At 40.6% G+C, this 288,358-nt stretch overlaps 5 protein-coding genes across 19 annotated transcripts; 2 read left to right on the forward strand and 3 right to left on the reverse strand.

Annotated features, from left to right (window-relative positions):
• Positions 1-24,931: 24,931 nt before the first annotated feature.
• Positions 24,932-45,638, reverse strand: LOC114138938 (androgen receptor-like). The gene is made up of 9 exons (XM_028008433.1): positions 43,998-45,638; positions 39,681-39,817; positions 39,294-39,410; positions 37,926-38,060; positions 37,595-37,795; positions 35,871-36,015; positions 32,632-32,762; positions 32,335-32,486; positions 24,932-26,155 (listed from the first exon to the last, which is right to left on the reverse strand). The coding sequence occupies exons 1-9, from the start codon at positions 44,870-44,872 to the stop codon at positions 25,991-25,993; spliced, it is 2,058 nt and encodes a 685-aa protein (XP_027864234.1). The 5' UTR covers positions 44,873-45,638; the 3' UTR covers positions 24,932-25,990.
• An 835-nt stretch (positions 45,639-46,473) lies between these two features.
• Positions 46,474-73,957, reverse strand: LOC114138940 (moesin-like). 5 transcript variants are annotated; one of them, XM_028008446.1, is made up of 15 exons: positions 73,455-73,957; positions 70,456-70,604; positions 56,792-56,875; positions 56,601-56,696; positions 56,341-56,463; positions 55,109-55,260; positions 54,921-55,004; positions 54,689-54,835; positions 54,474-54,570; positions 53,290-53,453; positions 52,980-53,110; positions 52,586-52,746; positions 52,162-52,254; positions 51,077-51,310; positions 46,474-47,469 (listed from the first exon to the last, which is right to left on the reverse strand). In XM_028008446.1, exons 3-15 carry the CDS (start codon positions 56,852-56,854, stop codon positions 47,305-47,307), a joined length of 1,710 nt encoding a protein of 569 aa, XP_027864247.1. In that variant the 5' UTR covers positions 56,855-56,875; positions 70,456-70,604; positions 73,455-73,957; the 3' UTR covers positions 46,474-47,304. The 5 variants fall into 5 exon arrangements, with proteins under 5 accessions (XP_027864247.1, XP_027864246.1, XP_027864248.1 ...); XM_028008445.1 differs by lacking the exons at positions 70,456-70,604; positions 73,455-73,957 and adding an exon at positions 61,635-61,770; XM_028008447.1 differs by lacking the exons at positions 70,456-70,604; positions 73,455-73,957 and adding an exon at positions 61,635-61,769 and having other exon boundaries at positions 51,077-51,235.
• Positions 73,140-89,797, forward strand: zc4h2 (zinc finger, C4H2 domain containing). The gene is made up of 5 exons (XM_028008452.1): positions 73,140-73,319; positions 73,964-74,135; positions 74,361-74,533; positions 78,354-78,516; positions 89,104-89,797. The coding sequence occupies exons 1-5, from the start codon at positions 73,267-73,269 to the stop codon at positions 89,215-89,217; spliced, it is 675 nt and encodes a 224-aa protein (XP_027864253.1). The 5' UTR covers positions 73,140-73,266; the 3' UTR covers positions 89,218-89,797.
• A 4,951-nt stretch (positions 89,798-94,748) lies between these two features.
• asb12a (ankyrin repeat and SOCS box-containing 12a) lies at positions 94,749-103,038 on the forward strand. Of its 3 annotated transcripts, XR_003594353.1 has the most exons (5): positions 94,749-94,900; positions 95,027-95,363; positions 99,990-100,518; positions 100,607-101,091; positions 101,170-103,038. XR_003594353.1 is itself a non-coding variant. In XM_028008449.1 (4 exons), exons 2-4 carry the CDS (start codon positions 95,067-95,069, stop codon positions 100,750-100,752), a joined length of 972 nt encoding a protein of 323 aa, XP_027864250.1. In that variant the 5' UTR covers positions 94,749-94,900; positions 95,027-95,066; the 3' UTR covers positions 100,753-103,038. The 3 variants fall into 3 exon arrangements, 2 of the variants coding, with proteins under 2 accessions (XP_027864250.1, XP_027864252.1); XM_028008449.1 differs by having other exon boundaries at positions 100,607-103,038; XM_028008451.1 differs by having other exon boundaries at positions 94,751-94,900; positions 95,027-95,345; positions 100,607-103,038.
• LOC114138939 (rho guanine nucleotide exchange factor 9) lies at positions 97,215-160,317 on the reverse strand. 9 transcript variants are annotated; one of them, XM_028008438.1, is made up of 15 exons: positions 160,016-160,317; positions 154,740-156,403; positions 152,158-152,496; positions 151,274-151,400; positions 151,071-151,180; positions 126,419-126,598; positions 122,615-122,704; positions 120,327-120,527; positions 118,538-118,717; positions 116,247-116,479; positions 115,195-115,324; positions 113,758-113,889; positions 111,893-112,136; positions 111,531-111,599; positions 97,215-97,296 (listed from the first exon to the last, which is right to left on the reverse strand). In XM_028008438.1, exons 2-15 carry the CDS (start codon positions 156,318-156,320, stop codon positions 97,271-97,273), a joined length of 3,642 nt encoding a protein of 1,213 aa, XP_027864239.1. In that variant the 5' UTR covers positions 156,321-156,403; positions 160,016-160,317; the 3' UTR covers positions 97,215-97,270. The 9 variants fall into 9 exon arrangements, with proteins under 9 accessions (XP_027864239.1, XP_027864237.1, XP_027864235.1 ...); XM_028008434.1 differs by lacking the exon at positions 97,215-97,296 and adding an exon at positions 103,127-107,821; XM_028008437.1 differs by lacking the exon at positions 97,215-97,296 and adding an exon at positions 107,692-107,821 and having other exon boundaries at positions 111,508-111,599; positions 160,016-160,316.
• Positions 160,318-288,358: the final 128,041 nt, after the last annotated feature.

Genomic DNA, 288,358 nt, shown 5'->3' on the forward strand with positions numbered 1-288,358 from the left:
GGGGAGATGTTGGGGTGCCAAGCTTTCTCTCAGCGACTAGCGAAGTGTGGTAATCTCACACACCATCTCATTACAGTCTAAACCCCCAGCAGCTGCTTGCATTAGACTTTTATTACACGCTGCCGCTCACAGCTGTGCTGGCACAGCCCCGGACAGGATGGTGAGAGACGGGAACAAAGACAGACAGACACGGGGATTCCAGCACAACATTTGGCTCCTATCAAAAAAATAAAAAAATAAATCCCCAAAAAAGTGGAAATATTGAAGCAGAGGGTTGTAATGACCCTAACAGCCTCTCAGTATGATAACCCTGCAGTCCCCCTCTCTCCGTCCTCTACCCCAAACCTTACACCAAGGCCAAGGACGGTTGCACAGATGGACCGAGTCAAGCTCAGTCAAACTGGGATTCAATCAAAACTGCTGGAGCGCCGGTCATGCTAAAGCGTCACGCAGGGGAATGCTTTCACAAGCATTTGTCTCCTTCTGGAAACGGTATGGAGCGGCAACGCTCTGTTATCTCAACAAATACGTCGGCGCTAAAAACAAAGGTGTGGGATGATTAATGTGCTGCAGCGCATGAATGCAAGTAGTGTTCACAACTGCATAACCCGGAGCTCGTAAGCACTGTGCTTTATACGCAGGGCCCGCTGCAGGGATGTTCTCGGTTAATGCTCCTGACCTTACTGTAAGCAAATTCTACCGCCGAGATGTAAATACGCAGCTGATGTGATTTCTGCGTAATCTGCTAAATCTGATTTTGCTTAATGAAGATATGCGCTGAAAATCTGCTTCAATGGCTTTCAGATGGAGCAATGACGAGCCTTTCCTGGCTAACTATCCTAAGATCTATCCAGTTCACCCACTGTCCGTCTGGGAGCTGCGCTACTGGGTATGGCAAGTGAAAAATATTGTTCTTTAAACTGACTGCAAGCTGGACCGGGCATAAAATGAAACAGATTTCTCTTTTTTTCTTCTTTTAATTTCTTGCTTTAGGTGAGTTGTGTGATGTAGCTACGAGTAACTTCTCAGCAGGAAGTCAAACCAAAAGACACTTAGAAAATTTAAGAGCAATTTCCATCATAAAAAGAAAATATATCAAAGGTCTTCTTTGACTATATGAACACTCATTTCTGTATTTTAATGTAATTGCATGTGACAGTTGATTCTATCGTCCTGCCTAACAACATTTTTGTTATTATACGTATGAAATTGAATCATCTGAAACCTGTGAGGTTGCCAGTACATTACAGGTCAAAACAGATAAACATAGGACAAACAACCACACCCACACCCACCCACACACACACACACATACACAAACTTGTATCTTGGGGAAATCTGGAGAGACCAATTAACCCAACAGTCATGATTTTGAATAGTGGGAGGAAGCCAGAGTACCAGGAAAGAGCAAATGCATGCACATGGAGAACATGCAGAAAAACTCAAATATGCTTATTCATCTGAATTAGTCCAGTTCAAGTGCTCAAGATAATCTGTCCTGCCTGTTTTAAAAAACAAAACAAAGAAAAACAAGTATCGGTTTGTGATTAAGACATAAAACATGCAAAAATGGCGACAAACGTTTTGAACCTAGATTACCGATGTGATATGTAAATCTTTTTTTCAGCTGCAGTTGTAGGAAAGAAGCTAATCTTGTAGCATGTTTGACTTTAGCATTAGAACTACAACTAACCTACTGAAAGCTGGATACAGATTTACATTCATACACATACACAGAAACTCTCTCAACCATAACTCTTACTGTTGTTCCTGATTGTTCCCAAATTTATTTACATTTGCTGGTGATTTTACTCTTGTTCAATTGCCTGAAAGTACTAATAGTGACTCAGTCAATCACAAGGAAGCGACTCAATGCATATTGGTAACTGGACAAGGTGAAGAGGATTTATGAAGCTCAAACTGAACACCAGCCAGACGGCCTGGTTTGAGTAATCTTCAAACTGCTGATCTACTGGGATTTTTACAGAGAGCAATGTTTCATGTTTACAGTGAAAAGTCCCCCCAAAAAAGAGAAAACAACAAAAATATCAAGCGAATGTCAAAACAAAAGCTTCTTGTTGATGTCAGAGGTTAGATGATCATGGCCAGACTGGTTTCAGATGACATAGTAGCTACAGAAGCTGAAATAGCCACTCGTTAAAACAGAGGAATGCAAAATAATATCACTGTCAGCTGAGGAAAGGCTGCTGTTCACAGAGGGTCACCGAAATTGGACAATAACGTTTGTGGCCCGACGTGTCTCTAATTCAGCCGCAACATTCTGATGATAGGGTCAGAATTTGCCACCAACAGCATGAAAGCATGAATTCATCCAGCCTTGTATCGATCCTACAGGCTGCTAATGGTGCTCTAATGGCTTGGCCAATATTTTCTTGCTACACTTTGGGCCCTTTGGTATCATTTCAGCATCGCTTAGCTGTCAGGCATTGCCGATTGTTGCTGGTAATCAGGTCAACATCACCACGGCGACGAAGGAGAGGTGGTTGACTGATGTGTAGCTAGGCTCTGCAACAAAATAAAATCTCTAATGTTGTAATAATTTACTTCGTAATGCATTTTAACAACTTTGGTGGGTAATATTTGATGCCTTTCCTTTCCTATGGTCAAGTCGAGTTTATCTATACAGCACAGTTTCAGCAACAATGCAGTTCGAAGTGCTTTACAAGATAAAAACATCATACAGAAACCAATCATGAAACAAGTAATAAATATTACATTTTACCAAAAGCCATTAACAAAATCATCAAGCAGATACACATCAAATATAATGATCAATGTTCCAGTTATTATGAATCAAAGGCAACGCTAAACAAAAGCGGGTTACTGCTAATGTGGTTTCTTATGCAACACGTGTTGTTCGGCTGAATAAACAATAACTTCCAGAGCTCTAAGTGGCAATTTATAAAAATGCATTATTAGTAGAACAGCTTGTTATTTTAAAATGTCACAATATTTCTGATCAAAAATATAAGCCATTATGATGTTGCTACATAAGATGATGTTCTGAAGTAAAATATGACAGCGACCGGTGCAGGTCCACCAGGTTCCGAAACAGCTTTTTCCCACTTGCCATCAGACTGCTGAACTCTTAACTGGACTGCACTCAAAAACTGATCTCCACTTCATACCTTGCACATATACATAGCTAAATAACTTTCATTTTACTGTCAGCCGTGCACATTATATTTTATATTCATATTTTATACTGTATTTTATTTTATTCTGGAGTAACCTCACAACATTGGAACCTCAAAACATTGTTCTGAGGCGTATGCAACGAAATTTTGTTCTGTATACACCCTGTGCAAGCAAAATGACAATAAAGTCAGTCTAAGTCTAAGTCAGACAAGACTCAAAGGATCTAAAAGGTAGGATTTACAAAAATAAAAAAGTTCTAACAATTCTGAAGTTACAATCTGCATACTAAAGGTTGTTTCACAGGGGGGGGGAGGGATGTTTAGAAATATTGACTGCATCTGGATAATTTCATACAGAACAGAGATTCTTCAAAATACAGTTTGAGATTTAAGAAACCCCTGTGACAAAATTCACTTTTTCAATCCTTTTTAAGCACTTTAGATTGAGACGAACGCTGAAATAGCAATACATGGACTTGCACCTGGACTACATTATTCCCCACTGATTGCAGCTTCTCTGAAACGCAGTTTATGATTCACGACAACTTAATTCTGCTTACGAAAACGACAACATCAACAAAACATATTTTCATCTCATCCAGGTAGCCGGATGTGTTGCATTAAAAGCAATCGCACATTCTACTTTAAATAGTTGCTGTCATTTTGCTCTGTGCTGCTTCAACACAGTCAAAGAGTACAGTACAATTAAATGATGCAGATGCAACTTTTTGTATTCTTTTACACATCCAACGCCTGACTCACTTTCAAGAAGCAAACATATTGAGTATAACTTGTGGAAAAGAATGTCAAAATGAGATACTGTACGTGCTTAATTGTAGGACACGAATGTAAACCATGAGAAAAGCATTATTCAAAGCAGCAAAGGTTATTTTCAGAACTGGCACTTAAGGTTCGTTCCATTAAAGCAGACATGTGCATGAAAGCTAGATAAAGGCACACGAGTCGGTGGACTGAGTTGCAGAAGTCTTGTAGGTGGGAGGAACAATCAGGACTAAAAGCTCTTTATGGCAGCTCATCAGCTCAAGAATGTTCTTCAGGATGTAGGCGGAGGTGTTTCCCTGTCAACAATCACTGAAGGACCTCATTAACCAAACCTCAGAAGATTCACCTCAAATGTAAACTGCAGCCATTCCCCAACAACAACAAAAACCAATGGCTGAAGAAAAAAGAAAAAAAAAAACAGGGGGTTGTTTTTCATTAAGTTCAGCTAGCAGATGATGGGAAAAAAAATGCAGCTATAATCAAAGACGGCCTCTTTAATGGCTTGGATATACTCGGCGTGATTGTGAGAGGAAGTGGTGTTTATTGATGCATTTCCTTTGTGACTTTAAACCAAAAGCATTAGCAGTTACACATAATCTCTAAGCAGGACAGAGGTTTTAACTCTACAACCAAAGCGCCGGAGGACGTGGAATGTGCTGGACTGGCTCAGTCAATCACCTGACTGGATTTAACTGCATACCACATGCTGAGGAGGAGAATAAAAGAGGGGGCGGGGGGGTAAGAGTCCCCAAAACAAGGAAAGAGATGAATGTGGCAACAGACTGGGAAAGGTCTGGGAAAACATAACCACGGGGCACACAAAAAGGATGTCAAGGTCTGTGGACTCAAACTCGAAGTCAGTCGGGACGCTGCTTTCTGTTGAAAAGAACTTGTGATTTTGTTAGTTTGCCCACAACCGATCTATATTGAATCTATTGCAATATTACAGCCTGACTGAAACCACAACAAAGGTAATTTACACATTATTACAGCTTTTTAGACGTATTCATTTCCTTTGACTTTTTCGTCAATGCCGTGCTACTGAAACAAGTGGTGCGTAATTACCGAAAGAAGGAAGGAAAGTGATACAAGGCTTTAAATTTACCTTTGTTTTCTAGATAGCAATCTAAAATGTGCTGTGTGCATTTTTGATTGTACCTGTTCACTCTAAAAAGCCATAAATAAAATCTGGGCCAACCAACAGGTTTCCAAAGACACAAAATTAGTAAATAAAATTTGCCCGGGAGTATTATCTCTGTATGAATATAGCTGTTGTGTGAAGGCCTTAGAGGTTTGTTAGGGAACATTAGTAAACTAACAGCAAAATGGAGACGCCAGACAGGAAAAAAAAGTTTTGGAGGAGGTTTAGGCAGAATTAGGTTATAAAAGATCTGTGAACATCTCAAGGAGAACTGTTCAACCCATCATCTGAAAATCAAAAGAATATGGCCCAACAGCAAACCCACTGATATGGCAGTTCTCTTTAATCATCAAAATATCTAAGGACATCATTATTCAAAGAAACACCCAAGAGGCCGATCATAGATCTGGAAGAGCAGCAGAGATTTAAGGGCTTAGTACGGTCGGACCAGACCAAAGTGGAACAGTCGACATGCGGTCGCGTGTTGCAGGATGTGCCCTTCAAGGCAACGAGACACAGCATGCTGAGCTCTTGTGAAATCCCTTTCTGCTGCAGTATATGTCATGTACTTGTCTGTTATTGGAAGCCAGCATTGGTGTACCGAGCACGTCCAACAGATGTGCAAGACAGATAGCAAGAGTTGAGTAGTTAAAGCGAATACACAACACTGCTGTCCAAGCGCATTTCTATGTATACAAACAGGGCCATGAAATTTTGACCAATCACACCATAGTTTTGTATGCAGAGGGGGGCAAAAAGTTTACCATGGGGGGGTTGTAATAAGAAGGGATGGACAGCAAGGTGCTAAAGACAAAATGATGTGATTTGCATCGTGCAGCTGCGACGACGACAACCAATTTCTGCATGTCAGGCAGATGAATCTTTCCAAAGGATTGTCAGACTGAAAACAACACCTCACCCTGAACACATCAACCTAATTTGAAGACATAGTGTTCATAACGTTCTTTTCTTCAGCTGAGACAAGGTCAGGGATGATGGGAAAATAGATTCAACTAAAAAAAAAAGACAGTCCTGGAAGAAAGGATTTCAATTTGGACAGAGGTTTGTCTTGGAGCAGCATCAAATCATACTAATGTGTTAGAGTGCCTCAACATTCAAACCTAAATCCAACTGAGAATCTGAGGCAAGACTTGAAAACTGATGTTTCCAGCTGCTCTTCATTCAATTTGACTGAGTGACTGACACTTAAAAATATTTGACAGAGTCCGTTTGGCAATGAATACTTTTGAAAGGCACCAAATGTGTACAGGCTAAGCCAAACTGCAATACATGTGCAGTTGGTATTAACTCAGGAAAAACAAATAGCCTGAATTGGAACAGAAACGCCAAGAGGACAAAAATCTACAAGCGTAGATCAACTATAAAGTGCATACAGCTGTGAAGACTTATGAAGGGTCTTAATCCACCAATTATAATTGACGTAATTGAATGCCACCTAAATTGTTCGTCAGTCGTTTGAGTCCATGAGCGAGTATTCTCCTCCTGTGATCCAATTAAATGCCATAGTCACGCTGTAAGCTGTGCCAGCCCCTTAATTGGGCATGCTCAAACTGCCGGGAAGTAACGACCATATAATCAGATGACTCTGCTTTATTTCGTGTATATTTCCCTAAATGACCTCAAACAAGCTAACTTTACTTTTTACACTTTTTTGTGCAACATCCAGATAGCAGCTAAATCCACCATGTGTCCAGGATGAATGAATTAAACTGCACAGGTGTTCTTGTTATTCAGTCTGTTTCTACTGATCTCTGCATGGATGGTCTCTCTGTGAGGCTGCATGTCAGTCTGTGCCACCTTGGTTGGTGTGTGTGTGTGTGTGTGTGTGTGTGTGTGTGTGTGTGGGTGTGGGTGGGGGTGTGTGTGTGTGTGTGTGCCCGTATCTGTATCTCACCTTGACTATTCTGTGAATGTGGCATACTTGTAGAGGACACTGGGGCACCAAGCCCAGCTGGGGAGGGAGATGAGACACAGCTGGGGATAATTAAACCCAGCACTGTCTCTGTGAAAGGGCCAGGGCCGCCAGATTGGCTCGGTTCCCCCCGCCCTCCACTTTCCCAGACAGAGCAGCTTAAATTGAGACCGCATACATAAAAGTCCCCCCCCCCCTGTCTTCCTCAGTTGGGGAAAACAACACAAATCCGACAGTGACACAGCAAAAGAAAAAAAAAGATCCAAGAGGCAACCAATGTGACTTTCCCATAATGAAATTACTCACACAGTCAATTGCCTTCATCCTGTCTTTGCGTCGCAGTGATAGATGATGCACCAGTTGCCGCATATGGAAAGATAATTGGCCTGAGCCCCTGATAACATGGAGGTTAACAGCAACAAGCCCGGCCAACACTATCAGCTCAAATCTGCCTTGGCTCTTCATGAAACATGGACGCCGGCCATATCACAGCCAGGGCGTAGCGGCATCAAGCTGGGCTTTGGGAGTTTGTCTAATTTGAGGGAATACTCCTCCTTCCCGACTTTTCCTCCCTCCAAAATGCTAATTCATTTCCAGTGGCAGCGCTCTGACTCTCCCCGTCACTGGACCCGCAAAAGGTTTACTTTGGACGTCGAACCTGAAAAGCGAAACCCTCTCCGGATCGCCTGAATATCTTTTTAAAAACCTGTAGGGCGAGCCAACTCAAACAGTTTTAGAAGGTACAATGAATTGACCTGTCCCGCATTTGAATAGGCCGTATTTGGTGAGATGATAAATACTGCTTCCTAAGAGCCATCAAGGCACTTGCTGCTGCCAAAACGAGCTGAGGTGAATGACCTAGTGCACAAAAATCTCCGAGCGATTAATCAGGAGCGTCTTGGGGAAGGAAGGCGCTGCTCTCTCTCTCTCTCTCGCCGCAGCTTTCAGTTCCCCCAACTGTTTGTTTAGCTGAGTTCAGACTGAGCCGATTCATTTGATTACGAAGACACTGAATTGGCTCATTAATGGGACTGTTAATGGCGTCTTCCATCACCCTGGAATCACCGCATTACTGCAGAGGCAGTCGACACTCCGCACGCATTTTTGCCGCCTCCACTTTACTGGTCTGTAAAATTTGACTGCGGATGTTTTATTTGTCACTTTGTGACGGCTGTGCTCGAAATATACTCGTCTGAGGGCGTGCGGGGGAGCCGGGGCCAACCCCTCACGGTGTTTCCCGCTGCACTTAACGGGGCCTGTAAATAATGCAACGTTTCATTCACCTGCGTGCAATTTCGTTGTTCTCACCGGCGCGCGGGGAAAACGAAGCGGTCCGCTGGGAGATTATTAGCTTGTTGTTAGCTCATTTATTTTTCTGATTAAAGCTTCAATGGCCGGTCCTGGGGAATGTGCAATATGTCTTCATTACAGAAATCATTAGAATGTATTCCACGGGAAAAGGGAGCCTGATCGCAACTCTTGTATGTGAACTGCTGGAGGATTTCTTGATTAAATCCCGAGGCGGCGGCGAGGACTCGGATGAAATGAGCTTCATCGGCGGCGATATTACCACTTATTGCCTGAGCTTTCACAAGAAATTATATTTTAACCAAGTAAAAGGGGCTTTCTCCGTTTGGACTTATAGGTGCTGCTCTACTGGAAAGATGTGCCAGTGTCTCTCCTGTGAGCGCCGTGCTTTTAATCAGTTAGGTGTGAGTTGCAAAATAGACTCGGGGTTCATTATCAGGCGGATTAGAAACAATACTGATAAACCCTGTAATCAGAGCAGTTCCCAAACAAGTCGGCTGTGTGTTCATTTGCCTTTCATATTTGCTCCAACCTCGGCAGCCAGCGGAGAATGACACTCATTTCATATCAGGGTAACTATGGAGATTAGCAAGCCATCCCGCTTTGGTTGCCCTTGCAGCAGCGATAACTCTAGGCCTTTTCCAAAACGACACGCACTCACAGAGCGAGCAAAGCAAACATTTTAATTTTAAAGCACATTGTGTCTGCGAGAGGATCATTAAGCCGAGGCCTAATAAACTCAGCTAACCATGATGGATGGCCGAATAGCTTCACGGTCCTCTCTCCCTGCCGGGATGAAGATAAGTTGCCCCTGCGATTCTTTATACGTGGTGACGTCTCCTTTGGGTCCTCGCAGTGAGGGAAAACACTCCTGCTCGTGAATCCTTCAGGCTTCAGAGGGAAGACTCCATTCAGCTTGTTAGAGTAACACGTATGACCGTACAGGAGCCCCTAATGAGTGGTGAGCTAGCCAGGAGAGCAGCGCGCGGACGACAGAGAACATAAATCTCCTGTCCTGCCCTGCACCCCACGGGGACTGCGCGAGCACCAAAACTGCATATCTGCTCGAGCTCGCAGAGTGTGTATGTGCGCGCGTGCCGGCGCACTCTTAACGCAGAGGACGGAGCTGAAGCAGTGTCCTCCTGGGAGTCTCATCTACGACAGTTGAAAGAAGCAGGTTGTCTGAATTATGGTCTAACAATAGTGTTCCTCGCTCAGTCTATAAATGAATCCAATACGGGCATATCCATCATTACTGCAGGACTTGCAGTCAAATCAGGCCCTCTTTTTATTTGAAATGAGGTTCGGGGATGAATTGGGTATTGCACAGAGACCACCCTGAAGGCACCAGCCTTTTCTTAAGATTCAACTTTGAGGGCAACTGACTGGAAAGAGGTTTGTAATAATGGTATGAAGCGCCCTTAAAGAGGTGATTTACAGGCCGAGTTCATCCCTGCTTTGGGATGCAGTGCCTTGCAAAACTATTCCTACCCCTTGAACACATTCACATTTTGGCAGCTGCTGTGTGAGTAGAACATACTTGTAAGAAAATCAACCCACCTTTCGCTTGTACTGAATTTTCTGCTCCTTGGTACATCAAATCATCTACAGGCTCAGTCAGATTAAATTGAAGGCATCTGAGAATATTACTTTTCAGATCTTGTAAATGTTTTTCCTTTTAATCCCCTAGCAAATTTTTTTTTATTAAGAAGTTTTTTCTGATCCGAGATGAGACGGGCATCTTTCGAAATATGATAAAATAATGCAAAAGGTGTTTAAATTAAAAAAAGAAATCTCAAAAATCAAGCATTTTTTTGAGATTCCATTTTTAATAACATTACTCAAAATAGCTATTTCACTGTCAGTTATATATACATACAGTATATGCACTTTGCATCGGGCTTTATTTAGGTGCATCAGAGTGAAGGGGGTTGAATTTGAATGCACTCCACAACAATGGAAAAAAACCTACTTGGTATTACAGCAAACAAACCCTTGATATAAATAACAATACGTTTTTTTTCCTCCACTGGTATTTTGGTGATTTATCTTTACTGATGACTCCCACTCTTCGGAAAACTTCTTGACACCATCCTGCCATTGGCTTCCGAATCCAAATTGTTAATATTACTTCCAGTTAGAAGAAATGTGTTGACAAAATCAAAAGATTATTTTTAAACACGTTTTTGTGGCCTTTGTTTACCTGTAGATGGACAGCAAGAAGAAACGAGAAAGAAGGTGACGATTTGGAGCGTTGGGGTCATAACCTTTGCATATCGGCTGAAAAGTTCAATTTCTGCTTGATAGACCTGATTGCATTGGACTTTTTAGGGGTATCAGAGTAAACAGGGTTGAAAGTAGAAGCACTCTAATCCTGTCATACTTCCTCCAAAAGAAAAGTAGTAATTATGCACAACTTTTCCATGGTCTGACATATAAATCTAAAATAAATAAATAAATAAAAGTTTGTAGCGTATGCAAACTTTTTTTTGAAGCACTCTATGAGTTTGTTTTTAGTTCGGGATAAAACTCTGTGTGGCCAAATATAGCAGGATAGACAGACAGCCTCCATTTGTGCCAGAGGAATGCATATCATATTGTGTGTCTGTGAATGTGTAAGAGAGAGACACTTTATGTGCAACTTATATAGCCTTGGGGAGCTGCTATGGTCATATTTTAATAACTCGCACTATGTTGGATTATGTACCATGGGCTTGTAATATCACACCATCAGGGCAAAGTCCTAACAGATTCTCTGTTAGGTGGCCCTTAACAGAGAAAAAAAAAAAGAGAAACACGTACCAAGGGACTCACCAAAACATTGTTTTCAGTTCTGCTGCACTTGTGAAAATGTGAGCTCCCACATGATTCCAGTTCAAAGGTATCCCTTCGCCGTTTTGTCAGCCTCAGCATGCAGCTCGGCCTCTGCCGGCTGCGAGGAACAGAGCTCCAGGTTTAATAGGCCTTAAGTAGCACAGCCACTCAGCTGCCTTTGAACACCAGAGGGTCTCTCTCTCTCTCTCTCACTCACAAACACACACATACACTGCCTGTGTACATTCACTCTGCGGAGCGAGCAATAAAATAAAATAAAAACCTGTACAACGGTGGCTAGCTCTCTCGCCGACACATGAAACAGGGGTTGGGGGGGGTAATGTGTGGAATGATGTAAGTGTAGTCCAAGGCCGGGATGCCATTCATGGTTGTAGTGTTGTGGTTTCGACTGTCCAAGGAGGCTTTAAGGCTGTGACGGGCAAGCGTGAGCTGTTAAAAAGGAAAAAATGTGATCTTCTTCGTACAAACAAAGTGTAAAGAACACAACTATATGGCACTCACATGCTAGATTCAGAAGATAGCTCCACCATGCACCGCCTTGGTATACAGTGCTTTGGTATTTACTCCCTTGCGGATTTATCATAGTTTTTTCTCTTTTGTCACTTTGATGTTTTAGATCTTCAAATAAATGTTAACATCAGGCAAAGTTAATCCTCAGCATCAAGGACGTTTGCTATCTACTGTAGCAATAACTCTCGCTGTAGAGGAATGTACTCCCAATATTTTCTTTGGAAAATTGTTGTAATGCAGTTATATTAGAGGGCTTTCAGTCATGAATTGGATGTTTTAAAGTGATGCTTCAGCATCGCAATTAGATTCAAGTCTGAATTTGGACTAGACCACTCCAAAACATTGACTTTTAGTTTTTTTAGAGGTGTAGTTTTCGGTGTACCGCTGCGTAACCCAACCATGCTTGAGCTAAAGGTCACAAACTGATGGCTGGATATTCTCTTTCACAATTTTCCGGTGTAAGAATTTGTGGTTTCATAAATTACAGCGAGTTGTACAAGCGCTGACGCGACAATCTCGCCTCAGGCCATCGCACGACCACCACCACGTTTGTCTGTTGATTCAATTTTCTTTCCCTAAAACTCAGTTTCTTTTACTGAAGATGTAAAAAAAAAGAAAAAAAAAGAAGACGCACTTTCCAAAAATGTTCTGCCTTGCTTTATCAGGCCAAATAATATTTTCTGAAACCATCAAATGATATTTTTTGTCAAATGCAAGCCAGGGCTCTGTGATTTAGCCGCATCAATGGCGTTCCTTCCCTAGTCTCTCTTTCTTTTTGCTGCATTCTTCTGTGACCTCTTGGATCAGTCGTGGATTAGCTCTACAAGTAATTTTTGTAGACCACCGACACCCGAGAAGGCTGAGCATTGTTGCATATTTTCTCCATTTGTATACAATGTCTCTCACTGTTTGTTGTAGAGCTCAAAGTCTTAGAAATGACTTTGCAACTCTTTCCAGACACAGACGCCAATGACTTTGTTTAGGTCAAAGCAATGGCGTGTTGCTCTTTTCCAACCTCACGCCTACTTCATGTTGTCAGACAGATTCTGTTCAAGCGATTTCTCGACTCTACATGTCTGGCAGTAACCAGGCCTGAGTGTGGCGAGGGGATTTATAGTTGGCTTAAAATGTGGTTAATTCATAACTGCTACAAATTGGACCAGATTGGGTTGGATATTTGAAAACAGAGTTTTTGTATTTACTGCAGTTTATCTTGTTGGATTTGTTATTTAAAAATCTGGAAAAAAAAAAAAATCTGCAAGGGGCATTGCAAAAGCAATAAAACAAGTAAACAACACCGAGGAGCTTCCCCTTCTCTCTCTCTCTCCTTTTTTTGGTTGAAATATTGAAAGTAAAATGGCCCTGAGCATTTTACGCAGCATGGGAGCATCTGTGTGGGTGTGTGCTTACATGCAAGTGCGTATGCATATTCTCGGGTCTCACCGTGAGCTATCGCATAACTCAGGAGGCACTGAAGGAGAAGAGGAGAAGAGGAGAGAGGGTGGTGGGGATGGGGGGGACTTACAATTAGCCTTCTGCCGAAAGCGCAGCCTCATGTTTACGCTTTACTCATGCGGTAATTACATATGTCGTCTTTTGTTTTCTATTTCCCATAAAGCGGGGTAACATAATGAGGGAAGAAGAAGAAGAAAAAAAAAGTTAATTTCTGCGCAGCATTGTGTAACACTACACAGTGCTCTTTTTGTCTTCGAGCTCATTTAGGCCTTTAGGATGTCTATGGGGTTTGAAATGGGGGGGGAAAGGAAGAGAGAAGGGACTGTAAACAGGGACATTGCATCTCTCCAGATGGGAAACTTCTGCTAAAGCTGTAATGAGAATGCATAACGACTCAAACAAGCTTGATGGGACCCGACGTCGCAGCGGCCTCTCAGAGATATATGAAACCGAAAAATCTATTAGGCCTCTTTCCTTCTTTTCCCCCGCGTTGTGTCCATACCGAGCCGTAAGAGGAAGAGAAGCGCCTTCCCTGAAACGTTTCAGGGAGAGGGAATACGTTTTAATTTCTGCGTCACTCTGGATTGGACGATGACAAGCTAAGCACAAGTGATGCAGAAAAAGAAAAGAAAAAAAAACCCCAACCCAAACAAATAGTAGGAGTGACTGCTCCTAATGGGACTGTTTTCAGCAGCTGCATTAACAAGCCCGTTTGATTTGCTGTTCCTAAGTGAAGTTGTCAGCCCGTGTGTCCGGGCCGGTTATGTTTAGGTCGTCTAAAAGAGCCGGTGTTTTCTGGCGCGGGTGGATAATAATAAATGCTAAAGGCTTGACCCCGTCGCTGCTCCTTCCGGCGCGCTGCCCCGCGGTCACGCTCAGAAACAGGCCGCGAAATCCTCCTCGAGCTGATAGGTCGGGAATCCATCACCGGGAGTTCGCACAATAACATTCATTACCATATCAGGCTCGGCGAGAAGCGGGAACAGCCTCCGGTTGTGGCGGACCCCATTCAAAAACCATCATAAAGCACCATATTGCTTTCGCTTTAATCGCTCATGTTTCAAATTAGGTTAAAATACTTGTACCTCTCCGAGTGCCGTTCTTTACATATGCAAATGAGAGAGCAGTGGATTGTCTGCTCTCATTTCCATAATGTGAGCCGTGAAGAAGCCTCAGATTTGCTTGGTTGATTTTGAGCTATGTCTAGAAACAAAAACCATACTTGGCTCCACATCAAGGCATAAAAAGCTTTCTTTTTCTTTTTTTTTCAGGAAAACCACATTACACATGTAGACATTGAAGGTCAAAGGTTTACATACCCTTACAGCAATGAATGTTATATTTTAGCATTCTTTTCTAAGATTGCATTGTCCAACCGGAGTGATTTATAACCACAATTTTCAAAATAGCCGCACAGGTTTGAAATTATAAACACAGAACCAAATTTTTACATACACCCCAGTCGTTTTTGCTAGCAACGTGCAGAGAAACCCCCCCACCCCATTGCTTTTAGTAGCCGTCAGCACGCTTCTGACATAACTCTGGCTGGATGTTTGTCTTCTTGGCAGAACTGGGTTGCTTTCCTGGCACGCTCCCAGATTTGAAGCATAGCTTTTTCAAGAAGTTTAATCCCAAGCCTGCTTTATCCATTACCAAACCAGCTCAGATATGCTTCTGGGGTCGATTTCCTGATGGAGCGTCCAGCTGTGTTCAGATTTCAACATTCTGACCCAAGCGGCCACCTTTAGATGAAAGGAAATTGGTTTAGGAACAACCCAGGAATCATTAGGCCTGTCGGGTGCTCACCACTGCGAGCGAGCTTCCCGTCGCTTTGAACTGGGAGCGCGAAGGGCCAGGAAAAGAAGCCTCTGCTCCAAAATGAGACTCTCAAGCTCGATTAAAATTTACAGCTCCCCACATGGAAAAGCAAAATACCTTCTGGAGGGAATTTTCGCAGTCAGATAGGACAAAGGTTATCTGGCTTGGCGGAGGAGACAATGGTAAGGTGTTTGTCCAAAAGGATAATGATCCCAAACACATTGAAATAGTAGGAAATAATGAGCCTTCGGATCGCCTTGACCTCGGCTAAACCAGAAAATTGTCAGCTATTTTTAAACGTCAGGTCAATTTGAGCGAAACGAAAGAATTGAGGAGAATTTTAGTGAGGAAATAAGCCTGAAGTTTATTGATGGGAATACAAAAAGTATGCAGGGAAGGTTTAGCTTGCTTCAGCCGCTCCTGCTTTCACAAACTCCAACTTGAGAACTCGACTTTTTCCTATTATTATTATTTTTTGACTATCTGACTATCTGACTTACTGACGACGTCTGTTGTGTCATCGTCCCACCGGAGCAGGTCTTATTTTTGTATTTTTCCCCAGAACCAGTAGCAGATTCAGCCCCAGGGTGGTGGATTGATATCACCGCCGTGAGCTTTGAAAGAAATGTATTGTCTTGTCCTTGGAAATATGGGACAGAAGTCAATAAGCTTCTGGAGTCTCGCTCTCGACTTTGGAGGCTACGTATTCTTACGATTGCTATTTGACTGATGAAACAATAGCAAGGGAGGAGATGCCGAGTCTGCGTTATTGGATTTGGATTGTAACACTGTAGGATCAAATAAGACTGGGAAGAGCCTGCGAATATCACGTTGGACCCACAACAGACAAAGGCAGATTGTTATTGCGCCGAACCGGCATTAATAATTCAATCATTTGACCCGTGACATGATTTCCCGTAAAACAATCTGATCCTCTGAGGGCTGATATTTGAAATCTATGAGTGTGTGTGTGTGTGTGTGTCTGTTTTGACCTTCGCAGTATGACAGAGCCGAAGCCTTAGGCAACAGCTACAAGTGTAATGTTTAGAAGGCAGGAGAGTAAAGAGGAGAGACGAGATACGAGAAATTGTGTGTGTGTGTGTCTGTTTGTGTGTGGGAAAGATATCTGAAGTCTGCGGCAGCCATTCCCCTCAGCGTCAGATGTGCCTACCCCCAGGGGGGCGTCAATAAGCATGCCATAGAAAATGCAAGGTCTGAGAGAGAAAAAAAAGAAGAAACGTGAGAGGCATTCTAAAAGTCAAGTAGAAAACGTATGTAGAGGGCATTAAAAGTAAAAAAAAAAACAACAACTGCGTGTGAGCAAGTGCAAGAGAAGCTCCCCCGTATCATTGTAACGCAATTGTTTCAAGGTAGGCCTTCTGCCTGTGCACGCAAGATGAATGGAGCGACGTAAACTGCACCGCATGCACACGCAGAGGGAGCAACCCGGCTGCTTGCATGAATGCACAAGCAAAAAGCAGGGGGTGCCATCTATCAGGACGCGGGAAAAGAAAGGGGGGGATTGGTAGAGGAGGAAATCTGTCCTGTGATGTCTGCAAACGAGGACTGCGGCGGCGCTGTCACATTGCATTTGGCTGCGACGTGGGAACCACGAAAGGGGGCTGCGAGGGATGGACCCGTCTGTGCGTGTACAGATAATGAACTTGGAAGGTAGGCTGGACGCTGCGGTTCTTGTCACAGCTGGTGGTGCCTCTGACGCCGCTGAGGGAAACCGAGAGAGGAGAAGACAAGAAGAGGAGGGTGTGGGGGGAAGAGAAACTAGGCAAGAGATATGAAGAGGCCTGCAGGAAGAGGAAGAAGAAAAAAAAAAGACGCAGAGTTAATTGCTGCCGGAGTGACGAGGCAATGCCGCCGTTGTACCAGAATGAATATTTACTCTAATTAGAGACGGCTAATGTGTCCCCAGGTATAAAGGTTACCGTGCTTCCCTGAGAATAATTAGAGACACAGAGCTCGCATTGTCCAGGAGAGCGCCGCGGAGCTCCTTTTGTACATCATTAACAGTTCAGTGACAACAAAAGCCCAGTTAATAGAATGTAATGCGGTTTCCTCAACCATGCCTTTGTCCAAATGGTCATTAGAGTAAAGCAAAAGCCAAAAAAATAAAACCTCAGCAGCTCCTCCCACCTCTTCATGTGACCCTCGACTCTTTTTTTTTTTTTTTTCTTCCCACCTCCGTTCTCCCAAAACCCTCGGCCTTATGTTTGCTCTCCCGCCGACTTATTATCGCCACCCTCCATATATCGAGACGATAAACAAGATTTCACGACACGGTTTTTGTAAAACACAGTTAAACCTCGTCTATAAAATAATTAATTTTGCCAGAGAGAGAGAAAGAGAGAAAAGGAGCCAAATGTATAGATTTACAATTGCACACTCGAATTCCCCAGCATGTTTTAATGCATCGTAAACACTTGCTGTTTTTTGGTCTCTGTTCCAATAAAAACAGAGCGGCAGCGCGGGGGTGTAATATCTGGAGCTGGGGGAAATTAAAGCTGAGGTTCTTCCCCTCCTCAGTGCACTCCCAGCTCTGACACACACACGCACACACACACGCACACGCACACACACACACACACACACACACACACACACACACACACACACACACACACACACACACACACACACACACACACGGTTAATCAGCAGCCCAAAGAGAAATCTAAGACCACATCTACACCCAGTGGAGGAAACCTGATACAACCACATCTTCCCACAGCCACCCCCACCTCCACTCCACCCCTCACTCTCTATCCTTTCTTTCTCTCTTTCTTTCTTTCTTTCTTTCTTCCTTCCTTTCTTTCTTTTCTCCTAATCATCAACACACACAGACACATGCCCCCACTGATAAATTCGACACAAGGTTCAGTATGATTAACTAAAGTTAATGAGCACTGAAAGTGATCCCAAACAAGGTAACCGTAGAAGGGAAGTATTTGAGGAAAACATTACGTCTCCGTTAGAAAATAGACTTCCTTTCTCTCTCTCTCTCTCTCTCTCTCTCTTTTTCTTTCTCCATTTCAGCTTTTTCGTTGCTATTTCTAAAAGTCCTTTCACTGCACGGTGACAAACATAACCCTTCCGACTGGTGGAAAAATAAATCATACTTTCAAGTGAAGACAAATGCCTCATCCGCTGGGAGTAGCTGCAGGCTGTAGTCATAATGGCCTCTCTTTCTTTCAGCCTCCTTTCCTCTTTCTGTTTCTTTTTCCTCTCCAGGCAGGGAGTTTCCCCTGGACTAGTTTTTAAATATCCTCACAAACCGGCCTTACGCAGCAGAAAGCTGCAGTTCGGGGAAGATCAGCGGCGGAGATACTCATCTGTAGTGTAGTCTTACACTACGTTACACATTTCTAAGGGTTTTTGTCACATTACAATCACAAATTTGGTTGTATTTGTTTTTTTTCTGGGGATTCTATGTGACTATGACTAATGGTGAAGCGAAAGGAAATGATACATGATTTTGACAATTATTATTGTTTGCTTAAACAGAAGAAGTCTGAAAAGGGTAACAGCAGGTCTTCTGAGAGACGCCTCCACCAGCTTTGTTAAGCTCAGAATTATTCATATCCCTTGTAGATTTAGTACATGTTAAATAATTTTTATTCAATATCAAGGTTTCCCCCAATGTTTTATAAGCCTGGCGGGCCACCAGGCTTTACTTGTGCCCCCACCAGGCTAAGCATTGCTTATTTATTTAAGTTTAAAAAAAAAGTTTGCATTTTTAAGACTTTATAGTTCATGGTCAGGTATTAATCTTCCAATCTTCCAATAACGCATAATTATCAAGTGATATTTTCAAATTTCCTGTCAACTTTAAACATTTTTTAACTCAAAAACTCCACAGGGTGATGGATGAATGAATGCCCTAGCACACAACCACCGAGCTTAGCAAGTGTTATGGTGAAAACCTTGAATGTCATCTTTAAACACACACAACAGATTCACAGATAATCTAAAAAAATGTATTGAAATTTGAACAATTTGTCAATTTGAGAAAAGAATGATTCATTTACATTTTTTATTAAACATGGGACATCACAATTATTCTCTCTAGGCAGTGAAACTTTCTTTATTGACCTTGCAGGGATCAAACCCTTTGTAAATTCAACATGTTTCCGCTGGCATTTTGATGATTTTTCTTTGGTGATGAGTGAGCTTTAAGACTTGGAGGCTGCAAGGCCTGTTTTCCATCACCCTCATCTTTATCTCCAAGGACTCTCTATCAGCCTTTGACTGGGCTTAACCAAGCCGTAACGTAATGCTAACATTACGTCCAAAATTGAAAGATTAAGTTAAACCTATGTCCAGGGCATGACATGTTCAAATTGTACTACTAGACTTTGACTAGGCCACTTTAATCCATCAATTTTGAACCACTCAATTGCAGTTTTGGTAATGTGTTTAAGATTGTCTCAGGTGTTTTGCGGTTTCCTGTAAGTCGTCACCCAAAATGATCTCACATTGATCTCTGTTCACCTTTTCGTCGGCCCTAGCTAGCGTCTAAACAGCATAATGCTGCCACCTTCAAGTTCGCACGTGAATTGTGTTTGAAGTTAATATGAGGTGTTATTTTCCCACCGATGTTGTTTTGTATGTTGACCTAAAAAGGCTTTTGCTCTGTCCCGTGCAAAATTTGACAAAAGCTCCAAGGGGTATTCTTTGCGTCTTGTCATTAACTCCCTAACGTTAAGCATCCGGCTCAATTTGCTGCTGTCTGCTTTCGTTTTACTGAGCAAACAACAGGAGTCATCGCTCACATCTCAAAACGCTCAACGCGGGCTCGCGGGCTCGTTACTCACGTCCAATCTGGTGTCAGGGTACGGTGAAAAACCGACGGCTCTCACTCCCCCCACCCTCCCCAACACTGCCCGCTCAGTTGTGCGCGCTTGGCCCGACCTGGGCTTTGGCTCGGCTCGGGGCCGGACCAGCTGCAGAAGTCTGTCTCCCCTCCTCAGCTCTCAGTGCTATCGGGTTGCCCCTACTCCTCCTTCAGGACACAGGCCTCTTTATGCTGCGCTAAAAGCTGCTCATGTTCAGACCCTCCTGGGAAAAGCTCCTTAAAACATGTCAGGATGAGAGGCCCTGTCTGGTAAAATATTAATAGGAAGTTAATTGGTTGTTAATGGACTGGTGCTTGGGCAGGAATCATCCTCCATTAGATAGACCACACCAACACTCCCCCACTACCCCCATTCAGGGGTGTCAATTTACCACCTTTTTTAATCTAATTGGTTTCCGGTCACTGTAGTGGCGTTTGCTGTAACCTGTTTTCTTCTCTTTTTTTTAATGCAATAACTGCTGCACCCTTTCTCAAATGTATTTCCTTGCTGTGTGCTCAACCTGTTCTGTTACTCTGGTGCCACATTGTAACCTACCCGTCCTCTCTGTTAATTGTTTATTGTTTTCTCTCTCGCTCCACGCTTGTGCAAATCTTCCCACCCTCTGAAACATAAGGAAACACTTTCCACTTTTTTGTTGTTTGTGGTCAGCATAACTGTACTTTCTGCGGTCGTCCTCACCCCAAGCAGAAACAAACAACTGAAAAGAAAGAATGCAAAAAAAAAAGAAGAAGAAAAAAAAAATCAGCCTCTTGCGCTGGAGCACACATGTAATATTGATGCAGAGCAGACTCGGAGAAACAGAAAATCAAATGGAATCCAAGCTAAGTTCAAATGTCGACATCGACACATGCATTTTTGATCTCTGCAGAACCTACTAGACGGCGCTCCGTTTTAAAAGTCGGCGGAGGGGGGAGAAGCCAGGCGGGCACGGGCGGCCGGGAATATATTTTTAGAAATAAGTGATATTTCAGCGTTCGCAGCGCCGTTCAGCTCCACTTCATTTATGAGAGGGACAAATACTTGTTGAAAGAAGTTGTTCAGGAAATGGGACCTAAGATGGCGGTGGAGCTTACCCAGACTGACTTGTTTCTTTCTCTCTCTTTTTTTTTTTCTTTTATAAATTGATTGGGCTTTCAAATGCACTCCAACAACAGCCAGCTCTCAAAGTGTATCAGTTTCCTGACTAAAACTTTTAAAAACTGCAAAATTAAATCAGATTTTGTCAAGACACGGGTAAAGAAGAAGAAAAAAATCAGTAATTGAGCTCAAATATTTCTTTAGATTTTTTTAGTTTTTCTGTAATTAAAAAACATCAGGAGCTACTGCATCCATCTTTAGCTCTAATATAGAGACCAGCTGACTTTATTTTTTTAAAAAGAAAAATCCAGAAAAAAAAAACCCAGAGCCTTCGCCTGATTTAAAAGTTTAAAAGGTACAAGAGCTAGTAAATTAGTGCCATGATTTATATTTACACATTTCATCTAGGTTGATTTTTAATCCATAGAAACAATCAGAGCTGAACAGCTGATAAAATTAGATCAATTGCAACTATTTTTAAAAATGTTCTAACTCAACAAAATTAGCTCAATTTCAACATTCCAACAGAAAGGCTCTAAAACTACAGGGGATCATTTTATGTTCAGTGTTATTGTTACCAGAGGGCAACTTTTTTTATTGCCTCACAGTTACTTTCAGTGGAAGCTGTTTATTTTATTTTATTTTTTCCCAAACATGGAAATGGCCACAATAATCATTGTTGGAAAGAGGACTACAACAATTATGCAAATGTGTGTGTGCTTTTTTTAAACACATATGTGCATAGTAAAATATAAATAAACATGTAAAAATACATTTTATCAGAAGTACACAGTAACTAATTTGAAACTGACGCTCTTAAAATGAAAGGGGAATCTTTTGATTTAATATAATAAATCATCTTCTCTCATAGAACATCTCAAACAGGAGGAAAGCATAAAATGCTCGTGGAGCTGCAGAGGAGCCTACGTTGCCACATGACAGCTGCTATAAAAAACTCCTCGATAATTGCCCGGTTGTCTCTGCACTTTGACAGTTCCTCCTGAGAGCTGCAAAACTCTTCTGTCCTCCTTCGACAGAGACACGAGAGAAACACGAGGGACGCTTTCAAATCTCCCGAGAGGAGAACTGTAAACGCTCCATCCTAGGTCCACACTTTTGTGGAACCTCACGTCGAGTCGTCAGAATCCGTCGCGCCGTGCCGGGGCGGACGGGGGCAAACGTTCGTCCTCCTGATTGAAGGCTGGATCGTTGTCGTGTCGTCGCTCTGTCCGTCTGTCCAGTTTCCGTCCCTGCAAGCCTGGGAGAAGAGCTGAGTGCTGTCCAAAGAGAGACATCAAAACCAGCTGGACTATCACTTTCACAATTCACAAAACTGCTAATTTAGTGAGTTTGTTTATGGAGTCATAAGCCATTTCAAAATCAAACACATCAGGATTTTTTTTTTTCCAGTGATTAAATTTTTAATACCAGTGAGAGACTGAGGACATGTCAGGGAGAAAATGATCAGCTGACGTGGGAATTAAACTGTTCTCTCAGCTAAAGAGACAGCATGGATGGTTGATAATTAATAATGACCCGAATAAATTATAATATAATGTCATTTTTATAATGCAGGATCTTTTAGAATCAATCGGATCCACTTATGGATTTAACTCTGACACGTTTTCAGAAAAGCTTTTGGGAGTTAGTGATTTGTTTAAGCAACACCAATTAGCATTTTTATAATTAATTAGCTAAAAAATAAATAAACTAAGAGCATTATTGGGCTTTAGCAAAACCCCTTTATCATCAATTTACAGCATCATTAATGGATGTGACTGTAATTAGAGCAAAGTTTTCTATTTAAAGTCAACCATAAATACTAATAAGTTACATCAATGCATTTAATTGCTTTCAATCTCTAAACAAAGCCTGCATAGTTTGACACGTTAAAGTACACTTTTGTATTTGATCTGTCATAAATCAGCTCATTCAACATCAGTAAGAAATTAATATCCCATTTTATATTACTTTACAGTAATATAAAGTAATAGTTGCTACTTTTTAAGGAGTCGTCGTCGCCTGGCAGAAACGAGAGCGAAGACATCCTCATCTGATTGTCAGAGCGCCCTGACCTTTGGGTTCATTGACCCCGAATCGTTCCATGTCTGTTTCATGTATATTTTATTTACCGTAGCCCTTCAGTGCGGAGAGGTCCACGCTTGTGACCGTTGAATGGGAACTGCTCTGAAACACGGGAGTGAATCTGTGTCCAATTACGTCGCGGGGCAAATGTCAATAGATCCAACAGATGTCCCACTTGTGCTTATTTCCGGTTTTATTTAGCTAAAGCACCGCTAGATGGTATAATGTATTCAGACTTGGATGGCTAAAAGCTATGCTGCACCATGTGGGCGTGTGTGTGTACGCACCACACACACACACACGCCCACATACCAAATTAAAAGATATACCTTTTTTTCACAGTTTAAAATGAACTCAGACCAAACTTCTCCTGTTCTAGGTCAGTTAAAATTACTAAAATTATTCCTGTTTGCTAAATGCCACAGTAATATGTCAGCAGTAAAATGTCAGCAATGTAACTATTAATTTTCATTATTTATTTGTTACAGTTCATCATAATTTCTAGGGAAGTTAACAAACCCTTACGTCTTCTCTTGGCCACTCTTCAAAATGGGAAACACAAGGAAGTCTTGTGTTAGTCTTGACAAGTCAGAAAAGACAAGAAACAACCACATGAAAATGAAAATGGCAACTAGAAAATATCAAGAAAAGTCTAGACGTACCCAAATCAATAATATAATAATAACAAAAAGATTATATTTATTCGACAAGGATTAGGAAAGAAGTGGGCTCAGTCCCTCGTTTGATCCACTAATCACTAATTTCCACAACTTCTTGTTTAAATTTGCTACGTTTATTTAGCTGTCAACCCCGTCTTTTCTGTTTGTGTTGTGTCCTGTTGAGCCTGTCTAGCTAGTGGAAAACATGGCAGAAATAAATCAATTTGACAGACAATTAATGCTTGAAACTGTAAATACAGCAGCACCACGCTATAAAGAGGAATTTTGGAGAGTATTAAATGTCAGCCACTCTTCTTTTGTTTAAGTCATGATGAAGCACATTAGTTTCATAATGTAACGTCCATAAATTAGCTCCTTTATTTTGGTAATAAATCCCAACTAAAGCTAAACATGAGACTCTAAATACAGTATGTCGACTCAGTTAGCTGGTATCCAGCTGGAAATGCTAAAGCTGATATATTCAGATGCCTCCTATTATGAAAGAATATGTCAGCGCTGTTGGAAACAAGTCACAAGATGTGTGGCTAGAGTAGTTTTTCTGTTGGAGCAAAAACTTAAGCTTGTTTCCAGATTTATCTCTTTAAGCCACGGTGCTAACGCTAGTGTCAGAGTTATCAGTAGGGTAGCATTTCTGACTGTTGCCACGGCGCGTCCTAGCTTTGGTTGTCATGGAAAAGGTTTACATTTAGCCTGTTACAAAATAGACCTAAAAGGTTTTACTATGATTCCAAAAGCATTTCATGCCTTAAATACAAACCCTTTTCTTCCTAACGCTGAAGACCAACCAGATGATTGCATCTTCATGCTTCGTTTTTATCTCTCTGAACTTGTGGATTTTAAATGTTTTTAGAGAGTATTGAACTTAGGACTTTTAGATTACACGCTATTATCCTGGAGTTTATGAAATGTTGATTGTCTTTCATAACTTCATTGGTTCAACAAGATAAAAACTGACAAATATTCCCTGTTTTGTCTGAGGTTTACATGATCTATGATCCAATTGATTTTATTAACAAATAGTAATTTAACTCATTTTGTTTTGTATTTATATCTCAAACAGTTTCCACTTTATTATTAACAGTGCCAATTATCGTATTAGCAAAGAAAAAAAAGCAACTCTTCTCATTCATACTTTAAAAATGTCCAAAAGTTAGAAAAACATTCAAAGTTTTAGCTAAATGCTATATCCCTTTTAGGGTTTTTGTGTCTTCATTGATACCGTCTGTGCTTTGGCCCATAAATCCAACACCACTCATGCAAGAAACACAGCAACCAACGCGTCGGGTCTTTACTGGACATTTATTATCGAAGCTACAATGAACACATGACGACACACAAGAAAGCATTTTGCAAAGAACACCTTTAAGAAATGGTAGAAAAGTTCCACAGCATTATGAAATATCCACTTTGAAAAAGTTGTACTTGAACAGTGTTTGGCACTCCAAAAAGCTTATTTTTTTTCTTTTTCTTTTCTGTTTTTTCTTTTTTATAAAGTTCCCCTCAGTGTTAACTGGCAAACAAGTCTTTGAGACTTTTCTGTCTGATCATTTTCTACTTGGATCCAAAGTATTTTTTTTTTTTTTCATAAATATACATTTAAAATCAGCTTTACCGCAGTCACTTGCACTTTAAAGGTGTTCATTTTAACACACTGAACAATACATAAAACTATTTGTCAAGTTTTTTTGTTGTTTTTTTTTTCTTTTTCTAAGACATGAGAACAGCTTTTAAAAATGTTTTTATATGCCTTCGGGCAAGATAACTTTTCCTCTTAGCATGCAAGTCACAACTGCGTTATTATTAACTGACAATCAAGCAGTTTTTCTCTCTCTCTTTCTTTCTCTCTCTCTGACTCTGTCAGGTGCACACAATCATATTCATTGTGGGAAAAAAGCTAGTTCAAATGTCATACTGCAGCACACAGAAGAAAAGCTTTTTGGGGATGAGAATTCTGCAAACATGTTTTTCTCACTACGATACTGGCTTTATCTTTCAGCTGACAGTAATCAGTAAGAAGAGCTGAAGAGGTTTTACATGCCCAACTTCGTTGGCTGATGTGCAGGAATGCATGCAAGTGTTGTGATCAGCTCTCCAAGAAACCAGAAAAAGAGAGAAAAAACCATGTTGTGTGTGTGTGTGCTTGTGTGTGGGGGTGTGCGGGTGTGTGCGATGCACTGAGCAGGCAGCAAGAAAGAAGAGCAGAGTGGACTTTACTGGATTACAAAACACTGGAAGAATGCGCCATCCCCTCCGTCTGTCAGGGTCCGATTGAAAGGCTCCGTCACCTCGTGAAAACCGCAACGCGTCCCTCGTGTTTCAGACGTGGCCGTCGGAACCCCTTAGGCCGTGTTGTGGAACAGGATGGGCTTGACCATGCCCGAGAGGATCTTAGGCACGTGAACGCTGACGATCTCGGAGATCATCTCCGGGAAGTTGACGCGCATCTGCAGGGACTGAGCTTGGATGAAGAGGTCGTAGGTGAACTGGTGCAACTTTCTCACGACCTAAGATGGAGGAGAGAACGAGGTGGAGAAAAGAGAGAGGGAGGTGGTTAGGACGTACGTGTGCACGAGGCGGTTAGTGCTGAAAAAGACATCTGACGCTTCTACGCTCCACAGATGGGTGGAAAAAGGAGGAAACCCCCCCACCCCCCTGAACTGCGAGACCTTAATCAGTTCTGCTCTTCTGCCTCTTCTCTGGCTGCTCTCCAACTCGTGACACACACAGCAGAGCATTTAAGGGACAAAACTTGCTCTCTGTAGGAGAGATCTGACCCTCTTGGGGTTACACCTCGATCAATGATCTCAGGAGTTTGTCTGCTGGCACTTAATTGTTTCCACTCAAGCCACTTCAGGAGGAAAGTGGTCGACCTGCTCCCCCTAGTGGCGAAACATTTGTTAGGTTTAAAACGTCAGCGGGACCAGTAGAGCTGCTGATGTATTCATTTGTTAAAATAAAAAGATATCCATCCGAGCGTAAGTGATTTGTAAGCCTTTTTTCCTTGAGTGAAAATATTTACTTTGTGTAAATAGAAGTCTGTTCTCAGGCGCTCCCTCGGGTCATAACGACAAATACTTGGGCGATAAATTTCCGCAGAAAGAAAGCTCACAGCCTGCCTGACATGTCCGCATGATAAACAAGCTCTCAGCCGGTGATTTATTTCAGCTTTTACTGATGGAATTTATCTTGGAGGCAAATGTGCGCAGATGTTTTAAAGAAAGAAAGCGAGAAACGATGGTAGAGGATGGATGGATGGATGGACAAAAAACCCCCCAAAAAACTACGCATAGTGACCCCCTTTAATCTGGCAAAGCATTCTGTGAGTTTTCAGGTTCCCGTCTAGCCATACCTTCTGTCCCAGACTTCTGTGAATGTAAAGATACGCGGCGTAATTTACGACTTTTAGAAGTCAATCGTCTGCTGCTAATTTTTCTCGGTCGGTCTGGTTTGCTGGGGGAAAAGTAAGCATTCCTGCGAGGGTGGTTAAGTATCCTGAGCTGACACTGCTAATAAAGACGGCATAGATGATTTATTGCTCCAGTAGTTCATAACCTGATAGCACAGATGTTTAAAGACGTCAACCTGAAAGTATTCATATTCCTTTGAACCCCTTTCTTTTTTGTGGTATTTATTTGTATTTGCCCCTTTTTTGTGCTGATGCCCCAATTAAAATCCAATGCAACCAAATTAAGCCACTAAAGGCAGCAAAAGATTTGAAACAAGGGTGGAGTTTCAACTTGCAGAAGGAAAAACTACCCTAAACACAGTTAAATTGGTGTTGGGATGGTTTAGGTCAGGGGTTTTGGGGACATTTACAAGCCAAACAGACTTTTCTTTCCCCCCTGAGTCCAGCTAAATATAATCTACTATTGCAATCTTCTTTGTACGTTTTAAAATATAAAGAACAAATCCTTTGCAAAAAGAGAATGAACTTCTATGTGATATTTAAATTTATGGAAAAATAATAATTTTTAAAAAGCACATACGTAGACAAAAGAAACTGGTATCTCTCCATTAAAGACAAAAGAAAATCCACAATGGTCACTGAAATAACTTGAAAACTAAAGATTTACAAAGAATTAAGTCATAATAGCAGACATTGCTTTTGAAATGTGGTTAAACTGAATCATTTATGTAAAAATAAAACCAAAGAAACAGACCTGGACAAAAATGCTGGTATTTCTAAAAAAAAAAAGAAAAAAGATTGGCATAATCGACCACAAGGATACCGTATGTTAAGCTAAGGTGTGTCCTCTAATTAGCATTACGAGAGAGACTGTCTCTAAGCAGCTTGGCGCTCCTGTGATTACAATTGCACGTATTATTCAGACGTCTAAGGTCTGCAGGACTCTAGCCAACCTCCCTGGCCGCCGGAGGAAAATTGATGACAAATTGAAGAGCAGGATAGCAAGAATGGTAACCAAAGAGCTCGGAACAACCTCCAAAGAAATTAAAGGTGAACTCCAAGGTCAAGGTACATCAGTGTTAGATCGCACCATCCATCGTTGCTTCGAGCCAAAGTGGGAGACGACCAAGGCAGAGACCAAAGCGAGAGAGAAAAAAATAAAAACGTGAGACTGGAATTTTCCACAATGCATAGTGACAAACCACAAAGCTCCTGGGAGAAAGTTCTTTGGACAGAGGAGACAGAACTGGAGCTTTTTGGCACGACAGGTCTATATTCACAGACCCCAGAATGAAGAAAACCAAGAAAAGAACACTGTCCCTACTGTGAAACATTAAGGAGACTGGGTTATGTTCTGAGGTTGCATCTGGCACAGGGCGTCTTGAATCTGTGCAGGGTACTATGAAAACTCAAGACCAGGCATTCTGGAGAAAAATGTGCTGCCTAGCGTCACAAAGCTCGGTCTCAGTCGCAGGTCGTGAGTCTTCCAGCAGAGTAATGACCCAAAGAACACAGCTAAAAACGCCCAAAAATGGCTAAAAGCAAAACACTGGACTTTTCTGAAGTGGCCTTCTATGAGCCCTGGTCTAAAGCCTGTTGGAAATCTGTGGAAGGAGCTGAAACATGGAGAAGGCAACCTTCAAACGTGAAAGAACTGGAGCAGTTTGCCAACTTTGGTTCCAGAGGCATCGCTTGCAGACCCCTGGTCATGTGTTGGAGTCCAGACTTAAATTCACTCAAAAATATGCAGCAAGACTTGGTAATTATTCGTAGATGCTCTCCATTAAGTGTGATTGAACCTGTGCTAAAGACTTCAGTCTTGAGATGTGCAGAGCTGGAAGAGAGATAACTGGAGTAAATGTTGAGAGAACAAAACATTGATGAAGATGGCTGAAGCCAAATGTACATCACACCTTCTTTTAGTCTTATTTGTAAAAAAAAAAGTTGAAAACCATGTGTTCCTTTCCTTCCTTTTCACAATTATGCACTACTTTGTATTCATCCATCCTCGTAAAATCCCAATAAAATACACTGCCTGTCCAAAAAACAAAACATTCACAACCTTGATTATGAAAGCTAATAGGTCAAAGCCTCAAACAGGATAATTACTATGGAGATGAGTATCTTTCAGCAGACAACAAGCTATTTTACCTTAAGCGTCGTTTGTTTATTCATTTTAGAGAAGGTTTTCATACACCAGAAACCATGTGGGAGAAACCATGGGTAGGTGATGCTTTGAACTGGGCGCACTAATTGCACCGTCCGGGTTGGCCGCATTGCGGATCGCACGCGCCACTTCTCACTCAAACCGGGTGATTTGGAAGGTGTTCTTACAGAGGAGGTTCACCTGTACCCGCATTCGCATGAACCATCCTGTAAGAATTCATTGTAGAAGGTCAAGAAAACCTTCTACAATGAGGTTTTCTCATTGTAAAACCGTCACCAAGTAAGCGTCACCTTGCTGACGCTTACTACACCAAGGTAAGTGTCAAGTGTAAAAGCCATACCGCTCGCGCAAGCTCAGTGCGAACTGCAAATATGAGTTAACAAATAGTCGCGGATGTTTGTTTTGAGAGCGGCAGTGAGAACAAAGAAAAGTGTGCGGCACGTGCTTTCAAACCTCACACTTGCTCCCTCAATACATGTTCTGGCACATGCTTGGCTCTGTGTCGGCGCTTGCAACTTGAAGAAGTTCAATCTCAACAGTCCATCACAGACATATCTTTTTCAGCCTGTGTTCCTTGCAAATCCTGCGTTCGCTTGGATAAACACCAACCAATCACAAGCAGCAGAGCAAAATACCACACCAAGCAGCAGACATTTTTTAATACTTGAATTTTGTACTCTAAGTATATTTAGACAAGTTTACATTGTCCATTTTGGTAATTATCTTACTTTTAAATGTGACCAGGGCTGGCCCACGATTTTATGGGGCCTGAAGCAGAATATAAATTAGGGCCCCCATGTTCCTGTTAAGAACGTCAGCACCACAAGCAACATTTTAAGATTTTGTGAAATCTGGGAGAGGAGGTCAAGTAACTTTCACCCCCAAAAATCTTACATATTGGGTCCATGATGACATTGGTGTCGTCATAATAGTTAAAGACTTAATTGGCTAAGCTTAAAAGCAATCAGTCATAGTAGGTTATTATTTTCTGATACATGTCTGTGAACAAACCCAGCTCAAACACAAAGATCAAACTCCTAGCATCGTTTCGTAGCTATGGTAACAAACTATAAACATTTACTTTTTGCACATTCACAAACGTAACTTGACAACTTTTTTCAATTTTCAATTTAAATATTAAACAATTTAAGGCTTTTAATTTATCTCTGGTGAAGCCATTGGGTCAGATTCTCGATAAACAAACGTTACAATTCTAGATCTGTCGTCTGTGTTAAAATATAAGCAACAATATATGCCCCGGGGCCCCGAGTTGCTACTTAGTCCACTCAATGTCTTGGGTTGGCTCTGAATGTGACCAGCATTACGTAATTTGTTTTAAGACCAAGCTAATAATTATCTATCTTTTTTGTGTTGTTTTTTTATCAGTCTCGTGGTGTGTTTAAGTGTTGTCAACAATGTCTTCCAATAACATATAATTACCTAGTCATACTGTTAAAATTCCTGTGAACTTTTGACATTTTTTAACACAAAAACATGGTGGGGCGCTGACTGACTGCTCCAGGGCCCCTACCTCTGGGCTTAGCAAGCTTTATGTGGGAAACCCAGCCAGCAACTACAAAAAATGGGTTAAGGGCTGTCCAACACAAACTGGACAGACAATGGGGAACCATCATCTTTGCAGAAGAAATGTGGTTGGGAAAACATAAAACGATCTGGATCTGCGGTCATTTAGACATTTGGTGAATTCACGTCATAAAAAAACAACAGCAGAACTCGCGGCTCTAGCCAGAGATTAAAGTAAGAGCATTTCCACATGCACAATGCGAAGGGAACTTAAGGGATTAAGCCTAAACAGCTGTCTAGCCTTAAGAAAAGCACTGATCAGTGAGGCAGAGGGAGCTTAGAGACTGGACTCTGGAGAAATGTAGGAAGGTCATGTGGTCTGATGAGTCCAGATTTATCCTGTTCCGGGATGAAAAGAGGCAGATGAATTGATGCAGACATCATCCCCGGACTCTACTATGCAAGTCTGTGGGGGCAGTGCTACGATCTGAGGTTGCTGCAGTTGGTCAGGTACAGGTTCAGCAACATTATGTACCCAAAGATTGTGATCAGCTGACAACCTAAATATGTCTAATGACCAGGTTGTTCCAATCAATGGATTGTTTCCCCCTAGCCTGACGGCATTGGTGTATTCCAAGATGGCAAAGGTGAAATTTATCGAGCTCAGATTGTGATTCAAGAAGCATAAAACATAACTGTCGCCACCAGAGTCCAGAACCTGTGATGTGCTGGAGACTAATCCCACTGTGGTCGCATTCTCCCATCGTTTCTACATGACCTTGGCGAAAACCAAATGCAAATCTGGATAGAAGTCAACACCGCGACACTGAATGAGCTTACTGAAACAACGCCCCAGCGAATGGCTGCCACAACCCAAGCAAAATATTAGTGTCATTTTTTTCTCTCTTTTTTTGAACAGGCAATATGTATGAGCATTTTTGATGTGACGAAATGTGAAAAATAAATATATACACAATTAAAAAGGAGGGGAAAATGGGTAATTAATTTGATTTTTGGGGGGGAAATTAAATATGTCTTCGTTTTTATTCGTATTATTGCCTTTTGGTACTTTGCTCCAATTTTTTTCCCCAATGTTTTTATTTTTTATTATACTTGTCAAACTTAATTTTATTTCTTGTTTATTCACTTATCCACTTCTGATGCTGTGGTTGTTGTAAATGTGCCATGTAAATAAACTTTCACTTGACTTAAACTAAACAGAGCATTTTTAAAATTCCAGTAGTGACACTCTGCAGCCAGCAGGTGGAGCCAGAGCAGAGGAGATGAGAAGAACTGAACTGAACCTTTTCTGCCAAGGAAGTTATTTCTTTCTCTCTTTTTTGTAATTACATAAACATAATAAGTGACTCTGTTAATGTAACCTGAACGTGTTTGGTAAAAATAAACCAACACTGTACTGCCGGGAGCCAAATACAGTGTTTGTGTTCTGAAATCCAAATGACTTTCACCTGAAGTAGGCCAAAAATGACAAAATGACACTTACATAATAGATCAGCAACAAGCAAGGAGTGGAAGGAAGGAGGGAGGTTGGGGGTTGTGTTGGGTTACAGAGTCCCATGTATTACCGACTGGAGGTAGTCCAGTAGCTGCGTGAGCTGAAACAGCCTCTGTGTCCGGGTGGTCTCCCCGTGGTGGCTCGCTAAGCGGTCCAGCTCCTTGATGTAGGAGGTCCGCAGTTCGTCAAAGCAGCGCTGGCTCCTCAGGCCCTCCACTGGCACTGTGACCACAAAGCCAGAACACAACAATAACTCCCACAGACTTTATCCCTCCCCATCAATTCTCCGGAGCATGGGCCGCGCTCTGTTCAAGTTGTATTTCACTTCAACGGGTCTGTTTTTTGGAAATGATCCCGGGTGACTCACTGATGCTGAAGAGGACCAGGGCCTTCATGCAGAGGAACTCCTCCTCGGTAACCTCCAGCTTGCAGAACCTCTGGGCGAGCAGCTTCATCCTCACACAGTGTTCGTACATGCTGGACACTTGCATACGTTGGCTGGGGTGGTGGGAGGAAGAAGAAAAAAAAACCAAACACAGTATTAGAGAGAGGAGAGAGGGGTGATCGGATACAAGGTGTGACAGAAGCAGAAGTGTGAAGCCAGGAGATGTTCTGGCAGGAACATACAGAGAGGAGGAAGAGGATTAATAGTTGTGGGGACAAGAAAAGAGGAGATTGGAGAAAGCGCGGCAGGGGTGAGAGAAAAATGAGTTAGATGGATAATGGGAAAGGAGAACGACAGATAGGCAGAGAAAAATGAGGGTCAGCAACACGGGCAGGCGTATCCATTAACCCTGTAGGAGTGACGGAGGTCTAATGCGCAGAGAACGCGTGTTTTGCTAATGTAACACAAAATGGCAGAAAAATTGAGAAGGCGCATGATTGGCTGTACGCCATCCGAACGCCGCTCACAGCAGTCCACCAGATTGCAAGGCAGCGGCGTACGTTTAGTGGCTCACAAAACGGAGAATACCTCTGTCACACCGCGCCACCTTAAAGTAATTTCTACTGGGATTTTACACTACCAACACAAAGTAGTGCATAATAGTGAAGCAGAACAAAAATGACACATCGTTTTTGAAATGTTCTGTAAATATCTAATGACTAAATAACAAACCATTTGGGCCTTTGCCCAAAGATAGAAACTGAAATTCGCCCATTTCATTTCTGCAAAGTAGCTTAGTTTCAGTTGTCTCTCTGAACAACGCCTCTCACAATTTTTCAATCCTAATTTAGGTCTGGACTTTGACAGAGCCATCCAGACACTACTACCTATTTTGGTCTAAAACCCTTTGCTTGTAGCTTTGTCTGTATGCTCAATGTTGCTCTCCTGCTGGACGGTAAAACTGCCCCATTCTTCAGTCTTTTACAGCCTCTTAACAGCTTGTCTTCCAATATTGCTCCTTACAACACATTACTGCGACCACCATGTCTCACTACAAATATACTGTGTTTGGGGTAATGTAAAGTTAGTTTTTGGACCAAACACAGTTGCCCGACAAATTCGATTGACCAGAGCCAAAGGTTGCGCTAGACGTTTCTTGTTGTTTGTCATTTAGACTTTCTGTCATATTCTGTTATTTAAATAATAATTAATTCAGTTTTAAATAATTGCATAACTGCGATTTAATTCTGGTTATTCAGTTGCCTTTCATTTTTATTTGGACTTTCAACGAGTTGAACAGAAAATCCAGATCCCGTCATACACCAAGCAAATGAGCACATTTACTTTTTCTCTGCAAAAGCCGCTGGCCGTGGCCCCAATAAATGCGTCCAAACAATGAAATTAAACAACCCCATTTCATTTTTAGACCAATAATTTGAGTAAGCAGAGCCACTTCCCCGAGCTCTGGCTTTTGTTTTTCATCTTCCGGCTCCAGTTTGGCGCTTGTTGTAACCGCACGGTGAGTCAGGTGTAAATCATTTGGGACATGTGACTGACAGGAGCGGAGCAGGGCGGGGAGATGTACGCATTTAGTTGTCCAACACGCTACACATGTTGCAGTCTAATTAACTTCTGTGTCTTTCTTCTTTTCTTTCTCCAGTAAAGTAAACTGCCTACTCCTCTGTTTAGACAAGCATTCACAACATAGCATTCTCTTTAGTTTTATCTGGTCTGTATGTGCTGCACACTTGTTAAAGGCGCCAAAGAATCCAGACCCGACCTGTCCATCCAGGTAAATAATTTTGTGCCGACAAAGCCCGAAATTCGCGTCGGGCTCCGGCTGTAGATCTAGACGCCAGCCTGAGCTCTGCTGCCACACTGGAGACTGGAATTAAAAGCAGCACTCGAATGCGTTTTGGAAGCGGACGCGCTCCAAAGCGTCCCGTCCATAACTCTGTCAGCTCCCGGTCAGCAAGATGCATTTAGTTCGGCGTCCATGTCAGAGCTGATGTTCAGAAGGATTTTTCTTTTTTCTTTTTATTGATTGAATTAGCTGGATGTACTCTTTGCGGAAAGTAAGTTGAAAATGTCCGCACGTCTGCACCGAGTAATCAAGGGTGTAAATTGTAATCCCTCAAAATGACGGCCGACCTTGAGATTTTTCCGTCGTTTCAAAAACAAAACAAAAAAAAAACTCTCAAATACAGAAAATATTCCGTCAACGCGACCCCTGACTCAAGTGTCACCATCATGGCTTGTGGTAAACATTAATCTGACATCGACTTCCTTCTCCATAAAAAACAGATTTATGGACTGCATGTCAACACACTGCCTCAGCAACTCCTCCAAAGTCATCAGAAACATGCTGCCACCACACCGTGTCTTTCAGTGGCAGAGCTACGCTCGCAATGTACACAGTTAGCTTTTTGAAACTCATGTAAGCCACAAAGCTCCATTTAGGTCTCATCTAACAGAAGCAGCTACTTCCAGAAGTTTGCTTTCCCCCTACATCACTCGTGACAAACTCCAAACAAGACTTCTTATAGATTTGTTTCAACAATGGCTTTACCACTCTATGAATATGAATGCATTTGTAAGACACTATGTACATGCATATCACGCATTGAGATTTGTGATAAAAGCGGCAGTAAGTTTTTTTTTGTTCTTTTTTTTTGGGGGAAATTCAAAGCAAAGACAAAAGACGAAAGTTGAAGTTAAAGACAGGTTTTTGGGTGGAGGCTGGAAGGTTGCAGCGCTTATCAAGGTGAACGAACGCAAACATCTCAATGAGACGTCTGCTTTGGTAAAAGAGAGATTAAATGGAATAAATCATCAGAGGTGATCCCTCTGCGGCCACGCGTATCAGATGCAGAGGAAGTGCGAAGATCAGAACGCACTTGTTTACCGCCGCGTCTTGAAAACGCACGAGTTTTATTGTTTGATTAGTCAGTCTTTCTCTGAAGCGCGTATTCCACCGTGGTTCTGCTTCCCAGTGACGGTGACAGGTGGAAATCTCTCGATATTTCCAACAAACCCCCACGCCGCTGCGATTATTACAACTGATTTCGCCCCAAACAAACTTTTTCCTCCTCCCCCTCACACGTTTTCTTAAGACGAGGCGACAGGCTTGGGAAACTTTAGTCAACTTGCTCAACTTGCAACCAAGAACTCCTTCCAAGTTTACACGTCTGGGACGGAAAAAACTTTTTCGCACGACTTACTCGTTGAACACCAGGTCGGGCGCGAAGTAGAGCATGGAGCAGTTGGTGAGCGTGTAAGATCTCCAGCCCAAGGCGAACACCATCACCCCCATCCATGACAACTGAATCACCGACATCTGGTCGTCCACATGCAGGTCACGGAAACCTGTTAATAAAATGGACATTTTAGAAAATGGGAAAACTATAATAATAATAATATGAATAACATAATATAGACCATAATAATATCAAAGATCACACTGGAGACCCTGCTGGGCATTTTCATTTCTCTATCATCTCCTTAAACAAGAACACATCTCCCTCTAGTGGCTTATAGTTGAACAGGCTAGCTTGCTCTGCACCAGACTGCTTCAGTCTTTAAGGGATCGGCCTTTTTGTTTCTTTTTTTTTTTAAAGTTTGCAAGCAGTTGGTGTTTTTACCTGCAGTAGACAACTCTCGTGGTTTCTACACTTAGTCTACGATGTATTTACAAAGATCTAATCTCAATAAATTCACAATCGTCTGAGTAAAGCATATTTTACGACCGTGTGTTTTTCTTTGGATGTTTGTACACACGGAAACTGAGGACCATAAAAATGACGAGCCTTTCTGTGTGAAACACATGAAGCATTTCCCAGTCTGAGTCTCCCTGAAATAAATGCAAAAACTGTATAAAAGGCAAAAATTATAGGCGGCACTGAAGCAGTTATGGGCCACGCCGCGTTGCAGGACAACATTTCATGTATACGTGGAAGCAGGGGCGTCGGGTGACGATAACACACCGAAAAGAGACACATGTGCAAAATCTGTTTTGGCACGAAGCGCTGCGGTCATGTGACCGGCGATGTGCCTAGCACGGCAGCAGATTTACCATTCAGCAGGGGGCCTTTGTGGTGGATTCTTCAGGGAGATCCTTTGTTTTGGACCAGCTGTCTGCATTAGGGTCAGATGTCTGCACTATAAGTATGTGTCAAGCACGCCAACAGGCATGGAGAGATGATACCAGGGAGACAAATGTTACTTGTAGGAGTGCTGGTGGGCGGAGGGGAGGCGAACTGTTTTTCAAAATAAAACATTTCCGAGTCTTTCTCCGACGTGGGCAACTCCTGATTAGCGACCGCTAATGTAAGGGAACGCTAGCTTTCTTACTCACATGGGAAATGCTTTACATGTTCCTCTCTCAGTTCATGTTTCACTCTGAAATATTATTAGTGGTGCACCTCCTCCAACCTCCACTTCCTGTGTAAGTAATCCTCAGCTGTTGGATAAATTATTGCGCAAAGGCAAAATGAGAAAACTGCTTAATGTTTCACAGAATGCCAACATAAAGTGCTGTGATTTTTGGGGGGGGGGGAATTGGATACCTTCTGAGGTGGACCGTCCGGCCCGTACTTACACCGAATGAAAATGCCACGAGAGTTATCTGCTGCAGGTGAGATATTAACGGCTTATAACCTTTTACAATTACCTCTTAAAATGAAACCCAACCCTTTCGAGGTCACGCACCGAGCTAAAAGATACTTCGCGATTCTCGTGCCAGCTTTCGGAATACTTTCATAGCCCTATAATCTGATGAGTCACTCAAGTAACTGCGTATCTGTGGAGGATTGTCAACAGGTCCGACCAAGCGGTGCTGTTATTTATCACATATTGAGACGGAGACAGCTGCCGCAGGTATTTTCAGCTCGCGGTGCTTTTCACGAATAAACGTCTGCCCCCTTCGTCCCGGCTCATACCGGTTTACCTGGTATTGCCTTTGCCCAGCGCACGACGGTCACCAGCTGTCTTTCCCCGAGCTCGTTGAGGCTGGTGAGCAGGGAGGCGGGGCTGTCCGGCTGGGCGGGGTCGTGCCCCGCGTTAACCACGGCGGGCTCGATGGACTGCAGGATGGTGAGCAGGGAGAGGCAGGAGCGCATAGTTGGGGGGATCCCTAAAAGTTGAGGCCCTGCAGGAGTTCACACAGAAACAAAAGCAGAAGAACGATTTATATATATATATAAAAATATATATAAAATGGTCACACTCTTTGCAAATCTCTTTGATATTTGAGCTTGTGAGCCACTAATCCTCCCCACCTTGAGCCCTGGCAGCAGCATTTCCAGGCTCCAAGACAACGTTGTGCTTCCCTTCCCTGTCTCCATGCCCCCAGGCACCAGGCTGCTGTTCTTCCTCTCCCCCTCTCGTCTGTCCGGCTCCCTTCAGCCTACGGCCTACAATCACACACCAGGTGGAAGATAAACTGCTGAAACAGGAAGCGCCACTTACAAGTGAGCCCTTTCTTTTTCGCCAAATAATGTCCCTAAAGAAAACAGCAGCACGTGGTTGCTACAAATGAGGCTAACGTTGCTCACAAGCTTTTTGTGATGTTTCCTATCATCGACATGTCGGTTAAGTTCCTCTTCGACGGCCAACAGGCAGACAGGAGGGACAGAAAAGCTCTTTTTGACCTCCGTTGAATTGAATTTGTCACGCTAAATTTTAGCAGGAACAGTTCTGCTCTGCTGAATGTTAGGCATTTGACTACACTGACCCGTTCTTTATCCACGTGCGCAGGGAATACAGCATCCTGCTAAAGTGTTCATACCTTTTGAACTTGGAATTTTGCCACACTTAATGTGTTTTATTGGAGTTTCATGCGGTAGACCAACACAAAGTACTGCGTGTTTCTCGGCATTCTTTTTTACAAATAAAAAAAAAAACACAAAAAAAACCCGCGAAAAGTATGGCATGCATATGTTTTCAGCTCCCTTTGGTCTGACAGGCCTAAATAAAATCTAATGCAGGAAATTGCCTTCACCTAATTCGTAAATCGAGTCCATCTGTGTGTAATGTAATCTCCAGCTGTTCTCTGAAGGCCTTAGAGGTTTGTTAGAGAACACTGGAGAACCAACAGCAGACAGGTCAGGGAGAAAGATGTGGCGTTTAAAGCGAGGTTTAGCTTCGGAAACGTTTACCTAAAAGCGCGGCTTAAAGCGAAAACCCAAAAACAGAAAGTGCACGTTGGGCAAAACTTCGAGAAAACGAATCGGAGAGAAGCAGCTAAAGGCCCCGACATAACTATAGAGGTGCTGCAGAGCTCAGCGGGAAGAAAGTGTTAGCTGTACTATTAGTGTTCTTAAAATATTTGGAAGAGAAACAATGAGAAAGCCGTAAAAGTTGTGTTTGGGGCGTGTCGAAGACATGGTGAACATCACTCTGAAAACTCCACTCCAACTGTGGAAAAGGGCGGCGGGATGGCATAATGTTTTGGGGACGCAATTTTAATTGTAGGGACAGAAAAAGCTGGTCAGAGATGAGGGGAAAATAGATGGGAGATAAATTCGGTTTAGGCCAGTCCTGGATAAAAAAAAACCCTGTTAGACTGAGGAAGATATTACACTAAAGGTTGTTGTTGTTGGGGTACATTTCTCTTCTTTAGGTTTTATTGCCTGCAAGCTGCGTACCTTTCAGGCTCATTCCGGACATGAAGCACCTCTTTAGCCGACACGAGGCGCAGTTTTTCCTCCTCAGCTTGTCGATGGTACAGTCGTTCCGGCTGGCGCACAGGTGGTTCTGCTTTCCTGGAGGCACACCAAAAAAAAAAAAAAAATCCACATTGCCTCGGCCTTTTACTCATAGCAACGCCATGTGGGTGTTTACTGATAACAAACTGCTTGGCCTCATAATGTCAGGTCACTGTGCTCTGACGGCATTAGAGAGTAGGTGGGTGTATAAAATTAAATCAGGGGATGCATACTTTAATTTTGATGTGCACTCAGGGATGCTGGCATGAGTGTGTGTGTGTGGGTGTGTGTGTGAGTGTGTTGTGGTGTTGTTTGCGTCACTCCCACCTGCAGCAGCCCTCTTGAAGAACACTTTGCAACTGCCGCAGGTGACCGCTCCGTAATGACAACCCGAGGCGTCGTCGCCGCACACCTGACACACTCTCCTGTCTGACAGGAACACGCCTGGGAAAAAATCCTCGTGCCTAGAGGTGCACACACACACACACCCACACACACACACACACACAAACGCCCACACACGCAAATTGTGACTGTTATAATGGTTAGCCATGGTTTAAAAAATGTTCCAGTTTCAAGAATCGCTGAAGTTTTCCGTCATGGTTTGGACCGGAGATGTTTAATTTAGGGCGACGCTATAAATCGATTCTAACATTTAATCGAATTTTTGAATTTTTACGATTCAATTTTTGGAAAATTTTGATTTATTTATTTGTTATTAATGTGGTTCTTGGGTTCCCATAATCCAAAGTGGCGTCAGCACTCCCAGGGCCGCCATCTCGTGTTTTACAGGTTCTATGTGTTTTAACTTTGAATTCAGGTCAACATTGCGACGGATTATTATTTCATGGCTGCAATTTTTTTTTTTAGATTTAATTGCGAGAATAAAGTCGGAATATTACAAACATACAGGAGCACTACAATTGAGTTGGAATAATACGGGAATAAATACGTAATCTTAGGACAAATAAGTACTATTTTTATGAGAACTCCAACAAGAAAAATAACAAAAAACCTACAATTAGAAATGTTGAGCGCTGTGTGAAGTTATACTTTGGTATTAGTTTTAAAGGCAACACAAAATACTTAACAATACTTTATATTTTAACGCAGCACTAAATTATTATAAGTAGCAGGAGTTTGAAACATTCATGCAAACGATTGGAGGAACCGTACAAACTAAGACGTTTCTTTCTAGTGAAATTACATTTTTACTCTGATAATATTCTGGTCTCTGACTATATTCTGAAGAGTAAACAAAAATGGCTCATAGCCTGGGCCTGGTACTCCATCATACGGGAAGGATAATTGAAATAAAAGCCACTCTTTGAAAATATTTTCTGTCATATGTGTTTTCTATGACAGAAAACACACATGGGGGGGGGACGGACTGGATCTGGTCTGAAACAAATCGTAGGTTTTATTTTGAAGCCCTACTTTAAATAAGATGCCAGAGAAAGACCAGGAGAGTCTTTTTTCCAGCTGTAGAGTAACACAGCGCTACCACCTTCCACACGTTAGCTGCACACTGCAATCAGCTGGCTGAAAGAAAGCTTCTACTTTTTTTCTCACGGGCAAGAAAGAAACTACAAACACTCATGATGTGAGCATTAAAAAAGCACCACTTCTACAAATTGCTTTATGGCTAAAGAGTATAACACAAAAAGTATTTGAAAAGTGTCACTAAGTTTAATTTAGATTTATTTATGAAGTCTGCATATCTAAGTAAAAGTAAAAATTTAACAGATAAGATTGTTATAATTGATGTGATACATTAATATACCATCAGTACAAAGCAAATTGTTAGTTTCTGTTTTAAATAAAGCAACTAAATCATGTTATCATCTGACTGCCACCTTGGTTCGAAGTGCAGAACACAATACTGGATTCACAAGAGTACGACAAGGATTTTTTGGAGTGATATCTCAAACAGAACAAAGGTTTCATAAATCACAAGTTTTGTTTAACTTTTTTAAAATATTTTTTTCATTCTGATCAAATTAAAAAGTCCACAAGCCCCAAGTCAACGTAACGGTGAATAGAAATCTTAAATCAGATGCCAATTCTATAAACCAGCCAAAGCGAGCCGCCATATACTTCGCAGTCTTTCCGCCGTGCACAACACCCCCCTTTCACACTGGCGCCCTGGGTGGTGAGCCGTGTTCCTGAAAAGCCGCCACCGACGAGGCCAGTGGATCTCACTCCTCGGTAAAGTTTCACAAGCACATTAATAACATCCCTAGATTCCTTCCTTTGGCCATAAAGTTATTTCAGGCGTCTCGAGCCGGAATCAGCCGCTCGCGGAGAGGCGATGAAAAGAGGAAGAGACGGATCAGCCAAGATCTAATGAAACCCTGCGCAGGATTACTGAGGCAGACACCAACTTCATTAGCCAGCAGTCGTGTACAACCATTATTTCTAACACTGTTGACGCTCCACTCCATGTTGCACAGGTCAGTAAGTGATATCTTTTTTTTTTTTTTTTTTGCCACCCACTAACCCAAGGGCACCCTGGGTGGTGGGCCATAGCAAACCCTACTAATGACGCATTTTTGCTTTAAAAATTATTAAAGTGTAAGTGATCACGCCATGACAGCCTAATGCTGACCAATGTCTGAATGGTTTTAAAAGATGCATAAACAGTGGGGGGAGGCAACAATATTAGAGTGTTTCAGGGTCCGTTTTATTACTTTCAGTCATAACATGCATAAAAAAAAGCATTTAAGGACACAGTAAATCAGATATATTTCTAGATTAAGGTCAGTGGGATCTGTTCCATGTGGAGAATTAGAGCACCAGCCCTTTAAATCCAATCCAATTACAACTAGTTTCCCTATCAGACAGAGCCGATGACACAAGAGATGAATTCAAAGAAGATACAAATAAAAATTTGTGATTAAAGAATGCCACAGTTCTGGAAATCAGCAACCCGTGACATTTAGACTCTTCCACTCCGAGCAACAGGTGCTGTATCTCCTGTTTATGGCCACGCTGATACATTAACTCCCTGTCTGGAAGTCGGCTCTAGCTGCAGCACAAATAAAAGGACGTTTCTGGAAATTTTGGGGAGGGGACTGGGTGAACTTTGCTTCACAACGGCTGTATGTTGAAACGCAGGTCGGCCAAGGCCAAGAGCAGAAAAGCGCCAAAAAAAAAAAAAGGGGTGGGGGATTTGTGTGGGGCAGTTCTCATGTAGGTACGCAGCTGCTGCTGCAGCGGGACAGGCCATGATTCCACAAAGTAACAATGCGAGTCATGGCCAATAAGGGGGGCACGGTCACGTTTTTGATTTTTTTTTAATCAACACACAATCTATTGATGCCATGTGGCTTCAATAGATTCAGAAAGGGAAATTGGGTTTGAAATCAGATATCAGGGGGTTTCACCACCACTGCGCTTTAAAAGTAAATGGCTGTCAGTAACGTTGCTGTAACGCAGCGTGATCCCCACCAACACGTTGCTCTTTTGTTTTCCACCATACGCAGAAGGGATTGACTGATAGCCCGTGAAAATTAAAAGTGGCAGGACCCAGACCAGACCCGGCCCAAGACTGTATGGAAAGCCCTGAACAGGAATTTCATTTGAGACCCCATTTCCAGGTCACGTTTCAATAAAAAGAAGAAGAAGAAGAAGACGAAGAAAAAAAAGAAGCTGTAAATAAACTGCGGAGACAAGCCTGGGTTTGGTATTCGTGCCTGGAGTGCAGCAATTCAACGCACACTCAGCAGAGTCTGGAAGGGGGTTGGAAAATTATTTACCTTTTAATTATTGATTAGTTTGTAATCACCTGGGATATAAAATATGACTTGAGCTCAACACAAGGAGAAGAAGACACGGTTAAGGTCAATTTAAAAACTTTAAATCTAAAAGAAAAATATCCACAGTATTTGTTTTGAAGGAATGCCTTTAAAAAAAAAAAAACATTTAATCAAAAGCAACTAAAAACGTAAAGTTTTGAGATGGTTTTTGGTCTGTGCCAGAAAATAATTCAAATCACAATGAACAATATTTGATTTTTCTCCCCCTCGACACACACAGCTACAAAATCTGGCAGTATTTTGTTTTAGTTTTGTTTTAGTTTTTTTTTTTTTTTCAAGATGCATTATGTTTGATTTCTTGGAGTTAGGAGCTTGGATCTGTGAACCCGTAATACAGGAGTTAAAGGCTCATGAAGCTAATTGTTGTGGTGTTAACAACCAGGAGGAGCACAAGCTGATAAAAATTTAACTAAGCACTAAAAGAACATGTTTACAAGTAGAGACTGCACTGCATTGTGTATGCAACAGGTTTCACGAGATACAAATCATCAAGTGTCCTAATTTATAGTTTTCATTTGGCAACTTTCCCCATGATTTATGGGCGGCAGCCATATTGGATCCAAAGTTTGGTGCTGCTGAGCAACTCTCCGACACTCCTAGTTGGAATTCTGGCTTAATGGGGCGGTCTTTATGACTAAGAACTTGGAAAATTCAAGTGCAAAGAAAAAACAACATATATTCTGCGTGAGAGGTCAAGAACTCTTGCGGTCCTCCGGGTGGCCTGGGTGCCCTAAGCAGTTGCTTACTTTGTTTTTGGCGGCTCTGGAAAAAGATTGTCCTCTTGGTTTGAAACAAATAAAAAAGGAACTCAGAAGCAGTAATTTACCTGAAGCCGCGATCTGTGCAGTGCACCCAAACGGAAGGTTCAGTCTTGATAGTGGAAAAAGCGCTTTGCCCTTGAGGAATCGCGTCTGGGTAACTTTCCACTTGGCCGAACGCCTGAACCGTCGAAACTGGCGCGCCGCCTTTACCGCCCCGCTCACCTCTCCTGTACCACACACAGTCGCACTCTTGCCTGGGTCCGAAAGAGGTTTGTCCGCAGTATTTACACAAGAAACTGTGTCCGTCGTATGCGCCTCTGTGCGGCTCGGATCGCTCGCCATATGCGCGCTCGGTTGCGCACCACACACCTTGGGTCTCTCTGTACAGGTTCGCCTCGGCGGAGTAGGGGGAGTACGGTTTCAAAGATCCAACTTCAGTCACTTGAGGGGTCGTGGGAACCTCCGCTATCGAGTTCATGAACATGCTCGAGTCCCTGCAAACAAATCTGGAGATGACCGAGCCGCGCGTCACAGACTGCGCACCGTCCATGTCCCCCGAACTGAACTGATCCACGCAGCTCACCTGCCGCAAACCGTGGCATACCTCCCCAAATTCGTCCACTCCGAGGCTGCTGTCGGCTCGGACCAGCCTGCTTCCTTCCGAGCTGGCGCTTCCAGGCGTGCCCAACTCCGGCGCACCGCAGGAACTGTTTCCGCCGGCGGCGGCGGGCTCGCAGTCTCCGAAGGCGCTGCTGGGGCACTGGTTCAGACCGCCGAGAGGAGACGACAGCGGGTCCAGCCCCAGAGACACCGACACGGCTCGACTGAGCTCGAGAGTCGGACACGCGTATGCATCGATGGTCTCCATGCGATCCCTCTCGGTCATCCTCAGAGAGTTTGCCGTCTCGTCTCGGTCGGGCAGCCTGGAGCGAAAGGCCATCTTCGGCTCTCGTCCTTGGAGTTAAAGCAGAGTGCACGGAGAGCAAACAAACCACTTCCCCCCCCACCCCCCTTCCCGGCGAGAAAACGCCTACTCAGTAAGACTCCACTCATGCGTCTCAGCGGATGGGGAATTCAGATCAGCCGACGACGTCGCTGAAGGGAAGGGACGTCCCGCCGATCCGATCCGCGAATGAAGCGCTGCACAACTTTTTTTTTTCTTCCCTTCTTTCCTCTCTCTTTCTTTCTTACAAAGAAACCATTTTCAAGAACGGCGCTTCGGGTTAGGCTGTTTGCACGCTACTAAAATTAACCTCAACTGTAACCGATAGAGACAGCAGTGGGAGGACTTTGAACCTTGATTGGCTACACTGTCAGAGCTGCAAAGTGAACAATAACTCCGCGGTGCACAGGCGAGCCGTAACGTAACTTATCTGAGTGAGGGCCCCCCACCACCCTGTTATTTGGGGGGCGAAAAGTAAATAGATCTCGCGAGAATAGCAGCGATTAGGCAGTAAATCCACTTAATGTCACTGTCCACACCTAAGAGCAAAAGACTGCAGCTGTCATACTTCAGTTGCACAGTTTTGTTTGTCCCCCCTCCCATCATTCCAAATGATAAAACCCCATTAAGCATGGGCCGGATGAAATACTCAGTTAATAACGTCCGTGATCACAAAAAAGAAAAAAAAAAATCCTTGAACTGTTTTACCTTTTATAACGTTAGTGGATTCTTCCACGATAGTAGAGGCGAGTTGTGAAGGGAAATAATACAATATTATTGTTAAAATAATTTCATATTCAAAAGAAGAAGAGGGAAAATGTATTCATAAATGAATGAAATGTATTCCAAAACTGGATTTTGATATATGTGAAATGCTGCTTGAAGGAGAAAACTAACATGTCCCTCTGCGTACGCAGCCTCTGGTACGAAATTAAGACATGGCAGCATCATGCTGTGGGTGATGCTTTTCCTTCATCAGGGACCGGAAGGCTGGTTGGAACTGGGTGGACGATGGCTTCAGCTAAATAAAGAGGGGAAAGGAAAGAAATCTCCAAAAAGACTTGAGAATGGGGTCAGAGTTCACCATTCAGCAACCGGAGCTACAATGGAACGGCTGGAGTCAACGTGTAGCGGGTCATGTGTTAGAACGACCTAGTCAAAGTCCATTACCCGAATCCAACCGAGGGTCCGTTTGGTGCGAGTGATATTCAGAATGTCAAATTTGAGCGTTGCAGTCTTTTAGTTTAGTAAAAACCAGTCCCAAAAACACAACGTAGAACACGTTGTTCTACAGCGGCAGCGATGCGTTGAATGGATACCCGACGTTTTAGAGTATTCTTTGGAAACATTTGGACACCGTGTATCATTTTTCCTTCCTGTAATAAAAAAGAAGAAAGAAATCATCTCTAGCTTGTGTTGGTCCCAAAAGAAATAAACTGAAGTTTGTTTTTATACTGTGCGACAACCTTGTGTATATTGAGTTTAAATGATTTCTTATTTACTTTTAAGAATCATTTTGGGGTAAAAAAGAGTAAAAATATAAACACAAATGTTTTACAAAAGACAACAAAAAAAACCACTCAAGTGTTAAACCACAGTGAAATATAAACCGACATGTACCCAGGGTGCACTCTCTCTTTATTCTCTAATTATGACAAGTGTGAACAATTCACTCATGTTTAAAACAATTATTAACAGTAAACCAAACAAATATAGAATAATAATGTACCTTTGTATTTTCATTCATTAAGAGGAGGGGAGGCGGGGAGGGAATAAAGACCCAACAGAACTGCTCCAAATCTTTGATTTGTATTCAAACACATTCATTTTTGCAAGACTGGGTAATAAAACTGTAAGTGCAGTGATGAGGAGATGATGCTGGGAACTCGGTGTTTTGTGTACATGAATGGCAAAAGTTATAATTGGCGACTATATGCCTCATTAGGCACATTGAAGGAGAAGCTCACTTTTTTTTCCCTCTTAATTCTCTAAGACAGACAACAAGTGTAACATGGAATACCTGCAAAGCGGCTCAAAATCCTTTCCCGATCGGTCCACGGCGGGGAAATGTTTCACAAGGACGGTCGTTTTAAAATGGCAGCTCTGTGTGTGTGTGGGTGTGTGTGTGTGTGTGTAATCAGACTGTCCGGGACATCAGGCGGGGGAACAAAGGGCGAGAAAGATACAAGTTTCCAACTACTGGGTGGAACTTGAGACGTGCTTTCAGGGGGCAGTTTGTTATTTTCCAAAAATAAAAAATAAAAAAACAGAAAAAAAAAGGAGACACCAAAGAACTCACAGCGTGATAAATTATTTTTCTGTCACATTCGGTTACATCGAGACGTTTTCCAGGGTAATAATCAGCCTCTACTCATCTAAAATCTCCACTTCGTCCTCGCTGTGCAGCGCAGCTCTGAGCCTTCGCCGTCTTACATGGACTCGAACTCGTCGATGCGCTGCTTCGTGTTGCCCTGGCGAATCTGACGCAGGGTCTTGTATTTGTCACGGCCTGCCCTCACGTTCTCAGCGTGGATCAGGTCATTGGGGGTCTTCTTGCTCTCGTCTACGGCTCTGGCCAGCTCGGTGCTCAGGAACTGAAAGCGAAAAAGGGAGAATAGAATCTTTTTTTTTTTCTTTCCTTTTTTTGCCTCATTCTGCGAGACTATTCAGCAACCTCGCTCCTCTCTCTGCCACGCTCTCCCCCCGCCGAACCCCAGCCCCCACGGTTCCATCTGACAAAAAAGAAGAAGAAGAAGAAGAAGAAAAAAACGAAACAAAACAAAACGAAAAAAAAACAACCTCTCGATTGGCGTCATTTATTCAGGTTATTTTTCGTCCAGCCTGCTCTAAAACACCATATGTTGTTCAGATGGCGGACGAGATCCGCGCATTTGATCGAAAATCATAACAATCATGATGTACCATGAGTGCAACGATGTTTAATTATGTAAAGTGCACTTAGTTCTGGTGGAGCACAATTTGGAGGAGCAATTACTCTGCCATATTTACACAAAGAGTCAAAACCCGGGGTAAAAACAGGAAAGAACGAACCAAACTTTCAGAAAAATTTCAAATTTGCTTTTCCAAGTATAAACCGGTTGACACAGAACAGGAAATAAAGAACTTGCCGAAAGGGCAAGAGTAAAACAACTCTGCAGCCCAGTAAATAGTGATGGGATTTTCGGCTCCTTTTCGAGATGCGGCTCTAATGGCTCTTCTTACTGTGGAGAGCCGGCTCTTTCGGCTCCCCATATATATTTTTGACATTATTAATTAATTAATAGCTTAAACCTAATTTTATAATATTTTGTTTCATTATCGACATTGTTAAGCACTTATGATGAGTAAAAATGCTGCATAACAATGCTACAGCAATACCGATGCGTGTGATGTCCACATGTGCCTGTGCAGGTTGTTTGTCGAGCCTGCAGATAGGAAATGCTGACTTTGCACAGTCTGCACTCTGCCCTGGAGCTTGATGTAGCATTAAAATGAGTCCAAATCTTGCTCCGTTTTCTGTCACTCATTTATTTTCACCTATTCAGTTCTCACACTGACTCCCCTTCTTTCTGTGCTTCTTGACGCTGAGTGTCTGTACATAAACACCTGCCGACGAACGCTATATAGCTTGGCCAATTGCCTGCCATTTCCACAAAAAAAGTGGAGATAAACTTTTTTTTCAGTGTTTTCCCGCCACATTATTAATTGAAACTATGTGTGATTGGTCAGATGTGTGGAGCACACGCTTGACATGAGGGCAGTGGACCGACCGAGGGGAAAAAAACTCTCGGCTCTAGCACTGGCAGAAGAGCAAAACGCAGAAGGAGAGGGAGAAGGAGGGGAGAGACAGCGAGGCACCGCAGGACAAAAAAAAAAACGATGTGCGGCTCTGGCTCTGGCACTTGCAGAGCACAAGCACAACGACAGGGAGGCGGAGAGACAGCGATATACTGTAGAAAAAAACCCGGCTCCCAAATAGGATCCTAAAACGGCTCCCATTGTGGAGCCGGTTCCAATCGTTCACTTCAAAGAGCCGGCTCTTAGAGCCGGATCGTTCGCGAACGACACATCACTACCAGTCACTGCTCCTCTTGAATGGATTCGTAATCTCTTCTGTTTATCACAGAGGACAGCTTCGGTTAGTTAAATGAACGTATGCTCAAATAAAATAAAAGAAAAAAAGAAAAATGCTCATTAGCCGTTTCAACAAGCACTGCCTTTATTTGTGAATGCGAATTTTCACGTTTAGACATTGAAAACCGCACTTTAATGGATTTTATTAGGGTTTTGTGTGAATAAACAACGGCGTTATTGTGAAGCGAAAGGGAAAAAAATACATTTTTTTGCTAATAAAATGCAATTTTCAAGTCTTCCCACAAAGACTCAGTTAGATTTCAGGCTGGGGCTTTGACTGGGTCAACCTCGCGGATAAACACAAGCCGCGTTTCCAATCATCCGTATGATTGTGCAAATTGGAATTAGGAAAAATAAATTTGCCTAATGGAAACACGTCCATTTCACAGAGTCACGTTTTTCTATAAAAAGTTTGTGCGCTTGCCTGAGGTGATTTGGTTTTTTTTTCCATCTGTATCAAAACTAGCGATATTTCTCCAAAACTACCGTGGAACCACATTATTCTTTCAACGCACGAGTCGTGTAATGTAACAACCGGATGTTGCTACCGACTCATCCCGTTAACAAGCGTATTCATGTGTGATTTTAATCGTGCGTCTCACCCCGTCAGTTCAGGAAGACCTCCGTGTCTTTTCCATTTTTCAGTTTGTAAATTTTAGCTGCGTCAGATGTTCGAAACTTGGGATTATCGTTTATAACCCAGATGAAATTCTCTCCACGACTCCCTCACCTCTGAGGCCTTCTCCGGCTGTTTATCTTGACGTAAAAATTGCAAAGGCGGCAGAATGCAGACACACACTCCACACTTTTAAGATGCTTTTCTTTGCAAAGAAACAACTGCCACGTTTTGTTTTTCTTCCGCTCCACAACGATCCAACTAGTTTGTGTTGTTCTATCATGTAAAACCCAATAAAAGCAGAGAAAATCTGAATAAGTTCAAGGGGTTTGAATATTTTTATTTTTTTGGTTATGTACTATTACAGTCATGAATGCACTGTTCTTAGATTACTTTTATAAATAGAAAGGGCTTAAGCCTATGTGTTAACATGGACTTGTGCAGATTTCTCAGCTTGCCAACAGAGCTAAAGCTTTGTATTTAGAAAGAAGTAGGATTTGTCCCTCTTAATGCAGCCTTGTTTGGCTTGATTATGTTATCTGCTAATAAAAACTGCTCATTCCCTGTCTGCAACATTTGTCTCCCCTTTCAGCAGGAGCGCTTTCCTAATTCGCAAAACGCGGTTCCCAGAAAGTGCATTTCAAAATTAATTTGTTTAATCTCCTAAAAGCTCCATGCGGCTCGGGAACGTTTAACCTGTAGCTGGACCAGGACTCCTGGAACCAGTGGTGCTTGTTGCATGAACAGCGCCCTGGGCGAGCAGGAGCACCTCTTCCTCGTGCGCTGATGTCAGAGGAGCGAGACGAGGCAAGTCGAGGCAGGAGATTTAACAATAATTTCTTTTTTTAAGAACACTGACAATTTTCGCTTTCATGTTGCGCAGACACATTAAAAAGATTCACGGTAATAATGATAATAAACATTTTTCTGCTCCTTTGCACCAACACAAGAGTAGGTTTCGTGGAGTCTGAAACGGGTTTTAGCCCCGTAGCCGCCACCCGCGGCACGCTAGGCGCTACCCGACGGGTCCGCGGCGGACGCGGGCGTCGTCACGGCACTCGAGGGCCTTTAAAGGAGCTCTGTTCAGAGTTCAGTTATCCAGTTTAGGCCAGTTTGAGTTTTTTTTTTAAACTTAAAAAAAAAAAAGAAGAAGAAGAAAAACTGCAAAATGTTCACTAATGCTGAATCAGAAGCTATGAATCAGCGCCGCATTAGTCAGTGGTGGTGAACACGCCTCGTAAAAAACACCCAACGCCTTGGCGCGTTGGGTGTTGGCGCGCTAACAAGCAACAGAGATGTTGCTCGGCTCGTAAAAAAGGATAGTTAAGTAGCTGCGACTCCTCCAACCAACCCAAACGGAGCGGCACCCTGGGCAGTGAGCCGTTTTTGTTTTGTTTGTTTGTTTGTTGTTTTTTTTCTGAAACCTCTGGAAAAAAAACACACCCTCTCACCTTCAGGTTCTTCTGCAGCCGCTGGTTCTTCTGCGCCTCCGTCACCCTCTCCTCCTCGCTGCGGTCGCAGACCATGCCGGGGGCGGTCAGCTCGGCGCTCGCCTCGGCGCTGCTCTCGTCCGTCTCGTCGTGCTCGTGCATGTGGGGGTGAGCAGAGTTCTGGATTTGGACACCCATTAGTTTAGTCTTCAGCTCGTCTTTGGTTCGCTCCAAATCAGCTTCTACCATCAAGGCCTGTCAACACACGGTGAGGCCATGTGGTTGGAGCCTACGACGTTTTGGAGTTGGCCTGCAGATTTGCTCCAAAAATATGGAGTTGCTTGATTTTAAGGAGGATCGTTTAACTTAGTTTGTTTTGTTCGTTACCTTTTGGATTCCTGCACTGCAAAAAACACAAAATCAAGTATGTTTGGCCTACCTTCTAGTACATCTGAAATAAGACAAAACTCACTTACAGTCAACTTTTAAGAAATATATCAAAGCTTGTTTTAAGTCAAGAATTCCTTAATATTGATGAAAAATGTACAAGTTCCACTGGCAGATTATGTCACTTATAACAAGACATTCTTCCCATATTATAAGTGCTCAAATCTGCCAGTGTAATTAACACTTTTTGATCAATATTAAAGAATTACCTTTTAAAAACAAGCTCATATATCATGCTGAAAAGCTACTTGCTAGTTTTGTCTTATTTCAAGTGTAGAATCTAGACAAAAATAAACACTTGGTAACATTTAGGGGTTTTTTTTTGCAGTGTAGTCATGATATGTTTGTATCTTAGCCACTTTATGTTCATAATAAGCTGGGACAGTTTTGCGCAGCAATAACTCCTAAGTTTTACATGCGGGCTTAAAGCAATATTTGCGCTCCGATTTGCTTTGCATACGCTTTACGTGGCCCCTAAATGAAATCTGCATTCGAAACAGAATCCCTTCCTAGATCAAACGCCATCACCCAGGACTGCTGCTGACAGGACACAATGAAAACATACCTGCTTTCTGGCTCACAGTCATCTTCCACCTGACACAGACCCGCCGCCACACATCCCTCTTTCATCCTCTATCCCCTCTCCAGTTTTCTCTCACCCTTTTCTGCCATTGCTGCGCCTCCTCGTCCTTTTTCTTCTTGGCTTCTTCCAGCTGGGAGATCTTAGTGGTAAGCTCAGCCAGCTCAGTGGCCTGCACAAACCATGCACACAAATGGAGAAAGAGTTAAGAGTGCTTCTGATCTAAGGTCATTGTGCTCTGCTCGCGCGTGCGAAGTGTGAGGGAGAGCGCGAACGAGCGCGCGCAACGTATTTACATGCTGGAATTTTTTTTTTTTATTATTATTTATTTTACATAACCGTAAACCTTTCAGTTCTGACTTTGAGGCCCAGATCTATAAATCTTGAAAGGTTTGGATGTATTTCAGGTTCATCAGCCCCACCACCCCCTTTGGCCCCTTCAAGGCTTTTATTCTGTTCAACCAAAGATGAAGGACAACAGAATGTGCATTGTGCGTGAATACCAGGCCTTCCTGGCTCTTGATCTGGGTCTCGGAATGGTGCAGCAGGGCCGCTTTCGCCTCCACTGCAGCTCTGCGGTCGTAGTCCAGACGCTCTGCCTCCTCCTGAGCGATTGTTCTCTCCTTTTCCAACTCCAGGGCTCTGCGGGTCTGCTCTTCCAGCTCTAAAGCAACATCCCCACATGTGCAGGTCACACACACACACATACACAGAGAGAGGCTTATACATGGTTTATTCTACAGGAATCCTAAAAAAATAAAAATAAAAAAATCAATCCTGTTTAAACTTGTGAATCTGGATTCTTTTTTTTTTTTTTTTTTTTTAAATGCTCTTTAGCAGAAAACAACCCTATGAAACTGAGGTTTGTATCGGTTTGTAGTGGGAAAGTCGTCAGACCGTCTTGAGCTCTCTTTGTCTGCTCTTCAATCTGTCTCAATCGTTCCATCAGCTCCATGGTCTCCCGGGCAATCTTCTCCGTTTCCTTCTCGGCGTTTTCTCGCTTTTTTTTCTCGCTCTCGAGCAGAGCCCTGACAAGGAGAATTGTGCATGAATACACATTAGAAAAACTTCATCTCCTGACAGTTTTCTTTTCTTTTCTTATTTTTTTTTTTTGCTTTTTGAAAGTAGAGAGAACACAAAGTAGACTGTAAAAAAAAAAAAAAAAAAAAATCAAATGACAGAGTTGTGTTATTTAAGCCTCCTTTACCGCTCCATTTGCCTCTTGTTCTTCTCCTCCCTGGCCTGGGCCTTCATCTGCTGGACCTCGATGGTGTCGGGTTTGCGTCTGCGCATGTACAGGTCATGGTTTCCCATGCACAATGCCAGGATGCGTTTGTTGATGCGGAGACGAGGTACATAGAAAACAAAGTCCTGCATCAAAGGAATCAGCAAATGCTTTTAGCCATAATGACATACCGATATTTTTATTTTTTTTAATCCCCCAATAAAGCGATGGGTCTGGATCTAAAACGATTTTTTTTTTTTTTGAAGAATTTTTTTTCTCTCCCCCCCCCCACCACATCCCTCCCAATCTCTTGGATGATTCCCTAAATCTGGGCATGGAGTCAAAAGACGGGGCTGCCGAGGCAGAGCTCATGTCTGTAGATGAGATCAAGTAGCAGCTGCTGTTGAAATTCTACTCTCTGTAATTTGTGCTTTTTGCAAATTGATATTTTCACCAGAATCAAATGGGTTCTGTCACACCTCCTGTTTACAGACACAGTTAAAGAGATACAAATCTCCATTCCTCAGAAGGCAAAAAAAGAACAACAAAAAAAAACTTTCCACTTTCCAAGTTCTAGCTAGTTAGTGGAGAAAGAGCGTAATTTGTTTTTCTTCTTTTTAGCTCAATACATGAAGACGTTTCAAAACATCAGAACTACAAATATTGTGTTTAAGGGGGAATTTCATGTCATGGTGAATTCTTATTCCGGCTGCTCAGTCCATGTCCAGCCTCACCTCGTCTCCAACTTCCTCTCCCTAAACTGCCCATTCTTAGCCGTTCCTCTGATCTGCTCATTTCTAATCCTCTTCATCCTGGTCAGTCCTGATGAAAATCTCCGCTTCCTCAACTCTGACACCTCCAGCTCAGTCTCCTGTCTTGGTCTCACTGCACTCTTATAGACTTTCCCTTTTAATCTTTTCGATATCCTTATGTCACCTATCTCTCCGGACTTCTATGTCACAGTTTTTCGTTTTGTTACTCTTTCTTTTAATTCTTTTAAATCACATATCTGAAAAGTTTTGCATTATTTTAAGTGGGGTTTGTGTGCTTATTTTTTTATTATTATTCTTTTAAAGAGGGGGTATGACACGCTTTTCCCCAAAGATGCTACTGAAATTGAACGTATGCACTGTGTTTTTGTTGCGTTTTTTGGGGTTTTAACTTACCGGGGCTTTCTTGTCAATTGGCTTGATGACAAATTTCTTGTCGTTGAATGAGATGTTTCTTATCTCACTCCAGGGGAAGCCGATCTTTGGGGTCATCCTGCGGAAACATTAGCAGGCGAGTCGTTTCGCAGCAGATGAGATGTTTTGGTCAAACCGATGCGTTCTGACGAACTGAGGTAAATCTGCGGCGGTTTTTGGAGCCAGCTGCAACCTACTTGTCTTTCTTGTCATAAATGTTCAGCCCCAGCGCGTCCACCCCCAGCCACAGCTCGGACCCTTTCTTGTTCTTGATGTTGAAGTAGTTGACCCCGTACATCTCCAGGTCCTGGGCTATCTTCAGATACTCCAGCATTGCGTCCTCCCTGCGGTGATTTGCGGTTTAATGGCATGCCGAAACACAGGTTTGCTGAAAGCCCATTAACTCTCCTCGCACTGCGATCTCCCTACCTCAGCATTCCCTTGTGCTCTTGATGCCACACCTGGATTCTTTCCTCCCACTGATTTTTATTCAGCTTGTGCTGCTCCAAAACCCTGGTTTTATCCGGAACGAGGACACACCGATTAGAATTCAGGTGACTGGGACTGGAATTAAGGTGAACCTTTTGGTTTATACTTATATGAACGGGATGCTCTACCTCTGTGGCAGCAACTTCTCTTTGGTGAGGTATCCCGGTACGTGATAATCTTTGCTGTAGTCTCCGTGTTTGACTTGCACTGCATACGATGCCAGGAGCACTGCAGTCTCGGGCGGACAGTATATGTCGTCGTTCAGGATGCTCTCCTTCACCTGAAACCGGGACAAGAGACAAAGGCTCCTGGGGGAAAGGTACAATGCACTCACTTGTTGCCTCCCTGAGAAAACAACGCATGTGCGTAGACTCTGCGCCTTACAAAAAGTATTTGAATTATTCCTGTTTTGTCTCACTGCGACTGCAAACTTTGGTGTGTTTTCTTTTGGGATTTCACGTGGAAATCAACACAGAGTGCCACGTTATTGTGAACTGGGAGGAAAGTAACAATGATCTCGAATGTTTTTACAAAAAAAAAAAAAAAAAAGTCTGAAAAGTGACGTGTAGTTTTTTTTTTCCCCCAATCTTTTTTTTTTACTCTGCCTTCCCTAAATAAAAGTTGTAATGAGACCAAAATGTGGCTTTTTGATCTACTTGCAAAACTTAAGATTATTTTGTAGAAAAATAAAAACGGAAATCGTCTGAACGCAACATCCCCGTGACAAAACAAGGTGGTGGCAGCATCATGCTGTGGTTCAGATTTTCTGTAGGGTCAGGGAAAATACAAGGAACTAAATAGAGACATTTAGTGAACCTCCATCCAAAGTGTATCATGTAGCATCATACTGAGAGCATGCGTCTCTTTGTGAAAGCGTGGTTCTGACACGATGGGAGGTTGACACCACGCTGTTTACATTTTTGTTCGTCGACGTTTTGAAAACAATATCGAATTTTCCTTATGTAAAAGTATCACATAAAAAAACAGATGTTAAAATGCGCTGACGTTTTTTTGTAGTCGCGGTGAGACAAACTGAGAAAAAGTGTGAGGTGTATGATTACTTTAGCAAGAAACTGCATATCTTCCACATGAAACTGTCCTTTGTTTTTGTTTGGTCTTATACAGAACACCCATGTGGGTTTAGAATTTGTGTGTGAGTCATCATGAAAGCCTCGCCGGTCATTAAGAGAGGTCCTACATCTTGTTTGAATTAGTTTTCTTTCTTTATTTCCTTCGTGGGCTACTATACATGAATATTAGAGGACGACTGTTGCTTCTGTTTCGACAAGCGAGATGCTCGACAGCTGGAGGACGTAATTCCTTTCTGTCGGGAGGAAACAAAGACACGGCGCGGTCCGACCTGCAGGAAGAAGAGGCGCTGCGTTGCCTCCTGGATCAGCTCCTCGGCTACCTCCTCCGGGTAAAACCTGGCCCTGAACTTAATCAGCAGGGGGTTGTTCTTCTTCACATCTTGAGCCGTCACCTGGGATTGATGCCCCAAAGTGGTGGAGTTTAAGAATAAGTAGATACTAATTAGCCTCATTAGGGTAAAACAAAAAAAAACAACACAGACGTTTACACAAGCAGGGCGATACAAAGCCTTTCAGACTTTTAACTCACTCTCTTGTTCATCTTGAGCCAGGTGGAGAAGCCTTTGCTGTCCTGATACTGAAGGCCGAAGAACCATGTTTCTCTTAGTCCGATCGTCTTCACCACCTAAGCACATCCGTGGGTGGGATCAGGGTCATTCTTTGTTTTGTTTTGTTTTTTTCTAGCAGACTTCCTATCTGGTTGCAACACACCCGTTGTACCTGGTCAAAAAGCTGTTTGCCAGTCGTGCTTGGCAGGATGGCAAACTCCAACTCCGCGTCCATTGTTGTAACTCGGACATTGATCTGCCAGAGAAAACAGAGGAAAAGCTCCCAAATGTTCATAAGCGTGAGTCACTAGGAAAAGTGTTGGGAGTGCATTGAAATGCACAACTGGGAGTACAAGGAACACTAATTCTGCGAGAAAATGGCTTTGTTCTATGCAACAAAGTTATAAGAGCTGGCTTGTTTACAGGGAAATAAGCAAAAAGAGAGTTCTTGTAACATTCCTCTGTTCAGTCAGGAGCATCTGATCACAAGAGGTTGGTGGGGACTACAATCAAAAAAATGAGCCAGTAGTGCATTATAGTCTTTGTGGTTTCCTAAATAATGAAGCCATAAGCTTGACGCTCTCCGTCTTTCCCATTCGGTCCACTTGATGACGAAAAAAGGGGACTGGGTCCTCTTAATATAGTTGAATGGTTTACTTCAGAAATAATAATAAAAGCGGTACAAAGGTTACCTTTCCACAAAAAATAAAGAGAAACGACAATTTAAAAGGAAAGAGAGTGAGGTCAAAAAACTGTGTGGCTCCACTCCAACTGCCCAACTGACTCTGGCTAGCAAGGCAAGGCAAGGCAACTTTATTTATATAGCACCTTTCAGCCAAAGACAATTCAAAGTGCTTGTACAAAGAAGTTAAAACAACATACAACAGAATAAAAATAAACAAAATAAACATTACAAATTTGAATATAGTTAAAAAATAAAAAATAATAATAATAATAATAAATAAAAATTTAAGAATAGGCAACGTCAAATAAGAAGGTTTTTAACCTTGTTTTAAATAAACTCAAGGTAGGGGCAGTCTTACAGTGAGCAGGAAGCTTATTCCAGAGTGTTGGAGCATAAAAACTAAAAGCTGCTTCACCGTGTTTAGTTCTGACTCTTGGAATGGTTAGAAGGTTTGATTCTGAGGTCTGAGTGGTACATATGGTTGAAGAAGATCAGAAATGTAGTCTGGGTTTCTATTATGAAGTGCTTTGTAAACCATTAAGGAGATTTTAAATTCTATTCTTCGAGCAACAGGCAGCCAGTGCAGGGATCTTAGAACTGGACTGATATGCTGATCTCTTTTTGTTTTAGTTAGGACTCTTGCAGCAGCATTCTGCAGAAGCTGGAGCTGTCTTATTGCTTTTTTTGATAATCCAGTAAAAATTCCATTGCAGTAATCGAGTCTACTAAAAACAAAGGCATGAACTAATTTTTCAGAGTCTTGTGGGGACATGAGTCGTGTAATTTTAGCAATATTTTTTAGATGGTAGTATGATGTTTTTATGATATATTTGATGTGGTTATTAAAGTTCAGATCAGGATCCATGATCACCCCCAGATTCTTGGCTTCGTCAGAACATCTTAATCCAATGGACTGAAGGTGGGTGATTATATTTAGTCTATGCTCTTTTGGCCCAAACACTAATATTTCGGTTTTATTTTTATTTAGTTGGAGGAAGTTTTGGCCCATCCAGACATTAATCTGCTCAATACATTTAGTGGGTATTTGAACCTGACTGTAATCTCCTGGTGAAAGGCTGATGTATAGCTGTGTGTCATCGGCATAATTGTGGTAGTCTATCTTATTATTTCGTATAATTTGAATTAATGGAAGCATATAGATATTAAAAAGAAGCGGCCCCAGGATGGAACCTTGGGGAACTCCATATGTAATTTCATTCAGTTTGGATTTAAAATTGCCTATGGACACACAAAAGGTTCTGTTGGACAGGTAAGATTTAAGCCAGCTGAGTACTATACCAGAAATGCCAACCCAATTTTCTAATCGAGATAATAAAATATCATAATCGACTGTGTTGAATGCAGCACTCAAGTCAAGCAAAACTAATATTGACATTTTATTACGGTCAGTGTTTAGACGAAGGTCACTGAATATTTTGACAAGAGCCGTTTCAGTGCTGTGATGTTGACGGAAGCCTGACTGATGGACATCAAAACAGTTGTTCAGGGCCAGAAAGCCATTTATCTGCTGAAAAACAATTTTTTCTAGTATTTTAGACAAAAAAGGTAAGTTTGAAATTGGTCGATAATTGCTTAAAATTTATGAGTCTAGATTATGCTTTTTGAGAAGTGGTTTAACTACCGCAGTCTTTAGAGCCTGAGGAAACACTCCAGAGGAGAGTGACTTGTTAATTATTTGTAAAAGGTCCGGAGCCAAAACCTCTGAGACCTTTAAGAATAAACTGGTGGGTATGACGTCAAGGGAACAGGTGGATGATTTCATACAATGTAAAGTGTAACTCAAATCCTTTTGAGTGATCAGGTTAAAATGGGTCATCATAGGTAAGTTCTGTTTAGGGGAAAACATAGTTAATTGTTTCCCAACAGCAGTCACAGAGGAGTTTATTGTTTCCCTTATTTTCTCAGTTTTATTTATAAAAAAAGTGGCAAATTTGTCACAGGCCTCAGAGGAGAAAAATTCACGGTTAACAGAGGAAGGTGGATTTGTCAATCTGTCAACAATCGAGAACAGAGCACGAGCATTTTAGAGCCACACCCTAAAATCCTTAATTCCAATTAGATATGCAAATTTTCAAGACTTAAGTGTAGTCAAATATAGTAAATTACTATGCAATAGATTTAACCAGTTATCATTTTTATCCAAATAAACAAATTATAATAAGAAATATGAACATAACTTATCCTAAAGTCTGAATGAACAAAAACTGAATTTAGGCTTCTACAGTCTTAATTGAGAATATGGAGCTCCTTTTAAGGCAAAACATTGGTTGACGGGTCAAAAAAAGTGAGACTACGAGCAGTTGTACAACTCTTTAAGACAAACTGTCAGAGTTTCTTAATCTTTTCAATCAGCACCTCCACATGTTTGGCACTCATTCAGCATAAGTACACATAGTCCTACATAAGGAAAAACTTAGGTGGTCATCTGAACTAACTAGGAACTTATGAAAGTCATAACTATCTTCCAGGATTAGGAACTACTGGATAAAATGACAACAGCCCTACGGTAACCATTAGACAATGGTAAGGAAACATTTATTGGGAGGCAAATCGGCGGTAATTCTGACTTTGTTCACAGAAGGATACAGGCAGCATCACTTTGCTTTCACCTCTGCAATTTCTAAGGCAGTGGTTGAGTTATCGGGGCCAACAAAGTTAAAGGGTGAAGGTGATTTGCCACTGGCTACATTCACTGCCACCTCATTCGAATGTCTTTCAGGAACCATTTAATGACATCAACAGTCAATGGAAATATTGAATAACATCAATGCTGAAGAGTACAGTATTGGTTCACAACACTTTCCCAGAGGTTCGGCTTTGATGGGGTAGAGCTTATAAAAATGCCCAAATGAGAACCACGCTGAAGTTTGGACAGGAGTACGATCATCTTCACCGAGTCGAGTTTCAACTGAGCTCAACACATAGGCTGTCTAAAGGTTTTAACGGAGGCCAAGTGATACCTAAAAGCCGGTGTGATTAATTTAGTGCGGCAATCACTGGGCACTAAAGGAAGCTTGCTTACTTGTGCTCTGGCAATGTTACCCAACTCTGAGGATTGGCTTTTACCAGCAGAAAAATTAATTGCCACACAGGTAGGTCCACCAACATGCAGGACCAAACCATTCCATCTCCTGAACTGAAACACATTGAAAACTTCTAGAATATAACCAAGCGGAAGATGAACCAAACACACCTGAGTAGGCTGGAGACATTAATCGTTGATGTTTTGCACCAGGACTTTAAATGGCTCATTCTGACATACGTACATAAATGCATTCCCTTTGGGAATTGAACTTCCGCAACCTCTACCAGGTTATCTTCCGGTGTTGCCTTGTATTTACCTCCATCCAGCTACCTATCAACACTGTCCAACTTATGTGTTCTTGCAAAGAACATGCATCACCACATCAAGATGGTGCCACCAATATGTTTTTACATGTCCTTCACTCACAGTATTTTGCATTTAGGTGAAAGGATTCGGTTTGACCAGAGCATCTTATCCCACATGCTGGGATTGCTGTGCCTTTCATCATGTGACAACTGCAAACAGGTCTCGTGGCATTTTTTTTCCCCCTAGCCACACTTGCATAATGGTTAGATTTGTTGATAGAATCAAGACTGGAAGAAAATCCTCATGACAGTTAAAGGGTTTTAAATAAACATAGCTGATCTGCTTGGAGATTTGTATCATGAGTGGCACGACGCAAACCATAATGTGAAAGGCTGGATGACAAGACACACGAAAGCTCTGATCAGAGTTGATCCCACAAATATTGATTTCTGAACCAATTTCTTATCTAAAAAATGTGGAATTTAAAGGAGAAAGTCGAGAGTAGTTTATGAAATAATAAAAGATGTTCAGTTGACGTAAAAGCATACAAATGGAGGTCATTTTGCGGTTGCTTCTTACGTTTCATCCTGTTGTATTTGCAGGAGTTGCCACAGTCAGAAAGCAAAGAAATCAGTCAAACTAACCCTGTTTGCAATGAGGGAGCTTTCGGTTGGTCCCTGCTATTAGAGAAATTATCTCGCTTAAAACACTGTTATTATTTATAAAGACAATAATGAGCTCGCTAAGGTCCTCTCGCTAATGGACTAAATCCGACAACACAGTAACAGTAGGTGGGAAACGTTTGGCTAATATGTCATCTGTTTAGCCAAATACCTTTCCTCCAAAGACGCTTCCAGAACTACAATCCATCACAACGTTACAGCTTCGACTGAAAACACACTTCACACTTCATTCAGAGGTTTAGAGAGGAATGAAACATAACCAAAATATGGATATAAAACAATAATATCTACTTACAGTTGACATTTGTGCTGTTTCTTTTAGCGGCAGCTAAAATCTTTCTTCACAGATTGTTGGAGCCTTTTCTCTGCAGAGTCATATGAAAGTGCTTGCAATACCTATAAGGATTATGGTGACTGAGAATATGCCATTGTATTGTTCCTAAGTGCTGCTTGTTTAGTTAATCCAACTGCAACTCTGGCCCAGACATTTTAAAGAGGCAGGCTTTGCCTTCTCTAAACACCTTTCTCCTAAATTATCAAAGGATGTGATTTTGTGTTGCTCATGTGACAGTTTTTGTTCAGCGCAGAAAGAAAATGGAAAATAACCGAAATGGATTTTCTGAGGATAGGGCTGCACACAATAACTAATGTAAACGTGGCAGGGGGCAAAAGAAAATCATCTTCTTTTTTTTTTTTTCGCCCTAAAAGATCTTTATTCAGGGTTCCCAGTCTGCAAAAATCACACCTCGTAGCATGTTCGTTGAACAAGACGGAAAAAAAAAACAAAAAAACTTTCTAGTTTGCGTTTGAGGGAAACACAGCTTTCCGGCTTATTGTTTGTGGAACATGTGGTGGTGGTATCATGGTGTTCATCTTTTATGGCTTCTGGGTTGTAATTTAGTATGTCTTCTTCTTCTTGTTATTATTATTCTGATTATTATTATTATTATTATCATCATCATCTGCTATTTTCCTTTTCCAGGGAAAACTTCAGACAGGATTTTTTTAATGTGGTTTTCTTCAGAAATGGCCCATCAACAGATTTTTCTGACTGAGCTGTGTATCTTCGGACCTCCTCTGGTTATTAGAGTTGCGATCAATGCTCTTCCTTCCCAACAGTCCAGCTTACATGGACAGTTGGTGTGGATTTTTGATATGGGTGATAAAACTCTTAATCCAAGGCTCAACTGAGTCTGAGGGCCACAGGAGTGGGGGGAAAAATAGAGAAAGGGACAGAAAAGGTCTTTCCTCAGTTAATCACTAGTCAATAGTGTGTGGGTGGCCCCCTGTATTGTGCAGAGAGGAAGCATGGTCAGAAAAAATGTGGGGTGCTGTGGTGGCGCAGGGGAAAAGCACAACCATGTATTGAGGCCTTAGTCCTCGTGGCAGTGGTCGCAGGTTCAATTCCCGGCCTAGCGACATTTGCCGCATGTCTTCCCCTTCTCTCATTACTCTGTTTCCTGTCAATCTACTTTCACTAGAGCCAACAAAACCTTTAAAAAAATGTGGCTGGCTAATGACAAAGTTGGTATTTCTAGGCTACACTAAAACAATGTTTTTAAGGAATCTGGAACGAATCTTGGCAGCTCTGGTTCAAAACCTACATTTTTTTTTAGAGTTTTTGTGGCAATCAAGACAAGTTCAAATTGAGAGGACCATGAACATTGTCATACATATACTTATTCTGGTCTAACGTAGACTGATTCAAAGAATCTCGTTGTACAGATTCTTTGAAACTCAGTTTAGGTTTGTGAAACCTGTCTTTAAAACTGAGAGGAAATTGTGATACATTGTTTTACAGGTTTGGATTTATGCAACAAAAAATAAAAATGTAATCACCTATGCATACATTCATGTGTTGATAGGTTTGCATTTGAGCTCCACTCTTTTATGACCGTTTGAACTGAGATGTTGTTTCAGAACCTCTCGGCAACTTCAAACCTGACGTACTCCTGTGTTTTTATTCGCAGTCTGTTCACAAATGCTTTCAGACTAGCATTTAAATCTGTCACAAAATGGTTGTTCTTGTGCTGAAACTAAATTACACTTTGATGATCTTATTTAGAGCTGTCTGGGACCAGACATTTCAGATGTTTACTTGGGGGTGGGGGGACTTGGAAAATATTTAGCATTTTTTCTTAGGTTTCACTAAAATGCACTCATTTGTGTTGGTCTAGGACATAAAATGTCATTATAAAAATGGAGGGGTTATGAAGACTTTTACAAGACACTGCAAGTTAGGCTCTGTTCCAACTCAGAACAAGTTTAAATGTGCAAAATAAAACAAAGACATGTTTAGGATTCAGCACTAGATTTAGGTCAGCAGTCAAATTTAAACAAATTTGTTGCTTGACCATGCCATCTCCTTTTTGAACAAAAGGTCAGATTTCCTTAAGTTTTATTCCTTCCACTGAAGCACGTGTTGAAAAGGAGCACTAACACTGAGGTTTGTTTGAGGAAATGCACCAGTAGCCATTGTTCACCTGCTATAAAAGTGGGTGTATCGCAGGCCTCCAGCAGGACATTGTTATAGTGAAAAATATGGCTGCAGTACAAAGAAAAAGTATGAGAAGATTATTTTTTTGGTTTGTTTTCTGAAGCAAACATGTGCTTTCATCTTAAACTCACGGCTAGACTGACGGTCTCCAAAGAGGCAGAGTCAATAAGGTTGACTAAAAATGACCACATGCTAAAAAGGTTGAAGCTGCAGCGCTTTGCTCATTGAGAGATTTAAAAAGGTATGAGCTGACTGAGAGGAAAAAAAACAGGCAAAATTCCATTCAACGTTTCACAGATGATGGAAAAAATTCCTGTTCAGAGCCGAGTCCAAGGTAGAGGTTTAAACCAGCAGGAGGGAGCGTGTGTAAGGAGGCAAACAGGAAACAGAAGGATTCAGCGAGGTATTAACATGTTGTTGACTGTCATGAACCCCCATCTTGAACAGCTGAGGCTTTCTTGAGTTATAGCCCCACACACTTTTTTTTTTGTTTCACACATTTGTAATTATAAATTGTTTCATTTGACGTGTGTCCGCGGTGCCTGCCCGCGATTCAAAAACACTTTGACCTCTTACTCTTTTCTGATGCTATGTTTCCTATTATCGCCATGTGAGAAATGTTCTGCTGGAAATCTGAAGCACAGCCATATATATAACAGGTGAATGCCGGGTAAAAGTAGGCTTAGGTAATCGTGTCAGTGAAGAACAACCTCCTGCTAAGACTTTTCACTCACTAAATTACCTCAACATCAAAACTCTGAATCTTGGCCTGCTCCTTTTTTCAGGACTGGTTTTAGTCAGACTCATTGGAGGGTTTTGGAGCCTGTGTACGGTCATACCACGGCATCTCGATGGGTTTTAGACATGACCTTGACCATTCTGTTGAGCCATTTAGAGGCGGACGTGGTGGTGGACTTCAGATCATTGACCCCTTGCGCAACCCAACAGCTCGAACTCATTGACTGACGGTTGGATATTAGTCTGGTAGTAGAAAAAGCTTTTTACGACGCTTTGCTTCGCATAGAGCGTCTGGGTCCTCGGCTATTGAGAAGCAATTGCTGGATACTGTTGAAGTTTTGAATTTTATCCATTCGCCAACGTTTGGCCGTGACGTATGTTATACGCCATTTTGACGCTATGAAGCTAACTGGAAATTGCCTGTGCTGTAAACAACCATCTTCCACTATAAAGAGACGTGCCAAGCTGAACAAGATGGCTGTTGATGCTAGTTCGATATTTGGAAGTGTGGCCAACACGGACTGAGTGGCTATGTTCAATTCCTTCACCGCCACTGCTAAAACTACAGGCAAACTACAAATCTAAAACAGCACAGAAAATTAGCATCATTATTTACAACTTCTCCCTCTGTTCTCAAAATACTACTACCAGGTCTGGCTGTTGGTAAGACATGTTGTTAGTTTTACAGCAGATGCAACACACTTTCCTGAAGTTTCTACTTTTGTATCGACAGTCCATAGAACCTTTTCCTCAAAATGTTAGGGGATTAACAATACGGGTTTCTTTATGTGAAACATGAAATGGGCCCTTTGTGTTCTTTTTGGTCAGTAGTGTTTTTTGACTTTCCCCATCAAAGCCATTTTTGTCAGTATTTGGTCATTTCTTGTTGAATCTTGAACTTTGAACTAAACTTAAGTGAACGGCTCCCGCTACAGTTAGCTAAAGTCCAAAAAACCTTAGAAACTCTCCCAGTTTGATAAATGTCAATGACATTGTTTCTCATCTGTTCTTGAATTGTCTTTAGTTGGGTCTTTAAGCAAGATGTACTGGCTTTTGATCTACTTTGTGTTGTCAGCCAGGTTCTAATGAAAGAAGGACAATCCTAGAGTTTTAAATATGAGGCAATCCAAAAGACTTAAAACTTGGAGAGAAGCTTCTAGTAGCCCTAAACCTACAACAAGGAATGGTCCAGATAAAACTGCTTGATGTATTTGATTTTAGACTAAAAGTACAGTCTAAATTCATTTTAAACATTAACATGTTGCACACTCTACATTCCTTGTTTGTACACTCAAACTCGTGTAATAAAGCTAACTCTGATTCTAATGTTAACAGACGCTTTCCATCCGATTAACTGAGCTTGAGCTATTTAAGCTAAGATGAATAGCCTCTTGCAAAGCTGATAAGAATACACCCCAGAAGACTTGGGGCTGTAATTGCTGAATACAAATGCACTCCAGACTTTTCAGATTATTATTTGTAAAAAGAAAAAGAAAAAAAAGAGGAGAAAATAATGTATCCTTTTTGTCCCACTGCGTAGGTTATGTCCTCTTGTCTTTTGATCTGTCACATTAAATCCCAATGAAATACATTGGCGTTTGTGGTTGGAACCTATCAAAGTATGACAAAGTTCAAAAGTTATGCTGCACAGCATTGCAATTTGATCGAAAGGAGAGGGCGCTATGTAATGCACATTTTACCGGATCACAAAAGTTCCCAAATATGTTTGTTCTCTTAGAAAAAAACATTATCAACTCAAAGAAAAGCAGCATGGTTTCCCAGTTTGAGCCCTGTGATGATGTGGAGTATTTAACTCCTTAATCACCTCTGAGTATACTGTGTCTTAAGAAAAGCACAGAACCTTCAGGTGTTACCATGGGGCCACTATTTAATTTCAGGTGGATTTTTCTTTCACAGGACGATATAAAAGAGCTGCTTTGCGGGGCGGGAAAAAAAGGAAGCTCCAGTAGCTGCTATATTCTTTCAAGCAGTTTGTAACTTTGAAATGATTGTATTAAAACCATTTTTAAAGGAAAAAACATCAGCTGATTTGCAACAAATTTGATGTACTGTATGTGGTAATATTAACCATACTCCATTCAAGCATACTAATACTTTTATAGCCCGCAGAGCATCAATAAATTTTTTACTGCTGTCAGATGTTCGCCAGCATCACACGGCTTGTTCCGTTGGGGATGTTCCCTTGAAAAAAGAAAAATAAAAAAATTCCAGAGGAATCGGTTTCAGATACACCAGAGGCACCGCCTAACTACGTCTTCTTAGTTGATCTCAACAGGAAGCTGTAATTATGGAAACAGGCAGGAAATAACCAGTAGGAGTAAATGTTGGATAAGTTATTATTGCAAAATGTCAACAATGTGTTGACATAAGTCTTACTTAGAATATCTCAATTACTAAAAATGATTTAGTAGTTGTGAATACATTGGTGCTAATCTGTTGTTTTATACGTGTTTAAGTATTTCTAAAACTTACTGTTGCTGTTTTTTAATCAAAGTTTGCAGATGTTTCTTGAACGTGTTCTTATCCAAAATTCTATTTCATACATTATATCAATAGGGTGTAGCATCTAAACTGCACCCTACGTATTGAACTACTGGGCGACTGTGGCTCTTTGGTAGAGTAGTCGTCTTGCGATTGGAAGGTTGTAGGTTCGATTCCAGCTTCCTCCTGCCACACATCGATGTGCCTCTGGGCAAGGCACTTAACCCCAAATTGCCTACCGATCTGGGTATCGGTATATAAATGTGTTTGTTTGTGAATGTGACTCTAGTGTAAAGCGCTCTATAAGTTCAGTCCATTTACCCTTTGCTACATATTTTTAACCTTAATACGGGGGTTGTAAGATGAACTTTTCTGAATGCAAGTGACAAAACTCCTAGAGTCAACCTGAGAGAGAGAAACGTGTAGAGATGAAGGTGGCTCCAAAAGTTCTGCAGGACTTTTGGGGGGGGGTTGTTCTCCTAAAAATGCACTACTGTAGGTTTTTAGTGAGCTGTCTGTTGGGGTCACAATAAGGTCACCTTAAGACAGGGCTTCCAATTGTGTCCACAGTCTGAAATATCACACCACATTTCCCTCTGCAACAGAGCTGACCTGGTAGCTTCTCAACTTATAAGGTATGTTTTATGTTCAAGACAACAAAAAAAAGAAAAAAGGGAGAAACATAAAGTTAATGAGGATTCTAAACCTGCCAGAGAATTGGATGAGGTTCTAGTCATCCCTGCTCCTCCGACTCCTGTTCAAGAATTGAAGTCCTCCTCTTCAGTTCACTCCAGCAGGACTTGAAGAGAAAGGTATTTGAGACATTTCCAACACTCAGTCATGAGACAGAATCCCCCTTCTCGCCTCATTTCCAGCAGCTCGCCGTGCACCTCTTGCCGAATTTCCTGGGAGCACTGACATCTAAGACAGAGAGGTTGCAACTGGGAAAGGCCACCTTGGTTTAAGATGATCCTTTCCCTGTGAGTACTTTGAACCCACAATTTTCACTTAAGTCTAGGAGGAGGTGAAGACATCCTCGAAAGAGATCGATAGACACCCCACCACCGCTTGCTGATGAAAGCTCTGACAGTTCTTGTAGAGAGGTCAACCTGAAGGAGGACTGACTCTGCTGCTACATGTTAATCCACCATCTCTTTTCAAACCCATGCTTGTTGTTGAAGTTCACTCTGAATCACCAGGAAGCGATGAGAAAATTGCTTCCTTCTCTGACTCATATACAATAAAACAGTCTAGCTGGTTTTTTTCATTAGACTAAACTGAACTCCGTCGTAAATCACATCATTCTCCACCCACTTTCAAAGCACTGCCATCAAATCCATTCAGCGTTCTATGATGCTATTATAGGTTGCTAAGCATAACATAAATTATATAGTCAGTTTATTCAGAGAGACTAGATCCTGGAATCCAGTAATTTAGAAGAAACATGAGGTTTGTATTTAGATTTTGCTAAATGCCGTTCCGTGTTCAGTGAATGGATTCATTTTTAAAACTGATGCATTAACCACAACGGGACATAAAAATATGTATGTATGAATGTATGTATGTATGTCTTTTCTATTGTGATGTTTTGTTTTTATTTTATTTCATTTTTGTCATTTTATTCTTTTCTCATTTTATATTTTCCATGTGTCCTTGGACAGCACTTTGGTGTCGCTTCAACCTGCTTTTAAAAGTACTATAAAATAAACTTGATGAGGCACAACTATGATCACTTAAAACAGAAAATAAATCAGGCAATGAGAATAGTTCTTATAGGTGACCTATACTGCTTCTTTGAACAGGTTAGGATGGGTCTTTGGGCTACACAAAACATGTTCACTACATTTTTAGGTTTTTTGGGGGGGTTTTCTTGCAAAAAATAATTTTTGAATAATGAGATTTCAGTCTGGTCAGGTCTGCCTATTTTCAGATTGAGCTGTTTTAGGGCCTCTTGTCATTTAAGTCCAAATAAGCTGCTGCTGATCACGCCTCTCAACTCAATGTTTACACTACCATGTGAAAATGCCAGCAAACAGATGTGCAATTATACAACCGTACATCTGTGAAAAGCAGAAGTGGAGTCTCCTGCACAACAATCGAGAATGCAGCGGGTGGTTTACGAGTGGTAAGTCAACAACCAGACATTTGTCTTTTCCAGCAGCCATTGTACAGCACGGTACACCAACTGACCAAACGTGCTTTAGCTTCAGGTGGGGTTGCCAGGTAATGGCACAGTGCCCATAGATTGTGACTTAGCATTTGAAACCGTTCATTTTCCAGACCCCAAAAAACATCAACTTATTATTGCCAGAAAATGGCTGTGTGATGTTTTTAAGTGCGTGGGCTGTTTTTCAGAAGCAGCTGAGATACAAATTGAAGCATAAAACGTGAAAAAATGGAAATTTGCATTGGTCCCATTTAAGGAAATCCCAGCTTATAACCAGTCGACAGAACCGGAATCACCAGTTCTGTTTTATGTTAATTATCTTTAATTCTTTTAACCTTTATTTACCTTGGTGAGTAACTGAGAACAAATTTTTTTATGTACAATAATGACATGGTGGGAAATAGATGACACATATGCGGATCTAGAAGAGAACGGTTAAACTAAACAACAAGCATTAACAAAGCTGTTGAGGTCATAAAAACATTACAAGCAGAGGACAGAATTTAACACTAAATGTTTTATATTTCAGGCGGCATCTCCATTAAAATATATTTTTTAAATTTCTATTGATACAAAGGTGCAGAGCCCAATGGATAGATACCTCTCTAAATGTTGGTGTAACTTTGGGAACATTGAGCATAATGTGTTGGGGCAAGCATGTGCTCTGGGGAGTAACAGCAGCTTGTAACAAGTTGCAAAGATAGGGAGCGGAAAGATCACAGACATTTATAAACAAACACATACCAATGAATTTTTCTTCCTTTGTTTTACGGATGACCAGTTAGCAATAAAGTGTGTTTTACAGTAATGTGTGTGTGTGTGAAAAAAGAGGCATTAGCAGTAAAACATAAAGAAGAGTGGTATAATATCAAGTCTCTGTAATGAGGGCTTTGGGACTGACCTATATAATATTATCGTAGTCAAACGGATTGATAGTCATCTGAACCACATTATTTTAAAAAGGATTTGATATTCTTGATGCTTAATTGAATTTTAAGCAAGTAAGAATTTATTTCTTCCTCGTTCAGTTCAATGCAGATTATTTATTAAGTCACACTCAGATTTAAGGATGAAAGCCTTATGGTCGGATGAAATTCTAACACAGAAATCAGGTACAACATTATGACCACCTTCTTCACAGTGTGCCATATTCCACAGTGTTGTCTGTCGGACAAGATCATCATCTAAGAGGAAACGACTGGATAAACTCACCAGAAAGAGAAGGTCTCGTCAGGAAGTCCCTTCGACACGGTGCAGGGGGCGAGGGACCAGCAAAACATCTCTCTTGGAAAATTTCTCCCACTGCATGCATGATACTGTTACAGAACTGGAGAGCTCCTTCAGTGACAGGGAGTTGCGTCCTAAATGCACAAAGAAGTGTTATGGTTGGGCCTTCCTCCATGCAGGTGTTAGACTTTATAACCATCTCTGCTTCCCAAAAAGCACAACAAACTGTTCACGTTACTGCTATTATTTGCACAGGTTTCCATATTTTATTTCTTCAAATAATTTGTTTTTGAATTCATATACGAAAGCCTTTACATTGTCTTATTACACTTGAACATTTTGTTGCGTCTGCATCTGCTATTTTTCATAACTATTATAGTTGTGGTCGCTGTTAGTATGCCTGCACAGAATTATGTTCTAAAATGTTGTCAGTAATGTTCTGTTTTTTTCGTTCCTACAAAGAGGGGAAGTCCAACTCGTTTTCATTTTGGGCCATATCAAGATGACACATGTCCTCTAAGAGTTAAAATATTAACAAATAGCTATTTAATTTGGCAGAATACAAATAAACACTTCTCTGATTAATACAATAAAAATCAAGCACAAAACTTTTTCTTGAAAGTTTTGTCTACCTAGAGGGCCTCAAAAAAACTAATGCTGGCCGGATTTGGCCCCCAGGCCTTGAGTTTGACACATGTGCTCTAAAGAATTTATTGGTGTTCATTAATTTATTTCCATTTTCTAACTCAGCTTAACTTGGAATAAAAGTGATACATAATTCTGTTTTATTACACTCCTGTGATAGAAATATGTAGAATTTATAACATAATAATATCACGCTGTTGATGATACACCTGGTAAAATAAAAATCCCTGTGATCCTTATTTAATCATATCATAATAAAGAAAAAAAACGAACTAATCACGCCTGCAGATCGTAAATACATAGAGCATGACGAGGATTTTTACATGATGGTTCAACTATTTTATTTCTCTTGGCTCACCAGGAACACTCAGTGGAAACTCTAAGTCAACATTGTGCGTCTGACATTGCATGTTGTCTGTTTTGGTGGGTTTGAATACAATGAGAGTCAGAGATACAACTGTTCATAAGTGATTCTTACCGCAATTATTCTAAGAATCTTCTCTGTCAGTGTGGCTATTACCCAGTCAGATGAACAGGTTTATTTAGAGGGTATTGTCATCGAGTGCAGTGTTTCCGGTCCCCGGGGACCACTGTTCTGCGTATTTTAGATGCGTCTCTGTTCCAGAACACCTGATTCAAATGATTGCATGACGTCCTCTGGATGCCATCAAGTGCTGCAGAAGCCTGTTAATCACGTACGTATTCAAGTCAGGTGAATGGCAGAAGGGAAACACCTAAAACATCCAGGGCAGCGGTCCCTGGGGACAGGAATCGAGAAACACTGATCCAGTGTATTTATCATGTAATGGTTTGCCATAGTGTGCATGTAATTTAGATTAGGTCTGTCAGTTTCCCTAGGGTTCCTTGAGTTTCACTGTCCCAGAGTTCTCTAAAGGTGCTAATCCTGCTTGGAGTGGAGGCATTAATAAAGTACAGATAACTATTCCAAGCATGGGACTCTGCGGAACGAAGTAACTAACTGGTGTGTAACGCAAGATTTTAGCGTAGGATTAATTATTAACACAAACATATTGGTAGATAAATTACTGGGACAGGTTTCCTGGTGTGGCAACAATTTTATTGGTAAGTGGTTGGATCAACAGTTAGCTCATAATTGTAAAGGTGAAGAGAAATGGGTTGTTTTTTTTTGTTGTTGTTTTTTTTAACAAATAAAATTTGGCAAGTGTGGTGTGCATTTGGATTCAGATGCAGCTGCTAATCTTTCTGGGGTGTTCCACTGTCAGTAAAAACTGCACATATATACCCTGAAGTAATAACCTATTTTTTAATGCAAAAAAAAAAAAAAAGCTCAAATTGGATGTAAAGCAAGCAGGAGTTAAACCTCAAGTTTTATTTTATTCTTTTCATGCTCTGTACTTATCTCCATCTATCTCCCTAACTCTCATCAGAGTCCCTGAAGAAATGCATCCCTCATATGCAGCATGATGCTGCCACCGTGTCCTGTCCATTCAGGTTGATGCACAACAGACTATTAGTCATCCTTTGTAAACAGAAAGTAAAAGTCCAGTCTCATCTGTCCAGAGAATCTCTCTACACAATTTGTGATCCCTACTTGCCTTGTGATAAACTTAAAAAGTAACTAGCTTTCCTTAAAGAACGGCTCTATTTTTGTCACTGCTGAAGCCTATTTAAGCTTTATAGTTCATCACCCTTGGTTGCCCTGTCAATAACTTCTCCCACCTGAAAAATGTGAAGAAAGAAAAAAAAAAAAAAAGTAGTACACACGCCAGTTTTCAGATTTTCATTTCGAGAAAAAAATAAAAATAAAAAAGTGGAAACCGTTAACCATTGAAGTTGAAGTGGTGTGGATACTTTTCCAACGCTCTGTATAGAAAGCAGATGACAGAAATAATGGCTCGATAATTTATTTATCGTTTTGCCCCGCTCCTTTGCATCTGCCCTTTAGGGTAAAGGAGGCAGAAACTACGTAATCTAGCTCGTGCTTTCTCTGTCGTCTAACGTTGCCACGGTTTCACTTTGCGCGCGCGTGCACCGGTGCGCGCTCACGCTGGCTATTGTGGGTTTTTCTTTCTTTTTTTTTTTTTTTATCACCAGGAGACAACTGTGTGGCCTTGCTGGGGTAACGGAGCGGGTGACCAGCTGAATAATAACTAAGGGGCATTAAAAACCATGGCGGACGAACAAGAAATAATGTGCAAGCTGGAGAATATCTTGGAAATACGGTAAAGCGCAAATTCTGCCTCTTCAATGAATGTTTTCCAGATGTTTGGCTAGTGTTTGGAAGCGTTAAGTTAGCTAGCTTTAGCCGTCTGGGAATAACTCCCCCCCCCCTCCATGGCTTCGCTTTTGTTTCTTACCTCGCTAATATTAGCCGTTCTGCTTTGAATTAAAGGCGTTGTGCTGCTCTACATCTTCCATTATTCTGTCTCTGACAACGTGGACAGGCGGGCTAATTGTGTAACAAATACAGACGGACTTCGGGTGCTGAAAGCGCCTATTAGGGCTAATGCATCAAAATCCCAGATGTATCACAACAAATGCCAGATGTGCTCTGCTGAACTGTGCTAGCTAGGTCCTTAGCTTAGCTATCTGTCGTTTGGCTGGTTAGCAGAAGTGACGGGATGGTGGGATTTTTTTAAATTTTTTAATTAGCAGTCTTTTCTTTAGAAACAGGTTTGTGCAGTTTTGAGCACTGTAATTACAATTTACGGAATTGGTGGGTCATTTTTTTCTTTCTTTCTGTAAAAGATGTTATTGTTTGGGGTATAAATTATCTGACTCGTCCGTTATAGAGTAAACCTATTCAGAATCCTGATAGTTGGAGAGGAGGAAAAAAACAATAAAAATGTGTGCCACGGGCTTGCAGAAACAAGACGATCCAGATGCAGAAGATTAAGTCTCGCCTAAAGATGGAGTTTGAGGCTCTGGAGTCGGAGGAGAAGCATTTAAAAGAATACAAACAAGAAATGGATCTCCTTCTGCAAGAGAAAATGGCCCATGTTGAAGAGCTGCGCCTCATCCATGCAGATATTAATGTGGTGAGTTGGTCAAATTCCTAAATACTCTTGAACCCATAAACCCATTTGGTTATTGTTAAATAAAACTTCCAGCAGAGTTCCAGCCACTGAAAGGTTGTTATTTGAAAAATTCTTCATTGTCAATCAAAGGACTGGCATTTGGCTCTAAGTGGAATCCATTGTTTCAGGCTCTGAAGTCTTACCGTCTTTTTTGGCTAAAACGTCTGTATTAATCTGTCATGTTAGATGGAGAGCACCATAAAGCAGTCAGAGAACGACCTGAATAAATTGCTGGAGACAACTCGCCGCCTTCATGATGAGTACAAGCCTCTGAAGGAGCATGTTGATGCACTCAGAATGACTTTAGGTCTGCACAGACTGCCCAACTTGAACGAAGAGGAGGAAAAGCTTTCTCTGGAGTAAGTATATGCACACACTGACAGGTAAATACAACACAGCAGATGTTCTACTTAATGTGGTCCCTACTGCATTCACTAAAAACATGTGTCATCTTGAGTTTTCTTAAATATGCATTTTGTGATGTTGCAACCACAAACCTAATTCTGTTTTATTTTTTGTGATTGACAAACACATATTGGAGCATAATAGTAAGTAAAGAAGATGTAGAAGTATCTATAGTACACATAAAATAGTTAAAATGTGATGTACATTTGTAATTAGCTTTGTAAAACAGCCTTCTTTTACAAAAACTGCTGCCAGTCCCTTAGGCTTTGCACTACAGAGATTAAGATTTTTGTTGCAGTACGATGTGGATCTGGACTTTGGAACAGAATTAACTCATTAATAAACTAAAGCTGCACAATATATCCAATCAAAACCACCATAATAATTTCATAATTTGCAATTTTGCAATTGCATAGAACTGCTTGGATCCAATATTTGATAGGCATGCATGCAAATATTCTGCATACTGACATTTTACTTGGACAGTGGGAGAAGCAGTCATTGCCCATGATGGCCACACTTGATGTGTATTTTGTTGTGACTGTGCCGTGGCGGGTATCAGGAAAAGTGATTTACTCTGAATCAATCTGGGCATCAAATTATTCAGCAAAAGTATCCTAATGACACACTTGCGCTGCAAGGGAATCTAAATCATTCCCTGGTGTCTCTGATTGTATGATTACAGTAAGATGCCCTGTAATTAGCTCTTATCAGCTGCTAAATGCTTCATGACCAGCTTTTTCATTGCTTTCTTTCAACAATGTTTTCTTTTAAAGCTCCCCTTCCATAAATGCCAGATTTGTCGAGAATCAACGGTTTTCCTGTCAATGTATGTCCGCAGCTTTTGAATAAATTCTTCATCTGGCCTGTCAGTTGTGCCACATTCTTTCCATTTTGAAATGATGGAGGGTGCAGTGGCCTGTGAGGCTGTCAAAGATTTTGATGCCTTTTTGTGATTTAATCCTTCTTTGAATTTATCCACAACTTTTTCCTTGAGCTGATTGTTCACTTCATGTAAGTTCTTTGTCATATCATCCCAACAGAACAGCTGTGTTTACAATCTAGTAAGGTAAAAACCTTTCAGGGACAAAAAAAAAAAAAAAAAACTGCACTGAAATTTGTGGCTGTGATTTGACAAAATGTGAAAAACCCTTTACAGGATGCTGTAATTTTTTTTATTATTATTATTCTACAATTAATTTGTAACAAGTCCTGGAGGTAAGATACTTTTTTTGTTATTTGAATATTATGTAAAAGATCTTGTATAAAAAATGACTTGATATTTGCGTAATACGCTTTAATTCGTTTTATTTGCCATTAGTATCATAACATGTTTACTGCTTGCAGTGATAAAGCAGAAGCCTTACAGATGAAATACAGTAGGTTAAAAGTAATCCTTTACAGGGTTTATTTTAGCATCATGGCGCATTGAATATTTACAGCAATGGATGGCATTTTAATGTGCATTCCAGCTGACCTCATAGCTTTACGCTTTGAAGCTATTGACGTTCTGGTGTTTCTCAGGCAAGACCATGTAATCTTACTTTATGACAAGTCACAGCTACAGTTACCAGCGCAAAATAGTTTTTGAGACAAACTTGGTATGGGCCGACACTGAGTTAAATCTGACGCATGAAGGATTACACAGTGGATATGGCTATATGTTGGCCATATAACAGAAATATATTCTGTGTTGGTTCATTAGTGTATAATTACAGTTTGGATGTGTATGAAAATTTGTGACACTCTTTTGTGGGTTTAGCTTGAAGGACAAATTCTGTGCATATTATTTTGAGAACACAAATTTGACACGCTTTATCGAGTTGCAGTTGAGTGGGATGTGATCTTTTTGCAAACACTGGTCCAAGAAGTTCCAGTTTGATTTTAATTTCAACTAAGTATGACAATACTGACGATAAAATGGCTAAGTTATCGTTTATTTACTATGCTGTACACAATCTGAAGTAAAAATGCTAATAAATTTTAATAAATTATCGCGAAATGCCTTTTATTGTGTGTGATTTAGGTGAACTGGTCCTTTAAAAACGCCATCCTTTTGATAGTGTTTTAAAACCCTTTCAGTTTTTCATTGGTATTTTCTTGATCAGCTGGACTGTTCAGACATTAACATCCATTGAAAAACTTTCTTTTTTATCCTAATTTTGTCCAGTCTTTTCCCAGCTGTAGAAACTGCCAAAATGATGGTGACGAATGAGGCCATTTCAGGCTTCATAAAAATCCGTGTCATCCACAAAATTGGAGGTACATCAGGGTGGTCTGACAAGTAGGCTTCCAGCAGCACAAGCCGCAGGCTGACATCCATCAACAGCAGATGATTGTACAATTTGCCGCTGCAAATCATAGTTAATGACGCTAGAACATAGAAGTTAAACTCATCCAGAGTTTTTTTTGGACGGACAGACTCTCGGGTATCCCGAGTCCGGAGCGTCGGGTGTTGTTTTTAGTTTTGTCATCCGTGTTTTTGCTCTACGGGAAGAGTGCTGAAGTGTAACTAAAAGATATTCCTCATGGAAGTTTATTTATAATTGCCGTGTTTATTTACACTGACGGCCACGTTCTTGTCTTGAAGTCAGTTTAAAAAAGAAAAACTTTTCATAAGAGATTTTTCTTTTCCATTTTACTAACCTAAAGAGTGCTACTACTAACAGCTGGAAAATAACATGTGAGCTTCCTAATAAGTAATAAGGCTCTTGAGATTTCTAGTAGACTAAAACACTCACCAAAAAAAAGTGTGCAGTAAGAGCCCTGACCTACTGCTGCTACGTGGGCTGACAACATTGTTGGTCGGTTCACTTTGCGATTTGGCCGTGTATTGTGCACAGGCTCGAATGATGAGTTCATTGCTGGCCAGGTGGTTGTTGTCTGTCCTTCCCGTTCTGGTGACATTCCCACTCGACTATCAGCCGGCCATAAAAGAGACTTCGAAAGCTGAGGCTTATGTTCCCCTGCGGTTTTTCTTAGTATATGCAACTCATTGCAGAAGCAGAGTGACAGATTTATGGAGTAATTGTAGTAAATAATAAAAGTTCCCTGCGAAACTGTATGACAAGAAGAGAGAGAGCAGATTTGAAGAAAATGAAATCACACCCCCAAACAGCTTGCTGGGTACGTTTTAGGAGAATATCAGAGAGTGACATGTCGGGAGAAAAATGAACATTCTATGCCTCAGAAAATGGGGTGGGGGAGAAAATCTCCTGTGAAATATTAACCTGAATAGAAGTTAGAAGCTAAATATCAGAAACACATGTGGGTTATGCAGTGATAGTAAAAAGGCCAACATGCTTGGCACAGGGGTCACTCGTGTTCACAGGAAATGTAACACATTAAATTTGTTCTGTGAATGCACAAAGATCTGCTCTAGCCCGGACCTATTTTGAGAGAAACCAGAGAGGGTAATGAAAGGGGATATCACTTTTTTTTGTCTTTGAAAAAGGGCCAGTCATGCATAAAGTCCAAGGCCACATTTCTTTCCCAGCCCTCCCCTGCACACACCCACGTGCACCCCCTCACGCACGCACGCACGCGTACACGTGCTAAGCGTGCTAACAGTCTTTTTTAAATACTTCAGGCGTTTGATCCGACTTTTGCATTACAAAAAAACAAAAAAAAACGGTGACACAACTGTAATTTTCTTCTGCGTAAGATGCTCATTGTGGACTGGGGTAGTGTCAGCTGTGGGAATTCTAAGATCTAAATAAGATTTGCTTACCAGCTTTATTTCCTTCTCTTTTTTTTCCATTATGCTTTGAACAGTTATTTTGAGAAGCAGAAGGCAGAGTGGCAGAAGGAGCCACATGAGCCCGCCATCCCAGAATCTCTTGCTGCAGCTGCAGCAGCGGCGCAGCAGCTTCAGGTGTCCAGGAAGCAAGACGCCCGGCAGACAGCCACCTTCAGGCAGCAGCCGCCACCCATGAAGGTATTCTCATTTAAAACAGATGCAGCAGAGATCAAAGTGCGTGGATAGACACCCTTTTTTATTAGGTTTTTTTTAGTTTTTTTTTTTTTTTAGATATTAATAATATCTTTATGAGAATTTTAAATAAGAAATTTATAAAGTGAATGCTATTTTAACACTATACATTATCAGCAGATTTTCAATCTATTTTTTTTTAGACTTTTTTTTTCATATTTTTTGCATGAAATAAGTCTTCAGTATGAGGGAAACTAGTACAATTGAAGACTTGTTTCCCATGAATAAGAGTCAAATATTTGACTGGAAATTACCAGTTTTAAGTGGTTCAGTCATAAGTGGACAAGAGGAAAATGAATCTATTGAGCCCTTTATTCAAAATGTTATGTAAAGTGAGTACAATGTTATTAACTGTGAGCATTATTTATTGGTTTTACCTGGTTTAAGTTGCATTTATTTCCATATTACCATTATGTACATGGATAAATGTCATCAAAGTGGAATAAAGCGATTTGTCCTGGTCCATAAACTCTCACATTAACACAAGCAGACACTGGGTTGATCAATGACCATCTATACATTTATATAAAAAATGTATACTTTATCAAAAAACATGCATCCATTATATAAGCTGCCTGTGTTTCTGCAGTTTGCAACAAAATCTTATAGAGGGCCCAAACCTTATATAACAGTTATTATCAAGTGCTTCCATACTTAAGAACATTTGGCCGTAAAAAGAATAATAATACAAAACTTTATTTGGATGTAAAGCAAACACTTTCTTCCCCCCAAACATACGCAGTTGAGTTCAGCTTAGATGGAGCTGAACTCAACTGGCATATGAAGCACACACCCCTACACACACACAAACACACACCCCTCTGCTGACTGTAGCCAAGGGTTTTTACACACAGGAACATGAAGAAAATCTGTTTCACCTCTTGCTAGAAAGCTTTAAAATGCAAAAGAGATTGTCACCAAAACGTCATCTAGATTCAAAATAATGTCAGCAGATTATTAATAAGAATGGTTTGATATCAGCTGACAAGAAAATCTAATTGAGGACATTTTTATGCATTATTGCCTAAATAACTGAACTGTAATTCCTTCATTTAACCATAATAATCCAGAATGACAGCACCTCAAAGGAATGCAGGGATTATTAATCCACTAAATACTTTCTGGTTAAAAGAAAAATCTCTGCACAACTTTTTTTTTTTTTTACCAACATATTTTTATTGAGTTTTTACACTTTGGAAATACAAGCATGTAGTTATTTGAACAGGTTCTCTTTGTAGTTGTTACATGACAGTAATTATTTTACTCAACCCAGAGAAATAAAATAAAACAAAAAATAATAATAATAATAATAATAAAAAGTAAAAAACAAAACAAAGAACACAGCTTCTCAAAAACTGGGGTATCCTCACAGATTACAAATTGGTCAGATATAATTATACACATCTATACAACATGGCACACCACAGGTTCTGGCAAATCAGAACTCAAACAAACCCTCTGTCAAGTCTAAGTCCTTAATAAAATTAATGAAAGGCCCCCAAATCCTCTCAAAAAGATACCGTTTGGATTTCCTAATATATGTTATTCTTTCTAGCGGCAAATTAGACGACATCTGTTTTAACCACTGCGTGACACTAGGTCTATTGATATTTTTCCAAGTCAAAGCAATACATTTTTTTGCAGCCAATGAGCTTATATCTATGAAAGTGCGTTCTGATTTACTAAAGTTATGTTCCCCAGGGAATAAAGCTAGCAGGAACAATTTAGGATCCAGTGGAACTTGCTTTAAGATAATTTTTTCAATTATATCTTTCACCTCTGTCCAAAATGCTTTGATTTGTCTGCATTCCCACATGCAATGTATTAGAGTCCCTTTAGAATTACATTTTACACAAAGATCTGGGATGTTATTATTGTATTTATTTAAATGCACAGGTGTAACATAGATACGCATTAGCCATTTAAATTGTAGAATTCTAAGACGACTGTTTATGGACATTGTGTGAATTTTAATGCAAGCCTTTTCCCAATCCTGTTCACTGATATTTGATGATAGGTCCAAATTCCAGTTTATAAGCTTATTATTTGAGTCCTCTAATGAGTTAGAGATCAGCACATTATAAAAATCTGAAATGATGCCCTTCCTTGATTTATTCCGAGTCATTAATTTTTCAAGTAATGTAAGAGGGGGCTTGTTAAGATTGTTGTAATTTGCTTTAACAAAGCTTCTTATCTGAAGAAATTTGAAGTAATGTTTTTTATCCAGATTGAATTTGGTTTGTAGCTCTGCAAATGACAAAAATATATCAGAATTTGATGGGTAAAGGTCACCGACAGTTTTTAAACCTTGCAGGGCCCAAAGCCTAAAGGTTCCATCTGCTCTACCTGGAGCAAACAGCTGATTACCCCATATTGGGCTAAATTGGGATATGTCGTTTGGCTCCGCAAGGTAATTTCTAACATCCTGCCAAATTTTTATCATGTTTTTCAGAATGGGATTTGTAATATGTTTCTGTAACTTCTTTGATGTGTCAGAGTATATGAACAATGGAAGAGCTAAACTTAAATTGTGGGACTCCATTTCTACCCAGTGAGGATTATCTTTATCTGTAAAATAGAACATAATAGTCCTTAACTGAGTGGCCCAATAATAAAATTTAAAGTTGGGACACTTTAACCCCCCTCTATCAAATGGTAAATAAAGCAACGAGAGGCGTAGCCTAGGCCTTCCATTATTCCACACAAAAGCCAAAATGCTTTTTTTTAACCAATTGAATAATTCAGGAGGAGGCGGCAGTGGAATGCTTTGAAAGAGGTATAATAGCTTTGGAAGTATATTCATTTTAAGGACATTAACTCTTCCCAATATGGATATAGGCAGAGATGTCCAGTTGTCAATTGAGGTAGCTATTGTTTTCATTAAGAGTTCGTAATTGGATTTGACCACCTGTTGTAGTTCAGGGAAAATCTGAACACCCAAATATGTGAAATGTTCCACTACTTTAAATTGCTTAATCTCACTGACAGGGTTCATCCTTTCACCTAGATTTAATACCAGAATAGAGGATTTTGTATTATTTACTTTGTAGCCAGAGACTCTCCCAAATTCCTGGATCACTTCCATCACCGCTGGAATTGAATTTTTTAGATCTGTTAGAAATAAAATAACATCATCAGCAAATAGAGATATTTTGTGCTCTGTGGGACCCACGGTGATCCCAGAGATTTGTGGATGGAGACGAATAGCTAATGCCAAAGGCTCGATTGCTAGTGTGAACAGTAAGGGGGAGAGAGGGCATCCCTGACGACAACCCTTCCTGATTTGAATCGCCCTTGAAAATATTTTATTTGATACTATTTCCGCAGTTGGATTATTATATAATATTTTAACCCATTTAATAAAGTTACTACCACAATTCAATCTTTCCAATATGTTAAAAAGATAGGGCCATTCAACCCTATCAAAAGCCTTCTCTGCGTCCACTGAAAGAAGAGCTGTGTCTTTAGCGTTCTTTTTGAACCAAATAATATTCAGGACCCTTCTAATATTGTGGTATCCTTGCCTCCCAACCACAAATCCATTTTGATCTTTATTGATAATATCTGGTAAGATTTTTTGCAGTCGAAATGCCAATAGTTTACAAATGATTTTGAGATCAGAGTTAAGTAGGCTGATGGGTCTCAGGTTTTCACATTTATTGGGAGGTTTACCAGGTTTTGGCAGGAGAATAATTAGAGCCTGATTTAAAGAAGGAGGCAAGGTGCCATTTTTAAATGACTCCATGAACATGTCTAGAAGGGGACAGAGCAATTTGTCCCTAAATTTTTTGTAAAAGTCAATGGGGATACCATCAGGTCCTGGTTGATTACCAGATTTCATTCCATTAATGGCCTGTGCTAATTCCTCTTTATTTATTTCCATATTTAAGTCTACTCTACAATCTTCTGCAATGACAGGAATATATAGTCTACCCAAAAACTTGTCTAATTCCACTTGGTCTAACTGTCCTTTAGAGTCATATAATTTCTGATAATAATCTTTAAAAGCATTATTAATATCCCTTGGATCTATTAGAGTTTTATCCTGTGTTTCAATTGATGTAATCGAGGTTGTTGTTTCAAGCTGTTTAATCTGCCAAGCTAGAAGTTTTCCAGCCTTGTCCCCCTGTTCGTAAAAATTTTGCTTCAATCTTAAGAGACTGGATGCAGCTCTAAGACTGGACATTTTGTCATATTCTGCTCTGAGAATCATCAGCTGTTTTTTCAATTCAGTATCATTTGTTTGAAAAACCCTCTCCTGAATGTTTTTTATTTTATTTTCTAGGTGCTGCCTTTTAGTTTTGGCCTCCTTGGACTTATTGCCTGTAAAGCTAATAATATGACCTCTAATAAATGCTTTAAAGGCCTCCCATCTGATGCATGCTGTTGTTTGATTTGTGTTAAACTCAAAGAACTCATCAATTTGTTGTCCTATATATTTAACAAAATCCTCATCCTGCAACCATTTATGCTGAAAACGCCATTTAGGGGGATCCCTGGTAAGGTTCTTATCACAGTAACTCAGACAACATGGAGCATGATCTGAAATCACTATGTTTCCATACGTACAGTTTTGAATTTTTGATATTAGTTCTGATGAAATTAAAAAATAATCTATTCGCGAGTAAGACTGAAATGTTGCTGAATAACATGAGTAGGCTCTGGTTTGTTGCTGAAGTTCCCTAAAGATGTCTACCAGTCTAAGAGTTTTCATAAACAACTGTATAGTTGTTCTACAGGTGTTATGTGTCAGATCTGACCCTGTGGATCTATCTATTTCTGGAATAAGAGTACAATTAAAATCCCCTGCAATCACAAAGCGCCCCTGCAATGATGAAAGTAAGAGGAACAAGTTTTGAAAAAACCCAGGATCATTTGCGTTAGGGCCATAAACATTAACTAAGTTAAGTTTTTCCAATAGTAAAGAGCCCTGAACTATCAAATATCTACCCTTCTTATCCTTGATAACATTGTTTACAAGAAATGGGATAGATTCGTGGATAAGAGTCATAACTCCTCTGGCTCGAGAAGAAAATGTTGAAGTGAATACATTGCCTCGCCACCTCCTCCTGACCCGCCCCTCATCTTTTTCCATAAGATGCGTCTCCTGTAGAAATACTATTCTGGAGTTCAGATCTTGCAGTTTATTAATGACTTGTTTGACCTTTTTTTAGACGTTGTAGGCCCCTGCAGTTCCATGTAACTATCTTAAGATTTAAGGCTTGCGACATGTAAGATCCACCAAATTACCAGAAATGGAGAAGAAATAAAAAACAAAGTTTACCCCATACAAACATGAACATTTGAGAAGCTTAAACAACAGAACAAAACTCACAACATAACCCCTAAACCTAGATTCCCACATCAAGTCCAACCGAGGGACTCCCTCCCCCCTCAGTACACCTCCCGTTATCACGTGTGACCGACCCACACGCAGTGAGGAGCAGTCTAACCACTCAATAACCAAAATAAAAGTTTTATTACCGATGCTGTTCACTATATATAACAGTAACTTACTCTTCCATATATTTGCTCACGGGATCGAACTTATTAGTATGGACATCAACCGGTATCTGCACTTTTCCTTTTGCCATTTCTAAGCAGAAGTAAATGTATTCATAATAAAACCCTCCTGTTCCACCACCAATACAACTGAACGATAATGGCATGAAAAAGATTATAGGAAGCCACAAATTGTTAACTTAGGAAACCATATATGGCATTTTTAACCCATAGTTACCTCCTCGTTGGTTTTCTTCTGGATTTTCTGTAAAAACTCACGTGCAGCCGCTGCTGTTTTGAAAGCAAGAGTTCGGTCCTGATAAGTCACCAGCAGCTTGGCTGGGTGAGCCACCCCGTGGCGCAATCCCAGTTTGCGTAGCTCCGTGCGTATTGGGTCAAACTGCTTCCGAAGCTGGAAAAGACCCGTCGCTGTATCTGGGTAGAACCGGATTTGATTATTCTGGTAGCGAATTTCAGTATTAGCTCTTGATGCTAGAGCAATAAGCTGCTTATCCTTGTAGCTGAGAAATCTCATTATTAAAGTGCGGGGCGCTGCGGTGTTGTCTCTCCGGGGTCCAATTCGATGCGCTCTTTCCACGACCACAGCTCCAACACCGAGGGTCTCCGGCAACCACTTCTCTAGGAACTCACATGGATTCTGCCCTTCAGCTCCCTCCGGCAGTCCGATAAGCCTTAGGTTGTTTTGTCTCGACCTAGCCTCCAGATCCGTAACTTTATCTTCCAAGTCCTTCTTCTTGGACTCTAGCGCATCCACCTTAGTTCGTAGCATTTCTATCTCACTTTCCGCATCAGAAATACGTGTTTCGGTTTCTGTGATTCGTTGTGTACAGTCGTTTATCTCTTTTCTTACGCTGTCGATGGAGCTCAGAACTTCGTCGAATCTAGAGGAGAAATCCTTCTGGATCGAATTAACAACAGAAAGTATTTCGTCCACCTTGCTGCTTTGAGACTTCGGGTTCTCTTCTCTGTCTGCGGCAGCCATCAGAGCCGAGCAAGAGCTAGCATTAGCTTTCTGCATTTCACCTCGAAGATGGTATTCTGTTAGCTTATGTTGTTTCGCCTTTTCACTTACGTCTTGGGATGTTTTTGCTGCTTTAGGCATTATTCCGAACTCGCGCGCTCATTTGTCATTTAGTTCGTTCTGAAAGGAAGAGTTTTAGATAAATTCTTTGACTGGAACAGCAGAGCGGTAAAGGCACGTCCTTTCACATGGCCGCCATAACCGGAAGTCCTGCACAACTTTTACTCAGAGCTGAACTCAATGACCATCAATACATTTGTGATAAACATATATTTTGTCAAAAAACATGATAGCAAATGGCCAGCAAATGTATTATAAACCACTATGCATATATAAGAAATGTTTGATAACAGATTTGTACAGTTTGCTTTTCACAGTGGAGTAAGTTCAGGGGTTTGTCACCAGAATGTGGATTAAATAATGTTTATGAATCCCAATCAGCTGCCTCAAATTAGATATGATAATAGAAATATTTGCACTCAAGTATAAATAGACCATCCAGGAGAGATTAAATTTTCTTTGTGTGCTGTTGATATATTCCAGAGATTTTCATGAAATGTCTCCTGCCTTATGTGTCTGTGTTCCTGTGACAAAAAACACCACGGATAAAAGAACTACTACACTCTATTAACCCTGCCTTTCACACCTCTTTTATTAGTATCTGGTTTAAGTGGCTGGAATGAGCACAACACTTTGATCAGCAGGATGACTTATTGAAGTTAAAGATCAGGGTGATGGCAAGGAGGCCGTCTAACCTCAGCCTTGGAGCACATCACCAAAGACGATATGTAATATTGGCATACTGGGATTGATAGCAAATATAACTGATTATGCCCGGATTAGCTAATATATCACTATTGGTTACCAAGGTGCTAATAGCATGTGAGCTATCAGCAAAAGCTATTTGCTATGCCAATAGCCGGAATGTGCTATTGGCTTAACGTGAGCTAAATGCAAAAATCAGCATGCTAGCAATCAATCACAAAGGTTATATTAAAGTTGGGTAGTATGCTACTGTTTGGTATGATGTTGGTAGTAAGCAAATGACTTATAACATGTTACCTAACAATAGGTGTCACTGTCTGCTACAAAATATTATCATTAGCTTGGCTAATCCGCAAATATTAGCATGGCTATCACTAGAAGATTAGCCAGGATTAGCTAGCTTTACTGCTTATAGTAGCTTATGCTGGTATTGGTAAAATACTTAAATTTGCTAATATGCTAATTTAAGCATACTAGCCAGTATGTCAGCCAACATTAGAGTTTAGATTTATGACCTGAACCCGACTCAAAATTCGGACCGGGTCGAGCCTAAATTATTTGCTTGATGATCGGGTCAGGATTGGCCTTGTGTGTCACGATTAATTGGCCTACAATACTTGTAGTACAGAGAAACCTAAATGAGAATGCACAATATTAAGTTTGTTAATCTACTACTTAAGGGTACAACAATTTATTGGAGTCAATTTAATCTTCGGAGATTGGTCATCAGCTGATATTTATATGTGAAACCGATCTTATCCATCGATCTTGTCTACCTCCAAAAAGGTATAAAAATCAGCCACTGTCCTCTTTTGTTCTCCGGCCCACCAGGGCATGTTTGCACATTTTCAGTAATAATAATCGCCCTGCTGTTGCCAACTCGGCAACTTTCTTGCTATATTTCGCAATATTTAAGACAAAACAAAATTGGTATCCGCCAAAGTCGGAATCGGCAGGTCAGACTTTTTAAAGATCGACAATCGGCCATAAAACTGTAATCGGTGCAGCCTTAGCCTTACTACTTATAGTCTAAATAGAGAAGTTGGCAGCTTACCCTATTGAGGAAAGCAAAAAAAGGTGCAAAAGTTCGTTAGACTTTAACAAGCATAGCGCATTGCACAATAAATGCGCACGCAGACCCGCCCTGCTCCATTCCTATCTATCACACACACCAGATTATTTACACTTGACTCACACTGCAGTCCCACGCAACGAGATGCCGCTTGAAGACATTACATAAAATCTAAAAACGGGAGAAGTTGAACTACTTACTCAAATTATGTTCTAAAAATGAATGCTCTAAAATCGTAATTAAAATAATATGTCAGGTTTACTTTGGACGCCGGCCTATAATTAAAGTTAATTAGTTGGGTCAGATCGGGCTTGGACACGATGTCTACGGGCTCTGGCCAGATCGGGCTGGATATTTTTGGGCCCAATCTAAACTCTTAACATGTACATTCTGCTAGCAGCTAGCTAAAATGCTTAGCTAGCGAGCTAAGATTAGCATAAAAGGGGCTTTCAGTGTATTAATTTGCAAACCTTTATGGTGCTTTCATTAAACTTGTGCAACCAAGAAGCCATGCAATGTAGTTATTGTTCATCAATGCACTACTGTCTGTCCATAGCTGTGGTAGCCACCAGTTAGAGCTTTCCAACTTCTAAAAATAGAAGTGGAGCAACAAATTGGCTTTTTAAGGCTTATTTGAGAGCACCCAAAAATCAACAAAATATTCATACGACATCTACTTCCCAGGTTTAATGATTTAAAAGTGGAGCTTGGTGGAAGATAATGATGGGTAGGTCTTGATAATTCTACTCAGAGCTGGTGATGTACCAATCTCCTGCAACCTTACATCAATTTGGCTCCACTCAAACACAGTTTTTTGTTTTTTTTTTAATAATCTGTTCCAATTTAGTTTGGCATGTTTGTTGGTAAAATATGTTTAAAGTGGGTTGCATTTGGTTACTCATTTACAGAAGACCTTTGTTTTCTATCTTTTTTATATCAAACTAATTCCTTTCAAGCCTGTATACTAAACACTGGGCAGTTGGCGCTTGTGCTTTGCTTGAATTGTGTTTTTTTTTTTTTTGTCCATATGTTGTAACTGTGAAAGACCTAGAGAGTTGTTCAGATTTGGGACATTGCAAAGACAATTTCCCAATGTGCCTCGGTGACAGAAAATTTGGGAAGTGCAGCTAAAATGCGAACACAGATGGAACACATCGATACTAATATTGTTAGCAGCAGGGTGTCACAGCACTTTTCAGTTACCTTTTGATCTTGGAGCTCTATCTCCTGGTTGTGATCTATGAACAAAAACTAGTAAACAACCTAAGTGCTGCCCTTACTTTAAACGAACAGGGCTTTGTTTAGGTCAGTGTAGTCATAAGTTTATGTTGCTCATCTTAACAGATGTTCTCGCATCCTGTTAATGAGTAAATCCATAACTTATCCACGTAGCACCTTTTTATATAGGAAGTAATGCAAGTTTGGTTTCAGTGGGACAGTGCTTCACATCCCTTAAATTTTTTTGTTCCCCCCACATTTTGTCTTGTTACAACCAAATCCATTTCTTATCCTCCACACTGAGTCAATACTTTGCGGAATCAGTTTTTGCAGCAATTAAAGTTGCTTGTTTTTAAGGGTTTTTCTGCTATTCCTCTTTAAAAAAAACCCTCAATCAGATTGGACGGAGGAAAGGATCTGAAATTCAACTTTCCACAAGCCTCTTAATTAGATACATCAGGATTTTGTTGGGCTGTTCTAGCCATTGTACAGTCTGTTGACTAATTAGGGGACTGATGGGAATTTGTTACGATAGGTTTGATTTAGAAACTCTCTTTGTAGAAGTAGCTGAATGAAAATGGATGCCACACTTTTCAGATTTTTATCAGTGAAGATGCTGAAAGCCTTATATCGTTCTCTTCCCACAGTTATGCACTACTTTGTGTGGGTCTATCAAATTAAATCACTGCCAAGCACATTGATATTTATGGTCATGACATAAAATGTAATAAGTATACGGAGTGTGACTACTGCCTGGCACCGCAGCAATCGAACCAGCCTGACCAAAGTCATACTAACCTTACTGGATTTATTATGTAAATCGGTTTAGGGAAATTTTACATGACTGAATTATTTTCTTAATTCTCCATGTCGGAACAAAAGCAGCACTCAATAAGTGTAGAATAAAGTTTTTGACTGGACCTCTTCTCTGCAGGCATGCCTGTCCTGCCATCAGCAGATTCACCGCAACGCTCCCATATGTCCGCTGTGCAAGGCCAAGAGCCGCTCCCGCAACCCAAAGAAGCCGAAGAGGAAACCAGATGAGTAGATCCTTGTCACAACTTCAACTTCTCGGTAGGGTTTAAACTGCTCCGATCCACTGATCTTGGATCAGCCAGATTTATTCCCCCACATGACTGGAGGAAGTAAAAAAAAAAAAAAAAAGGTCTGAGCTTGAGGACGATTTCAACACTCTCTGTTTCAGTAACTTTTCTCAGTATTGTCAGCGCTTAATTGTGGATTCAGTGATGTCATACAAGTCGTCTGTGTTTTCATCGCTTTGGATGTGTTTACTCTATGTAAATGTGTGACTTCCACCGTAGTGTAGCAGCTCCCTGAATAGTATGTTGCAATAATGCAAAGTGAACTCATTCAAATACTGTTGCCATTGTTGCTCCTGTTTGCTTTTAATTATCTTGTGTAATTCATTCTTCTGCAGTGCATGCCATGACTATTGTGTAGTTTTTGTGACAATGTAAAATAACATGGTTTCTCTAAGTTAAATACAGTTACACTATTGTTTTATGTTTACAGTCAAAACGAAAAAGGGGAAAAAAAACAAAAAAAAAACAGCTAGTATGTTTAACTTTAATACTGCGAAAAGGAAATAAATTGATGTTTTGTACTAAGTTTGTGCCATGTCTCTTTCTTGTGTGCATAGAACAATTACTAGAGCTAAACATCCTGTGGTTTGGTGTTATAGTTTCCAAACATTACCCAAAATGATACATTGTAAAGTGTGACATGCCACACATTTTTATGTCTGATTGAACCATTTTAAAACACGAAGATGCTTTGATGTCAACCTTTACATTAAAGCTCTGGCTGAATGTTTTTTGAGCCCCATTTTCTGGTGTTTTTCTGCCTTTAATAGATTTCATCTAAGATTGCCTTTTTTCATTTAATCCACACATTTTCTCATCAACTCTAGCCACCTTGCTGAAGAAGAGCATCAACTCGCAATTTACCACGGCATTGATGCATTTAGGACGACTTTACTTGTGCTCTAAGAAACTCCTGATGCTTTCGCAAAACAACGGCTTTGAGATTAAGCTTCACGCAGGTGGAATCTGTCATAATGAGGCGACTTTTGACAATACGTTGTCTCACAATAAAACTGGAGGGAAACACATGCCACACTTGTCAGTTTTTCATTTGAAGGAACTGTTAAAAAAAAAAAAAAACACAGCCTCCTCACAATTATGCTTTTTGTCGTAATATTCAGAAAAACAAAAAAAGTTTAGAGGGTATCGTTACTTTTATGGAGCCCTATAAACATTGCTAGCAAATGGATGGACTTAGCCTTTGTTTGAAGATAAAGAAGGAGGAATATGTTTGACTCCAGCGCATCATTGTGCCTCTCACTCTGTTAATATGCTGTCATGTCTGCAGCTATCTGTCTGAAAAAGGACAGCGAGGATTTGTTAAATGAGTTCCTGTTGCGTTTTTGTCAGGGTAACCCCTCATTTCATCTGTTGCCAGGGCAACTCCACGTTCTTTAGTGGTTGCTAAGGCAACCCTAGGTTGCTGTGACCGCATATTTTCACCTAAGAAGTTCCTCCCAAATCCAGCGAGGGCCGGAACTCTGCACCAACTCCCACATAAAGAGTCCAATGTAGCAGAGAGGAGACATTTAAACGGCAACAATTAAGAAAGTGTAACCTGTCCGCCAAGCTAATCTGTCCTTAAGTCACTCGCTCAAGTTTGTGTTTAGTCTGTCCTTCAGTGTCTGGAAGTGCAGTTGTGTCTTTTTCCTCCAGATAAAAGTTGCCAAGGCCAGTTAGGGCTGTTTGTGCTCACAGACCCTGCAGACACTGGGACGGGGGAGCTCCGCCCGCCTCCCCAGCCTGTCAGCACAAAGACATAAACAGCAGAAATAAGGCCTTCTATCCTCATAAAAGCTACAGAGCTGAACCACAGAAAGATGGCCTCTCACATGTCCATTCCCCTTGGACCGAACAGGGACAGGCGGGACATCCGGACCTTGACGCAGATTAAAGAAGGGATGGGTTTCTCCTTCAGTCTGTCCGGTCAGCTAGAGGCAGGTAGGAGAATGCAGCAAGCCTTTCAGTGTTGATACCATAACTTGAAATTATTCATCTGAGACGCCTCCTCATCTATTCAAAAGAGCAAAGAGAATTGCTCTTGTTCCAGACACATAAAGTCAAACTGCAGCAGTAGCTTTTAAAATGCCTCGTCTTCATCCCAGGGTTCCAATATATGCCTGGGATGAATGGGTTTCCTCTACACCTTTTGGACAATTGTATGCTGAAGAGAACAGGGATATTCCTAAGTATATAAATGATCAAAATTAAATAAAAATACAAATTAAACTTCTGTTTTTTAATGCTTCTCTTTTGTATTGTTTTTCCAGAAAGTGCCATTCATTCTGCACAGCTGCCCAGTCAAAAATACATACTCACCTCAGAGTTAAAATATTTCCTGTGAATTAGGCATTTTTATGCTTTTTAAACTCTTTATTAGAATAGAGTTAAAAAAAAGAACACTAAGGGATCAACAGAGGCAGCCATTAGAGAACTCATTCGGCTTCTTTTGGCGGTAACTTCGTTCACTTGGAAAACAGCTTTCCTCTATTTGCTACAGTTACACTTCCTGCTACAGGTGCGCCTCTACCGCCACCTGGCGGCTCATGAGGGAACCGGAAAGAGCGCACCAGTTTTACTTTCCAAACGGCTTTGTATAGCTCTTTTTATGCTGACATTGCACTGCCATAAACACGCAACAATCCCGAATAAACGACCAGACGCTGACATTTGAAGTGCTCTTGGAAGGAGGAACGAAACTGTTAAGTCTACACCCATAAAACCAAAAATAAATCCAGGTGACCCATATATAGTTCTGGTCATAAGAGGGTTAGCGAACTATGGCCTTTGGGGTTTTGATCTTAATCCCCAGACACAAATAGTCTGAAAATGATTCGTGGCTTTGCCTGGAACTTGTTTGTTTTTGTGCAATTTATGAATCTTAGTGCACGTTACAGAATATGTCCTGACTGCTGAGCTCCATTAGTCGGAGTGGCGGCAACAGAACACCTTAAGGTTTCATTTGGAATGACGGATATATTTCACTAACTTGGCGTGAAAATGGAAAGTAAACATACCTTTAGGGAAAATACAGATTTCTTCTACAAGAAGTGCTCTCAACACCCCTCATTGCTATGCAAGCCAAAACATTCTGGAAATTGGGGGGGGGGAAAGAGAAAAAGTCCAGTAGAAAGAATTTCATCCTTAGACATTATGCAGTAAAGTATGCTAGTACACTAGCAGCAAGTAGGAGTGCCAGGTAATAAAGAACACAGAGGTTCATTTCAAAGGCCTGGACTTAAAATGCTGCAGAGTTTCACTCTCCACATGTAATTACTGACCCACCATTCTCAATAATAGAAGTCTGAAAAATGTGGAATAATCAACCAGTTTCAATCTGGCACTCTAAAAAAGAAACTCCAGTGAGTCCAACTAGCTCACTATGCATGGCCCAAAACTAGGACAGTACATTGGATTCAATGAATACAAATGCATGCCACAGGTTTAAGGTTTCACTTAAAAATAAAATAAAAATGCAGCCCACATCTGCTTTTCCTTCCACTTCTAAATTAAATAAGCTCTAAATTTATGACACAGAAGTTTGAATCTTGTTTCTGTAACGCGACAAATTGTGAAAAAGTTCAAAGAGTATGAATACAAATGTGTTGTGACACGTCAGAGCAAGAGAAGGATTCCTGGAAGGCAATCAGCTGCTCCTGCTTCCGGTCCAGCTTTATTTATTTATCCATCCATCCATCCATCCATCCATCCATCCATCTTCTTCCGCTTATCCGAGGTCGGGTCGCGGGGGTAGCAGCTTCAGAAGGGAGGCCCAGACTTCCCTCTCCCCGGCCACTTCTTCTAGCTCTTCCGGGGGAATCCCGAGGCGTTCCCAGGCCAGCCGAGAGACATAGTCTCTCCAGCGTGTCCTGGGTCTTCCCCGGGGCCTCCTCCCGGTGGGACGTGCCCGGAACACCTCACCAGGGAGGCGTCCAGGAGGCATCCTGACCAGATGCCCGAGCCACCTCAACTGGCTCCTCTCGATGTGAAGGAGCAGCGGCTCTACTCTGAGTCCCTCCCGGATGACTGAGCTTCTCACCCTATCTCTAAGGGAGAGCCCAGCCACCCTACGGAGAAAACCCATTTCGGCCGCTTGTATCCGCGATCTCGTTCTTTCGGTCACGACCCAAAGCTCATGACCATAGATGAGGGTGGGAACGTAGATCGACCGGTAAATCGAGAGCTTCGCTTTTTGGCTCAGCTCTCTCTTCACCACGACGGACCGGTACAGCGCCCGCTTGACAGCAGACGCTGCGCCAATCTGCCTGTCGATCTCCCGCTCCCTTCTTCCCCCATTCGTGAACAAGATCCCGAGATACTTAAACTCCTCCACTTGGGGCAGGACACCCCCCCTGACCCGGAGAAGGCACTCTACCCTTTTCCGGCTCAGGACCATGGCCTCGGATTTGGAGGCACTGATCCCCATCCCGGCCGCTTCACACTCGGCTGCGAACCGCTCCAGCTAGAGCTGCAGATCACAATCTGATGAAGCCAAAAGGACCACATCGTCTGCGAAAAGCAGAGATGAGATCCTAAGGCCACCAAATCGGATCCCCTCAACACCTTGGCTGCGCCTAGAAATTCTGTCCATGAAAGTGATGAACAGAATCGGTGACAAAGGGCAGCCCTGGCGGAGTCCAACTCTCACCGGAAACGAGCCCGACTTACTGCCGGCAATGCGGACCAGACTCTGACACCGGTCATACAGGGACCTGACAGCCCGTATCAAAGGGCCCGGTACCTTATTTATTTATTTATTTATTAAATGCAAAGAAAGGGATAGAAATCCAAATATAGATTTTTGTATTTCACTAAAAGATTTGGCAATTCTACAAAGAACCGACACTATTTAAAGATGCAATGCAAGGAAATTAACCTGTGTGCTCAAAATCCGGTTAATGGTTTTTCAACTCCTATCGAGTCTCTTGTTCTTGGAAAGGTTTCAGTGAGCTGGTATCAGAGGACCCTCGCGTGTCCGCACCCATTTCATCTGCGTCTTCTGTGTGCCCCGACAAGTAAGCGGAGCTTCTTTGTGGGTTTGAACAATGCCGTAAATCTGACAGGCTGCCATCTGCGGCGGAGCCTCCTGTCTAAGCATGGGACAGTGAGAGCACGCGGGCCGGGCGGGAGCAGCTGACCGGATTCCCCTAAAGCCCCCCGCCGACTGCCTCACAGCTGACGGTTACTAAGTTAGAGGAATCAGGTAAGAACAACAACAAAATAAATCAATCAAAAGGGTGAGTTTATATTATTCACTCAGTAAGATGTTCTTGTCCACTCGATGAGGTGATTCTTTATTTTGGTTTTATGTGGCGAAGGAGGGAGGAGTCAGTCATGCTCTCAAATCACAGTGTCATAGCTGTATCACCTTTCTAATTATAAACCCGAGCCTTCACTCTCCCAGAATGGAAGTTTAGCCAGGCCCCTGCGTGGCCTAAAATTAGCCCCCCAATGGACCCCCACTAGTAAGAAGCCTCTACCACCCATATTGTTAACACGCACACACATGCGCGCGCACACACACAACGGGCATACTGCACTTTTTACAACTCACTTCTTGGAGGACCTCTCTGTCTTTGCTTCCTACTTTAACAACGCCAACATCAGTGGGGCTAAAAGCAACTTAAGGTAGGGGTCTCGTCTCTTCTGAGTAATCTGTGAAGTTTATGTTCTACTGACACACACACGCCCACAGAAAAACAAAAAGGAAGCAATCAAGCTGTTCACCGTGAGTAAATCAAAAATGATTTGCAGATGAAGTCGTCCTGACCCCTCCTTTGCTCGGAGTGTCGCGATGGCCGTGGGCCAGCCTGTCAACATGAGTCTGATGGACATATCGAAGATCTTCTCCCTGCTCCAGCCCAAGGAGGAGGACGACGAGCAGGCTCGGGCCTTGAACGACGCCGTGGGCGCCGACGACGCAGCTCTGCTCTCCGAGCTCCTCGCTCAGGAGGAATACCGGCGGTGCATCAACACTCCGAGCGGCTGGGGGGTCCCGGTGACCCCCCTGCGCACCGCCGCTGCCCTCGGACGCCTGAGGTGCCTGGAGCTCCTGTTGGGGCACGGGGCGGAGGTTTGTCACCGTCGGCGGGTGTGTGTATTGCTTTTAATGACATAAATCGCATGCTGCGCTGTGCCGCCACCGGTCAACCCAATTAAGAGAAAACACTCAAATGGGAAAAGAAGTTGGCACCGATCTCCGGATTTATTTTGTGTATTTTAAGCCCGCCGCGATAAATAATTTCACACGAGTCGTGAATCAAACGTCTAAGTATAGCGGCGTGCGTGGCGAAGTAATTGCTGCACTTTGCTTACCGAGTGCCACTTCATACCAAAAAGTACAGTCGTCTCGGATGCCTCGGCTCGCCGGGGTTATGTTTGGAGCAACAAAAGCAAGAAAATAAATCATTATTTTAAATAGCCGCTGCATGATTGGTTGAGGAATGCAGTTTAATTATATGTCATATTTTTTGCGCAGAAGTTGAAAAATGAACCAAAAGCTCCCCAGAAGGGAAAACTATGAATATAGTTTGACCTCAGAATCAAATAAGCTGCCTTGCTGTGAATAGTATTTGCAGCCTATGAAAAAGAAACTTCAAAAGATTCTTTGTTTTTGCTCTAAGTTGCAGCCTGACTTTAGAGGGGGAGGAAATATTAAGTAAAACACAATTTTTTGTTCTTTTTGTCACGTTCTAAAGTCATTCCCTCGACAGAAACAGAGTTGCCTTGATTCTTTTCATGCGTGTTGCATGCATGCCATCCTGGGGGCATCTAAATGCTCGCTCTCACAAAACGCTGCCTGTGTCCACACAGCTCCAGTCTCCAGGCGAGCTTCCGCCTCACAGAGCGCCCCTCCCCCACGCCTTCTTCTTCTTCTCTCTTTTTTTTGTTGTTTTTTTCCCCTCAACTACATCAGGCTTAGCAGCAGCAGCAATTAGCAAACACCTGGTGGAACTGAGAGTCTGCTGAGCGGTATTCGTTTGCAGTCGCATACGAGGACGTGTTTAAAGCGCCAGAAAGAGTAGAAGCTTCTTAAAGAGACAGAGGCGCAATTTCAATGCGGCCAATCTCAATGCTAAACGTCTTTTTAGGTCGTTTTTGATATACAAGTCGTTTTGAAGGTAACACAGCTGAACGACTGTGCTATGAAACGACACTTGGATGTCGGTTTATATCACAATGTGCCTCTAAAACACATAACCGTCCCTTTAAATAGTGTTACAAAAATATACAAGTAGAAGGAAAAATCTTGTGGCTTTACGTTTGTATTAAGGCTCCCTGATACCCCGAAATTAAATTCAGTGCAACTGTGTTCAGACTTCTCATAAGTACTTTGGAAGCTCCTTCATTTTACATGTACATTATTAGCTAGCAGTGCAGGGTTTCCCCCTGAAAACCTGCTAGTCCCGGTGGTATTAGCAGTCATCCAGCGGCCCACCGTGTTTTTGAGTTTTGAGACAGAAAATTTGAAAATATGATCAGATTATACCTGCACACCAACTACAAAGTCTTAATAAAGGCACATAAAAAAAAACACAATTACAGTAAATATACATATTTTGCACTTCGGTTGTTAGCATGTCGACCGGTAAAGACAGGAAGTGGTTGCAGAGTTTTCATTCCCCCTATATGTTCACATAATGACCCTACTGTGTTGCCATTGTAGTTCTATCCGTTTCACCAAACAGACACTATCACTGTTACAGTTCCATAAATAAACCTACAAAAAAAAAAACCTGGCGGGGGCAAGTAAAGCCTGGTGGCCCGCCAGGCTTATGATACACTGGGGGAAACCCTGCAGTGCTAAACTGAGCATATAATTTAGAAAATCTCACCTGTTTTTAGGAGGTAAAGTTGAGCTTGGAGTCATTCCCAGATCTAAAACTCCCAACTTTAGAGGTGAATGGAAAGCAGCAGACCGGCAGGCAGCAACACTTGTTTGTCCCTTGTCCTCTGTCATCCTCTTCCTGTTTGTGACGGGTATTCTCAAAGGCTTCCTCACTCTGATTCTCTCTGAGAAGTTCCTGATAAACCACAGATCACAGGGTTTTTGAATAGCTCATCATTTAGGAGAGGTTTTTTGTTGTTGTTGTTGGGTTGTTTTTTTTTAGCTTTTTATCTTAATGAGCTTCATTGTATTTACCTTGGAAACAATCAATAGCGAGATTTCTTTCTGTGTACCAAACTTGTGGCACAGTTTGAGAACAATGTGTGTTCTGCATGACTTTGTATCCACATCCCTACAAAGTGAACTGATTAGTTAGAGCCAACACTCCCGGTGAGTGAATCAGCAGTTGTGCTGTCCTCGCTGGTGACCATTAGCTTAGCATATTGTCCCCTCATTAGAAGCTCATTGTGCTGTGGAAGCCTCTCAATGAACTACATTTTTTTCCCCCTTTTTTAATTGTAACAAGCTGCCGAATTCTTGGCTTTATGCACAGCGCTTGCGCAGACTAAACTCTTCCCAAACTTGGACAAGCTGAAGAACTACTAAAACTGTTCACTTCGATACTGCATGCAGTTGGCAGGTATGGAGCTGTGCAGCACAAAGTTTCGGACTGCTTCAGTGTGTTGCATCTTTAATCAGGTATTTCTGACAATAAACATTTTATATTTATCAAAGGCAGGGTTTTTTTTGTCGAGAAATCCATAAAATTTTGGCAAAGCGTTTTTTTGATGAGTTTGGAGGTGTTTCCACCAATAATTTCAGTGTTTTGATCCCTTAGATATTTTGTCGTTTCCTTTTGCCTTGCGGCACGGAGCTCCATTGTGCCGGAAAAATCCGTGATCATCATCAAATTACTCCCGGACCATTGAGCAAAGTTGCTCTTGGAGGACATTTTGATCCCATTCCTTACTCATGGCAGATTTAATAGGCAAAATCATGAGTGAGGTCACTCTCTCGCACATAACAAGAGGCAAGCCCAAACATAAATTGTCTGAAGGCTTCGGTGTTAACGCTAGCATTCACCTTTTTCTTCCACAGACAATCATTTTCCCAGATCCAGAAGACAACAATCCTTGTGTGTCCTTCTGTATTTCAGCCTGTCCCCTCCATGTTTTTCTCCTTGAGGAAGAAACACACTAATCCTTAGTTAGCCCTTTAGCTGCCACATCTTTACCCGTCTACTCCTTTTGTTGCAGAGCAATGACGGCGTTTTCTTCAAGGTAACCGAGGTTAAAAAAAAAACAAAAAAACGATTGACTTCAAACACAAACCAATCACATGTTCCAAAGCAACTCTTTGACCTCACCATGCAGTCACTGAAGTGATGCCAAGAGGTCATTTAGGGACAGGGTCAAAGCAGTTTAAATCAAGCTTTCTGGATTAGGTACAATTTCCAATTTCACAAAAGGGAATAATTAGAATCACCCTTTATAGCAACCTAGACGCAACTCAATCAACTCCCATAAGAACTGAAGGTTATTTCTGTCAGTCTCTAAACGTTTGGACATTACTGTATGCTACTATACGACTAAAGACAAATGGATCATAAATCATATTTCTGGGGGGAAAAAAATCCTATGAAACAACTTAATAGTTTCAGATAATTGGTTATATTTTGATATGTATGCTTTGAAAGGGCCGGTTGTTCCAAAATGTATTGATAAAACCCATTAACAAATTGTTAAAATATTAATAAATAGCAGTCCCTGCATTCAATAAGTAACTTTAACATTCTTTAACTTCTTAAAATTAAATAATATTATTCACATTGAGCAGTCCCTCCACGATTTTGTGATTTTTATCAAAATTGTTGATATGTGGTGCTACTGTAGAAATATTGGCAATATTTGCGCTTGTGTTTGATGGTAAATGTCACTTTTTGTTGGTCGCCACGTAAATCCCGGATTATAACTTGACATCAAGTAAGTCTGAAGCAAAATTGTAGTAGAAGTAAGAAATGCTGCCACCTGCAGGTGAGCGTTAGCATCTCTTAAATCCAAAGGTTAGACCATTTTCGTGAAAGATTTGCTGTAAACTCAGTTGTGCGAAAACGCTCCTTCATTGTATTACACTTCGCTTCGTGCAGAGGGTCTGGGCTCTTGACCATTGAGAAATTATTTCTTTCTGGAGGTGTATATTGTGTTAAGGTTTTGAATTTTACCCAATAGCTAACTGTTGCCCTTGAGGTATGCTCCAGTTCAGCGTTATAAGCGTACCTGAAATTGCCTGCGCCGTAAACAATCATCCTCCATTGTGAAGGCTGTGGATGTTAATCAAACATTTTGGAAGCGTAGCCAACACTGACTAGACGGTTTTGTTCACTTCCTCCAATGTGTTGCTAAAACTTCTTCTTCTTTAGATTTTAATGGCAGCATGTGTCCATTAGTGTTGCACTACTGCCATCTCTTGGATTTTAATACTTATCTTTTCCCAAATTCTCCTAATGAGACCTGTGTATATTTCCTTTTTATTGCTAAAACTACAGACAGACTACAGTGCTGAAAATGAACGTCACTGTTCACAACCTCTTCTTCTGTTCGCTGATTGGCCCAGTAGAAAATCTACTGGAGGAAATCCAAGTGAAAGGGGGAAAAGCCCAGACTGTACTGTAAGGTCAGGCTAGCTAGCCATTACTGGCGGACGTCGCATCCTTACTGTGGTGAATCGGTGTGTGAATGCAGGGCTTCAGTTTTATGCTTGCTCTACCCTAAAAGAACTGAATTTCCTCACAGAAAGTAACATTGCCCTCCCCCTTCCTTCAAAATCCAGATAGACGTTTTGGATGTGAAGGCCCAGACGCCTCTGTTCACAGCTGTGAGTGGGAAACACTTGGACTGCGTGGCGGCCCTGCTGAAGGCGGGAGCCGACCCCAACGGCAGCCAGTACAACAACTGCTCCCCGGTGCTGACAGCCGCCAGGGAGGGTGACGTAGACATTCTCCAGGAGCTGCTGCGGTTTGGAGCCGAGGTGGACGTCCGGCCAAAGGTCCCCGAGTGGGCCTCCAACGCCACAGCCTGCAGAGGGCCCCTGTACATCTCAGCCGTCTATGGACACCTGGGCTGCTTTAAGCTGCTCCTGCTACACGGGGCCAACCCCAACTATAACTGCACGGATGAGAAGATGCTGGCCAGGATCAAGCAACCCAAGACGGTTGTGGAGGTGTGTCTCCGTTACGGCTGTGGGGTGGAGTACATTCAGCTGCTGGTAGACTTCGGGGCAGACGTCTATCTACCTACACTCATTATTGACAAAACTACAAAGCAGAACGAAGCGCTACTGCTGCTGCTCAGAGAGAGAGGTGAGTCCGATACATGTAGCTTATGGTATGACTAAATTAAATACTTCCTTCTGCAAATGGTTCACAGTTGTCATTTTTACCCAAACAGTTTGTCCCAAAACACTGATGTCACAGACTCGGCTGGCAATCCGAAGACACATCCCTTTTGCCGACAAGGACCCTGCAATAGACAGTTTGGACATACCTCTGGTCCTGAGGAACTACTTAAAGCACATAAACGCTGAACCTGAGTGATTTTAGTCTGAGTTTACCGATTTTTCTGTTGTTCGATTTTGCTTACTTGATTTTTTTCCTCAAATTTCCTCAGTGAGCAGGACAAGACAAAAACTGTAGCAGCAGTTTTGTCCTGTCGCACTCCTTGAACTTCTCCACATTTTGTAGCTACCACCACACTTTAGTGGATCTTAGTCCGATTTTGAGTGACAGAGAAAAACACAAAAGGGAATAATTAGAATGTGGAGGGGAAAACAGCAATGCGTGATTTTCTACATCTTTGACAAATTAAAATGTTAATGTGGTATTGGTTTTATTCAACCCCTGAGTCAATGCATGGTAGAACCATCTGCTGCTGCTGTAACAGCTGCAATTATTTTTGTGGTACATCTCCAAAATACTGACATCTTTCGCACTATTTTATAGATCAAACTCAAGTTTGACAAAAAGTAGAACATGAAGATCCATTTTCATCTTGCTGTCTTGCAAACCCAGTTGGATTTGGTCACGCTGTAACCGAGATATTCTGGCACAACTTGATTAAAGGTATGTAAGAAATACCAGTGTACACATTTCAGAATCTTATTTATGTCATTTTCCAATCTATCCACAGTCATGCACTACTTTAATCTATCTCATAAAATAGAAAATATATTGAATAATGTGGTCATAGTCTAGTTGCAACATCTGGAAAAGTTCATTGTTGAAGCATCACGCAAGCTCTTTAGATCTCTTTGTGTGTTTCACCAACTAGGACAAAGGATTATCCAAATGGAGTCCATGTTGGAGGGAAAATGTGTGTAAAGTGTAACACCGTGTCTGGCCACTAGAGACCACAGTCACACAGCACAATGCTTCTGTCCCCATTAGAGGCTCTTCATGGGCAGCTTGGATCATCCAACCACGGTGTGTTTTTGCATCAGCTTCAAGACCCCACTGAATTTAGACCCGACTGAAAAAAAGACATGCGCGCGCGCACACACACACACACAGGCTGTCTGAAGCGCACCAGGATGTCTCAGATCTCCGGGAGCAGAAAAGAAGAAGAAGAAGAAAAAAAAATCTTGCATCTTTGGACTTCAAAACATCAGGAAGCGGAGTGAACAGCCTACGATTCGGCGTGGCCAAGAGGGAGATACGTTTGCGTAACTCCCATTACTTATTCATCGCAGCAGAGTCATATGCAAACTACCGTTTGTGGCTGGGAGTGTGTTGATTTTTTAAAATTTATTTCTGTGACGCGATCGTGTTTATCTCATGCCCTTTAATCTTTCCTTTGTAATGTCTCCTGGAGGGAGTGTGTCATGTGTTGGAAACGGCTCCTACAAACAGGACGTGATGTCACGCGACAGGAAACTCAACAACAATGCAACCCCGCCGTCCCCACTCTCTCTCTCACACACACACACACACACACACTGATGCCTCGACACGACGTTCTGTAGAGGTTTTATTTTCAACAAAAGTACAGCTATATCAGATATGGATTTTTTTTTTCTTTACAGCGAAGTACAACATATTCCCAGTGCTTCTGATTACATCAAAACATATAATGTACATACAGTTGACATCTCCACTCTCCCATTCACAGTTTCTGGATTGAATAGGCATTATTTTTCAGGTTTTTATCCATTTCTACAACAAATAAAGGCCAGCAAGAAAGAAAGAGAGAAAGAAAAGTAGAAGGAAAGAAAGATAAAGGGGGAAAAAACACTGTTTGCATATGGTGTCAAAAAGATGTGGAGTACATTTTTCTGTGACAAAAAATAAAATAAAATCCGGACCTCAAACCTGATGGTAATATACAATGAAAAGGTTTGCAAGTGTGGGGACTGAAGTCTTCTCGTCGTCACTGAACCACATGAATATATGGCTCGTTGAAGACTTTGTACCCTGACTACTCTGAAACAACACAGGACCCTATAATCAGCTGTGAGGAACTACTACTGAATATTCGGCGACAGTGCCTCGCAAAAGTTTCCAAACGTCTTGTACTTTTTTTCAAATTATGTCACATTACAACTAGAAACTTCTCTGCATATTATTGGGATTTTATCTGAAAGTTCAACACAAGGTTATGCCATATTGAGAAGTGATGAAAGCACGGTACACTGCTTATTATTATTTTTTATTTTACAAATAATAATTTTTTTCAATATGGCCTGCATTTCTATACGAAACCCAGTTCGTCATACAGCCACCGTTTTGGGGTTTCTTGCTGGACAGAGAGCTTTTAAGCAAATGAGCTTAAAACAAATGCAAACATTTGTTTTAAAATCTTGCAATAAATTCTCAATTGGATTTAAACCCCGACTTTGACTGGGCCATTTTTTATATTAGTTTTTTCATTGTGGTTGTCCTGATGTAAGATATACCTCCGCTTCAGTTTCAAGCCTGTTCTGTCTAGCTCCATCCATATTCCCTTGTACTCTAAAACGGATGATGGGAAGCATCTCCACAGCATGATGCTGCCACCACCATGTTTTGCTGTTGACAGTGTGTGTTATTCTTCACAAATATCACTCTGCACGTCGGCCAAAAGGCTAATTTTTGGTCAGGAGTACATTGCAAATGACAAAGTTTATGGGTGTTGTTGAATAATATATTTCTTTTTAGAGTCTCAGGTTTTAAATTAAAGCATTTTTTTTTTCTGTATACTGACAAATTACATCAACGTAAAAGATGCTTATTATTATTTCATTTTCAGATGCTGTCATTGAATGTAAAGAAAGCTGCTTATTAATATTTTAACAGTTTGTTAATAAGTAGTTTCATCAATAGTTTCTGCTACAACTGGCAATTTGAGGACAGTTGTGATCTTGAAATGGCCCAAAATGAAAATGAAACACCTGAGATTTATTTATGAAGGTTGGGGGGGGTATCACAGATATGTCTGCCACACCTTTCAGATTTTTATTTGCACAAGGCATGTATCATTCAACCTCTCAAGAACACAGCACATTACGTTGGTGTATCAAATAAAATCCCAACAAAGTCAATTAAAGTTAGTAGCTATAACGTTATAAAATGTGCAGAAGTTCAAAATGTTTTCATACTTTTGCTCGGCACTTTGTGCTGAACGTGGATGGCTCAAGTTAACTCTGGACAATAAAAACCAAGAATGACAAAAATCTAAGCGTTCTCTAATGGATTTCTGTCTGCTAACTTGGCTTATATGGGCAGAGAGACAGAAAAAATAAAAAAAACAGACCTCAAAGTGGACAGATGGCTGTCCTTTAGGACTCCTACAAGGTCAGATTGAAAGTTATATAAGAATAAACAAACCCAATATATACATTATTTAAACTGTTTGGCCCAAACTTAATGACCCTAATACTGATAGCAATAAATAGAGTAGTAAATTTTCCATGTCAAGTCATTACTTAAACTAGAGAGAATGATTTGAATGGGTGGATCTAGCTTTAGCTTGTGTAAAGAGGAGGGGGGGGGGGGGGATTCCACGTGTTTTCATGTCTTCTGCTCGACTACAAATCTATACACGAAACAGCCGCGATCAGAGCTAACTCCTATTTGGTTCACTGTTGTCATAGAAAAATTATACCCGTTTTGCCTCCGCTTGATGATGGCACTCCAAACAAAACACGATAAAGTCAAATAAAAATAACCAGCAGTCTGCAGCGTGAAAGAAAAGCGTGCTAAACGAAAAGCTACGGATTAAAACACCCATTTTTATCTGGGCACGGAGACCATCGGTGTCTGTCGTTTCACCTAACAGATGTTTGATTCAGCATGAGAGACTGACATGCTGTTCTAAGTGGCAATAAATAAAAAAAACAAAACAAAGCACAGGCTACAACTTCGGAGTGTGAAGTGAGCAGCACACAGGTGGACAGAGAAAACAACTCCCTTTAGTGAGATGGCGTGGCTTCACGAATGAATGGTTCCGCTATGAGAGGAGGGGAAAGAAAGAAAACAAACAAATAGAAGAGAAAAGAAAAGCGTTCGGAAGTTCGATGAACGTAAATAATCCGTTAAGAGTTGCCTTAAGTCTCATGCAAAATATTGGATGCCACAAGCATGCATTTACCTGGGTACTGAGGTCTACCGCACGCTAGAACTGGAACAACATTCGTCTCCAACGCAAAATATCCAAATATATGATCTGTTCTTTTTACACTATTTACAGAGTGTAGCAGATAAAGTTAAAATAGATGACTTCTTTCAATTCATAACTCACTATTAATAATATACTTTGAAAAAGTCTAACTTGAGTAATGTGAATCGGTTTCCTACTCTAAATTCAAATCAAATCCTCTTTCTGCGAGATACATAGATAACAAAATGGAACTCTACGTAGCTGGAATTAGAACAAACTTCCTCTCTGTGCAAGTTGATTGCAGCTATGTGAGTGTAATACAAAATAATAACAGTAATAAAGTGTTTCAAAGTGTTTCAGTCAGACAACACTGTAACTACTGGAGTGGGTGGTGGTGGGGAGGGAGGGAGGGAGTAGAAAGGCCTGACCAATTGTTGGATTTGTTGGAGTTTTGGTGCACTGGGAGTTGGAGTCGGGGGTTCGGTGGGGTGTGCGGGGGGAAGAGGAATTCCCAGTGTGTGGACGAGAAGAAAAGAGAAAGGAAGAAATGCACCGAAGGGAAAATACATGACTAATTCAAATCTGCCAGTGAAAACTGAATAGATAATCACTAGTGGAATGCTGGAAGGCACTGTTAGATAGCATCTCTCTTCTCCGCAGCAGAACGGGCCAGCAAGTGATTGTGCATTTGTGTCGTGCGTGTGTGTGTGTAGTTGTGTGTGTGGTGTTGATCTGACGGGGCGGTGAGTAAGGGGCGAAGAGGGTGGTGGTGGATAGGTGTAGCACGGGACCTGAGGTTATCATGGCCTGGGAACCATTTCTTTTTGCTGTGCCAGGCATGAGAGTCAATCTTCCAAGACAATCTCACTGGGAGCCATCTCTACAGACACCAGCAGTCGACTCACCCCTTTCTCAACTTCCTTTACTGAAACATAAATTCCACGACATACAAAGCAAGCCTAAGGTCTTGTTTCCGATAGGTTATAAGGCCCGTAAGAAGGCAAACAAAATGACATAGAACAATATTTATCTCTTTCATAGCACACCGTAAATGAGTAGTGAAGATATATAATGATATATCACATTGCACAATTGTCATACTGTATATGCACTGTCCATCAGGTGGTAGAATCCAACACAAAATGTAGGTCTGAGGTCAAAACATGATCACACAGCATGGACAGATGGTTCACTTACATTCCTAGAGTAGAATTACGCCTTCGTGATGAGTGTCAATCGTTTTTTTTTTTTTTTGTTTTGCTTTTTTCTTTTCCCCTCCTCAGATATCCTCCCTTATCTGAACGCCTCGCCAGAAGGACGGCGAGGATCTCTCTCCCAAAGCAGCCGCAGGGACTTTGTTGATTAAACAAATCAATCTGATCGGGGATCGGTCCTTTGTAAGTCACTTAACGGTTGCCCGAGCTAACTGCCAGAAACACGGATCAGATTTGGAAAGCGACGTGAAGGAAAGGGGAGTTGGGTGGGAAGATTCAAAGTGTTAAGAGATTAATAAATCTGTCAGGAGGGACGGTGCATGCTACAGATTAAATACACCTTTTCGTTCCCCCTCCCATCGTGGTATTGACTTTTTAAAAATTCGAACAAACTCCGAATGTCCTTAACCAGTGCGCCGGTTGGGATCCTGGCTAATTTCTCCACTCTGTAGCATTGCATATTTGTATCCCTTGTATTGAAATAAGAGCAGAAGAACTCAGACTGGATATATTTAACAGTGTGAACACTAAAAAATCAACTCAAGAAGTCCGTTTTTTTTTCTTTTGTTTTTTTCTTTAGAGTGAGATATATATATATTTTTTTTGTTTTGTTTTTTCTTTTTGGACCTTGGCCGATGCATCAACTTGACTTTTACTGCTCATTTCTGGAGGTAGGCTGTGCTCTTTACCAAACACCCAGTAAGCTGCCAGCACAGTGCTACAGGGGTGGTCTCTGGGGAGAGTGGCGGTGGCGGTGTGGGGGGCTGTGACGCAAGGCAGGCGGACCATACCCGGCCTATCTCCTGCTCGCAGACGGCTCATCTGAGCGGGACGCGCTGAGCATCTCCGTGAGCCGATGTGAATACCCTGCCACGAGCAGTTGGCGAGTGGATGTAAATATTCTATTGATGTTCCGACTATTGATTTGTTCCCTGACCTGTCATATCATGGCCAATGGCAGGTTTCCAAAAGAATGAAACTCTTCCTCTGTGAGCCACCGGCTCACAAGAAGCTGAGCAGGTGGACTGGGAGATAGAGAGGACAAGAGGGGCAGGAAGGGAAGACTTTAAAAAAATAAAAATAAATAAAACAAAGAGGGGTTTTCATAAGTAAGGGATCCGTCTGGGATTGTCGAGCTGGGCGGGTCCCGAGCCCATCGGGTTCCCGTGTCATCCGTCGAGCTCACATTCAGAGGGATCGCGGCGCAGCGAGGTCTCGCTCCCACGAGGACCGACCCAACTTAACCTCGAAGGCTCGCTATTTCCAGATGATGATGATGATGACGATGGACGATGATGGGCTCAAAACGAAATCATTTAACAATCTTAATAATTCCAGAACATTCAGAAGGTGTGAATGTGTAGAATCGGAGGGATAGAGTTTGTGACAGCAGAGTCAGCTGGAGAAGAAGCGTGATGACGTTACTAACAAAGAAGAATTGTTGTAAAGGTGTGTCTTTTTTTCTTTTCCTCAATTTTGAAATTCAAGTCTCAAAGTCCTCTTGGTGTTTCCAATCAAATCATAACTTAACTTCAGAGTCTCCTGTGTGTTTGTGGTGGTTGTATTTTCTTCATCATGGGACGTAATCATCCAGTGTTTAGTGCTTCTAAGAAAAATAGCTGGTCCTTCAGAAGAGTCTGTGTTTATTTCTTAAATGGAGCTAATCTACTAAAATTCTGCCAGAAAGGCCCCTGGCCTCTTTTGGATTGACTGAATTCAAAAACCTCTCCTTGTGCCATGTCCTCCGTTACCTCATACTGCCCCGCGCTGAGGGGGTCCTGCGGGGGCGGGTATGAGGGGGGCGTGCACCTGTTCACACCTGGGAAGGCAGGCGCAAATAAAAACAAGCAAGGGGTTCAAGGGATTTTGGGGGGTGGGGGTTGGAATAGGGGTAAGGAAGCAGTGCAGATCACAAAGCAGAAAAGAGAAGAAGAAGAAGAAGGGAGGTAGCAAAGGGGAAACATCATCAGTTTCATGTATGAAACAGGCAAAACAACTAGAGATGCAGCGATAAACCGGCTGGTGGCCAGACTGTCCCGAAACAGAAAAATCCAATCGTTTCCCGATGAGTGAAAGCAACACTCGAACGCAACCGCATTGTGCTGACAACGAGACTATTCAGTGTGGACACTGTTACTGAATGGAGGAGACCCAAACTATTTCCAGTATCAGACAGGTGTTTAAGTATGGAGTCAGAAAGAGTAGATTGAAAAGACAAATGTTTCTTCAATTTCAAAGAAAAAAACAAGTTCAAGAGGGCTAGACCTCTTTTATTCTTTCAATCTTTTGGGTCTCATGCTGAGTTTTGAAATGTTGGTGCATTTTTGAAAATCACATTGTTGAAGTAAGAATCTGCATTTTATGTATCCTATTGTTAATAGACAATGCTGAACTCCATAATTATCTCTCTTTGACCAAGAAATAATAGCAAAAGCCTGTTTTACGTGACTGGTCTGTTATGTGGTACTGTAATATCACCTCTGCTCCTAATAAAAACTAGAAAACTGGTCAGCTATCTCTATATATCTATGATTCATACAGTTTTCAAGTCAAAATGTCACACTGTTTCAGATATGAATTTGTTTTGAGGCCAATAAAGCTATTAAATTGTACATTTCTTTAATTTATGCTTTTATCCATGGGCTCTTTGAGAGTAACTACAATATTCAATGTACCGAAATGGTTTGTAAACTCGACCCAATTAAAAAAAACAACACTGAATTTAAAAAATAATTAATTGATTTAGCAATGTAAATAAAGCCTGAAAACATGCAATTTTACACAGAGATATCAGAATCGACTAAAACTGTTGTCGCCAGGTTCACGTTTTACACAAGTCGGAATTTGGCCACCAAACTTTTACCGGTGCATCTTGGACAACACAACATCAAGACATGCTTCACACTGAAAACAGGCACGCAGGCGAACAAGATTAGCTACCAGTTATCATTCCTGCATATTTAATCTTGATACGTGATACACTTTGGTCAAAACGACAAAAGCTGAATCGGCAGAAATGTGAAATTCAGCTGTAGCGATGACACAGTGGAGGACGGCGATGCTATTCAGACAAACTGAGGCAGCACAACGGGAGAACTGACAGGTTCCACCTGAAATGATCAAAACACCAGGCATTTGGAGTCTGTTCTTCTGAGATTGTTGTCTGCGCCTTTGTTTGAATAGCACCGTTTGACACTTACACGCACCACACACACACACACACACACACACACACACACACACACACACACACACACACACACACACACACACACACACACACACAGGTGGAGAAAGTAGAGCCAACAGAAAGCATTTTAATATGCACTAATCTACAGTCTACAATGTCGTTGAGCTACAGTCTACAAGCATCACAGCTATGCTAGTAGGGATAAGGAATCAGAATTTGAAGATGAAATATTGAAAAAGTTGCCATGGCATCTTAGCAAAAAAAATCAAAGAGATGAGAAACGGTGTCTTCTGTTTTAGCAGTCGGAGAGGTTGGATCTATTTGTGTTAGTAGAGGCTGTTTATCTTGGATTGTCAAGATAATGCTTGTAAACAGATTGGACAGTGATTGCATGCTCCAGTGCCAACGTTATAAACACAACACCTTCCAATGCTGCTTAGCAGTTGCCATGGCATCTTATTGTGCTAGCTCTAAGGAAAACTCTAATGCATATACCTTTATCATTTTCAAACCATGTCCATACAACATGGCCCTCTTTCTCAAGATGAAATCTATAAATGAATCTGAAATTCAAGAAAGTACTTCACCATGTGCCAGCCACGTACACATACAGCACTTAGAAACAGACAACATTTACTTCTCACAGACATCTACGGGGAGGGGATTCCTAGCATCAGAGAGAACATTCCAGCTCTAGTTATTACTTCATCGATACCTTAAATGGATGGTCATGCTTATCTGGCAAGAACATCAGTAATGGTAAATGTACAAACATCTAGCCTAGCAGTTTAAATGGCTAAATCTTAAAGGACTGATGCCAGCAAGTCAGGGCATGTGGGTGCTCCATGCAGTTGGAGAAAAAATGGGTTTCTTTGACGTGTTCTTCTGCTACCGAGCTCACCGTTGCATGTTTGGTAGTTATCCCCGTCCCAATGACATGGACAAAAAGTGTAGTGCCGAAATCCTCGCTCCAGTTCGCCACGCCGTGCTGTGGCGACATTACGCTGCATTTACAGGCAATCGGAAGCTATACCAAACGCCTTTTAGCTCAGAGAGGGAGAGAAACGCGTCTAGAGTGCTACTATTAATGGCGTCTAGACGAGCGTGACACAGGACCCACATGTCCTGAAGACTGGGATCATCCTTTAAACTTCATGCAAACAGCCCTCTGTCTTTTCATTGATGCTTAACGGCTGCTTTTCCAACTTGTACTGCTGACTAACGCTTGACTCAGACGGAAGATGTTAGATATACAGCACCCTCCATGATTGTTGGCATCCCTGGAAAATGTGTGGGAAATGCCCTGAAATAAATTCGTGCTTCTTTGCAGGAGAATAATCTCACATTTGAACTTAATTTGAAGTTTTTTAGTGATTGTTTTAAGCAGAATAACCGGTCCTGGAATTGCTTACACCCCTGGGGTTAATAGTTTGACTAGCGTCATTTGCCAATAGGGCAGCAATTTGCCTGCTTACTAAAAATAGGGAGAACATGCAGAGACGGATCTTTGACTACTCCTCTCTGCAGAATCTGGAGCCTGTTGTATATAATCTCCTCTCTTCAGCTCACCTCAGGTTTTCTATAGGACTGAGACGGCTTTGGACAGAAGGTAATTTTAGATTTGTGATTGTAGAACAGGAAAGGCTTTTTTTTGTCAACCAATGGGCATGTGGATAGTGTTCAGTGGAAGTTATGGAGACCTGGTGAGCCCAAAGTGCGTCTTGTTGCTGCTGTACCATTAATCATTGGAGGGTTTTTTGTTATTTTTACTTTTCTTATAATCCAGCTTGCTTTGCATACAGTAAAAATGCAAACAGGTCATTGAGACGCTTTGTTTCTCACAGAGTCACTTTAAACTTTTAATTGATGCTCTGATTGTAGATATGTAACATTTTAGGCCAGCAGCTCCTTACTTGTATCAAGATTTTACATTCATTTTATCAAAATTGGTAGGAGTGGCTTAAAAAACACCACAAGATAAACGTAAAGGTCGGATTTTTCTTCCATTTCTCAGTGTGAGATTATGCTAGTGCAAAAAAAAAAAGAAAAAAAGAAATTGATTTATTTTAAGGTTTTTCATACGTTTGCTACTGGTGCCAACATGAGTGGAGGGCGCTGTAGTACGAGTAACCATAATCTCTTGACTGTTCTGGGTTACTGGGTCCAAGACTGGCCTATTTCCACTCAGAAACAAGGCATGTGTTAAACAGGGTGCAGAAAGTAAAAAAGGAGAGCAGGTTATTAAAGACAGAGTAAACAGCGATGAGAAGACAGAGTAGATCAGTGAGGAGAACAAAACAAAAAGGGAAAATCACCTGGTATCTTCTTGTTGCCTCACCTTTCTGTTTGGTCACCTTTCTCACTGTCATGGCTGCCTGTCGCTTCTGGTACTCCGAGATCTCAAAACCTAAACAGCAGCACAGGAATTTGGTCAGATATTAACGGAGGTCAATGAGAGCAAAGATTGTCTTTTGCAGAAGCAGAAACAGATTTAAGTCAGAGACAAATCAAACATTTTCTGCAATCCTTATGACGCAACTTTTATGAGTTATTTGTTTCATCCTGAACAGAGTCCAGCAAGTCTGAACTAGTGTTGGTTTATTGCAGTTTTTTTTTTGTTTTGTTTTGTTTTATTTTGTTTTGCGACTTTATATCAAACAATTGAACCTACACTGGAAGCTACAGCGGGCGTGTGATTACCAATTTTCTCGTCCTCTTGCACCATCTTCCGCTCTTCGTGGAAGGCCCTGAGCCAGCGGATCTTCTCTTCTGGCTTTTTGGCCAGGAAGATGTGGATCTCCTCGCTGTCTTTGTTGAACAACTTGAAAGCGTTCTTAACGCTGACGTTAAAGTCGTCGTCCCGGCCGTCGATGGCGTCCCGGACTTCGTAGCGATCCATGTCGATGCGGCCCTTGTAGTAGAGTATGTCCCGACGTATCAGGTCCTGGTGAAGAGAGAGAAGAGGGTTTCAGTAAGAGCAGCTGCTTTTCCTTTAGTCTCTTGAAGGCACTAAATCATGACAAAGCAGAACGGCGAGGTATAAATTGCACACAGGTGGACTTCTGAATTAGTCGCAATGAATTTTACTGGGTTGTGTCAAAGTAAAGGAGGATAAATACAAATGGATACTTTCCAGATTTTAATTTGTAAGTAGGTCTGTCAGGATAACAATAAATTGTCCCAGTAAGTCCCAGTAATTATTGTGGTAAACATTAATGTTGTTTTGAGACCATTTTGAAGTATTATACTGATAGAGGTGTAATAATGCATGTTCATCCTCTCAAAGACCAATAAACTTTCATTTTGTAACTGGAAGATGTTTTAAATATTCAAAATAAAACATGACAACCAAAAACAAAATGGAAATAAAAACCTCTTACAACCGAAGTCATAAATAAAGTTGATTATAATGTCTCTGTAAACAAAATATTAATCATCAAAATGGAAATTATTGAGCTAATCTTCATTTTTTATGACATTAATTGATCAGGTGCTTATTACAACAGACGTATTTGCAGCAAAACAGCAAAATTTTAAATCCTGTTTCATTTTCCTCCTGGTTCAGCATTGGACACCTCTTTCTCTTCTCTATCTCATAAAATCCAAAATACAATACGATCTTTTTGAAAACGTGAAAGAGTAAATGCAAATTTGTTCTGCACTCTCCAAACCAAAAAAAACAATCCTTTCTTAGCATGAGCCTCTTTACCTTGAAAACAGAAGGCAAACTATTTATTAATTATTAACATAGAAAGATAAATGCAGATCTTGTGTCGATTATTATAATATGCGATGAAGAGGTACAGGAGTACAAAATGCTTCTGCTCTGATGCTACTTAAGGGATGGTAAGGTCTCGAGCACACATTGTACTGACGATGCTAGATATTAAATAATCAGAAAATAGACTGGAATTTATAATTTAGAGCATATTGAGGCAGAATCCACACAGGGAGGAAAAGAACAGTTACATAAAGACCCAACAAAATACCGGGGTTAATTTTGAGTGCCAGAGAGTCTCAACTGAGGGAACTGAAGGGTGGAAAAACAGAAGGACAACATGTCTATTCTCCTTTTCATTTTTTTTCCATGGGTCTGTGCTGTGATGAAACTGTTGCCCCTCTGCCTGCGTTAATGCAGTGATCTGGCTCCTGTGTGGTGTGTGTGTGTGTGTCCATCTGAATTTGTGTCTCCATCTCGGTGAGTGTATCGAGTCCATCTGAGCGTAAACATTCGTTTGACAGGAAGAATAACAGCCCAAGTGCATTAGAGCCCAAACGACCACAGCTCCCATTTTGTGAAATGCGCCGAGGATTTGAATGCGTCTTCCCAGAGGACTGGTGTGTCTCATGCAGCGTTATGTAATCTATTTTCAACTCCTCACTAAGGTTGTATGGAGTCATACTGCGTTCAAGCATCCCCTCTTCACCAGCCATGTGATACCGCGACTCGCTGGAGCACAAACTGGGGATTTATGTTTTCGCAGCCGGCTTTGTTTACACCCATACAAGCGCAGAAATAAAAAAGAAGTTGAAATAGACAAAAAAAAAGAAGAAAAAGCGCTTACCTTCTTACAGAGCACCAGCTGGTGATCAAAGAGGAAGAAGACTCGCTGTTGGCTGCGTCCATACGGCTGATAGATCCATGACAACTCCCCGGTGTAGATAAGCTCAGAGCTCCTGTCTAAAATATCATCTCCCTAGATACAATCACAGAAAAACTTAACTAATTAAAGAGACACTGGTACTTAGTACACTTACAGTCAATTTACTAATTATAGCTACACTTTCTCAGCCTTTGGAAGGCACTTATGTAATGGTTTTTGTGGCTCTGAGGGAGCTTTCAGATTTCTGTGCTGTCATAAAATGGGAGCTAGCCAGTGAGTTGCAATTCGAGAAAAACAAAAGCATCAAACATGACCTTTAACTCACTTCCTCTTCTAGGTACTATTATGATTTTCTCTTAAATCAGTAATATCTATTAATATCATCATATAAAAACAGCTTTTGAAGACTTTTCTTTTTGATAATTTCAACATATTTTTACTGTAATCTCTTCTCCTTCCTGTGCAGCAGTTGGTACGACAACCCCAGGTAAGCATGGACCAGGTATCAGTATCAAGGTATGCAAAATATTTAAAACATTACCGATTCAAAACCCTTAAAGTGTTCCATCAAATCATCCCTTTGGTTTAAATCAATTTAATGTGAAGTTAGAAGAAGTGCTAGAGCAATCACAGTTTTCACTGGTTTTATGGAGAACAAGATAATGTATAACGTGTAGCATATGTTGCTATACATTTGGCTTTTTCAGAAATATTCCCATTTATGAAAAACAAAAACTGCTAAGGCAGATTCTGTGAAAGTATTTTCAGTAAAGGTTCCTTGTAACATAGACATATCTCATGTCCAGTACAGGAAACTTGCAGCCTTTAGAAACGTAAACCAATCATCAGAGATGCGAAAGGCCAACATCTTGTCAAATGGATGTCTCCTATTTTAGCTGCCTTAACTAACCTAACCTGCCTACATTCACTAATATCATATATCCACGTTTTCACTAGATATTGTTTCAAAGTTTGAAGCCATTTTCTTAGATCATAGAGCATATTTAGAACATTTATAGAACAACCACAGGACAAATTGTTGCATTAATAGTCCTTGTGTAGATACAGCAGTATCATGGTCCTTTTGCTTGTAGCTTTTATTGTGTATGAATCTTAAACTTAAGTTTATATTATAGCAATAGTTCATACACAGAAGTGAGTGAAACTAAGTAGTGTTTATTTAGCTAGAACACATAAGAAGAGATTTTCTTTTCAGTTAACTGAACTGGTGGTAGGACAAAAGATGAAGAGGTCTGATTTCTGCTGAGTAATTTTTCAACTTATTTTGTTTTTTTCTTTGCTCGACACTTCCATCTTCCCCAGCTTTTCCAGTGTGCAACAACACAATTTTGAATCAATAAGCAGACTGGATAAAAATCTTTTTCACGGTGCACATACCTCCCAGTCGAGAACGGAGGCTTGCCACTGGGCGATTTTGTCGATGTTCTCCAACCGCCTCTTCCTCTCATTGATCTGCTGAGTGACGTTCCGCATTACGGCCAAAGCAGCTGCCACGTATCGATAGTCGCTACAGACACAAGGCATGCGTAATTACTCGGGAGTGTTACGGGGCGAAGTTATAGCTCTTGGAGTTTGTCCACTCAAAGACATATTACGCTGCATTTGAGCCAGAGGCAGCGGTAATAAACTCCAGTGAGTGAGTGGGGTAAGTCCGCTGAAATACAGTGAAATTAACACACAGCTATTTAATTTTATTCAGCCGTCTCTTTATTCACAGCAAGGTCTGACAGCATCTATGCAAACTGAGCTGGATTTATCCCTCCGGCTAAGATGCGCTACGGATCCAATCCTCACTTTGCAAGATAACGTGTGTGTGCGTGTGTGTGTGCGTTTGTGCCCCAGTGTTGTGTGAACAAGTGAGACAGACACAGGCCTATATCTGGCAGATTCTCCACAGCTCTCAAACAGTGAAACACTGTGATCTGGCAGGCTTTTCTGGCAGAGCTGGCACCTGTCCCTCTCTGGCTGAGAATGCTTGGTTTGTGAATGACCTGGAGCTGGCGGAGACACGCTGAATTAGTTGCACAGGGTTTCTGTGGGCTCACATGGATGAGTTTGCACATCTGGGAGCTCACATCATGCATTCTGGGAGGGCTTGAGGGTGCATGTGCAAATGTTTACATTGCCCACACCGACTCCTGCACTGAGCATGTAGTTTGTGAAAATTGTAGCACGTAGCAAAGGAATCTGTTAATATTTACAGTTTGGGTTGCAAAAATCGCTCCTGGAAAGTGCCATCAAAACAAAACGTGGAGTGTGACTTTCAAGTCAAGATGCATACTGTTGACTCTGCATCTGCTTCAGCACAAGCAAGGAGAATTACCGCCTTGGTGGAATGAACTCAACATCTGCGGTAGGAGTATCTCAGAACACAACAGCGCATCAGTACAGCTTCTAAAGCTATGGAATAACTCAAAAGTGGACAGTACCTGTGGTCTTGTGCTGTGTATTTGAGAAGTTCGGCCAACTGTAGGGGATATTTGCAGATTTTCTGGACAGGGGTGAGCAAGAAGCCGTCTATAGCGATGTCAATCATTTGCTGGAGAAGACGACAAGCCTCAAAGAAGTGCTGATACCTGCCATCCCTCATCAGTTTGCTTAACTCCATGCAGGCATCCAAGTGGTTGTTGCAGTATTCTGAATAGATCCAGAATCCATCTTGCTGCAATGTAAAGAAAGTGAGAGTCATCGTCAGAGGAAATGAGACGGTAAGAACAATTAAGCAGACAGCCAGACTGCCAATATCTACAAGATGGTGGCTGTGGTGTAGATCTTTAAGTTAAGGTTAACAACATTTTTAGCTTTAACTGTCTGATGGTTCCCTCAATCTTAATGTTACATTAAGATCCTGAGATAGTTTAGCTCTACTGTAGTTTACGCATCTAGAAATCCGATGGAAATGGATTATTTTTTGCTGGACCATCCCTGATCGACGATCGTCTGGTCAGAAACTGAAAGTCTAATCTTATTTCTTTGTGAATATACCATCTGTAAGATTTAACATGTTGCACTGACTACAACACTCTTCAGTGTGGACACTGTTACTGAGGAAGGAAGCCATTTCTATTTTCACAATTAGTAAACTCACTGCTTTTCTTGCACAAAAGCAGCAAGAAAGGAAGCAGTACTTTCTACAGAGGTTGTTACTTTAAAACAAATAACACAAAGATGATCATAATTTAGCTCTGCTGCTCAGTTTCACCTTTTGAGTAGTTAAGGGCTTGTGCTAGCGATGGTAATAACATCAATCATCCCAATAGCTAATATAAAATGCCAAGGAGAGTTGTCTTTAATGTCAATGTTGTAATTATTATGCCTGTGTTTTAAAGTAGCAGTAAAATCCTGTTTAACTGCAGAACTGTGTAGCACAACAGCTCTCTTACAATGATGCTGCTCCCAAATGACAGAAAGGTCTCCTGAAGCTGAACGTATAACTTCGAACCAAGCCCAGAAGTCTGGCCTGCAGAACTTTTTTACCTCAGTTGAGGAGCCTGTTTTCTGCAGTTTCTATTTTAAACGGCGGACGTCACTCTAAATTAAATCTGCATGTATCCAGCAACTCATAGACAAAGAATAAAAATAAAATAAATAAAGAGAAGAGCATTCCCGGTATAAACTGAACTTCAAAGTTTTACTGTACTATTTTTAGAAGACGATGTAACATTTTGGAAAAATTATTTCCTCTGTGTTCATAAACCAGCTGCTCTTTTGGTATGGTCAGCGCCGCTCGTTGACTGATATAGGAATTTACACGACAGGCTAAAACGACAGGACGGAAGGACATGAAGGGAAGGCATAAACCAAGCATGAGGCCTTTGGATTATTACAATAAACAAACAACTTTACAATATTACATACAAACGTTTTCCTCTCAATTATTAACCTCTGATTGTTATTTTTGCTGTGATGTGGTTGAGATAAATTGCTATCTTGTAATTTGGTACACATTACAGTCACTACATGTGTAGAAAAAACAGTTTTAAAAAAAGGATAATGATTCATAATTGTTCATGCAAGGCAATGCAAGGCAGTTGTAGAATATGCTGCAAGATGTTTTGTGATGCAAAGGGTCTGTATTTTTGGTAATCAGACAGAAAATGTGGGGAAAAAAACATCCAGCAAAGGGTGTCAAGGTCAGGGTCAAACCCCAGACAGCGAGCTTAACCACATGCTGCTGCACTCTTATCACTGCATTTGTAGATTTTTAGAAGCAGCTCTGTAATGTTGGATTGTTTTTATTTAAAAAAACCTCCTAAAATATACTCCAGAAACTATATTAAAACAGTTAAATATTCTAGTGATGCACCGATAAGAAAATTTGGGCCAAAATTAATATCCAGTATTAATAATAATCCCCTCACAGTCCTGTGCTGCATCATTATTACTGTCACATACAACACATGCCCTGCCTCTGCTGAGACACAAATGGCAACAAGATGGAAATAAAAATCAGTTGTTAATGTCGACACAGGTTTACTCATTGGACTGATACAGTATGCTAAAAAATGACTAAAATCAGCCAACACAGATGCTTATGCAAACTTATCATGCCAACCCTCAACTTATATAGAAAGGAGAAGAATTGTTGCTATTAATCAGAAACTATAATCAGCTAAAATGTGCAACAGAAAGTTTTTCAAAACTGATGAAAAATTGGTCTCGAAAAATGTCCAAAACCTGCTCCTTTTAAGCGTGAACAAAAAAAAAGAAAAATACTTACGTGTTCTAAAAAGCACGGCCCGATTTCAGAGAGGTGCGGTTCCTCTGTGTTGTACTGTTTCTCCAGATCTCTAACAAAGCCCATCTGGAAGCGGTAGATGTCCTCTATGTTTCCAAAAATGACCTTGAGCTGGTCGTCATTGAACATGTCCACACGCTTCCTACACTGGCGCAAGTAACCCTGCAAAAATAATAACAACGATGATAAAAAAAGAAAGAAAAAGAAAACAAAATAGGATAACACTTTTAAAAAACAAGTTTCACATATTTCTTACTCAAAATTGCGTGAAGGGATTGTGACGTGGCTGCTAGTATTTAATTAAAGGTCATGATGCTTTAACATTTAGTGAAAATATCAAGATGTCAACTTGTCCAAATAATCACAGTCAGATTTCATGTCTCTGTATTAAGTAAGTGGGCTTTTGAAACTGGGACACCCCTCCACATAACAACCTGTATGCAGAGCGGTTCAACTAGCATGAGGCGCAGAGGTGAGAAGGTGAAATTTATGCTTGCTGCAACTATTTTTAAAAATTACGCTTCATGCACAGAACAAGCAAAGGGCATACAGAGGATTAGGCCCAGATGATTAGATAAGCCAGAAATGTGCCTGAGAAACCACCCCAAGTCAAAGTGGTCTATTTATCTGCTTTATCTGCTCTGGAGCTGCTGATGCTGTGCACACATGCAAAGGCTGACGCTGGCTCTTTAAGAAGAAAAGAATTCAAACCAGAACCAACTTGTGTTTACCTGAGTCTATTGTACTATAAACTATAGTTTTTGTTAATCAAATAACAATCAAGAGAAAAACAAGAGGGATTTACTTAAAGCTACAAGGTGTTTTTTTCTGTAAAATCAATCGCACACTCACTCTAGATATAGCTTGTGTCATGGTCGTTTTCTGTTTGTTGTGCCACTTTGCTGTAAAACATTATTTATCGAGATAAAATCTAAAAAGCAAGCTTCCACAAACACATGCTTCTGCTGACATCACCTAAGGAATGAGGCAGCTAATCTAATTTCTTTTGAAGACATACATTTTTCCCTTGCCTTATGGGAAAAGGCTGCAATAAAACACACTGTTTGTGAAGGGGAACTCTACGTCAAGATCTACTAAAAGTCACTTTTGTGCCATAGCTTTTATTAATGTGGCCGAACAGCAAGAATCTTTTGCCTCTTGTGATGTCATCGTCCAAAATAAATGCATCAGAATTGGTTGGTTTTTTTCTTCAGCATACTTCTTATGAACCGTATTGTGAGATACACACACTCTTTATTTTCTAGATTCACATACTTCAGTAAAAAAAAAACAAGTATCTAGTATTTTTAAATTATGCAACTGGCCGATTAGGAATGTGGTTCAATTTAAAGTTTTTAATCAGATTTTGATTTAAATAGCACTCAGGGAAGGGCTTCTTAAAGAAATAAGATTGCGCAGAACTAGGCTGAATTTTATTAAGCGCAAAATTCAACTTTAAACCTCAGCATAACTAACAAGATGCATTTGTTATAGACAGCCAAAACTATAGAGTGGTCTCACATGCTTCTGACAAGAGGAGTCTTAGCTCTGGGCTGTTTTTTAATCCAAAGAAAAAATATGATTAAATCAGATAAAAGTGTGAATGTGGGAGTGGGACTGATTCTTAATAGATCCTTGTGTAGCATAACATCTCACACCTGCTTTTGTTTATTCCGCTTCTTGCAATTTTACTACCTCCCCTGCTCATCCTAGTACTATTAGGAAACGGTACGGAGCGCTAGTGTTTCTGTTGCTGGACGTGTTTCAGTACCTCACAGATGTCCTTGAGGTGTTTAATGTAGTGTCTCTCTGTGCTCATGATCTCATTGATGACGTTCGCCCTCATTTGGTCTCGGTTTTGAAGGGGGGAGCCCAGACACAGGCAGTCATTGGTCGGATCTAGGTGCCCGTTCTGCACCTCGCTGGTCCCCTCGGCCGGCTCTGCCGCACCGTCCTCCTGGTTCACCCACAGCTGAGGACAAACACGTTCACACACAGAGCCACTCCGTAAGAGCTCGTATGAGCACTCTTTGGCTTCATGCACAGATCTGATGGAAACGGTTTCACTGAACATATTTATGCAGCAAGCTCCACACCTATTAGCACCACAAGATGTGTAAAAGGCCTTCCGATGAATTCAACTTTTACTGCAGTAGCATAATCTCACATAAAAAAAGAAAAAACATTTTTCCGATGAAAAAATGTGTAACACAGTTATTGGCATTGATTCTGTTAGTATTTTGCGAATGGGACAGCACCTACTCCTCTCTAGTTACATTTAGCAAGGTTGGGGCATCCGGAGAGAGGGATCTTTGACCATTCCTATTTTTACAGTTTCACTAGAGTCCGATCACCTAGAGTCCTGGATCCTCACTAATGCTCACTTCTCTTCAGCTCAACCTCCCAGGTTTTCTGCAGGATTTAAGGTTTGGGCATAAAGATACCCTTGAAAGAAGGTTGATTTTGTGTCTGATGAACCTTTTGTGTTAATTTGTCATTCAGTTTTGCATAATTTTCTTACTTAAAGACTCAATGTCAACACATATTCAATGTTCTGGGTGACTACATACAATTTTATTCAAAATCTCCTACTTTCCAGGCTCTTTGGAATAGAAAAAGGCCCACAAGATCACAGACTCTCTACCATACTTAACAATGAAAGCATGTTGCAATCTTGTATTCGTTCTTTGTTTCACGCCAAATCCAGCAGGGGTGGTTGTTGTAAAAATGCTCAATCTTAGTCTAACCAAAGCACCTGACTTTAGCTAAAGTCCAGGTAAAGTTTATGTTTTTTTTTAATTTGTAATGGTATGACGGAAAAAAGCTATTTTTCTTGAACGCCTACCAACCAACAGGTTAGCAGGTAAGCATTTAATTAAGCCACTCTTAGCTACACTTTATTTTTTTATAATTTAGCTTTGGAGATTCATTAAAAGTACGCTGGTTAACTTAAAAAGTAATTAATAACTACATGCATGTTATTTCTAGGAAGAACAGTTTTCGAGATTAAGTAAGTTTATTCAATTTTGAATTCAATTTATTATTTTTGTTGCAATTTGAGATTATGTTACTGCATTAAAAAAGGTGAACTTTATCAAATACTTTTTACCCAGTTTTACCAATGGCTCCAGTAAGTGTGGAGGACACTGTATGATCAGATTAATCATTATTATTAATGCGTGTGAGTATCACAAAACTGCTGTAATTTACATTCACACATTTGCTAAACATGTATCAGTCACTCTTCAGCATGAATGCACACATACACACACACCCCCACAGACACACTATATATATATACACGTATATAAACTATTTCAATTACTTTTAGAGAGTTTCACAAAGTTTGCACAATAAATAAGTTTTGGGTTAGCATCTCAAAAAGAGTTCCGGACATACTGCCAATCATACTTCAGTCCTGCAAGATACTTATAATACCGTCTTTACTGAAGCTATGCACACCATTTCCTGACAAAACTCATGCAGCCTCCAACTCGCACTTCACAGACAGATCCACATGTAAAGCTTATTCCAGTGTTTCACTGAAGGGGCCAAGTGAGCATGGTTTGATTTGCCCAGCAGCCAACACCTGATGACACACAGTTTGCCAATAGTACATCAAAGAACCGACGTCTAGAATGCCAAACACAAAATGGGAAATGTAGCGCCACAGACAAGCAGAGTGACAGGTGGTTGAGCACTGACGAGAACTGGTGGTGCAGCAGTACGACTGAAAAGTAGTCAGAGTCAATAGTAAAAAAAGTACTGAGGGAAAATCGTCATATTTGATGTAAATACGTGTTAAAAAATGTCATCCTGAAATGACATTCTTTCACATGAATATGTGAGAATTTTACTCTAGGCCAGTAAGAGGGCATTTCACACAGTCTTTACTTTTGACTCATCGGTAGCACCTCTCTGTTGACCCCGTTGAGGAATGATGTGATAACGCCATGGGTACATTAATGTCTGGTAATGTTAAGGGAACGTTGCGTGGACAGACTGGAGCGGGCAGGCTGGATGGGTTGATGGAAGCTGGGGGGAAAAAAAAAAACGCACCTTTGACGTGGTGTTTTGGAACCGTGGAGTTGCTATGGGGTTGATATAGAAAACCTGTTTTGTTTGGGGCTGAGGAGGATGGGGTTCCACCTTGGAGAGAGAGAATGACAGAACAGAGAGATACTGTTTGGTTGACAGTGACTCAGCCTGTCTTTCCTGCCCTCTCAGGAGTGAATATGGAAGGGTGGACAGGTGGGAATGGCCATGAGAAGAGTCTGGAGGGGAGGTGATCTACAGTGGAAGGACTCCAGCTACGGTACAGCTGCTACCTTACTTATATACTCCAACTTCACTGGGTTAAATATTGCCTACATGAACATCTAAAGATATGTAGTGCTTTGGCTTACAAAAGTATTCAACCACATTGTGAAATTTTGTAACGTACAACCACAAACTTCAACGTGTTTAAATAGAATTTAATATGTTAGATCAACTCAAAGATTCAGCAATACATCGGGGTTCAAGCTCTATCCTAGGTCACTGTTCAGCTGGAAGATGAACCTCCATCCCGTCTCCTGTCTTCCACAGTCTCTAGCAGTCTTTCTTCTAGACTTGCCCCATATGTAGCTATCAGTGTTGTATAGTAACGAAGTAAAAATACTTCACTACTTTACTTAAGTATATTTTGGAGTACTTCATACTTTCCTCGAGTATGAAACTTTTTGATGACTTTCACTTTTACTTCACTATATTTCCGAACTTAATTGCGTACTTTTACTCCGATACATTTTCAATGTGTGGTTTAGTTACTCGTTACAAAAAAGCGAGAGAGAAACAAAGTGTTTTGACCCCACCTACTGATTAGCAAGTAGCAAGCAGGCTACCGAACAAAGTCGGTAGCCTACTTGCCTGGGCTTGTTCATCACCTCCAATAGGATACACCTGTTTCGCTTCTCCCATTAAACACAAAGCAAGTCTCGCAATCAGCAGCAGCCATATGGAGGAGGAGACGGAGACCACAACGACTGCAACTACGTCGGACACGGCTCCAGGGGAACCACCAGCTGGTGATGAGAGCCCATGACCTTATTTAAACACAATATACTCTTTCGTGGGTGTTAAAGATTCGTCGTACCGCATGCAGTTTATGTTATTCCTGCCCGAAGATGTGGAAATTCTATCTTACAAAAACTCCCCGTCCAACTTGAAGAAACACATCGAGGTAACGTCTTATGAAATGGTTATAATCCTCCTGTTTCAGTAACTATAGCTTGGTCACTAGACACTACTGTATTGTGAAACGTTGACCATAAATGAACTTTGTTTGGCATTGTTTCAGTTCCATACATGGTGTTTTTAGCTTAGGCTTAATGTTGACTGTAGCAGGCTACCTAGACTCCTCTGTTCAAGGGGGACAGAAGCCATAGCGATAGCAATTTAGACTCAATTTAACGAATATAGGAAAGGCACGCAAGTTCAAAACCACAAACCATTAACATGTGCTCCTCTTTAAAACTGGAACAATTTATTAGCAGGTTTAATTTTGCCTGCACTTGGTTGTGTACATTATTTTAAGTGTATTTGACAAGTTTACCAAAATATAAAAAATGTCATTCAAACTGCATTTGCCTTGTTTTACTTTTTACTTGTACTTTTCATTACATTACTTGAGTACATCCATTTTTACAGTAATTTCCATACTTAAGTACAAGAAGTTTCAGATACTTTAAGACTTTAACTCAAGTAACATTTCAGTCAGTGACTTCGACTTTTACCAAAGTCGTATTTTGGAGAGGTACTTATACTTTTACTTGACTCTGAGATTTCAGTACTTTATACAACACTGGTAGCTATGTCCATCTTCCCATCAACTCTGAAATGCCTCTCTTCCTACACTGAAGAAAATGATCCGCACAGGGTGATGCTGCTACCACAACGTCTCAGAGGAAAGACGTGTGTGATGCTAGTTTGACCCCAGATAATATGCTCTACAAATATGCCAAAGGTTTTGGTGTTTTGTGGGGCTGTGTCTCATACTAAGTTGTTGTAAACGTTCTACAGGAACTTTCAACTTTCTTTTAACAGTGGCTGCTTCATTATTGCCACTCTTCATAAAGACCAGATTTATAAATTTATTTATATTTGTACAGCTAATAGCAGAATCATATTACTTAATTTGAGCTACAGATCTCTGCATCTCCAGAGTTACTTTGCTGCTTCTCTGAATTATGCTGCCCCTTTCTATCTGAGATGATGGACTGAAACATGTTCTACCTGACCTGTCTGCTGTGATCCAGGGATTTTTGGTTTTTTTACCCCTCCAGGGGGACTTTTGTGGGCTCTAGTGTCCCTTATATGAAAGTAGACTGACAAGAAAGGGGGAAGAAGAGGGGAGAAGACATGCGGCAAATATTGTCAGGTCCGGGAATCGAACCCGCGACGGCCGCGTCGAGGACTCAAGGCCTCCAAACATGGGTCGCGCTAACCACTACGCCACCACGGCACGCCCCGATCCAGAGTATTCTTGATGGTGTTTATTCTGTTTACTAAACAGCTCAGATTAATAAATTACACACAGATGGGCTTGATTTATTTATAAAGCAACTTCAAGTGGTTGCAAAAAATTCCATTTAAGAGAATCAGAGTAAAGAGAACTGAATATAAAGGCTCGTGATATTTTTCTTTATTTTTCTTGTACAAAATTTTAAAAAATTAAGAAATTCTTCTACTATACCATTTGCACATTTGCACAACGCATTTATGTTTATTAAGGTTTGTGGTTGTAAAAGACCAAATTTTGAAAAGTTTGCTATGAAAAAAAAAATATTTAAAAAATGTATTTCAACATAAGTTTATAAGATTAGGTTCTGTGTTAATCTTAATTTGAAAGCAGCACAAATTTTTTAATTTCTCTATCAAAGTTTTGTTAGTTGCAAAATGGACCAAGTCTTTCCTCTGTCTGGCTACATGCCTTTCAAATTAGCTAGGAAAGTTTCAAAACTTAACAAGGAAACGTGTAAACCACAATTATTTTTGTCAATTTTAAATTATACACTTCTCAGCCATAACATTATGACCACCTGCTTAACATTGTGTTCATCCTCCTTTTGTCACCAAAGCAACTCTGGCCAATCTAAACACTGACGACAAACAGTGTTTAGATAATAATCGGTGTTTAATATTATCCATGCACCCCGTGGAGAGTTGAGGTGTCTTTTTAGACATGTTTCTTACAAAATACATTTCCTTAATATCTAGCTAGTGTAAGCTGCTAGTCCCGGTTTTTATGTGGCAAATAGTTTTGTGTTTCAATATCCAGCAGGGCTTAGAGCATTAAAAAACATCTATATCATGCCAGGCTGCTTGTTTTCATGCCACAGACACATTACTTCATCACAATGTTTTGGCTGTAAGGTGTTAACTGACACCAATTAAAATCCTAGATAGTTGCAAACAAAAAAATACAAGTGCAGATGTTGGCACCAGACTAATCTGAAACAGTCTAATAGGGAGTGCAAGATGTTAGAATTATCACAATATTGGCTCCTGGAAAATTAATTTCATTAAGGACAGGAGTTGAAAGAGAAAGTCAAATAAATGAGAACCTCATTAGCATCTTTGTTTTACTCTTTTTGGATACAAAGATGCTTAGCTAACTGTTCTCTCGTCTCCTGGGCAATTTGTATTCTTAAAATAAACTAATTCAAAACTCTGTGTGCATTTAATTAAATATGTTTGACGTGACCGTGCGATTGTGCGTTTATCCCTTCCACTCTGTATGCCGACGTGCTCACCGTTTCTGTGAGTATGAGCATGTCTGCCGGGTCAAAGGTTCACCGACAGCCACAGCTGCCTCCAACTCACCCGTACAAAGCTGGCAGGGAACCATCCTTCCTCCTCATCGATCTGGCCCCACCACCAGTCCTTGTTGGAAGCGTCCAGCACCTTTATGACGTCGCCGGCCTTAAACGCCAGCTCCCGATCCGCCATGGTCACGTGGTCCCATACCGCCTCAGCGTTGACAACCGAGCCTCCACTTATCAACTAGAGGAGAAAGACATGGGATCCACTTTGTTTTATTCTAATTACTTAAAAATACTGCTGCGCAGCAACAGAACACGGCTAAACAAAAATCCATCAATAAAATGCACATTTTAAGCAGCACAGAAATCAAACTAATTTTAAAACAGTAGTATGCCTCATTTCGGCCTCAACCTGTGAAGCCTTTTTGTTAAAACCCTTAGATTACTAATTGATGCACAACTAAATGGAGGAATCCAGTGACAGTACAGGGATTGCAATGCAAATACGACAACACAACAGCATTCAAGGTGCAACAAAAGAAACACACAAAAAGGGCATAAATGGAGAAACAACACCGTTCAGAGGCAACATACCCGTCTCTACATGGGGCTGTAATTGGCTCATTATGACATTGTAATAATTACAGGTGTTAATGTAATATAACAGCTAAGAAGCAGAACAACATGAAGAGATAACCTTCCATGCTTCCACCAGGGTCGTGTTGATTTGTCTGCAAAACAGTCTTCAGCAATCACGGACCAGTGACTCGTCAGCTTCTATGTATTGATTACCAAATCATGAATAAATAATGTGTACATCTTGTCGTAGCATAAATAAACAGTCGCAGTGCACAGCTGTGTGCAGAGCCTGGAGCAGAGCAAGATATAACAAAGTGCTTCACAAAATCATTCATCCTCATTTGTTCGCCTCTTGAATTTTTTCAAACCCTGTCATGTTACAACCACAAAGTTGAACTGATTTTGATGAGGTTTTGTGCCATAAGACACTCAAAAGGCCACACATAATTGTAAAATGGAAGACAAATTCGGCATAGTTTTTAAATATTTTTTACAGATAGTATATAAAGTGACATCACAATCTGATTGACTTTGGATACGGTGTGTTTTGTGGTAGCTGTCTGTCACACATTGCATTTTGAATATATGCCTATCGGTTCTTTTATAGTCTCATCTGACCAAAGAGCCCTCTTTCAAATGTTTGCTGCCTGCCCTACAAGGCTTGTGGAAAACTGCAAACTGAACTTCTTTTGACTTTCTCTTGACTATAATTTTCCCCTTGACCAGCAGTAAATGGATTCTCTAACCTCAGCTGTGAATTTCTGCAGTTTTTCCACCAAAGCAGGTCAAAGTTTGAAGTATCTTTTACTGAAATCCTGCTAACCTCCTCGGTCATCGTGATGCTGCTTGTTCCTTAACATTCCCTAACACACCTTTACAGTAAACCTGTTCTTAACAACAGGTGCCAGAGTAAGTCTCGTCAAGTTTATTAGTTTAGCACATTTCACCAACAAGGCAGTTCGAAGTGCTTTACATGACAAATGAGGCTGGGCACTAAGGCATTACTTACTGTGGGTCGATCACACAAAATTCCTATAAAATACAATGCCGTGTGGTTGTAACAGGGTTCGCCTTAACCAAATATCTTCCATTTTTGATTGAGTTTTTTAAATGGTGACAGAAAAATCCACTATTTTGACAGATTACACACAACTGACCAAATGGTCAGTGACCAGAGTGTCATCTCTGGTCTGGACGCTGTCTGAGTGCTGATGGCGACGCGCTGAAGGGTTTTAGACAAGAGGCGTTGGAGTGGTTCTTTGGAATGGTTCCTTCAGTTCTCCCCCACTGAAGGATATGTTTAGGGGCATCAGGTAATGTTCAAACAGTCTTGTCGAACTTCTGACCACTTCCAGTGGTGAAATGTTCCCTGATTTCAAAACTCTCACTGCAGAGAAAATGCTAAATGTAATTGATGTCATCGTCAAATGTATTTGATTGATGACATGATGTGGATTATTTGTTCAGCTTGTTAAACAGCAATTAAACAGAATGAAAATTAAATGCAAATGCCAATATCATTTTAAAAATTGATGGGTAAAAATACAGGATGTTTTTTGACACCGCTACTCAAAATGACAGACAATGTAAAAATCTAGCGTGACCTCTGGGTTGTAATGTGATAAAATATAAGGTACGAATACTTTTGCTGGACATTTAAAAAATATCATGTAGAGTAAGAACACTGAACCCAGCAGGGTGATGAGTATTCTTTAAGGGACCCGAAGAAGCTAAATGTTTTTCTTATTAAAGGAAGAATAGGCAGCAGATAGTGTTCTGAAGGCAGAACCGGACCTGACATCATCAGTCTACGGCCTCGCCATCCATCACGCTGACTAGTCAGCTTTCTTGCTTTGACAACTAGACGTCCATGCATATTTGCACATGTAGAGCCACACTTCTCTCTTTGTATACGCTATCCCTGTGAGTCGTTTCTAAAATTGTTCTCCCTGCAGTAGTGTTCATCAGCATTCTCCAGTTCGGAGCTAACCATGCATCCATTCCCTCGGGCTGTGGGCAGAGTAGCCAGGGCTAACCGAGCCTGACAGGCGATGCTTGAGCTCCAGGTAAGGAGTTATTAAAGGCCTGGAGACGACTGTGTCCCATGGATGGGTATGAATTTTTCTATATTCAGGCACTGTGTTTTCTTTTTGTTAATCAAAGAAGCTCTATTTCCTTTTATGATTTAGTTTCATATCTCTAGTACAAAAAAACCCAAACTTCCCCATGAGCTCTCAGGCTTCACAGAACCTTCAACCCGTACAGCTGCAGGGGATATAAGCCAATCAGGGCAGAGGAGTGAACACAAAAGGAGGCATCCACGCCTGCAAGGCAAGGAATGGCTGTCGTCATGGTGACAGATGAGGATGCTTCACTGATGCTGACAAAGATGATGGGATGAGGCAAGGACACTTCAGGAAGCGCCAGAATATTTCCAAATGTGGGGCGAGCTGTCACAAACAAAGAGTGAGCGCTGAGCAAGCGTGCAATCATTCTGTTGTTCAGCTTTACACACTCGCAAACCTGCCGCACTTCAGTGCAAAGCTCGGTGACGTCTGATGTCAAGCTTCAGAAAACTGTTGACATCGAGCAGGTAGGTGTAGCACCTACTTTAAAGTTGGCTTAAGACACCTTTGGACAGATGTATACAATTGAACAGGCATGGCATGTTACTCTCAGGAATGATAACCTTAATCAAAATGTAAACTTCTTGCTTTTCTAAGGGTCTCAACAGGCAGTTTGCAGCAACAAGCTGTGGCCACTCTGATACTTCGTCCTGTCGTAGGGACTGTAAAATCTACGTGCCTTAAAAAAAAACCAACTTTAAAACAACTTTAAAACCAAAACCAAAAGCCTGTTGTACATTAATACCTACAACAGATCAGATTTGCATTCAAGTCAGTCTTGCCTCCTGCGCTTCCACTGCCACTTCATTTCCAACCCCATTCAGCACAAGCACAATCCCTCCAGTCCCTACCAATGGACAGGAACACAGAAAGAGAAAGTGAGGCAGAGCATTTACTGCTGAGACCCCCGTCCCCATCCCACCTCACTCTCCTTTGCGTCTTCCCTTGATCTTCCAAATGAGCCCTGCACTCCAATATATTGCATCCCTTTCCCCTTCTCATGTCTGAATAAATTAAAAGCCTTACATAATCAATCTTCCCCAATCCTCTAGAACACCCCCATACCTAGCCCTAGCTTGATCATTTGGCATACGGTAAACACAAAGATAAAGCCATTATTGCCTGTTTGTCTATCTGTTCTTGCTGTTAAAGAAACAACATCAAACATCAGCGAGCCTATAATCACTCTTTAAACTGCAAATCTTCTATTTAGGTCAATGCAAATAAATGCAGAGAAATCTGTTCCCATACATAGAAGCATATGACAATGCTTTCTGTTTTTTTTAAGGCTGGCAAATGTGCTGGAATAAAAAGCTGATTCATTTTCTTGTATCATCTTTGCAGCTCAACACATCAGCATTCACCGCACTGGCAGACCCACTGCATTCCAACATCACTCTGTCTCCATCCACAGCACAGCTGCACCAAAACACCTATAGCATCCCCGAGCAGACGCACGCATGCCTCAATGTTCAACCTTTACCATGTTGGTGGCATGCAGCTGTTCGGCGAGCGTATGCATGGAGAAGTCCGGCTCATTCAAATCATCGTAACTGAATCCCTTTAGGAAGCAGTCGAGGCGACAAGCGGTCCTCTTTAGATGTCAAGTAACAAGACGACGTTATCCCTGAAAGAGGCTTCTCTACCCCGATGCACCGAGTGAGTATCGCGGTCCGTCCTCCCTGTGTCTGCCAGCCCTCTTATGTAATACACTTATACCCCGAGTCTGGGAGCCAATCAAAGATGCTCTCCTCAGAACTGGTGAGAAACACACGCACATCCTCGCACAAAACGCTCGTCTCACTCACTCACTCACTCTCACACCATCTGCACATCCACACTTCTGGCTGCACTGCACACAACCCGGCATGGCTCCATCTAAAGGTACCTGCCCTGGAGGAGTTACACATTCAGTAAGGAACAACGGAGAGTGCCCAATCAAAACCAGCAGTCAGATGCTACTTGTCATGCTAACATGTGAACACATCTGTAATTAGGAAAGGTCTCAGCGGTAGCCACAACACCTGCAGTTGATGTTCTGATCTTGCCTCTTCTGAATATTTTCTTTTTATACAAGGAATTGTTTTGGGCCCTGTGAGGTCACAGCTAAGGAGGATGTTTATGTGATCTGCCACAGGGATGACAACTCCTGCCCACATGCTCTGGCATGTGATGAAGGCGTCGCTAGCAAACCTCTCCCTTTATGCATACAACCTGATGGGCTGATGGTTAGAGGAGAGCAATGGCCTCAAAACTGAAGGTTTCATGGGCCTAAAGATAATTTTCTATTTGTTGAAGTAAACATTTTAATAAATTTGCAGACAAATGTATTAAAATGTCTGCAATTTTAATAAATGTAAAATTGCTGATAACACTTTGCTGATAACAAAAGACTGATAACACTTTTGTGTTATCATTTGCAAACACAAAAGTGTTTGCGACACTTTTGTGTTTGCACAAATGGGAAATCCACTTATAAACACAAAAGTGTTTGCAACTGATATTTATGCCCAATCCTTCTAATTCTACTGAAACACAAATGCAGAACTGTTCCCAAAATAGCTCTCTCCACTGATGTTTACATTTTCATGAGGCAAGATGGGAAATCGACTTATATTAATGTGTGTTTATGTCAATTAAGACCAGGCTGTTTGCACAATCCAGATCACATAAAAATACCCTCTGCTGAAAACTGGTGGTAATTTTGCCACAGAAGATATAAAATGAAACACTTTGTGAATGTTTTCTGTATTTACTAAGTGAAATAAACTAAATGTAAACTAAATACATGTGTTCATTTTGTTCTCATATAACTAAAAGTTAACAAAGTATACATTTTCATAAACTACATTGAGCAATTTAATAAACTGATTCTTACCTGCTCATTTTTTTTTCAATAAAATGAAACACAACGTGATGCATTTGTTATCATTTATTGGTTTAAAGTTACAATTTTGAGGAATCTCTTCTTAAGTCAGGAGTTTTCTGTTAGCTAAAATAATTTCATAAGTTGAAACTTTTCTCTTGATCTTTTGGATAACCTTGCAAATGTTGTGTGGGTGTATAAACAGGGGGAAACTGTGACCTTAAGCAAAAATAGGTGCAAATTGCTCCCATCTGAATTTGACAGCCATGTTTGCATCTGCATGCATATAGTGCACTCTGCTTTGTGAATTTGGTGTGTAAATAAAGCAAATGTATGAAATTGACTTAAAAGTATAAGCCACTGCACTGAGTTGTAAATCCCCTCCCACAAACGTTTCCAAACACAGCCTGGTGTTTCATTTGTTAGATTTCCATGCAGATATTCAAAACATAACCACTTTAAAAGCACTGCTGCTAACCTAACCCTCAACTCCAGGCCCATCAGAAGTAACAGCAGCAAACTTTCAGCATCATCTATATGCTTTCTTCTTTGCTTTTGGTTTATCTCAATAAGAGTGCAACATCATCACATAAAGTCTTGGCATAGTTATTGAAAGCTTTCAGTAAATTTTATAGACGACTAAAGCTATCTTGAGATGTGTTTGTTAAGGATAAACAATGATTGTTTTAAAAAATTAAAACTGAGTTGATGTGCCTACCTTTCAAGGAAAAAATTATTTACATGTGTCAAAGAAACTTGAGTTGGTAAGGCACTAAACTGGGCTTCAGCCCCAGGGGGGCATTACCTTCTAAATACAGCCCTGCATACAACACTTACCACTTAAGCTCAGAGGTAAAAAAGACAAAGCACTTTAACTTTAGTGTGAAACAGCACATACAGTTGCTTTAAAAGAAATCCTCGCCAGTATATCTCTAAAAATAGCTCTTGTCGTGGATGGCTCTGGGACAGGCTTTTAGCATATCTATTTCTGACATTCATTCAACATTCATGGTTCCTGCCTCCAATTCTTTTATTACACTACAGCAAGAATAGGATAAATGTGTTTTTCCCCTCTCTCTATTATCACAACCTGACAAGCCTTTCTACTCAGAAGACGCTGTGCCTGAGACAAAAATTAATATATAATTCCACACCTATATTCATCACCATAAAATGAACAGGTTGCACACGGGTGTCAGGTGGAAGCTGTGCAGACTGGACAAATGAGAATATTGGGGGCTATGAAATGGGAGCTGGGTTTAGCTGAATCTAAAATGGGGGAAACCTGGAGTGATGGAGGCCCTCCTTTATTAGGCCCAGCCCTGCCTGCTGTCGGTTACTGTTCAGTTGAGATCACAATGATCCTCCAGAGCAGCCGCCTGGCTCTCTCACTTGCAACGCTATTTGCTACAAATACCACATTAACTTCTGCACAGAGATCACTGAGCAGCTATTAGCTGCCATGTTGTGAATGTGGCTACGGTGGATCATAATAGAAAAGAAGAAGAAGAAGGGGGAGAGGGAGGGGGGGGGGCACAAGTCCTGACGCAGCAGTAGGACAGGGTTGGAAAATCTGATTCCATGTTCATCTTTAAGACAACAACACTGCATGACAGATATTAGAAAACACAACATGGGGGACAGGAGGATCAAAATATTTAGGAGCTGAGTACGAGTGATATAAATTTCCAGTTAAGCACAGAAAAGGTAAGAGCATCACAGAGCTGGATCCGCACAACTACAGCCACCACTAGACAACAGCAGCTATCACTAACGGTGAGAGGACACAAGACATAACGAAGGTTTAGGGGAGAAGGAGGGGGGTGGTGTCGGTGGTAGTGCTGGGGTTGGGTGAGGGGAGGAGGGGGGACACAGAAATACATTATGTTGTACCAACGTCATTCATTTCAACGCGTAGCCGTGATGGAGCGCCGGGTGTCCCCGCTCTCGACCAACGCGCACCGCTTTTCTCTCCTCTCCAGAGCGTGGTGCGCTGCGAACCGGGCCCCAAGCGCAGATCCATTAACGAGTACCGAGGATGAACATCAACAGCACGTTCACAAGCACCAGAACCGCGATCACCGTAAACACAGCGCAAGTCTGGACATCCAAGGCCATGGCGCAGCGCTGCGGGCCGATGCTGAGAGGGGGGCTCTCTGTTAACGGCTTGTTCCCAGCTCGCTCTCTCTTTCTCTCTCCGACCCCCCCACCAGGTCTAGACGCGAAGCTTCAAAGCGGCCGAGAAATCCACCATAACCGATGGGGAAGAAATGGAGAGGGGAAGATACAAAAAAAAAAAAATTTTTTTTTAAAAAAATGTCTTCCTATGCCTCTTCACAATAGCGTTTCACAAAGGCACGGGAAGAGATGCATCATCCTCACCATCATCATCGTCATCAGTCTGCACCGCGATTTCTCCCCGCTAGTCAACACCTGTCGGTGTTTTCGCCTCTTCCCCTGCACTGACCGCCGGCCAGGCCAATAGATTCGCAGGGCTAACAAGAGAAAAAGGGCTGTGCGCAGGCTGTTCGCAGCTGCCGAGCAGCCTTCCGGTGAGTGGGAACCAAGGAGATGTACCGGGAGCCTGAGAGGCGGTCCTCCAGTGATCAGCGCGCTGCTGCTGGACTACCGGCTTCAGACATCACCTACAGCCGGGGGAGGGGCACAGCCAGCCCCCTTTTCTGACTATATCGACCACCGAGACCACAATCATAACCTCATTTATCTCCCTGTCCACCTAAAAATATCGTGCTGGAAGCTGTGGTGATTTATGGCCTATCATTAGCAGCTCAACACGAAGGGGATTGGACGTAAAATAATAGTTCAATCTCCATCTTCTTATCACGCTGCTCTACTGGCGTGATGTCAGCCTTCTTTATTGCAGTTTCTATCAGGTGCAGTGATCACAGGTGGAACTGTGTTCAGCAATGTTTACAATCTTTTTCACAAGCGTTAACACCAAGATGGTCAGAGTACTCAACAGCTGAAGTTTATTAATAATAATAATAATAATAATTGACATTCAACACACACACGTGTGTGTTACTGTTTTTAATTAATTTTACCTACAGAATGAGACTGGGTAACTATAAACTGTAACAACCTTAGTTATATTATTAAATTCTGTTTCCTGAAGGTCAACATGTGTCTTTTGGATTTAACCTAAGTTTCAGTGAACTCCCTTACATTTCACACATTACTTAACTAGACGTTTATATAATTCTTCATAAGAAAGGCCAGAATAGATTGCATGAAGCTTAATAAGACTGTTTTTTAAGTTAATGTTACCAAATTCTATCAAATATCTTTATTTGATCAGTTCACCAACACAAACGTTTTATACATGTTGTTGGGACACAAAACAGCTTTAAAATGCTTATGTTTTGTGTTAAATCAAACAACAATTGCACTGTTGAGTGTTGGTATTTTTTAATACAATCTGTTACAATAAAAAAAAAATGTAGATTCAGAAGATTATTCTGAAATCCTAAAAGGTAGACTTTCTGCTTTTGTAGAAACATTTGAAAACTGTCCCTTCACCAGTTCATACTTTCGGTTTTTCACTCAACAAATAAGCAAATTACTTCATAACAATTATCTTAACCACGGCATAGCAGCTTCTGGCACGACGAGTAAAGAATGGAGGACCCAAGCGCAGACATGTAGCAGAGCTTTTTTAATTAGTGTTCAACATAGGGAAACGTACAGAAGGACATGGGACAGAGACCAGGAAACAGGCACGGTAACAGAGGAGACAGTGGGGAACCATACAAACCAGAGAGCTTAAATATGCAAACAGAGAGGAAAGAGAGTGGCATATAAGAACCAGAGGGACTAATCAGAGGTAAGTAGAGGCAGCTAGGGAAGAGAGCGGGCAAAGGAAAATAGAGAGATGTGAAACAGCTGAGTAAGGAGAAAGAAAGAAATCTGAGACACAGGAAAACCATAGATGAAGGAGAAAACCCTCAAACTAAGGTAAACAATAAACACACAAAAAAGGAAACAAGTTCAGAGCACAAGCAATGAAAAAAAGTGAAGTAAACGTTGAACAAGTGAACAGTCCTGCGACAACAAAATTTAAGACCTGTCATTGCTATATTTAAGGACAAATCACATTTTAAAAATTAATCTAAGACATTTTAAGGCCTTGATTTTAGATGCAGGAATTTAAGAGTTTTGAAGACTTTTTAAGGATGCACAGACAGCCTGATGATTGCTACTAAAACCTTAATATCGCACCTTTTCGTGTTTTCTCCATAAAGTGGACGAACAATGAAAGTTATACAGTTGACCCTGAGTGAACTAATACAAGAAAATTAACAAAGTGTCCAAAAAACCTGAAAGTAAAAACTAATAGAAAAGAAGAAAATTAAACAACAGGGAAAGAGACAACTTGTAGAGGTAAGAGGTTTCAAAATTATTAATCTGACTTAGCTCATCAGTAGAACAATGTATAACATCAGGGCTTCCATCTGCTGTGTGGTGATTTATTAAACGTTGCCAATCAAGTTGTTCACCTTGTCACATAAAACCAGCTTCAAAGTGACCATATCCAAAAAAAGGTGCTACGTAAAAAAGGCTCTGGTTCTGTAATTCTGTTTAGTTTTGATCAAGTTCTGTCACATTACTTTACATTTGGATCTCAGGAAACAGTGAAAAATTTGATGACTAGTCTTAAAGGACTGATTGCAGATTTGTTTTGTATTCTGACAACAGACACAGAGCAAAATCTGAGCAAGAGCTGCTTCGTGTGCATTTTGTTGCCGTATTCAAACAATGCATGTGAGTAGAGAGAGGATTAAATGAGCAAACGGATGTAAAAAGCGGGCCAGAGAGCAGAACACCAATGTGATGCGTTGATGTCATAAATATGCTAATATGCACAATATGTCATCTGGTGACATTTAGATCACTTTTTCAGCTGACTTTGGCTACATGACTCATAAAAATGTCATTTTTGTGAACTGAACTTTGACTTAGTTGGTAATAAGTCGGAACTTGCGCAGAGAATTCAGCTGAATAGAACTTTATGCTTGCAAACAAACAGGTTTCCTTGCTTTGTAAGGTTTCCTGGGGATTTACAAATGAGGATTGTTGAAATGAACACAATTCAACTCCACCGATATATTGCTGGCCTATTTTAATGTCAACTCAATATGGCACAGTAGCTTTAGATGCCACTGTTGTAATGAAAGACATTCCCTCTTTGTTCGGCATCGTATACATTTTTATTTTTTTTTTAAACAGAGAAGAAATTATTACAAAGTATTTCCACCAGTATGTTGGTCCCAGCCTTTTTACTACTACTGGAAATACCCTAACCAACCTGATGGAGCTTTATTACTGTCAAAGAATAAAACAGCATCTGTTGTCATCTCCATTCTAGACATAGTAAATATTTATCTTATTACTATAAATCGTTAAAACGTTTTCCTAATGCAGTATTATTCATATTTTTGTTATCTTGTAAAAGGTTGTCTACTTGATGATCATGTTTGTTCTCTGTTCTGTTGTTGAGGTTATGCCAACAGAGTCTTGCAACAACAGTATTCATAGCCCTTAAACTTCTTAATGTCTTGCATTGCATAAGATACATTATAACCGCAAAGCGCTTTTCAGAGGACTTTATGTGACAGACTGACACAACCCATACAAATAAGTAATTGCAATTACATGGAAGGAAAATTATGCATAGTTTTATTTTATTTTTTCCATCATACAAACCAAGGGACCGACCAGATGGGCCAGGGAAAAGTTGTGGAGAAGATAAAAGCAGAGTTGTTTTATAAGGCAATACATGAAAATTTGATGCAGCACGTTTCAGCCCATCACCTGAAATTGAAAGAGTATGACACAACTGCAGCCCTACCAAGACACGGACAACTATCTGAGATGACAGCCTGCTCAAAGAGGGCATTACTCAGATAAGAGGTCTTTAGAGGTCAGTCTGCTGACTAAAATCAGGCTTTATGGAAGAGTATCAAGAAAGAAGCCTTTAAAAAATAAACCCTACGGTGAATTAAATACTATTTCATCATCAAATAACATAAGAAGGGTTGAGAAACAACCCTAAACATACAGCTAGAGGTAGTTATTAGATCAAAGAATGGCCTAGTTAAAGTCCGTACCTAAATCAAACTCTGAAGCGAGACCTGAAAACAGATGTTCACAGATTATGTCCATTCATTCTGAGTGAGTGTGAGCAAAGCTGGTCAAGTAATACCGCAAAGCTGTAACTGCAGTCACTGGTGAATTCAGATGGGGATGTAACTGTAGTCGTTTTAAGACCTTAAACTAGCTGTTACACCGAAACATCCTGTTTGTGATTCCATTTCATAGTTTTGCTGTTGTCGTCAACAACGTTGTATCACGAAGCACATTTCTTGACTGTGAACAAAGACGATCTGCGCTATAAGGCAGTGAACGTGAGACGCGCTTCACCCAGAGAGACACCGTGACACACACTTTAAAAGAGCAAGCAGCTCTTACACATAGTGACTACTCTCTGAGTCTGCTGCACACTGTAAAGCTAACACAACAACAGCACATCTTATGTTCCGATTACACAATCAAAGCAGCAGAAACTTTAACTATTAATGTACTTTTTCCTGTCTTGCCCAACGATTCCAATTACTGCTTTCTCAGTTTGCTCTTTGCACTGCGAGCAAACTCCTACCACAGTTGTGGGCTGACTTTCTTGGGCAACAGTGTGGCGGTTTGGAACATACCAAGCATATTGATGATGAATGCTGGCAAAGCAGATTATGCTTTGGGAGTGTTCTGAGTAGTTTTAATGGATGTTTTGATCCCCTGCCCTCACCGCCCAGCCCCAAAAGATGTCGCTGCTGGTGTAAGCCGCAACAGCCGAGAGATCCATGCCGAGTGCGGGCAAAGTCTGTTTCCAAGCAACATTTCAACGCTGCCTTTCAAACATACACGAGGAGAGTGTTTGGTATTCAAAACGTATTCCACGCGGGGCCCCTTTAAGGCTCGGCAGTTGTGAGTGACAGGATGAAAATGACCCCAGTTCCCATCTGAAGCTTGTTCTTACCATTGGCATGCAAATTGTCACTTTGGCCTTTATTTTGCCAGCGATACTTAAAGTGAACATTGTTATACTCGTGAGCAGGCCGCAGCACTTGTCCTGTAGCTCAGGTGCAATCACCGTTGGATTGTAAAAAGAAGTGTTGAAAGGGAATACTGATGCTACAGCTTAATCCCCCCACACAACAAAACTAGCCCAGTTAGCCGCCCGACACACAGATACACAAAGGCAAGCCCCTAAGATCCACCTGAGAGCTCTGGTACAGATAAAAAGACCTCAGAAGAAGTTCAAAAGAACAACACCAAAGGAGCCAGTATATCAGTATTTTTAAAGCCATAAATAATTTCCGAGGCACTTTCTGCACATGCATGCTGATAAAAGCAACGGCTTCTGAAAGGCAGGCTTTCAGTGCACAGAGAGGGGTATGGTGCATCACAGCTGAGATATGACAGTCGTCCTCAAACATGCTCCCACACCCCCCTCATCTGTGGTTGTGTGTGTGTGAGAGACTCAGTGAGCAGATTACATAAGCCTGTCCTACCTCTGTGGGCTCCCTCTCCAATCTCCCTGACATTTAGACAACAAAGGTCACATCTGAAAGTCTAAATCTGTACAGACACCAACGCTAATATACCCATACGTGTACAAAGAGACAGAGTATGTATAAAAGGCCGTAATTTATCACTGTAGGCAGAAATCTTATATCAAATTAGACTTATTGCTGTTTCATTTGACTGTCTTAATGTGAGGCAGCAAGATTACATCACAAGGTCACATTTTCTTTTACTATAAGTCCAAATGATGTACAGAGCTTATGGACCAAACATGACACTGGAGAAAGTTGAATATGGGGTGTGTGTTTTGTTATTTGTATTCGCAGCTTTTCAAAATCCGGTCACAAATTTCACTGTACTTACTGAGACATGTGATAGATAAACACAGATCATTACATAATTGTGAAGTGAAATGAAAATGTGTTGTTTTCATACTAATTCATAGATAAAAAAATTTATAAAATGTGGTCTGACCTTTTGTACTCAGTAACCTTGAGTCAGCCCTTTGTGGAAAAAAAACATTTAGCTGCTACAGCTGGAAGTGCAGTGAGGTATGTCTCAATCAGCCTTGCATATAAAAAAAAACAAAATTTCTTTGCTAAATTGTGAACACCCATTTTCAATTCTTACTACAGATTCTGTACTGGATTTAGGTGTGGGTTTTGACTGGGCCATTTTAACACATGAATTGGCTTTAATCTAAACCACAGGAAGATCTAAGCATGTAAGCGGAGCTCATTTTGGCTTTCTCTATGCACCTTTTTCATAAACGCCACTATTAGCCGTTCTGTCAACAGATTCTCCCACCTGAGCCATGAATCGTTGCACCTCCTCCAGAGTTACCATGGATACAATGCTCCTTTAGATCTATGCTATTTTCGTTCGTTCACTTCACAATGAAATAAAATCCAAATAAATACATTTGAGGGACTTTTCAGACCTCGAGTGTTCCTCAGTTTCCAGCTCACTATTCTCCCAAATGTAAATCAAACTAAGTGACTTATTGAATGTTGCTGAGTTGACTCCAGAAGAATATTGTGACAGGGAGAAATGATTTCCAACTTCCCCCATAGAACCTTGAATCCAAACAAATCTTTAATTTTGCCAAGGGATGGGATGAAATGTGGTACTTTTTACAACCTGAACCTCTGAACCAGTGGTGACCAAAGTGGGTCCTGGAGGGCCGGCATCCTGCATGTTTTAGTTCTTTCCCTGGTTTAACGCATCTGGATCAAATGATGGCTCGTTAGAAGGCCTAAGAAGAACATTGATATGCTGAAAATGTTGCTACCAACACCAGGGAGAGACCTAAAACATGCAGGATGCCGGCCCTCCAGGACCCACTTTGCGCACCCCTGCTCTGAACTGAACTTTGATCTTCTTTTGCAAGTACATGTTCAACCACTAGTTGGCAGTACAGCTAATGTAGGAGTCATAGTTATATTTTTTTTGTTCATTTTGTATAGAAATAAAGCATATTATCACAACAGAAAGTATCCTGGATAAACTATTCATACTTCAAATACACCAGATATTCCAATTTGCAATTACATATTCATATTGTGTTAATATTGTAATATATTGTGTTTGGGGAAGGGGGGGGGGGGTGTTGCCAACTGTGATTTTACTATGTAACAAAATCTAAAAAGAAAAAATAGCTGATTAAAAAGAGAAGTAGAAATGTATTCAGCACAGCACAACATACTTTATTACCCATAACAACAAAACCAAATTACAAGCTATCAGAGATATGCCCCACCTTTTGTATCTCTAGGCAAAACTAACAGCATAAACAACAACAAATATAGAAGGACCAGATCATTTCCTATTCTAAGGCCTCTTTCGTAAGGTTTTCTGAGGGCGCTGAAGTCATTGCTGTCCCCTTTGGCCTTTGGCTAAGTAGCTACATATTTAGAAAATCTTTCCTCAAATAAGACTTCAATTTTTAGAGCTTGCAAATGAATCTGTTTGTGGTTGGTAGGTATTTCACTAATGGGAGGCAAAGCCCACCACACCCATTTCCCCTTCAGTCTGCTCCAATTCTTTTCTTCTCCTCCCATCCCCACGGCAACCACACTGACTTCCTGCTTCCTCCCAGGCCTCCAAGCCACAAAGCGCCCTAAAAATAAAATCGCTGGACTTTTCCTGAGCACAGTTTGTGTCACCATTGTCCAGCCATCAGCTGTTTACTCGTTCAGGATCATTTAGAAAGTCAAGTCAGTGGGTCAGAGCACACAGAGAGCTAAGAAGAATAGACAGACAGATCAAACAGAGGGGCTCCGCCAAGTAGGATGAAGAAATCCTAGTCATATGCTAAACATCACAGGAGTATATTTTCTAATGACGACATTAGCGCAATATCTGTGTGTTCTCCAAACTGTAGAACAAGATGAAACTATCCTGTGACTGTTTTTTCTTTGATTCAGTCTCTGGCGAGACTTGCAAATGAACTTGAGAGGATTGCTAGAACTGAAGGTAAACTTAAGACAGTTTTTGAATTTCCTCAGCCTGAACTTATTATAAATGATATTCAGGAAAAGAAATGCATCTGAAGTAAAGCTTAATTAAAAAATGCGACACTGGGGACAGGTTTTAATTTAACATGTCTCAATGGTTTTGCCTTCTTCTTTGACGAAGATTACCACTTAATTCTTGATGGTTCTTGTGAATAGCAGCGGTGAAAATCAAACACAAGACCCACGCTCTTATCTACCTTTGGTTCAAGCAAATGTCTGTTAATTTTGTTGATGAAAACCATAAATTGTCCAGGACGAGAACTAAATAAAAGCTCTTGCGGAGTGAGCAGAATGTGTTTGTCCGAGAGTAATTCAACTTCAGTGCAATGAGATGCTTTTAGAATAATAAGAAAAAACAAAAAAGTCAGGAAAAAATCCTGACTGGGGATTTTACATGAACTATATTTCTGATCAATTAGTGAAAAATGATGAATAATGAATAGGAAACAAAATGCACAATTCCTTAGGAAAAAGAAAAACAACAGGCCAAAACTAGAAACGCCAGATCAGACTTTAAATGAAACTGGAAATCAGTATTGGCCAAGAAGAAGTGACGTGTATCTCTATCACTGCCTCACATTTTTGGGTAAATATCTGTCCATCTAGATTGTTGAATACACAAAACGTTTAGAAATATACACATTTTTCACTTGGATTAAAAAACCAAGCCAGTATCGGAAGAACAGCAATTTGTCACAATTTTATACTCATTGCACACACACGTCAAAGTTATTAATATTCTCATTTCACAAGAAAATATTCTATTTTCCCTGCATTTGAAACTAGGGCTGCAGATCTGATGAAAATAAAAGACACAATTGCATGTTTTATTTCTCAGCCCTTAAAAAAGCCTCTTCATTGAGTCATCTTTGCTAGTACTCCTTCCACAACAAAACATAGTAACAAAGCAACAAGAAATCAACTTTTAGGAGAAAATATAAAGCCATAGCCTCCCCAAATCTATTTATGATTCTCAGAATCAGTACTAGTGTGTTATAAAATAAAGCAAAAGAGATCATTTGAAATCCCAGCTGTGGAACATGGGAAACACTCAAATGAACTGTGTAATGATTTGCTTGGTTGCCTGAATCAGTGCCACTTTACTCCCATTCTGCTGCGCTGGTTGTGAGTGTTCATGCTCACTATTGTCACTATTCATCAGAGTCCTGACTTTGCCACCTGCGGCCCTGAGCACTGGGAAGCAGGGGAGAGATTTGTCCTTTCGGATCCATCCTGAGGTTACTGTTCATGCCGTTTATCAAAAGAAAAATCATCTGCGTGAAGATTTTTACAGGTCCCTCTAATTAAATTGACATTTATTTCTGTAATTCACTTAAAAAAAATTTATTCATTTCTTAATTTTCACAATTTTAGCCCCAATTTCTCAAAAATTAGAAGATAAATGTCAAAAAGATTTTCAATAAAAAAAATGTTAACTTATAATATACACTCATTACTTGATTGAAGCTGCTTTTGCATGGAATACTGCATCAAATCAGCATGATGTAACATATGGGGTGATCATTTGTTGTTTTAAAAGTGCTTTATAAATACATTTGGTATTATACAGTTTTATAACACCAGCAGATGACGTGACTCCCCAAATCATTACGACTGTGAAAACGTCTCTCTGGGACGCTGGTTCCCAAAATCAAATGCATAATTTATATTCAGCTGAAAAGAGGACATTGGGCCCCTGAGCAACATTCCAGTCATTTTTTCTTCTTAAGTAAGACAACTCTGATGTTGTCTGTGGTTTAGGAGTGGTTTAATATGAGGAATGTGACAGTTGGAGCCCATAATGTCTTTGTGTTAGTTTCAGTCCTTGTGAATAGTCCTGAATGGGCTTTACTTTCTACTGCAGTAATTGTCTCTGCTGCCTGTATAGCTTTTTTCCCCTCAAAACCTTTTTCCTTCCACTCAACTTTCCATTGATGTACCTGGATGCCAAACCCAGTAAAGAGCGTCAATGCAATAATAGCTCTCTACTGAACAATTGTAAAGTAAGCAGTGACCCTGACACGTGGGAAGGCCACCACATAATATTTGTGCTTTTCGATTGGTATTATGCAATATTCAGATTTTTAAATAAAGTAAATGTAGAGTTTCTATTTTTATCATCAACGTTAACATAAAAAATAAAATATATCACTTTGAATGGATGAATTCTCACAATATATAGTTTGTCACAGTTTATTATATAGTTTGACTCCCAAACTAATATGACTACACACAGGCATGGATGATCGCAAGAACAACAACAACAAAAAAAAACATGCATACAAACACTTTCACACACACACCAGGCTGCAGTAGGCAGGTGTTCTCACATGCCTGAAGGGGAGGAATGGGAAGAGGCAAGGGAGGACCAGGTGAAGGGACACAGAAGGAAAAAAAACATTAGGGGAGAAAAACTGATCCGTAAAGAAGAGAAAGAGGGAAAGGAATGAGTTCTTAGGTCACAGAAGAAAAAAAAGGAGGCGCGCAAAGAATGGAGATTGAGGTAAAACTACAAAGACCTCGGATGGGTGGTTGCATAATCCGTGTCTACAGTGGAGAGTTTGCTCTTATGCCACATGCGGTGTAGCACAGTAGCAAGGAGGTCAGAGGGAGAAAGTTAGGCTAAATAATGTACACGAGAAGTGGCAGCTGCCAGAAAAATGCAGCCCATCGTACTCAGAGCCCTCCAGGATACATCCAAACTCTCAGGAAACTGAGAAGGCAGTTAGCTTCTGTCTCATTATTTTATGGCAGGATAAAGTGATCATGGTTAGAGGAGTGTGTTTGATTTAAATTACAAAATGCAGCTGGGGTAGTTAGTAAAATCAGACTCTCAGAGCACTTGATGATTCATTTTTAGCATGATAGTTCTGGGCAGTGTTTTACAGTGAAAGCTACAAACCTTTTCCCTTCTCTGAATGAAGAAGCTGCACAGACAAAAACATTTATAAAATACAAATACATGTGTAATACATGCATAATGTGTCATTCCTTTCACATATAAATACAATTAGGAGTCTTGTTGAAAATGAGAAAACATCTTTGGAATCATTTAAAATGATAAAAGAACCAAAAACATACATAACAGCTATGTTCATGAAAAAAACAAAAAAAACTGAGGCAATCATTGAATAGGAATTAAGACCATCAGCTTTATAGCATGTGAAAAAAATCTACACCACATACTGACTGTCTGTTTTCTAGGGCTGTGCAACGAGTCCAAATTCAATTTCACTATTTATTTTGAGAAAATTAGTTGACAAATTCAATTATTACTGTAAATTCTTTGGCTTCATTTTCAATTCTTCTTTTGCTTCTTAAGTGTAATAAAGAAAGATCTAGTGGGTAAAATTCAAAATGGAATGAAAAACTGAACAGCCTATAAACTAAAAACTAAAACTACTTCAACCATATGGCAGGATATCGACATTAAATTGTCTGTACCCTGCTTTTCTAGTGCACAACAAATTATACTGCATCAAAATTCAACATGATATGAGACTCAATATGAAATCCACAACCTGCTCTATGAAGTCTGTGGTGAATTTCATTGGACAAAATACATAAAATGTCTACATGAGCTGATTATCTGACTAAATAGTCCACTAACATCAGCTTAGTTTGCAGAAAACTTATTATTATCTGCAAACTAACTGAAAAGTTAGTTAGGCTCCTACAATTAGAGGACGCTTAAGTGCTAAAATTCTGTCAGTGTTATCGATCAAATTGTTATCACTCTAATTATAATAATAATAATAATAATAATCGTTTATTATTCCAACTTTGCAATATAAAGGCTGTAAAGTAAGTTGGGGAAAAGTGTAAACAATTCAGAAAAAAACGACACAAAATGATCACTAAGACTGTCCTGTCAGACAGACTGACAGCATGTAACAGTATTTTGACTGAAGGCCCTGGAATGGATTAATCCTTGAAAACCAACCATCTGGCCTAAAAATAAACAGTGAGTCACAAATAGTGGACAGTGTGAATCCTGGTAAATTAGAAATGGAATACGACCCAAAAGAGACCGCTGCTGTTCAGCAGAAAGTGTTTATGTGTTAAAAAATGTCATTATAGGAATCACTGCCTGTTAGTGCAACCTTGTTATTACTCCTCCAACGTGCCAGCAGCGCAGCACAGAGATGGAACGGTGCATACTCCGGCTCTGATGAGACATGAGCTGCACACACACAAGTCTGTGCATGATCTGACAGAATACAGTGTACAACAGGACAAGGCTGTAAAACAGGATGGGCCAGTGAGCACGGCTCCTCCAGTACCAGAGAGCATGCAGCTCTCCTGAAAAGTCCAAATGGCTTTTGCAGTGAGCGGTGGAATCCGCCTTTATGCTTATGTAAGAGAAAGGCCCCGAGCCTTTCTCCTTTCCCTAACACGCATACAAACACACTCAGCATAAATGTGGTCACATAGCCATGTATACACCATCAACCCATTTCTTAGGGAAGAATCAGCCCGGGGAAGTTCTGATCCAACCATCCGCTTCAGACTCAGGCAGGGACACTGCTATTAATCAGAGCTCACCATGTACTCCCAAACAGCGACAGCTGTTGGCGCGCTGGCAGGTGAACAATGCTGAATGAACGCTGATGAAGGATTCTGGGTCGCCTTTGGGTTATCGCGCAATCTATGCATGTGCGCAGTTATTTTGGGCATGGATCTATTCCCAAGGCTTCTCTGAAATAAGGCCTTAGGTGAAATTACATGTACAGCGTGTTTGGCTATGATATCGTTAGCTGGTGCTACTCGCTACTAATCTAACAATAAAGATGTCAATGTAATGACTCATCTGTTCTGACAGATTTAGTACTGAATTCTGGATAGCAGCATGTAAAGGGCGTACATGTGTGTCTGAAGAGAATGAAGAGGATGCAGAGTCACTCTGTATTTTAGCAATTAAAAGGCAAAAAAACTCACACAACTTTAAGATTGTCTATCTATAAACACAAACTGCAGTGTATATGTTTCAGATTTCATGTACCCAACAAATAAGTGGAAAAATGTGAAGCAAAGGAAATCTAGAGGCAGTTTCATTCTGCCAAAATGACCCAATTAACAACTGTTATGCCTAGTTAATATGGCAAGACGTTTATACCAGTTTTCTCCTTATGGAGAATCTTAAGAATGCCCTGATTATCAGGATGGGTCTTAAGGTAATTTCAAGAGTTATTCCTGCTGTGTTTGGTGTGTTAAGAGTGATCTGGTCCACTTGGAAAGACATCAGGACTGTTTTCAGCATGTTGGATTGTCTTGACCCGACATCGCAGCGTGTGCAGTGTCCCCTGAGGACAGATGAGCACGCAGCCTGTTGAACCCGACCTGCAGCCAATCAGAAAGCAAGGGGATGGAAACTCACAGGGGGATTCTAAACAAAGAAGACAAAACAATGGCCATGGCGCACTATAAAGTCTGGCGGACATCAGAGACATCCTTTTCTATTGTTTTTTTTTCTGTTAGTCCATAATATATTGCCATTGCTTCTTGTCAGTCGGCCATGTTTGTTAATCTGAACTCACGTTTGGTGTCGGGAGGTTTTGCGAGGTTTCCTGTCTCACATCTAAATGTTTGTGCGTGATGTTTTGCTCTTTCCATATGGCTCAACTCCACACACTTCACACCAAACATGTTACAGGTAAAAAAAAAAACTATCGTCATGTGTTGTGTCTCTCCAGCTTTGACAATCAGCCGACAATTTAAAAATCTGGCAGTGTGAACCAGGCATTAGCTTTCCATCACCCAAAATATTTCTTTCTTGTGTAATTTGTTGTCTCCCAGATAATCTGTATTTCTGCTTAGATTAAGTCACACACGGGTCCCTAATAATGATGTAAATTAGATTTTATTTAGGGGTATCAAAGTAAAGATGGCTGGATATAAATGCACTTAACACTATTCAGTTTCATATTTGTAAACATTTTGAAAACGATGTATAATTTTCCTTTCACTTCTCTGTTATTTTTATTGGTGCTCCATATAATCCCAAAATAACATTTAGCTTTTTGTGTGTATAAAGCAACAAAATGTGAAAAAGTGTTTAAATCATTTGTATTAGCTCATTTTTGGTGCTGCTGCTCCTCACAAGGATAGAAAGAAGAACAAGAAGAAGTCCTTCAACTCAACTTTGCTCCTTTTCATCCATGCCTTGCTGTTTGGCCAACTAGCTCCTGCCTGCTGACTCATGTATTCATAGTAACTGGATACCATTGCATAATATGATTAATACTGCAACTTAATCATATACAATTTCTGTTGAAAGTCTTAATCTGCATGAAATCCCTAATAAGACAACTCCCCTCCTTCTGGACAAGTTGACAGCAGAGCTTCGGGGGAAGAAACTAGCAACACTCATCACGCAGACCTGTTATCTGCACAGGAATTAAACACTGCCACTGACACATTTTTATTTTTCATTTTTTTAATTCAAAGTGTAGAATGGGACGGGACAGAAGTGGAGACGAGTGGCGGGTGGGGCGGGGGAAGGAAGCCATGATGAAAGTGTAACACCAGAGCAGAAATGGAGAGGAGGAAAGTAAGGGAAGGAGGAGAGCAGAACTGGGGGAGAAATCCATTTAAATGAAAGGGAGAAAAGAGGCGTCAGCATTAGTAGCTAATCCACTGCAGTGAGAATGCTTTCTCTCTGCCTGCGGCCTCACGGCTTCAGTCGTCATCATAACAGGAAGACTGTAACATACACTTAACTGTATTCCAAACAGCACATCCAAGCAAGACAGCCCTGTGAGAGAAAACCATTTGCCTGCAGGGAAGCCAAGATATCTTGCAGCCCCATTTTTTTTTTTTTTTTGTTCACTGTTGATGTTTCTTATTAGTATTTTATGAGCGACTTTCGGATTTGTTCCATAAAAATAACAGTATCTCATTTGAATCTCAGTCTCTCACCATTCAAGCTCGAATTCTTCAGCGTTACATGTCCGTGTTCGCAGCCCCCAGGGGAGGGCCGTGACAAAGGGAGCATCTCTCATCCCTTCTCTCCCACCCCTTTTTCTCTCTTTTCACCCACACACTTTCTCTATTTAGCTCATGCTTAAAAAGGATGCCTAAAGATAGAAGCAAAGAAGCTGAACGGGAGCCAGCCGAATGTCATAGCAACAACGTGCCCGGTTCACAAATACAATTTAGATCAGGAAGAAGAAGAAGACGAAGGGGAAAAAAGTTATAATCAAAGTCAAAACGCAGCTTTCTCATTTCCTCAAGGACGCAGCTTACTCGGAATCAATCCAGAGACGTGGCAGCCGTGAAAAGCTGACAGTGGGGGCTCATAATCTGCCACTTCAACAGACTGCATCACTGTAGTGACAATGAGCTGCCTATATTACTTAATTTACTATCTGCAGTCGTCTGTGGATGCAAATCACGAATTGTTTCAATGTAAAGAAAACATTATCCAGATGCTTTTATGACATTGCAGACATTATGCATTTCCTTACATCGCAGCATGCAGATGTACATTTCACAAAAACATAGAAACATAGCTGTTAGCACATTGAGGAAAACTCATTGGAAGCTGAGAAGTGGCTTTTGTGATTAAACAACAGAATCAATGTGGGATCTATGCATTCAAGGTTTCACGGACAGACAACCCGGGCTCAGCTGGAGAACTGTTCCCCGCACCGTCATGGATATTTTAGAAAATCTTTGCCTCTCCTTCCCCTGGAGTTCCCAAGAGGCCACTTGCACATCAAAGGATCGGCGCTGAAAGGCCCAGATTTGCTTCCTGTGTAGCATTACATCTACTGCAGCTAATTTTTACACAGCTGACAAAGACGCAGCCTTGTAGATACACTGCTTTACAAAAATATTGACATCCTGTGATCTTTTTTCACATTTTGTCATATTAAAATCACAAAATTTAATCTAATTTATTGGGATTTTATGTGGTAGGACCACACCAAGCGAAGTAAAGTGGGATATGATTAAACATGAAAATAAGTAAGTTATTAATAAAAACCTTAAAAGTGAGGCACACATTTGTTTTTCTGCTCTCTTTTTTTTCTGATACCCCTAAATAAACTTTAGAAGAGACATAAAAATATGACAGAAGATGCTCTGATCAGATGAAACCAGAGAATGAACATTCAGTCCTCCATACCAAACACTGGCAGTAATACTGAACATCCTCTTGAGCACCATTGAAAACATGGTGGTGGCAGCATCATCCTGTGTGCATACTTTTCTTCTGCAGGTACACTAAAGCTGCTCACTTCTTGAAGAAAACCAGTTTGGAAGCTCCAAAAGATAGGACAACAACCCTAAATATACCCACAACTACAATGGAATAGCTTAGATCAAAGCATAGTCATGTGTTGGAATGGTCCAGTCAAAGTCCAGACCTGAATTTGACTACTTTTCCTCTAATCTGAGTGAGGCTGAACTATTTTGCAAAGACAAATGGGTAAAAACAGTCATAGAGAGGTAATAGCAATAAATGATGGTTCCACTATTGACTCTGGAGGGATGAATACAAATGCAGGAGAACTTTACAAATCTTTATTTGGAAAAACATTGAAAACCACGTATCCTTATCTTTCCACCTCAATATTATACCCTACTTTGTGTTAGTAAGTCACATAAATCCTAACAAAATGCCTCTGGATGTAACGTAACAAAATGTGGACAAGTTCAAGAGGTGTCAATACTTTTGCAAAGCACTGAGTTGGATACTATGTGAAAATATTATTAATATATCAGCCAATTTTCATTCAGATTTCACCAGAAATTTGATATTTTTTATGTCAGAAATTTAAGCGCGAAAGTGACCTAACTCCTTCAGAGTGCAGCATGACATTCCTCAACATCTGCACCTTTTAGACAAATCATTTCCCTCACCCACTAAAGCCATTTTAGCACTTGCTTATTTTCTCTGAAAAAACCTCATTGGGCTATGCTTGCATAAGCCAGGTCTCGGTATCATAAACTTACTGGCAGAAATACAGCCTAAATAAAGCTGCAGCACTCTGCAAGGTGATTTGAGGGGTGTGTCTGACTCACTATGTTGACCTGCAGTGGTTCTGACCCGGGTCTCAACAGCCTCTTCCTCCTGCAGCTGGTGGAGCCTCCAGACCTCAGGCGCACTGACGAGGACGACTGGCCCATGTCCACTGGGGTGGGAAGCACACGGAAAAACGGGTCAAGAATTAAGAAAGCGTGCATAAATCTGCAAATTCATTGCTAGCAAGAATATGTGCTATTACCCGAAGAAGGCAGGAGCAAAGCCAAGGCAGTGAGAGTGCTGGGGGGAAGAGGCAGCGAGCGACACCGCTGCAGAGATGCCCTTTGTGGGGGCTCGAGTGGCGACACTCCCGGAGGGCGAGACAAAGCCTAGAAGGTACTGGGGTAGTTAGGACATATATTCCACATAACGCGACTGCAAATCACACAATCACACACTGTTCTACCCTTCACCTTAAAAGAAACCTTCCTCTCTGCGTTGTCCCCCTTTTTTTCTTTTTTTTTTGCTGTGAATATAATTATTCCACATCCCAGCAACTCTATTCTGGTGCACTGGCCTCCATGCGTGCTCCGCAGCAAACCAAGACAGACTATACATCATGCCGACCAAGGCGTTCTCTCAGGTTAAAATGAACTGACTCCGGGTTAGGCCAATGAGAGGTAAAGCTTATGGGAGCGATGAGGCAGAAAATTGGCCACTGAGAAAGACTGAAAATGAAGGATGGATACAGAGAAGCCAAAAAAGATGGGAGAAGAAGGGAAAAAAATTGGAATTGGTGAGACGGAGGCAAAGAAAAAGAGAGGGAAAATGCAGTGTTCAGAAATGCAGGCCTCTGTAAATGAGGCAGAGCATGCAGGCATTGTTGCAACTAACAGTGAGCGGCATATAAATACTGGGTTAGTACTGGGCTGCCCTTCAAAGCCTGGAGAGTGTGCTTGATTCATTACGGACATGCTCTATATTTATCAGTGAGTTGGTGGAGCCCACTAGTGAGTCTTGGCCATCCTACTTTTAGCTAGATATATTCTCACATCTGCATATTATAGACTCTGAAAATGCATATTTTAAGGTAGTATCTGATTTATTTTTTAATTTTAGAAACAATCGAGCTCCTTGACATCTTACTCTGTGAGGCAGCTCCGTCGACTGGGTCTCTCTAGTAACACTGCTCTCTATGACAGAACAAGGCCTGGAGCGCGCAGCCGTCCGTCTCTGCCCTGGGGAGTGCAGCATGGTGGCAGCGGGCCTGCGTCTCAGCCGGGGCAGGGAGCCCACCTCGCTATAATGTGTGTAGATCTCGCGTTCCGGGTTGGACCTCCACAGGTCCAGCACTGCCGAGGCCGGACGGGGACGGTGGAGCAACCGCCTGTGAGGCACAGAGGTCTTCTCTGTGCAAGACTGGGCCGGGGCTGGTCCGGGCTGCCTCACACTGCAGCCTGTCTTGCTGGCAATCTGCTCACACAGCTGGGATTGGCAGAGATACTCAACTGCTTGGCCCACATACAAACGCAACAATGCATTTCTTGTGCAGGGAATAAGGCAAGTACGTCTGCAGTTTTGACAAGCTACGCTTCATATTTCTGTGCAAAAATAAATTCCATCAGTCGACACTTCTTGTCTCTACTTGCAATGCATGTGCGAGTAACCAGGTAAGAAAAACCACTGAGTTTAAGAGACAGACTAACACTTTTTTTCCTTTTTCTTACCATGAGGTAATTATTAAGAAGGGTTGTAAATAATGCATATGCTCATTTCATTACTTAATCATGATGAAAAGTCTAAAGAAAACTACTTTTACAGTCTAGTTTGCAGCCCTCAAACCAGATCTGGAAACATGTTTTGACACATCACTAAATCAAGATGTTCCATCATACCACAGGGGGGTTTTCTAAGTTCTGGTCTTGTCTGCTGCCGCTGTTAGCTGCACATCATATATGAATAAATAAAGAACTCTTCATTCTGCATGAAGACTTTCTGTAGGTATGCATGTACTTCATATAAATAATTATTTCCAGATATTTTTGATGGGGAACGCATGATGGAACAATAGTGCTGTGCCAAACAAGAAGTTATACCCCTTAAGCTTCAATTGGTATCCACTTTGACAATCAACCTTTAAGTAATTTTCTACAATCTCATAGTCTAATGAAACTACTGATAAAATCTGGGTACCTGTGCACACCTGAAAAGGCAAGGTTTTGATTTATTATTATTTCTTTTGACAACAAATGCATGGCTAATAATTGTGTCGCTAACAGATTTGCTCACGTGTCCATAGTTACCATGGGCCTTTTAGCTACTTCATTAAAACTCTCATTTTTGGGTCTGTTAGTTTAGGTGGCTAGTCAGATGATGGCTCAAACAGCACAGGTTGCTTGAAGCTTGGGAATTTGTTTCATAATCTACCTCTGCTTTAAACTTTATGACACTGTTTGTTCACTCAAGTTCTCTGAGAAATCCCAAAAGTCTTTGCAGGAAAGCTATGTTTATTTTCAGATTATATCACACAGAGATTAACTCTACATGCTAGTTGAGTGATTTTACAAGGTATTGGCTCCACTGGATTTTATCCAAGACTGTCAAACTAAAGAGGTGTAAATGTAAAACAATTTAAAAACCATTTGTAATGATCCTTCCGCTTAGCAACAATGCTTTACTTTATGTATAAAATCTTAATAAAATGTGCAACCTTTTAAAGAGGCACAAAAACTATTACAAGACACTGTGTGTAGGCTTCTGTACTCCAAATTAAATAAGCTACCCAATGACATGAATTTGTCTTTTTAAGCAGTAGTGGTTTAGAAATTGAATTTTGAAACACAAATGGCTTAAGGACATAATTAAAAAGTAAAGGAACTCAGTTGAACTTTCATGTATAGATCTGATTTCCACCTAGATGTAAACGCAGGACCTTGCTACACGGTTGTGGAACACAAGATTAGTACTTTTCCCTAAACAAAAGCTCCTAAAGCTCTTGCCTCTGCATAATAAACCCCTATGAAAGTGTGCTGAGTATTGAGATGTCATATCTCATTTAGTCAGAAGCTAACGTGCCCTGACTCGTTGGGATGACTAGGAGGGAGATGACTAATTCTGAGAAGGGGAGGTCGCCGTTACGAGGCGCTGACGTCAAGGACCTCTGGGGCCGCTGCAGCCCGACACTGCAGGCTCGATGGGAAACGCAAGCTTTCCTTGCAGGCTACAAAAAGCTGGCCAAACAGGGAAGGACAAACTTTTGTAACATGCTGCTGTGTGTTTTTTTTTTTATATTTACTGTAACCTCTTTTCTCCAACAGATGGGGCAAAAGGACAACATCAGGGGTGCTGTCTCATACCTATCCATTCAGCCACTCCAGACCGTATCATAAAGAGATATGAAGCAGCTCTGATGCACTTTATATTCCAGGTTGCCGGTGACTTTTTTTAATAAGCAGAAGAATGACCATGGTTAAGGCAGTTACATAAATGAACTTTTTAGCATTTGTGCAGTAATTACATGACACATGCCTCTGGGAAAGTTAATGAAGGGGAAAATGCCTGCAATGAAATGTGGTTATGGAAAATAAAAACACAACATATTACACATGGATATGGTATTCTCTTAAAGAAATAGAGATACAACAACAGCTTAATAGAGATACAACAACAGCTTAACAAAAGAAATAATAATTATTATTATTAGCACTTTTCAGGTTTTCATTCCTTACCTTAAAAATTTCTTCAGTAGAATCTGAGGCTGTTACGCTATTGGTTGTGCTTTCTTTATCACCTTGTTGTGATTGGACATTCACTTCCTGTACTTGGTGGGAGTCGAGCGGAGTATCCCTGGAATCCTGCTCATTTCCTTTCTGTCCCCCTACCTTTTCCTCTTGACACAGGCAGTTCAACTGAACCCTCTCAGCATCAGCTTCAGCCTCCACGCTTAAACTTGAATCCTGAATATGATTCTCTACAATCGCCGTGGATTTGTGGTTTGTCACGTTGTCCGAGTTCTGAAGGCCATTAGCAGCTTGAGATCCTGAAGAAGCTCTAAAGGCTTTCAAGGCAAGTTTGGGGGATTGTCCACCGGTTGTGGTCGCTGGCGTTTCACCGTCAAAGCTACTGGGATTTGAGGGTTGAGCAGCGAGCGGCAACAGTTCTGTTGGTTGGGGTTTTAAAGATCCTTCATTGTGGAGTGTGAGAGAAACACTGTGAATGTTGTCCACTGAGTGCTGTGGGGCCCGCTGGGAGGTCATTGGAGTCCTCTCTCCCTCCGGAGGAGAGAAGGACCGTGAAGTTGTCCGCCATTTTCTGGCAGATTCTGCTACACTATTAAAAAACTTAAAGAGACCACCAAAGTGTCCCTTTGTGTCCGATTGTTTCGGGGGCGGCGGCTGAAAGTCTCTGACACTCTCAAAGTCTACAGATCCAAAATCTGAATCCGTGGTTTTGTCCAACGAGGGGAGCTCAGAGTCAAAGCTTCTCTCTGAGTACACAGGATTACTTTTCCCCAAGAGGGAAATCCTCCTCAGGTAACTCCAAACATCTTTGTGCCTCCTCCCTCCACTATGATGGGTTCTGGGGCTACTCCTAACACTGGGCTCCTCACAGTCTGCGCTGACTTTGTTGCAGCTGTTTGAGTTGCTATTGTTTCTCTTAGTGTATGAAATTTTTTCAGAAGGTTTACAGCCATTCTGGACAACAGTCTCTCCTGTAACAGTGGGCTGGAGGCCATCTATTGGTGCAGATAGGTCAAGGTCTTCAAACGAGCAGTTGAAGTCCACCGAGTAGCCGGCATATGAATGCCTCTTCCCTCTATTTCGAAGGGTGCTCTTGCTGATCTGCTGTGGAGTGCCGATGTCACGGCAGAAAGACTCCTCGTCCACCAAGGAGCTGGTGAACTTGGCAGTGGACAACTTCCCGGTTTTTCCTCTGAACACAGCGGGGGATTTTAGCTTCTTAAAAGACCGAACTTTGTCTGCAAACGAGAGTTTAGGGATAGAAGCTTCTCCGGGGAGGATCATGGAGTGGGGTCTCCTTTCCATCTCAGGGATGGCTCTTTTTCGGTTTAAGATGCGCCAGATGCCCCCCGTGGCACGGGCCCTCCGGTTGACCTCCTGTCTGTCCTTGACAGGGGTCTGAGAGGAGGCAGCTTGGCTCTCTTTTTGCACCTCCACGGGCCCCGGCCCCGTCTCCTGAATACAAACACTGCCTGTCTCGTTCTCCACGTCCAGAGAAACATTGAACATTCGGTTGACATACCCATTAGGGTTGCTGCTCTCTGAGGCAGGGCTGTCTGTCTGCTCCATCCTCTCTCATTCTACAGTGTCAGCTATCAGCTCCGGTGAACATCATGTTTAGGTCCACTCTCTCTCTTGCTTTTGTCAAACACCTGAAGGAGCAAAAACACATTCTTATTCAGCAATCTGACGTTAAACTGACAACACTGTCATTTCATATATGCTCCTTCAATTCTAACTTACACCGAGAAACCCGGAAATGCATGCAATGAATGCCAACGATGTTACAGAAAATATAGGGGAGTAAAATCAGTCTGACAGCTGTGTCTCACCCAGGGTCAACTTTTCAGCAATGCCTGATATGAAAATTATCACAGTGAGAGAGTTAGACTGTGATTCTCAAACAGGGGCTTCTGTACCTCAAGTCAGCAACAGCTCCACCCCCCCTCCCCCCCTTCCCATCATATTTGGTACCAATTATCCAAAGTAATTATTTGAGACACAGTCCCCCATCCCCCGTTTAACCGGGAGGCTGCGTTGCCATGGAAACACTTACTACAGGGATGTCTGGTTATTTCAGACCTGCTTCTGCTGTGACATCATCGCACCACTTAGATAAGCTTCTTTTGGGGATGATGATGATGCTTTCTACCCGACCATATGGTAATTACCCCTGTTTGGTAATCCCTGTGATGTATATAGGGGGGCATCTTACATAATCGAGGCCTTTGGCAGACATTGCTCTTGTTGCTAGACTTCTGAAGCAAGGATGAGTTTCAAAGTTCTGGCCTTTTAATCGGATATCACAATTCACATTTAACATGTTTTTTTGTTTGTTTTTTTACTGGTAACATTTTTTTAATCAATACAAAGTTTTCTACAAATGCAAATTCTGCGATCATAGAGATAGGAATGGAAACATCTGAACATAAAGTATATTAGTTTGATACAAAATCTTATTTTTCACATTTGGTCATGTTAAAACCACAAGCTTTAAGTTTTCTTTATACGAATTTGACATGTGTTTGTATTCAGGTCCCTCCTGAGCCTATACTTGGTAGAACTAAACCTTTTTCCGTATTTGATACCAGCTTTGTTTTATCCTCAAGAAAAATATTTCTGCTCATTCTCCTTTGCAATACAAATCAAGCAGAATCAGTCTTGAGAGCATAAAAAAATAGCTATTTCAAGCCTTCCATTTGTATTTAGGACTGAGCTTTGACTGGGCCACTCTAACATACAACTCTGCTTTGAGTTGAGCTATTTTATTGTAGCTTTGTTTTCTTGCTGAAAGGCAAGTCTCCACCCTGATCTTAAGTTGTTTTCTTCCAGGATTGTCCTGTATTTAGCTCCAGATTCCCAGTCCCTGTGGAAGATGGGCTTCCTGGCTGCTTCTCTTGATTAATGCCTCCATAGGTGGACTACCATATCTGGGTTACTTTGAAAGTGTAAGCATACGCTTGCCCCTTTTGAAGATGGATTAAGCAGTGCTCCATGGCATATTGTTTTCTAGCCCGGGCCCTGCTTTACACGACTCCACAACTCTGCAATCCCTGTCCTGTCAGCTGTGTTCCTTGGTCTTCATGCTGATTATTGTTCTCAAATGTTCTCTATAAAATGTCTTCACAGGCCTTCAGAGAGCAGCTGGAATGAAACTGAGATTAATTTAAAGCAATTTGACTCTGCTTAACAATTATGTGTCTTCGGAAGACAATTAGTTGTGCTTTATTTTAATTAGGAATGCCAGTGAAAGGAGTGCTGAATAAAACTTATTTAATATGTATTGTTTAAGAATATATATATATATATATATAAATATATATATAAAATATGTATTCTTTTTTTTTATAAATGCTACTATGAGTTGGTCCAGCAAATAAAACACAAATTAAATACAATGGTTTAAGGTTACCACTGCTTTACAAAGGCACTCTAATATATATAAATACTTGACAACATTATAAAAAAATGCTGAAATTCAATAATTGGTTTTGGTTTTGGGGTGCCACCCCAAGACTGTCACTGACACTGGTTGTTTCTAAAATTTGAAGAAAATAAAAAAATAAAAGAAAGACTCTCTAAAGAGAGGCAGCTTTTTACTTATTGTTTATCTGTATCATAAGCTACAGAACAAAGGAAATAAAATTATATAAAAGCTTTCTTAGTCTATTCTATTAAAAGATTTGGCGATAACTAAGATTTTTTCATGTACATGTAGCTACTTCAGAGAAATGTAAGCAAAGAAACTCTCATAGCAATGCCAAGAAGCAAACCAAATCAAATATGTAAGAAGATCTAAAGTCCTCACAAGATCTACAGAGCTCAGCACATGGTGGAAGCCATTCATAGGCAACATTTAGACAATGCGCAACCTAAAACATGCTAGAAAACAAGAGCAGTTTCAGAGTACTTCCCTATTTGGGTGATAAATCAAAAGATCAACCTGAAAATGTCCTGGTTGATTTGAAGCATCCAAACATGACATGGGTGATAATGCTTCAAAAAGTATGTTTTTAAAGTACAGGCCGTGGGATACCCTGTACTTCACTCGATGAAGACAAAAGCTGAGGGCATAAAAAATTCCCACAAACAAACTGCTGCTGGAACAGGAAGGGCTTGGCAAAGCATCACAAAGGAGGAAAGCCATTCTTTTGATGATGTTTGTGGGCTTCAGTCTTATGCCAGTCACGGCCTGCATGGGTTCTGCACAACACATTACAATGGACAACTTATATTTGATTAATCTGTTAAAGTCACATTTCACGACAAATGTGTGACTATTCAAACTGTAGGTGTAAAAACCTTTCAAGTGGTCGGAGTTACTTGCTGGTGATTTTGGGAGTGCTTGAAAATTGTCCCGGCTAAAGAGTCCATGCAGTTTAAAAAAAAAAAAAAAAAAAAAAAATAGCTTGTTGTAAAGCCAGAATGTAAACCTTACAAAACTGTACAAAACTTTTCAGAATGCAGTTGTCTTAAAATGGTAAGATGTCCACTTTGTTCTTGGGTCAGCTTTGATTAGCTGCTAGAAACTAAAAAGTTTAAACAAAATAAAAATATAGGCAATATCTCCTGTTTGAAGAGCAAGAAAGACCTTGTTTTTAATAAATATGAGCAATTCCTTTAAGGAATTTATTGTTGGCTGACTATAGCTACCTTTTGAACAAGAGGAGGTGAGTGCCTGTTACAATAAAGATCCAGCATGGACAGTAAGAAGCAGATATAGGTTTGCTGAGGTGGCTGGTGGACAAATAGTTTGAATGGAATGAGTTCCCAAATTTACATTTGGACAGGCTCTGTTACAACTACTTTCAATCAGTTTTTAAACTGCGCACTCAATTTATTTAAATCTAAACATATTATTGCAGCTACTACTCATAAACTTTATTTCAAATTATACTGTAATATCCCATTAGTAATGTGTAGTACAGTTATTAGAGCCTACGGCTACTAAGTGCTCACAGGCTGTCTTTTCCTGTCACTGTTACAAAGTTATTGCGTAGCTACTTAGTTTTAACTAAAGAAGAATACAGTTAGTGTATTTTTCTCCGTTTCTTTGGGCGTTAATTTTTGCTCTTATTTCACAGGAATGTTGCGCCTATAAACACTCTCGTTGACGCAATTTACCTACTTCAGTCGGACCCAAACACTGACATTGTCAGTGTATCCACCGGGGACAGTTTTACAACTAACAAACATGAATAAACTGAAACTTTTTTTTTTAGCTAACCTAAACTCAAAAAATGAAGTTCCAGCTGTGGACTCACCCGCAGCACAGCTCCGCCGTGTTCAACCGGGCATCTCCGCTGCTGTCCCGTAACGCAGTCAGACACCGCCTGAACAGCGGGTGAACTCAGGCACTGCCTTAACTTTCAGTCCGCCTGTTCAAAAAAAAAAAAAAAAGGAGAGAAAAAAAAAGGCGGATGTATTATTGTGGATAGCTACTCCCTTTATTTCTCACGTGTTTGGCTTGTAGGGCTTTAAAACTTCGTCAGCTTTCACCAGAGCTGAAGAAACTCCCCGAGTTTAGACGGAGTGCGTGAACTCTTGCCCCGTAAAGCTCCTGCAGATGCCGACAACTCTGATTTGTGATAAAGCTCTCACGCAAACACACGCGCAGACACGCACGCTCTTTCTCTCTCTTTGTCTTTCGCTCTCACACACACACATACACACCCCACCGCCCCCAACAACTCTGCGAAAATGGTATTAACCCTAACCCTATCAGCCAGGACCGGCCCAAAGTTGAACAAGGTCCTAAGCAGAATTTGGTCCGCTGCCCCCCCTGAGCCCCTCATCACTTCTCCTACCTTGCATTTAAGCACATCATAGGCCTTGTATTTTTTTCCATGCTTGTGTGTTTATTTTTGTATTCTACATTTAACACAGTTTGCTTTATAATTAACAAGAGAGACAGGAATATTTCTTCAAAATTCCTTTTTGTATGTGCTCGGTTTTACTATTATTATTATTATTTTTTTTTATAGCAGGATTGTTTGTCAAGTCAACCAAACTTGCTCCAGATTACCAATACAGCCACATGTCATGGCCTGTTTTTCTATTTATTTTCAACATATTACGTAGGTGAATTACACCTTACCAAGGATTAGTTTCTACATGCACATGGCTCTAGTAACCTTACTTGAAGCAACTCAAGTTATATCAGTAGTTGTGAAAATAATTTTTTTTTTCAGTTCACGCTCTAGCAGCAAAAATGATATGTGATGACGATTTTGTTAATTTATTTGTTTGTTATTTTCTTCTTGTTTCATTTATTTATGGTCTAAATTTCAAGTTGTGGTTTTCCTATTTGGAATCTTTGGCCAGCAGGGGGCTCTAAACAGTTGCAAAGTTTCCTTATATTTTAGACCAGCTTTGAATTCAGTTTAAGAAAAAAGAAATGACTTGCTTAGAAAACGTTAAACATTGCTCCTTGTGCTCCTCATACATACTTGAAGTTTAAATTAGCTGTATTTTTCCTTTTGTCTCCTTGGAAAAAAAAATCCCCCATCCATTTAATGCTGCTTTGGAAGCACACAATTTTTGGGTGTTGCTTTTAAGTTTTGTTCACAGATTTATTTTTTTAAAAAAAAGAAAAGCACTTATATTTTCTGAAGCGACAATGAAAACAAGTTATTGACTGAACTCTGGTCTCACTGGCTGATATTCCTCTGGGATTTTCTCTGAATGTGAAAATCCTTCTATTGAAATGGTACAATGGGGAGAGGGAGCTCTGGGAGGGAGGGAGCAGGGGGAGAACTGAAGGAAATCTGAAAACTAAACAGCTCCAGCGCTCCATCGCCCTGAAAGAGGAGATGGTGGAAGAGGTGGCCTAAATTTAAACATTTCCTCTTTGTCTTGTTTTGGGCCCATTGTCATCGCATGGCGTTCTCCCCTCCTGCACAGGAAGGAGTGGATCTGACATCAACGCTCTCGGCCTGACAATGCCAGGAAGTCTGTCTGACTGTATGTAAATATCTCCGGGTGTCCATGCTTCCCTTGCTTGCCCATGGAGAGGCTCTGCGCTCCTGCCTTGTCCCTTGGAGCAGCTATCACACAGTTACGGTTTTGCTGGTAGTTGTGGCAAGACGGTGATTTACACGCCACACTTCCCCAATAATTCACTCGCAAGCCCTCCCTGCAAATTACAGCGACGATGACCTTTGTGAGATGGAGCATTTTAGTGTACGGCCTATAGTGGTTTGGATTTATTCTTCAAACACATAAAAGGTTTTGCAGTTTCAGTTTTGTCTTGTTTGTGCTTATGTGGTCATTTTCTGTCATTGTTTAAATGTGACTCACTGTTTATTGCTCTCTGGTCTTAGATTCTCCCCTTGCTCCCCTTCTTACACCCACATATGAAATTACTGAGCGACTTCTTTAACCCAAATGCTTGGTTTATGCCATTGGCACTGAAGGTAAGCAGCTTTAAATAAGTTTTGCTCCATGGTCAATTTTATATTTAGTCCAAGCATAGCTTTGCTCAACATTCTCAAGTTTAATTTCAGCAACAAGGCATTTCAAAGTGCTTTACATTATGGAAATACAAAAATAAAAAGTCATAAAGTCATTGGTGTCTTTTTAAAATTTAATTAAATTGCTCAATTAGAAAGCTTTGAATAAGTGATAAAATATTTGAGCTGCATTTAAGCCAGCTTGTGTTTAGTGCAGCGGTAAGGGCAAGAGTCATTCTGTAGGTGTGACCATCCAATGTCAAAGCTGCTAAGATTTGGTCTTTCAAAGGATGCATCTTACTAAAGCTCTTGAACTTGGAGACCTCTTAATTGTTTAAATCTAGATTTAAAGTAAAGATAGAAATATTACAGGCTTTGCGATTGAGTTTGGTTTGGATAATGAATGAATGTCATTTAATTAATAGTTAGGAATAAGACGTGCGGTTGCATTTTGTTGGAGCAAGAGTTTAAATTTGTTCCCAGTTTTAGCTGGCTTTGCTAATGATGAAGACAAACATGATAGCATGGTGAGCTTTTGAGGCAGTTTTAGATAATTAAAAGCAGATCTTATTCGTGGTTATTAGGGAAATCGTTCAGATGTTACCTTATTTAAATAGATTTTAAAAGCTGATCAATATATTTGCAGTCCAATTCATTTTATACTTTTAACAGTAAACAAAATGGACAGGCAAAATGTGATTAATAACTAAGAATCTAACAAACTTATTTGAGTAGATTGTGGGTTTAAAAGTAGATTTAAAAATGTAACTACCTTATATCAGTTTGATGTTAAACTCACATCATTTACATCAGAAATATTTAAAATCTGCGAACATAAAACATATATAAATTGTTCCACCAATTATATTGGTTACGTTCTAGCAGTTTGTCTGGTGAAATTGGATTATTTTACTAACCCAAATTGCGTTGGTAAGATGGCCTGATTTAGGCTGAGCAGTTATTAAAGTGTATTCACTTCCTCTGAAGACATTCAGCCATTACAGAAGACATCCTGGCTCCCTCAGGCCAAGTGTTCATCTCAAAGTTGCACTTTTAAGATATAGCTACATTGAACAACTACTTCTCAAACTAGCAAGCGTCTGAGAAACACAAAAGCTGTAGTGACTCACATCAAAGTCACTAATCGACAAAGAAAGACGCCAAGATCTGCGTGTCTGAATCAACATGTTTTGTTGACGTACGGTGAGTTATGTATTTACTATGCGAGTGGCGAACATGCCGAACAGAGCTCTTTGAAATGATGTCATCAGCCTCTCAATTTTAGAACAATCGACCCCTTCCTCCTTTTCCTATGACACGACCTGTACTCCACAGGCCCGGTGGAGATTATCGGAGACAAACACTGGCCGAGTTAAGGCCCAGCTGTAATTATTTCACCAGTCTTTGTCAAAGCTGCTGAGTGAAAACAGGCTGCCGTGAAAAAGCCAGCCAGCCAGACAGGGAGGGAGGAGAAGAGAGCTACGGGATGGGAATGGGGGGTAGTGGTGGTGGGTTGGGGTGGGGAGCTCAGATATGTTATGATATCAAATGAAAGGCTTACTAAAGCCTGGGAACTGCATTCAGGAGCTGGGAAACTCATGTGAGGACAGCTGGGAGGTCAGCTGAGTCTTGTTTTCAGTGCAGGTGTTTGGGAACACTCAGGCTGAAACGGAGTGTGGAATTTTACCACATGCGCTCGAGCTGGGAGGAATTCCTGATTCCCATCTTCCTCGCGGGGAACTGAAGACAAGAAATGCTCCAAACATGAACATGTTTGGAGCATTTCTACCACATGCTCCAAAATGTGACACTTTGGAGCATGTAATGTTGCACTTAAATGTGACATTATATTCTGTCACATCTAAGTGCAGACTTGCCCTCTTCAAAAAAAATATATTATCAAAGAAGTAGTCGGCTGCAGTGGCAGAAAAGAGTTTAAATTACCCTGACATTCCTGACATTCCCATTGGACTGACCTGCATACCTTCCTGACTTGGCTGCACAGGGCATCGCACTCCACACACACACACACACCCACACACACACACACTAATCTGAACCCATCCTACTGGTTCACACGTTGACATCTGTCTCTTTGATCCCAAGTCTCAATCAGTTTGGGTTAATCAATCAGTTTGAGTCTTTCAACCCATCCACCTAATGAAGCCCACGCGACAGCTGGAGCATGTTATTCCGTAAAAAAGGAATGCCTCCTAAACAAAACTTATCAACCAAACTTATCTGAGAGACAGCAGGAGGGAAGGACGAAAAGAAGGAGAGGGAGAAGACAGAGAGAACTTGCCTCTTTCTGTGTGTGTGTGTGTAGGGGTGTGTGTGTGCGTGTGTTAGGCATTCGGCTGGGGATTTTCAGCTTTTATCAGAAGGAATCTAAAAACAGGAAGGCGGGTTCCAATAAACAAGACGAGCGGAAGACAACCACAGTTCTACTTCCTGTTTCAGAGCGAGGGAGGAAACAGCAGATTTTTGAGGAATTTAAATCAGAACACACCACATAAATCTACATTACATAAAAATAAAATACTCATATGTATCTATGTGCCAAATATGACCAAACTTGGGGTGGGTAAAAAGTGATTGCTTGTGTGGTCTATTTAGCAGAACTTTTCTCTTGTAGCCTTCAAAAAAAAAAAAAAAATCCAATGAGACAGATGTTTACTCCCCTCTCACCAACTCTGCATCCACAGGCAGATCCAAACTTGGCTGTGTTTGTGGGTCGGCATCACTAACAAAAAAAAAAACAAAAAAAATACAGCAGCCGGTCTCTGCAGCTTCTTCAGGAAGTTTATGAGTGGGCAACCCAGGGGACTTTGCGATAAAGGGTGGGACTACAGTCAGGAGAAGAGACATTTAGCTGCTGAGAACAAAAGGAGATAAAACTTTTCTCTTTTTTTTGATCATCCTGTTGTCTTCTCGGTGGGACACAATGTCGGTTCTGACTGAGGGGGGATCTGAGGAGAGATAGGAGACAATTAGTTCTGTGATTGAAAGCAAACCTGTGTCCTGTTAGCTAATTTGTCTTTTGAAAAGCTTTCTCTTTTTTTTAAGAGCTGTCTGTTTTATCTGCTTGACGAATGTTGCCCTCTGACCGGATCATTGTGTCTGTTTTAGCTAAAGAATTCAAGCGCCAGAGATATTTTTGTTTTTTTACCAGGGATGGATCGATAAGTAAATCCATCGGGTGAGACAGGATTTAGGGCTCAGTGGATTTTTCAGGTCCTAATTCCAAACTTTTCCAGATTCGAACTAGCTCAGTTCAGTTTTTATGGATATAATGTAAGAGTAACATAATTATCAATGTAAAAGTTCCCTTTGAATTTACTGTGGAGAAAATGTGAGGAGAGTGAACTTCAAACTGAAGGAATAAACAAAGGAAAAAGGGAAGAATGCAGAATTTAAAAAGTAATAAGGAGTAATAATAATTCTGAATATAAACCTACCAAAACTATGAAGAAATAATGCTGACTCTCATGCGCAGTGTGCTCCATTTGGTTTTTATTGTCTCCCAGCTGGATGAGAAGGCCCTCATACCACACTTCAGTCACTTGATCCAAATGTTGATCAAATTAACTAAGCAGTCTTCACAAAGTCCCTCAAGATTTAGTTATTTATCTGTTTTCACACTCAGGAGCTCATAAATCTATTTAAGTAGATGTTTGATCCTATATGAGACTGTGTTTAATTAAAATTTCACTCTTTTTTTTCAGATTTGTCTTTGAAGCAGATATATAAGTGAGTAAAGGGAGACATCTAGAGGATGTAACTGAAACTGCAAATAGTTACCTTCTTGATCAAGAAATGCACACTGCTTATTCAACTTTACATGCATATGACAAATAAATGTCTTTTCAAATTTCTTTCAATTAAAATCGCTGTGATCTTACTGTCTAATATATATATTTTTGTTATTGTTTGAGCATTCTCTTTGAAGCGTTTCAAACTCAAAAGCTGCAGTTATGGATATCCTCCACATGATGGCACTGCAGCTCTTCCACAAGAGCTCAAAACCCGGCTCTGACTCAAGTTGAACTGTGTATTACAAGGCAATCCTTTATTATTAAAAATCAGATTGAGCGTGCATTGGAGAATAGGGTCTATTTCAGGAATCATGCCACACAGGCAAACACAGTTTTCAGCAGAATCAAATTTCATGAAATGAAATCGAAGGAACTTATCAAAAATGATAAAGTGAAATTGATCAAATTTGCTTGGAGGATTTTAATTAACTGGTAGAGCCTCGAGGTTCAGTTGGCTCTCCGATTGAATTATTGGCTACTGTAAGACAGGTTCAATGAGAAACCTCCAACAGTACCTGATAACAGGGCTGGGATTGTGCTCTGCTACCGGGTTTTGGACCAGCGCTAATGACTGAGGTGGCCTAAGGCGGGGAGGGAGCTCACTCTGTCGTGGAGGTGTAGTTACACATGCAGAGACTTTTTTTTAGATTTTGGCCTGGATATGTGCAACCAGGAGTCCTCCCTCCTGGGATTCAGCCATCAGTCCCATGTTAGTCAATATATATCACAGCCGTCCTGCTCAAGCTGGGACCAGAGATACCTTTTTTTTTTTTTTTTTCTTCTTTGAGAAAATTCGCCTTGAGCTAAAAAGTAATTTGATGTGAAAGTAAAGAATTAAACTTTGCGATGTGGGCATTTGAGCCAGGCGTGATAAAGGTTGCCAGCATCGATTGGATCTTCGTTACAAGGTGCCCGGGCCTGAGGATGTTCTGCAGAATGGGAGAATGTTCAATTTTTATAATGTTACACTGTGACCCTGTGAGATGATTTCTTTTGCTTTACACAACTGCAAATAGGTTGAAGGGAAAAAAAGAGAGAGAAAAAAAATGCATGATCTAACTCTTTCTTTTTTTTTGCTGGCTATCTTTATAGAATCCAAGGATGCCTAATTGCTACAAGCTGGGTAATGGCTTGGTTTGAATTATATACCACAAGTCAAGTGGATTTTTCTCTCCTTATAATGAGTGAATCAAATTGCTCTCATTCAATTGCTTTACAAATGAAAAGGCAATGAGTATTTTCTGTATATGTGATACAAATTATCGCACACAAAAAAAGTACATCCAGTTAAATTTTCTGCTTTTTTTTTTTGCTTTGACAAAAATGGACAATCCGACAGCCTCTTTTCTTAGTCTATTAAGGCTTTCCAAAGATTCTCGACTCAATTGGGCAGAATTTCACTTTTTTTGGTCACATTATAGCCACAAATCTCAACTTTATGTGACACCACCAATATAAAGTAGAGTATATTTGTGCACAATTGCAAACCTGAAAGCCCAAAGGAGAAGCTACCAACACTGGAGGAGCTGTACAGATCTACTGATCAGACGTAGAGGAATCGGTTACCAGGGGAACCGCTTGTTGTGCACGCCACAAATCTGGCCTTTTTGGAAGAGCGGCCAGATGCCACTCTCCATCCATTCTTCAGGGGATGTTTATCATGAATGTTCTTCAAAAAAAATTGACGGTTGTTGTGGTTTATTTGGCATTTTTAGAAAGTTTTGTTCCTTATTTAGACTTGCTTTAACAAATATACCTGACCCGCGTTGCATTTGTTTATGATTAAAAAAAATTTCAACAACTTGCATAATATTGATAGCAATGTGAAGCTACTGCGGAAGAAACGACGGCTCGTATTATAATGTTGAAATGATTTAAAAAATGATTAAATAACCAGTGCATTCTGAAGTCACAGGAGAAATGGTGGACGGCTCGCTTCTTTTGAGCTTGTTTTCTTTTACCTCGTTGCTCATTTCTCCCAAGATTTCAGCGACATTAATGGCTAGAAAAAAAGCCATTGTTCAAAGAAGAAAAAAAAAAAATCTATAAAAGCATTGTGTTTGCAGTTTGCCACAAGCCATGTAGCAGACACAGCAAACATATGGAAGGAGGTGCTCTGATCAAATGAGACCTAAACTCACTTTTTTTTATCCTAAGCCAGAGGAGGCACACCAAAGAGAGCTTACAACTGTGATTTCTATGTTTTTTAGGTGAACGACAAAGCAAATGTAGAAACCGCAGTTAGTCAGAATGAAAACAAAAATGGAGACTTGAAAATGGATTGTCCATTTTCGTCAAAAATGGAACCCAAGACTTACAATAAAGTGTAAGTCTTGGGTTCCAACATTTTAGATTATCAGAATATTTGATTGTATCACTGCCTCCTAAATGTCACTCGACCTCTGGTTCCTGACTCATTACTAAACAGAAATCCTCTTCCATATTGAAGTCCACTAGTTTAAAAAGAACAACAAATAAAAATTTCCCTTCGCTCTAACGAGTCTCATCACCTGATGACATCCTTAAAATAACATTTTCCAAGCTCTAATTTTCATATGTCCATGTTTAAAACTCCTTTGGCTCCAATTTACTCCATAGAAAACAACACAATATGTTGAATTGTCTCTTCCTGCTCCGTGCTTTATCTAAAATACCCAGCTGCATGTTTTCCTACGATGAGAAGAGGCACTGTTCAAATTACCAATTCGAAGCCAGCTGATTACGACCTGTTTTCTTCCTTTCTGTTGCCGTAGCTCCTGACCTCTCCCACGTTCGGCTGCACAGTAAATAACTAGCTGTCTTGATTTTGTTGTGTCTCCCCTGATTTTGATTATTTCTTTCCTGCAGATTTTGAACATTTCTTTTGAATATCTATTTTGTCTTTTCTTAGAAATTCACCTTTCTTTTTTTGTATTTTCTATTACCAGGGTTACTTTTATTAATCTGACCTTTTATTAACCTGATACTTTTTTAACCGAAGAAGTGCTTTTTTTCCCCCCCATGTGCAACCAAGCGTGAGTTTGGTGACAAGATTTGATATAGGCTATTTTTGGGTGACTGTTGAAAGTTCATGTATCACTAGACAAGGGTGCTGGTAACGAACAACAGCATAATACCGTGAATATGTTATACCTATTCTGAAGCAAGCCATATTCTTAACCACTCTAGACTTGTATAAGTTGATGTCCTTTCCCCTATAGAGAGCGAAAATGCCAGGATATTCACCGCCACCAATGTTGCATCTATTAGGTCTGAGATACTCTGTGTGTTTCCATATAAAGGCCTATAAAATCCCTGAATCAAATCTACTGCCTTGTTTATATTCTTAATATCAATTGAGTGTGTGTATTTAGTAAAAAACAGCAACAACAAAAAAACATTAAGATAAAAGTAAAAGCAACCATGTACTTTCAGTTGTTATGTTTTATTTTTTTTTTTCCAATCCACTCTTCAAATCCAATCTTTACGAGCATTCCTTAGATGGCTTTCACTTTGTCCACTAAAATGTAATCATCAGGTCGCTGTGTATTGCCCCCCCAAGTCATAATGGCATTTTCCTATTTCAACCTGCAGGGCACACACTGGTGCTGTCCGTATGTCTCCTAAACTTACCATAAGACTACCTGCCTGTGCAATATCTAATTTACAAAAAAGGTGATTCAGTTGCACAGCCACACTCACAACACATCTGTACTTTTCGATATATATATATATATATAATGTTTTTTTTATTTATTTTTTTTGACCTGCACCTTCCTGAGATCATTGTCCAGACAAATAAGTAGATCTGTGATGCTACCTTCTTTTCTAAAACCACCTTGATAAGCCTCTAATAAGTTATTACCTTCTGAAAAGAGCCATCAGCCTTTCATTATTCAGCCAGGTACGGAGTTGATGAGCTTCACACGTCTCTCTTCAAAGGACGTAACCCTGCTCACACATGAGGAGAAGGAAAAAGCAGACCAAAACGAAAGTCAAACTCACCAGGACAATGATGCCCTAAACAGGTAATTCTATGAAAAACTAACTAAAAGGTTCGGGAAAAATTCCAATGAAGATGGAGGGTATAACGTCACAAATGGACCTTACCACAGGGGCCGCTTTTCATTGGCTGATGCCCGTTCTACGTGGTCACGTGCGTGGCCGTCTCACAAACACCGTTAGCTTCCCGTTAGCTAAGTACAGCATAATGGCAGAACTGATACAACTTCTACACAGTCTTACGTTAGCTAAACAGATCAATCCAATGTGTCTGTATCTGACATACACTAAAGATTTTATTTTAGCAGAAAAGGCTTTGGACTAAACCAGGGGTGTCCAAACTTTTTGCAAAGAGGGCCAGATTTGATAAAGTGAAGATGCTCGGGGGCCAATAGTTTGTTCGGACATTTTTTAACTACAAACGTTTCATGCAAATACACACCGTTATTAAACAATTTTCATTGTCACAATTATCTTTATTTTTCAAATGACAAAATAACCAAATATAAGCCACTCAGGCAAATGAGAACAACTCTAAAAACACAAATTCTGCCTTTCTTTCATATCTGGAGTCAGATAACATTGAACAAACTGTATAAAATACCTTAAATTTACATGAGTTTAAAAATATATTTGCCTCAAGAACATTTTAAACAGGATTTATAAGTAATGCAAAGTTGTCTGTTATTATTAAATCTTAAAACAAGTGAATTTTGCTCTTGTCATTTACAATATCTTTCAGAAAGTAATAGTTTGTCACATCTACAGGTTCATAACATCAACAGTAATAACCAAATCTTACTCAAGAGTTTAATAAAAATAAGTGCCATAAATCCAAGTGCATAAATGTTCTTTTGGCTCTTCACTGCTGATAGTGACAGACGTTGCCGTTCAAAACATTCAGTTTCATGTCCTCAACTCTCAGTGCCACACTGTTACTGTCAGGTAAACATTTTTCTCAAATTCTTGCTTCTTCTCAGGGCAAAATGTTCTCCACCATTTTCATAACACAGTCTTTGATAAATGTATCTTCAGTAAAAGGTTTGCCATGTTTAGCTATTAACATTAACTTCGTAGCTTGCTTTGGTGGTATTTTCTTTTGACTCACAGGCCCGCGTGAAGAATCGTTGTTGTGATGCCAGTGCAGCTTGGAGCTGCTTCACTTTTTCAGCACGGTCACTTCCTGTTAGCTTGTTGTATGTGTTAGCATGTTTACTCTGGTAGTGTCTCTTTACGTTGAAATCCTTAAACAAGGCAACCGTCTCATTACAAATTAGACAAGCACAATTGGCTTGATTTTCAGTGAAGAAGTATTGTAATTCCCATCTCCCTTGAAAGCGGCGGCCCTCACTGTAAACTCGTTTTCTTTGCAGTGGCCATGGCAGAAATGAGTGGAGAGCGGTTCGCTGCATGGAGGCAGAGACTGATAGTATTAAAGTGGTGCTGCCACCATTTGGTGAAAGGAGGAATTACAGTTTCAAGTTTTATGATTTATTTATTCTGTTTCACGGTGCAGGCGGGCCATAAATAATACATTATAAGACCGAAGCTGCGGGCCGTATGAAATCTGACCGCGGGCCGTGATTGGCCCCCGGGCCGGACTTTGGACATGCCTGGACTAAACTGTTGCTCGTGTTAGCCACGTTAGCACCAAGTACAGCTAGTCAATCAACCATCGCTGTGTTCAGGGAAGCGCTGATTAATAATCGAGACATAAATATCAAGCCTGGAAACTTGATATCGTAACGGACTGAATGTTATGTTTTTAACATAATCTTTGCTCGTCTTGCGGGGCGCAGGCGGTTGCCACGGTAACAGGTGTGCTTAAACTACAAAGAGTAAAAAGGTAAGAGTGGTTTGGAGTTGATCACCTGTTCGGGTTATTTTACCTTTGTTTACCTTTGCTGTGGCGCATTACAGCCGCTGTAGTTTCTAAACGTTGGACTAATTACCTCGTTCGTTTGTGAGTTTACACAAACGTCAAATAGAACAAATATATTTCATAAAACTTTAACAAACAAATGGCTTCTACCGTGGTAATTATGTGAAATTAAATTAATTATATCCCAACTTCTGAAGATTTGCCTTTACCTTTACAGAGCTCTTTGGTTCCTCCTATCAGTCTGTAGCTTCTCATATTGACGTCATCAAACCAAATTTCAAATCTACCATAACTGACTGACACCTGCTGGCCTCAGGTTTGCAACCAGTTTGTGACTGAGAAACCAGTAGCCTCCTCCCAGATGATGACATGAACTTGTTAGTTCCTCTGTCCATTGTAGCAGCTGATATATTGTGAAAATCCGTTAGAAATGATGCACTAATCCAGTCATGTTTACATAGAAACAAGCACCGCGAGGCTTTGTTTGTGAGACTTGCGGTCACGTGGGTCGGTTGTGGGCGGAGCTTTGTAAGGTCCATTGCTTATATATTTTGGAAGCACTCTTCATCACTAAATGGGCAGTGTTATGTATTTTCTGTGTCATTTCCTAGCACAATCAAATAACTGTGTTACCTTTAGTTGCTTTAAAAATACTATATAAAACATAATTTAAACTGAAATTGGGCCTCTGTCTCTTTAAGAAGTTCCCGCCCTTTCACGTGTCTCCATAGCCTTTAACAACGTTCCTACCAGTGTTGCACTGAGAAGTACTGTAGTTCGTATAATAAGCTCCCAAATGGCAAAGGATTTCTCAAACATGCATGAAAATCGAAGCAGCACTCCAGGTATGTTTTTGATGAGGGAATATCACAATAACATAAAAAAATAGCTAAAAAAAAAAGTTGATTTTACATAACACCCTCCTTTTAAATGCTGTTAAAAACTCCACCAATAAGCTAGGACGTCCTCAGTAATGGTTTTATTCAGCCAAGCTAATTTCATTAACCAACAACAATGGATATAAAGGCTAGCTTCCTATGTCAGTGTAATTTGTTTGCTTGGCTGTTTTTTACATAGCCAGTTGAAATTTCTCTTGACATGAGCTGTATTTGTCGACGTGACCCCGTCTGGCTCCACGCACCAATATAGTCACGTCTATCCGGAACATGGCAACATCAGTGGATACTCGCGCTCATTAGTCTTCATGTGCCCCGTTTCTGTTTATCCATTTACCTGTGTGTGCACGTCCGTGTTTTAATGCATGCCTCTGAGAGTGCTGAGAACGTGAGCGGAAAAAAAAAAAAAATCTGGTTATTAAGGGGAAAACCGTTGAAGAGGTTACAGGGCGCAACACTGCAAGCCGAAGCCGGTTTTGCTTTCATGTCAGTAGCTGTCCAAGCCAAAAATGGCCAATTACCATCATTTCTCTGCTTGTGGTGGTAATGTCAGCGAGATGGACGGAGAGAAAAGAGAGAGGCGATGGGGGAGAGCTGCTGAGAGGAGCAGGAGGAGATGAGTTGGAGGCAGGCGAGATAAGCCAGGAAATAAAACCATATTTCCACAGCATGGAAATCGGACATCCACCATGACAGAAGGTGAACTCATCATTTGCAAAGGAAATGGATTCAATTAGACGAGTCCCTCTGCTGTGTAAATACACACAGATGCTGTTTTTATGGTAACAATGAGTGGAAGTGCAATGTTTCAGAGCCTCTCGACATGAAATATAATATGTATTAAGGGAGAGAGAAAGAAAGAATATTTCAAATGATGTTAAGATCATTGTACTAATTTAGACATCCTTAACAAATGTTATAATTAATTTTGAATATTGGCTTTTAATGTTTTTTAGTGGAATGATAGGATATAAAAAAAAGAAATAAAACCATAAACACAGACTTTGTCATTAGATAGATATTTTGGCCACAGTAACAGTTTGTTGCCATTTTTTGATCTTAGATGGTTTCCTCTCTACCTAAAGAAAGCATTTTAGACAAGATCATTTTCATGACCTGCTCATTGCAATGTACCCCTCACTTTAACCTAAACCAACCTCTGATTGGCTGAGCCATGTCTGTTGATGTCTCCTAACCTGGAAGTGCACGCCTTTAGGCATATTCTATCCGACTGAAAAGGGCCATCATTCGCTTGTCAGACCTCATCTGCAACGCTTGCTGTCACAGATGATTACACCAGAAAACTTTGGAAACTGTGTCCACCCAAAGCCAAAATAGGGTCTGAAGTTCTTTTTTTAATAATTTGTTTAGTCTCAGAGAAATAAACAGCGGTTTCAAAGCCATTAGATAAAATATCTCAAACTGGAAGCAGCCTTCTTCTCCATTCAAGGTCTCACTCAGTTATTTTCAAAGAAAAGACACATGCTCCCAAAAATACCTATTTAAGTTATATCTAATCATGAATTAATTGTGGAGTTGTATGCTAATTTGTAAACTAGGAAATTATACTTGCAGAAATATTTTCACCTGGCATCTTAATAGCATCTCCAAGCCCGGATTTTAGCACTAGCTTACCGGAGCTGCAGCCTGGGAAAAAAAGCGGAACTAGCTTTAGCTTCCAGCTAGCAGCAGCGGGAGGAAATGTCCTAATCATATGGCGAAGGGCTGACTGTACAAATTAGCTCGAGTGCGTCCTGCCCTGCCCTGACACGCAGCTAAATCCAGTCGTCACCCAATAAAAGTTTTGACCAGGTTTGGCTCTCAGAGGGGAAATAACCTGACTATCTGAACTTGGTAAGGAATAAATCTGATAATTACAGAGAAAGATACAGTTGATAAAAATTGAAAGAGGGAGGGAGACAGATGAAGATAGAAATAAAGAAGGATAAATAAATACTGTACATAAAGGATGGATAGAGCTTTCCTTTTCTTTGGAAAGCTCTGTTGAATAGACGTACTCAAGATGTTCAAGTATTTCTTTAATAACTACAAAGTATATTTTGTTTGTAGTAATGATCTTTACATTCATTAAAGGTGCACCGGTAGCAATTTTCTGGCCGATCACGATCTTTAAAAATGTGACTTGCTGAAATATTTTTTGTGCGTGCAAAATATAGCAAAAAAGTTGGCAATCATGGAGTGACTGTTTGCTTGCATGGAGAGAAGACCCGGTGGTTGGGACTGTCCATTAGCCCTCTCTCATGGTGGACAGTGGCTGATTTTTGTGACCTTGTAGGTAGATAAGGTTTGTGGATAGGATCAGTTCCACAAGTAAGTCACGGCCAAGCGCTGACCACCCAAAGGGAAGGAAATCAGGATAAAGTAGGGCCCGCACCTTGGCTCAAGCCCAGGGGCCCACACCCTCTGAAGTCCGGCCCTGAGCATCTCGGTTATTACTCTTCAAGGTTAACGGTGAGAAATATAGACTCATCGCGAACGTCTTGTCAGAAGCCTTGGTCAGAAGTATTTATTGGAAAACTAATCTCAGTTTGATCAAAGTAAGGAAAGTAAAGTATTACCTACAGCATGATTATTTCCTACTCTAAAGCTCCACACCTCTCTGGTTCTGTACTGTTGTAAATAGACCTCTGGAGGTACTTGGGCTGCCTTCAGTCGTACCCAAAGGAATATTGGTATTGACTAGAAAAAATCTTGAAGATTTTTGATTGTAACTGCCTCTTGTGTGTCATTTTCCCTTCATATGAGAGGTTGCTTTGTTGATTTAAACCCAACATGCATCGGGTTAGAGTTAGTGTGCATCTTTGCCTCTGTTACATAATCTTGTGTGAAACAATAGTCATCTGTAAGTGTGTTAATCTGAGTCCCCTGTTAATCTGAGTCCCCTGTTTGAAAACACACCATAGAAATGAAAGCAGATTTCTGAATCTGACTGGATGATGACTGTCATAATTTTAAAACGGCAAAAGAATGTTTCTTGTTTTGATTTTTTTTTTTCATGGATCTCATTGAGCCTATAACAAACAGAACTGGACAGACACAATTCTGGGGGACAAAGATGCAAACACAATTTTTTTTCTCATCTAGGGAAGTCTGGTGCGACAGTAAGAGTTTACTTAGCAAAATGAATCCCATTATTTTAAGTCATATTTCTAAGAACCATTCTAAAGTCTCCTTATATTCTCTACTAAGCTTAAAACGCAAATAGAAATCATAAAATATTGAAGCAATTTTATGTACAGGCCTAGAAAGCAGCAACTGACACAAAGAGGAACTGCTCAAGCATATTGACGTTTGCATCACCAGAAACTTTGCAAAATAGCTTTTTAGATCTTCCAGCATGAATTTAATGAAGTACATTGAAGATTATGTTGAGACTACTGTTGTGATGATTTAGTAAGACTTTATTATATTTAAAAGTTGGGATTGTGTCTTCATGCGACATTTCCCCTTTCTGTTTTCTTCAAACTTGGAAATGCCCTCTTTTGTTCCGACTTTGTTTTCATGCCATTAAAGTACACGCTCTTTTAAAGTGTACATCAAGATGGTGTTACCTAGAAACCTCGGCATTTAGAGGACTGCTACTTGTTATAAAGTTTGAGAATCACTACACTGCAGAACTCCACTTCAAAAAAAAAAAAAGAAAACGCAAGAAAACAAAGCCTTGACCCTACTGCAGTAAAGAGTTTGCTGGGTTCCATTCATAATTTACGGTGTCATCCATTTCCAGTTAAGGACCCGCTCTATTACAGAACGTAATTTCTGCCCGAGTCTGAGAAACATCCGTACGCTTCAAGGTGTTGAACGGACCAGACGTCTGATCTTCCTGCCATGGTGACAGCATGATCCCTGTTACGTCCATTCAGTTTGAGAAAACCGGATGGCCGAACTGTAGTTTACAATCTTATCTGGTAAAAATCCAAACTACACCTGCATGACATCCCAGATAACTGCAAACAAGCCCCCCAGAGAATCGGTTCCATTAGTGAGACTGACAGAGAAAGGTGACAAACAACTCAAACCGAAAGCTGACATCTCAAACAAACAGCCTTTTTTCCCCTCCAAGTCTAGCATTACCAAGCCCTGCTGAGAAATAAACTCGAGGTCGTTTCCATGATGGCTCTGGAGAAAGCTCTGCCATACAGTCAAACGTGTAAAAAACAAAAAAAAGACTATCAAATTATTAGTAATAGGTTCGCAGTCCCTGCAAGCTAAAAAGAAGGTACAGATACATATTCAGCTTTATTACAATGCATATGTTACTGTTAATGTCTCAGACTTTCCCCCAGAGACTCTTCACTGATCTATGTCTCTTTTTAATCGTCGCTGGAGGTAAACGCTGTTACAGCTTTAAAAAAAAAAAACATCACGTCTATTATTCCTTTTAAAGGGTGCATAAATTAAATAGAAGCACTGTTGTGTTTTCATTCAGCGTTCCTTAAATTTGGATAATAAATTTATTGCTTTATTGCACCAATCTTTGGCAGATCATGTCGGTTTACAAGTGACAGCCAGTGCTCCTCTTGATACGGCACAAACAAGCTGCTGCAGCTACAAGCCGAGGGAAAAAAAGAAAGAAAGATGACATTTTTCAGGTCAGATGAAAGATGGCGTGTTTTTTTTTTTCATCAGGACTGATAATGTAGTGCAAAGTGTTATGTGTGGGAGGCTTAGGTTTCTGCTGAAAAGAAATATCTTGAGTCTGCTTGATGACCTTTCATTCCCACGGCTAGACCTTACCAATGGACTTTGCTCAGAATGGACAATGTACTGTCTGACGGATGAAAAGCGAGAGAGAGTGGAAGAGACGGAGAGAGAGAAAACATGAGCACATAAAGTGTCAGGAATGTTAATGAGAGATTTAAAAAAAAGAGAAAAAAAGCACAGATCCAATCATATGAGACATTCAGTTGATCATTCTTTATGGTCAGTCTAAGGCCTTGTTAATTCTCATTAGGTCTTTACAGTACACATAATGAAGGCTGAGATTATTTTCATTTGATTAAATCTGATGCCGTTTTGCCCGGGCTGAGATAACAATGAGGGTTGCATGTCTCACTGCCTCCATCTGTCCTCCACCAACATGTCTGGGAACACAACATCTCCAGAACGGTTAATCTGCCTTATTTACTTCTCCCAATATGGCTGCTTTGTCACACACATCATTTGTCCTGCAGGATAAATATTTCCCCAGCGCTGGTTCGCAATAAATGTTTGATTTATCCTCCGCCTGTTAAACTGGCCAATCTGCATATGGCGTGTTTGTCAGGAGGCATCCACTGTGACAATATATACTATAATTGTAGTCTAAGTGTGGCAGCCGAGCTGTACTTGTTTCATTGGTCTGCAGAGACCTGGGCGTGTGAACCGAGTTGCCGTTTATACATAACGATGGAATCATGTCTAACAAAGGGCTAATTTAACGACGGAACAATTTAACGTCGTCTGATTTTGTCGTAATGAAGAAGATCTCCACTCGCTTTGGCCTCATCAAACAACGAGGAATCAGGGGCGAGTCAGAGGAGAAAGAGAAGTGAGACGGAGATGAAGATCTGATTCATCGTTGAGCTATTTATGTTGCCGAAACAAAGAGGATTTGGAGCAGGCCATTTAACTTAATGCTCTCTCTTCTTTGCTAACGGTCTGAAGATAATTAGTATACCTAATCAAAACACTTGTGTCTCCACTCCCCTGTTGTGCCATCTTCCCTCAGGGCCATTGTGAAATGTCTTCTGTTATAAAGGCTCCTCCTTTCTTTCTTTTATGTTTCCACAGGATTTCACAATCTGATGTATTTTCCATCTGGAATGTTGATCTTTTTTTTTTTAGCTATAATATCTTCATTTTATTGTCCGCCATTGTGAGGTAGCAATCATCGTTTATATGAATACAGGAAATGTGCTTTTCAATATAGCACAATGTTCACAAAGAGACTTAGGGACTTATTCACAAAAGGACCGCTCATCCATAAAACATGTGAAAACCTCCGTTTGCATATTTGTCTGTAAAATGTCCAATTTACTGAAGTATCTGTAAGAGTCAAATGATGTCTGATTCTCATAGACCAGTGCTGTTTGTGACACAAGTTTGGCATGAATTATTTATCGGTGGGCCTTCCTCCGCAACAGAAGAAATATAAAAAAACCTTGCTGGTTTTACAAATGGAAGATAAGAATGGCATAGTAGGTATAATTACACTTTGCTGACATTGTTGCATAAGAGTTTTTCCGGAGTTCCCTCAAGTTTTTATAAGCCTGGCAGGCCACCAGACTTTACTTGCTCTCCCACCAGGCTACGAATTGTTTACTCATTTATTATAGGTTTTTCTAAACACCAGTAACAGTGATGGCAAAGACAGGTTAAAGAGTTGCTTTGATGAAACAATTGTAAGCACAATGACAATATAGTTTGGTCAATATGTGAACACGAGAAGACTGAAAGAAGTCAGGTGTCTTTTTCTATTCATCTCTTCCGGTCTTCCTGTTTTCAAATTTCTTGTCAACTTTTTACATTTTTTAACCCAAAACCGCAGTAAGTTAAGTAAGTTAATCAACGCAGTAAGTTGATTAACCTAGCGCCTCTACCACTGGGCTTAGCAAGTTTTCTGGAGAAAATCCTGTTTTCCATTTGCAAACTCTTAAAAAACAGGAGTCTTCTTTTTGTTGTTCTATATTCAGAATACAAACCCTGTAAGAGCAGGTTTAATAAAATAAACCAGGAAATATTTGTCCTATTTATTATTCGAAAATAACAGGATGCAATAACAGTAAAGAAAGAACAAATTCTATTTTTTATTGGCAGTAATTAACAAATAACTATAGTAAACATTTGTATTTAATGTGATGCAACATTGCTAACATTTGCTATGCATTTAATTTCTGTCAGTTTTTATAGTGCCAAATTACAAAAGATCTCTAAACAAACAACAAAAACGTGGTTAGAGCAGGTGAAATAAGAAGTGAACACATCAAGGCTTTTCTCGTAGGTTTTCAAATATTTTTTATTGACATAAAATTCAAACCACAAGCCTATATTATCCACAGACAAAAAGAAATCAAAGCCATTCCATTGACAAATACAGCTAAATAAGATGGAATGTCACTGGGAGTTTATTCTGAACACTGGTACATAAATGCATAAATACATTGTGAAACATTAACCCTTTCTTTATAATGACAACTTCAAGATGCCGCCAGTTCGGAGAAACTAGTCACATTCAGCGGTCAAGTGAGATCTTAATTTATTCCCTTCACACAAACTGTATTCAAATTTTGAAGGTCCTATGGTTTTTCTATACATTCTAATCTTCAGTTCTTTACACGGATTTCCATTGTGTACTTGAATAGCTTACTTATTCTCTGTTCATGTAATTGAGAGTTGTCTTAGTGTGTTAGAGACTATAGACTTTCTTAGAAATCCAAGCTCATTTATTCTCCTGACTCTTTTTAAGAGTGTTCTGATACATTTGTCTATGCTGTAGAACAGCCCCAGATCATAGTTTGCCTGCCTGCAATCTTTAATCTTGGCATTGTACCTTTTGGGGGACGAGCAGAACAATTTATCCTCAAAACATGTGTCTGAACAGATTTAAAGATTGTAGCTTTGGCCTCATCTGACCACACTGTGTTTCCCCAGTATTTCTTTTGCTTGCTCAAATCTTCTGCTGCAAACTTTACAAAAGTGGTTTATGGTAAAGTTATGTTCTTTCTACTTCCAGATTATAGCTCCATTGGTGTTCAGTGGAACATGCAACCACAACCATTGGTGTTGGACCTGAGTGAGTACAAAATCAAACAAATATGGTTTTAATGAACTCTGCTATGTTTATGCTGGTTTGTGAAGAGAAGATTTTTCATTTGTGCTGCTATCATTTTAAAGCTATTCATAAAAAATGTGTCCAAAGGTCAACCAGCCTCCCACATTTACAAGATTGGTGTCAATCAACTCTCCTATGTTTGTGCAAATTCCCTTATAGCAATCACATTTAGATCCAATTACATATGTTGTAACTCATCCATCGTCCAGTTTCTTATCTAATGAGGCAAAGCAGGTTCCATCAGGGGTCTGACTTGGAAGCAATCTCTCCCTGTGGTGACAGTAGAAAAGAATAACTATTTTTACAGGAAGCAACCTCAAATACAACTCGCCTAAGTGCTTGGCCAACTGCTGAGACTGATTGTAGAGATACAAAAAACATAGAAGCAATGGTCCTAGCATAATCTCTACAACAAAGAATCAGGTTTTAAGTAAGATTTAGAGGAAATGTCAATATCAAAGTTTCACAATTAACTCAATGGATAGACTTCCGGTTTCCCCAAGAGTCGGACAAACGCTCCGATAAAGACAATAGATAATTTGCCGTTGAGATAGTTCTTTTTTTTTTTTAAGTGATTAGTCACACACAAGCCACACAAGTGGAGAGGAATGTAATCTCTTTTTTATTACGTACCAACCAAAAATGGTGGGGGTCTTACAGAAAGATCCAGTTTAAGTAAAATAATTTTACTGCACAATATGTTAAAACACAACACGATATCCTGCTGTTTACTTTCCTTATCCTTTCCCTTATATGAAAGACCAAGGAGATGGAAAGCTGAACTTAGCTCCGGTTTATTTTGCAACATGCACTGTAATTGAAGCTGAATTTGTCTTAGTATCTTTGCAACACAGGCTGTCAGTGTTTATTTTACACTTCACACATAATGAAGACATAGCAGGCGTAAATTTAAAGAGAGACGGTCAGGAGACCAGTACACTTGTTTCTCGTGTGAATTTAAAAGCAGAAGAAAAAAAAAAGGACATCAATTCTTTCATGTTCCAAAGACATGTTTGTAGACTGAATGTCAAATTAGTTTGGCCCAAACTCAGAGCTGTAGACATAACTAACTCTAGTGCATGAGAATGATCTTTCACAAACATAAAAAAACAGGGATCCGTCATATGAATGAATGAATTTCAAGTCTGGGTAAAAGAATATTATGGTCAACCACATCAAATGCCACTCTGACATCTAGCAGGACAGGTGTAGTTATGAGTCCATTACCTGTGGCTGTGGAATATCATTAGTGACATACATCTGTTACTGATTTAGAAATGCCAGCCCAGATTTAAAACTAAAACTAAAATAAGTTGCTGTTCTGACAGTAGTGCCCTGAAATGTCCGCCAGGACCATGGAGGTCACTGTGAAGGAAGACTTTAGTTGTTTCTCTCTGTCAGTTTTGTGACTGCCATGACAGTAGTTCATATTTAGATTGTGTTGTTGAGGAGAGCTGAAACCTGATGGTCACAGAGAAACAACACAAGAGGAAGAGGGTAAAAACAAGGGCTCAGTTTGTAAATAAAGTTTATTTACTTATGAGGAATGAGGAGATGACATGGATACAAAGTGTCTCTCTGAAGTGAAACTCAAATTTATTCTCTTTAGAGAAAGTGTAGTTTTAGCAGGAAAAACAAAAGTACAAAACAGCAGTGGTTTAGCTTTCTGTTAGAATCAAGAGTTTTACAAAACAGGTTCAAGAGGTTGTCGACCCAAGGACAAACAGACATGCATCTGGAAAATAGTTCATGATTTTGTTGTTGTTTTTTACGTTTATTCTCTGTCATTCGTCGGGATTTTCAGGTCAGCAAAAAAATAAATAAACTGACAAGTTTTTCCAACTGATAGCGGCAACAATGTTTACAGCAGCCATTGAAAAAGATGGAGCAAGCCACTTGACTCCACTTGACTCGTTCGATAAGGGGAAATGCTTTTCCAGAAGGTCATAATCGGCTGACCGTGGAATTATGAAATACATCGCAGATTACACCCAATTACTCTTGAAGCATATTGTCACCTCGTGAGAGGAGACAGTGGCCGGCATGAGAGCTCACACCAAAACACCCACATAGCTATAACACATTTTTGCTGTTCTTATGTGCGAATTAACCCTTACTCTTAACTGTGTGCTAAATTGAATCTGAAATCATTTTAAATATCTTTTGAATAATTTCAAATTAGTTTAGGAAGCTAACTTTTCACTATGAATCACTTTGAAACTTGTTTATTGTTGACAAACATAACTTCCATCTTGCTTGTGTATGCTCTGCTCTCACCCTGCCCCACATAGCACATACAAGCTCAAGCTAAACAGTTTGCTGCAGAGAAACAACCTAATGTTAAAGGCAAACAGTTTATCCACCATCATCAGTGGCTGTGCTAACTAACCTTAGCATTCAGGACAAGATCCATTGTGAGGAATTAGCTGTAGCGTAGCACAGAGAAACGGGGAAGGGTGTGAGCAGTGGTACACAGCCATGATTGACAGCGCTAAGGCCCTCCTTCTGCCTCTGATTGGTTGTTTCTGACCGGGAGCCATGTGTTTCTGCAGATAGCTGTAGCACCTCAGAGAGGAGGCAGAAGAGCTTGATATTTTTGTATCTTGTCTCATATTATACTATAAATACATAGCAACAGTTTTAAGAAAACAGTTTAAAATAAATGAATTATAAATGTTACCTATTGCAGATAATTGAGAGCCATTGATGAAGACGCGAATAAAAAAAAAATTTAGGGAACATGAAGCTATGTTTCTCTTGAAACAGTACAGTTTTTTGTCTCCTTTCTAATGACACTCGACTCAGGAGGGTGGATATTGTCTGAGAGGAAAAGGATCATTATATGAGACCTCATCTCAATAAAACACAGCCTGTCATGGATTATAGATTAATTAGTTTGTCTTCACCTGAGACCAATGAGTGAAATCCAGTGGTGAAAAAAGCCAATTTTACGCACCTCTGATTAAATAGTGTAAAATTACTTTTTAGAGATAAGAGCCCAGAGGAAATCGTTTTTCTTCCCGGTTTGCGCATCATGAAGTTACGTTTGCGATGCAAAGTGGGTTGATAAGACGAATTGGACTTGCAATTAAAGTAAGAATAAGTTTCTGCCTGTCTGCGGCTCAGTAAGAGACAGCGGGCAATTGGAAAACGAAGCTGACGCGCACGGTGAGTTTCACATCAAATGTCTTCAGATGCAGTATCACATCTCCTCGGCTGTAACTGCACTATCAGGAAATGAATGGTGTTAAGTTACTTGCGTTGTGAGGTCTACATTTGATAGAGCTTTCCCTCTGCTTGAATGGAAGACATTTAGATGCTAATAGATCGATAGCTTTACAGGAAAACATCTGTCCTTTGTGTGTTGTCCTTATAGATATTCAGTAAATGAAGGATTTTGTCTACAAAGATAATTAAAAAATAATGAGTCTGACTATGAAAGTTTTGAATTACTTGTTATGTGAGGTTCTCCATGACTGTCATTTTCCCCAAAACATGTATTTTAAGTATGGCCAAGAGAGGATATGTCGTCAGACCTGAACTATTCTGAAAATTTGTGTTTGCCTTTTTTCCCATTTTTGTCAATACATTTTAGAATTACATTTTATACCACAACTGGAAAGCTTATTTCCCCTTAAACGCCGGCACCTTTGTACATTATATTAATTTGACAATTGTGTATTCTGAATATAAGACATTTGTCAAATCTTCTTAAGGTTTTTTGCCAAGTAACAGTCAATTTTAAGCCCAATTATGCAGCTTAGTTTTCTTGTTTGTTTCCAGCATCTAAAATGAAATTTTGCAACTGATTTCTCCTTGGGAACAATTTGTTTGCGTTATATAGAAGATCATTTCTCACCCACGATTATGAATTCATTGAATGTCACAGCATGCCTGCTCCACAATTTACATGGTGGGCCTGTTAGGCCATGCAGCACTGTGAAATCACAGATGACCGCATGTAAGTCATACAGCCACATTAAGCCAAGCTTTCAACTCGGACATGCTGATTTAGACTTAGGATTTTCAAGATCATAAACAGAAACGCTTCAGAAGACATTTTTCTTTTACAATAATGATAAGCTGATCAAAAAAAAAAAACAAAAGTCCACTGTGAAACTCCCTCTTCAGCGCTAGTGGTACAATTTTTTCGTCAGATTGTCAAAGCTGTCAATAAGACTCAACGCTCCTGTCAGCTTTCCGCGTCCTGTCTCAGCCTCGCTCATCAGTTGGTTGATGTGGCTATTTTAATTAATGGTACCAGACACCGCGAGCAGCAGTGATATTTCTGACGTCTTTCACAACAACAGGTGAAGACAGACAGAGGAGACTCTAGAGAGGCGGGGTTTTTTTCTATGTTTATTTGCTTGGAAATTATGAAACCTAACTTAAGACGTGATGAGCAATCTGACATGATGGATCTGACAGTAGGCTCGATGGTAGTTTTGGAAGGAGCGGAAAGCTGTCAAAGAAAGTCCAGAGTGGGGGGAAAACACAGGGCACATTGTGCATTCATTTATGCTGATCAAACGTAAACTTGGTGTTGATGAAGGTACTAGTTACCATAGTATGCTGTTGGGTTTTTTGTCTGCTGGTTGTATGCCTTTTGGGTTAGGGTTAGGGTTAATTAATTAATAAACTGCTTAGTCAGACATTTTTGTTTTTTAGATAGGTCTTTTTGGTCAGGATCCCTATAAGTCTTCCATTTTAAAATCCCATGTATTTCCAAACATTATATTTCTTGACATTTCAAGAATTCTTGTGAAATTCTTGACAATTTCCTGCAGATTTTATTACTTATTTACTCCACAAATCATAAAGCAAAAAAAAGAAAAAAAAATGGTAGAAAAGGCCTTAAATCAGCTACGTTAAAAAAAAAAAACCCCAAAAAGCCCAAACAACTTCAGCTTAGTTAGTGGATTTATTTTGTTTGTAAAAGTAGATTTGCTGTGTTTCTCCTCTATACTCTGCACCTCTTAAAACTCCCAAATTCAGTTGATGTATTGTGCTTTTCACGTTTCACTTTCATCAGTGACATGATGTCCAAAACCACAAATAAGGTGGACATAAACATAAAATTACAGATCCTTTTCTTTCACAAAGTTGAATAAAGTCAAACATTTCTTCCATACGTGTTACTTTTTACATACAGTGTTTTTTTATGAACAGAGACCTGCCATGTTAAGAGTTTTATATCTGGATTAGTACAGACTCATCCGTACAATTATCATTGTCAAAAAGTTATTACTGAGCACTAATTGGTACAAACCGTAGTCAATGCTGTGTTTATTCTTAAAGTCAAGTGTTGAAAAGCTGCCGAAGAATTAATTTGCCACTCCTGAAAGTGTATTATTATTCATGAGTCACCTTTCTGAGCTACATCACTGATCATCCAAAGAAGTCGTTGAGGCCAAATCAAGGATCAAACCCGAACAAGGCGGCGAGAGTGACTGCGACAAACAATCTCCGGAGAGACAGCAGACCTTGATTGGTCTCAGACATCGCCGGTGTCTGACAGGGTCTCTCTCTGGGGACTTTATTCATGAAACTTTTTGAAAAAGCCAGATCAAATGAGCTTTTCTGCTCCTTGTGCTTGATGATGGAAAGTGATATCTAAATAAAATATGAAAAGTGAGTGGGCTTTATAGTTTTTTCTTTCCCTCCCCCCTTCTTTTTCTCTTTTCGTGTGTTTATTTTCAGATGCGTGCCCAGGATATGACAGCTGACGAGGCAGCGTGCACATTTGAAATGAAAAGTGCTAATCTAAAATCTCATGCATATTCAAACATTAAAGGTGGGGCGGCGGCGGCGTCTCTCGAAGAGGTTTCAGAGCGTTCCAGCTTTACTGACTTTTTGTCGCACACTTTCCGGTGGGCAAGCGCTCAACTTAAGAGACGCTTCATATGCTTTGCGAAGAACTGCTTTTCACAACATGTGCTTTTTTGGCGAGTGATTGGGCTGGTGGCCAGAAGAAGAGCCAGTGCAAAAATCATGTTTCAAAAATGTGAAAAATATCATTATCTTTCATTTAGTTTAGTCTCAGAAACGAGTTCCACCAGTGAGAATAGAGTGTTCCTTGCAGCTGGCGTGATTATGTACAATATGGACTCGGTGTGGTGTGTGCAGATGAATAATTCAAAACCATGTGTGTTTGAGTGCTTACATTTGTATGTGCATGTGTGGGTGTGCATCCCTGGGAGACGGTATTAAGTGTAGATAGAGTTTTCGGAGTAGAACTGATCTCTCTGAGAGCTGGGGGGGTCTCTGGGCTCTTAGAGAAGAGCTTCAGGTCTTCTCCTCGCCATTCCCCCCTCAACTCCACTTCCACTTGCCTCAACTCCTTTTGCTTAAATATCGTAGCGGCCTCGGGATAAGACGTGGATAAACTTTGTTGGTCCCAGCAGCTGTGGTCTCTGTTTAAAACAAGCCAGCTTTAGAAGGACTTGAGAAAGAAAAGAGAGCGGTGCTTCCCTTTTTCAGTTTTTAAAACCTGTGAAATTAAAGTTCGGTTCACGACGCAGCGCGTCCGACAGGGACCTCGTCGCACGTTGTTTTCACCAGAGTGCAACATTGAGTTCTTAAGATGCTTATGGTTTTCAGTGGTGGCCATGGGAGAGGGGAGGAATTGTTTTTGTCTCCTTCCCTCCCCCCTTTCTTGAATTTCACAGAGCAAAATTGCAGAGACAAGCAGACATTACCCTGCAAAGTCAAGACCCAACATTTGCAATGTGAATTGACATATTGATCTGGCTTAGCAGCTATTGGCAGAAGGAGTAAGGCGGACGGGGCAGTGTGTGGGCCCGCGGGAGCCCGGTGAGAGCCAGGCAGCATTATGCACACCCAGAGAATGAGGCTTAGCATATATTGAGTGTTTATGCTGCAGAATAGAAAGTGTGGAGCACCTTTGCTTAAACTCACTGACTGTTAAATTGGGCTTAACTAAAAATCCCTCTTACACAAACAGAAAGCGAACCGTGGGTGTTTTTTTTTTTTCTTTTCCTTCCTTCCCTGTTTTGCATAAGATTTATTTTCATGTGGGCACTTTTGTAAACACAGCCTTTTTTTTTACTTATTGATAAGGGTTCTCTGTTTTACATGAAAATAAATACGCGGGTACATGAAAAAGATCAAGAATGAGAAGATGAAGGATAATGTGTTAGAAGAGGTGATCTGGAGGAGAGTGAAGGATATCCATTGTTTGTCTTCTTAAGGGCAGGGCACACACGAGGGATGGAGCTGGAGTGTATGTGGATTAGCGTGAGACTCTGTCCTGAATATATAACCAACCCAAGGTCTTCTCTCCTTGGTTCTCCTCTCATCTCCTTCACTACGATGGCCATTATGAGAATAGGGAGACTGTGAAATACTTACATCCCCCAAGGTATTAGATTTGGACTCCCCCTTGATGTGAAGATAGCACAAAATACGTAAAATAAGTACGGAGCTTATGCAGCTCGCTTATGGGTCAAATTGTGAAATTGTGGTTTGGGGAGATTGTTTTTATTTTTTACAGGGTTCTTTTGAGCATCAACAGAAAGAATACGGCAGAGGCCACTTCATTAGGTACACCTGGGTTATTACAAATAGCGCATCAGCCAATCACAGTTCAGCAAATCAATGCATTCAGGTATCTGGACATGATAAAAGCAACTTGAAATTGATCAAAAATGGTGAAGAAAGTTACTTTGACCGTTGCATGTTGGTTGGTATCAGAATAATTTGTCTTAATATTACAGATAGTAGTGATCTGGAATGGGACAGAAACAGAAAATATCCAGTGAACAGCAGTTGTTTGGGATAAAAATTAGTTTTTAGTATAAGAGGAGAATGGGCAAGTGATAATAAAACAGGAGAGACTAGCTCAAAAAGCCATTTGTTATGTCCGCAGTATACAGAGTACCTTCTATGAGTGCTCCATGGATCAAACCTTGAGGCGGATGAGCTACAGCAGCAGGAGGCCACACTGTGTGCCTCTAAATCTGATCTGTTCAGCACAGGAACCCGAGGCTGCAGTTCGCACAGGGTCACCGAAAGTAGAACCGTTGCCTGGTCCAGTGATAGCATGTAAACAACTTAGACGCATGGATCAATCCTGCTTTGTAGCAATGGTTTATGTAGTTGTTGGTGATAAAATTCACATTTTGCACATTTTTATACTTCCATTTGGCTCTCCGCTGCTTCTAAAAACAGACCAAGTTATTAAAAAACCCACCCCATTTTTTTTGGCAATAAGACCATGGTTTTTGGTGTCTGGAAAATAAGCCATTTCAAAAACCTCCTTGTTAAGTCATAACTGATAGGCACTATGCTGTTACCTACTAACCCCACCAGAGCCCAGCTTCTCACCTAGCAACTCAAGTAGAGCTTCAGAATGTTTGGCCAGCTTGTTTTACCACTGTACAATGGCTGCTGGAAAACACAAGTGTTTTATTTTTGACCTATCATTCAGAAACCACTTGCTGCATACTGATGCTTCTCAAAGATGTACTGCTGTAGAACTACGCATCTGTTTGCTACCAGTGATTGAGCTCCTAGCTTTTGCTCACCTGTGTTGCCTGGACTTTTGTATACGCCTGTTATTTTGACTAAATCATCAAATTCAGTAACTTGTGGCCTATTTCACATGGTAACAACTTCCACTCAGAGTGTTACTTTATGTTTAGTAAGTACAATTATTGGGAAAGGATCCGACTGGAATTTTTAGCTTTTCAATAGGCTAATATAAGCCCCGTACGCTCATCTAAGATAAAAAGCTGAAATGAGCAATATATTTTTGGACAAAAATAATGTAACAAAACACCTTTCCCTTCGCAACAATGGAGTTTCATGAAACAAACCTTAATCTATGATGTGATGTGAAATATAAAGTAGACTAAATGACACGCAACAGACTAGCAGTCACTCCAGTGTTACTGGATCCAGCAGCACAAGGCGGCTTGTCTTTAGTTTTTCCTACAAAGAGACATGCTGTTGCCTTGTAGCATCAAATACACTCCAATGAACACCTGAAACATATTCGTGCCTCGCATTGGAATTGTCTGGCTTCTTTTATTTTCCCGCAATTATGAGCTTAACACAGTAAATCTGTGCTTCGGCTCTGTACAGCACACAGATTGCATTAGTAACAAGAAACATAAGCAATCGCGTCAAATTACTCTAAATTTTGTTTTCTTTCGGGCTTTTTGGAGCAAAATGTCCAACAGCTAAAATGAATGCATTAACGTTTCAGCATAAAACAGGTCAAGCAGTGGGCAATTTTTCCACCCCCTCACTGACCTTGTGCTGATACAGAGTCTGAGCAAATGATTGTGTTCGATTTGCGGGCTTGCAGCATGTAGCCTGGGAGCGATTTGGGCTTGATGACGAAATTTATTGCGCGCGGATAAAATGTGTTCTCAGATTGGTCCGCTGGGTTGCGTTCGGTGTGAATGGCCGCTAAACAAATGCAAACGAAGGTTTTATAGAAGGTAGCTCTGATGAAGGCAAACACATCGTCAGCTGTCTGCACAAAAGGCCAGCATGTAAAGAGTTCTTTTCTCCTTTTCTGTACAAATAATTTTCAAAGCAACATTGTTCGAGGTGCACCTCTTTGCTGAATAGATCAAAACACATTCTGATATTAGTTGGGAGCCCTAAGCTACGATTTTGAACACACCAGGTATCTGCTCAGGCAAGAGACATATAGGTGTCTTAAAAAGCTCAGTGGATACCACAGGACCTGAAAAACATAAACCAAGGCATCAAAAACAGCTGGCAAACAGCTGCTTTGGTTTTCTCTCTCTCTCTCTCTGTATTTTACCTCCTTTTCATTGCAGTTAGAAACTAAATCACTTCTTGTTGTTAAGAAGCAATGAGTTTTCCTCAAACATTTTGAATTCTGGAGGGTATAAATGAACCTTCATTGTCTGTGTTTGTGGTTGAAATGTTGAATGTGTATTTTGTGGCAGCCGTCTTGGGACCCTGCTAAAGAGGAGGCTCGCCTCAAACCCAGTTTTTTTTTAACAGGAAGAGCTGGAGTTTAATTGGCTGAAGCTTAAAGTACGTAAAAAGAACAACATGATTTGTAAACGTTGCATCTGTATACATAAAAGGATATTTTTGATAAATAATTGTTAGTGTTTACGTTGTATATGAAAGTTAACTTTGTTTCTCATTTTATCCCCACTCTGGTCATTGGCCGATGTAAATTGAGAAGGCGGGGTTTAACTGGTATACAGTATAAGTGGCCTGCTGGACGGCAGCCATTTTGAAATCTGCTGTGGTTCATGAGACTTGATTAACCAGCTTTGCTTGCTGTGCATCCAAGTTTGACTGACTTTTCTTTACACACCTTTCTGCATAACACTTTTGTGGGAGTACAATAAAAAAAATGTTAAAAATGTACCTAATTTGAGATAGAAATTAGATTTCTTGGTCAAGAAATCCTGCTCCCAGCCTTTACCCAGTTTCTTCCTTAGAAGTATTTTAGAACATCCGATAAGATCCAGTAGTTGTGGAGATCCTCTAATCCAGTTTGGTCCTTGTCAAATCCACTCGCTCGCTTGCTCTCCCTGCTGCTGACACGTAAACTCTGAGGACACAATGCTCTCTTACGGCCTCAGACACCCCCACTCACTAGCGGCTGCAATGATAAGGAAGCAGTATGTGTTCTTCACTTCATCTCTCAGTGTACATTGATTGCTTAATCGCTGACAGCAAATCTTAACACCGTGACAAATTATTTCATTCAATAATTAGAATATTGTAGGCGGTTGCCGTGTATCCTTCAATGTGAGTAACGGAGGAGATAACTTGTTAAAGCATCATCCTAATTTACACCAATGATTATTTTCCTTTCTTTTTCACTAATTAGTAAAACAAGGAAAATAAAAATTGATTTTGTTACTTTCACTGACAAGAATAAGCTGAACTGATCACTGAATAGAGTCTACAGCCGGCATTTGGAAACTCATAGTAACAACTTAAAGCAATAGCAAGACCCATCCTGCAGCACTCCTGATGATTCACAGGCTGCGTTTCTTCCTGCTTCAACCTTTTTCTGTTAAGTTGACACATCTGACCTCTCACTCTTGTTTCATATTTAACAGAAAGGTTTCTGAGAGGCACTGACTTTGCCGAGGGAACAAGTGTATTTCCTAGGTTGTAGAGTTATGGCTTTAATCTGGAATCTCACCTTAGCATTGTCTTTTTTTTCTTTTCTTTTTCTGAGGGCTGTTGTCTTAAAATGTTAGATCAATATACAGGCTAAGGTTGTTTTATTCATACTCTCTTGTTTTCTGTAGCAGCCTTACAAAATGGTATGCATTTTAAAAGAATGTGGCAAATTCTGTACCTCACAGATTTGGAGTAACTCACATCAACAAAGTCAGAAATTGAGAAAAACTAGTCATGCAAATGTAAGTAATTGTAGTTATGCTTCAGATGAGTCTAAAGGACTGCTGTTAAGATACCCCCAGCTGAGGAGGCATAGCTTAGTCTGAGTTTTACAACTAGACTATTGATTTATTACTCATTATCTTCTTCACAGGCGATCCCCCTATTGGGGATCAAAGGACAGCGCTCTACTCTCCTCTGTTTAGTTCTGTTCTGCTGCAAAAGAGATCTTCCCGTCGTTAAATAGGCCTGAAGCTTACACGGTCAGTGGCCTAACCAGGACATTTAAAAAGCTCTCTGTGACTGTTCAGTTTCGAGAAATGCCATTTATCAAATAGCAATCAGATGAAATGAAGAAAACGACGACAACAAGATGATGGGTTAACACTCTGAATGACCTTTAGAACTTTAAAGGGTGACTATCATATTTCAGAGTTTGAAAATTTCAAAAATCTTAAACGTTTAGTAAAATTAGCACGTTTCCTGTTTTAGTTATCCCACTTTTCTGAATAAAAAGTCCCCTGGAACAATGGCTGTGTTTGGTTGTGTTTGGAAAGAAATGATTTTTATCCTTAATGAAAAAAACGACTAGTGAAAAAATGTGGACTAGATGTGGCAGCTTATTATAATAGTGACACTCTGTCACTATTATAATAAGCTGCAACATTTGTTTGTTTTTTTTAAGTGCCTGAGCCAAATGAAGGTGAAATTGTTATTAATAGCAAAGGCTTGAATTGATGATTTTGGGTAAAACAAGTTGCTATAAGAAAACTATCTTTCATTTAAAGGGATTGATTGCTTTGACATAATTTCTGAAGAACGTCTTGACAACTTCTTGTAAACCCTCATAAGAAAAACATGGATCAAATATGTGGCAAAATGTGAGACTTTCAATCACGCCCTGCTTACCAATAGTACTGGTGCATCAGACTAATAATGCAGCTCAAAACCTGAACAGAGATCTAACCTAAACACCCAAAGATATTTTTTGTTTCGCTTTTAATTTCAGTTTTGTCAAACTATATTTACCACCTTGAAAACATCTAGGTAGACTGGTCTTATCACTCTCTATCAACACTTCCCCTGACTTCCTTCTCTTTACTGGAAAAATTGGGATATAAATCTGCACTTTACGATGTCACATTGGAGCTTGAGCTTCACTCACACAACTTGTTCTTCAATGACTATTGTTTTACGCTCGGATGCTGCTGGCCGATACCGTATGCGCCATCATCACTCCCTCTTATGGCTTTGTTCTTGGTTGCTTTTTTTTTCCATCAGGTATTTATTGAATTTGGACTTAAAAGTGAAAATAGTTATGGTGAGCTACAAGCATGAAAAGAACCAAATAAGAAAAGTTGTTTAAGAAAAAAAAGATATATGGCCTTTAAATAGAGGAGGAGGCTCGGCTTTCCGTTTACTGTTTACATGTTTTGCAACTTATCCTGGTGTCGTGAGTCGTATTTTGCCGAAGCAAGTCTGAAATAAGTTAGGAATTAACAGTTTTCTGTTCCTACGTCTTTCAGAGCACATAACCTCTAGTTGTCTCTCCGCATTACAAGATTTTCACAATATATGAATGTGGATGTAGATATTGACAGACTCGGCCTGAGAATCAATGCGATATTCCTCTGTTTATGCTGATGGTATTAAAAGTCAGCACAAATCACATCAGGAAGGAAGTGTGTCATTGTTCTGTAATTGAAATTATGCAAATACTCACAAGGCAGGATTTTGTAATAACCACATTTATTCATATATTTCCTCTCTTTTTTAATATTAGTCATCTCTGAGGCATGGTCTTTTTTTTTTTCTTAATATCATTTATGTGGTATTCATTATTTTCTGTCACCACCTTATGTTGCTTTTATTGCGTCAACTTGTAAACAGGGGGACACGGAAGACATAAGCGCATTCTATTGAACGACGAGCAGGGAAACAAAGTTAACAGTCAAAGAAGCTTTTCATGCATAAGTGTTGATTTCTCTGGGGATGCTCAGCAGGCACTTTTTCTCTCTCTCCCTATTCGATCTGCTCCTGCGCTGCAGTAAAGTCGGGCTCTGAAGAGACAGAAGAGAAATCCATACGCGTCTCTGTCTGGCCATTGATATTCTCCTTACTCTTTTCCTTTTCTGCACACCTTCATCACCCCATCTCTCATTCTCCCTTGTTCAAGCGTTCTCCGGCGAGTCCACAGTGGCCAATCCATCCTCACGTCCTCCACCAGGCCAGGTCAGGACATCCAATATCCCATGGATCCACACTCCTCCTAAGCCGCCCGCGCTAACGTAACATCCTCCAATGACCCGCCCACTCGTCCGCTCCATCTTGACCTCCTAACATTCTCGAAATCGTCTTCATTTCTCTCAATTTCTCCAACCTGAAACGTTTGCTTTGGATTTATTTTTGCAGCCCCTTTGATTTATATATTACAAATGTTATTTTTTATAGCATTTGTTTAAAAAGGAAACACTTGGATTCTTTTTAAGGAAGACATTTTCCATACAGCGAGTGATGCCAGGCGTATCTGGATGCGAGTGCCTCTTGTCATTCATTTCACAACATAAAATGATCACATTACAATAACTTGCCCTTGAAAATTCTTGAGTGACTTATTTTTTTCCGTCACGAGAGCCTTGAGAGAGGTTCGAATCGTGTTTTTTGGTTCAGTATTTCACTTGGCCTCCATTGAAAGTGGAGCACTTTGCTGCCAGGATTCACCACTTGTACATCTGGGCTGACCTGGTTTTGTTTAGAGTTCAGCGCCGAGCCCGGAGCTGTGTGGTATAAGTCGTGAGCTCTTCCTTGAGATGTGAGCAGCAGTTGTTGGCGGGTAAATGGTTAACTCCCAAGCAGCAGCAGCAGGTTGGCTGCGTTGTAAATCATAACTTCTCATTGTCTTCTTTCCCACTTGTGCTGTGTGCATTCTCCGTGTGATTTGTGGACCGAGTTCTCCTTGCAGCTGTTTTTATGTGTGTCAAGGAAGCCTGAGGAGTATGGCAGGAAACACACAGTCACACATGCTTCTGTGCTGGAAAGAGCAGTGCTATAGTGCTGTGGAAAAAGTATCAGGCCCTTTACAGATTCCTTGTTTGGTTTTGGTTTTTTTTCATGTTTTTAGATGTACTTAGATTACAAATGTGCTGGAAAATGCCTGTTTTCTGCTAATGTTGAAAAAAATAAAATTTCGCAAATGGGATATTAACTTTAAACGAGAAATAAGATAAAAATCACATGTGAATCAGCTTGTTCGCACTATGTCATTAAAAATCATGGCAGCAACGGATGCAAACAATTACATGAGATCTATTCATAATGTAGTCATGACCAGTGTTGTATAAAGTACTGAAATCTCAGAGTCAAGTAAAAGTATAAGTACCTCTCCAAAATATGACTTTGGTAAAAGTCGAAGTCACTGACTGAAATGTTACTTGAGTTAAAGTCTTAAAGTATCTGAAACTTCTTGTACTTAAGTATGGAAATTACTGTAAAAATGGATGTACTCGAGTAATGTAATGAAAAGTACAAGTAAAAAGTAAAACAAAGCAAATGCAGTTTGAATGACATTTTTTATATTTTGGTAAACTTGTCAAATACACTTAAAATAATGTACACAACCAAGTGCAGGCAAAATTAAACCTGCTAATAGATATACCTGCAGGCATCATTTGGTTAAGAAAATGAGGTGCTTTACCTATAGCACAAGGTTAACTTAACCTGCTTTACAACTGAACCAGCTTCTTAGTATACCCTCCAGGACAGAAAATACTAAGTTTTTGTAAGCCTTAGGTTTTCCCTTCAAGTAAGGTCAGTGCTGAAAATGAGAAAAATAAATAGTACAGAAAATGCGGCCAACATGAAGAAAAAGAGCTGTTACGATTACTCTACTTCACAAATCAGTGAATCAGTCAATGCTACAGTCAGTAGGTGGTGCACACAACTGGTCATTATGCAAAAGAAAAAAAGAATTGGGAGGGAAATGCAGCTTATTGGCATCTGTAAACCTGGTTTTGAACTTGCATGCCTTTCCTATATTCGTTAAATTTAGTCTAAATTACTATCGCCATGACTTCTGTCCCCCCTTGAACAGAGGAGTCTAGGTAGCCTGCTACAGTCAACATTAGGCCTAAGCTAAATACACCACGTGTGGAACTGAAACAATGGCAAACAAAGTTCATTTATGGTCAACGTTTCACAATACAATAGTGCCTAGTGACCAAGCTATAGTTACTGAAACAGGAGGATTATAACCATTTCATAAGACGTTACCTCGATGTGTTTCTTCAAGTTGGATGGGGAGTTTTTGTAAGATAGAATTTCCACATCTTCGGGCAGGAATAACATAAACTGCATGCGGTACGACGAATCTTTAACACCCACGAAGGAGTGTATTGTGTTTAAATAAGGCCATGGGCTCTCATCACCAGCTGGTGGTTCCCCTGGAGCCGTGTCCGACGTAGTTGCAGTCGTTGTGGTCTCCGTCTCCTCCTCCATGTGGCTGCTGCTGATTGCGAGACTTGCTTTGTGTTTAATGGGAGAAGTGAAACAGGTGTATCCTATTGGTGGTGATGAACAAGCCCAGGCAAGTAGGCTACCGACTTTGTTCGGTAGCCTGCTTGCTACTTGCTAATCAGTTGGTGGGGTCAAAACACTTGCGTTTCTCTCTCTCGCGTTTTTGTAACGAGTAACTAAACCACACATTGAAAATGTATCGGAGTAAAAGTACGCAATTAAGTTCGGAAATATAGTGAAGTAAAAGTGAAAGTCATCAAAAATTTTCATACTCGAGGAAAGTATGAAGTATTCCAAAATATACTTAAGTAAAGTAGTGAAGTATTTTTACTTCGTTACTATACAACACTGGTCATGACGCCCTATCATCATCTATGAGCCATCAGAGGAGACGTCTGCATCTTATTCAGCTGTTGGAGTGACAAACCTCTTCTACCTGAGAGTGACTGCATGTGCTTCTTTTCCAAGTAACACCGCTCTATTGGCTCGACCGTACTCTGCTCTACAAAAAGTGCATTGCGTTTCCACCAGCCAGCTTAGCCGGTAGCAGAGGAACATCTTGTGTTGCGGTAACTCTTTCTACACCAAGAGTTGCTCTTGAGGAGTGTGCGCTACCGAAATGTGGCGTCATTTGCGGAGACAACGGAAGAAGAGAGCCATGAACAACATTCGCCCTGTGTTGTGGCTGTTTTTTAATCTTATGGGGATTCTCCTGAGATTTAACCTTATCCCCTCTGGAGGACTAGAAGTACTAGAACAGCCGGGCTCCGAAGCGGAAAGGCATGATGGGGAAAGCCATGTTCACCTCCGTCTTGTCTTCAGCCTCCACACATGAGGGGATAAATCCTGTGCAGAATACAGACCAGATAAATAAAATGCGCTCGGACTTGAGGACGCAGAGCTCAATTCATGCTCGGCAACTTGACTATTTTGCCATTTACAGTTATTGTTTTACGGTTTGTTGGTTTGTTGGGATAACACACAAATACTGGCTCACTTTTAGGTACATGCATGCAAAGATAAATAAAACCATACCACCGCAATGTCCTCCAACAGCCAGGTGGCGGAGTCCATGCCTCCTTCCCGTCCACAACTAGCAGGGCGATGACCATAAATTGCGTCAGTAAGGTCAAACCACCGCCACTGCTTTCGATTGAACCCGCTCCGCCCGTTGTGGTCCTTTCACGTTCTTGTATTCACCTTTTAACCTTTTAAACATTTCCTGGCACTGTCGCGATGTTCTGTTGTATTCAGTGCCTGGCATCCATTTTGCAACATCCACAAAAGCTTTTTTGATTCTTTTTGGGTTTCTTGTCCCCAGTAATTGAGAGAAAAGGCTGCACCTCGTTGTTGTTCCAAGGAGTATACTTTTGTGAGGACTCCATTGCTGCTCTCTCTACAGTTAAAAAAATGTCTATCGTCGTTTTCTTCTCTCTTTAAGCTTGCATCTGACCACGCCCATGACCAATCAGTGAGCAGCAGGACCTAAAGCTTGCTTTTTATATAGTACCTCCTCTAGCATTTAGTAGCATCCCCTAACGAGGACCTGTAGCATTTGCGGGGGTTGGGACCCACAGTCGCCCACCAATTGCTGAAAATTCACAAATACTAAGTTCTCCTCTAAAATAGCTTACAGCCAACTATATTAATTTACTTCAGATATCTTTCTACTTTAATATACATTAATACACAAACTGGAAACCATTTTAACACTACAGCAGTGGCCACTAAAGTCTTCCTTACCTTTGGTTTTTCGGCTACAGCCACGCAGCTCCAAGGAAAATGAATGGCTGACGTTTGCTCCTGTTTAGCAAACGTCAGCCAATAGCGTGTCAAGTAGCATTTTAAATAGATATTTGGGCTTTAGAAGTTGCATTTTCTTTCAAATATTTTAGATATGCTCTCCATGATTAGGCAATTTTATTAGTAAATAACTGAGTTATATTCTTCTGAAAAATCCAGGAATACTGAACCGTGAACAGGTGGGGGTCAAAGTGTACACAATCTAAAATAAACAAGTTCTCCTTTAGGTGGCATTTTTAAGTTGATGTCACTTTTACAGTAAATAATCCATTGGCTATATTCGGTTGAATGTGTAACTGTCTAAATGAATGGATTTTCAGACTCTGCCATAAAATTTTTATCATTTCTGTTTGGATAGAGCGACTTGCACTCTGTAGAAAAAAAAATAGAAACAATGGCAATTTGTCCAGGAGGCTGACAAACACCTGCCTCATTTTTATTTATTTCTGCTGTTGAGCGATACCGTTTATGAGACCAACGGCAAGAGAAATGGCTCAACAACACGGCGACAAACGTCATGTTAGGATGACTGTGACTTGTCAAAAACAAGTTGAAAACAGACATTTCCTTTAAACTCTGCACTGTGAAGTATAGCAAAAAAGATTCTGGCAGTTTGGAAAAAGTCAGTACACGGCGTGCAAGGTCACAAACGCCTGTTGGATCCGTGTGTCCTTCAGTGTGTCGCAGGACTCACTGCATCATCATTATACCACCGTGATCATTACAGCCTCCAGGGCGCTAAACTACCTTGGAAAATGATGGTCTCGCAGCAGATTCTGCTGCTGCATCAAGAAATTAAATCCTAATCGCCGTAATGATAACTCTATCAGTTCTTTACAATAATAACCAAAATATATTGCTACAAGCTTAACTGCAAAGTGGGAGGTGTAATACACACCTTTCCTCAATGATCAACAATGCTTCCTCTGAGAATTTCACCCAAGGAGTTGCATGTTGTTTTTATACATAGTTTTAATCAATCAATCAACAGCCTCAAAAACGCTGTCAGGGATGTTTTGCCAAAAAATGAGTTCTTGTTCCATCCATACAAAGTCATTTCTAACAAAGTTTAAAACATTTAACATATTGGGAAGTTTAAAATAGAGTGCTGCTAAGGTTTGCTGTTGGGGTGGCAAGGTGGAAATGAGCGCACAAGCAGCTTTAGAATAAAGAGGAACAGTCTTTTTTGCTGTGTGCATAATAAAAGAAGTAGGACATCCAATAAAAATTGTAAAGCGAGGTTAGATTTTAATGGAGCCAAAGGTCGCAGCGGTGAATGCTGCGACCATCCAAACAGCGTACCTAGCAACGGTGTACAGCATCGTTACAGCTAATCCAATCTAGAGGCATTGATTTTTAGAGCAATAAACAACTTTCGGCCAAATTATGTAAACCTCCTTAAACTCTGCAGTCCAATTAACTCGGATCCCCGCCACTACGCAGACTAAATCTGAAGTTGATCGGTTGAGCGACCGTCGAGAAAAGGAAAGAGCACATCCAGGCGCGTGAACAACAAACAGTTGGGGATTTATTTGTTAGCTACAGAGATGTGATATGTGGCATTCATTGTGGGAATACATAATGAGCAATTGATTTTTGCGCTGAGAAATGAGGCTGCAGCGGGAAAGGTAAAGAGGAACAGGAAGTAAATGCCTTGGGGTAAGAGCAGGAGAAGGAGCAGGTGCAGCGTTGCGCATACAGGGTTGACAGATAGTTATAAACCCAATTTTCTATGAGAGATGGAGACTGCATTTTCTTTGTGGTCGGAACAGAGGAGCCTACTCTGGACTGAGCTGAAAGCAATTGAAAACTCCAATCAACAACGTGACCATGCTATCTACATTTTATGAGTGCACAAACACTTGAAGCATAAAAAGGATGGCATCCCGAACACTAATAGTGTGTATGCGTGTGTGTGCACCGAGCGGACATATTCGCCTGCCAAAATACTCAAATGCTTTGAATCAGTCTTCTCCAAAGTTTCCATCAGGTGTAATAGAAAGGAAAAGTTTGTCAAAGGTTGCGTCGGCCTGAGAGGAACGGATGTCGGACGTAATCAAATCATTTCCCACTACGACAGCATCTGGTGTGTGGCTCCGCTGTCATTTCTTTTTACTGTAGCCACCCCTTTTGGGTGGTGTTCTGGCTAACCTCATTTTGTGCAGCAGCACCCCTGTGAAGGCAGTGGGAAGGCAATAAAAATCAAAATTAATACGAGATTTAATGTATACATAAACCCACACCTGGAATGGCTGGTTGGTGCTACTGTTACTACAGGGCTGCCACTGGGGATGGTCTAAATGGGTTGCTCTAATGCAACTGCTTTCTCTTGACTTTGCCATGGAGAGGAAATTATACTGTTACACACAATCTGAGGTGAGTTCCAGTGACAGAGTTAATTTTTTTTTAGTAAAACAAAAAAGAAATAACCCCCATATAGCATGGTGGACCCCTAGTCTGACTTGGACGGTCCATTTCTTGTGCCATTTGACCGTCGAGAGCATAGTGATGCAAATTAGGCTGGGACCATTTTTCTTTTACCTTTTCAAACGTATAATTAGTGACTGTAAATGGTGATCATATTCAAATGTGGACCCTTTTGGGTGAGAGGGGGGTCAAATTATCCCCCACAGGATGGATATTAAAATTCAACGCGGCACTCGGACTTTATATTTTAAATAGTGCAGCGGAAAAAAACTTCGCTCGTCTCCCTTAAAATCGGGGTGCATCTCTTAATTATGGACACAGAGCCAATTTGCGTTGAACATGTCTCCCAGCAGATAATTATAATCATTATAATTGCTTCAAGCATTTGTTTCATGCAGCAAAAGCTATAATGTTCGCACAGATCCTCAGTAATAAAGGCTTTGGCTCTGCACTTGGCTTCTGCCAAGCTGTTATACAGTGACTGGACGTGAATAATCAATAGGGAAATTGAAATGCAGGGGTAAATACATGGCTGTCTCTAGCCTATCTTCTGTACTGCCAGTCTCTTTCTCTTGGTCCCTGGGTACAGCGCCAGAGACTGATCAAAGACTGTGTCTGATTCACTCTGAATCATCAAGGAGAGAAGACAGGGAGCTCTGTGATTACTGAACGTTGATGTCAATTTCACTCATTCAACAATGCGTAGCTGTCACACGGCAGGTATGCTATGTACTCTGTCTGATCACCTGGGAGTCAGTCATGCCAGCTTTTATTGATCATGAGGGTTATTCTTGCATTTTTCATGAGGGGAGACATTTTGTGATCAAAAAGTGCCACCGGTTCAGATGCGCTGATTGCCTTGAAAGGCCTGGGCTTGACAATTCGGAGATGTTCGTGCTCGTCTGCGCCAACCCCCTTGGCTTCATCAAATGCGTTGTGAGGGAACCTCGCAGAAGATCAAATAAAAGAGCATTACCGTCTGCATAACGTATAAAGCAAATCTTTCATCTCAAGACTTTTGATATGGATTTTCAAAGGTCAAGGCTGAAACAGTAGAGAGTGCAGCGAACCGAGTTAAGGGATCACTGATATTAATCAGAATGATTACAACATGGTAGGCGGTGGACAAATTACACTGAGATGTAATAGAATACCACCGAGTACAATAGGAAGTGTTGTGATGTGGTGCCACTATGATCACACAGAGATCCAGTTGTTTCTCATCTGTAAAACATTTTTCATATGACCTCCTCTTAAATATGAATCCCTTTGCATTAATTTCAATGATGCCAAATGTGTTGGTATCATTTTTATATGAACAACGTTTTTTTTTTTTCCTAAAATGCAACTTCACTTCGTTTCCTTTTTTTTGTCTCTGGCAAACTGCTGTAACATTATTTGAAACGAGGGTGGATTTCCTTAAAACATTATAACACAAACTATGACCTGGAATAATGACATAATTTTTGTACATTTAACAACAGACTTTAACTATGTTGCATAACAAACTTTCAAACTTCAAGACGTGCAGTATCTGATGGTCTGAACCAGTTTGAAAATGATGTTTTTATTAAAGAAGATTAAAGGAGGATAACTTTGGAGATTGGGTGTAATTAAATTACTTTGAGCAGCCACATATCTCTGCTGTTTGTTGTTACAAATAAGAAAAAAAATGTAAGTATATTTTTGATCTGCATCACTCGTGTTTTGTTCATTGAGATTATGTCCGACGCAAAAATGTCAAGCATAACGCTAAGATATGACTCAGCTGAGCTCCATGCCTCCTTTGGTTTCATCAAACTAGTTTTATTTATGGAAGCTCACCTTTATATGGGATGTGATTAGCTTGATTGCTACTTCAAAATGAACAACTACTGCTTACAAAAGGGTTTCTTTTTGAACCTATTTGATTAGCCTACTTTGAGAAACGGGGTAGTAAAATATATGTTCAACTAATATCAATGAATATTGTAGTAAACACTGGTTTTCTCCTTGCAATGGATTTTTATGATGAGCTGTGCTAAGCTAAGACCTTTCTATTTGCAACTTTAACTTTTAAATCAATTTATGGCACCAACCTGAACTAATGTAATCACTAATACAAGTTTTAATGGAAACAAATATATAAATGTCATGTTGATAATATAATGTATCAGGGCGTTTTTCATTATTATTGTTTAATTTAGAAAAGCCTGACTATTTTAAATAGTTTTAAATAGAAAATAGTTTGCTGACAACACCCAAGATGTGAGGATATATTTCTAGTTAAACAGGGAGGTGAACTGGCACATAAATATTTGATTCACAACAAATGAAATAAGTTCTCACTGCTTGGTTGCTTTAAGGTTTTCAGGATCACAGCGAACGGAGATGTAAGCTGTTTTCCTTAAACAGGAGACGTACGGTAGTTCCCTTTAGGTGACAGAAACATTTGTTTTCCGTAGCAGTTCAGCTGTTTACTGAGCTCTACATGTATGAATAAAACATTCAGACCTGCTAGAGGAGGCACCTTGGCTGGAGGGTCAGCTGCCCAAAATGCAGGTGGAGTGCAGACGAGCACCCCATCACGAGAAATGTACCAAATTGCTAATGTGTGATGGAAAAAGCCACAGGAACTGAAATAGGAGGAGACGGCATGCAGCGCTAAAGCCCTAAAATGCATATCCACAGGTGGGTTGCTATGGGGTTACACTATTTTTGTGGATTACACCAATATCAGAGTTAAATGTGTAATCATACAGTGAGGCCACACTCTGGATCAATGTGGATACCCTTCAAAACAAATAGTCTGACTCTGAAAGGAGGCTCTTAGAATTATTCATAAGGGAAGGCGATAAACATCACGAGTTATTTGCATTTAATCTTAAAATGCTGAACAATGGCTGATTTTTATTTCTATCAAACTAATAACTAATTTTGCTCAGTGCTTTCCTGTGGATGGAATAAAAATGCACATGAACAAGACAATGGAGTGTAAAAACATTGCTTTATTGTTGCATTATATGCCATGACCATCCTAATCAGTGAACCTGGGAAACAACGGAGCCTATTTGGAGCCTTCATCTCAGGCATGAAGTAAACCAAATGGATTCGAGATCCAATCCCATAACTTTCCCTTTCTCTTAATTTCAAAACTACTCCTTTGATTAACGTTTTCTCTTCCATTCTTGTCTTTTGTCCCTTAGGGAAATAAAGAGTGGGGGCACATAAAACATGACTGACAGCTACGGGTGTATCAACAGCTGCCCAAACCTCCTTTTTAGATCCGCAGATGTTCTATTAAAAAATTAATCTAACTACAAGGAGAAGGAAAACAAAATGCAACGCCAGATTATATCTGCTTTCCATCATTTTAAGTCATCTGCAAAAAAAAACCCCAAAACACATTTAGCTGCCATTTTAGTTAACTGTTGTTTGTTTAGGTTGAAAAATGAAAGCATTTAGCTGAGACGTGAGTGCTACTCGACCTAAAAAATGTATATTATTTTGGCTTTGAAAGTAAATTTGTGACTTAAGCTACTGCAAAGCATCTGCAACTTGTGTAAATACCATGACATTCATGGCTAGACTCTACCCAGGCCTCGCAACAAACACACTGCACTCAAAGTAATTATATTTGTGTCAGGGTCAGTTGGAAGACCACAAAATGCATCAGATAGGAAATGAGCAGATTTCAAATGCAATGAGGCCAAGAGAGAGCACTGCTCAGATAAAACCCTCACAGCTTCATAGGGCAACAGCAAAGCCTGGAGTTGTTGTCGTTAAAGGGATGTATTATAATTTCTAAAGTGAGATTCTGCTAATTGTTGAAAGCAGTTCATATCTTACCCTACAGCAGATTTAGTTCTCTTAGAACCTTTGGACCCAGACCCAAAGTAGACTTTTAGCATCTTAAGATAGCTTCAAAGCAGTTTATGCGAACACCGTTTTATAAACATGTAAAATGCCACAACCTTTGCATTGGGTGGCTATAAGGTATAGTTTGACCGGAAGACCCAAAACTCATCTGAGCAGAACTTTTCCGTATGTGGTGTTGGACAACTTTTGTGTGATTGGTATTCAGAGGAGGGAAGGAGTTTCTCATGAAGCATGTAGTAAATAGCAAGAAGTCGGAACTCAAGTGAGCTACGTCAGGGCCTGTAAACTCCATATGTGGTTCTCCTACCCTACTGCTGATGCACGTGATGCTTTCTGTGATTATGATACTTAAAAGGTAGAAGGCTGTACACCAGGGGTCCCCAAAGTCGGTCCTTGAGGCATCCTGCATGTTTTAGTTCTCTCCCTGGTGGCACCAACAACCTTTTCAGCATGTCAGTGTTCTTCTTAGGCCCTCTAACGAGCCATCATTGGATCCAGGTGCGTTAAACCAGGGAGAGAACTAAAACACGCAGGATGCCGGCCCTCCAGGACCCACTTTGGGGACCTCTGCTGTACACCATCAATGATATTCTGAACTGAATGTGTTGCTCCACATGGTACACATCCCCCTCCCAAAAAAAGAAAAAAATACCCGTCTGCATCAAAAGTAAGGTTGAGTTGAATGAATAAATTAATGTCGACCTAAGCTAATATCTTACTTTTTGAACCACCTGCCCACTCTGGATGGAAATCCTTTGTGTTTTGTTCTTAGTACATTTAAAGGTGGTGAACCTTCATTTTCCTTACCAATATTTTTTAATTTCAGTGTTAATAAGCATCTGGTGTGAATGTGACAATGATTTAAAGGTTTATTAAGCTACATTTGGTTAAACAAGTGTAACATGACCTACTAATTAAGGTTTCTGCTAAATTCAGCCGGCAAAGGAGTTACAACTAAAATATTAACTTCCTATAACGTGTGGACAGAACCTCACTTAACCTCACATTGCACCAGAAGGGTATGTTTTCTAATGTACAATTGTGTGAAATCGGAAAACTCAGTCTCTTTTTAAAATAGAATGAACTTTTTAATGTAGAAGGAGTCATCAGACATATATTCATATAGATGTGAATTTTCCATTTCTCTCAGCTGTAACACACCTTTACATCTCAGGTCTGACTATCAGCTTTAGCAGACCTCATGCAGAGTTTTTTTTTCTTTCCAGGCTAATTAGGAATGTCCATCATAGCTAAATTGACCTTTATAAGTCAGTTCAGCAGAGCCAGCCTTTTAACTAGTGCAGAGAGTGGAAGAGCTAATCCTAGATAATTTATCTAGAACTTAATGTCATAATATGCAACAGATTAAATGAACTAACAGGAAGTTTATTAAGATGACTATTTATATTTCCGTTCAGTAACCATGATGTACTGGCTGCTTAGGTAGAGGTATGCATATAAAGCCAAGAACATAATGTTCCTCACAGAGTGTTAAAATGCTTTAATAATATACAACCTCCAATACAAAATACATGTAAATTAGTGTGATCTTTTACTACATACGAATCAGAACAAAAAAAAAGCATGTGGACCATTATCATTTCAAGATATCATTTGAAATATTTTGTTTTGACCAATCCTGCCAGTATCTTAATGATAATACATTAACTACAGTATATTACCAAAGTTAAATTTTTGCTTGTATTTCTGAATTTTTAGGAAATTTTGGGCAATCAACTCTGGACAAAGCAGTAAGCAACACTTTCCGATGAAGGCTGTGACAGAGTGGTTCAGTTTCTGTTCACCACTTGTTCCTTACTCTTATTTCTGATTCACGTACTTTCTGTAGTTGGTTATAATGCTTAAATTTAAACATTACTTTGCAAAGTTGCTTTACTTACTATCCTGGGTTTGTTTGTGTTAGCAGTAGGTTGGAGTTTCCATCTATTTATATGTTTAGGTTGAAACTACTACTTCTGCATTATTGGTTAAATTTCTTTATTTTGTTTCAAAGTATATTTATGGTATTTGTTTTCCTTTTTACTCACCATTGTTTGTCCCCTGTAGATCTGCAGCAGGGCAGGAGTATGGGAGGGGCCGGTCCAGTATTTCCTGCTTAAATGGCTGGATGATGTCATTGATTACCTTGCTGGGTTCTACCAATTAGAGGGTTTTCTTTTGAGTATTGCCTTGTTTTTGTTTGTTTTTTTAAGTAACTTTTTGAGTTATCTTGTATTACATGGTTTATTTTGCAGACCATTTCATTATGTAGATGAGTTTATAAATTAGATTAATAATTTTATTCTTGTTTCTCTGTTTTTTTTACCTGTTTAATTGTGGCTTGGTCCACTCAAGTGCAGGTGTGTTGCCAATTAGCTGTAAAAACAGTGAGTTCTTGGAAGCTCTGGATGGTTGTCAGAGTCAAAAGTAACAAATAAAAGTAATCAGAAGAATCTGGAACCGGTGGCTGATGCTGTTTTTTTTTCCACCTTGCTGATCCTTGACCACACTACCTTACAAAGGGTGGCAGCGGTGGCATAAAAAGCCATAGCGGAACCACGGCTGGTTGGGTCAAGATGACCGGCTGTAAGTGATGTACAAGTGCTGAGTGAGCGGCTGGTTGTCTGTTGCCATGGAAACACACTACCTTACAAAGGCTGTCATTCAGTTCCATCCTTCCCTACAGTTTTGGTTCTTTAACATCACTGGGTACAAAATGAAGCCGTCTGTCTTTGGATGTTTCATTTAGATTATAATTCAATTAACAAACACCAAGACTATGCCTGATGCCACCACTGATGGCCAACAATTTAAAGTAGTTTCCCATAATCCCCTCATGATCTCCAATAAATAACATCTCCCAGTTGCTGTTTGCCAATGGCTATTTTAATTTGTTTGAAAATATGTTGGAATTTTCCAAATGCTGGGTTTAAGCTTTAAGCTCCTTATTTATGTAAAAAAAGGAGAAATATAAATACTATAAATATATGAGATGCATTGTTTTGACATGATTTGCTTAGGTTACAAAATGGAGGTAGAAATTTACTAAATAACAACACAGGCACTACCTGGTAAAGAGGGGAATTGACCAAGAACTGTTAATGAGAGCCTACCAGGGATTTATTGAAAAACTCTAGTTACATGCATTTCTATGTATTGCTTTTGATTTTGCACCCCTGTTTTGAATTGCCCATGTGTATTATTATCAAGGGTTTGAAATTCACAGTGTTCAATCAATTCAGGACAGGGTACAGGGTTTTGGGGTGAAGTCAACGTCTTGTTTGATCTTACTTAAATTCGAGGATCAACTAAACATGTGGGGATAAAACATTAGTGTGATATGATATGAGAGCCTGCAGTTGCTTTCAAAATTCCTAGCTACCTTTACCAGAAGTGTATCTTCTTGTTTCAGTTTCAAGCTTCCAGCATGCTGAGGTGAGTGAAACATGTGGACAATGAAACTAATCACCGCTACGGCAATTGTATAGCAGTAAAACAAAAGGACTAACCTGTATGATCCATTAGCAACGTTTCTAAGTTTACGTTTTGTCGTGTATATATTTTTTTATTATAGACTGTGCAGCTGTCAGGGAAAGAGAAGTAAGGGAGCAAGGCCTCAATGTTTCTTAAACTGTGGAACCAAATAATTGGTTTTATCACAAATATGTCAGAATTGTGGAGATCCTGAGAAAGAAAATTGTCAATACCCAGAAACGTGAGGCAGTTTCTGTGAAGACACTCAAGAGTGGTGTAGCTTCAAGCAAAATCACACCTCTAACTTTTTTTTAATCATACCCTGGAGGGGCATGTTTGACCTGCGCAAAGATGTCGGACCGTTTGAGCGTGGGCTCCACCGGTCAGCTCAGGTCATCCTGTCTGTTCTGGACCCCCTGAGATCTTCTTTTAAATGATGTCTGTAGTACTGATGGGGTTTGAAGCACAACTCACCCTTTTCTCTTCCCTCACAACAGAGAAGAAACTCCTCTCGCCTAATTTAATCCTCCGAGCATTGACAAGGAACCAGACTGAAGTGCACATACACAATTTTTTTAAAGTCTTTGTTGTACTTTAATGTACATTCTCTGCTGTTTTTATGTCGTTTTAGAATTTTTGCCGGTGTTTGGCAAATTGATTTGTGTTTATGTAAAGCACAAAAATGTGCATTATCGTGGGAGAAGATAGAAAAATTCAATCTTTAACTTAAGCACATAAATCAAAAAATATATCCCACATCAAAAAATAAGTAACAGATTCACTGGTGACAATTCTTTTGAATGACTGTAACCAAATGTTTTATTTTAAATTTGTATACTATTCTTTTAATCTGGTCCAATTTTCTAGATACTTCTTAATAGTCTGATGTTTTCTTTCCCTAAATATAACGCAATTACAATTTCTTTCACACATATGCTATAAGACTTTTAGACATAAGCTATAACAATCCCTGCAGTAATAGAAATAACGCATCCAACAAAGAGTTTTGTGTCCTACAAGTGCTGATAAAAGGCCTTGTCTGAATTTAGCCAGACAATGACTTGATGACCCATATTGTATAGACTGATGAGACAAAAGTTTAACTTTTTGTAAGGGGCCTGTCTATTAAATCTTGAGTAAAAGTAACATTGTATTTCAGAAAAAAACATCATACCGTTATCAATACCAATATCATACCAATAGTATAATATGGTGGTGGTACTGCGATGGTTGTTTTGCTGCCTCAGGGAAAAAAGAGAATCAAAGATCTCAAGCTAAGGCCCAATTAGATTCTGCAGCAGGAAAAACAAAAAAGACGACAAAGTCCCGAGCTGATTATGATTGAGATACCGTGCGTGGCCTTCAAAGGGCGGTTTTGCTCTAAAAAATTGCAACGTGGCTGAATTACAACATTTGTGCAAAGAAAAGCTATCTATAATTCCGTCACAGTGCCGTATAACCCTGGATTTACTCTGCATACGCTCCACTGAGAAGCCTAAAGCTGAAGCATTGAGAATGAGAGATCGTGCCATAAAGCCAGCGATAAAAAGGGTGAGTGGTGTCATATAAATTATTGTACTTCTCAACTTCCAAAATTAACATCTTTCCCTACGTTGCTCTCTCACGTCATCTGCCTTGACCATCGCTCTTTTTGTGACTTGAACAAGAGAACTTGGTTTCAGAATTAAATCCATGTTTTGTGCGTAGTCGTTGTCATAAATAATGCATGCAAATGGGTTTCAATGGAGAGTTTGAACTGTTGCCAAATGTGTGGCGTTGTCTTTGTCACATTGTAAGGCCCATTTTTCCAACAGATCCTACATTGTGAAGACCCACAGAAGAAGTTCTGTTTTTGGTTACGGGCTAGGATTAGGACTAAGGTGTGAATTGAGTTTAGGTTAGGTTTAGGGTTAAGGGATGTACTGGTAATGTTTAGGCTACGGGTCAAGGTTAAGCTGTAGAAATGTATGGAAATTGAATGGAAGTCAGTGCAAAGTCCCTGTGAATATGGAAAGACATACTCTGTGCACGTGTGTTTGGTTGTATGGCTCTGTATTGCCAGGTACAAAGAATAAACTGGTGAAAAAAAATGTCTGTAAACTTGGCGGCCCACACTTTGCTACTAAAATACAGTTAAAGCTAAGAAAAAAATATTTCTGTATACTGGCAATTTTATCACCTCATAGCAAACAACACCTCCAAATATAAAGTTCAATAACATTTTCTTGTGCCTTCCCACCTACTCAGTTATGAGGCTGAGCTAGTGCGAGACTGGATCATCTGCAGAATCTGTGGATGTCAAATCGCCTGCATGTTCGCAGTGTTGGAGGAAAAGGAGGAGATGCTCAGCTGTTGCTGACTGAGAACAACGCCGAAGATGATACGGCACAACAAAGAGTCAGGGGTTCGCATCAGCTCAAACCTCCCATTTTGGGAGTCACTAAAGACCCGCAGCAGAAGAGATGAGAACTGGCCCTGAGGCATGGCTGTGTTCATAACCAGAATAATGTAATTTGTTTTAAAACAACAAACCTCTGCCTTTTTTATGTCGTGTTTTTTATTCGGCTGAACGTGTCCCCCTAGAATGCATTCTTTTGTACAACAAGCTCTAGAAGAAGAAACACAGGCATTTTTAACATCACAGCCTTTTCCTTGTCAGCTTTCATTTCATTCAGATTAATGTTGAGCTGACTATATCTGCATGACTGTACAATATGCAAATCTGCAAGATGGTTGTGTAGAAAAACTTGAATAACGCCCATAAATGTGAAAGATGATGATCTTGGCAATTTTTTTTTATTTATTTTTTTTGTCATTTAAAATGACACAGATCAAAAACTTGCTGTATTTACACTTAGTCTTCAACTTGCATAGAACTCTATTACCTGCATAAAAGCTGCATAAAATTATCTTAGGTTTCAAAAGAGACAATAAAATACTTGGAAAAACATTGAAATAATCCAGCAAAAAATTTTTTTGACAAAGTCACCTCAGTGCATTTAATTAAATTTACCAGAAGATATTTTTAATGTATGTTTTTTAAGTTTATGAGAGTATCTAGAGAATTTATTAGTAACACATAACTTCCTGTTTCTCTGGCTTACGAATACAACATGACAAAGAGAGAAAATGGAAAACGCAACAAAAGTACTTAAGAACATGAAGCAACAAGGAAGTTACTTTACTAAACGTGTTTATGTGTATAATCAGGAAAATAATTGAAACGTTTCAAGGACTGACAGAGGCCCATTTGCCTTCAATATAGCAAGAACAAGTTAATCCGCCATTCAAATAATATAGACGAGTTTCTTAAGAAAAGGTTCCTACAATTGATTCCGTGACAATCAAGGCTACAGAAGGACTTAAAATTAGAAAGGCTACTCTTAATTTAATACAGACACTTACACCTCAAATGTGCGTCTTCACAATTGTCTTAATGCAAGTCATTTTATAAGGACTTGTATTTTAGTCCAGAATCTAAAACATAAGGAGTACACAACCTTGTTTGGTTGTTAATTATGACAGTGTGAAATCTTTCTCATCCTGGAGGAGTTGATTTCCTTCTCTCCAGTGCAACCGTGTAAATTCTGCCATTTGTCCACCTTTTTCATTCATGTACTTTGTGTGAGGTTTGTGCAGAGTTAATGAACAACATTGTGTTTTGTTTTGTTTTTTTTCCACCATGGCAATGTCCTCAATGTAACTCAGTGAGTTATTCCAAGTTGTGTTTCCCATTGTCATCATAACAGTGCTGTTGAGATCCAAAGTTGCCTCAACTGCAATGACCTGATCGTACTCCAGCTCATCGTCTGAGGTGAGAGATTGTTGTCCGGAGGCGCATTTCCCCAGAAACCCGACTTGGAACCGCCGTGACCTAAAAGTAAGGCTCTCTGTTTTGTTTTGTTCTGCTCAGATTGTGGTCTGGTGCTTGCAAAGTCGTGAGACAGCAGGAAGAATTAGGAGTTAGAATTAAGGCCATGAAACCCAATTTCTGGCAGCTTCCGATGACCAGATGAGCTCCTGCCAATTGTTCAACTTTCATTTCGTTTTGATTCAAAGGTAAGAGATCCGAATTCATGTAGCACTTTTGTAGAACGGGCCACTCAAAGCACTTTACATTAGAGCCACTTTCGCCTAGTGCACACAAAACATTGTAATCCACTTATTAAAGCAACATTATGTAACTTTCATGCAAAATGTTTCATACAGTCACAACATGGTGGCAGTTTTACCTTAACATATTTTGTATAAAGTTACATAATGTAGCTTCTATATGTGGATTACAATTAGTGTCATTTGTTTGTCCTTTAGCAGTTTCTATTTATTTTGGGGATGTTTATGTTTTTTTTGATTTGCTGGATGATGGAGAGTTGTTTGCAGCAAGAAGGTCCCTGGTTCAAATCCCTGTCTGGGCTCTTTCTGAATAGAGTTTGCATGTTTTCCCCCACAAAGTGCATGCGTGGCTCCTCTCAGGCTACCTTCCATGTTGGGTTAATTGGTCTCCATTGACTGTCCTTAGAAGTGTGTTTCTGTGTTCACCAGTGGTGGACGGAGAATCTTTCCTCATGCCTCGCACGTTTTACTTTGTCATTTGTAAGTGAGTAGATGTCGGTTGATTTATAATGCATTTAATTCTGGATTTTTTATTAATTATCTATGCTTGAGCTGATTGTAATAAATTTTGAATCCTGAAGAATATACATAAATCTCCCCATTCTCCTAGTGTGTAATAAATACGTCTCCCTGGAAACGCAATGTTCATCATTGAGATCGCATGGTGTTGTCAGACTGATTTATAAACAGGAATCTAATGTATGTAGCTTAACTTGAGCACGTGTACAATGGGATGGATGGCCAGAGAGAGAGACGAAAAACTGCATGCATTTTGTTTTTGAAGAGTACGCAATCTCTTTTTACTCATCTTCACAAAATGGATGCGGGTAAATGAGAAGGACACTGCTTCTTTTTCTTCCTTCGTTCATCTGCGCACGTGGCTGCCTTCGCGCATTACCGTCACATTGGTATCTGCACATAAATCCAGGTACTTGCTTTTGTTTACGCGCGTCGTTTCAGTGCACGCGGCCGTGTGGGTGCGCCGAGCCAATTTACATCCATGTTTTACTGCCATTCCAATCATTTTTCACTCCCAGGTCTAAAGTGCGTGCTTTTCTGGCTTTGCAGCGTTGTGCCAGCAGCTCAGTCCCTGGCTCTCCCCTACTATCTTTTGCTTTTTATCATGCATGGCACACTGCTGGTCTACTGCAGGCACAAAGCACTTCATCACCACAGCCTGCAGAGAAAACCAGAGGCAGATGGGAAGATGGGCTCAAGGTTCAAGAAGAACCCTATTAGGACAGGTTATCCTCTCAGCTGCCAAGCTCGGCACCTTGTTTTTTCGTCATCCCGTGATGTTCTGACTTGTTGGATAATAGGAAGCAGCGTGGTACATCCTTACATTTTAAGATTATTGGCAACAAAATTCTTGGTGATAAGGGGACAGATCAATGTTATTTGAATTCACTCAAACCAGCAGGCCTTTCCCTCCTTAAATTCCAGCCTGAGGGGATATCTTTAGCTAACAGCCTTGTGGAGAGGATTCAGCACAGGATTCTGTCAGAGGACATCTCCGCTGAGGAAAAATGTTGAGCTGAAACAGAGGCAGCGGGGGAAGGAGACTGTTTCCTGGTGTCAGCTCTAACTGGGCTGGGACTATTGCAGCTTCTCTCAGGTACACCGATGTCATCCCTGACTGCCTGCTGCGGAGAGAAACAGTTGCACCGAGGTGTCAGCTTTAAGTGGTTAGGGGGGAGTTTTGTCACCGATCACCCATCAGTATTTCACAGTGACTTGTCGGTGAAGTGTTGTTTGAGCTTCTCCCATCTCTGCCTTTCCATTTTCTTTATATATATAAATATATATATATATATATATATATAAATATATATATGTATATAAATATATGTATGTTTTGCTCCATCTTTCTTCAATCCGCACCTTCATTGCTCCGCATCTGCTCTTTCCCAGGAGAGTGAATAATCTCGCTCAGTATCGTGGATAATGGCTGCTCTCTATGACGGCGCTGTCTCTCCAATTCATCAGGCCTGACCTTCAGGATGCATCTTGATGAGAGCCGAAGGTAATGACAGCCCCCTGCTCACCAACGCCAACAAGAAGGTGGGGAAGAAAAAAAAGAATACAGTGGAAGACCATAATCAAATCAAGTTCGGATCCGACGTGATTGTTCGATCTGATAAGATTATTACTAGCGATGACACAGACAGAGAGAGTATTGGCTTTCTGCTATTTCTTTACTAGCCCTTGCAGCTCCAGTGTTGCCCTCTCAGGGAGTTGGGGTGGTGGGTCTTCTCAATTCAATTGCCTGGAATAGTTTTCACTGGCATCTGAAGCTCATCTCTGGGAGAACTCCGAAAAACGAATGGGTCCATGTTTTAAAAGAAAAATGTGTATTTAAAAGTCCTAGCGTCCCTGCAGGCGACGGGACCGGCGAGAGGAAAGCGGTGACTGTGTGGCGGCACAGGGCTGATTTCCACGGAGACTTCTCTATTGTCTGTCTGGGTGTCTGCTCCACGCTCCCTGCCAATTTGCCGGCAGAGACAGAAAGCGCGAGCAGAGTCGCTGCCACCTAAAGGACATTCTCTATCCGCTGCCTGGTTCTGGGCTGCCGTTCAACCGTAGGCAGGCGGCTTCCTGCGTGTGTGGGTAGAACAACTCTATGTCATCTGCTGGTTTGAATAGACAGAGCTATGTAGAACAGCTTAGTGTACCGTTTGTCGAGGGCCGAGCCAACACATGTTTGACAGTGATCGAATGTTCACGCTGCGTGTGGAACCTCCTACTCAAAGCGGTGAAGGGCAGCTCCAACGAATCAATACGTATCAGTTTTAAAGTGAAGAAAATGATGATAAATGACTGAGTAGTAGTGGGGGGGGGCTGATGAGCAATAGGCTGATGTCTTCCGAATGAATACAATATTTTTCTCCCGGGCCGCACACTCAGGTGCACGTCTTTATTTCACTTTGGATCGTCTTAAATAGCGATTAGCAGGCGTCCTAATTAGTGACAGGATTAGTTGGGTGCTTGCATAAGTAGTTGGGATTAACTAACTTGATCATTTGTCACTGTGTTAGTGCACATGTCCATCTCCAGCAGTGATGAATAATTTCCTTCTGTAGAATAATCGCTGATGGCACAGACAGGAGTCTTCTATCTCTGAGTTAATGAAACCAGCCTGACACATCATTCTGCCAACACTAACTTTTATCTCCTGTCCTCCTGCAGACTGCAGTAAAATGACAATTATTCTTCTGAGGAGCGTGTTTGTGTGCGCGTTGCGTGTGTGTTTATGCCCATTGCCTATGTATGCGTGAGCAGCCCCCTCTATTCATCAGCATGTCACCTGTAATGGCTGCTAAATTAACCATGTGTTTCGGGGAGCAAAGCTTGGCTTGATAAATTTCTCTGTGGCAGTAGGTGTGTGGTCCACTCCCATCCACCTCTACAGTGACCTTCTTCGTTTGGTCCTCTGCGCTTCCTCGCAGTTAATTTGAACTACACCAGTATGGATTAATCATAGCCGGTTGATCAACTCGATAAAAGAAGAAAGTCAAGGTAAACAGAACTTTATGAGGCCGGTGGTTCTCGAACAAGTACAAGTACGACTCGTTGTGTTTGGGATGCTTTTAGTGGTCCTCAGATGGTATTTGAGTATATGCGCAAAGTAAATATGAACGAATTAGTGTTAAGGTGAAGACTTTCAAAAGTAACATCCAGAGAAATCAGCTGTTTGGACATATTGACTTTTCCCTGAAGAGACAGATGTGATGAAAACCTTCAGAACTTCCAGCAAAGATGAAACGAATAAACCAGAAGAATGTCACGCTTTGCTGCATTAACTTTTCCGGTTTGAACTCGGATCTGTTAATGACATCAAACCCATTTGCAGTTCAAAACTGAAAAACTCTTGGGAATTGGTAACATAGTCAGTGACTTAGCTAATTGCTGTTAGCAATACAAGGAATTAAGCTACTTCACTGCAGTTTGTATTTTTAAAGCCTGTAAGAACATGTCCGATGAATATTAGCCCTATTTATACAGGTATGTGTTGTATGAAGTGCTGAAACTCTGCTTGGGCAAGTGTAGGGCGCCAAAGACAAAGAACCAAATTGTCGGAACAATAAATACGCATTTTGCTTTGGCTATTATTAGATCATTAGAACTTTATATGTCAAGTTAGCAAAAGTTTTTAGTGAAGAATCATGATGCTCTTTCTACTCTTTCCTCTTGATCACAATTTAAATAGATTTTTAATTATAAATACCTAATTTCCCATCAGGATAAGCCAGCATTTTGGTTAAGTATATAATAGTTTCCAATAAGCTATTTTTAAAAATGGCTTATTTTAAAAATAAGTCTAGATAGTTTTGCACTTCTTATAAACTGGCCAACACATTGATCTCAGCATTAACTAAAAATGTGATAATGAAAACAAAAAACCCAAACAGAATCAGCAATTTATTTCAAAAAGTCACTGTGACCTGATGTAAATAAGAAAAACTTATAAAGCTAGCAGCAGCTAAAGAAATTTTCTGCTATGTCATGCCAAACATGAAATCTTTGTCATTCCCTGCTTTGCGATGTAACGCTTGGGAGTTCGACAAACTAATCTAGTTTTGCTAATTGCTTTGTCTGAAAGCCAAGCTATGGTTGACTGTGTGTTTTTTGTGTGCGTGTCTGTGTGTCTTCAAGCAATGTCAAACGACCATCTTTGTCTTTATCAGAGGCGGGAATAAAATCAGGCACAGTTGGCTGACGGATCACACCGAATGCTGGAGGATGGGGAGTGTTACTTCACACCGCACATGACCACAGGGTCTTTCTGCACTTCTGTTTTCACACATCTAATTCTACATGAACCATAGTTAAATCTTCAGTGATTTCACTTGCCAGGAAGCACATCCATGACTTATTTGGGGAGCCTTAAATTACTGGTCTTCAAAAGAATGCTTATTTCTGTTCTTCCTAATGATGTTTGTTGTATTTATAGTACAGCGAAGGCCAATAAAGATGTGTTCTTTAAGTAGTACAATAGTGAACTTTTTACAAAGCACCCTTTGGTACAACATAAACTCATCCAAATAAGAAAAGGTAGAAAAAAAATGAAATTAAACAGTCTGGTAGGAGGGGGGGAGGGCAAGAAAAGATGAATATGCCACACTACAGTGATTTTGGCAAAGCTTTAGAACAAACGACTTGGATTGAGGTGAAAGAAAAATAAAAGAACACGGTCTGTAACAAAAAGAAAGAGCACAACAAAAAGACTTGTATCCCGGGGTGCAGATTGATTCTTATCAGATGATACATAGACAGTGACCTGCAGGGAGAGCTTATCTTGGCTCATGCTCTGTCTCTGCAACATTTTGATCCTACTGCTGTAGGGTGTGGACCGGTTGGAAGGAACAGAAGAGGAGTAGCTGGCTGGATGAAGGGGTGGATGGTTGTGATTCATGAAGCGGCGGCCTTATGAATCTTTAGAGGGAAGAAAAGGGAAAACAAAGGAATACAAGAGAAACTGGAAGAAAGGTTGAAGGAAAGGAAGCGCTGCGTCTGTAGGTAGATGTGGGGCAGAACGGGGGACGAAGGTAGAGAAGGATGGCGCGAGAGGGAGAGAACCTCCCTCTGCACGATAATCAGGGCATCATCAGCAGATGGGAGGGCAGGGAGAGAAGAGCGAGAGGGACAGCTGGGGAGATGGAGGAGATAAAGCGCATACAACAGAGACGAGGGAGGGTTGGGGGGAAGAGATGCAGAAAAGAAACATGGACAGTGGCCAGCATGTGAAAATTGAAAACAGAAGATGAAAAACACTGCGAGCTCAGATGCAGAGAAAACAAAGGCGAGAGAGGCTGACAGAGAAAGTCCGTGATGAAATGTTGAGCTAAGCCGGCCGACGCATTCACCGCGGGGTCAAGGTACAGGCCACCGCATATATACTCAGGATCAATCTAATGGTAGGAGGACGGAGAGGAAACAACTGCTGCATGTAAGCTTCCTGTAATCCAGCCTGTTGCAGCATTTTCTCAGGGCCACGCTAGGAAAATGAAAATAAAATAAAATTATGAGAAAGTTAAGACTTGTAGAAATGTAAGAAACAATTCTACAAGGGCAACAAAACTCATATAGAACACCTTTTGAAGATGAGTGAAAACTTTCATTCAAAGCAAACATCCCACCCATAGACTATTAGAAATCGGTGAACACTGCTTTCAAAGCTAACCTGTGAGGTCCCTGCAGTTTCTAAGGTAAAATTAGCTAAAAAGCTGAAACTAGCTAAAAAATTAAGCATGACGCCTAATTACTTAACACCACAGACACTGCTGCGTCTCAGCATGTCAGCAACTACTGAACCAGAGCGTTGTCCTGCAGGGGCGTGAACTTTATCTACTAGATACAACTATCAAAGAAGTTTTTGATTGTTTAAAAAAATGATCTATTGATTCTATTTCTGGGTTATGAGAAGCTGCGTATAAAGATCCCAGATATACACTCCGTTTGACAGTCAGCTTTGACAGGTGGAGGCAAGATGGATTGGTTGTGGAATTACAGGCATGACTGTCAAGCAAGACACCAGACATGTTTTCTTTTTTTACTTTTCAAAAATCAGTGTTTTCCGAATTTAGTTTAGACTAATGTTTTTCTCTCTCTCTTTCTTTTTTTCACTTCTGCATCTATTCATTGTGGTATAAAAACTTTTAGCTGAGTTAAGTTTATAATAGATACAGGATATTTAGAATGAAAAAAAAAAGTCTCTAAATTCAGCATAACCCCAACAATTCTTCACACAATGCAATGCAAAAGTATTTTGGAAGTATTTCTGCAGATACCTTGAACTTTTTCCACATTTTGTTTTGGTACAAAAACAAAATTGGTTTGTCTCACAAAATCCCAACACAATACACCGACAGCAGAAAGAAGAAGAAGAATAAACCCGATCAGTGTGGCAGGCCTTTGAACAACCGATGGATGAATGACTGCCGAGCGCCCCAACCACCGGACTTAACAAGTATTCTGGGGGAAACCTTGTACTATGTGATTAATTCCAAACATCCATTAGAGTTTTGTTTCTAAAAACTTTGAAAATCTCTCCCCACTGACGTATAGAATCCTAAAGTAAAGACATATATCTGGCCAGACCTGCTCACATGGCAAAAAAGGGACTGATGTTATTCTAATGCTGTTCTAACCAATTTCTACTGTCATTTATTCATGTTATTGTATTTTATTTTCCTTTTGTCTTTTACCTTTTCATAGGTTTCTGTAGATGGCCATTAAAACAATTTGCCTCCCTAAAACAGGCCTAGTGACGCCACTGTTGGTCTCTTAACAAACTTCTGAGGTCTTCGCCGAACCCCCACGTTTCTCACATGTTGGATAATTAGTCAACAGAGTCCACCTTTGGGTGACATATTCTCAGACTTTTGAAGGTAATTGGTTTTACTAGATTTTTATGTATCAGCACAAAAGGGGCCAAGTAGGACTACATCTCATTCAGCTTTTAAGACGTGTTTTATTCTGATGCCTCTTCTCACCTCGTGTAGTTTTGTGCAAAATGTTGCAAAAAATTGTTTCCCTTCAGGTATAAAAACATTTCTTTTTTTCCCCTGCTTTCCAAATTAATTACAGAGATCGGTGCTGATTCACAGACGCTGACCTTGCCTCCCAGCTCATTACTTCTTCTTAAGTAGATCCAGTTCACCATCAATTAACTAACTTTTAATGAAGAGAAGGGCTGTTGAGCAAGACCTACAACTGTTCTGATTGTAATGTAACACGCCACTACCTTTACTGCTCCTCATGATGACCTGGGAGCCTATCATCGCAGGAGAATCTAGTTTCAAGAAGCGAGCCGTAATAGTTGTGAAGGGCAGGCTTGGTGGAGCGCCACAGAAGTGGAGCGGGAGAAAATTCCCATCCTTAAGAGCGTAATTAATGTGTGCAGTAAAACGTTAAATCTATATTTTCCTTTTCGACACCTCGGGCGGCCGAGACGCTTGTGATGTTAAACGGATGCGTGTAGTTTACACTTGGTATTACAAACGAAACGCAGGGCTATTATTTTTAAGCGCTTGGTGGGGACATAAAACAGACCAACAAAACGGTTATTGATTGGATCTGTGATTCATATACACATATTCAGCTCATAGTTACCTTTTGTCCTGCGGTGTCTTAAGGCCTTGGTTATGCTCAGTGTGTAACCAAGGCACATTGAGCTACTGTACATGTATGTTAAAGAGGCTAGCAAAGAATTTTAGTTAGAGACAAGTGTTTATGGTTTTAGATTGAGCAGCCTTTACATTAAAAATATATATTGAGGGAGTATTGTGCAGCGTTGTAACATGATAATTAAGCATTTACTTCTAAATTATTTACTTAACACATAATATTATTTCACTATAATGAGGAATCTTACAATATAACTTTTTAGATTTGAGAGGCCATAATCACTTGTACTTCAAAGGAGTCAATACTGTATGTGCTGTCATATATGCAGGTATGTTCACTTTTTTGATAATTAATGTGATTCATAATAGTCTGGCTGTAAAATTTTGATTGCAGATACACATGAGCACCAAACCTTTTTTCAGCCACGTTACCACGTGGTTAGACAGTCCAATGTTTAATGTTTAGAGTTTGCGGTCGACTTAAAAAAAAAAAAAAAAAAGCTTTACCCATAAATTTCTGGCCGCACATGGCGCACAAAACAAGTGTACACCTTTAATGTGCTACGAATGTTTCTGCAATATAAGGAGCTTAAACACTTTCTGTCTGAATTAACATATTCTTGCCTCTGGATAAATGAGATGGCCAGCTGATTCCACTTTTGATCCTTTTCAGAAATGTGTCTCTGTTGCATTACAGGAGGGCCTGTATAGTTGCTTCTTTTTTCTTTTCTTTTTTTTTTAAACAACCCAACAAGGACATAAAAAAAAAAAAAACAGACAGAAAGCAAGAAGCTCAAAAAGGAAGAACCCAGGGCTGATGAAAGGTGTTGAGACAAAAGGACGGCTGGTGGTGGGACGATGCCGGCGTTCTTTTTCCGAGGCAGAGCAGCTTTCCGTTTGTTCCTTGTGTTCAGAGATGCATATTCTAGGATGCTGGAGGAGTTTTATAATGTACCTAGTAATGGAAAAAGAGAAAATAATATGTGTTTCTGTGTAGGCATTGCTGCTGTACAAGGCTGACGGCGTGTTTGCATTAATATTAATGCAAACGCATAACTATTTAGGTAGGAAATGTTGGCACAGGTATGACTATACAGCTGATTTAGATTAATGTCCAATTTTTGGAAAAACTTAAACTTCTAATTACATGGATAGTAGTTGTGCGAGGTCAATAGAATACTCTCTTTTTATTCTTTTTTTTTCATAAATTCATCTTTAGACTGCAAAATTGTTTGGTGTGTAAGTTCGAAGTTGTAGAAGTAAGATGAATGAATTTATATAAGTCTATTTTTTTTTAACTTAACATATGGCAAATGAACCAGATATATTTTGCAAGTACAGGAGGCAAAAACAGGCTGTTGTCAGGAAGCCAAAGGAAGACAGAACATATGTCATGTATATTAACTAAACAACAAGTTGACAGGCAAACAACTTGAACTCATTTAAATGTGCAAAAGGTGAAACAAAGATTAGACCCTTATTTTTTTAAAGAAATTTCTGGAAGTATATAATCATCTTCTAGTGCTGCATAAGAAAACAGATTTTGCAGTAGTACACTTCCTTGTGCTTAGAGGCTCTGAATATGGCCAACAATAATTCAAACACAGAAAGGAAAAGAACCGAGTGAGAGGCTAACTTTAAAAGCTGTTCTTTCCATTCCACAGAGTGTATGTTTTATTTTGTGGTTTGAACAAAAAATATGGAAAATTTGCCAAAAGACCAAAAAAAAAAGTCCATGTTCCACTTGTTCAACAGAATTTGTTTGAATTAAGACGCAAATATGAAGTCAGAAAACCTGCAAGTCTGGCAACTGTGAAGCAAGAAGTCAAATAAACCAGCTTGTCATTTAAGAAAAATAAAAAAACGACACAAAACAGCCCTTGCAAGCACACATCTCTAAATGGGTATCTGCATCGTCACTCATTATTTAGATGGAGATGTGGAGTTTGCAATGGCAGAGCACAACTCCGAATAGTTTCCAATGGGAAACGGATTGTTTCTTGTGGTAGAAGTCCCGTCTAACACCACAAGAATGCAGAGAGAATTTTGGCTTACGTGAGATTTAAGAAAGTGCTTGATATATGTGGCTATTTTTAACATATAACTAAATGAGAGATTACGTGATTGTAAATATACTTCTACCATATGCCTCTAATATTTAACTGAACATATAAGTCAGATTTTTTGGTATTTTGTCGGCCGACGGTGATTAAGAGCACACGTGATTGGTGGATCGCTACCTAGCATTTAAAAATGATGGCATCTCTTTCACCTTTTGCTTATTTAAATGAGTTCACAGAGCCTACAGCTCATACTTTCCCCCCCCCACTCCGAGAGTTAAGCTAAAATTGTGACAGTTAAACAAGAACTGGTGTTGAACTGCCTCGGTAAAGTTTTTCAGCACTCAACGCCTTGAGTTGTTACTTTTTCCATTAGTGCACAATCGTTCGTCTGACCTTCCTTGTCACCCGGTTTCATTGTGACTGCCTATTCACATGTGACCCTGCAGGTTCCTTTTTGTCGTGTTTTTACAGGAGCAATACTGACACGTGCCCTTCTTCTTCTTCGAACAGGAAATTAAAAAGTTATCCGTAAAGTTTTGAGTGGGGAGGAAAGAAAAAAAATAAAAGTCTATATCTGTGAATACAGTAAAAGTAAGTAAAAGGTACCTTCACCTCTTCATTTTGTAAACCAGTGAATAATAATGGATTTGAATGATGGTAATATGAACATTTTACGTAGGAGATTACAAAGGCTTTTTCTCTTTTTCCCCCCCCATGGCTGTTATTTGCGCGCTGTTATCCAGAGACCTTGCATTGCCTTTATGTTCGCTCACCTTCTCATCAAGAGCAGACAGCTTCCTTTCAGTTTTGTGCCGTGCCGCTGAAAGCTTGTCTGGAAATTTTTCTTCTTTTTTTTTCAGGTTGGTTGTTTGAGATGTCATCCATTAGGCTTTTTTTTTTTTTTTTTTTTTTTTACAAATTACAGCCTCTGATATTATGTCAAAATTATGAAGGTTGTTAGGCAGCAAAAGTACCAGATTCAAGATCACAGTCTACGAAGAATCCATCATAGTGCCTTTTTCTTTTTTTGCTGTTTGCTAATGGGAGAAAAACTGTACTTTGGATCAGTAGGGGTGTAATCCTGGCAGTTAGAGCCACGCCCCTTTAAAAATGCCAGATTTTTGTGATGTGAAAATATGAGAGCAAGAAAATCCATTTTAAATAATTTAAATGCCTTTTCAACCTTTCCTGTGCAGTTCGGCTAAAAAGCAATGTATTAACTTGTTTGCAAAAGTAGCTTGTTGTTAAATCACCCTTCGATTATAAAGCAGAATTTTGTCATGCTTGGTTGTGAGTATTAGCATGTCATATTTTGACTTTGAAATATTTACATACTCTACTTTGCCAAGTGATTTGACCAACTTTCTGTAAGATTAGTGCTGGTCTATCTGGGCTATTACCGAATATTAAATGTTTCTCAGGTGAATCTATTCAGTTGCTGTGATCCAGGAAAATGACATCTATTTTCCTCCTAGGGTTTCTAGCAGACACTGTCATAATCTGTGGGACTTTTATTTGTCACTGTTTGTGCTCTATTTTTGGCACATTCTTTAGCTCTGACATTTCTAATGTTTATTTATATTCGGCTTTTATTTGTCTTTCACTCCTTCTAAAATCCTTCCATTTAACCTGTCTTGCGATAGATCTGTGGTCTTGTATTGCGGTGCTGGTTCTCCGTTGTCTAACCATTTGTTGTTTTCACATATTGTTAAGTTCTTCTTGATGCAACTCCAATACAAATGCCAAGAGGTACCCGAAGGTTTCGGGTCCAGATAATCTTACCCAACTTGTTTTCAGCCAAACGTGTATTTTGGAGATGTGGCCCAAATGGTTGAGTGGTTTCACCAGACAATCTCCCGGAACATTTTTGGAGATTTGACCCAGGTAGAAAAGACTTATAGACTTAGCTCTATATACTTATAGAGCTTATACATATACTTATGTATTTGTTGTCCAGACCAACAAATACAGGAGGTTATGGTCACATGTGCAACAATGCCGATGCCTGAAATACTCGGAAATTTTAGAGGCTTCGTCAATGTTGCTGTTGGCATCTTGTTAGCCTTCCTGACCAGTTTCATTCTGATTTTTTTCCTTAGTTTTGGTTCTTACTGTCTTCGTTTTGCTGTAGCTTTGGGTTAACAGCATATAGAAGCAAATATCAGAAAAACTCAACTAGGACAGCTGAACTTTTTCAGAGTAATCCAATGCATTATATCTGATTTCAGGTGTGTACCCAGGTGGCAATTGGTTCAAAAGTTGCTCATACAAATTTTTCTAAAGTTGTTGCAGCCTTTCTATTTTTGCTTATCTTCTACTTGACAGCATATTTGCTTATTTTTCAGTTGAATTGTACAGTTTAGAGGTCAAAATGAAGTTGACCTATCACCATAATTTGACATAACCTTACTTTTTATATTACTTAATTTCCAGACATCCTAGTTACTCTTGGTTACAGGGGACTAAAAATTGCATTTTGTTGGTCTGACTGATCAAAATCTTGACAAAGACAGACTCTATTTAGATGCCTCCTCTGCCAAAGTTTCTGCGAGAGACTTTGATCATGGTTTTACCATGCATTGTAGCCGTACAGAAGGAGAAAAAGCCACCGAATTATACACCACAGAAATGTCCTCTAACTTTTATTCTCACATCAAGCAAAGCACGCATGGCCGCTCATGCTAAACAGAAGAGGGAGGAAATTTGGCAGGAGTCTGCTCTGACTCAAAACCCAGATGAAGAAAATGAAGAGCAGGTCGATTTTGAAAGCAGATTTCAGACGACGTTCAGTTTGTCCTTCAATGAAGACAAACGGCTACAGTAGGAGGAGCAGGTTCTGCAGTTGCAGAAGTAATATTGGTTGCTGTGTGGAAGATCTGCTCTTTGTTTTCCTCGCCTCGTGCAATGACAGTATTTTTTTTAAAAAGCCTGTCAGCGTAGATGTTGTGACACTTTCTTACTCTAGTTTTCTTTACCGCTTTAGTTGGCAGAGAGGTAGAACAAGGACAGGCGGAGGAATAGTGTTCTTTTTGGTCTTTTTGCATGTGCTTTTAAACAAAAGGAAACATATATATATGTACAGTATATGTATATATATTGCAGTGTTCATGAATCCTTTTGAGCTGCCAAATTGACAGAGGAGGAGCCATGCTTATCAACTGGTCTGACGATTTTAAGATTTTTGTAGGGTAATATTAATTTACGTCTGTTTTCCCAAACTGCGATTTAGACACATTCAGGGCATCAAAGGAAATTCGTAACCATATAAACATTTAACTGCACTGCAGTAGGTGTTTTCACTGGCTTAACTGAGTACAGAAAAGCCTTTTACGCCTCTGTACGTAGGAGAAGAGGACAAAACTACCAGTGAAATGCAATTAAGCCAACAATTTGTTTTCTGCTTTCTTTTGTAGCCCAAACGTGACCCCCTCCCCCTCCAACTTGTGAAAATGCCTTTCAACAATTTCCAAGCTTTCCAATATCAATGGCTAAAACCCATAAATAAACTGAAACATTCGAATGGCAACGAGGAGCGCGGCTCGACGCGAGCGTCCTGGCAAGCCGGAGCCGCTGCATTTCATTTTGTTTGTTAAGCTCTCTGCCTTCGCCAAAGCGAGTCTCTGCGTGAACGCTGCTTTTGCCCTGCGTTTCTGTGCCGCGGTTTTCTTTCTACATATTCCACGAGAGAGGTCACAGCTGGAGGCTAAAGTCTGCTATTCCATGCGAAGAGGCTGCTTGTTGAGGTCCACAGGTTGCAGCTGTGATGAACTCTTTCACCTGCTGCAGCTCTGTTTTCTCGAGCTGAGGGCTAAACAAGACACAGATCGGCGTGGCGTGCAATGAAACCGCATTAAGTGAGTTATCACCCACCGAGACGGCAGCAGAAACACTCGAGAGTGATGCTGGGTTTTTTTTAATGGGAGCTGTCGCTACAATCAAAAAAGCGGTCGTTAAAAGGGGGAGCTGGTTACTTCATCCCTTTGCCTTCGGCCTATCTACAGTTTGGGTTGATCCACACTGAACAGGGCAACATTTTTCTACAGTCTACTTATGTTCTGCAGGAAGGAAATGTGCTTTTATGACTGCTGTAGATAATGTTTGCCATCAAGAGGTTTCTTAGGTTTACCTTAGTTTTTTTTAGGGGTCATAATCTGTCATATTCTGAGGGTCAATTGGGTTTAAATGGGAATCACACCAGAATACATGGAAATAGGCTGTAATATGAAGTTTTCAGATGCATTATTCATAAAAATACCTAACCACGTTGGAAAAATGAACACATTAAACATGATTTAAGCACATGTGTACAAAGTGGTTTCACAATGAAAGCAGGAAAGGGTGACATGGTAATTGACCTCAAGCAGCTTAAATACATTAAATAGCCTGTGTGTTTAGCTTTGTGACAATGAGCAAAAGTCATGTGATTTTTGTTGAAATCCCTGTAAGTTGCCAATCAAAAAAGCAATAACAACATATGTTGTCACTAGGTTAGCTAGAGCTTGATAAGTCAAATAATTCCTCGTTTAATCCGATTTTTGTTTTGTCTAAGTTTTCTCTTGTTTGGCTTTTTACAATCTTCTTTTCGTTTTATTTTACATTGTATTTTTATACTAAGATTCAGATACAGGTGAATGCCATCGTGTCTGACAAAAAAAGAGCAAATTGTCCGCAGAAAGAAACACCAAAACTGACTGTAGTTATCTTAAGAGAATATTTTTATCTTTAACATGAAATCAGCGCAAAACAAATTGGTGTTCAGTAAAATTGTATAGCTTGTCTTTGATAATAATGAAAATATATTTTTGGTTGCCGTTTTGTTATTCTTTCAAAACCAATTCATGCTGTGCTTCAGCTTTGCAATAGAAAGCTGAAACTTTGTTCCAGATTGAACTTCCTCTGAGCCATGAGCTCAGTTGACAGCCACTGATCTATAATGTGCCTCCTTGTCCCCTTTCTACCCGTCCTCAGACAGATTCACCTTCATGGGCAGGATTAGCCTTTTTCTAATTGGCTATGCATTACCAAAGTGACACAAAGTCAGGACACACGATTCTGTCTTTTTTTGTGGGTATCTAGAACAGTTTTTGTTTTATTTTGAGAGCTACTAAGGACTACAAAGTCCCACTGAAACTCATGTTCTTCTCATACATTCATGCTATCAATGCCTATGGTTTCATGCTTTCCACACTTAGTCAAATGTCATTGGCATTATGTTTGGTCCAGATCTTCACATCTTTTCAAAGAATGACTTGTACTCTGGATTCCTAGTCCCAAAGCATGACTGCCCCTGTGATAGACTAGCAATATGTTCAATGGCTGCGGCCCTAGAATGATAAGCGCGCATAGACAGTTGATGTATGTATGTATCCTTTTACTTTCACTTCACACTTATCCTCTAGCAGTGATTGTTCTTGCACAGAACATAAAGTTCATATATTAAAGGACAAACATCCGCATGTTCAAATCAGGCTTTCATTGGCTTTCCTGATTTTCCACCTTTCCGTCAGGCAGAGGTGAACCAACTCTCAACTTGTGATGGCCTATTGTGTCTGTTGTCTCCACCGTTTTCACAGGGTAATTCAATCCTATCTATGGTTTCCCTTTTGATCCTTTCAGGGCGTCTGTAAAACTTCCCATTATCCGAAGATGAATGTTGACCCCAGGTAGATTTGGCCGTCCGCTGACTGCCACCCCAACAAGTCAATGAAGCCTCAGCAGATGTCAATGAGGAGCCAAATCTCAATTGAACCTCTCGACTGTTGCGCTTGTCTCTCACATATCAATAGGTGTTTGTGGCTCGGCAACAACTTTAATGAAGTCCGTCCCTTTCTCTGCTCAAACCTTTTAATCTTTTATTGATGTGTCTTGCAGGCCTTGTGATAACAGCTTATATGTCACCTTTATAGAGACAACAAATAAAGTGCTAACTACAGTTGTGGAGGGTCCGTCAGTGCTAGTAAAAGATAAAAAAAACAAACAAACATAAGAAAAAAAAACTAGTAATAGGATTCTTTTGGGAGCTGATGGGTGAGCCTTGCTTTACGACTATTGAGGGGGAAATTGAGGCGAGATTCAAAATCGTTTTTGAGATCTTTTTTTTTTTATTTCCATCTGAAGGGTGTGGGGGTTTGTTTTGTTTTGTTTATGCTTTTTTTTGTCCATCACTCATCATGAGCGCTTACACTGTCGTCTTTCCTTTTGTTTTAGTTGTTGGTTGGTTGGCGCGCAGGAGGCCTGGGTGGGACTGCAGGTGCACCACAATAAAGAACATCTGCATCCACGTCTCGCTCGCAAAAAAGAAAAAAAGGCAGGCATTAAAACCGAAAAGCTGAAATGGAATGGCGGCCGTCCTCAGTGGGCATGTGTGTGTGTGTGTGTGTGTGTGTGTGTGTGTGTGTGTGTGTGTGTGATGCTAGCTGACCCCTTCATTGTGATGTAGATAAGCGTCACCCCGCAGCCGCACCTCAGGTGATTAACCGCAGTGTGTTTGCGCAGCATTGTGTAAACAAACAGGTGTCCTGCACTCCCTCTGCAGCTCATTATCCCTCCACTCATTTAGAATTTATTTTTTGTTTTTTTTCTGCGAGTGTTGCATCTTTATGAAACGAATAGCCAATATTTCTGATGGAATAATACACTCGCTCGTGCTTACAGGTTGCTGTAGTGTGCATCGGAGTGTGCACTGGCGCTCTGCGCGGCTATTTCCAATCTTCCCGGTGCTAACGTCTCGGGTCTCCGATGGGGTGTGTGAAGAGAACACCCTACACCTCCTGTGAAATGCAGGTTAAAGATTCAAGCGGTTCGTGCAGAAGGACCTGAACAGGACGCTACGGCGTGTTAACGTTTGCTTTTACATGCACTAGAACAAAGGGCGACTGAGGGAAATGATGCAGAAGACAAAACAAAGTGACGTCTAACGCGGCTCATGGAGAAGCCAGGCAGAACGGAGCATTGTTAAGGAAGCGAGGTAGGGTGTCACCGCAGGCTGTGTCGGATGCATTCATGAGTGCACCGTCTGATGCTTCCCCTCAGAGCTTTTGTGCGAGTTTGCAGGGTGGGTGGCTTTGCGGCGTGCTGCAAAAAAAAAAAAAAAAAACCCACATCAGCATCTTCTCCTCTCTAGCAACCAATTAGCTCAGATGTTCAAAAGGGAAATTTTTAAATAACTTTTTTCCCCCCATTTGCATGTTTTTCATTTGCTTATCTCTCATTCAACCGGCAGCGCTTTTCTTTGCCTCTGAGACTTTCTTTCTTGAGCTTCCCCCTGTCACACCTGCAAGATAATTGGATAAACTCAATCCAAAGCAACAAAACAAAACAAAAAAACAAACAAAACATGGATACCAAGACAGTCCCCCCCGTTCAACGACTGCTGAGATGGGACTTTGTTAGGCGCATCCAAGGTAAAATGTGAATATGCTATCTCGGGGGATGCAACAAGGTATTTGCATTTGTTTGATAATCTAGCTTAACCTACAACCAAGATGTGGTTGTTCAAGCACAGAAAAACAAATCACACTTTTATTGTTTGACTTTGTTTCTTTAGAGCTCTGCAGCTCCTCCAATGTTGCTAGTGGCCCCTTTGCTTCCTCATTGATTAATGGCGGTAGTTTTGAAATAGGGCTGCACAGTGCCATGAACTTGAATTTTTAACCCAAATGTAATATTTAGCCAGTTTGACAGAGGCTCACAGCAGTAAATAGTCACACCAGATTCAAAGTACATTGTTGAACTGCTAAATGCCACAGTGATGAAAGCACAGATGACTTTAAGTATTTGGAGTGCATTAGTTAATGTATATATATATAAAAATAATTGTATATCATTCTTTGTCAATTAGAGTTGAGCTGCATTTAGATTTCATTTGGTCCGAAATTATGCAAGTTCGTCTGTTTAAAAACCTTTAAATGTTCCTTACTGAACGCTCAGGTGAAGTTGGCGCTGAAATCGCGCGTGATTTCGAAGTCTCGCGAGATTCCGCGAAGGCGGCAGAATTCACTCTTGATTGTAAACACAGATTTCCACCGGCCGTCCTTAGCTTCGAAGGTGACGCTAAGTGAAGCTGAAGGCTGGAGAAGTAAAGCAGAGCTCTCTTTAAGGACTTAAAAACCTTTTTTCAAGACACGGACCCAACGAGGTATATGTTTTACTTTGTTTTATCTTTGTTTATCACAGCCGAATGCTATTTTTGACTTGTAGCTTTCATGTTATGCTTTATATGTATTTTTTGTGCATTTTATTTTAAGTTCTTGCGGCGTTGTGGCGTGTGGTGTCCCATGATGACCACGATAATGGAAAGACGATATCAATGAAGACAAACTCGTGAGTAAACGCCTGTTTTAAAGAGCCCACCTGTGTCTGATGTAGTGAAGAGAGGGGGTGAAAAAAAATCTGAAATATTTTTCAACTGTGGTAAAAATTTCCTAAAATTGTGCAGTTGTGCCATGTACGGAAGTTGAAACAGTTTTTTTTTTGTTATGTTTTTTAAGGGACAGTGGCGCAGTTGGTAGCACTGTTGCCTTGCAGCAAGAAGGTCCTGGGTTCAATTCCCGGCCGGGGTCTTTCTGCATGGAGTTTGCATGTTCTTCCTGTGCATGCGTGGGTTCTCTCCGGGTACTCCGACTACCTCCCACAGTCCAAAAACATGACTGTTAGGTTAATTGGTCTATCTAAATTCTCCCTAGGTGTGAGTGTTGTGTGCATGGTTGTTTGTCCTGTATGTCTTTGTGTTGCCCTGCGACAGACTGGCGACCTGTCCAGGATGTACCCCGCCTCTCGCCCGGAACGTAGCTGGGGATAGGAACCAGCAACCCTCCCGACCCCATTGGGGACAAAGGGTGAACAGAAAATGGATGGATGTTTTTTAAGTAAAGACTCTGTAGACTCAGAGAAAACAAAAAGTCACATCTGAAGTATAAATACACAGTTACAGTAACTCTCCAATCATCCCAACTGCGATCCCTGTGGATCAATTCCCTCTGAATCTTGATGAATTATTAATGCCCACATTCAGTGTTTTTTTTTTTTTTACTGAAGGGGAAATCATTTGACATGGATTTTTTTCTCTTAACCTCCCAAAGAAGTCATCAGCTGTTTAAGGTGTCAATATTACCTCTTGACATGGTTCCACTAGAAATAAGCGCTGATCAGGATTCCCAACGTCGTGACGCCTTCGCCGCGACCTTGAGCCGAACGCTTAACCCAGCATGCATCGATGCATGAATTTCATCATCGGGATCATGTCCGAGCAGCACGCAGAGTAAGATGATAACACACAGCTGAATCCTATGACTTACCGCAAGCAAAATGAGAGCTTGAGTAGGGTTACATGCCTCTACTTTTGGTTTCATTACGACTTAATTAAAATTTAAATGTAATTCAGCATCTTCAGAGGCAAAATGAAAGAGGATTCCCTTTCAAATGCCACAATGACTCTGCGATAAACTGACTGGAGCGATAAACGACATTGTTAGCCTAATGTCAAGGGATGCTGCCAGTGCTGCTTTGCGGCGCTGACTGACGGCTGTGTTTGCGGGGAGACCTCAGCCAGGAAAGGATGAATAGAGCACAGTTAGTGTTGCCAGCCGAGATCAATAGGCTGCGCTCTCAGGTAAGCACTGTGGCTTCACCCTCTGGGCATTTCCTGAAACGATGATAAATGCAAGATGGTGGTTGCTTTGAAATGGGATATTTTTTATTTGTCACATTATATCATGTCATATCAGTGATTATACAGGCAAAGGGACGGCGGAGCGGAGGCCACTGCGAGGCATTATTTCATTATCTCTCGGAGCAATGTTTTGCACAGCCTCGGCGGACCTTGATAACGACAAAGCAATATCAACGCCAGAATATTACAAATCCACGTTAAAAGTTTTCGCACGTCAGTTCTTGTTCCGAGAGAGAAAAGTAAGCCAGCCGTGCGCAGGACGTGTCGGCGGTAAATTTAGAAGTCCCCTCCCAGAAGAGTCGGTGTGTTTCTGGCGCAGTTAATAACATAATATAATTAGACATGAATTGCACACGGAAGAGGAGAAAAGAAACGCGGGACACAAATGTCACTGGAACACGACTGGCTGCCTGTCGGAGAAGTGAGCCAACCACGCCGGCTCCTGGGGGAGCTATCACCATCTGCGGTGACAACAAATGGCTTTACTGGCTGGTCCCGTATAGCAACCACAGGAGGAGAGGGGCCTTGGGAATGACCTGTTAGCCAAACACATCACCACATTCAGTCTGTAGCCTTATTAATCTAATCAACAGCTCATTGAGTGCTCCTCGGAGACAGCCATCACAGCATGACAGAGAAACCAAAACAGACAATGACAGCCTGGTCTATTGGAAACTGCTTTCAGGATGAGTTCCTTTTGCAATTACAGAGTAAAATAGATAAGGGACTTAAAAAGTGAACTATGTTGCTCCGGAGTGATTGCTTCTGAAGTTAAATACGGGGGGAGCGCTTGTTGTTTACTACGCTTGCTCGTCTTGCATTTGCGTCAAATGGAACAATGAGATGTCGTGCAGCTCTCCTGTTGATACAGAGAGAAAACAATAATCCATATTTAACAATAATATATATATAAAAAACGAAACTTAAAAATGTCTAATTTATCTAAAAAGAGAGAAGAGCCACACTGAAGTCACAGAAACAAAAACATGAGACTTGACACAGACACCCAATCCAGGCAAGCACAAGGATAGATTGAATGATCATTAAAAGAGCGCTCGCAGAAGGCACTGCGATGTCCCTGGGATTGGGCTTGTTTTGACGCAGTAAAACAAGACCACATTGGTCTTGGTCTCTCTCAAAATAGCTGTTCAGCACAATCTGTTATGAAGATATTAACAGCTTTTAACAATTTAACAGATCCTCACATCTAAATATCCCTTTGAGACAGCTCGGTAAGGTAAGCTTGAACAATTTTGATGCTTTCTGATGGTGCTTGAGCGATTAGGATTTGCGTCAGTGGAGTGATGATAAATGTACCAAATGTTTATTATTGCGTCTTTCCATTAATGGGAGCAGTTCAGTTTCTTCACAAAGACTAAGACCTTCAGTATGGAGATCTAATTGTACAGCACAGCAGCTTAACTATAACCTTGGTCCTTTAATACAAAACATCCATGCCCTACTCCATCCACGCATTGTCGATCTAAACCCTCTACGATTATACGTGCAGCTGCTGAAGAAGACAGTACGAGGTTAGTTGAAGACAGGTTTTTTTTTTTTTTTTGAGTCTGCAGGCTCGGTTTTACTATTGCCATGTCCTTGAATGGTTATCTCTGTGAACGGGCAATTACTGTCCTCGGCACTGGTTTTTCCCTTCCAGACCTTTACCAGACATGACACCTAACAGGACGGGATGGAAAAGACAAATCAATACAAAAGGAACACGGCCAGCACAGTGTAGCAGAACAGAAAAAATTGGGTGTTCAGGTTGTTTCTCAAGTGACAGTGCGTGACCTCATGTTAACCTTAACTTGGGTTCATTGTTCACACCTCTTCTTCTTTTGTCCACTATGCACAGACAAGGTGTCAGAAAACACAGTGAGGAACATTGGTCAAGATTTTTTATTTATTTTTTTGTCACTTAGTTCAAGATTTCATAATAAAATAAAACAATGGCAAAGCTCTGTATGTTATTGTAGAGATCCCCAGGAGTTGGTTAGGAAAAACTTGATTTATGATCTCGTGGTCAGAACTTATAATACTTGACTCATAAAGCCAATAAATACGCAATATAAACATGTAGATGTATGTCTAAAAGTTACTTAAATACTCATGAAAAAGGCCTGTCCAAGCATAGCAGAAATTGCAAATATATTTCTGTTTCATAAAACAAAACTAGGAGATGTTTTTTTTTTTCTTTAGCAGTGATAAGCACAGCAACACTACAAAACGGACAGAAGCTAACTTTTACTTTCATAGAAAAAGAAAAAAATGTTACAAATCTGAGAATTGGGAGTCACAGAAACGTCAAAGGGAATAGTTTTGTTTTGAAGTGAGGTTATGTGGAGTAGCTGCTAGTGGACAATACTTGGGGGAATTCCTGCTATCTGAAAATAAGTAGCAGTCTTAAACATTTTATATCAGTTCATTCATTCTACAGCATAAACCATTGCCCACTACCACTAGGCTCCTCTGTGGACATTTTGATCCAATGCAATTGTTTGTGAGAAAAAAAAAAAACTCAATAAAGATGGTACCAAACAATCGATAAGGAAAGAAAACAGCAAGTCAGATTAAAAACACATCAGTTCTGGATGAAGTAAAGGAGACTTGATGCTGTCATAATTGAGCATTTGGAACCTCAAGGACACCATCCATTTTCTAACACCCTGGTCCCCAGTGGGGTCGGGAGGTGCTGGCGTCTATCTCCAGCTAACGTTCCGGGCGAGAGGCGGGGTTCACCCTGGACAGGTCACCAGTCTGTCGCAGGGCAACACAGAGACAGACAGGACAAGCAACCATGCACACACACACACACCAATTAATCTAACAGTGATGTTTTTGGACTGTGGGAGGAAGCCGGAGAACCCGGAGAGAACCCACGCATGCACAGGGAGAACATGCAAACTCCATGCAGAAAGACCCCAGGCTGGGAATCAAACCCAGGACCTTCTTGCTGCAAATCCCTGCACAAATCACTATCTATTCAGTTCAGCTTATTTATATAAGTGCCAAATGACAACAAGTGTCATCTCAAAGTGCTTTAGGAAAAAGAAAATAATTTCAATTCGATCACACACACATTCCAATTAATCCTAGTCAAACAGTACAGTGTGCTCAATTAATTATTCAAAGTAGTTTAAAAAGTTTCTATTTAAGCCTATCTGTCTTATTTCTTATCAGCGCTTTTGTTGTTCTACTCATTTGAGAAGGAGACATTTGGCAAATGAGGGCATCATCACAACTATACAGTATGTCAGGGTGTACATATACACTAACCTTAGTTTGAGGTGACCTATTTAATTGTTTCTGCCCTATTGTGGCATTTCTTCCCCGGTAGTGTTTGGAGGATGGGCAATGGCTTGTAACGCAGGCCTGGCTGATTGAATTGCAGGGTGTAAGCACTGCCAAGTTACTCTAGGTAACCATCCATGCTGAGTATTTAACATATCAGTAGTTATACTTTTTCTAAAAGTATGTTCTCATGTCAACAGCCTAGTTGACATGAGCTAAACACTCTGGATATCTTGCCAGGTAAGCAGGTTGCAGCTGAACACTTCTAAAATTACCTTAATGATATTGATGGATGGTGAATTTTTAGCTTCAAGTGTGTTGATACTACATTAAACTTCCAAACAACCATTTTTTGTCGTCCTTATAAGCAAGGCAAAAGCAGTAGCCTTCTATCAGCTAATTATCATTATTCTGTGGAGGAGGGACAGTACAGTAGTACTATATGTGCTGCATAGTCAGAGAAAATTCTGGTCACTTTTTCTCTCATTAAAAAAACAAAAAAAAAACTGTTGGTATGGTACCAGTAATTGGCCCGTGCCTAGTGGGAAAAACCAAAAAGACTTCAACGTATGTCTCGGTCCTTAAGGATTTTTGTCTGTAGAAACAACCTGCCGGAAAGGAAGTGAATGTAATAAAAAAAAAAAAAAGTAGCGTTCATTTTATTATGTTTTAACAATTAGCTTTTAAGAACAAATTACTTTTGAATCCGATCGGATTTCCGCCTCTTCAGACTCTCAGCTAGGAGCAGTTTGGACCATGGTCGGTTTATGTTGAAATGACAATCCCTACCACACCAATTATATCTGCGTTTAACATCGTATTACTACGTAATTATCACATATTAAGAAGCCACTTTCAAAAAACCATCAAAGCCGTTTCCTAACCAAGTTGTGGAACATTTTACTCCAAATGTATTCAAACTGCATTGAAATGTAAATCCATTTGTAATGCGAGTAGACTTAGTACTGTAAAAACGGCCACTGTTGACCCCATAACATATGCACCAGAAGCAATGTGGGCTTTCAGTTGACTGATTAAAATTATGGCATCATAGCGCAGCATTATGCAGCATCCACCAACACAAGTGCCCCTGTTGTTTCTGCTGGTATTTTAATAATCGTATATTACACAGAGGACACCAACTCTGTTCTTTTTTTCTAGCTTGTTCTTTGTGTTTGGTAAATCCCTAAATTCTCCAGCTGGTCTTGCTGTTTTATCCCAGAACTAAATAATGTTTTTTTTTTTTGGCCAGGGTTTTATTTATAGAGTAATGAATGGGAGCCGCTGCTGCCTTTCAATAGTGCACACAAAAACAGCCACAGTCACATTGAGGCTGCTCCACAAACAGCTCGAGGTGAACAGAACTCTGCTCACAGAAACACACCTGTGAAAATAATAATCATTATTTAAGTGTTTGTACTTACGGAGCTCATCTTCATTAAAGCACTATTTCTACTGCAATAAAAAAAAAAACTGCTGGTAGGCCCATTTGAGAGCGACATATACAGTCAAGAGTTGTTTGGATTCAGCCGAGCCGCGCGGTGACTGGAATTAAATTACTATGTGACGATAAATGAAATATTAATTTGTTGTTAGAAAACACCTAGTCCGCTGGGATCTGTTCGCTCCAACTTCACCGCTGTGTTTAATTCCACCTAATTAAGCCTGTTTTTAAGGAATGGCAAATGAAATTTCCCAAAGAAAGAGTTATGTGACAGCAGCATTTGAACTTGCTGCGTGTTTTGCAGCATCATGAAACAGATTTTCATCAGCTAATTAGCTATGAAGAACATGTCTGAAGTAAATAAAGTACTTATAAAGTAAATTTTTTTTGAGATGAGGAAATATTCTCAAGCGAAATCTACTCGAAGTCTAGTGGATAATAAACCTGAAGCACCCTTTTCAATCATATTAAAGTTAAAATAAAATAACCTTTTGCAAGCACATCAGAGGCTTGTAGACCCCATCGGCTGTAATGGATAATGGCATCGCCGTAGAGGCGAGAGAAAGGAGAGATCACCAGGGTTCCTTCAAAATTTCATGAAGAAACGGCAGACTTCTCAGACTCAACTTTTCAGAGTTCTCAGTCCCGTATGTCGATTTAAGAATTTATATTAGCTTTAAATGAGAGGCATACAAGAAGACCAGAAGCTGGAAGGAAGGAAATAAGAAAAGATTCAAAGGAAGAAAAGGAGGACACATGAAAGAAGGACAGAGGTGAATGAGGTCGGACACAAAAAAAGAAGAAAAGAAAGAAAGATGAATGCAATTGATCGACGCCAGGTTGAAAAGAGGTATATGACAAAGCAATTGGAGAGCAAAACAAAACGAAATATACAAATATTGGGAATGGATCAAGGAAGAAGTCCAGACGTCCTTTTGCCATCTGAAGCTGTCCAGCAAATTTTGGGAAACTTTTTTGGAAAAAGCCTTTCAAAAATTAAAGTAAATATTACTCTTTGATAGTACAGAGAAACACAAGAAAATCTATTTTTTATAGCACTTTGCTTATGACTTACACAGTAACTCCAACTTGGAACTGAAATGTATTTCTTTTTGGTTTTAGCCTGTAGTGACGCTAAAGGGAAACGATACAAACAAATACCTTTAGCTGAAAATCCATTCCAAATGAACTGCTTTAGAAAAAACCCCAGAAAATCCAAAGGACACTGTGTCTTAATTCCAGTTAATCAGCATAGACAGTAACTGAGCAACACTTAGATCTGATCTACAGGCTAATGTGTTCATATGTACTGGAAATGGTCCACTAAAAGCACAACTGAATCTGTTTTCAATAACGAAAGTGTACTTAAAGCTAGCGGGCCCCTCTGCTTTACTTTGGCAGAAAAGAAAAACTGGGCATTTGTGACCTCTTTTCACAAATTTACCTCTTCACTCAGAACTAATGGGAGAAGGGGGCTGCCAGGCAGGGCGCAGAGAAAGAGCCGGTGAGAAAGATGGGCTACCTCCTTGTTTGTTTTGGTCTTTTTTAATGGGATCCGCTGGGGTTCTATGCAACATAAATCCAAGAAGAGCAAATAGAAACTGTTTCTTTCTTTCCCCCCCGTTTCTTAACGGCAGTTTCTTCAATACTTTGCGTGGGTTCTGCATCTTTTTTTTTTTCCGGCTTGGATGAACGAGGGGCCCCGCAATGTCACTCGGGTCACGGTCCTGTCTGACGAAGCAATAATGCATGTGACAAATGTCAGGGAATCTGGTGCCGCTCTGGACCTGTATGGATTTATCGATCCCCCACCTCTTTTGTTTCTGTTTGATTCACCAAAGCTCCGACTGCGTCTTCATGCCCACTGCCAAGTCATAAATATTTCCTTTAGTGTAAAGCTCGCCTCAACGTTTGTCTCCGTCTGCCACCTCTTCCTTTTATGTGACCGTCCTCTTCTTCTTTTTGAGTAGATTAGTTTTGCCTCTGTTGTTTCGGCCTAGGCTAATCTTCCTCATCAGCACAGCTTTTACTCCCCTCCTTCACTTGGAAAGGCTGTTTGTAGTAAAGATTGCAATCTAACTGCTAATCTTTAAGGCTTTCTCTGGAGCAGGGCACTGGGCTTATAGCTGAGTGATTTGCCGCAGATGTAAAAAAGAAAAGAAAAAACTCTCAGCAGTCTTGAGAAGTTCTTTACAAGCCGAGTTTGAAGGAAAGTGTTCTTACACACATTCCGAAACGCCAGCTGTCACTACCGGAGTTGTCAAATGCGGAGCCAAAAGGTGTGTCGGGCTGTATTTTGTTTAATGATGATGCTCATTACTTATAACTTCTGCCACTGCTCCGCATACAGAGAGCCAATTATTTGAAAAGAAAAAAAAAGAAAAGTGCAAAGACATTCGCGTGCAAAATATTTCCAACTATTTTGCCTCTACTGGCTGGAAAAGCAACGTATATCTGTCATAATGAGGAGCAAACAGAGCTTTACCGCCGAGCCGCCTCTCATCGCCAACGTAGCACAAAGAGATTTACTAATACAGGCTGTCAGCGCAGCCAGTTTTATACTCGTCCCAGTTTTATACAGCCGTACAGATAGCGGTCCCCGGACAGCATGCATTATACACATCTAATTAAGTCTTCACATGTCTATAATAAACTGCATTATGCCTCTGGGGCTAGAGGGCAGGTCGCGAGCGGGCACTGATTGTGCCCGAGACAGTCAATTTTCCGTGTGTGTTTATTCACGTGCGCTTGTTTTTCTTGTCTTTTTTTAAAGAATCACGTCTATGATGCCTACTTAGCGTTCAGTAATTAACCTAGAGTGAATCAGGGCAGCACTGTAAATATTTGTTACCCAACTGGGAGCTGGAGGACGGAGACATTCTCCACGGAGGATGACGTTAAAAGGACAGGGCGTTCGGAGAGAGAGAGAGAGAGAGAGAGGCACTGTGGGTTTTTGAAAGCGAGCGACAGATTGAGACAGAGCGACACCGAGACAGAACGAGAGAGAGAGAGAGAGAGAGAGCTGGGCTGAGGAGGGCATCCAGCCAGCTGCTGGTATGCTTTGATTGGCCTGTGGAGAGCTTCCTCTGTCTTTTCATGGCACCAGTAAAGTGTGGCACTCCCAGTAGCAGGTGGCCGCTGCCCATCGGTTACCTCCCTCGGGAAAGTGGTTGGGGAGGGGGGGCTGACGGCTGACGGGGTCGGGCCGAGACAAAGATCATCATTCGCTCCACTCTTCTTTATTAAACACCTTCACGGTTTGGCTGTTCCGCGGCTAACCGGGAAGAAAACGGAGATGGCGTTTTACACGGAATACGTAATCAGCACATAAAAGTGTGGAAAAAAAACTATTTCTAATGGCACCGGGCTTCAGTGTACTCGCTGTTGTTTTCTCTGACATCAAAGGCTTGGAAGACCTGATGCTACAAATCAGAGGCGGCTTCAAACAGCCCACACAGATTTTACACAGTGCGTTTTAGGCCTTGGGGGTGGAGGGTGGGGGCGGCAAGTTGTGTGTGTGTGTGTGCGTGCAGGGAGAGGAGGTTGGGGGTATAAAAGTGTGCGAGTACTTGCCTGTCCTTCACCGAGCCGAGCTTGGCAGGATGTGACGGATAAGGGTACAGTACACCGAGGAAAGGAGAGCAGGCCTGTAAGTGCTCTGAGTGCTTCTCCCCCAGCAGCTTGACAGCCGGGTCCCGGTGACCGTGTTTGTGACAATCAGGCTACCTCGCATCATCAGATGGTTTAGCTGTTGCCATGGAAACGCGCGGCGCAGGCAGCACTGGCCAGCCTAGTCTCCATCTCCGAGTTGATACTCCTGATGTTTGCTCTTTGCAAAGCCAGGAGGAGGGGAAAAAAACTGTATTTCCACACAAGAAAACTCTATTTACTCTTATCCTCTCTTTTTCTCTCTCTTGCACATCTCTCTCTGCCTCTCTCTCACTCTTTTCTCTTCCTCCTCTCTATCTCTCTTTCTCCCTCCAGAGGGGCGCAATTCAATTCTCTGTATACACTTCAGAGAGGAGGAGTGCGAAGGCACATTTAAGCCTCCCTAACGCTTGTGAGTTTTTGTACCAAATGTTACTCATTTTCACTGGCTTTGAGTCTTGGAAGTCGTACATTTGCGTTTCTGGCTTTGCCCAGTTATTCAAATATTCGGAAGCTTATTTTTCTTGGAATCGGAGATGGAACTGGTGGACAGAAAGCTGCAAACTCTTTCCTGTCTAATTTGCCTGAAAGGGTTCCTTTTTTCAGTTTAAATGATTAGTCATCCATCCCTTCCTTTCGTTTTCTGCGCCCACTTTATCCTTGGAGACAGCCAGGACAAATAACCATGCACACACACTCGAACATAGGGGCAATTTAAAGTGACCAATTAACCTAACACACACGTTTTTTTTTTAACGGTAGGAAGAAGCAGCAGAGGGAGCCGTTGTAAAGTGAAATTTTACTCGTATTAAAAAGAAGGTATTGCACAGTTCACATACAAAGCTTGCTTAAGCACCTTACATAAGTGATAGGCCAGTTAGCGAGGGTAGCGTTGGACTGCTCAATATATTGTAAATATATAATCATCGCAAAACCACTGTGCTTAAAACAAACATAGCGAAGAATTGCCTGGACTGCAATAACAGCTTGCTAATTATTTAGGACCAATGCTTTAAGGCTTTCTGTGCCTGTGATATATTTGGTATCAAAGCGTTTGATGAAGCATAAAACATTTCAGAAGGAAAGTGCGCGCGGTAAGGTGATTAAATCGTTAGGGAATTACAACTACTTGATTGAACGCCAAAACAGCATATGATGACAAGAAGCAGCTTTTTTCTTTTTTTAAAAAAATAAATAAATAAATAACTTACAAGTAGCTAAATAAACTTCCCATTATTGGAATTTATGATTGCCATAAACCCAAAGCAGGAAGATTAACAGTGTTTATATTTGTTCAGTTATTGCAAGCCATATTTTTACTGCAACCAACAGTTTGCGTTATGAAAAACTGCGTTGTGTTCCTTGACGAATGTAGATTTTAAAGCTGCAGCATGTAACTTTGAAATCATTATTATTTATTTTACATATTTGTTGAAACTGTCACTTTGCAGTGACTTTCTAATGTCTGTTAAAAAAAAAAAAAAAAAACGATCCTCTGCTTTCTCCCAGTGCTAACAAGAAACAACCAATCAGAGCCAGGAGGCGGGTCTTGTCGCTGTCAAACAGGCCCGTGTGCACGCTCTCCATCCCTCGCTCTCTGCTACCACTTCAGCTTCTCTCTGTCAGCAGAGCTTATTGTATATAACGGTGAATAAACAGCTTCTCTGTAATGGTGAGTTGTTTCTCCACCGTAAGCACATTTAGTGCTGCGTTTATGAGGTTGATTGACAGCGCTAAGATGCTCCTCCTGGCTTAGTGTGGTTGTTTTTGTCTGGGTAGCGGTCCATTTCTTAAGCTAGCAATACAGCACAGAGTGAAGGTAAAGGACCTGCCACGACATGGTGACATTTTATTAAATATGTAAGAAAACCTTTTATTTTTTTAAAATAAAAATTATGTACCGTAGCCTTAAGAGTAAAACAGAGCAACTTTGCTTTTGTCTGTTCAGCCTTCCTGTTATCCACTTTACATCTATCTCTCTCACAGCCTGAAAGGCAGCACAGGCATGTCTCAACATAATAGAAGAAAAATAGTTTACTTTTTGTTAGCTTTCTACTGGAGATGCACTGATTTTGGGGTCTGTAAAGGTTTTGCTTCTTGTTCCTGATTTTGGGTAATTTCCCTTGAAAAAAATAAAACTAGACCCTATCTTAACTCAAACTGAGGGTCTGCCTAATTTTTTCCGAGGGATGTGGTACTTTGTCTTTAACCTGCAACCATTGGATATTGTTTTATGGAATGAGAGTCCTAATTATTTGAATATTGTCCGCATTATAATTTAGTCACACCAGTTTAAACTTGTCTACGTCACTGTTTCCTGGTTAACTTTGTCAGTAATAGAATAGTATTTTAGGGTTTTGAACTGTTTTGAGGGAGAAATGAAAGCCACGACTTGCCTGGTTTGTTAAAAAGATTTTAAGTTGAGAAACAATGTGACTGCTGTTCTCTGTCTGTGTGGTTTAAGCTTTATCTCTCAGGCTTTATTCATTAAAGTCTGTGACTCTTGCCAACTGTCTCCGACATTAAGGTGATCTCACTTCTTGAGCAGTGTATTCTAACGCTGGGTTGTTCGCTTTCTCTTTGTCCTTGCTTCAAAAGTGAGACAAGAAATTTGTGTCTGCAAAATTCCTTCAAAGTTTTTTTTTTTTATGGTTATACCTTTTCATGGAGCTTGTAGTGAAGGTTAAAAACTACAAAGTATAATCACTGTGAATAATTGGTTGTAGTTGCATTGCTGAAAATCACTGACGAGGGGGCCTCTCACGCTCTCCAGGGAAGTTACCCCTCTGTCTGTTGTCTATATGGCTGGCCATGTTTTGGACCCACTGGTGGAAACTTTCATTAAGAAAACACATGGGTATATTAAAGAGCTCAAGGGAAAACATTTTGTTTTATGGGTCTCATCATTAAAATTCAGCTTTTGTGTTGGCACAGTATCCCGACCAATGTTAGCAGCAACACTTAGTACGGCGTGTTGATTACTCAGAAAAATATCCGACTCTTGTGTTTCCAAACAACTGATCACAGGTCAGAAAATCCTCAGATTCAGTTCGACATTCGGTCTCTGTGCGTCTGTGATGAAAACTCCAGGTGACCTTCTTGCTGCGAGGCATCAGTACTTGTAGTGGAGTAGGAGTTTAATGGCACCTTTACACGAGAGGAACATTTGCGCAAACTAAAGTGCATAACTCTACGTTCTGCCAATCCAACTTTTAAAAGTGACTCCCAAACAGAGGAAGGTTTTTTTAACTTCCCATTATCAATAAGAAAGAAATTCAACAATTGCAAGTGAAGAAACTTTATGCCAGCAGTGAGGAAACAAGGCCAGGTTGTGGGGTGATTGTTCAATACAACTTAGAAAAACTCATACTAAAACACAGTTCTGAGCAACAAAAGGTACCTTTCACTTCTTGTTTCATTTAATAAAAAAAAGAAAAACATTTTAAAAACTGTCCCTTGGAAAGCCAAAAATGTCAATACATATTTGATTGTATTCAAATATGTATGGATTTCATTGTTATCTTATGCAACTCCAGCTGAACAAAACCAAAACTGAAGAGGAACAATCAAGTGTCAGCAAGCAGTTTAAGTTATTATAACTACAAACTAGAAAATTCCTGAAGAAATTTAACCGGGGCCTGCCAAAGTGTGCTGGTTGGTTTAGACACAGCGTTCTGATGCTAAAAATTAGCATCAATGCTAAGCAAAAAAATTACACAGTAGCATGTGGAGAATTACAAGAATGTTGACTAGCATGGACTTGCACCATTGAGTATGTTAAAGTAAGTGTATCAGTTGAAATTAGCCAAAATGCTAATGTTAGCATGCATGCTGTGAGTAGCATGTGGGGTATCACTAGCACAGGGGTGGGCAATCCTGGTCCTCGAGGGCCGGTGTCCTGCAACTCTTATATGTCTCCCTGGTCCAACACACTTGAATCCAATAGTTGAATCACCTCTTAAGTGCAGTCAAGTTCTCCAGAGTCCTGTTAATGACCTCATTATTTGACTCAGGTGTGTTGGAGTAGAGATACATCTAAAAGTTGCAGGAGACCGGCCCTCGAGGACCAGGATTGCCCACCCCTGCACTAGCATGTTGTCTTACATTCACTTCCTCCATTGAGCATACTAAACATAGCTAATGTATTAGAAATAGCTATAATGCTTATGTTAGGGAAAAGGATCATAGTGGAAGAAAGTGAAATGCTAATATTTGTGCCTATGGCGGTGCACTAGTGGGAGGCAGTGCAATGCTAATGTTTGTGCTAATGTTAATGTACTGCCTTGCTACACAAGGCAGCGCACTAACCTAAGAGAGAAAGATAATACAGGCCTACGGCGGTGCACTAACCAGTGGGGAGTATTAAGGCTTTTATTTTGAAATTTTAAGTAAGCTTAATTTTAAATGTCCAAACTAATCTTGTGAGTAACAGTGATTGGGTTAAATCGTTTCTATAATGCTCAAAAGAGCAATAATCTCATGTAAAAATTGTCAAGGCTTTTATTTTGAAATTTTCAGTAAGCTTCATTTTAAATGGCCACACTAATCCCATGTGTAACAATGGTTGGATAAAATCAATTATAAAATGCCCAAAACACAAGTAGTTCTATAGGCCAGCTCAGTCCTCCTCTGTAGTAACTGACAGTTCCACCATGTTTGTAGTTCTTACATTCGGCTCTGACCTCTTTTGTAGGCACTGAGTGTCCGCCATGTTGTAGTCCTAACCTTCAGTCATCGTAGTTCTAAAGAGCAGCTCAGCTGTCATGTGAATGAGACAAACAGGAAGAGACAGAATTCTAATAGTTTGAAGTAGTTAGTTTTTCTGAAAGACCTGAGAGGAATATTCTGGCTTTTATTTTGAAATTTTTAGTAAGCTTTATTTTAAATGTCCAAACTAATCTCATGAGTAACAGTGATTGGGTTAAATCAGTTATATGATGCCCGAAAGAGCAATAGCGTATTAGAGGGCTATTTGTCGTCTCCGATAGTCCCGCGATTCATATCTCTACCTCACTCATATTATTAACAGCGATGAGAGAAAGATGGTGTGTGCAGAGGTCTGAAATTTTTCAGAAATACATGGAAATGAATCAGGGAGAGCATCAGTTTATCCAGGCACATGATTTCGCTCTGAAGCACCTTGACAGAAAACCGTAAGCCCTAGCAAAGTTTTGAAAACATTTTACCGGAGCAGGCATGCGTATCGATGTCATGACCGAGTTTGATGCCGATATGGCGATATTTGTGGGCGTGACGGCAATTTCAAAATTTTTGGAGGGTCAAAAGTTCACTTCATTTCACACTGCGGCAGTTGGTGTCAGTTACACTCTGCGTTTCGGCAGTCGGAAATTTTGCTCGTTTTTCGCTTTTTACGTCGCCATCGTAACTCCGAATACCACTGCAAGTAATAGCCCGGCATCGGGCCGCACGTTTTGATACCACTTTTGTGGGTGGGCTCGCAGCGGTACGAGCCGCATTAACGGCCGCGGAAGAATAATAAATAAAGAGGCGTTCTATTGGGTGTAGAACAATAGGTGCCTGCCATGCAATGCATAAGGAGAGCAGTGACTGCAGTGAAACAATGCTCTCCTTATGCATTGCTATGGGCAGGCCCCAATGAGTGATCAGGCCCGGAACCTGAGTGAAGTGATGGACTCTGACCTGAACCTTCAAAGTCACATAAAGACAGTTACAAAGTCAGCCTTCTGGAGAACATTACCAGGATTAGATTAATGTCCCAGCAAGGTCTAGAGAAACTCATTTATCTTTAGTCACATTGGTTACTGCAACAGTGTCCTCACAGGTCTGCCTAAAAAAATCAATGAGACTGCTTCAGTTGATCCAGTATGCTGCTGTTCATGTTCTGACTAAAATCAGGAAGATGGAGCACATCACTCCAGATCTAAAGTCCCTACACTGGCTCCCTGTAGCTCAGAGAATAGACTTTAAAATACTGTTGTTAGTTTATAAATCACTGAACGGTTTAGCACCACAATACATTAAAGACCTGCTGTTGTATCAACCCTCCAGACCTCCCAGGTCTTCTGGTTCTGGTTCTGCTCTGCATCTCCAGAAACAGAACCAAACATGGAGAAGCAGCATTCAGCTTCTGTGCACCACAAATCTGGAACAAACTTCCAGAAAACTCTAAAACAGCTGAAACACTGATTTCCTGTAAACCAAGGATATAACTGCACTGGTTTAGAGTTGCTTTTAACCCATAATAACTGGAACGTCAGCCAAAATATTTGATCTATATTGATGATTTTAATGAATTGACAACATGTAATGTCTGTTACTGGTTTCACAATTGGTAACTGTGTGATGTGTTTATGTTAATTTAACCCAGAACATGAATCAAATCTATAGTTGGAGCAAAAAGATCCAGAGGATTTGACTCAATCCAAAGCAGGAATGAGAACAAATTTAGGATCCAGAGGAACTTATTAGCTTATCTAGAGAAACTACTCATTACCGTAGTTCAACATTATCAGAACAAGAATCCGGAGAAAACTCTGCTAGTTTATAAATCATGGACTGCTTCTCCTTAAACGTGGGGTTAAACTTTTCTTTTTTCTTCTTTTGCTCTTTCCTTTGGTTTGTTGTTTTGTTGTATTTCCTTCAAATTCATGTAAAGCACTTTGAATAGCCTTGTTGCTGAAAATGTGCTATATAGATAAAATTTCCTTATCTTATCTTATGATGTTTTCATGATTCAAAACACTGTTTCTCAAATGTGTTGTAAAAATAAACTTGACTGATTTCTAATGCAGTACTTATTTTGTGGGTTTTATCCATGTTTTTGAACACCAATCTGCCAATGGGACTCGAGATGGAAACTAGCCACCTGGCTATAATCTCATGTATTAACATGATAATCTTCATTAACATGGATTATCCCATTTTTAAAATTAACTTGAACTGTTTACTTGAAATTGCATCAAGTCAAGTGTGAAAATAAATAGCTAAAGTTCAAATCTAGCTGCTTGCAGCTTTCAGCCAGCTGCCAGTGCAACAGGCGTCTTTATATCAGCAGAAAATTGATGGTACAAATGTGTTCAGGTGAGTCTTAGTGACTCATAAGGGTCTTCCCTACCAGGTGTGTCTCTACGGTGCATTCAATTACTACACAAACCCTGGATTTTCCATATGTGGGGGGGGATAAAAACACCTAAATCAGCGGTCCCCAACCTTTTTTTAGTCGCGCGGACCGGTCAGCCCTTCGCAATTTTGCTGCGGACCGGGGGGTGGTGGTGGTGCGCGTCGTAAGTATTGAGTCCGATGCTGTTGTTGGGGTGGGGGGGGGGGGGTGCAGTACTCCAATGTTGTTTTGTTACTCATTCTGCTGCAAGTTGGCTCAATTTTGACGCGCAAGACATAACCGGTAAAATCCGGTTTAGGATTTTCAAAATAAAAGATCCGGAAGTAGTTCATTATTTCTTGCGCGGCCCGGTACCGGTCCGCGGCCCGGTGGTTGGGGACCACTGACCTAAATGACTGAAAAACTGTTTTTCATTATCAGAAGCCTTATTAAGAAACTCCTACGACCTTGACCATTTCGAAGTGAGTTTTTTTGTTGTATAACAACTTTACTTCATGAAAAAAAATCTAATCACAGCTCTTGTCTCACCAGTCATGTACTGGTCCCTCACTAAAACATACCAATAAAATGGAAATACTGTGGAGAAATGTAAACGATCTGGTTTCATTACTGACTACAGCAAAAAAAAAAAAAAGAAATGAAAAAATCGAACATTTTGGTTTATTCTTCTCAACAAGGAAATTGTGACTTTTAAGTTGAGGTATGTATCTAATCATGACTTTTGTTTATGGGTGTGTGTGTGTGTGTGTGTGTGTGTGTGTGTGTGTGTGTGTACACGCCTACAAACAAAGCCACCTGAACTCAAAATGATATTCATATATACCACGGGGGTTGTTCTGGCTGTCCAAAGCCAAATATGTATGAAGCACAAACCCAGAAGTGGTGAATTAACCACAGTTCCTGTATCAGACATTGTAGCTATTATCCGGTGAAAATAAAATGTCTGGTTCGCCGCTTAAACGATTCTCTTTGTCATTCAAATGAACTCATTGTACAACTTCAGCACCGTGAAGGCAGGGCAAAAAGAATCGGAAAGTTGTCCAGTGTATTACTCAAAGGTGAGACAGACTGTTGGAACAAAAGCTTTGAAAGGCATATTGTAGCACTCCCTACTCCTCTCAAAGGTTATCTCTCTCATCTGTCCTTGAGCTTTTCAAGCAAGGTAACTGACATTTGGCGGCACAAAGTTCATCTCTTACGAGAGATACGTTTATTATGTATCGCGAGGAGGTAAGCTAAAACGGCCGTCCGTGTGTAATTAGGATTATAGTCACATTCAAACGGAGTGCTTACTCGGCTTCATGTTGCCGAGCTAAGCAGCGAAAGCTTTTCTGCTTTTGGATATGAGCTGGCAAAAAAAAAAAAGGGCAGGATGCAGGCTGGCAAGAAGGGCACCGTGTCACTGCCGAAAGCTCTCGGAGGAGCTTCTGCGGTGAGCGAAGCGATGACATGCTTCACGCTCTGCTGAGTCGTTCCCCGCCACTGTAATAAACCCAATTATTACCTGGACTAATTGGAATGGCGCTTTGTTTCTTAGTTTTTTTGGGGGGGGGGCGTTTGGCTTTCTGTTATTTCAGAAAGCTGACAGCAACAACTCATGGAAGGATCGATGGCGGATTACGAGGCTCATGGAGCTGCATAGAGAGGAGGGCTCAGACTGAGGCTGCGGCTCTCATTAAAACCCAGCCTGATCTGGGCTAGGCTTTGGAAAAAAAGAGAGAAAAAAAATAGGTGGCTGAATAAAGGCAGGAAAATACAATGGGAGGTGGGATGGAGAGGCAGGAGGAAAGGGGACGGAGGAGAGAGAAAAAGGAAAAAAGTTTACTGGCCCCTTTGGACATGGCTTCTGCTGGACTCTTATAAATGGCTATTGTTCCCCATGAAGCACAGCGAGTGTTTACAGTTTCCCATAAAGGAGGGCTTTATTCCTGCTCAGGGATGCATTGTGACAAGATAATTTGAATAGCCGAGGTCTTACCACAAAGCTATAAAAATTTACGGGCAGTTGACACGGAGAATAAAGAATGAGCCGCGTAACCTTTGAAAGGTGCCGTCTGACGACGACGACAAGACGCGCGGCCGACTACTTTGAACTCGCCTCTCGTCATCGTCATCATCATCATCATTGGCAATGGGGTTAGACGGGGAGTGAGAAGATGCAAACAAGTGAACAAACACAAGCAGAGGAAGACAGATAGAGCGGGAGACGGCGACTGTGAGGCAGTGCGGGCGTTTTGATGTCCCCTTTGCCTCGTTCCGCAATGAAATGGTGGTGTCTTGTTTTAATGTTTTATCACAGGAGCCGACCGCCAGAGCAGACCCGCGGGAGCGCCCAGACATGAGGCTGAATTCGATTAGACGGTAATCGGAGATGGACAGGCATCGGTGCAGTCGGCCGCTGCGGGCCGAGGAGACTCCATGATCAAACTACTGCCACCGCTTCCCTTTTTCGCGCCTTCCGTCGAGGCGGCCATTAGGCGTGTTTAGAATCTGAACACCAACATCCACGGCTTTTGTTTTCCCTCGCAGAATCGTCCTCCTGGGGTGATAATATTAGGTGATAAAAGAGGGCCCAGAGTCATTAATAAATTACCCACCAGCTTGAGCTCACTTCTTTGCCGTCTCCATAGGCAGAGCAGCAAAACCGAGTTCTCGGGGATTTAGTCACGTCGCATTATGAGACTTTCCTAGTGCGCTCGCAATCATCTCTGTGCATCTCTTCGGCTCTGTCCCTATTGCGGAGCTGCTGTTCCCCCTGCGCCATGCTTGGCATTCTGTTCGTTCTCTGAGATGTTTCCAGCGCAACCAATGATTAACAATTATGCCAGTGCCTCTAATTAATGCTGGCTAATTATGAGGTTGAGATGCTGACAGGGAACTCGGTGAGGGGTGGAGGGTAAGGGGGTGAGGCTGCAGCATCAGAAATAATCAAGAGAGAAGAAGGAGAGGTGGTAGAAATCAAGAAGATGAAGAGAAGGAGAAAGTGAGAAGATTGGAAGTGAGTGTCTTAATTGGCAGGCTCGGTTTTTGTCTCAGGACCTCGAGCTTATTACGCAAAAATATGGATAACTTGTGCATAAAATTACGGAGGGGATACTCGCTCATCTAATTTGTTGGCCATGTGAGCTGTATTAAAAAGGGAGCGAATGAAAAATAGGAAGCCTGTTTCTCCCATCTGTGCTGCACACTTAGAAATCGAGGTGCAGAACCGGTCTCAAGTTTGCGTAGTTTGTCCCTGCAGACATCCCTTAGAAGGTGGTAGAGTTTTTAACTTCTGCTTTGTAATTATAGAAGAATAATTTTCCTCTTGTGCCTTTCTGTTCTGGAATGAAAATATACCCAGTGGAAGCATTTCAAGCTGAAAAACCCCCCCCAACAAGTCGGCTTGCTGCTTGTTGCTCATATTGGAGTGATGCATCAGTGGTTGGTTGTTGAATTCGTAGTTTCAAGAAAGTATTATGATTCAATTCTTAATATTTGAAGTGTTTTCTCATCAACGTACATTAAAGATGGAATAAATTCAAGAGCAAACTTTTTCACAACAAACACTAATTGGTACTTAAATTGGTGTTTAAATAATGAAACTTCTTCAAATACATTATTCATACGTATTATTAATGAAAAAGCGTAATTATGCAACCGCAAAAGGTTGGTGCGAATATTTGTATTGCTTAAAGTATTTTCAGCTCTTCTACTTTTCACACGTGCTTTAGATTGTTTTTATTTTGTTTATAAGTTTGTTCATTTCTCTGTCCAGATCAATATTTTGAAATTTAATCAAAGGACACATATTTCAAGATTGTTTAATCATGATGCATCACATGTTTATCTTTCTTACATGGGGATGATATTTTTTTCCATTCGCACTGAAGAACATTTTTTTATTTTTGCTTATAATAGTAAAAGCTCAGTGACGGAGTGATAAACCAGTGTTACGCATGGAAATTATCATATTTCTCAGAAGCTGGACATTTCTCTTTTTAATATACCTTTTTTATTTATCCTAAGTCATAATCATCAAACTGACTAGAAATAAAGGCTTGAAATATATCACTTTATCTAAGAAATCTATACGATTTGTGTTTTATTTAAAAAACTATTTGACTTTTTCCATGTGTTCTGGTTATTTTTTTAAGCTGCACTTGTATATCTGATCTAATCGTTAGCATGTTAGATCTCACCAGAAAATCTGCATGGGCCTGTTGACGTGTGCCTAACCTAGCTGTGTAAAACCACAGCTGTGGTCCCTTTAATAATAGTTGACCAAGAATTTGTGTTTTTAAATCCTGGCTGAAAACTGATGTTTGAAGATGAACAGAAAAAGTCAAACATAATTAAAACAGGCTGACATTTGCTTTCTGCTTCTCCTTCCCACTGTTAGCATGGCCGGGTGACGGATAAACAATTTTCCTGAATTGGTAAGTTGTTCCTCCGATATTAGCACATTTAGCAGCATGTACACAAGCATGACTGACAGTGCTAAGACCTATCCTATTATACTGTCAGGAGATTGTGACAGTTTACATACTTTCAAACATACTTTGATCAAAGTTACCTGCTGCAGCTTCCAGGTACAAATTTAAACTCGTAGCTCTTATAAATGCAGTTCTGAGCAGTAAAAGTAGCAATAATTATCTGTGCCTTGTTGACTTGTTTTCTGAGAACCCCACCCCTGGTTACAGAAATTAAACCCTTATTTCACTGTGCGGGGATGGAAAATATCCTCTAACTGCGCGAGTTCCCCCGGAGTGGCAGTGGAACTCGAGCCATAATTATGTCTATAAAATGGTCCCAGATTTTTAATCTTAAACTAATTTGCTGTTCATTTGTCAGGAACTGGTAAACTAAAACAGCAAAATCACATAAGCCCCGCAGGAAAAACATAAACTCAGATCTTTAATATATATAAGTCACACACACACACACACACTAATGATTCCTCCTGTCCCTTCGTTTCCCTTTCTTTTTTCTCTTTTTAATTCTAACACCGAGGACCTCAACCTATTTCCCCCATCTGAAGGAATACTTCCATGGGGGAAAAAAAGAAGAAAAAAGCCAAGAAAAACGACCTCTCTCTGCGGCTCATAATGAGGCTGTGCGAAGCATTCATTAGCATCGTCAGTGTCTGCAGCACCCTCTGTATACTGGGGCGTAATGCTCAGTGACGTTTTTACTCTGGCAACTATTCTGTGAGGGCTCCATAATAATGTCCAAGAAAGAAAACACATCGTATATTTAACGAACACGGTTTTTGCTTTTTATTCAAATGAGCACATCCAAAGAGAGCAAGTGGCAGAAAAATTTAAAATAAAGAAAACCAGATGGTGGCAGGGTGGTTGTGTGTGTGTGTGTGTGTGTGTGGGAGTCGGGAGGGGGGTTTGGGAGAGGATTACCTGTAGAATGGTAATTATATTCAGAGGGGCCCGTTTAAAGAGAATGTTTGTCGTTGTCAGCTTTCACCCAAAAAGAGGAGGCACTCCCTGCAGCCCAGAGCGGTGACGGGCTTCCACTTCGGTCCTCCAAAGTGGATCAAACTAAGTGATTGACAGTGACTCGAACCGCATGCAGCCCAAGGCAAATTACGGAGGATGAGAGTTCTTTCAGGAGATCCGCCGCTGCTTCAGAAGAGGATATTTGTTTGCCATATAGAGGCAGAACAAAGCACAGAAATGCACCTGCACCCCGTGAGTCTGAGCTCGACCTGACTGTGTTCGTCATGTTTGCCTATAAGGTGCTGCACAGGATAGGGTTATGTTTAGCTCTGTCAAAGCCGCTGCTTGCTTTTGAGGTGTTCGATTTAATAGTCCTACCTCTCGGCGAATCCAAGCCTGAGAACATATATCCATTAATTCTCCAAAATGCACCCCCTCCTCGCCTCCCGCCCCTTTCGATGTCAAGGTAGCGAGCATTAGGTTCGATGGAAAGCCTAAGTAGAAGATCAATAGCGTAACATTCTTACTCTGAAAGTTTTATCAGTCAATATTCTACATCATTAAATCTTGCCTCTAAATTTTACTGGTGTCATTAGCCCAGTGATCTTTAATAAGCACATTAACTTCAAAAAGAGAGCTCAGGACTCAAAAGAGGTCTTCTTCAAGGTCCAAGTCGAAATAATTGTAAATAGTTCATGGTTGATTTTTCTTTATTTTTATTTAGTTTTAAAAAAGTTGTCTTTTAAGTAAAAAAAAAAAAAAAAAAAAGTCCATTAAGCCGTTGCAAACTGAATGGTTCCGATTTAAATGTGTGCCTGCAATGCACATTAAACCCTCCTTCTTTCTATTTTTTTCCCCACAAAATGACATTCTTGTTAACCAGAGCTTAAGAATGATTTCTCTTTGAGTTGCGGGAAGCTGAACTTTGGGCGTTTTAGTCGCGAGGCTTTTGACAGAACTAAATGTCCAGTTAATTAGTTTCTGAGTGTGCAGGCACACATGGAGGGAGAGAGGGGAGCAGTGTGGGGGTCCGCTGAGTCGGCTTTTCAAGTCCATGTAGCAAATGCCTTTTCGGTGAGGGCGGAGTTGGATGTAGTTGTCGGCGGACAATAGATGAAAAATCCCCACAACATCATCATCTTTTTTTTTTTTTTTCTAAAACGCAGTCTGAGAGCGGCGGTGGGTTTGGAGGTCTTCTGGGGAAGCAAACATTTTTTATCTTGGGCAACAAGTCGCAACGGCTCCCATCACGTAGGTACATTTCATTCCATTGATATGATATGATGTAATACATATTTGAAGTGCAGTAAACATCAGTGGGGGGAATAGCTCACTGCTTGCTGGTGTGCGAGTCAATAGGGCCGCAACAACATAAATCCTTGGCAAGACAACAGCCCAGAGCTTATGCAATGTTCTACTAAATTAGGCCTGTAACGGTTACAGTGCTGCGGGTTTTTTTCTTCTTCTTCTCTTCTTTCGCTTGTGACCTTTGATGAAGGCTCTGCCAGCGAGAGGTAGAGTACTCCACGCATAGCCAGTGTGATTGCATAGAGTGGTGCCAGGTTAGGAATTTATGAGGCAACTGTGTGTGTGTGTGTTTTATTTCATGTGCACATGAATACATTTATAAGATAAATTTCTGTTTTGTTCGTGTACTAAGGAGAAATGGGACGGGTGAGGGGTGGATTAGTTACCTGATGTCATTAAGACGGCGCTCTATGCAAATAATTTCACGGGTATTTGCTGTTTCCAGCCCACTTCTCCGTCCACGCTTAGATAGCAACGGAAAATTGCAGCTATAGCTCATATTGCGCCCCAAATGTTGCCTGGGGGAGAGCTCTGTTCTTTCGTTGAAAGTCTTAAATAATGCGCTCTGTAACGTTTTCCATGTAGTGACCCCACTGTTTAAGGCAGCATGCTGAATATTTTTAATGTGGCGAGATCTTAAATCTTTTTACAGCTCTTCCCTTACTTGTTTTATTTCGTAGCACTACTAAAAATCACAAAACAGCGGTGTGTGTGAAAACAGAAAGGGCAGTCTTTAATCCCCCAGCCTGGCTTTTACAAGGGTCATTATGGTTACTTTCGACGACTTTATGCAAAACGATGAGCTAAGTAGAGCACCTTCTTAGGGGAACCCTTGGTAATTGACCTTGCCGCCATGAGCCTAGTCAGCAAGCAATAAAGAACGGTTAAATGTTAAGGCAGAAACCAAAGTGCTTGAAGGGCTGGACGTACCCTGTATTAAGGAAATAATGGCCCAGTTTTTTTTCCCAGACTCATTGTGAAACCAAGGTCACTGTTTCCTATTGTTTAAAAGCCATGCGAGGGACTGAAGCTCCCTGTTGAACGATTGTGTGTCTGGCAGAAGTTGATAGACCCACATCGGGGTGTTTCTGTGTGCATTTCTGTTTGTGCTTCCGTCCAAGCAGATCAAAGTATGTGAAAGGCTCTTTATTCCAAGAGGAAAATGGATATTGGAAAGATTGCAAGTTGATTAACGAGCCAGTTAAACGGGTATATGGGGCTTCTGCTTTAACAATGCTGACTTATCCGCTCACTGATTAAAGTCAGAATTAAAGGCTGTAAGAAGCACCCAAATGATTTTAATGAAGGGTTCTCTTAACGTTGGAGTTGCATGCGGTGATATTTTTCCTTCCTTAATTTAAGTTCTTTTGTTAATCTAATATCACAAATAGTCACACTTATTCAAATGTTCCTTGCTAAGGAAAATATTTGAACTCATAAATAAAAGACTACTTGAAGGGTATTGCAGTTCACCACCTTTTTTATTCTGGCAGTTTGTAAAGAGGAGCAGAGATCCGCATTCGTGGCTGATTTGTAGTTCACAGAGTTTGTGAAGTTTAACTTGACAATTTATTTCTTATTCTTTACAAACTGCAAAGACGGAAACACACCAGAAATACTGTTTCAGCTATGTTTGAAGCATGAAAACGAATCAACCCTCTACCAGGGCTAAATGAAACTCAATGAAACATAAATGTTTTCCCATCTTATTTCCTTACTTTTGATGATTAAATGAGAATTGTAAACAAACAAGTTAAGATTTAAAAGAATACAGGTGTAAAATTGAACAAAACTGAATAAACAGTCACCAACAAAGCCATCTTTCTTTTCAGTAACAGTCGAAGGCTTTCTGTCCAACAGATTCTCACCAGGGTAAAACTCAGCAGATGTAAAAGTCTCAGTAAAAATTGGATGTCACGTGTTAACCTACCAGAGTTGGGAGTTTATTGGGTAGGGGTTTAAAACGCATGTCAGACAACAAAATCTGGTATGCTTAAATTAAATATGCTCCAATTTATAAAGTTGGGAAAATGGATATCATATTATGCGAAATTATTCAAATGGTGAAATTCCAAAGACTTAACTTTTAAAAACCTTTCTGATCAAGGTATTGATCATCCAACACCGATGAGGATCAGGCGATAACCTGGTGCGTCACATCTGGGAACGTTTGAGTCACTCTTGGACTGCAAATTAAAGCGGAAGCCTTCAGAGTCCAGTTGTCACAGCTCCTCCGAGCATCTCTATGGTCAGCCACGGCGATGATAAGCGGAGCATGTTATTGGGCTAATTGAGATGGCATTTTCCCGTCTCCTTCCCAAGAAGGTCATACCGGAGTCGGCGCGAGTAGGTGCAAATGTCGCTGTCTCTCCTCGCCTCATCCCTCTGTAAAGACACACACATCCATCCGAAGCTATTAAAATCGCGTTGGCCTGTCCCGCTCCCGTCCTGCTGTGATTATCATCTATTAAACACCGGCACCACTGAGACGCCATTAACTGTGAAGGCAGCTGTCGGCCGAGCTCAAAAGGGATCGCCATAGGTTACACCTGCGAGTGTTGGTGTGGTTAGTAACCATATTGAGAGCTTGAGAGGCAGCAGCAGGAAACCTCCGGGAAAAAAGAAAATAAACCCTCGCCGCTGTCGGTTGCACATGCGCATCTTTCTAATTAAATTACACTTTCTGGATCTGGCGCTATAAATGCGTTGTGGTAGTAAAAACTGAAACAAAACATAACCAGCAGTCAGGAAAGAAGGAATTAAAATAAATGTGTGTGCAAATGACAAAAAATGGAATACATATCTGTCATGTCTTATAACTTTAATATTCCAGTCAGGATTGTAAGCTAGCTAAAAAAAAAAAACAACAAAAAAACAGCCTTAACATTTTTCTAATTTCTCCTGCTGCAGTGTTTTTAATCACCGCTGACCAAGCAGCAGCAAGAAATGAAAAAAAATAATAAAATGAAAAGCTCGTTTTTTCCCCCCACATCCCTACTGCTCTTTATGTCAGCGATAATCTGGTTACTTTGTTGCAACAGCGATGGGTATCTGTGGGCTTTAAGGTCTTGAAAGCCTGTTTTTATTAAATTTGAGCTCACTGGTATGAAGGTGAATATGTTGGGGGTTTTTTTGCAGCTTTTAGTTCATCTTTCCACCATATTTATAACTTCTCATTTTGTAATTTTGTCAAAGGTTGCAGAGAAATGACATTAGGTGTGAAATGGCAAAAGTTGGGAGGTCGACGCACAAAACGATTTTAATCCGGACGGGAGAGTAAGGTCAGGAAATCCACTATTTGAATTTTCACTTTTAAAGCAAGGAATCTTTCGGTGTTGAACTTATTTTTCCTCCCACTCACCGAACAAATCTTACGGCGATTAGTAGGAGGAAGAACTATTACACGTCAGTGGACCAGCACCCAAAGATTTTGAGTCACGATCAGTTTGATTCACACAAACAAGAAATTTGAGCGTAGCTGCTTTTATTGAAGACATTGCATAAAAAGAGAAAACAAACAAAGATTTTGTAAATGTGTGTTTTAGTAAAAGAGGCAAATCAGGTTGAATTTATACAAATGTGTCTGCAAAGGTTCTAGCTGCCCTGATGATACTCTTTGCAAACCTAATTGCTCATTGTGGTTTATGGTTTCTTAATTTATCCTATGTTTTACGCATTGTTGGGTGCTGTAAAGCAGTGATTTTATATCTTGAAAAAGAATAAAGTTCTACCTACTTTACTTACTAAGAGGAGGCAGTGTGGACGGTGCTTTCTGGAAGCTCACCGCCTTCTCCACTGTACTGTGCAGGATCAGAGCAATAACATAAACTAGTAAGGAGTTTCACTGACGGGTCTGCTGCGACGCGGTGGTTTGTGTGGAGAGAAGAAGAGTGGGGAAAAAATACGTCCCTGGGGGGGTCGCAGTGCAGATGTCCAAAAGAAGATGCTCCTCAGTCTTATCCGCTGCTGCCATTCAGGAAACTGGTGATTCATTGACTTTATGTCTGCCTGGTTGGTGTGTTCTGTGGTCTTACTTAAATTCAGCTGGCTTATGACTATGAAAAAAATCAATTACAGGAGGTTTTGCTTCAAGGATTTCCCCCACTTTTTGTAGATTTAATTTTTTGGGAGAAAGTAAAAGGGCTCATAAAGTCCACCACATGTACTGCATGGTTGCACCTGTTTTGTTTTAGAAGTCCCTCCTTCAATAGGCTGTGATTTCATTGGAGGAGCGTGTGTGTAGATTGACTGGGGAACCGCCAAAATGGAGCTCACTCTGATTTGACAACATCGAGAAAATGCATATGAAACAAAAACATGCAAGGGTGAACAAGTCAAGGGTAACGTGTTCATAAAAAAAATAAATAAATAATGCAACAGAGTGAAATGCTAATTTTAAGCGTAGTATTAATTATTCTGCTTCTGGCTCATTCCCAGTTGTATCTTTTCATCAGGATTATGGAAATTAGCTCTGGCGACAACTGTTGGCAGCTGCATTGGTGGATTATTTTCAGTGGAACGGATTCTTAAAGCAAAAACTCCGGGTTACAACTTTTGAAAAAGAATTTAGCAGTTCAATAATTTTTCATTTTGTCGTGAAGCCAAAAAATGTGCAAAACAAGTAGAAACGATCATAAGAATTTGACACCCTGGGATGTTTGTCTTGATTTAGTTTGCGTAGTGTCAGTTTTTATTAATGAACCTCGCCCTTCTTGAGTTCTTGGGGAGGAACACCCTGCAATATGAAGATGATTTGACAAATATTGTGTTCAGCATTTTTTATTCTTATCAGACATCATTGCTCTTTTTTTTATTTGCTTGTTTGTTTTCGTCTCCCTGTCACTGTTTGACAGATTTTGTCGCTGCAATTTTGTTCTGATTCCATGTTTCATTGATGAGATGTTGTGAACAACAGAAGATTTTCAATTTACATCTGTGTCACTTGGCAAAAACAGAACTGTGTGTGAGGAATACTTAATGGATTGCAACCACCAGTTGGTCCTCCAGTTCCTCCATTTGTACTGGTCAAAGTGGACGGTCAATACCTTGATCCTCCTGCTTCAGATGCACCTAGATATTCGTAAAATGGCTGTTTTTACCTGTTTTGGTTTTTATTTCTCAAACTGAAATGCTCATTACTCTGGCCTCATCTCCTCAAAATGAAGGTGACACCAATTTTTTTCATCCCACTGATATTTTCCCCTCGTACTTTTACTCTACTGAAACTTGTGATTTCCTTATGTTCAATTTCGTAATGATGAAATCAAAAAGGATCCATCTCCTCTCTCCTCCTTCCTCATCCCACTATTCAGCTATTTTTCACTTTCTGCTTCCTTCCGTTTCTTAAATAGCTGAAATCATCGAGAAGTCCAAGGCCTCCGCATCGTCCCTAGATGCTATTATAAAACCTCTTGTGAAGTCTTGCCTTTTTCTCTTTGTCTGAATATGTCTGCCATTATCCACTCCTCTCTCTCTCTCTCTCTCTCAGCCAGAAATGTTCCAACTCTTTTCAATGACAACGAGGCAGTCGTCAGCCTCGTTCTCAAAAACCTGAATCTGATCCTAGCAATTTTGATAATCTTCGTCCCATTTCCAACTTTCCATTTGCGACCAAGATGCTTGAGAAGGCATCTGCGTCAAGACTCCATCTTCACCTAACTGAAAACTGTCTGTATGAACTATTGTAGCCTGGTTTCCACCCTCGTCACGTCACGGCTCTCCTGAGAATCACTAGTGCCGTTGTCATGGCTGTAGATTGTGATTTGGTTTCCCTTCTTATTCTCCTTGATCAAACTGCAGCCTTTGCTGCCATCTTAAACATAATTCTCCTTCATAGGCTTTCATCCATCGGCATTGTCCACACACTCTGCAATGCTGCAAATTAATTTCTAATTTGAGACAATAAAAAAATGACCATTGCCCACTCCTTGACTGGTTTCACTCATATCTTTGTGGCCATACTCCATTCATCCTTTCCTCATTATTTCAGGTGTGCCCCAGGCTTCTGTCCTGGGTCCCCTTCTTGTCATTGCCTATCTTTTTCCCCTTGGCAGTGTTTTCCCTAAATTCAATATCAGTTTCCATTGCTTCACTGACTTCCCCAACATCCTCACTACAACCCTCGTCCCTCACTTCCTGTCTAGCGGAGAAACAATTATGGTTTGTGTCAAGCTTCCTTTAACTTAGCGGTTATAAAACAGAGTTTCTAGTCATTGGCACGAAATTCACCCTGTGCAAAGTTTCAATTTATCGATTGACAACTGCTTGGTTTCTTTCTCCTCTCAAGTTAAGAGTCTTTAGCTCATCCTCAGCAGCACTTTGTCATTTCACTCTCTTATCAATGAGGTCATCAGGTCTGCATACTTCTGTCTTTGTAACATCAACCATCTCCGTCTTTTCTTTTTGCCCATGTTCTGCTTCCATCATGGTCCACATGGCTTATTATTTCTCAGGTTGATTGCAGTAACTCTCTTCACCACGGTCTCCACCACAAATCCCTCCGGAAACTTCAGAGGGTTCAGAATTCAGCAGCCCGTATCGTTACTAAAACTTCCCTGGCTTCCGTTCATGTTCAGAATCCAATTTAAAGTACTGTTGTACACCTTCAAAGGCATCCATAAAATCTCCCCTCCCCATCTGTCTGATCTCATGCACATCACCACTTATTCACGCTCTCTTCGTTCCTCTTCCTCTTCTTCTTCTTCTTCTATCCACCTCACTGTTCCCTGTGTCCTCCTCGACACCATGGGGAGCTGAGCTTTTTCTCCCTCTGCTCTCCAATTCTTAAACTCTCGTACCTCATAATATTAGCAATATTAACTCTCTTTTTAATTTCAAATCACAACTCAAAACGCATCTGTTCAAGTTAGCATTTTCAATATGATCTCTCATTTAATTTCTTTTCTTCCACTATGTGTATTTTTATTTTGGTTTTTTTTTCCTCGTAAAGTGCCCTTGAGCATATTGAAAGCCACTAAAAATACATTATTATTATTATTATTATTATTATTATTATTATTATTATTATTATTATTATCCTCAACTACTTTGCTAAAGGCCATTTGGAGTAAATGTCAGAATTCGCTCTTCTTGGAGTTATGTTTACCATTGTCTTTCTTCACTTTTTTCACATTTGGATAATTTAGCTAAAGCCTGCAGAGTGCATAAAGTATCAGAAAGATCTCATTGTCCAAAGATTAGAAGAAGAGTACAATATCACTTATACGTTTCCAGGATTAAAGGACTAATGTCTCAGCCAGATCTAGAGAAACTAATTCATGCGTTTATCTTCAGTCGCACTGATTACTGCAACAGCGTCTTCACAGGTCTGTCCAACAAATCAATCAAACAGCTGCAGCTGATCCAGAATGCTGCTGCTCGCGTTCTCACTAAAACCAGGAAGATAGAGCACATAACACCAGTTTTAAAGTCCCTCCACTGGCTCCCTGTAGCTCAAAGAATAGACTTTAAAATACTGTTGTTAGTTTATAAATCACTGAACGACTTAGCACCACAATACATTAAAGATCTGCTGTTGTTGTATCAACCTTCCAGACCTCTCAGGTCTTCTGGTTCTGGTTCTGCTCTGAATCCCCAGAACCAGAACCAAACGAGGAGAAGCAGCTTTCAGCATCTATGCACCACAAATTTGGAACAAACTTCCAGAAAACTGTAAAACAGCTGAAACACTGACTTCCTTTAAATCTCGACTAAAAACCCACCTGTTTAGGATTGTATTTGAAACGTAATCAATTACAAATTTATTGATGGAACTTTATTTAATGCTGTGTTTTGATTATTGATTCTATGTTGCTTTGTGTTTCTGTGTTTGTAATGATGTAAAGAACTTTGAAATGTCTTGCTGCTGAAATGTGCTATACAAATAACATTTGATTGATTTGAATGATTGATGTGGAAAAAGTTAAGAAAATAAATATGCTCCTTGCATTTTTTTGTTTTTACATCCTATAGCTGGCATTTAACAGAGATGTGTACTCTTTAGAGAGCCACTGTGAATAAACCCAAAACACATCCAATGCAGTGAGGTGCTTTATTCATTACTTGAAGAGGAAAGCGGGTTCAGCCTGGAGGACCATCGGGCCAATGTCATGAGTGAGGCATTTGAGCGTAAATCCCGCAAAGAGAAAATTACAGCGATGCATTCAGGTGGTCCCTCAGCCGTGCGTTCAGAGTGCTTCTGGGGGCCGAGGGAGAGGCAAAGTGGATGTGACAGGATAAGATTAAATGCCAGAGACAGGGCGTTTCTCACACACGCCACAGCCTCCTGGACAGCAGCCTAATTAGACACTTCCATGCTCTGCCATCAGCTCCTCCAACAACATGCTTCTTCCAGTAACACAATTTGTTAATGTTACAAAATGTAGATCCGCATTGAAGTGCTGCTCCAAACAGGAGAGATTTCAGACCGTGGGGCAATTAGATCTGTGAAGCGATGGGGGGAGGAGGAGGGAAAAAAAAGTTGGGTTTTTTTCCGTTTTAATAAAACATACAGCTGGTAATGTGCAGCAATGTGTTATCTACCTTTTCTCATCTTCAGCTCCTCAGACAAGAGGAATGAATATTAATTAGAGTGTGCTTCGTGCTCTGCAGGATCAAATGTGAGTCTCTTTCTCTCTGTTTTTTTTCTGCAATCAGATTTCTGCATTTCTACAAGAACATGTCAGTGTGGATCACCATGAGAAGGTCAGACGTTTCTCTCAGGCACAACAAACACAGATTGCATCTCCATCCCGGATCCACGGCTCTTCGGGGATATTATCCGAGGAGCATGCGGCTTACGTCCCCCCGCATGTCTCTTCTCATATCTGCCACAGTACAGACACGCCGGACAGGAAATAAATCTGATTACACAGTGCGTGGGGTAATGTTCAATAATAATAATAATAATAAAAAAAAGTATTATTTGCCATGATCAATGTGTGCCGCAGCAACGATAAAGTACAATAAGCGTAAAGTGCTGAGAGACTGCAGTAAATTTTGATGCGTGGCGATATTGAACACATTGTGACAACACACTGCTTGCCGGGGCAGTAAAACATCCCCAAACAGGGTGTTGAACATCCGCACGCCTCGCTCGCACGCCTCCGCTGCCATACATCACAGCCCCGGCCACGCCATGCTAAGGGGCTAAGTGTGTGAGGGAATTACATGGCATGTAGCAAAACAGGGCCACCCCATGCATTCATCAGCAGAGAGTGGGTCCGAGTTGGCGTGTGTGTGTGAAATTAATAAATATACTTCCTGCACTCGTTTGTACAGAGCGGAGGGAGGGAATCAATCAGTCAGCTAACACAGCACATGGTGGCATTTGTAAAAATACAAAACCAGCTTAAAAACTGGACAAAAATGAATTGATTTTAAAATACATTACGTAAGATTGGCGACTTTAACTGGTGTTGGGAGAATTAAGTGATTGAATGCTGATGTACATGAGAGGGGCAGGAAATCGTTAAATCTTTGGTCTCCTACCTGATCCTTTTTGAACACATTGTGTGGAACCACACGGCTACCTACGGAGCTAAATTGGGGCCATAAAGTTTGTGCGAAAGAAAAAAACGTTTGAAGCTAAAAAATTATTTTGAAACCAAAAAAAAAGAAAAAATACTTGTAACTGAAAAAAGTTTTAAAAACTTTTAAAAAGTTTTTTTTTTTTTTCAGTTTCAAAATGTTTCAGTTTCAGATCTTGTTTTTCAGTTTAATTTTTTTTCTTTTGAATAAACTTTATGGCCCCACGTTAGCTCTGTAACTAGTTGTCTTAGTTTTTTCTGACTTTACCTTTATCATCTGTTTGAAATAAACAAGTTGGCAAAAGTAGAGGCTTTAGACTGCGATGCCTCACAAAGTTATTCAAATCACACGGTCACTTTACATTTTGTTACGTTACAACTAAAAACTTAAATATAATTTTTTCCGATTTACCTGATAGTTTAACACAAAGTTTTTTTTGTAAAATATCTATAAATGAGATCGGATGGAGAGGGTCTGTGATCATTTTTAGATCTTTCGAATTAGGTTATGTCTAGACTTTGACTGAACCGTATCTAAACCACTTCACTGTTGCTGCAGCTTTCTCAGGCAATCCGGACAAGCTACCACCACCATGCATCTCTGTGGGAATGGGACCTTTTAGGATGATTCGCAGTGTGCTATTTTTGAGTTGTCCACTCATAGCAACCCAAAAAGTTACGATTTTTGGTTTCATCTACATCAGGGGTCTCAAACTCCAGTCCTCGAGGGCCGCAGTCCTGCAACATTTAGATGTGTCTCTGCTGCACCACACCTGAATAGAATAATTAGGTCATTAAGGCTGTGGAGAACTGATCTACACAAGGAGGAGGTAATTAAGCCATTTCATTCCAGTGTTTTGTACCTGTGGCACATCTAAAAACTGCAGGACAGCGGCCCTCGAGGACTGGAGTTTGACACCCCTGATCTAAAGCTTCTATCACATCACTTTTGACTTTTTTCCCTCCCAACAACAGCTTTGTTCTTGCTAGTCTTCTATAAAGGCTGTACAGCAGCTGACACGTCAGCAGATTCCACCATAAGCTCTTCTGCTCCTCCAGGCGTAACAGGGGCCTTTTGGCTTCACCATTGATTATTGTCTGTCTCGTTCGACCTGTCAAGAGGATGGCTAAGTCTTCATAGGTTTGTAGTTGTGATGAATTTAAAAAAAAAAGTGCCCAATTAAAAGTTGGGGAAGATTGGGATGAGAAGTATTCTGCTATTGTGAGGGCTGGACGACATGGCTGAAAAACGTATCACGATACATTTCATATCAGTCGATAATTATTGATTCGGGTTTTTCGTTTGTATGTTTTGAATACCTGAAATACTGACAAGCTGGTGATGTTGGTCTTTCCTGATTTAGCCAAAGTTTCCAACTCTGAGTTGTTGATTCCATCCTTGGAAATCTGGGTAGTAGAAAACGATCCATTTTCAATTGCTTTCCTGTTGTGAAGTTTTTGTGCTTATAATTGTTTATTGTTTGTTTTTTCTTTTTTTTATTAGTTGTGTTTTGCCTGGAAAATACCACAACAACCACATATTAAAGAACCTTAACTTGGTTCTGTTAAGGCTCTTTAAGCTCTAGCCACCTTACGGTAATGCACTACTTTGCGTCAGTGTGTCGCGTATAACCCCACAAAAGTACATTTGATGTTTGTAGTTACAATGCTGTAAAATGTGAGAAAGTTCAATCAGTGAGAATATTCTAGCGTGACACTGCAGGTCCAGTACAATCAACAAACCCTGATCACGCCGAGTGCGACCGACACGCGCCGAGGAAACAAAGAATAAAAAAACTTTTACAGCACCAGGTCTGCCTCCCGTGGCCCCGGACCGGCAGAATCGCATTGCCCTCAAAGCTTCCGCTACCGGGAGGCTCGGGGTGTTTAAGAACGTTATCTCAAATGCACAGATGTCTTAAAGGTCTCGCTGGAATAGGCCTGCAATTTTCCCTCCTAATTAAAAATTAATTAAATCGGCCGCAGCTCTAGCCAGGCAGAAAGCTGAAGGCTGCAGCAGCCACCGCTGGAAACGCAATCATTTATTTAACTCAATTACAGGAAGCCGCAGCAGGCTCCCATGCAACTCACGTCACCTGGAGAGAGGCGGGCTGGTTTCGCCGAGCAACTGACCAAACTGTGTTTTTCAGCACTCTAATGTAGCTTTTCATTTTCACTTGAGAGTTGAGCAAGGAAAAGGAAAAAAAAAACAAAAAAGAAAAACCAGAACCTGACACTGCTTATAATTCGGCCCGCGTCGCTCTGACTAATACCAACACAGTCACAGAGATATCCTTTGTCACCTGTTGTTCCTCCCTCGTCCCGCGGGGCTGATTTGGGGTGATTGATCAGAGATTCAGACACGGGATCAATAAGAATTTCACCTCTCTCTCTTTCTCTCTTGGCAAGGGAAAGGGGCTGCAGCGATGTCCTACTGTGCTGTCCAATTATTCAGTAATGGAATACTGGAACATGCCCAAGACTATTAACGCTGTGGACACAGGGAATTGCAAGTAGGACGGCTAATTGTTGGCTGATTTTGTAAACTGACAACAATGTACTGCCCTAATTCCCCTTTTTGTCTCTTTAGCACTAACACCCAGGCCTGGACATCCCAGTTGTTTATAGTACCTACTGTCATTATGCTACTGTTTTAACCAGTGCACTAGTGAAGTATTGTTCCAAGCAGGTAATTGAACTGTACACATTATTTAGTGTATTTCAGATGTGCTTTTTTCTCTTTTTTTCCCTGGCTGTGGACGTTTGAATCTGCCGAATTGGCACATAATGGAGGCAAGTTTTCTTTCTTATTATTGATGTATTATAACTATGAAAAAACTGAAACATTTTGAAGGAACCTCTTTTTTTTTTTCTCCACACTACCCAGCAGCAAATTAAAGGTTTTATTGCTAACTTAAGCCAAAAATACATCAACCCTGAGCTTTAAAGCCTATTGGAAACTTGAATCTGGGTTGTTGTTTTTTTTTTCTGTTTGTGTTTTTATTTAAGCTCGACCTAGATCTCATATTGGTTCACTGTGTTCTTTTACAGTTAGTTTAGTTTATCCTTGCCTCACTGTTTCCCCTTATTTACTGTTTATTTTCTCCTCATCTCCTTCATATTTATTGCGCTGCCTTCCAGTAACCTGGAAAGTTGGCTTAACTGGGGTTAATCAGAGTAGCTCTCACTCGACCGGTGGGAAATCCGAATTTTTCCGATGTTTGAATTTCCCACTTTTGAGTGCAGCTGGAACCCAGAGTTAGTCTCGTTCCCTCGGTCTGACTCTTTACCCCCTGCACTTTTTTCACACCTGCAGCCAGTTCCAATCAGCCATCTTCTTCTCATTATTTTCGAGATATACTAGTTTGAAGAGGTGCTATTAGTTTTATCTTGAATGTTCAAGGTCAGCCTCTTTTTCCTGTTAGAAAGGGCTTTACTACGTGCGGTCATCGGGTTGCCATGGTGATTGCCAGTTGTTTTGGACAGGAGGTCTGGGAGGGACACAGAACCTTATTTCCCCCTCACAGAAACATGTAAAAACCTTTTGAAAGTTCAAAGACATTGGACCTTCAAAACCACAGTTCCTCCACCAAGACGGAAAATTGTCACACATGAAAGCTTTGATTTGTTGCTCACATCAAAAATAATTCATGCATTCGCAACAAACCATGGCTAGTGTACAGATCCATTAGGGATCAGCAATAAGTTTTAGAATCTAGAAAGTTTGTGACACATCTAGAGTATGTTTTTCATTTTCTAACTACAGAAAAACATCTCATTGGTTTCATTTAATGAACCATTTCACGACTTGTGATTTGTTTTTAATGAAACGGTCTTTCTAGTTTAAAACCCTTAACACTGTTGCAGTTCTGATTTGCATTTCCATAACTTAGGAAGATACCTTGCTTAAGCAACAACATCACATTTTTTATTTTTGTTACATACTTGATCTGATCTGCAGTGTAAAAAGGATTTTTGAACATGTCAGAAAACTTTGCGTCATGAATATTGCCATTAATGACACCATACATACTGGACCATACCACTTTCTCCAGGTTATTTATGCAACTGCAACACAAATGCCATTGCAATGACCCAATATTGGGAGCATGACATTTTATGCTACGCAATGCAGACGCCATGTCTACGCCGATGAAGATTAAATCCTGTTGGCCTGCAGAGTGGTGCAGCATGTGGCTTTGAGAAATTCAGGTCATAACTGTTTGACCACTTGGGGGCGCCTAGAGAAGATGGTGCTTTCAATCTCAGATCATCAGGCTATCATGAAGAAACATATAGAAAAAAATAACAAGCTAAAAGTGACTTCCTGTGTCCTCAGCCATCAGCCAACTGTACTTTTGACACACCTTCTTCCAATAGTCATAGGGTCACATTAAGGGCATATTGTAGGCGGCACATATTCTATAGACATGACTGGATTGCATGTTTTACAAAACACGCTTCATTTCATGCATGGCACAAACAAAAGTGTGACAGCAGCTTAACTTTAATAGTTCGATTTCTTACACAGTAAAAAATGCAAAAGTTGTTGGTGTTAAGTATGGCCAGATTAGCTTGACAATGTGTATATTGAGGAAAATGTGTCATTTCCATCATCACAATTACCTGTTTACTCTCTGCGGTTTAGAGTGTAGATGACTAAATCGTGTCATTTATATCTTTTCCAAGTATTATTAACAGCATACACAGTGTGAGTGCATGGCACTGATTAAATACAGCATAAAGCTAGAACTTCTTTGTAATCATGATACTGGACTCACTGCTATTGTGAAAACAACTGCAGCTCAAGTGACAAAATTTACTACTTATGGATGTGTTTACTTACCAACAGCATGGAGTATCAATAACACTCCATCCATCCATTCATCCATCCATCCATCCATCCATCCGCAAACCAACAATCTAAATGTTTTTATGTTTTTTTTTTTAAGCCTGAACTGTATCAAGGTTATTTGTATTTCTAATTGTGGATATTTTCCCTCCAATGTTTGTTTACTCAATCGTATTGGTTTTTGGAAAACAGAACATTGAAATATTGACTTTTAGAATTGTGATAAAAACGTAAATTGCCATAATTGGTCTACATCGTCACAACATCCTAACCTCTTTCCTCACATTTTAGTATTCTCATCACAGGGGGAAATCCAGCAAAAGTGGCTTGACTGTATTTGTGGCGAACGCAGCTTGAATGCACGGCACCTGAAACATTATGACGCACCAAACGCTGCATCTGAAGGCTGCTTTGTTGTTGCCAGCTTGCACAGATTGACATTGGCATAATGATTGTGATGCAAATGATTTAGTTGTAATTACAAGGTTTGCATTAGCAACGAAATTTTATACACTGAATATTTCACAACAGTCATTGTTAATATTTATTGTTTTGTTTTTTTTAGCTTGCTCATTTTCTTTGATCAAGGGCTTGAAACCTCACTAGAAATTTGAAATGTTCTACTGCTTCACCTTTCTTCTTACCTTTTTTTTATTGCATATCATCCATATTCATAACCTGGTTAAAGCACCACACTTATTAATTTAAAGTAGCAATTAAACTTGACAAAATAAATGCGGAGTACAAATTTGCATTGTATTAATTTAATATAAGGTGTCTTCATTCTTCAGGCTTCAGTCTAATCTAGTCGGATTCAGCATTAGCTAACTTAAATTAACATTAAAACAGAAACTTTCTCATAAATCGCACACCAATTTGCTTCCAAACAGGAACGATGCACCAGTTGCGCATTTCAGCGAGCCACTTCTGTGATCTCGTGTGTGAAAATGCTACGTCTCTGACGTCGAACGTAACAGAGTTGAACTTGAATTTACCTTTCTAAGCCGTTGATCCTTCTTTGTAGTACAGGCTCCTGGTGAACATGTATTTCTGAAACTATGAACTTATTTTATTTCTAACCGAGGTATCAGCCTGACAGTTTCAATCCCATTTCGATCTGCAAAAGTCCCGCTCCCTGAGAAAGCAGCTCTTTTCCCTTCAGCACGCTGCCTTTTGGGGACAGCCTTCAACAATCCACCTTAAGAAAGAGTTTCTGCTGCACTTCAAAAAGTGTAACGGAGATCCTCGTGAGAGACAACATGCACAGCATTATGGGTTCTTTAGAAGATTTGGGATAGCCTTTGGATAAACACCCCAGGCGGTCAGGACCTGACTCCGTCTAGCTCCATGCAAATGTCACTGACCTTCCTATAGACCACTCTCGGTTTTGTGAATTCTCAAACATTAAATAGTTCTGAGCCTTGGCATCTCATAGATGTTGTGCATCTCTGACTCAAAGAGGAAGTTCTTAACTAAATAGCACAACTTTTGAAACTTTTTTTATTTTTTTTAGTTTTTACAAAATATCCTCAGGCGTAAAACTGTTCCTCATTGGCCAAGTTGGAAGGCATTTCTAAATAACATTCTAGTCCAAGAGGAACTTCTTGTTTTAAGCAAGAACTTGGAGTCCTGTTAAGTTTTGGAATAAAAAAATAAATAAAAATTGGGAGTTACCATTAGTCACAGTGGCCAAGCAAAAGTAAGGTTAAAAATAAGAGACATGGATACAGACGGGAGTTTGATGATGGTAAGACTAATAATGTAAAAGTACATAGAACAAAAAAAAGTATAATTCAAAGAACATTCCTGAAGGCATCCACAAAAGCCTAAATATCAACTTTTGGCCTGTCCATCGTCATTTCTGTCAAACGGGAGCAATGGTTGTCACCGCCGTGGCTTTGTCTACAAATCATAGTCTGCTTGTGAAAAAGCACAATGTGAAAGCAAACGGCAAAAAAAAAAAGAAGTTTGCTTTTGGTTCTGACCAAACAAGTGAACTAAAGGAGTTTCCTGGTGTGAACACACCCTAAATCTTTTACTGGATGTATAGTAGGCAGCCCGGAGATGTACAGTAGATAGAGTGATGAGGACGGTGGAAGGCCTGAAACACACAGCTCCCAGGGGTCGCAAAGGACCGGTGTATGAAGCGGCAGTCCCCAGGCCAAAAGAGACGCAGGATGAGATGTAGGGCACCGAGAGCCCCTGCAGACCTCCAGACCCAGCCTGGGATCCAACCCTCCTGTTGTTCAACGTCCCCATCAACCCGTGACAGTAAGACTGCTAGGCACCAAGCAGGGGAGACGCCCCAAAGCCTCCAACGCACTCAATATAACCATATTTGTCTGTCTATCTCTGTGTCTGAGGTGTTTTCTTGCCCTTCAAACGCTCCAGACACCAATCTCATGGGATTGGATGGCATTGGTAGAAGGCAAGTCAAATCTACAAAGTCCTCACCCAACAGTCCGCAGTGCACAAAGGATTTATTACCACCGTCCCTGCATCAGACACCCCAGGACGCTGTCAGATGTTCTCTGTCCTTGACTGGTCTGTTCTTTGTCTGATTGATCAGAGAAGACTTAAATCCAAAATTTACACTCAGCTCTTACACCAGGAGGATAGAAAAAAAGAAATGAATTCAGCACATTACTTTTGATTAAGTGCGTTTTACTGCCGAAGTCCGTCTGCTCGTCAGTTTTGCAATGATGTATTGCACTTTAGAACATCTCATCTGTAATGCAGCGGCGCCCGAACGTGTATCCACCCGCACACCGATACCAATAAGAAGCAGTAAACACACTTCAAGTGCAAGAAATATATTAGCAGTCGGCATTAAAACTCTGTCAGTCAGGAGCTGCTCAAAGAGGATCATTTATATATATTTATAAAAAAATATATAAAAATACTGCATGTAAATCTGTTCCGTTCAAAACAGGGAGATGGAGACATCGTTTCAGTCATATTTGCATAAGAAGGAGATAATTTATTCCAAACATGTTTTGATTAAAAATCTTTTAAATATTAATATAAAAATAGCTTCTTATCTGGAGATAGAAACAGCACTTTACTGATAACGCGATCCTGCAAAGCTGAAAGTATTACCCAGGTAGCGTGTGTTGTCTCCCTTGCTTGTTGGATGAATTAGATAAAATCAACATCTGTTAAGTACTTTTCAGAGCTGCGCAATTTTGAAAATCCAGCACTGACGTGGGGCCACGTGACCCGCAGTCGCCTGGCGAATCAGATAAGACAAATCCTGATCGAGCATCAAAGGGCCTCCACGAACTGTCACTCGCTCTTGATTCAGACGTGTTTAAAATGCGTCTCGTTTCTGGGTTAAAGTGTCTGCTAACACACGACGGCTCGTCTTAATCGGGCGTACATTCAATTCGGACTTCGCCCGTCGCCAACCCCGCGTTGAATTCGACGGGGACGTAGCGCTGTGACCGTGTTTGGACCTCATTTGCAAAGTTTGTGAATGTCATTAGCAAAACCAATAGAGAACTTCAGGTTCAAAGCCTTTCGTCTGCTGTCCTCCCCTTGTCTTTCTGTATTCCGCAAGACGTCTGCATCCCTCCAGGACAGACGAATATCTCAATTCATCACAGTCTGGCGTCCATTTACAAAAAAACAAAACAAAAACAACAGTGGCATCTGATGCAGATGACAGAATATGTAACACAGCTCTGGGCTACATAATAGGCAAGTCTATTGTGACCTGAAGCCACCTTGCAACCTCGGACTCCATAAATCATGTGTGTATTTTACTGCTCATTGACTTGTTTGATTATTAATTAGCCCGAAGTAAATCCCTGCTTTTTTTTTTTTTAGCATATATTTGTATGTATGAATTAGTTCTGCTACATTGGCACTCAGTGAGATGTCAGCAATCACAGCTCTGAGTGTGATGTGCTACACCCTTTCTCATTATGAGGAAATCACATTTTGTTCTAGCGATTAAGCTATTTGCAATTCCACTACCCCCCCACCACCACCACCAATCCCTTTTCTGCTTCTTAAAGGTGTATTGCTTTCGAGCTCGAGCAACCAAAGACCACTTCCACTGTCTGCTTGGCAGAGTTCAACTTATTCAACTTGCCTTTGAGGCACAACACAAACCTCCTGCAGACACAGCTCTGTCTCATATTCCCTCTACTGTAATGCAATATGTTCAGGCTTTGTGGGAAGAGAAAGCAGCGCTCCGCTGGGAATCTTCAGCATTTGGATGTTTCAGTACCCGGTGTTCAGAGCTCATGATGATGAACACCAGCACCAGACAGATAATAGCGTGTGATGTAGCTGCCTGCAGATATGCCTTTGGTCGGCTGCAAAGCAGTCTCTGGGGTCCGGGGACCTCTGGAGCTCGGCGCTTTACAAGTTTCCAGCTACATATCGTCATATCATCTAGGCAGACCTTCCAGACAAAATCGACTTCTGTTAGTGTGTCTCGTATAAAGAGGAGAACTCTGGAGGACGGGATGTGCTTGTGGTGGGGTGTGTTTCTCATTTGATCTCTTCTGAAAACAGAACAAATAAAAAAAAGCCATACACATTGCTGAACACTTTAAGATGTTCAATAAATGCGGTATGTACAGTACCTGGAGCAGGTTTCACACCCCTTGAAGTTTTTATGTTTTGTCCCATTACAATGACAAAAGCTGAAAGTAAATGTACTTCAATGCCCTCCTGTCCAGCTTGTTTTAGTCGTCTGCCTGCTGCCACACACCTGATTTAAACAGCTGAGGGATTAGCAGCACTTCAAGGTGGCATGCAGATGAGGTCATGCAATCATTTGAATTAGGTCTGAGGAAGAGAGGCTGAGGACTGGGGCTGGGAACCACTGGTATAGGCCAACAGGAAGGAGCAAATCATTGTGGAGTGGAAAGAAAATTACGCTAATTTTCATGTTATGTGATAAGAATTCAACTTGTCGGAACTTTATGGAACCCCAGCAGTGTACTGGGATATGTCACGCTTGGTCAGTCAAGTTTTTATGCATAGCCCATTTCAGCAACAAGGCCGTTCAAGATGCTTTACATCAGGGGTGTCAAAGTCAAATGGACGGAGGGCCAAATAAAAAATTTAGCTACAAGCCGAGGGCCGGACTGATCGAATGTTCATTGAAATTTTTTTAAATGACGCATATAGTCTAGTAAACCTAATTGAACCTACTGAAAACCTAACAAATATATTCCAATATGATCAGATAAATAAAGCAATATTTTCTTATGGCTCTGTCAGTAATCTTTAATTTTCAACAGACACAACTGAAATATTTTTAAAATATAATTGGATTGAAATACAATAAAATAAAGTGCAACAATCTTTTAATCAAAAACAGCACTTTCATCAAGGAGAAGTAACATGCAGTGAAAACAAATATTAAACTTTAACTTTTAAACTTGAACTGAGTAAAAACTCTAAATATGTGATTGCACAGTAATGTTCACTTGTTTGAGGTTGAGGGTGATACTTGGTGGTGTCCCATCTTTTCCACAAGTTCATCAATGTTCGGGGTAAGGCTCTGAGCTGAGGAAATCCTCAGAATTGAGTGAAGGTGTTCAGCAGTAAGTCGACTTCTGTGTGATGTTTTGTTCAGGTTCATCAAAGAAAACAGTTGTCCCTTCTACACGTGTCGCCGGTGACACATCTAAATTTGCAGTACCGTAATTCCGCCACACGTAGCGCTAAGTGGAAACATTCCAACGGTTTCTGAAAGGGGAGACGTTGCACTTTCCAGCAAGTATCGGGTTAATATTGTAACTTCGCAGCTGCAGAGAGTGTAATTAATCCGGGGGGCACTCCTTTAATAGATGGTATATTTCGGCAATAACTTGGTGGATATTGAAAGTTCCGGTTGTTATGGATACATGGGTAAGTACATCATCTCACAGAACATTTAAAGAACTACTTACAGTTCAAATAAGGAAGGTATTTTTTTTTCAGACGGGGTGCCGGCTTACTGCGGTCTGCGGGCCGGTTCTAATAATAAATCAAGATCATTCCAGGGGCCGTAAAAAACCTTCTCGCGGGCCGGATGTGGCCCGCGGGCCTTGACTCTGACATATGTGCTTTACATCATAAAAACACAAAAATACAAAGTCATAAAACATACAGTCAACAAATGAAACCTTACATTTTCTCTATTCCTCTTTGTTTTTGTTTATTCATGTTTGCAAAATAGATCGAGCTCAGTTAGATTATCTGGAGATCGAAGTTGGACTAAGGTGTGAACTTTGACTGGACCGTTCTAACATGAATATATCTTCGTTCAAACTGTTCCCGTGGATCTTTATCTGTGTGCTCAGCATCAGTGCTTTGCTGCAAGGTGAACCTCAGCCTTAAATGTTTGCGAGCTCCAAAGGGTTTTCTTCCAGTAGTGCCTCATATTTAGCTGCGTCCGTCTTCCCATCAACCCTGACCAGCTTCTTTGTCTCTGGTAGAGAACAGCATCCCCACAGCATGATACTGTCACCACCATGTTTTCACAACGGCGGCGGTGTATTCAGGTTAGCCTTCTATCTTAGCTTGAATATGTTCGCAAAAATGTCAGTTTTGGGATGTTGAGAGCAGCCATTCTTCATTCCTGCACACCTGCATAGCCTGTGGCGAACTTGAAATGGGACGTTTTAAGGCTTTCTTTCTTTCAACAGTGGCTTTTTGCTTGTATGCCTTCCATGAAGGATAAACTTAAACTGCACTACAACTGTTTGTAATGCAGTAAACAGCTTCTCCCACCTGATTTGTGAATCTCTGGAGGAACTCCAGCTTTAACCCAGGCATCTTGGTTGCTTCCGTGATTAATGTTACCCTCTCCCTGACTGTCAGTGTAGGTGGACAGCTATCTTGGTAGGTTTGTAATTGTGCCATGCTCGATGTTTCGATGATGAATTAAACGGCACTCTATTAGATGCCTGGGTTATTGTTTTATAATCTAACCCTGCATTATCCCTAATCGGCCTGCTGTGTTCCTTGGTCTTTATGAAGCTGTTTGCTCACTAATACTTTCTAACAAACCTCTGAGGTCTTAACAGAACAGCTAGATTTATGCTAGGATTAAGATACACGTGGGCTCTACTTAATACTCAAGCGACTTCACAAGGCAATTGGGTGTGCTGGAATTTATTTAGGAGTGTCCCAGTAAAGGGGCTGAATATATTTGCATGAAAGTTCAGATTTAGATTTTTTTTAAAATCCTTTTTCATCTACTTCAATAAACGAATAAAAAGATAATAATAAGAAAAATAATCTTGCAAGCTACTTTACTGTAGCTAACTTGGCCTTTGATATTGGCCACAGGTGGAGGAATGATGTGAACTCCAAAAGCCACAGACACAAAAAAAGCAAATGTGACTGAAAAACGCGTCACACAATGAATGCTGCAATCAAAGATGGAAGCAAAAACCTACAATCAACCAAACATATGAAAAAATATATATTTATAGATGTACTGTACAACTACAGACAAAATGCTGCAAGTTACAAAAAGGACAAACTCACTCCTCAAAACATCACAAACTCCATCTAATCCCTCTGTCCTTATTGGTCCCACAATTCCTAAGCTGACCTTTCACCTTCAACGTTCTTCTGAGTGAAATCTACAACTGTGTCCTCCTCACTCAGACAAGCAATATGTTTCCACACAGATAAACAGTTAAACATATCATCAGCAGCCAGTTTCAAGTACTTCTGTTGGGATTTTATTCATTAACATCTTTCTTTCTCATTTATCTCAGGTTGCCAAAATCTTACTGGTTTTATATAGAATTGGCAACATCTCTGCACTCCTTTATCCTATACCATGAGAAAACAGGTCAAACCAGGCAACAGAATCTAAACAAAGAAACGGCAGTAAAATTAATCTAATTTACAAACTAATCCAGGTAACTAAATGGTCTGCAGAATAAAACATTTAATACAGGGCAGCTGAAGAAGTTACTGTAAAGAAAACAAGCAATACAAAAGAAGAAAACTTACTCGACTAAAGTCAATCTTCTTGTGTTTACTCTGTAGATTCCAGTACAGACCGGACCAAACCACGCCAACAACCCAGCATGCATTGCGCAGGTGAAGTAATGGTGACTGCCATGGATGAACAAAAGATATAAAAAAGATTTTGAGGTAATTATGAGTGCTGGCATATCACAAACAGCAAAATGGAAAAATTACAACATTTTTAGCCCAATGTGTTAAACTAATCATGGATCCCTTAAGGGACAAGTGGTAAATAAACACTTACCACTTTGTCACACCGCCCTACGGATGGGCGGTTGCTCGGGGCGGCATTGAAAGGGGGGAGGAGTGTGAATAAGCACAAGATTAAAAAAGGGGACATGTATACATAGCTGACCTGTCAGCTGCACCTTAAGCAAGTTTTCTATGGCTGTTACAAATGTGTAGTCAATGGGGAGTTGGCGCCCTCTACTGATTTCTGGCAATAGCGAAATTACATTAGCCGCTACGTGCAGGAAGCACTGCATTGTTTCCTTCCCCCGCAATTAGGTGATTAACTGTAATTTAATTAATTGGCAGAAACGGGGGCTTGCCCAGGACAATATAAATGCAATATATGCGAAACCTGCCATTGACTGTGACTCATATAAGTGTATTTACTTGTTTTCCTGCCTGTCGATCCGTTTCTTAAGCGTGTTAAATCTTTCACTCGAATCATATCACAGAGGCATAAATAGCTGCTGCTCCCTGAAATTGTATAACAGAATATGCATCATAACACTGCTAACGCTGTCATGAATCAACTTGAGTCATTCTTAGCCTTTTTTTTTCTTTCTTCCTTTCTTTTAATCCTGCGTGTCTACTGAAACAACGGAGGAAAAAAATAGTCATGTCAAATAGTCGAGCTGTGCTATTTTTGTGTCTTTGCCAAATGATTCAGCCTGTTTCGTAACCTGCTACTTTCACAGAAGATAATGTGCAATGTTGTGGCATTGTCAGAACCAGCTGGTTAGGCCATAAAACAACACAAAATGTCTTCTATCTTTGCAATCAGTAATGCTATTACCAGCTGCCTGTGGGTTCATCGAAAAAACAAAAAACAACACAGGCAGTGCTAGTGCTATTGCTACCCTGAGAGAGGAGCACAATGTTTCTTAAGTGTTTCATTGAGCTTTTCATCTGTTTCTGAAGGTTCTTTATGCATATTTTTCAGAAAACTCTTGTTAAGTGGGCATGAGGAGGGTGAAGAGTTCATGTACATATAGTTCGTTGTGTAAAAATTAAAAATTTAATTTCCCACACCCCAAACACGAAATATTTCACAGCTTTTTGTGGCGTTTTATACATTCTGGTTTAAGAAATGCTTAAATCTTTGAGGGATCCTCAACAAGAATAAGGCTCAAACACAGGACTTAAAGGAGATGGTGGATTTAACACCCACAGCAGAGTTCTCTTCCAGGTCAGCCCTTTCATTTGCAATTTCAGGACTTTCAATGGGCGGTTCAAAGTGAGCCGGGGGGGAAATGAAGTCCCCTCTGGACTAGGTTTTTTACTGTTTAAGTCGTACTACAACTTAGTGAAGACTACATGCAGAAGAGTTGTAATGAAAATTTTTTAAAAAACCAGCAAAAATGCCTTTGCAGAGTCCTGTTTTCTGGCCAGTTTTGAGGTCCTAGTTCCGGTTCATGTTCTCATTTACATTTCTCCAGGCATTAAATGTACCAACAGAGCCAGATTCGGCAGATGGTTTCAAAGGAGTGCGGCTATCGCAGGAGATGTTGGCGTGTACTCTGTCAAAGCAGGACAGCAGTTTGTTCTTTTTTGGAGCGGTGGAAGGAGTGCGCCGAGGTTGGAATCAGAACGCCGGGCGCTCCGGAGGGTTGGGGCTGCAGGATCTGACAAACTTCTCTCGCAACAATACCTGGTGTGTGACAACAGAGCTTCACTGTTTCAAAAAAACGCAGATAAATTATTCTTGAGTTCACATTCTTAACTGTCTTTAGCACTGTGTATTAGGCAGACAGGAATACTACATGTAACTGGATGTTTCCTAACAGACACCAGATGCAAAACAGTAAAACAGAACAACTTTCCTTTGATACAATGAAATTTTCTTGCTCTTTAAAATTCTGACCCGGTCACCTAAAGCTTGCTACTCAAATTGAGACTCATTGCACCAGACAGCATTATTCCAACCAGTTTTGTCCAATATCGGTAAGCATTTGTTGATTGCAGCCTCAGTTTCTTGTTCTTACTTGACAGGAACCGCTGACGTCCATTGAAGTTATAGACCATCCGCTTTAAGGTTTGACAAGTCATGTTTTCAGAGATAACATTGGATGTAACGAGTGGTTAATTGAGCTGTCGTCGCTTTTGAACATTTTCAAACCGGTCCAACCAAAGCTCCTCTGACCTCTGCATTCCCATTCACTGGATATTATCTCTTTTCAGACCCTTCTCTGTAAATCTAAGAGAGTAACGTACGCAAAAATCCCAGGCGTTTACCAGTTACTGAAAAATTTATGCAACACAGAACTGAGTGAAATGTTTTACTGCTAAAGAATAATAATAATAATAATAGTAAATATCAAACACTGAACACTGCTTTGTGGGAACTACTTTTTCAGTAGTTTTAATTGCTGCAATAGTGTTAATTACACAAAATTAGCATTTTGCACATTTTTGTGGGTTTCTGCTGTTTCTATAAACAACCCAAATAAATTTAGGATTTTTGTTGTCCGGAAAAGTAGCTGTTTAAAACCCTTAGGAATGTAACATCACAAATCAGCGAGCACTGCCCCTCACCTAGCAACCCCAGCTGAGCTCCAAGATATTTGATTAGCTGATTTGATCTCTTTATGCTGTGTACAATGGCTGATGGAAAAGACACATTTTGTTGTTGACTAACCATTCAAAAACCACTTGCTGCATTCTTGCTGGCTGTGCACGAGGCTCCACTTCTGCTTTTCAAAGATGTACGATTTTATAATTGCACATCTGTTTGCAGGGTAGGAAATAGTTCACCTTTAGCTGGCCTATCTATAAAAAAAAGAAGAAGAAAGGTTTAGGCTCTGGCAACAGAAGATTAACCAAAAGATCTGCTGCCAGAGTTCTGACCAACACCAGAAAAATTTGTCATATTGAACCAGTTTCTAAATCCCTGCAACAGTTTTTATAATTTTGCTAATGGTCTATAAAGGTCTAATTTTGTCTTAGTCCAAACTACATTCCTGAGTTGCCCGTCAAAATGAACTGTGTAGACCTCTCGGCTTATCTGAAACCTACTTAGGAGTAGAACTACACAGAAAGAGCATCTAGTTTCTATGCTCCTCAACTCAGGAGCAAAATGCCAGAAAACCTGAACTGTGGAGAAGCTGTTGGTTTGTCTAGGATTGAGAAATAAGTTTTGAGAAATAGTCTGTCTCAAAACATACACAGTGATATCTTGTTTCTGCAGCGAATTAAACAAACTGAAGACGCTTAGCAAAAAACTCATAAGATAACGGATTATTATCACTCTTAAGGTGCAAAATTAAGTTCTGAAACAAATCTAGTTTGCATGATACAGGTACAGTTACAGTATCAGTGAGGCCATAGCTGGCACATAGCTGTTTGCCCTCTTTGTCCCCATGTTCCCCTCAGGGCTCCATCGCCCACCTAATGACCACTAGGATCCCGCAAAGATCCACCAGATATAGAAATGTGGCAGATAGCTAGATTTCCTGCATTAATTGATGTGTTTATACGTGCTTCCACATTGCCTTCATCCTAATTTATTCTCTGTTTTGAAATTTATTGCTACATCTATTTATGCTTTTGTTTCTATATCCAGAATCATTGCCCAGTGTTTTTGCTTTCATTGCGGTCCCTGAAGTGTTCTTTGCCACTCATTCCTTATTTTTGCAACACTCCGGTGCTATTTGTGGCACCCAGTTGCCGGTCAGGCGCTCTTTTAATCATTTGTTCACTCAGTTGCCTTTTTGATGCAGCCTCTGCTAGAGCTTCTTGCCATTCCATGCTTCATTTAAACAATTTTCTGCTTGCATTTCTGTGCAATAGGAGACACTTTTCTTTTCTTTCTTTTTTTTTTGTGTCCCTCTTTTCATCCTGCCTTGTTCAGTTCACATTCCTGGAACTACAATGTCAGTTTCATTCTCTTCTTTCACTCACTTTGACAATATTCTGTTGCTATTTTGGCATCAAGTTGCAAGCTTCTTTTCCCTGGGCCCGCCAGGAGAGTGACTGACCGCATTTTCGTGTCGTGCTGGTGCTTTAGGACATAACTCAATAGAAGTAAGGTTCTGCTCTTTCAGGGCTCCTCTAAATCTTTGGATTTCAATCTTGTGCCTGTTCCTGCTCAACCTAAATCCCTTGTCAACCTTCCACAGTCATTGGTACCAGGTGCTGCTTTCTTTGTTTGCACAGATGCCTCACAACTTTCTGGTCACGTCTTCTGTCACCAAAAGTCCAGTTCCTCTTTTATCTCCTTTATCTTTGCAACTTTTCCCTGTTGACTTCTCCTACCTCAGTTCCCTTCTTTTCATCGTTGCTCACAATTTCCGCGGCACTGGGACGTTGCCCTTTCTCTCTGTTTCGTCCTCCTGTCAGGTATGACTCAGATCTCTGGTACTGGGATATTTGGTTCTCTCCAATTCCTCTCAGTGTCTGTTTATATATCTGGGCTTCTTTTTTTTTTTTTTTTTTGAAAGCTTACCAAGATTTCATGAAGTTCACTGCATTGAAATCAGCACTTTGTTCTTTATCCCCAGGCTTAATGGTAATGTGCTCTGGTTTCTCGCAGCCCCATTACTCCAAAACACACGACTAACCTGTTTCTCAAAGAGCATTGCAGAATGAACCACGGATCCGGTAAGTGCTGATATATAGCATTTATGAACATGATACGGCACGGTTTGCAAATTTTGCATCCATCTCTCCCTCATCCATTTCCGTGTTTTTCTCTAGTCAGCACTGCTGGCACAAAGATGCCAGGAAGAGTCCCTTTGCTCCTATATTCCTGCCGCCTTGTCTTGTACTGCCTCGGTGAAGCTATCTCCCAGCTTGTAAGGTCATTCTAGGGCCATTGGTCTCTACATGCAGCAGTTTTGTCACAAACGAGGAATGAATTAATCAAAGGAAGATGTCTGAGGCACTTAGTTTTTGTCATAGCATTAGGCAGCAGGAAGTTACGAGCTTCAATCCTCATTGAGTTGCATTCAGGTCATTCTGTAAAACTTTAAACACCATCTCCTGGATTCTACGTATTTTTTATTTATTTTTTTTATCATGCCCTGGCTTCTGTTTTGCTTTGTGGTACCGCCTCAAAATCTTGGCAGAACTTTTGTTTTCTAGCAGGGGCTGGCGATGCTTCCTGCACTACATTATCTCTATAGATGATGAATGACGTCCTTTCTCTCAAATGTGGGGCAAAAATAGATTTCCTATTAGACTTCAAGCTACGCTGGCACTTTGCTGCACTCATGCCAGTGGGACGGGTGTAGTGGATTGAGTCATTTTTAGCTTTACGCAGAAATTAAATACGTGACATTTTTGAGCTTTGATTTTCTCCTCAGGTCGTCTTTAGTTCTGGTGTAAAAGTGCGAGTGTTACTGTTCACTGTGATCAGACCGTGAGCACCTCAAATAAGACCTGCAAGAAATGGAAGGTCCTGGTTGGACCTAGTGCCGCCTTTGAAGCGTAGCTCCTCCTAAGAGCTGAAGTTTCCCAACATCCGAGCTTCTGCCTCGCACAGCAGACACCCCCCACTCAGCTCCTTCAGACTAGCCAGCAGAAAATAGCAAACACCTGGTGGAGCTGCACGTCTGCTGATCTCCTTATGCGAGCTACCTCAGTACAACGTTGATAAAAACATTCTTAAAGGGTTAATAGAGGAGCCATGTTGTGATGACGTCCTGAGTGTCAGAAAGACCAGAAGCTTCTTAAAGAGACAATTTTAAGGTGTTAAATTATAAAGTCGAAATTCTTGAAGTCATATTTGCATTTTCATAACAACTGAAGGTTACATGGTTACTTGATTGTTCTATAAAACGGCACTATGTGCCTGGAAAATACATAATACTGCCTCTTTAAGGTAACTGTTACCATCCAGCTTGTAATAGTGAATGGGAGCTGATCCTCTTTATACCATCTCCCATATATACGTCGTTCTTGGAGCAAAGTATTTGACATGACAGTAATAGTTCCCTTGCAATGTCCTGAGACATTTTCCTCCAACACGCCTTCCTGAGCGTTTACTTTGCTTTTAGTGTAACTTGTGAGAAAATGTTCTATCACGCGTCGGGAACCCAACATCGCGTAACTCGACACCTAACCGTTGTTTTCTTTCATCTGCTGTTAGAAGAGAGAAGGGATACTGGCTTGGATATGAAAGACTTATTTCATCCAAAAATATGTCTGTCAGACAGACACCTGCTCCATCCTCCCATTCCTTTGAGCAACTCAGGCTGGTCGTCAGAGCAATGGGAGAAGGCTCCTCTGAGGGCAAGACAAAAAAAATAATAATAATAAAGAGCTGGATGTTTATCCTGATCGCTGATTGCTTATTGCTTATTGCTCGATATTACCTTCCTACAAAGAAAGTTGTTCAACATGTTGTGTCGTGATTAATCAAATCAAAAAATCAAATTTTATTTGTATAGCACATTTCAGCAGCAAGGCATTTCAAAGTGCTTTACATCATATCAAACACAGAAACACAATGCAACATAGAATCAACAATCAAAACACGACATTAATTCAGGTTCCATCAATAAATTTGTAATTGATTACGTTTCAAATACAATCCTAAACAGGTGGGTTTTTAGTCGAGTTTGCATCCATAAAGGTTTACCTGTTACACTCCTACTGTGTTATATGGAACAAAATACCTGTTGCTATTTTTATTCCCACTCACGCTCACAATCACACAGTTTAAAACAATGTAAACAGCATTTTAATGGGCTTCCGGCACGAGGCTCCGTACATCTCTTTCATGGAATTTCGAGCAGAGACTCCGTCGTCCCTCACGGATTTTTGGGCAATTCTATGGTACCTGTTAGTGTCTAGAATTTACAGGGTTTGTGTTACGCGCAGTGACCCTCAGTCACTCACTGTTTTTCTTCTGGCACAAGGCTTCGTACACCTCTTTGACAGAATTTCGCTCTGGGACTCCGTCGTCCCTCACGGATTTTTATGCAATTCTATGCATCTTTTAGTGCCATAGCTTATTTTGTCCTATTGTCAGAGTCCCAAAGTTGAGGAGTTTCTTTTCTTTTTCTTCTTCAATTTGAATAATTTCTATAATCTTGATGCAGAGCTACAGTCTCAAAGTACCAGTAGTTTTTTTTTTCCAGCAACTTCACTGTTTGTAGTTTAACATGAAGCAGTAAAAACATCCCATCAGTAAAAGAAGGAGCAGCGATGTAGAAAGTCATTGACCCTGATTGCTTAGTAACAACAGAGAGGCTTAGAAGCAGGTTTCAGATGATTTGTTTTTGCTCATTACGGTGTCATGAAGTAACATTGTCACAGTGGGCAAAACTCATTCCTCATGGTTTACTAGTTATTGTAGCTTTGCATATAATTTTGCACTGTTTAGTGCTAGTGCTGTGTGGGAGGATAGTGAACCTACTTTAACTCAGATCACTGGGCTTGTACATTTTTATGCCGATCGTGGGTTTAGTCATCAGGCACTTGAACAATGTCTCTGCTCTGTCAGGCCAGCACTGACATTATAGAGTACGCAGCAATAAAATAAGTCATCAAATTGTTTTGTTTTTTTAACTTCAAATAAAATGTAAATGTTCAAAATTTAATTATTTGGCCCATAAGTTTTTTTGTTTTTTTATTAACAAAATATAACTCTCCTAGTTAACTGTACTAAGTAAACACACTGACACAACACAGCCATACTGAATGGTAATTTCTTTATAGCTATTTAACCAGACCATTTGCACACAATGAGGATAACAGAATGAAGCATCAATGCTACCCAATGCTAAATAATCCAAGCTAACGTACCCCCTTGCTGACAAGCACATTATTGGTCCTACTGGGCTGCCGTAGTGCTTTTAAAGACCTCAGCCATTGGCCACGCCTCTTTTCCAAACAGGAAGCAGTCAACTCCCCAAACCAGGTAACTCAAAAAATAGAGAACCATAACTAATATAATAGAGCACATTTTGAAACAACAGTGTTATCCTGTGAGCACTTCCTGAGATCATTTTGATGAAATGCATGACTAAAATATATGTTTAACTCCAAAACAATATAAACTGATGAGGTGTGTGTGTGGAGTGATTTCACTGCTGTGTAGCTGAAGCCATCACAACTTGCATAGACTAAAAAAAAGCCAAACTATTAAACGATTTTCTGGCTTTAGCACTGATTGTGTGGTATTCTCATAGTTTCTCTCTGAAGCATACTTCTTAATCTTTGACATGACAATTCCTTTAAACACAGGAAGTCAAAAAAAAAAGGCGAGACTTCCCAGTTTAGTTTTGTTAACTTCAGTGAAGAGATGATTAGGTAATATAAACTGTCTGGCGTTGAGATGAATGTAATAATGCCACCTCTCAGCTGGGCAGCTGTCTAAACTTTGGTTGAAAAACTCCAGATAACAAACTGCAATTTCCTGACTTCTGGCTAAAGGCGAAGCCATCAGAAGAGTTCAGTAATACCCTGCTGTGACTGACTGAATAGTCAGTCTTTTAGCTGTAGCAGTTAGCTGTTGGCGCAGACTCATTAAAAACAATTAAATACCGCTACAGTTTTGGGTCAGTAGGAAGCTACAAAGCACATGTTGCCTTTAGCAATGTTAGCTAGTTGAGTATGCTAAATGGCCTGTACTTATATAGTGCTTTATCTAATCCAGAGGACTTCAAAGTAGGTTACATTCGCACGCTGACGGTGGAGAGCTTTTATTTTTTGGTAAAACTGTCCATAACAGACTTGCACAAGACATGCAGCCTATTTTTATTTTTTTTTACAGTGCTTAAATGCTCTCATATCCTCCAGTCATCATTTCTTTTTCATAAGGAGTATACAAAATGTCGCCAGATAAATGATTTATAAGTGATTCTGAGTTTCTTTAGTGCCTATTCAACTAAGTGTTGTCAGCCAGAGCAACAATATCCTTTTAGTCAATCTCATCAACTCAACAGGGCAACCATTCAAGCACTTCTTCCTTTTATGCTTTAAAAAAAAGAGAAGCTTCAAACATGGAGGCAGTAAAGTTACATAATGACATGAAGTTTGCGTGGCAAAATGCAGGCTATAATGTTATTGTGATGCAGGTTATAAGATCTCATTACGTCTCTTCTCTTTTCGTCTTCATTTCATATGAAAACATTTGTAACGCTACTGGCCGGCCGCGTCTACACCAGGAGGAAAGCGGTTTATCTTCCATGTTGTAGCAATCGTTATCTCAGATGATTATATGCAAATATATCAAAGGTTATTTACAATAAAACTTACAGAAGAGATAAATCCGTGACATCGTAAAATGCTTAAACCAAAGCCTGCTGAACCAATCCCACAACAGTGGTTATCTAACAGAGAAGTGATGCAAATCTAAATAAATCCTCAGTAAAATAGAATTCAGTTGAACTTAAAGGATGTTTTTGAATCTTACAAACTGATGTGTCATCTTCTCCTTTAGTGAAGCTGGAAAAGCAGGCAGAGCCAACATGCTTTTTGCCTAAGCTGTCTGAACAGGAGACACACAAATATCTTTGTTTAAGCAAAGTACAGTGCGAAGGTAAGACATTGACTACTCATAATCTCCCAACCGAATCCCACTAAAAAAAACTAAAAAAAATCTGAACTTTCTCTCCGAGTATCACCAGTGCAAATTGTGTAATACTGTGACTTTTTCTAAATCAATGAATAATTTTGTTGGTCTAATATTAAAGAGTGTGAGCACTTTAAGCTGATCAGTACATGTGGGAAATTGGTTTTGGAAATTACTTTTTTGTATTTATGTAAATGTCAGATTTTTCCCATTTAAAGTTCTGACCTTTTCTGAGAAGTAATATTCGAGGGAATGCTGTTTTTATACCTCCCACAGCCGACTTTATTACAGACATCTTGCAGATCGTAGGGGAGAAAAAAAATTTACTTAGCATTTGTGTCCAAGTTGCTGAAATCATCTCCTAGTTTTAAAAACACAGTCTGTTCTCTGTCGTATGTCCAGCGAAGTCAAAATCCCCCCAGAAAGCAGCTCCTGTGTATCACAAGATTTTGAACAGTTAAACTGAAAAAAAAGCCTGCTCTATTTCTCCTCTGCTTTCAGACAATCATCCAGTAATTGCAAGGTATCAGGTGTTACTGAAGCTTGAATCCAGAGGAAAAGGTCAGATGGTGAATTAATAAAAACACGCCGCAGTCACTCCTAGCTTTAATAATGTCACTGTCTTAATTAACTCACCTGTCACATGTCAAGTAAAAAGGGAAAAAAAAAAATCCATCTTCACTCAGAAAAATGTCTGCGAAACGACTCAACAAGGTTAAATCAAAGTGACTGAAGAGTTAACCGAATGGGTGTGTGCGTGCGTTGAGAGCTGCAGGCTTTTATTACACTGACAGACTGTGTGTGAACGTGTTAACGGAGGGGTGTTTAACACCTCTCGAACTAATGCCCCATCACCAGATCAACAGCAGTGTTCTCTCACGCCTGTGGTCTCACCCGTGCCTTTGGGATCCGGCTGAATGGTTACTAGGGATTCGGTTCCAGTCTGAAAAAAAAAAAAAACAACTCCCATCCACAGTCGCACACAGATATAGATCACTTCTTGATATACATATGCATCACAGCTAACCTAGCATTTCTTCTTTCTCTCTGTACGCACTGTTGTTGTTGTTGTCGTTGTTGTTGTTGTTGTTGTCAGGGTTGTCTAGCAACCCTGACAACCCTAAACCTGAAACGCAGATTGCTGAAGCGGTTCTGTCCACCATCAAGTGTATCGGCTTCTAAACAGTGAAGCACTGTTTACATATTTACACTATATCGAAAGCAATGAAAACAACAGATTATAATTTGAACATTTGTGAAGAAGTTTAAAAGGGGCCTGCCACAGTGTGCGTGTCGGTTGTTATCCTGCGCTCAAAATTAGCAACAATTTGCCAAGGTTAGCTAAAATGTAGTTAATAACATGTGGGGTGTTGTTAAGATGTTGAGTAACATGGGCTTACTCCACGTTTGTTAAGAAAATGGTCCTCCTAATGCTAGTATAAAGCTCCTAACTAGCAATGGCTTCAGCAAAATAGTGCATTATACAGAGACATAGTAACACTGAAAACTGAAATAAAAAAAACAAACAGTTCGTAACAAACGGCAGTAGCACCTCGAAAATCTGGATTCTTTATTCATGTGGCCATAAAGTCGTCATCTCCGTCAGGTCTCAGCTCAAAAATGTCCTTTTCTTCTGTTCTACCAGTAAGCGTGCCAGAGAACGTAAACGAGCTTTTTTGGGGGGTTTTTAGACCTCTTTGTTACAACAGCATCACCTGCTGACAAAAAACAAGAATTACAACCAGTACGTGAAATTAAAGCAAAACATGTTTACAGGTACCTATTTTTCACCTGGTTACACAAAATGCTAGGATTAGTTTAAATGTTGTCTGTAGCACGTGTGGGATCACCGGCATGCTGATTTACATCGACTTGCTCCATTCAGCATAAACATTTCTTCTCACAATCAAGCTATTCGAATGTTTCGATTGAAAATTATTATTGTATAAAGTCAAATAAAATCAACAACTGTCCTATTACTT

This window comes from Xiphophorus couchianus, chromosome 23 (assembly GCF_001444195.1).
Source record: "Xiphophorus couchianus chromosome 23, X_couchianus-1.0, whole genome shotgun sequence".
NCBI lineage: Eukaryota > Metazoa > Chordata > Actinopteri > Cyprinodontiformes > Poeciliidae > Xiphophorus > Xiphophorus couchianus.

What these genes read in the sequence shown, in the direction of transcription:
- LOC114138940 (XM_028008444.1), bottom strand. Translation starts at nt 56,914, where the DNA reads ATGAACATTTGGGAGCTTTTCCTCTGTTTTCTCTGGCAGATCAATGTC. An exon ending in ATTTATGACAAGAAAGACAA is followed by an intron (nt 54,571 to 54,688) that starts GTAGGTTGCAGC and finishes ATGTTTCCGCAG; the next exon opens with GATGACCCCAAAGATCGGCT. An exon ending in AACAAGAGGCAAATGGAGCG is followed by an intron (nt 53,111 to 53,289) that starts GTAAAGGAGGCT and finishes TCTCCTTGTCAG; the next exon opens with GGCTCTGCTCGAGAGCGAGA.
- zc4h2 (XM_028008452.1), top strand. Translation starts at nt 73,267, where the DNA reads ATGGCGGACGAACAAGAAATAATGTGCAAGCTGGAGAATATCTTGGAA. An exon ending in GAGAATATCTTGGAAATACG is followed by an intron (nt 73,320 to 73,963) that starts GTAAAGCGCAAA and finishes ACGGGCTTGCAG; the next exon opens with AAACAAGACGATCCAGATGC. An exon ending in TCCATGCAGATATTAATGTG is followed by an intron (nt 74,136 to 74,360) that starts GTGAGTTGGTCA and finishes CTGTCATGTTAG; the next exon opens with ATGGAGAGCACCATAAAGCA.
- LOC114138939 (XM_028008434.1), bottom strand. Translation starts at nt 156,320, where the DNA reads ATGGAGCAGACAGACAGCCCTGCCTCAGAGAGCAGCAACCCTAATGGG. An exon ending in GCAAGAGGACGAGAAAATTG is followed by an intron (nt 111,600 to 111,892) that starts GTAATCACACGC and finishes GCTGCTGTTTAG; the next exon opens with GTTTTGAGATCTCGGAGTAC. An exon ending in AAAGGTGACCAAACAGAAAG is followed by an intron (nt 107,822 to 111,530) that starts GTGAGGCAACAA and finishes CTGCCTTCCCAG; the next exon opens with GTGTGAACAGGTGCACGCCC.
- LOC114138938 (XM_028008433.1), bottom strand. Translation starts at nt 44,872, where the DNA reads ATGGCCTTTCGCTCCAGGCTGCCCGACCGAGACGAGACGGCAAACTCT. An exon ending in TGCACAGATCGCGGCTTCAG is followed by an intron (nt 39,818 to 43,997) that starts GTAAATTACTGC and finishes GTGCACCTCTAG; the next exon opens with GCACGAGGATTTTTTCCCAG. An exon ending in TGCTGCTGCCAGGGCTCAAG is followed by an intron (nt 37,796 to 37,925) that starts GTGGGGAGGATT and finishes GAACTCCTGCAG; the next exon opens with GGCCTCAACTTTTAGGGATC.
- asb12a (XM_028008449.1), top strand. Translation starts at nt 95,067, where the DNA reads ATGGCCGTGGGCCAGCCTGTCAACATGAGTCTGATGGACATATCGAAG. An exon ending in AGGTTTGTCACCGTCGGCGG is followed by an intron (nt 95,364 to 99,989) that starts GTGTGTGTATTG and finishes TTCAAAATCCAG; the next exon opens with ATAGACGTTTTGGATGTGAA. An exon ending in GCTGCTGCTCAGAGAGAGAG is followed by an intron (nt 100,519 to 100,606) that starts GTGAGTCCGATA and finishes TTACCCAAACAG; the next exon opens with TTTGTCCCAAAACACTGATG.